This window comes from Notamacropus eugenii, chromosome 6 (assembly GCF_028372415.1).
Source record: "Notamacropus eugenii isolate mMacEug1 chromosome 6, mMacEug1.pri_v2, whole genome shotgun sequence".
NCBI lineage: Eukaryota > Metazoa > Chordata > Mammalia > Diprotodontia > Macropodidae > Notamacropus > Notamacropus eugenii.
In genome coordinates, this window is record NC_092877.1 from 27,704,073 (window position 1) to 27,992,430 (window position 288,358).

Genomic DNA, 288,358 nt, shown 5'->3' on the forward strand with positions numbered 1-288,358 from the left:
ATTGAAGTTCAGGGAATTTTAGGGCCTTGTCCAAGATCACCCAGCAAGAATATGTCAAAGGAAATACAAAGGCAGCACATTCCATTGAAAACCAGATTCTAAGAGTTCTACTCAGCCTGTCCTAGATGGAAAGTCATGCAGCTGTGTATTTTTCTATTTAAAGAGTGATGCTTAAAAGGGGGACCCAGCTACCATATATATATAGCAAGGTATAAGTTGGTCAAGCATATAGATCGACCTGAATTTTTCTGCTCGAGGCAGCATTTTTCCTAAGTCTGCTATTTAAATAGCTGCTAGAGTTCGTCACAGGCCCCAGTGTTGCTTGCTACAGGCATGATCTCTAGCCTGGAACGGAATCTGGATGCATTCTCCTGAAGTCTGTGGGAAGCAGAGGTCAAGATCTTTAGTTTATAGGATATATGATTTTTAATTTGAGGTCAGGAGGAACTATATTTTGGTTTTATGAACCAATATGGTAGTATAAGGTAGGTAGTATAAGGTATTTCATTGCTGAATGGGCTTTGGAGGTAAGGGTGTGTGTGTGTCTGTGTGTGTGTGTGTGTGTGTGTGTGTGTGTGTGTGTGTTTAATTTGTGATTTTATCGGTGTTGGAAGAACCCAGAGAGAAGCTTCATTTTCCAACGTAAACTGGTGGTGTCTCTACAATTCAGAGTCTTAGAGAGTTGTCCTGGGCACTGAGACATTATGTAATTTCCCCAGTATCACACAGCCGGTATATATCAGAGGTGGGATTGAACCCTGATTTTTCTGGCTTTGGACACCACTTCTCTGTCCACTATACCACCATGCTACCTGTGGTGATCTGGAGTTAAAATTGAATCATTCAAATTAATTCATTTTAATTCAGTTCAGTTCAGTTCAGCAAACATTTATAGAATATCTACTCTGTGGAGAGTGATGTACCTAGCATTATGGAGGCACAGAGTTTAGGTGAGAGAGGATACACACACTCAGGAAGCTTACAGGTGAGATGGGGAATAAGATCCATGCTTTGAGAGCATGGAGAAGTAGAAAGAACATGGCATCTGGAGCCAGAGGACCTGGATTTAAATATGTTTGCTAGGTATCTGTCTTAGGTCACTTTTGTAAAGTGATGGAGTTTGATGATCTGTGAGTTCCTATCCAGGAACCCCTCCCCCCACACACACACATACATACACATCCTCCAAGGCCCGTTCAATAATGAAATACCTTATACTACCTACCTTACACCACCATATTGGTTCATAAAACCAACGGACAGTAATACATGGCCAGGACTTAGGCAAGAACTAAGTAAAAGTCCATACATTTCATTTAGCCTTCCAGTGAACAGGACTGATTATCCCAATGAGTGGTACTGCCTTTTCTTTTTCTACCTTTTAATTATTTATCTAAAGGACCTGCCATCCCCCCAGTAACTATGAATCTGGAGTCCAAGTTGATGCATGACTGACGAGTTGCTAATTTAGGGACTGTTATGGCTATACTCACTAGAGCTACATGGGACCTATACCTGTATATACTTCCAATAAACTCTGTTTCACTCCACAATTATGTGTCATGTAGTCACTATCCTAGAAGGTACTGTGGACCAAGCACCAGGGTTGGAGTCAAAACACCTGAGTTCAAATTGGACCTCAGACATTTACTAGTTGTGTGACCCTAAGCAAGTCACTTACCCTCTTGTTTGCCTCAGCTTCATCATCTGTAAAACTGAGACAATAATAGCACCCACCTCCTAGGATTGTTGTAAAAATCAAATGAGCTATTGATTGCAGAGTGCCAAGGATAGTGCTTGGTGCATTGTAAGTGCTTTATCAGTGTTAGCTATTATTCATCCAAGCATCTTAGTTTGAACTAGATCTGATGGGCTGAAAAAGTTGGAAGCACATAACCAATCACACTAATAAGTTTGTTGTCCCAGATAAAGGATTTGGTCCTGTGTCAGTTTCCCCATATGTAAAAAGAGTGGGAATAGCAAGATGGCACAGTCCTTGGAGCCCTGGTTCTCAACACGTAGTTTGCCCTTGCCAGCCATGGTATTCTTTGGAGTGATCATTCGTTTGCAGAACAGACTATGGAAATATGCAACAATGTCCCCCCCCCCCAAAAAATGAGCATTCCCAGGAAGGCAGGCTTGCAGATCTTTTATTCAGACCTTGGGATTCCTTGATTTCTTCTTTCCCATCTCCTCACCCTCTTCTTTCTTCACTTTCTCAGAACTTAGAGTGTAGAAAGTGGCTTGGCAGATAGAGCTGCTCCTGACAGTTTTCCAGAACCAGGCAGGAAAGGTCAGATAACAAAATGCACTTGACTGGGGAATATGGATGTGTGAGGATAAAGTATGAAGACCCACAGTGAGCCAGCACAGAGTGGGATGGCTCTGGGAAATAGATGAAGGTTCACAACTTCTTGTATTTCAAAAAGGAATTTTGTCTTGTTCAGGCTCTGGTGGTTCATCATATTTACTGCAAACTCCAAAGGCATGGAATTTATGATGGAGGCCAAAGTGGTTTATCTATAATTAATGAAGTTTTAAATGTACTTGTGGAGAGGAAAATTCCTTAGCACACCCACTGAAACTGACAGCACACTAGTGTTCTGTGGGGCATTCTTTGGGAATCACTGAGTTGGAAAGTTAGCCTGGGTTACAGTCCTGTCTCTGAAACATAGAAGCTGTGGGATTAGTGATAAACCATTTAACCTCTTAATAATTCAGCCAAGTCTTAGATGGTAAGTTAACAAGGAGTGGCTGAACTGCTTTGATGGAGGAAGTTTATGTACTGGGAGTCTCATGCAGCGATGAAATCACCAGTCTGGACCAAAAAAAAAAATGTGGAGTGGGGTTGTGAGGGTGATTTGGCTGTAGCAACAATTACGTCTGTGATTGCCAGGGTTGCTGGGACTGGTCTGACTGGCTAGGTGAGTTTCATTTTGCTTCTTAGTGCCCCATATGCCACCCTTTTGACACTACAGACTTAGAGTGTCCATTACAGGAGACTCTTTCTTTAGTCAAAGATCCGAGAGCAGCAGCATTTGCGTGCTAGAACAAACTAGGTCTCTCCACCATCTCCTTTCCGATTTGAAAATTCCCTTCTCACTCTTCTGGGATTGGAATAAATAGGAGCAAGGTGAGAAGGAATACTCTCAGTGATATATCCTCTAGCCATTTGACTTTGGGATGGATGGACCTCCCCCATTTCCCATTAGCACCCAGCAATTAGCTGTAAGGGATGATGTCAAGTCTATTAGATTGGAAAGACCAAGGGACACGTAGAAAACTTAGACATGTTTCCAAACACTACTAAGGATTCTCATTTGGAGAGCTGAAAAGGACTTTAGAGAGAATTTCTTAAGAACTAAGCCACACTGCCATGGAGATATAGTTTGCATGATTTTACATGTATAACTGATATCATATTGTTCTCCTCAGAGGTAGGGGAGAGTTGGGAGGGAAGGAAAGAAACTGGAACTCAGAATTCCAAAAGAATAGAATATTAAATATAAATATTCATTTTTCAGAAAAAGAACTAAGCCATAATTGAAGATTCAAAGTGTCAGATCTGGAAATATATAGAAACCTGAAGTTCAGTTGCTTCATCACTTTGAACCTGCTTACTCACTTCAATGAGGAGGAAGTTGAATTGGTAGATCTCTGGTATCTAAATGTAGATCTAACTATCCCTTTCTTCTTATGGGTAGACCAGTTGTTTGTCTTTATGTGTAGACCAGTTGTACACTCTGAAGGCAGTGATTTATTCCCATTCCCTGGCATATGAGAGGAATTTAATAAATGCTTTTTTGATTTATTGATCGATTACTTTTCTAACATTCTATGCTCAATGTAATTCCTAAGATACTTCCTAACTCTAACATCCTATGTTCTGAAAGTCTCTCCAGTTCTAGCAGTCTAGGTTCTAGGTTCCTCTCATCTCTGTCAGTCTATGTTCTCAGGTTCCATCACATTCTAATATTCTATGTTCTAATGTTCTTTTCATCTCTAACATTGTATGGTTGGGGGGATCTTTCTAACTCTAACATTCTCTGTTCTGTGGTTGCTTCCAACTCTAACAATCTATGTTCAAGTTCTAACATTTTATATTGTGAGGTTCCTTTCAACTTTAACATTCTGTGTTCTCTATTCTAAGGTTGTATGTACTAAACTATCTCCCATGTCTAACATATTATTTTCTAAGGTTCCTTCTCATTTAAACATTCTTTATTCTCTTATCTTTTCCAATTCCAGTCATCTATATTCCAAGGTCTCACCAGGTTCTAATATTCTATGTTCTAAGGTTCCTGTCAGTTCTAACATTCTGTATTCCAAAGTTCTTTCCAGTGTTCATATTCTGTCTTATGTATTCTCATGCTCTATATATGAAGCTGCCTCTGAGGTCTAATGTTTTAGGATAGTGAGCAATGATGCAGATTGCTTGAGGTTCTGCCAACTTCAGCAGTCTACAACTGCCTTTGCAAGTGTAATCTATCAGAAGAGGATACACATTCATCTGTTCAACCCTGCTTGTGCTCAGAATTAAAAATAGCCATGCTGAGCAGGCACAGTCTTAACAAATGGGAAATAGAGCTGTTGCTCCACAGCCCCTGACAGAGAGTCTTATTTAGAATCCATGAAATGTTCAAGCTGGAAAGGGCCTTGGAGATAATTTATTAAAACCTGAGCCATAAATAGCGGTTAAAAGTCTAGGGCTTGAGAATACTCCTGTGAGAGAGTAAGGGCAGAAGCCTCCTTAACCTAATTGTCCTATTGTCTTGTTCTCCCTGTGTACGATGTTAGACTCTAGCAGTGATATTAATTATATTTATGAAAATGTACCCGTTAAAAAATTGAGAACATGTACATGTATGTGTGCATATGTGTTTATGTTTGTGTGCATGTATGTATGTTCATGACCATAGAGGAAGGCCCTGACCAATGAATAGGAAGCATTCTAAAAATCCATTTGTAAGTTAATCATGTGGAATTCTGGATGAATTTTCCCATAGAAATATAGGAAATATGATATATTGGCAGTGGTCCATGGCCAGCCTACAAAAGTCTATTCAATAAATAATGTGTTGTATATATGAGATTGCAGGGCAGTGAGCTCTTATTTGGGACTTGAGCTTGGACAGACTTTGGAAGAGAGAAGGACTTGGCATGCTATGAACCACGGGGTCATAAAAAATCAGACCACAGCCAAAATACAACAATCTTCCTGTGACTGATATGGACATTTTCCTTGGCACCTCAAAGAAAGAGGTTTCAGTAATGGTAGAAGAATTTATTAGCTCAGACTACGATGGGTTATACTGCTATAAAAAGATTATACCCCCCACTTTGTGCTGCAGTTATTTTAAAAAAGTCAGTTTCAAACTAAGCCATTTTTCATTTCTGTTTTTTCCCCCTTTTTATGAGTATAGGTCAGGGACCAGGGACAGGAGGGTAGAATTAGACTCCTGAGGGATGCTAGTACATTGACAAAGATCTCTAGGGATTAGCTGGGTCCATCCCAGTGATTGCATCAGTTGGGTCTAGTGGAGAATGAGCAAGTGTTTGGGGTCCCTGAGAACCTAGACTGAGCCCTGGAGAGGTGAGAGAAGAGTTTGACATGCTTTCAACCATGTTGCAGCCATGGAGAGAGGAAACATGTACTCCCAGTAGTCAGACTTCCTGAATTCCAGCCTCCTAGCAAAAGACAAGGGAATTTCTTATATATAGCACTAGCTTTCAGAGCAGGAAGAGAATTATACAGCTATCCCCTGATGCTGGAAGAACAAGTAGGTCTAAGCCACTATATGGAGAAGACTAAACTTTGTTCTCTGCTGTTACCATGGACAATGTAGTTACAATGAGAAAAAGGGTTGCTTGTCTAGCAAACCCAAATTCTCTTCCAGAGAAAATCCAAGCCCTCAGAGTAGTAGCATAAGATTGGAAACCTATAGGGTCTAGTATGAAAGGTAAGATTCACCAGAATGTCAGAGAGTTGTCCCCTAGGCAACCTTAAGAGTGTTTGCCTTTCAAAGGTAGTCCAGTCAGATTTTCACTTTTTTGTTTTTTCTTTCTCATGTTTTTTCCTTTTTACTCTGATTCTTCTTTCACAATATGATTAAAGTGGAGATATGTTCAACATGATTGTACATGTATAACCTATATCAGATTACTTGCGGTCTTGGTTGGGGGGGAGGGAAGGAGGAAGAAAAATGTGGAACTCAAAATCTTGCAAAAAAATGAATATTGAAAGCTATCATTATATGTAATTGGAAAAGAATAAAGTACTATTATATGTTCAAAACTGATTTGGAAAAAAAAAGAAAATATATTCACTGGAGGCAGAGCCAATTTGATGATGTAGAGGCACCAACCCAGCAGAATATCCCAACATTCTCCTTCCTTTATAAACAATTATACCTCAAATCAAAATTTTGGAGTAGTGGCAGATCCAACAGCAGGTCAGGGTGAGACATTCTTCCAGCCTAAGACAACTTAGGAGGTCCGCAGGAGAGATTTGTGACAATGGGGTGAAAGATGGCCCTGGACCCATGTGATGTCACCACCAGCAGAAGAGAGGTGGAGCCTAGGACAGTGGGAGCAGCAACTTCAGGAGCTTTCAGCCCAGAGAGGATAACGGGTCAGATAACTAGTCAAAAAGAGATTGCAGGGCACCCTTTTCTGTTGTCAGGTGAAGTTGGTGCTGATTGGCATCTCTTTTGCCTATACACAGTTCTGGGTTGCATTTTCATGGCAGAAAGGAGCATTTGTGGTTGGTCACAAGGGAGCAACAGTTCTGGTCACAGTTCCAAAATAGAGAGGAACACTAATAGTTGTGGGATGTAGGAGAACAGGGGACCTGTTCATAGTTTTGGGGCTAAGAAAAGCACTTGTGCTTGCAACTTCAGGGGAGTTTACCTTTCTGGGTAAAGACCAGAGCACAGACCTGGAGAGCAGTAATCACATCTTTCCTTGGATCACAACACCTTGGAAGCACCAAAAATTTGCAGCACTAGATCTGAAAACAGCTGTACAATGTAAAGTCCTAGAGCTTGAGACAGTGCCTCTCCACCCTAGGTGAGCAGACCCCAACTTTAGCATAAAATTCAAAATCAAGAAATAGGCTGGAAAAATGAGCCAAAAATAACAAAAAAAATGAACTTGACCACAGAAAAAGTGGCAAGGAAGACCAAGATGCATGTAAAAGAAAATGAAAACTGGTACAAATAAAACCTTAAAGAAAATATGTTAATTGAGCATCAGGCCCTGAACAATTCCTGGATGAGTTCATGAATAGTGAATGGTAGAAGAAAAACTGGGAAGAGAAATGAGAGTGATGCAAAAAGAAATTAAGAAGAGAGAATTAACAGCTTGATAAAACAGGCACAAAAAAAATACTGAAGAAAATAACTCTTTAAAAAAAGAATTTATCTAATGGTTAAAGAATCACAAAAATTCACTAAAAAAGAACCTTAAAAGCAGAATTGGCCAAATGGAAAAAGTGGTACAAAAGCTTGCTGAAGAAAATAACTCCTAAAACTTAGAATTTGACAGGTGATGCTAATGAGATATCAAGAAATAATAGAACAGTCGAAAGAATCAAAACAATAGAAGAAAATAAATATCTCACTGGAAAAATAACTGACCTGGAAAATAGATCCAGGAGGGATAATTTAAAAAGTATTAGGCTACCTGAAAGTCATGATCAAAAAAGAACCTAGACATCATATTTCAAGAAATTATAAAGGAAAACTCCTGTGATATCATAGGTCTAGAGGGTAAAATTGAAATCTAAAGAATCTTCCAATCACCTCCTGAAAGAGAATCCAAAATGAAAACTCCCAGGAATATAATAGCCAGATTCTGGAGCTCCAGATTATGGAGCCAGAAAGAAACAATTCAAACATCATGGAGCCACAGTCAGAATCATATAAGATTTAACAGCTTCTACATAGAAGGATGGAAAGGTTTGGAATATGGTATTCCAGAAGGGAAAGGAACAAAGATTACAACTAAGAATAACTTATCCAACAAAATGGAGAAAAAAAATATTTAATGAAATGAGAATTTTCAAACATTCCTGATGAAAAAACCAGAGCTGAATAAAAAATTGAATATTCAAACACAAGACTCGAGAGAAACATAAAAATGTAAACAGGAAAGAAAAAATATAGAGGATTCAATAATATTAAACTATTTACATTCCTATATAAGAAGATTGCATATATAACTCCTAAGATCTTTATCATTGTTAGAATAGTTAGAAGGAGTCTACATAGACAGAGTCATGGGTGTGAGATGATTATGTTGAGATGATCTAAAAAAACAAAAGGGTGAAAAAGAGATGTACTGGAAGAAGGGGAAAGGGAGAGGGAGAATTAAGAAAGAACAAGGTGGTGGAGGGGAAAATGGAGTGTGTGGTAGGCAGTGCTTAAACCTCATTCTGTTTGGAATTGGTTCAAAGGGAGAAGAATACACACACACATAAATACATGACATACATATGTATGCACACACACACATACATACATACACACTTAGTTGGGTATAAATCTATAATGCCCAGCAAGGAAATAGGAGGGAAAGAGGATAAGAGAATGAGAGAATGGATTAAGGAAGGCAGTAGTCAGAAGCAAAATAGATTTTTAAGGAGGGACAGGATTGAAAAAGAGAGAAGAGGATAAACAGAAGAAAATGGGATAGAAGGAAATATACATTTAGTAATCATAATGAATGTGAATGGAATGAGCTCACCCATAAAACAGAAGCACGTAACATAATGGATTAGAAACTAGAATCCAACAATATGTTGTTTACAAGAGGTACACTTGAAATAGAGACACATACACACACACAGAGTTAAAATAAGGTTCTGGAGCAGAATCCACTATGCTTCAGCTGAAGTAAAAAAAAAAAAAGCAGGAATAACAATCGTATCTCAGAAAAAGCAAAAACAAAAATAGACCTAATTAAAAGAGATAAAAAAGGAAGCTATATTTTGTTAGAAAGTACCAGAGTCGATGAATTTATGTAAAAAAATTTACAGCAAGTTTCTCTGGCAACAGCCTCATTTCTCAAATATATAGGGAACTTAGTCAAATTTATCAAAATAAGAGTCATTCCTCAATTGTAAATGGTTAAAGGGTATGAATGGACAGTTTTCAGAAGAAAAAATCAAAGCTATCTGCAGTTATATAAAATGTTCTAAATCACTCTTGATTAGATAAATGCAAATTAAACAACTCTGAGATACCACCTCACATTTATCAGAAGTGACAAATGTTGGAGGGTATAAGGGTAACAAGGTTCACTAATGAACAGCTGGTGAAGTAGTGAACTGGTCCAACTATTCCGGAGAACAATTTAGAACTGTACCCAAAGGGCTATAAATTATCGATACTTTTTGAGCTAGCAAGGCTACTAGTAGGTCTGTGCCCCAAAGAGATGAAGGAAAAAGGAAAAGGATCTATATGGACAAAAATATTTATAGTGGCTCTGCTGTGACAAAAAATGTAAATTGAAAAGATGTTCATCAACTGGGGACTGGCTAAGCAAGTTGTAGCATTTGACTGTGATTGAGGTACTATTGTGCTATCCAAAAACGATGAGGAAGATGGTTACAGAAAAACATGGAAAACACTAAATGAACTGTTACAAAGCAAAGGGAGTAGAACCCGGAAGTGAGCTGTACACAGTAACAGCAATGTTGTAATGATCAACTGTGAAAGAGTTAGTTGCTTTGATCAAAACAGTAATTGAAGACAATTTCAAAGGATTGATGGTGGAAAACGTTATTCATCTCCAGAGAGAAAACTGATGAACTCTGAGTGCAAATTGAAGTATAATTTTCTCAACAAAAAAAGATAAAAAAGAAAATACTCTCAGAGTCCTAATTTGAGATCCCAGGACAATATCACTCCCTCTTATGGGGAAATAAAAGATTCCAAGTTTCTCCATCTCCTCCAGCAGTTGGTCAGTAAAAAATAGGGACTCTCCTAACTTCTAGCTACCAGTGAGAATTTACGTATGATGTACTTATACAAGATTGAAGCAATAGAAGCAACTAGCTCAAAGCAAACTCATTTATAAAGATGGCACGGGAAGAGGACTTTTAAAATATTTTCTACATATAGCTGGACCTCACTGTTCTACAAATGCATACATGAACTTTGGGAAGAAATGGTATGAGATTTGAATATAATAGTATAAGAATGTATGTAGAGGACACATGTGGTCTAGGAAGCACATTCCTCCAGTGTTATGGGAACTTATTCTTTGTCTCTTTGTAGACTCGTTATGTAATTCAACTGGGAGCACCATCTCTTCTGGTTGGGTTGCTCAGCTAGGTTCCCAGAATCTAACCCTCTCCTTTGATAGGATGTGTTTCCACATGATTATTAGTTGATATCAACTAATCAGAGAAGCTTCATTAGCTATAGTTGTTATAGTTGGTACAAAATATCACTTGCAAAATCTGTGACATACCTTCCTACCAGTACAAACTCCAAGGGAAATGGGCAACAGATGTGACAGAGGGATAACTCCTAGCTCCTGATTATTGAAAGTTCTTTTCACGCTGTTGTACAATAATCATATATTTACTATAGACCTGATATGTCTTCTCTTCTGGGTTCTTGAGGAGTCTTGAAGCTATCTTTCCTCAGTATGTCTATCATGTTCTCAGTTTCCAAAGCAGACATTGTACCCACTATTCCAGAAATGCTGCCATAAATAGGACACTCATGCAAAGTACGGAATCTTTCGACCCTTCAAAGTTCACAATGCTTTTCTCTGATAATGTAGGGGGCAGGGGAGGAAGAGGCCAAGTCTGAGGTCTCTTTTCCTCTTCCCACAAGTAATTCTTTCTCAGGAGCATGGCCGCAGGCTTCCCACTAAGATCTAACATGTTCTAATCTTCAATTCCAAAGTAGCTTATTGGCTTTATACAAGTCCTATAGAATGTGACCTACTTGGTCAACCAATCTGAGCAGACATCTTAACACAAATAATTGAAACGCCTTTCATTAAGTGAAAGGTGATATCCAATCCTTGTTCCCACCTAGCTCATACCTCTGGCAGATTCCATTGAGATATGTTGTTGCCTGATAAGTTAGTGGAGGTAACATTTTTGTTAATTGCTTTAAGTGGTGAGAGGTGATAGCCTGACTCCAGTCTTCCCCATCCTTATGTGTAAAACAAGACAGTTGGACCAGATCAATAGTATCAAACTCAAAAAGAAATGGATCTTTATAGGCTGCATAGATGTAGAAAACCAAAATTACCATTTGTTGTTGATCAGTTCTTTGCAGCTGAGTTTGACTCTTTGTGAGCCCATTTAGAGTTTTCTTGGCAAAGATACTTATAGTGGTTTGCCATTTCCTTCTCCAGCTCATTTTACAGGTGAGAAAACTGAGGTAGGTTCAGGTTCCACTTGGGGGTTTTATCTGCTGCTTGTAGCTCATGGGCCCCAAATCTGATACCTCTAGACTCTATGACTTCTAACCTTCCCTTCCAAATCTAAATCTTAGGATCTCCTACATTTTAAAGATCTTAAGGACACGAACCAAGTTTCATATTGTCTGTGTGTGTGTTTGTGTCCCACAAAGACCTTAGTCTAGGGCTGGGCATCTAGGAGAGATATTAGGTAAATGTTATATCCTTGATTGGCACGAAGTAGGTGGATTCATCATTGAATGCTTCCTAGACTCTATGAATTCTAACCCAATTTTTCTGTTTCATGTCCTTTGAATGAAAGCTTCTGAGGTTACAAATTTGTTCAGATACATCCCAAATAAAGGCCTTATCAGGTTTAGCCATCCTACTGGGCTCTGACTTGAAAGCAGTAGTCAATACCACCACTGTCAATTGCTGGTCACAAGGATCCCTACCTAGGTTTTAGATATAAATTTAGCTCACCTACCAATGAGTTAAAAGTTCTGAAGAGTTTTAGCAGCCTCAGCCCCACCTGGGTGGGCACAAAAGTTGGCAGAGCCCATTATATCAGCTCTCTTCAGATCTTTATGCCTTTCAAAGGAGAGCAGGCATGGCAGGGGTTAGTTCCACAGTCCTCTCAGGCCCTTAGTGAGATGTTCCTGGACTCAGCCCATCAGTCCAAAGGTTTAGGGGATAGAAGGACAGGAGAAAATTCATGTGAATGTCTTCTACTAAAATAGAAGGTTTTTTGCACCTTCCTTACACCTCTTCTTAACTAGAGGAAGAAAAAAGGAACGGTGCCATTGGGGAACACAATAGAGAAAGAACACATTAGACGTTCTTATACTCTGCTTTCCACAGCTTTGTCTGATGTTTCACCTTTCCTTTATCTGAGAAGCACACATTCGGAACATTTATGATTCCCTCATCTCTGCTGGAGAAAAAATAGGAAGGGAGATAGGTTTGCTTTTGCAGCTGATGAGAATGATCTGCCAGTTTTGTACTGTAAAAAATTGTTGAGTCCTGAATCAGGGGAGGGAATTTAATAGTTACTAAAGAATAAGTGTGAGAGAAGTATGAAGTGTTATGTGTGGAGCATGTAGCATGCAGATCTGATTTCACTGAATGGGTCTGGGCCATTCTCAAAATATCTACCATTTGCAGGGCTGGATTCCCAACCTAGGCAAAAAGGTCTACTTGGTCCTTGATGGTTCAGCCTTCAGGGAGGATAGATTTCCTTCCCGTTCACCTGACGGAACTGCTGTTACAACCCCACCAGGACCTTGGCCTGGATAGGAAGGAGAGGAAGGACCAGCTCTCTTGTCTGGTTTCCAGTTGGCAGACTGTGAGCACAAGCACAGGGAGTCAAAGAGGAATGAAAGCATAGTCCTTAGCCCATGACTGAGTGAGATCTTCTCTTAAAAAAAAAAAGACCAGCTATGTTAGAAGGCAGCTTTGACATTTTTTTATGAGGAAAGAAACTGAGGCTCAGAAAATTGAAGGGACTGACTCAAGGACACATAGTGTTTAGCAAGACTTTGGATTATCACCCAGGTCTTTTCACTCCCTGGCCACGACTACACAATCTTGTCTCACCCTAAAACAGTCATTTTTTTATATCCAATCTGAGATTTGGGAATAACTTACTCTCATGAGACCTGAACTTGAATGGTAGTTTTAAGACCATGGGCAAATCATTAAACCTCTCAATGAGTGCCCAGGACAACTCTCTAAAACAAATGAGGTGCAGATCTGCATTGGTGGAAGAATTTCCATATTGGGAAGGCAGTTCCCCATCTTGATGATATCACGGTTCTGAATCCAAAAGCTAACATTTCTATAAAAGTTTAAGGTAGAGATTCTTAACCAGGGCAAGTGGGGGCAAAAAATACATCTTTATTCCAACTTAATAGTTTCCTTTGTAATTTACATATTTTACTTTATGTATTGAAAGCTGTTATTCTGAGAAAGTGTGCATATGTTTTAACAGATTGCCTAAAGGGTCCATCACACACACACACACACACACACACACACACATACACACACACACACGATTATTTTAACCTTTTCTAAAACCTGTTTTAGTGTACAGAAAATGCTTTCCTTATTTGAATGGTAGTGTAAATATCCACTTTTACAGATAGGGAAACTGAGGCTCTGAGAAATTAAAATATTTGCAACAATTGCACAACTACTAAGTTTGAGACCGATTTTCACCCCAGCTCTCCTGACTCCAAGAACGTCTCTCCATCTGTTACACAATGCTGCCTCTGAATAAAAATAGCTTGGTCTCTTTTATTCTGTATTGCCTTAATACCAGACAAGACATTTGACTTCAAAGACTTGCCACTGTCGTCTGACAGTATAGCCAAGCTAGGACTCAGGGCAATTGAGAGGATTCCATCATTTTTACATTACTTGATTCTCTTTTTTCCTTTCAAGGTTTGTGGAATATTGATCTGGAGTTCATTTCTCTCTCTTGGTCTAACTACAGGCCTAATTTGGCTTGGAATGCCACATTTTAGGAAGGACATTGACAAAGGGAAGAATATTAAGAATTACTCCTGCGGGGGTCTTCAAGAAAAAGTTTGATGACCATCTGTTCAGTATGAAGCAAAGGAAACTCTTGTTCAGGCATGGATTAGACTACATAGTCTTTGAGGCATCTCCCAATGTGATCCTCTCATTTATCCACATCCTACCTGGCGTGAACCAGCTCACATCCAACCTCCTTCTTGATCCTTATGTGCCCCTGTTTCAGCAAATGATCATAGACATAGGGCTGGAAGAGACCTCAGGGGCTATATAGTTGAATCGCCTCATTTTGCAAATGGGGAAACTGAGGCACAGAGAAGTTAAATGTCAGGCTTAATAGCAAGTACACATGCACAGGAGAAAAAGAATCTATGACAGTTTCCTAGAGGACTGATCAGAAATTTATTACTGCTGATGGCTAACCTTATTTCTTGAAAAATTATTTATTTCATACTGCCAACCCCATTCTTAAACCACATGCTGACTATGTGACTTTGTTTCCTCCTCCATAAATGTCCAGTTGAATGCCTTACATTCAGGGAATATTCAGTGAATGTTCATTGAATGAATGAATGAAGAAATGAATTTAAAATTCCCTTTGATCTTTTAAATTTTTTTTATTTTAGACTTAAATACTAAAACTTAAATACACAATAAGAAAAGAAAAAGAAATATTTATAAACTTAAATGCAAAATAAAAGAAAAAACATGTCATGTACATAGCAGAATGTAAGCGAGGATTCAAAAATATATAGCAATAAATTTTCATTTCAAGAAAGCCTATGCAATAAATACTATGCCTTGTGTTTAGAGCGGTCCATCTTTTCTTCCTTGCAAGTTTTCTTTTGTTCTCTGCTCTGCACTTTGTATTTTGTTCTTTTTTCCCCTTTCATCTTTATTTTATTCTGATTTCACTGGAATAAAAATATTGGGGCAGGTGGTGAGAAGTGTCGCAGAATCAGAGTTATTTTCTCCATCAAGCGGTAGGGATGCTCTCCCTCAGCAATGACTCCACACACCTGAGATAGGGAGGTACAGGTCTATTTGTTGGTTGGCATGGAGAGTGGATTTGGGGGAACAAACCAAAAGAACAAGTCCAAAGGATTCCTTTATTACTGAGTATTGGACTTGAGTAGTCTCAATAGGTAAAAATGAAATGAAAAGGATAATTCTAAGTAGTCTAGAGTTTAGAGTCACCCCTGGTTCAAGGGCATGTGTATGTGCATATATGTGTATGTGTGTTTGCATGTATGCATGTATAAAGGGGTAGGAATCCTTAGGAAATCATTGGTTCTGGAGAATTTTAATCTAGATTTCACCTCCTTTATAACCTTCTGACCTGGTTACACCAGATCAGATCCAAGGGAGAGAAGACAGTATTTCATGTTTCTTTTTCCACACACCCTACTCCATTTCCATATGGAAAGAGGGGCCACTTTTCTCTCTCTAGAAGACTATTGGGTCATTGGGAAAAGATACTTTAAGGAAAAATCATCCTTTGAAGGGGGCATATGTGTGCTCCCTAAAGGCATGTAAAACAAAATCCAATTTGAGTTCTAGTATGCAAAGTAAAATGATTTAAATCCCTCTCTTTTCCTGCCAGACTATTAAAAAATCATTTCTCTTCTCTTCAAAAAGCCATTCATTCTATGGTCAGCAAGATTACCCTAACATCACAAGAAAAATTTTCAAGATACTAAAGCTTCTTCCAGGGCATTGTCTCCTAATTTTATGAGTCTCTCTTTGTGTTGATATGGAACTGATTTATTTCAGGACTGCTCCCCCACCCTGTTTTCCAGTGCCATCTTGCTCACATATGGACTCTGGTTCTCTAGGGAGACCTTGTGGGACTCCACAGAAACTTTAGCGGAACCTGCTTCTGGTGGACTTGGCCCCAGTTCATCATTCAACTATTTAACCAAGAGTTTTCCATTGGCTTCACAAGACTGTGGTCTCCCATATCAGAAGAGATCTTTGGTTTTGTTGCTCCCCCTCAGAGAGCTTGCCATGGCCTGTTGCCTCTTTTCTAGGGCTTATGACAATAAAAATTAATCACTCTCTGCGTGGAGTATATCATTGTCAACGTATGTTATAAATCATCCTGAATAACTTTCACATATGGTTAACATTACACTTGAAATCCCTGACTCAATACAAGTTGTTTTTGAGCCTTTGGCTCACTTTTCTTACCTTCATGACCTGTTCCTTTAGAATTAGCCAGGTTTGGTTATCCCTTCAGAAGCAGTCACCTACTCTTTGATGAGAGAAGTGGGTGTCAGTCCGAACCTATGAATTGGTTCATAGAAGGCATGAGCTGGAAGGGACCTTAAGTAAGGAACACCCAAGCCAAACCCTTCATTTTATTGATTTAGAAGCTTGGGTGGGTTAGTTATGGCTTACTTTGTGTTAGTTCTCTCACAGTGTCAAGGTAGCCCTGCTGGTCTTGGAATGTCTAACAACCAAAGAGGTTAATTAACTTGCTAGTAGAAGTATATTAAGGTACCACATGAATCTTGAGTATGAAAAGCTGCTGATGTAAAGGACTGAAGGACCATAGGTCTAGAAACAACTGTACAAGTCATCTGTCCAACTCCCCCATTTCATAAGGGGAAATTAAGGTCCATAAAGGGTAAGTTACATGTCCAAGGTCATATGGATAGTAAGTGGTAAAGTCAGAATTCAACCCAGATTCTCTCATTACAAATCCACCACTATTTCCAGCAACCCACACTCTCTCTTAAGGAAGTTGTTCTAACCATTTGGGTTGATAATACTAAATCCCTCCTCTCTAAAAAAAATTGTATTGTGGTTAATGAGGATGATCTAAACTTTTCTGAGCCAAAGGTCCCTGTTATATCTTCCATTTCAGGGGATCCACTTTTTGCTGTCTATAATAACAACATTTTACATGTACATATTTCACATGGGGTTTATCATGCTTTTAAAAAATATATTTTATAGTTTACAATGAAATGTTTTCAAAACAATCCTATGAAGTAGTCAAGTATTATCTGTCCTTACAGATGAGAAAACTGAGGTGCACAGAAGTTCTGCTGAAATAAATTGTACATGTTCATCGACAGAGTCAAGATTTTAGATTTAGGTCACTTGCCTTCAGTTCTAGTGCTCCTTCCCTTATACTCTGCCTTCTCTTGCAGGAGTGACTTGTCCAGGGTCACACAGTTTGTAAGTGTCTGAGGACAGATTTGAACTCTGGCCTTCCTGATTCTAGGTCCAGTGATCCATCCATTCACCACCTAGCCACCCCTTGTGAACTTGAAAGCATTATGTAAATAGTAATTATGATTGTTCAGGGGACTCGCAGTAGTGAGCTGCTGATGAATCAAAGCCCACATCCAGGACATTTCCCTTAGCAATAACTAGAGATCCCTTATAGTCTCTCCCTAAAATTAAATGACCACTGAGGTCTTTTCCAACTCTCAAATTCTGTGATGCAGTGAGGTTTTTGGAGTATCCTTTTGTCCACTTGTATTAATCAATCAAGGGAACTTCATGAGAACTGAGATGTTCAGGTTTCTGCTAGACCTGGAGAGATACATCTGGAATGGTATTGGTGGGGGACGGAAGGGTAGAAAGGGGAATTGTGAAATTCAAGAGGAATCTTTTTATCAGATCTGATGGTGGAGAAATATGTAGAGAAGAAGAGCAAGACCATTTCCTATCTACAAAGTAGAGAGTGATGAGAGGTGTTTAAAAAAGATGTCGGAAAATACTGGCAACTATCTTATTTTAAATGAAAATATTTTGTGAGTTCCTAATTTGTCCTACTTTCCAAGCATTAGCCCTCTGACTAAGCAGTGTGGTGAAATGAAGAAAGCATTTGCTTTAGAGTCAGACAATGTGGGTTCAGATCCTGACTGCCACTTACTACTTGGTTGGGTTTGAACAAATCAATTAACCCCATTAATTTCCAGTTCCTAAAACTGTGGGACATGCTGAGCTGTGGAAATGAGAAGAGGGATCGATACCAGGCTGTTGCTTAAATACTCTGAACCCTTCACTATGGTCCTAATTGTTCATTCAACATAGGTCAACCTTTGCCACATTTTGATTAGTAATTTACAGGGCAGGAAGTGGAGGTTGGGTGACCTAGCATGTTGGTGAAATAGGCTAATTCCTTCTTGGTGTCATTTTAGGGGTGAAGAGAAAGCCATTGTTCCCCTAAATAACCTGCCCCTATCCACTGACTGGTGCTTGAAATACTATAGTTAAAATGCAAATACCTTAAACAACAGACCTTGGTTTAAAGGGACCAGGGTCTCCCAGTGCATCCTGGGTCATCTCTAGTCATCCTGATGAATGTCTGGTCACTGGATTCAGATGGCTCTGGAGGAGAAGTGAGGCTGGTGACCTGCACAGCCCTCCCTCACTCAAAAACAAAGTCAAGTGCAAGTCATGTCATTATTTCTCTGATGGTGTGGTCTTCCTCAGCCACAAAAGATGAACACAACTCTAAATAATAATATTTTAAGCTTTAATCTTTTCTCCTCAGAGTAAGGAAGTCAATCAGATTCTGTCAAGACAGCAGGCTTTTGTTAACAGGAGGAGAAAGAGAGATCCCAAATGAGTGTATCAGCACCTGAAATGGGTAAGTTGTGCCTGCTACGCAATTTCACCTAGGACTAGCTCTATCTACAAAATAATTTTGGGACTTGTCTTCAATTTCCCACATCTTGAACAAGGTGCTAACAATTCAAGGAGGTCAACTCCAAAAGAGATCTTCAGCAGCGTGCCTCAGGGGTCTGGGCCTGACCCCATTCTGTTTAATGGTTTTATCAATGACTTGAATAAGGGGATAAGGGTTGCAGCTATTAAATTTTCTGAAGACAGAAAATTTGGAGGAGTAAGAAACACCGTGTGACAAAATAAGGATTCGAAAAGACTGTAAAAGACTAGAACGTTGTTATAAATCTAATTGGATGCGATGTGATAGGAATAAATTTAAAGTCTTACATTTCTGTTTAAGAAATCAACCTCACCTCTCTTCCTGCCAGCTCTCCTGCCAGCAGACTGGTACGCAGTCAGTCGTTAATTAAGAAAGACCTGTGGATTGAATTTTATGTAGAAGAATGATTATTAATAACCCCCTGAGAATGAAGTCATCTAGAATTTATCCACCCACAAAGGAGAGTGGAGTTTCTACCTCTGCCTTGGAATGTTGAATGTCCCCAGAGTATTTTCATTCCCATTCTGGAAATAGATGCCTTGTGTTGAATCCTTTCCCCTCCTCCTTTCTTGCTCGTTTGATTCTCTGATACATTTCAGTTCATTTCGGGGTGAAGGGTGGGAAGGGTGTGATGTTGACAGGGTGGCAACAACAGGTTCCTGGATTTGGACTCTGATTCATCAGCAGCTCACCCCTGTAGGACCCCTGAATAATCATAGTTACCATTTACATAGGGCTTCGAAGTTCACAAGGGGCAGCTAAGTGGTGAACGGATGGTCACTGGGCCCAGAGTCAGGAAGACCAGAGTTCAAATCTGGTCTTAGACACTTACTAGCTGTGTGATCCTGGGCAAATCACTTAACTCTGTTTGCCTCAGTTTCCTCATCTATCAACTGAACTGGAGAAGAAAATGGCAAACTGCTCCTGTATTTTACCAAGAAAACCCCAAACGGGATCATAAAGAGTGAAAAACAACTGAATACATGACTAAACCACAGAAGATTTCAAGTGGTCTCAGAACCCATTATATTTTGGTGCCTGAAGTCAAAGTCCCAGTCACCTCACCCTAGTCTGATACTAGGAAACTCTGAGGAATAACACATCAAATGTCTGGGTTTCATTATCATCTATTGACTTCTTTTACAGGAGACAGTATATGATTCCTGTCTCATCACTTTGAGTCAGTTTTCTCACTTGAGGAGTCCTGACCTATCTTAGGGATCAAGAATTCCCACCCTACTTATCTCATGGAGTGGAGTTATTGAGAGAATAAAGAGAGACAATAAATAATGGAAGATTTTATAAATTGTAAACCACTATATACTTCAAGGGGTTGGGATAATTACTTACGATACTTTCCTTCTCCCCTTTTCTTCATCCAATATCATTCAAATGACTTCTGCTACTAAGTCCTCCTTCATCCTTGACTCAGATGATGCAATGACCTTCCTCTTTCCCAAGGGTGACCTCTCTTCCTGCTCAAGTAATCCCATTGCACCCAGTCTCCTTCAAAAGATTGCCATCTCTGTCATCACCACTCACTTTTCTTTATTTTAAATATTCAATTTTATTTTCAGTTCCAAATTCTCTCTCTCCTCTTTCTCTGTCTCCAATCACTTATTTTTAATCTCTTTTTTCTATTGACTTCTTCTCTACTGCCTACAAATACATCCATGTCTCCTCCATCCTTAAAAAACCCTCAGTTGATCCTTACACACACACACACACACACACACACACACACACACACACACACACACACAGACACACACACACACACACACACCCCACGGACACATACTGCCAATTGTTGCCCTAGATCTCTTCTGCCCTTTGTAGCTAAAATTCTTGTAAAGGGCATCTTCACTAGGTGCCTCCACTTTCCTCTCACACTCTTCTTAATCCCTTACAATTCAGTTTCCAAACTCATCATTCCACCAAAAGTGTTCTCTCCACAGTTTCCAGCAACCTCTTAGTTGACAAATCCAATGGCCTTTTTTCAATTCTCATTTTCCTCAATCTCTGTGAAGCCTTTGGCATTTTTGATCACCCTCCCCCACTTAATACTCACTTTTTTTCTCAACTTTGAGGACATTACTCTCTCCTGGTTCTCTTTCTATTTGACTGCTCCTTTTCTGTCTCCTCAGAAATATTCATCTAGATCATAGGTTCCCAAAGTGGGTGATATTGTTCCCTAAGGGGGCACTGCAATGATCCGGGGGAGTGGTAGTAGCCTCAGGCCCAAATGGGGGTCATTGAATAAAAACAAGGGAATACAAGCATAAGAAAGAAGAGAAGTTTGAAAAAGTGTTCATACATGTTTCATCTCTTGTGTAACAGAGTTAAAGTTGAAGGAATTACATTATTTTCCAAATAAACACACAAAATGCAGGTTATAACCAATCTAGTCAAGTCTGCTGACAGGTCTTAACAAGCAAGTGTTGGCAAGCAAGCCTGCCAGATTGTTGGGAAGTTCAGCATGCATCAGTAGGAATGCATGCATGTAATGGCTTGCTTATAATATAATACTACATGGTTACATGATGAAATATTGTAGCATCAAAATTCCATTGCAGGAAATAAAATACAAATTTACATTAAATTATTACATTTAAAATGTATCATTTAAAAAAATTTTCATATTTTATGAAATGATGCAAATTTTCAAATATTTAATGGGTTAAAGAATAGATATCTAGGGTGACACTGAGTAATTTCTTTTTTGAAAAGGGAGTGGTAGACCAAATAAGTTGTGGAACCTCTGATCTAGATCATCAAACAGAACCAATCACAGAAACCCATGGCTGGAAGACACCTTAAAGATCATCGAGTCCACTCTATACCTGTTCCCTAGAAACATTCCCAACAGGTGGTCACAGACTTTGTTGAAACGCCTCTACTGAGGAGAAATCCACTCTCCTCCTTTAGTGAGTTCATTCCACTTGGGGCCATCAGGAAGCCTTTCCCCGCATGAAATGGAAATCTGCATTTCTACAACTTCCACATATCATTTCTTTTTCTTTTGGGGGGAGCAAAGCTGGACAAGTCCCATAGCACCCCCAATACTGGAATTGTCTTCCTCTCCCTCTAAAACTTTTTCTTTTCCAGGGCAGATATCAGGGATAGCCTGAAACAGAACTCAGGCCTGCTGTCTGCGAGACCAAAAAGAAATGCAAAATGAGGAGGTTGTATGCTTATGTGTATATATGCATATAACATGTACATATTCAAATATATTATATGTGTATATATATAAACACATACACAGAAACATATATATGTATATGCAACCTTATATATACTTATACATACATATAGACATGATGGTTATGTGGTGAACATAACTGGGCTTGGAATCAGGAGGATCTATCTTCTTGAACTCAAATCTGGCTTCAATCACTTACTAGCCATGTGGCCCTAAGTAAGTCAATTAATTCTATTTTCCTCAGTTCCTTATCTGTAATATGAAATGGAGAAAGAAATGGCAAGTCAATATCTTTGCCAAGAAAACCCTAAATTGTAAGGAGATAAGAAGGGGGTTTTGCTCATGCAAAGGAAGGTGGATGATGGAAGAGGGTAATCAGAAGCAAAATACTTTGAAGAGGGACAGGGTGAAAGGAGAGAGAAAATTGAATGAACAGGAGGATATAGTATGGAGACAAATACAGTTAGCAATCATAGCTGTGAAAAAAATTTTAGAAGCAATTTTCAATGATAAAGGCCTCATATCTCAAATATATAGAGAAATGAATCAAATTTATAAAAATAAGAGCTATTCCCCAACTGACAAATAAACAAAAAATATGAAGTCAGTTTTCAGATGAAATAGTCAAAGCTATTTATGGCCATATGAGGAAATGCATTAAATCACTGTTGATGGAAGTAATGCAAATTAAAACAATTCTAAGGTATTTCCTCACATCTATGAGATTGGCTATTAGGTCAGAAAAGGAAAATGACAAATATTGAAGGGGATGTGGGAAAATTGAGACACTAATGCACTATTAGTGGAATTGTGAATTGGAATAATGCCCAAATATTTATAGCAGCTCTTTTCTGGTAGCAAAGAACTGTGTGAGTGTGTTGTTCTTCATTGCCAAAGAAGACCATGCCATCAAGGAAATAATGATATGACTTGCACTTCACTTTTTTTGAGTGAGGGCTGTGCAGGTCACCAGCCTCACTTCTCCTCCAGAGCCATCTGAATCCAGTGACCAGATATTCATCAGCATGACTGGAGATGACCCAGCATGAGGCAATTGGGGTTAAGTGACTTGCCCAAGGTCACACAGCTAGTGAGTGTCAAGTGTCTGAGGTGAGATTTGAACTCAGGTCCTCCTGACTCTTGTACTGGTGCTATATCCACTGCACCACCTAGCCGCCCCTGGCAAAGAACTAGAAATTAAGGGGATGCCCATAAATTAGGGAATGACTGAACAATTTGTGGTATGTGGTTGTGATGGAATGCTATTGTACTACAAGATAATGTGCTATAAGAAATGAGGAGCTAGACGTTCTCAGAAAACCAGCAGCAGCGGCAAAAGCAGTCTGTAGCACCACCAGCCACTCCACCACTGGCAGCTGCTCCATCACCAAAAGCTCCAGCACCAATGCCACAAGTACAAGAGCAGCAGGAAAAACAGAAGCAGCACCACCAGTAGCAGAAGCAATAAGGTCAACTGCATCACCAGCACCAGTAACACCACCACTACAAGCTGCAGCAGCAGCAAATGTAGCCAAAACAGTAACACCACCGGCAGCAGCAACACCAGCAGAAATAAGCAGCAACATTTGTACCAGCAGCAGCATCAATTATGGGTCCCCGAACACGCTATTTACTCACAGATATCACTTGGTTAGAAAAACCTGGAAAACCTTACATGAACTGATGCAAAGTGAAACGAGAAGAACCAGGAGAACACTGTACACAGTAACAGCCATATTGTAAGATGATCAACTGTGAATGACTTAGCTTTTCTCATTAAGACAGTGATCCAAGACACCTGAAGGACTTATGATGAAAAATGTTATCCATCCCCAGAGAAAGAACTGATGGATTCTGAATACAGATCAAAGCATACTTTTCTTGCTTTCTTTATTTGGCTTTCATTTATATTTTAGTCTATGTTTTCTTCTGCAACATGACTAATATGGAGACATGTTTTACATTGCTATATATAACCTAGATCAAATTGTCTGCCTTCTCAATGAAGCGAGGAGGAAGGGAGAGAATTTGGAACTCAATTTTAAAGATGAATCTTGAAAATTGTTTTTACATATAATTGGTGGGAAATAAAATACCAAATTAAAAGAAAAGAAAACTCCAAATGGGGTCATGAAGATTCAGACACAACTGCATAACACATATGCACACATGTGCCTATACATGCATATATAATATATTACGTAGCTATATCTATATTTGTACAAAAACATTAAAAGTTTAGCTTGGTTTTTGGGTGGAGATTCTCACCTTGACGCCTCTGTATATCAGTTGTATAGACAATATTTATGACATAGACAATATTTATTCACTTTTCTAGTGAATTATATGTGTTCAAAAACAAATGTTTTGTGGAAGGTGCAAAAGTAGTTCTCTTAAAATGAAGCCAGAAGAAGCATTACAGGTTGTTTGACATGCATTGAGTGATGTGTTGCCAAATATACTACTTTTGACTCTTGGAAGAAAAGGGATGGAAAAAAAACTAATCAAAGCATCTGAGACCAGAACCAGACAAATATATATTTAACCTGCTGTAAGAAAACCTGGTCACTGAGAGTGTGAGTCAGTCCCTTCCCCCCTGATCCTCTCTCTGACCCTCCCTGACCTTAGTGGCCTGCTCCATTGGTAGAACAAGAGGATTGCATGACTGAATTCTGGGGATGTCACTGAAAATTGTTGTCAGTTGATTGGCAGATCCAGTACCTCCTTCCTGAATTTTCTCATCAAGCAGTCCTGGGGAACATATTATTTTCAAAGCATGGGTTTACACACCCAAGCCTTGCGTACAGAGGACTGGCAATACCTACTTCCTTCACAGACCTTTTAAGAATGCATGGAAAGGATCAATCTTTCTAATTAATCAGGGAATATAATGCAGTGAAATGTAGAATAGTGTGCTCTACTGTCCTATGGTGTAAAGGATACTGGGCTTTGAGACAGAAGACTTGAGTTTGAGAATGTCACTGCTACTGATTTGCTATGCGGCAACATGTTCCACTTAAGGTTATCGTAAGAAAAAATTTTATAAACTGTGAAGTGCTATAGAAATGTAAACTATTATTGTGAATTAGTAAATATCCATTATAATAATGCATATTGGCATAGTACTTTCAGGTTTATAAAGTACTTTTCTTGTAACAATCCTTCAACAAAGTAGTGCAAGTATCATTATCCCTACAGTAGGGTTCAGATCTTGGCTCTGTTATTTATGAGCTGTGTGACCTTGGGCAAGTCTTCGAACATCTATGTGCCTCATTTCTATAAAAGAAGGAAGTTGAACTAGGTGTCCTCTAAGATCTTGGCTCTAAAGAGATGTTCCTGTGACGCTAAGGGATAAAAAAGTGAGGACAGAAGAGTTTAAAGATTTAAATGAGTCACCAAGGTCAAGAGCATAAAGCTAGCTGGTCACAAAGATTGGATTCAGATCCATTTTTTTTCTGATATCAGGTCCACTGACCTTCCTAACTACACCACAGGACCTCTACTTTCTGAATACTTCCTCTGTGCTTAATACAGTACTAAGTACCAGGGGAAGCAGGGAACGGCAGTGTACTGTCAACCTCTGTATTAAGGAGAGCCTGTGTGGTACACTGGACTGTATTTCCAGGTCACCTCCATCCCTTAGCAGTTGTATGACCCTGGACAAAACACCTAACCTCTCTGCACCTGATTTCTTCATCTGTAAAAACCAGGACTTGATAGACCCCAAGATTAATTCTAGTTCTAAATCTATGATGCTATTACTTTAGATGTACCATTTTAGTACTCAAACCAAAGAAAAGTAGCATAGAATTGTGGGAAGTATAATGGTCAGAGTTAGAACACCTGGTTCTGACATTTCCTATGTGGCCTTGACCATGGAGCTTCCACTCTACAAGCTTTAGTTTTCTTCTGCGTGATATATGCAATATGAGGAAATTGGACAAGATGCTCATCTGTAAAATGAGGGGATTGAACCCTTTCTCTTTAATTCTGTGATCTTATGACCTTCTAAACTTTTGAAAGTCCTCTGGGTCTGTGAACTCCAATTAAGTTCCATCTGTGCTGCGCAGAGAAGGTGCCGCAGACAAGAGAAACCTGGACTTTAAGTCAGGAATAACTGAGCTCAAATCCTGACGCAGACTTTATTAGCTGTGTGGCTCTGGAGAAATCATTTCTCTCAGCCTCAGTTTCTCCACACTTAAAATAAAGAAGTTGTACTACAGATTTCTAAGGGACCCTCCCATATCTAAAGATACGATCCTTTGACTTGAATGTGAATCCTGCCTCTGCCACTTTCTTATGTGATCACTTCCTTTCTGTGGGCCTCAATGTCTGCATCTCTAAAATGGTAGAACAAGACAAATTGACTTCTAAAGTCCTTTTCAAATCAATATCTATTACCTTATGATCTCATTAGCTTTCTTTCCTCTCTTAAGCTCTCTCTCAGAAGAAAGTTAGCTCACTTCTTGAGCTAATCAGAACCCATCTCTCTCCTACAATGTTCTGTATCCACCTCAGCTATATTCCTTCCCCACAACCCTTTCCATTCCTAATATGTAGCATTTGATTAGCTTAGCTTCCTGGTTCATAAATTACAGAAAAGGGAAAAGCAATATAAATGTGATCATCTGGGCCTTTCAATTCAATAAGTATTCACTGAGCACTTACCAAGTGTCAGGCATTGCGTTGGGTTCTTAGAGTACATAGACCAAAAAACCCCAAAACAAAACAGTTCCTGCTTTCAAGGAGTTTGCATTCCTTGATTTCCCTCTGAGCTCTCCCAGTCACAGGTTTTTCCATATGCTCTGTGTCTTCAGGAGTTTTTTTCTATTGAGATTAAAAGCCTGTCCTGATATTTCTGGTGTAATAATTGGGTCTAAATTTGTCTTATGCTTCTTTCAGCCAACATTACTTGGTTAATGAAGCTACTGAACAGAATCAGCCTCAAGAGCTGGCAAGGGCCCTTAAATAGGATCAAATTCAACACTTTCATTTTGCAGCTGAGACAACTTGATGCCCAGAAAGGAAGAGACTTGCTTCAGATTAACACAAAGGATAGAGAGCAGAGCCGGTATGTATGCATGCTCAAAGTCCTTCAACTCCAAATCCAGTGCTCTTTCAAATACCCCACATAGTCTCCCTATGTCCTCACAGACATGTTTATAGGGCAGATGAGTGGGAGACATCTTTTCCACTGGAAAAGCGCTATAGCAATCTGAGGGATATCATCTAGAAGCAAACAGATTGAGGACTCTGAAATCCTGACCATTCTGAGAAGTTTGTAATTGCTTGACTTTTTGCCTATTTGTTTTAATAAAGTCTTAGATAATGCATAGAATGAATAGAAAATGTGTTGGGTCAACTTTTTTTTTTAAACTACTGATGTAAATGGCATAAAGAATTCCCAAGGAGGAAATTCTCTGTATGTTTTCAGATGGCCATCAACTCTGCCACATATCTTCGAGCAGTTTTGAACCTAAAATCCGTGAACTTTTAAAGCACACACACACACACACACACACACATACACTCATATATAATATAATCAGTTTTCTTTGTAATCTCATGTATTTTGTGAATTTAAAAACATTATTCTAAGAAAAGGTCTATAAGCTTTACCAAACTGCTGAAGGGGTCTAGCAGACCCCCTTCCCCCAAATGGTTAAAAATCCATGTCTTAGGGAATTTCCTGGGCATTCATAGGTTAAGTGACTTGCCAATGTCACACAATCAGTATGCGTGATAGGAAGGACATGGACCCCCGACACATTGCCAAGTTTAGCTCATTTTAGTCTTCACGTAGGGAGGAAATGTCCAGGGCAAGAAATACGTCAGCTATCATATACTCTGCTCTGTTCTATTCTGGCTGCCACACTTTAGGACAAACTGAAAGGGTTCAAAGGAAGTCACCCAGGAAAGCAAAGAGACTGGAGAGCCCATGATTAAGGGTTGGTTGAAGGACCTAGGGATGCATAGCTAGGACAAAGGGAGGTAAAATAGCTGTTTTCCAGTATCTGAAGAATTGTGATGTGAAAAAAGGACTTGGTTCTGCTTGGTCTAAGAAGGCAGAACTAATATAAATGACCAAAGGAGGGAGGGTACAATGGGCAGAGACTGCCAAAAACAAGATGGGTTTCATGTAAAGAAAAACTTTCTAAAAACTGGAGCTATCCAAAGGTGATGGCACTTTCTTGGAAGAAAATGAGTTTCTCAATATGAAAAATCTTAATGGAAAGAACAGATGATGATTTGTCAATAATGTTGTAGACAATTTGGAACATATGACCTCTTCAGTCTTTCCAGTTCTTAGACTGAGTATCTACGATAAGTTTGTGAGGAAACCAATTTATCCATTAAACAATTTAAAGTCACAAAGTGACTTTAAACTCATAAATAGCACTTTCAAAAGATTTTATATTTTTTTTTCAGCTTCCTCCATGTGTTTCCTTCCGTCCCTCCCTCTGCCCCACCAAAGAAGGTTAATTGGGCTTCAACATTTCCGTAAATTTGAATATACATCTAGTCAAGCTAAGTTGTAGTAGGCAAACTGGTACAGTAGAAAGAGCATTGGCCTACAATTCACAGATTATTTAAGGTCTAGTTAGCTCAGATTTTATTATATAACCTTAGAAATGTAACTCCTCTTCTGTGGAGATCAGTTTCATTGTCTAAATGAGATTGGAAGAGATGATGTCTGCTATTCCTTCAGACATTTTCAAGGTGATAAAGAACCTTGAGAAGGCACCCAGGCCAAGCCAAGAGACCACTGATGTTTTATCATTAAACACATACACTCAAATTAAAATGTTATCAAAAGCACATTTTAAAAAAATTAAACATTGCTTTATTGACTGACTGAATTCACATCTCCAGAAATTCATATAGAGGGTGAGCAAAAGCCACATTTACATAAAAAATAAAACAGGGAGGTGGGGTGCGGTGAGGCAGAGTCATCATTGGGGTACCACAGAATAGAAAATCACCCAGCAACTACTCACAACCATCAAAACCAAAAACATTATGTTCTGGAATCCAGGCAGGGAAGTGAGTGACTGCCACAGAGAGAACATTCCCTCCTTTCCCACAATCCCCTCCATCCCTGCCCAGATGATTTATTTCTTTGATTGGAAAAGCCAACACATTTTGAATGGTCATGTATACAATGGCCAAAAAAAAAAAAAAAGGAGCCAAACACAAGCAAGAGAAATGACAATAAAAAAGCATATAGTGTTACTTGGTAGTATACTTCCTTCATGATCCCATAGCTAGCTCCTGACATTCCATCTCTTTCAATAGCAGACATTTCTTATCAGTTTGATAAAAAGTAAAACCTCCCATGACAGTAGTTCTTTTTTTAAAACTAAGAGAGTTCAGCCATCGGTAGTCTTGTTCAATCAGGACGTATTTCTCCTGAGGCAGGCAAGGGAGGCCAAGTGCGGCAGCAAGACCAAATGCTGCAGTGAGGCCCTTCGGGACCATTTCCCCTTGAATTAAAGGACACTTTTTGATGTATATTTATTTACAGTCTTAAAAGCCAGGAAAACTATACCCCTGCTTAGACCCTAAGGGTGAACAGACCTTAGACTTCTGAGTCAACTTAATAAGAAGGAACTCATCCCATCAATCCACAATACAGTACAAGCTATTTTTCTAACACCTTGATTGAATGTGATAATGTGTCCTAAGCAGGGAGAGCCATGGAAGCAGGAAAAGAAATTTTCACACAATCCAGACTCTCCCTTCTGGGTGATGCCGTGATATTAGTGTTCTGGAATCTATATTTTTATGAAAAATAAAAAAAGGAATGGTGGGGGGAGAGGGTAATTAGAGGGGAGTGTGTGAATGCAGTCGCATAACTGTTTCAACTCTTATAAAATGTCAAGCAGGGGTCAGCATATAGCAATTCCTGGACTATTAGTGGCAACACAGCCATCAGCTTCATTGATAACTAAGGATAATCCAACCAAATGATGAAAACCCCCATCAAAAGTGAACCAACGTGTACTGTTTGCTAAGGAGATTCTCTCAAAAGAAAAATGTAGTCTGGTGTAGAATCTATTGAACAGAGGCAAGCTTCAGAGCTTCTTTTGCAATCCCTAGAATAAGGATATCCCTCTAGAAAGAAGAATTGACCGGAAGGACAAACGATAGGGTGTCCCTTTAAAGAGACAAAAGTCTCAGTATGGTTTGAAGTTACTGAAGCTTATTAAGTCTTTCAGGGCACTCTGTATTCTCCAAAATCTCTCTTTCAAGATGAAAAGTTCACCTGACACTGTAAGTGCCTCATTTCGGAGTATTTTTTTAATGTTTTCTTCTGTGTGTGGTCACTTTGTGCACACCCTACCAAAACAAGAATTCGTCTTTGCTTTCCAATTTACATTGCAAAGTCAGCACTTTTGTAGGACTTTCATGGGATTACTTTGCTTCATGAAGCTGAATTGGAAACATTTAAGTGGAATAAACTCAAATTTATATATAAACAAGAGAAAACAACATAGTGAATGAATCATGTGCAATACATTAGCAGCATATAAGTTGGCATAAAGGAAACCCATTGGTGGCTTATTGCACTTAATACCAGATTGGTTCTCAAGTGGCTCAATAAGCCTGCACGTTAGATCTACAATGAACAGTAGCTTGTTTAGATTTATACAAAAAATTTAACAGTCAGCCCAATTGATGGCACAATCTGAATTGGTGATTGGCAAGTAAGGATGATGGTGGGAGGACTGTGGAAAGGATGTATGGAGGGTATATTTCTTGGAATTTAGCAGACCCTGACTTGTGATATGAAAACTCCAAAGCATCAGTCATTGGAGAATTAACACGTCATTTGCCACATTTTGGATGGTAGCAAAAGTATGTTTTGTGCTGGAGGAGGTAGGTAATTAACATGGAAGATTCTATGAGAAATTCTCTCAGAATTTTTCTGATCAAACATTTTCACAATGTTCCAGCATAGAAAAAGGTCATTCATTCAGAAATGAAGACAAGCTAGGAACTAAAGAGTTCTAATAGTACCAAACTGAACTGTTTCCCTATTTTAAATATGTGTAAATTATGTGTGTATATATAATTGTATATATGTGTGTGTGTTTATACATACACATACACATATACATATATTCACACATGTGTGTGATTTAGGTTCAAGAACATGCTAAGGTGTATAAGGTGTACATTATACTTAATTTTGGGAATACTATGCAACAAATACATTACTGACTCAGCTAACAAGGCTAACAAGCAATCACTTTGCCTCCAGAGAAAACATAGAACATTCATGGTTAGGCTGATCACTTCTCAAGGTCTGCAGGCTTGTGTTTGAAATGTGATACAAGGTCTTTACTCAAGGACCAACACTTTCATTTCATATGTATGAAAGACATAGAAAAAAAGGCACTGAGCACAGTATAGGTTGTTATAGCTGTACAAAATAGTAGTGAAATCATTTTTCAAAGGCTTGAAATCCCTTTCACAAGTACACGCTTCATAAACAGCTTATGGCTAACTGATACGCATGGCTAATGCTACTGTCTGATAGGATGCAAGCACGGCTCCATGAGGCAAGAGAAGCATTCTGGAAGGCTAGGTTTCAATACGAATAATTCTTCCAACTTCAGAACTTTAAAGAGAGCAGATACATTAATATACATTTTCTTGATTTCTTTAAATATTAAGATAAGATATTACTTTCTATACAACCCATTTTATACTTGGGAAGACTCACAGAAATTCACCACACCAAAGCATGCCTGATTCCCAGGTCAGAGACACCAGCATTCAAGAACTGGGGTGGGTTAGCTCTTTTTGATGCTTAAGAAGTCTGTCTTTGGGGAAAACAACTCTGAAATTTCCTGGAAGGCCAGCCCTCCTGGAATTTAATTCATTAAATTTAAGCACTGGATCAAAAAAAATCACACTTCACCTGACTTAGTCTTTTTATTTTTTGCAGCGTTGCTTTAGTGGTGTGTGTGTGTGTGTGTGTGTGTGTGTGTGTGTTTCTTTTAAATCAACTGGTTTTAGTTTTTTGGGTAAGTGGCAAGATGTGTATGCTTTGGTAGACACAGTCCTTTCCTTTTTTTTTTTTGTCTTAAAATCACTTGACAGGAAGATTTAAACCAAGGTGTACAAAATGTGCTAGAGGATGGAAGCTTTTGACAACATGTCAATGTACTGGAGGATGAAAAGTTGCCTTACCATGAAAATTGAGTTAAACAGCAATGCTCTATGATCTTCTAATAACTGGATTCTGGAAACGTACTTTAACAGTAATACACAGAGATCCATAAAATAGCATGTGACGAGAGCTGGCACCATGAAGTTACAACAGGTTTCCAATATGGCAAAGCTTGGGACCGGTGACTTCTATAAGAATTTAAAATCTTTGGGTAAAAAAATGAAGGACCAAAATGCACATCTGGTTCCTGGCCCAAAGCCACGTCCCAGAGAATTGAGGCAAGTCAAGTCATGAGGCGTCATTTCAGTTCCTTGGTTATCCCATCACCTGGGCCAGCTCCCTTTTCCCTTCTGTGGCAATAACTTCTTTCTCCACTTGATAATCTGTCCTATTGCACAGGTTCTCCTTAAGTTTGTTGAGCTCATACTCATGGAGGATTTGGATGGTCAGGAACTTCTCCCGTTTGATTCGGGCTTTCACTTCTGATGGGACATCAGGGATCATCCAGGCCACAAAGAACTTGACAATAAAAACAATGTGCTAGAGAAATAAATTAAAAAAAGAGAGCATTTCAGGATAATCATACAACCAGAGAACTTTAGAGGTCATCTCACTGAATGGTTTTGTTTTCAAGGTGGGCATACAGAGGGCCTAGAGAAATCAAATACTTTGTTAACAGGGCAAACAGCTAGAATTTGAATTCAAGATTCTTGACTCAGTGTTATTTCTATTATACTACCTTCTGTCTTATTGGGATTTATTTGTTATTCACATTAATATTTTTATAATAATTTGCCACATTCAAAGAGATTAAACCCTGTAAGTATACCGAACTACACATTCAGCAACCCAGCCAACCAGTGACTAAAGTCAATGTTCGTTAATAGAGGCACCATCTAAACAAAACTGAGCCAAGGAGATTGGAATGGACATCTCACCCTAGAAGTTACTTCAGCACCATAAATGATTTGCACAATAATAGAAGAACCAGACAATTATAAGGACAGCTTGTTTCTAAATGTGGGTAGTAAAAATGCAAAGAATCAGAGGAGCTCAGAGTTGAAAAGAAACACAAACCTCTACCTCTGCCTAGAGAGGGACCAGCTTTAAGTCATTCCCAGTAGTTGGGTCATTTTGGCCAGTACATCCCAACTCATGGACTAATTCCAGTATCAATTAAAATGTCAATGGATATTTTGTAAAATTCAATAAAATAACAAAATTTCCTCGGAAAAAATATCCATGTTAAATTATCAAGAGAAAAGATGAGGGGAAATGATAGTGGAGGAATGCATTGCAGTTGATCTCAAAATATAGCATAAAGGTTCATTTTTTCTATTATATTTATTTTTAAATCAATAAGCACTTTTTTCTCTCCATCTCCTTACACCCAATTTAAAAGAAAAGAAAAAACTAAATCTTCTTATATATTAAGAAACACACTCACATAAATCTTACAAAACAGATTTCCTCATTATCTCATGTTCAAAAAAATGAAGTCCCCTTCTGAAAATTGAATCAATCCTATCTCTGTCTCTAAGATTATCATGGATCAGAGATTCTGAGTACAATTCTATTTCTAGAGGAAAAGAATTGGAAACTAAGGGGGAAAAAGTGTCAGTCACTCAAGCATTTATTAAGTACCTACTATGTGCCAATATTGTGCTAAGGGCTAGGGATCCAAAAAGAGGCAAAAGACAGTCTCTGCCCTCAGGGAGCTCACAATTTAATAGGGAGCTCATTATATAATGAGGGTGCCCATCAATTAGGAATGATTGAACAAATCATTTTATGAAAGTATTACAATACTATTGTGCTACAAGAAATTACCAAAGGGATGGGTTGAGAGAAATATAGTAAGACATATAAATTGATAAAATATAAAGAGAGCAGGATAAGAGCAGAACATATTATTACTATTGGAAAAAATGAGCAATATTGAGACTTTAAAAAAGCCTCTGATCAACCCAGTGCCATTATGGTTCCAGAGTACTGATAATGGAGAACATTACCCACATCCTGCCAGAGAAAGGAAGGATAGACTCAATATGCAGAAGAAGGTATACATTTTTCGACATGGCCAATGTAGAAATTGATTTTACATGACTGTGCATATTGTTACAAAGGTTTTGCCATTTTTTCCCAGTGGGGAGTGGGGAGGTATATTGAATACTTGTTTACTGAAAAAAAAATAAGATTCCATTTGCAGCTTTGAAAAACATAGCGAGCAGTCCTGGGAAGAAGTCGGAACTTCCACCGATTTGTGAATATTAGTGGCTGGTTTGTGGTTCGGTTGATTTTTTCCATCATGTCTGACTCTTTGTGACCCCATTTTGGGGGTTTTCTCAACAAAGATATTGAAGTGATTTGCCATTTCGTTGTTCATCTCATTTTACAGATGAAAAACTGAGGAAAACAAGGTTAAGTGACTTGCCCAGAGTCACACAGCTAGTAAGTGTCTGAGGCCAGATTTGAAACTCAGGAAGATGAGTCTTTTTGTGTCTAGGCCCAGCACTCTGTCCACTGCACCACTTACCTACTCTAGGAGAAATGACGATCCACTAAATTCCATGCTTAGATGACTCATCATCACTGGTGGTCATTTGTTTACTCAGTGTACCCAAAAATGTGAGTACTTTGACTAAGCGAATCCCTTGGCCTGATTTTTCCTGAGATCTAACTCTTCTTGCTTCTAACACAAACCCAATAAGGTTCATGATCAGGACTTTTGTAGCCTGAGGTTTGGGTCACAGCCACATTCTAAGTTCCTTATTAAGATTCCTAAACCAGGAATCTTCCAGAGATAAATCAGTTTCTTATAGAATCCTGTAGAGCCAATGTTATCTATGTTTTTCTTTTAATTTCTCTCACTATTTAGCAGGGTTTGAAAACACCTGGTGCATGCATGTGTTTATGGTGAGAGAGAGACAGAGAGACAGAGAGAGAGTGTGCATGTGTGTGTATGTGTGTGTAAGAGATGGAGAGAGGGAGAAGATACAGAAAAAGAGAGGAACAATAGACAGGGAAAAATAGAAATAGAAAGGCAGATCTAAAGGTAGATAGAATGATCTGGCTGTAGTAGAGAAGAGGTATAGGGCCAGACTCAGCCTAGGTAGAATGCTATCAGACTGGCTACATTAACTGGTTTAAGGCACACTGTTTTCTAACTGGGTCTAATACGTTATCTAGAAAATATAGTTTGAGAAATTAAATCTAATTAACCCCATTTGGGGAGGAAGGGAAACTGGTAAGGTGAGGAATTATGCCTCTTCTCACTTTTGCTCAGGGCAGCCCAAGGTTGGAATAGACCAGTGGTGTCAGACTCACATAGAAACAGGGTCCCATAACCCAAACATTAGCATCCCTGCAGGCTTCATATTGATTTAGTTTTAAAATATAATATTACCTATGTTTTTTTTTTATTTTGTTAAATATTGATCAATTACATTTTAATCTGGTTCAGGAAGCACTCAGGAGTGTTGTGAACTGCAGGTGGTGTGTTGAACATATCCAGACTAAACTACACAAGGAATATCAAGGGAGCAAAGCCTCATTGACTCAAAAACCCCAGACTCCCAAGTCCAAATACAAATTCAAAAAAGGTATACTTTTTGCTAAAAGAAGTAAACACCTTCCTTTAGTGATGACTTAAGCCCCTGCTACAGTGCCTCAGTAGGGTGTGGAGGTAACCTTGTTTATATCTTCCTCATACCAGGCCAAAGCTGGCTTGCCTGTAACTCCCACCCATGGTGTGATATAAAGAAGACAGTCCCAACAATGAAGGCATCTTCAGAATACAAGGGGACTGCCTTCTAAGGCTGGATGAGTACATTTCAGCAACATTGTGTAGAAAAGATTCCTACCTTGAATAAGAGACTGCACTAGATGACTTCCGATGCTTCTTCCAATTCTATGATAGTTTATGGAAGCACCATGTGTGAGAACAAACCAGTTTCGGCTTTTGTTCAGGTATGATTTAAACTTGATGACCCCTGAATTCTTCTCCAATTTTGAGATGATTCTTTGACAGTCTATCCCTCCCCTGAGCCTTTCTCCAGGCTTCACACCCCACTCCACCCCACTCCTTTAGCCATTCCAACTAAGATATGATTTCTACACCCTTCCCCATCCTGGCTATTCCCCTTTGGATACAATCTGGTTTGAGGGACTCTCATCTCATTTTCCATCCATCCTTCCTATGCCTCCTATTTAAATCCTACTTATCCTTCAAGGTCTAGCTCAGACCCACATCCATGAAGTCTTCCTTGTCTACTGAACAAAATCATAGAATTTGATAGTTGGAGGTACCTTAGAAGCCATTTAGTCCAGCCCACTCTTGATTAAGAATTCCCTCCACAACATTTCCAACTAGCAGTCATTCTACTTCCACAGGAAGATTTCTACTGATGGTGAACCCATTATGTCCCAAAACAATGCGTTCCATTTGTGGACAGTTTTGTTATTAAAAAGAATTTACAACTAGATTTGATGTACTCCTCTGTTACTCCTATCCAATGCTCATAATCCTGCCCTTGGAGATCAATTAGAACAAATTTACCTCCTCCTCCCCATAATGACACTTCAAACACTTCAGGACAACTACTATGCTTTCCTAAAGCAAGAACTAGGAGTTCCACTTCTGCATCTTGCCCAACAATAATGAATTAATGAATTCCTGTTGTCAGAGACTTCCTAGATAACTTTTTTCATGTCACCAATTATTTTCTTCAGTATACTTCCTGTTTCGGAAACATATAGAGAAATGCCAGTTATCTCTGAAGCAGAAGACCTGATTACAAGAGAGGCAAAAAAAGGATGGGGTAGATAAAAAGGAAGACTTACTTCCATAATAATGATGAAGGCCATCTTGGCAGCAAGGATGTGCCAGAACTGCATAGTGTGTAAATACTTCTTTTCATGGTCAGGGGGATAGCGGTAATCTCTATACCTACATTGGGGAAAGAAACATAGCCATGAGTTGCAGATTTTCTCATTTATCAGGAAGTGGCAGATGGTATACATGTGTGAGCATTTGTGGGGATTCATGGGATCATAGATTTAGAGTGGGAATGGACCTCAGAGGCCATCTCATCTAATTCTCTCATTTTACAAATTAGGGAACTTCATAAAGTCCCAGGGGATATAGTGACTTGCCTAAGGCCAAGCAGGTAATAAGTAGCAGAGGTCTTGAAGTCTGGTCCTTGGAGTCCAAATATAGTGATATCATCACCGTATCACAGTGCTTAACAATATTATAAAATACTTTGCATAGTACCTGATATGTATAGGTGCTTAAGAAATTCTTATTTCTCTCAGTTGCCCCATCTTAGATGAGGACAATTTTGTTGTTTGTCAGTCATTTTTCAGTCATGTCCAATCCACTGTGACCTCATTTGGGGTTTTCTTGGCAAAGAGGCTAGAGTGGTTTCCCATTTCCTTCTCCAGATCATTTTACAGATGAAGAAATTGAGGCAAACAGAGTTAAGTGAATTGCCCAGGGTCACAGAGTTAGTGGCCAGGTTTGAAGAAGAATCTTCCTGGTTCCAAGCCCATTGTTCCATGCACTGCACCACCTAGATGCCCTTAGAGGAGGATGATAATACCTCCATTTCTACCTTATCAGTTTATTGTGTGGCTCAAATGAGACAATGTACAGAACATGCTTTGCAAACTTAAAAGCACTGTACAAATACCAGTTACCATTTTATGTGGTATAGCAGATAGAGTACTAGCCACAGAATCAGGAAGCTATGTCATGTCTCTGACAATCTCCAACAATCTCACTGTCTCAGTTGACTCTCTAAGAGTGTGAGTAAATCTGCTTCTCTGTGGGGAGCTTCTATCCCCATCCAGGGATTTCACACCAGGAATTCTTTCACTGGATTAAATCACCAAAGTCAGAACCACCATCACCATTATTAACATCGTCATCATTAGGGAGCTTCCTGCTCTCATGATTCTTGACATTCACAAGAATCACAGACAGAGGTAAGAGGAGATTTGGCCCTCATTTTGTCCAACCTTGCCATCTGATAGAGGAACGCTGAGCTTCACAGGTTCTATGCTTACTCCAGGTTTACATCCATTTAGGGTGCAGAGCCAAGATTAGAACCCCTACTTTTGGACTCCCAGTCGAGGTCTTTTTCCACCCACCCTATGACCATTTAGGTTTCCTAAACTGGTCTGGGATAGTGATATTAGGAGATTCCAAATAAAGAGGATGAATAAACCAGATACCTGCAAGTGGTGAATGTACCCGGGCTCGCCCCCGGTTCACTTGGAAAATCAGAGATCTGGAACACGGAAAGGCTGTTGTTAATGTATCCAGACATGGGGGAATTTTGGTCAGTTGAGTAGGCATGGTAGTAAACTAGCCGGGGAATCATGTCCGACGTGAAGGCGACAATGAAGGCCTGAAACCAGTGAGGAAATACAAGTGAGTCGTCAAAGCACCACTGTAAGCTTTTGATCTCATCAGCCATATAGATACTTTTCCAAACACAATAAGAATGTGGTAGGAGAGTGCCTGACTATTTGAGAGTCATTCCACAGGTAGGGCCCAGGGCATGATGTGCTTCATGTCAAATGACATCCCCTGTTTTTACTGTTCAAAGAAGTCAACTTTCCTTAGATCATGGAAATCTAAGAGTATTGTTGTTATCCCTTATTGCTTGACACCAGTGTCATGAAATGGCCTACTGGGATTAGGTTTATCATTTCTACTGATCACACTTGTTGGTTAGAAGTGGAAGCAGTGTATGATTCATAGGGGTAAGTTGGAGGCCATGTTGAAGTGGATCTATTCCCCCAATGGTTGGGCAAGGCCACATGGAAAAGTAGAAAGGCACATGGGAACACTCATTCCACATTTCATCATGCTTAGGAAAGAAGCAGATAGATGGGACAGTGGAAGGAGTACTGGACCTGGAGTCAAGAGGACTTCAGTTCAAATATATTCTCATTAGCTGCTTGAATCTAGGCAAGTTCCTTAACCTTTACCTGTCTCAGTATCTTCATTTGTAAAAACACACACACACACACACACACACACACACACACACACACACACACACACCCCAAACACAGTCCCATAATACCAGTCAGGGCTGTTGCAAGGACAGAAGCTGTAATGCATAGCTTAGGTAGTTGGGGTTAACTTTGAGTTAACTGCACCAGATACAAAATAACATCACAGATAAGCCATTCTTATCTTGAACAGCTATCATGGTTACAATATTTTGCCTTAAGTGGAGCCTAAATCTGTAACTACAACTTCCATCACTCCTTTTGCCCTTTGAAATAGACAAAAATTTAAGTGATTTGGTGAGAGGGGTCCCAGACACCACAACTCTTCTCCTAGAAGGCTCTGAAATAGTAGGACCAGGGATCTTCTAGGATGAGACGTTGCTCTTGGCAGATCCAGAGGCAAGAATCAAATGCATGCAATTGATTTTCTAATGTCATATTCTTGGGAAATAAACTTCCCACTCAGAAAATCAATGAGAACAGTCAACTTACATTAGTAACAACAGATAGAACAGCCATGCCATTGAGAATTTCTTGCCACACTCCTATGCTATGGGCCTTGGAAGCCACAGGCCTCCTGTACTGGGTGGTCAGTTTCCAAGAGTCAACTCGGATTTCCAAAATGTTGTTCATAAGGGCAAGAAGAGGAGCCAAAGGAAAGGAGGCCACAAACAGCGTGATGAAGCCAAACTGGATGACTGTTAAAAAAGAGAATCAGAAAACACCAACTTCAGTCCACAAACATTTGTTATTGTATTCAAGTCACTCTGCCAGCCTCTAAAGATGCAAAGACAAGGTACTCCCTGCTCTTTCAGAGTTTATAGTCTCAAATTCTTATATTCTATTGGCTTGAGGTGCATTGGAGTACACGTTCCTCAGCCACTACTATGTCAATAGTCTAGACTACTGTCTAGTCAATAGACTAGAGTCTTTAAGTAACAGTAGACTTGCTGTAAATACCGTGTCAAGAAATAGTGCCTAATCACTGCCTATTTCCCTACTACCTACAAACATGCCCGTATCTCCTCTAAGCTCAAAACATTACTCACTTGATCCTCTATCCCAGCTCACTAGCTTAATTCTAATGCCTTCCCTCAGTTGGTTGGTCACATATAAAGTTTATACACAGCTGTGTACAGATGTTGTCTTCCCCAACATACTGTGAGCTCCTTGAGGGGAGGGACTGAATTTTGCCTTTCTTTGCATTTCGAGCACTTAGCCCAGCATGTGGCTCAAATAACAAGTGTTTCATAAATGCTGATTGACTGACTGAATGGTATAGTTCATAGAGAAAGAGTGGGAAGGGAGCTGAACCCTCTCATTTTAAATGTGTGGAAACTGAGGTAGAGGAGCAAAAAATGACTTGTACAAGCGGCAGAAATACTTGTGCCACCCATGTCTACTAAATTTCACTTCAAGGAAAAAAATTATCAAGAAAAGTTGTTCTTAACCTGGGTGGTCCACAAACTTGATAGGGAAAAATATACTCCTTTACTTTTATTAACCTGTAACTGAAATTTAGTACTTCCTTCAAACATTTAAAAACACATTTAATACCACTACTAGGTCTGTATCCCAAAGAGATTAAAAACAAAGGAAAAGGACCTGTATGTACAAAAATATTTAGAGCAGCTTTTTTGTGGTGGCAAAGAAATGGAAATCGAGGAAACGCTCATCATTTGGGGAATGGCTGAACAAGTTGTAACATACGATTGTGACTATTGTGCTATGGGAAATGATGAGGTGGATAGTTTCAGAAAAAGAAGGCAAGACCTATATGAACTGATGCAAAGTGAAGTGAGAAGAACCAGGGATCATTGTGCATAGTATCAGTAATGTTGTAATGATGATCAGTTCTGAAAGACTTCGCTACTCTGATGAATACAAGAATCCAAGATGATTCCAAAGAACTCATGATGAAAAAATGCTATCTGCCTTCAGAGAAAGAATTGATGAATTTTGAGAGCAAATTCAAGTATAATTTTCTCTTGTTTTAATTTGCTTGCTTTTTAAAAATACAGAAATGGGTCTTGCATAATTCTACATGTATAATTAATATCATATTGCTTGCCTTCTCCGTGGGAAGGTTAGAAGGTGGAAAAGGAGAGAATTTGGAGCTCAAAATTACAAAAAGAAAGGAATGTTGAAAAATAAATAATCATTCAAGGAATGTGTCCATAGGCTTTATCAGACTGACAAAGGATGAGTCCATGACTCCAGAAATGTTTAAGAATCCCTGATCTCAAGAAAGCAGGAGGTAATTCTGTATACACAAGGAAGGATATCTCTCTTTACAGGAAAAGCAAATTATGTGTCCAAGCTAGGCCCCAGAGCAAAGCTTAGAAAGTAAAACTCCCTTCTTTTGCTGGAGAGATGGTTGTGGAGTACATGTGATAGGTGATGGCATGGTTGAAATGTGAGCTGGCTTTGCTGAATTAAAAAACAAAAATCTTTGAACAAGGGAAGGCTCCCTAGGTAAGGGAGGAATATGTGGAAATGAATGTGATGTGAAAACAAGAGGCAGTAATAAAACGTTTTAAGAAGAAAGACTATCATGCCCCTGACAGACAGAACAGTTTTTACAAAATGATAGTCTCTTCCAGGAACCAAGGCCTATGTGGCATATTGGCCACACTAAGGCTTGGCTTCTTTTCTGCTTGAGGGACTTAATTTCAAATGGAAACCCTCAGGAAGCAAGGGTTCCTGACTTCAATGAGAAAGAAAAAGAGAAACTGTGGAAGAATACTTAAGGGAGGGAGAAGAATTGTTGGTTTGTCCTTTGTTGCTGAAGAAGACCATGCCATCAAAGAAATGATGACATGACTTTGCACTTGACTTTGTTTTGAGTGAGGGAGGACTGTGCAGGTCACCAGCCTCACTTCTCCTCCTGAGCCATCTGGATCCAGTGACTAGATATTCATCAGAATGACTGGACATGGCCCAGGATGTAATGGGAGACCTTGGCCTTTTTAGGCCAAGGTCTACTCAGGTACTCACTTAGGATGAAGTAATGCCCATTCAGTGAATAGGCTTGCCTAAGAAGTAGTCAGGGGATGGCCCCTATAATGAGGCAAAGAAAAAGAACTACATCAGGCTGGGAGGAAACAGCAACAGCTGCTAATATAATCAAGGAGAATGCCCCCTGGCTTTGGAGTCAGAGGACCCCACTTTGAATAGCAGCTCTGCTACTTACTTCCTGTGTGAAGTAGCACAAATCACAAGCTCTAGCTGCCTCAGTTTCCTTATCTGTAGAATGGGGTTGAATTAAATGCCCTCTAAGGTACCATCTCTGGTTCCATGACTGTAATCTAAGTACTGATGATTCCTTCCCGGCCTCCTTTCCCCAGGGGTAGACCTTCCTTTATGGTTGTCCTAAGTTTACCTCATGGGATCTAGATTTAGAGATGGAAGGATCTTCAAAAATCACCTAATCCAACTTTCTCATTTTTTAGATGAGGAAATTGAGGCACAGGAAAGCTATATGATTTCCCAGGATCTCACAAATAAATCCCAAGCTGGGATACAAATCCAGATTTTCCTTATGTCTCCATATTTTGTCATAATTTCATCCTGTGGTAAAATGAGAGAACTGGACTAGATGACCTTTACGAATACCTTTCATCTATGATCCCTCCTCAGATTTTTATGAAGTGCCCCTAGGTACCCTCAGAAACTAGTGAAGCAAGTTCCTGTCCAGTCAATCACTTCTTGTCATGATGTGAGGGCACTGACCATGACCCTTTCTAGTTTTCATCTTCTGATTTTGAGTGTTTTCCCTGCTGTCTCCCATGCTTGGAACTCTCTCTCTTCTCATCTCCACTCCCTGGCTTCCCTGGCTTCCTTCAAATTTCAGCTAAAGTGCCATCTTCTATGAGAAAATTTTCTCAGTTTTCTTTAATGCTACTTCCTTTCCTGTGTGATTATCTCCAGTTAATCCTATATTGATCTAATTTTTACATAGTTGCTTGTATTTAGTTTCCCTTAAACTAGATCACAAGATCCTTGAGAATAAGTACTGCTTTTTCCTCTCTTTGTATCCTCAGCACCTGGCACATAGTAGGCACTTAGTAAATAGTGGTTGACTGCTAAATATGCTAGTTGGCTGATTATATACCAAAAAGTGAGGATTCTCTGACTATCTCCTTTGGCTCCCTCTGCTGGAAGGCTCTGAGCATCAACAAATTCAACACATCTCAATAGCGGTGACTAAGTATGGCAACACAGAGTTTCCTATTACTTTTCAGTTTAGGGATTAATGGCTTTTAATTTTTTTGCCTACTGTTTCTTTAAACTATTAGACTTCATTCTTTAACCTATGCCGTGACAAGTCAGTGACAAGTCCAATGCTCAGCACAATAGGAGGTTCTTAATAAATATTTATCGATTGACTAAATTAGTGATCAATAGGTTCTTCAAGAAAGCAGCTAAAGAGAGCTTACCCATTTCTAAGTACTCATAGAACAGCCCCAGGGGCCCAAAACTCTGAAGAGCGTGATCCTGTTCCCATCGGCTGTACAGTTTCTCAGAGTTGGTCCTTGCTCTCCGGCGTCTCCACCAATTCCAAACCCAACTGTGAGAAGAGATGAAAAGGATGGGTTAAAATAAAACAAGAGGTGGATGGAGTAACTGACTGTTGGAGTTTGAAGGAAACTTGTGTGTCACCAGTCCAATAGTTATAGCTTTTTTGGAAACTGATGGTGAAACTGAAGCCCAGAAAGTGTAACTGACTTTTTCCACCATGATCAGCTTCATGTAATATAACTGCTTTATCTAGATTCAAGAATACCTGAGTTCCTAGCCCGCCTCTGACACTTACTAGTTGTATGAGTATGGGCTAATCCCAACCTTTCACAGCACCAGTCTCCTCATTAGTAAAATGATAATAACACGTGTAGTGGCGCACCTCAAAGGGTTGTTATGAGATTCAAATGAGATCATGCATCTAAAGCACTTTTCAAACTTCACATTTCTACAGAAGAATCAATTATTACCACCACCATTACTACTACTACTACTACTACTACTACTACTACTACTATTCCCACTACTACTACTACTAGCCTGCAGCAGAATTATGGCTATAACTCAGTTCTTTTATATCTCCAACTGTCATCTTGGAAGCAGATCTCCAGTGGAATGACTCAGGGTTCATAGTTGGTTCTGAGCTGTTTAATGTTTTGAACCCTGACTTGGATAAAGGAATGGATTCCATACTTATCAAATTCCCAGGAGAAACACATCTGGAAGGATAGTTAATGCACTGAATGACAGATTCAGAATCCAAAAAGATCTTGACACACCATAGCAGTAAGTGGAATCTAATAGGCTGAAATTCACTAGTGATAACTAAAATCATACTTGGATTCCAAAAAATCCATTTTCCAAATATAAACAGAGAGGGATGGGTAGATGGCTCTTTGCATGAAAAATCTTATGGAATTTTAATGGACTGAAAGCTCAATAGGAATCAATAGTGTGAGGTAGCAGCCAAAAACACTTAATCCAATCTTAGACTATGTTAAGAGTCAGAGGTGCCAGAAATGAGGAGGTGAAGGTCCTGTGGTACCTTGGTCAGGTAAAATTAATTTGGGTTCACTTTGAGGGGCACCATGTAGGATGGACACTAAAAACATACTGAGACAGGCAACCAGATTGGTGGAAGGTTTTGATTCCTTCCTTCCTTCCTTCCTTCCTTGCTTCTCTCCCTCCCTTCCTTCCTCAATTGGAGTTAATGACTTGTCCAGGGTCATATAGCTAGTAAGTGTCTGAGACCAGATTCAAACTCAGACCTTCCCGACTCTAGGGCCAGTGCTCTATCCATTACACTATCTAGCTGTCCCAAGTCCATTTCAAATGAAGAATGATTGATGTGCCAAAGGACTGAAGGGGACATGATGGATGCATTCTAATCCTATTTTAGAGGCTGCCATGTGGAAAGGGGATTAAACTTGCTGGACTGAGTTAAAGAGGGCAAAACCAGGAGCAAAGGATAGACATTAAAAAGAAGGAAATTTAGACTCGATGATGAGAAAATCTTCCTAATAACTAGAGCTAACTAAAATTGGAAGAAGTTTCCTTAGGAGGTTGTGGTCTATCCCTCATTGGAGTACTTCATGCCAAAGGGCATTTAGGCTTAGCAAGTCTCTTCATAGCAGACATTGCCGTTCAGGTATGATTTGGCTGAAAGGCCTCCAAAGTCCAAGTCCTTTTGTTTCGCTATTCTCTCACCTTTGCTAAGGCTTTTTGAATTCGGATGCCCAAGAGAAAGGGAAGCAAGGTGAAGCAGTGGAGAGAGTGGAGTCAAGATGACCCCTCTTCCTGAGTTCAAATCTGGCCTCAGGCACTTACTAGCTATGTGACCCTGGGCAAGTTACTTAACCCTGCTTGCCTCTGTTTCCTCATCTGTAAAATGAGCTGGAGAAGAAAATGGCAAACCACTCTTTGTCAAGAAAACTTCAAATCAGGTCACAAAGACTCAGACACGAATGAAATGAATAAACAAGAGAAGGGAATGTGCCAGACTAGAAGACAACAAGGGATTATGGAGATATGTGTGCGTGTATGTATGTGTATATACATACGTATATATGTATATATACGTATGTATGTATGTATATGTTTATATCTATAGCTATCTATCTACATTGCTTTAAAGTTTGCCTTCATTATGGCACAACAGCTCTAAGAGGGAGATACGACTATACTAATTGTATAGAGGGGGAAATCTGAGACTCTAAGGGATGAAGAAACTTTTCCCATAATCACATAACTAGTAGGTGGCACAAGTGGGATTCCCAACTCCAAGCTCTTGGTATAACTCCACTTTAACAATGAAAACATCAGCTATTAACATTATAACCCAGGGAGGATTTCCTCTTTTCTCATCTAATTCTTAGCTGTGAATAAAATGGCAACGTTTTCTTCCCCACTGGTTCTTCCCCCTTCATATCACTTCTGCTATACTTCCCAGCTAAAAATAAGTTGTCTTTACAATGACATTGTAGTCAATGGTTTTCCAATCCAAGCAGCACTCAAGTAGCACAAATTAGCAAGATTTCTCTTGCTTGGTGGGATCTCCTAAAGAGAGGCAATGAAGTCTTCCTCCTTCCCACATCAGTCAGGCTAACAGGTATGCCTGCAAGTCTGTGTTATCTTACTGCTTCAGGGAATATTTGGTTTACAGACGAGGTTTTTACTGGTTCAAATCTCTGTTGTGGAAGCAAGCCTGCTATCATCCTCAAGGGAGCTTACATATTTTGGCCCTCCAAATGGATCAGGGAGCTCTCCTTATGACCTTAAAGCTCTGTGTAAATGTCACAGGGTTATTATTAGATGGGGAACTCCCAAGTAATACATACGGCAGAATGGCTTCCTGGATATTGCCCCAGATCTGCTTTCCAGCCATGATGATGGTGAGCTGTGTTGTCAGTTCTATGAGGCAACCTGCTGGATCACACTGGACATAGGCAAAGGAAAGAAGGGACAAAGGAACAATGAAAGGTACAGGCTTTCTAATCTTTCCTCTCAAGAGTGGAAAAGAAACAAAAGCCTCAACCAAAGTATTTGAACACCAACCAACCATGAACAGTATAACTTGCCATTTGGAGGGCTGGGCTATGTGTATGGGAGGGGAGAAGTCTGTCAGATGTCTTCTAAGATGTGATTGGCCATTAAAAGACAACAAAAATTTATTAAACACTGTTTCCAAGATATTGTGCTGGGGACATTTAAAAAATGACATTAATCCCTACCTTCAAAGAACTTATGCTGTACCAAGGGAAGCTACACCAGGAATAGGAAAAGACAAAGTGGGGACCCAGACAAAGTAGCCTAGGAAAACTTGAGGGAATGGGATTTATGTAAGTTCTCAGAGGGTAAAGAGCCCACCATAGTGCTGATCACATATTAGGCACTCAGTATGGCACCACATTCCTCTTCAAAAACGAAGGGCAAACAACAACTCAGTATGATGCCAGTGACTCAAAGGGACCTTTCTCTGAAAAACGATCCTACCTCTTCATTCCTCCATTTGCTGAACATGTATGTGTAGGCTCCTGGATAGCCCACAAACTTCCCTTTAAAGAAAGCCACATAAAAACATGACGAGTAATAGTTGACAAATTGAAACAGGAACATTTTCATTGTGAGCCTGTTCTCATACTCCAGGTGGGTTCGAGGAACTTCTGCAAGGTCAGAAACACAGAATGTTAATGATGAAGACCATATTGTCTCTCTCCAAGAAGCAGTACTCACCTGGCTAATTGGATGCATGGCAATGCCTAAGATATAACCAGCCTGCATGGTACAGTGGAATGAAGGCTTGCTTCGGGAGTCAAAGGAACCAGATTCAGATCTTGCCTGTGACCCCCAACAACTTATATGACCTTAAATAAGTCCACCATGGAGGATCCCTCATGATTAACTTCCACAGATCTCAGTTTCCTTGTCCACAAAGTGAGGAAGTCAGATTGGATTGTCTCTGAGGACCCTTCTATCTCTCTACCTGTGCTCCTCTAACACTGGGTCTTTACTCTATCAAGTGGGATCACCTAAGCATTTACTCATAAGGCTTACATACCTAGATCAGCTGAGATTTGTTAGTCTCTTGTCTAGCATGCACATGGTTGGTTTAGACTTCAAGAATATAAGCTATATAGAATATATATAAGAATATAAGAAGGAGGAGGAAGGAAGGAAGGAAGGAAGGAAGGAAGGAAGGAAGGAAGGAAGGAAGGAAGGAAGGAAGGAAGGAAGGAAGGAAGGAAGGGAAGGAGGGAGGGAGGGAGGAAGGAAGGAAAAACTGACTTATCTTCTGGAACCTTTTTATTTAGGACTTCTCATACAATTATTTTGTTTATGAATGTGTGACATTACACTTGAAAAAGTCATACAACTAGAGTTTTGTGTGAGACTTGCCCACCAAGGTCAACCTTGTCAGAGCAGCCTGGAGAAATCCCTAGAATTCTAGCTTCCATTAAACAGTTTCCAATAGAAAAAGTCCTTCAGTTTAAAGGAGAGGAAGAAAGATCACTGCTACTCTTGACCTGCCTCCAAATTTATGTTTATCATAGAATAATCCAGTCCACACAACAGAGCTCTTTGCACTCTCTCTTTGCAAGATGGCATTAATAAGGTGAATCATTAGAAAAGGGGGTAGAAGTTTTTCCAAAAGGATTTGTCTTTCCTCTAAAGACAGCAGAAGTAGATGGCTTCTAAGGTACTTCCTAGCTCTGTACCCATGATCCGAAGATTCCTAAGGTCCCTTCCAGACTAATGATCTTCTATGTCCAGAGCTCTTAAACCTTTTCGTATCCTAGGCTTCTTTAGCAGGCTGATGAAGACAATGTACCCCTTCTCAGCAGAGTACTTGTTAATGCATAAAATAACAAGCATAAGGTTATAAAATAAATAGAAATATATATAATATAAAATATAAAAATATAAGATGTAAAACAAAATATAAAAATAGATCTAAATAAGTAAGCAAAAATAAATATAAAACAAACCAATTATACTGATATACAGTTATAAACATTTTTAAAAGCACAATTTCACAATTTTTACGCAGTACTTGGTGTTTCTTTTCTTGCCTTCTGAGCGCTGTCTCCTTTTCAGAGGCTACTAGATTTCATAAATACCAAAGGGTACCTCATCATGTTGTTTTTCCCCTTTATTCGACAGATGTACATACATACATGCACATATATGTATGTAAAATGGAAATTCATGCTCTAAAATAAAACCAGGGCACGGAACAACTCTTTCCAATGATTTAAGACATGTTAAATTCCCTTCTTACCACAAGAGGGCAACAAAGATTCAGTCAAGCAGTGATGACAGGACTGTTCTATTAATCCCTCTTTTGGAAGCTAATTCTGTAAGGTTAATGTCTTTTCACAGACTCTGAATTAGTGCTTCCTATTAACATAAAAGCATATACCATAACATGCTCGAGAGGTGAACCTCCTGATTTTACAGCAATTTAACTATACTTCAATTAGAAAATGACAAAATGAATTTATTTAAGTACGTCTCATTCAAACAAGCTGTGTGTCGGGGCTGATAATTGTTGTTTTTTAAAAGCAGTTGATTGGCTCTGATTGCCCTTTAATTGGATGGTAGAGCATGAGAGGTTGCAATAAGAAAATAAAACTTTTCCTGTTGGGAGAACAATAGGGCAGAAGAGATTTGAGCTTCGGGGACACTTGCCATTTAATTAGATTGGAGTTGCTACATCACCAAGTGTGTAATAAATTAGCATCATTTACTTAACCTCGGATTGTCTTGGAGGGGATCACCTGAGGTAAGGAGTAGCATGGGCAGAGAGAAATTGATTTAGAGTTGAAAGGGACTTCAAAGGTCACCCAGTCCAAACCCCCTCACTTTAGAGATGAGACAACAGGACCAGGAGGCTGAAGTGACTTATCCAAAGTTACAAAGTTAGTAGTGTCAAAGCTGAGACTGGTGATCAGCAGTCCAAAGTGGGGTAACCTAGAACTTTTGTTTCTTTCTGACTCATCTGTCAAATAAGTAGGATCACGATCTTGGCTTAGAAGGATAATATGTAACTACAGGATTGCCATTCTGGACTTTTATTCTAAGAGTCAAGACCGTTGAAAAGAAAAGAGTACTTTAGACTCTCAGAATGGCCAAGGAAGAAGGTGTGAGAGCTGGTATAGTCAGCTAGGTGGCAAAGTAGGTAGAGTGCTGGGTGTCAAGTCAGTAAGTCGTGAGTTCAAATATGGCCTCAGACGCTTATTAGCTGGGTGACCATGGAGAAGTCACTTAAGCTCTATCTGCCTCAGCTATAAACTGGGGATATTAGCACCTACTTCTCAGGGCTATTGTGGGGATCAAATGAGATAATGTTTATAAAGGGCAATGCCTGAGCCTTAGTAGGTGCATAATATATGTTTAGTCTTTTCCCTCTCTCAGCTTCCCCCATTATTTAGGAGAATAAGATTTGCTCTTCTAGTTTTTTCTGATTTTTTCGGATCCAAAGCCTTCTAAAGAACCTCATTAACTGTAGTATCATGCTCTTCCCTCCCTCCTTCTAAAAGAGAGAAACAAAAACAGAGTTTTTAAGGGGGAACCATATGGTTTATGTAACCTTCAACAAGTTTTTGACTGGGGACTAAGATGAACTGGGTCAGTAAAGCAGCAGGTCTACAGGAGATTTACTTGGCTCTGTCTTTCCTTTCTACTCTTTGTTCTTCTTTCTGTGGAATCCTTGTTTATTAGAGAATGGGTTCTTTGGGTTGACACTGTCTAGTCTATAGGATGAATTCAGAGATGAAATGGCTCCATACATGAAGGGTTTAACCACTAAACCTGGCCCTGGATACACCTTGGATCCAAGACATTTAGTATGAGAGATATAAATGGTCATAGGCCAACTCTTACAATTATCAGAAAGTTAACAATGGTGAAGTGATTTGTCCAATATTTCACGTATAGTTTGAGTGGCAAAGATAGGATTCTGAATCCTGACATTCAGGCCAGTGCTCTTTCCCCTTCTCCATTTGACCTCAGCTTATGCCATATACTTCCATGTTATTATCCTACATAGGCCAGAAGAAGAAATGGGCAACTGGAATGGCCAAAATCTTCATTGGTAAGTATGGGTGCCATCAATTCAGTATGTTGAATGTTTGCTGAAAGTCACTTTGAAACAAAGAGTTAAATTCTATGAAAATTCAAAGAGATTCTGCTAACATTTTACCTTTGAGTTATTAGTTTAGAGTTAAAGGAATCTCTTAAAATAGCAAAGGAAGAGAAACACAGAATGCTTGAAATCCATACCTCTAGAGGAATACTCATACTGAGATCAGGGATCCATTGAAGTACTGAAATAGAATCCTTTCTTTCCTTTCAGTGTTCCACCTTTTTGAAACTAGACTATACAAGAAGTCAATTTCCTTCAGTCATTGACCATATTCTAATATCATCACCATGTCATCATGACATTATCACCATGCCATCCACTCAAACTGGTGTTACCTCCAGATACCCACCTCAACTCAGAATGCCTTCATGTTTTAAAATTAATATTCAGTTGATCTAAGTCAGTTGTCTTGTTGGCCTGCCCCTCTTTCCCTTTTGGTAAAACTGGCTTGGGATATTCAAAGGAGTTTAAAATCCAGTCTGATTCTTGATTAATTCCCATGTCAGTTTCCTAAGACTCAAATGAACAATAAGACTGCTCAGGCAGAATGGCACAATGGATATTGGTGGTCTTAGACTTAGGAGGACCAGGGTTCCAATTGCACCTCTAATGTTTATTAGATGTAGGACCCTGGGCAAGTCACTTAACTTCACTCTCTCAGTTTCCTCATGTGTAAAATGAAGGGGTTGGACTTCGTGACTTTTAAGGGTTCCTTGCAAGGTTCCACCAAGTTTATTGTCTAATGTTCATGGATTTTTAGGGAGAAACATCATGTCATTTGGCTGTAATGGAAAATTATGGTGATGTAAGATATGACATAGTTGGAGATCTCAAGAGAAACACAGGAGAGGAGAGAAAGAGTAACCAAAAGGACTGTCAATAAATGGGAATGATCACGTAAATAAAAATAAATTTGAAGACACCAGAGCTCAGATTAAATGCAATGTTCAGTCTCAGTTCTAAGAAGACTGATGAATCCTTCTCTCTTCTTCATAGTAAGGAGGCTATAGGTATAGAATGTTGAATTTCTCGGCAGACATGGCCACATGGCCACTACTTTGGGTGAATTGGCTGCTCCGTTGTGCTTTTTAAAAGGGAAATGGCTTATGGATTGGATGGGAGGATACTGTAAAGTGGTTGATATAAAATACAAAAAACAAATTTTTTTAAAAGCAATTGAGATCCAAGTTTGGTGAATTAAATAAGTGATCGATCTGGATCACACACACACACACACACACACACACACACACACACACACACACACGTGCACATTTTCTTTTACGTATGGCCTGCGAACTGGCTGTGAAGGCAAGTCCCTCAAAGGGCCCCAAGGACATTTTAGTTAATATAACCTCCCAGGATAACAACTGTGAAGATGGAATTAGTACTTACTCATTTGGATGAACGCTTTGGTATTATGATTTTTTAAAAAACTGTTCCAATGACCCTAAAGCCATAACTTATTTTGGGGTGTAGTATATCTGACTCTGCCTCATTTTGACTTCCAAGGTCTGGTGTTTATCAAACCACAGATCTAGAGTTGGAATGATCCTTAGAGAGAATCTGATAAAACTCTCTTATTTTACAGATGAGAAAAATGAAGTTCAGGCAGGTGAGGCAATTTGCCCAATGCTGCATAGGATGTTAGGAGTCAGAGGCAAGATTTGAATCCAGGTCATTTAATTCCAGCCAGTTTTTTTCCACTCTATTCTTGCAGGACCTCACTAGCAGTTGCACTTATGAATTCTCCCCAGTGATTATAGCAGCTTACCCATATCTGTGATCCAGACGGCTATCCTCTCATACAAGAAATTCAGGATCATGATGATGACAAAGTTCAAACAGGATGCAGTGACTGATGTGGCCAACTGGGGTGTCAGCAGGCTGCTGATGGGCCGGAGACTTTCTGTATCCTCCATCAAGCTTGCAAATGCCGCGTAGACTGACAGGCGGTACACAATTACTGCTATCATACTGGCTATGATCAGAGAGATCTATGGGAAGGGCAAGTATTGAGAATTTGTGACTCAGGCCTTGGAGCTGCATTCCCAACCTGGGTGGGGACCTCCCCAGACCTGTGTAGCACACTGGTCACTTCTCATTTTAAATCAGCCAATGTAACAGGCCTAACATGCAAAGGGCACCAAGTCAGTCTCCCCTCCTATTGCTAGAACACAAATATTAAGAAAATATTACATATACAGGTATTACTGCATCTAACAAGGTTCTAGTGGAAAATGTTCTCAAGATTCCCTAAGGCAAAGTAGAGGTGTGTCTCCTCTGGCTGCTGTGAAGATCAGGTTTGTTGGAGTCTTTCCTGAGCCAGTACAGTGAGCTCATCAGTGTAGGGAATTCCCGGTGTGGATGCCCCTTTCTGAGTGAGCTGCAGACCAAGAATTCTATTGACAGCCTTTACGTAACTTACACAGGAGCTGAAGTGACTTGCCCCAGGATCACAGAGCCAGTTTTCTGTCATGTGTAGATCATGATTTAATTCAGGACTTCTTGAGTCCAGGCCTTCTATATCCATCCTGGAAATAACAGCTATAGAATTCTCACTTTCCAATCCTTGTCTCTATTATTAGGCAACCAGAAGTTATTATCTATAGTGGTATGACATGGAAGGGGCTTCTTGCTAGGAAAGGTTTCATATATGTCCAGGTGACCTATTCTGTGGCTTGCGTCATTTAACTTAAAATGCAACAATAAATTTTGAGGGGTGAGGGACAGACTTTGCTCCTATGATCAAAATATCTGTGATATCACCATTTTACACAAATCTGCCTAAAATTAGGTCTGATTAGATAAGAATTGGAAATGGGAAGCAGAACAGTGCTAGACTACCACGTGTACCCTCCCAAGGGAAAGTCCTGTTGTCCTAAGGTACACACTATGGCGTCGTCTCCTCCTTGGGGCTGGTAATAGCTTTGGAAGGAAATGCTCCACATTATCAATCCAATGGGAAAGGAAAGTCAGCAACTGAAAAAAACCAATGCTGAAGGTCACAGGGTAGGGACCTACTACAACAGATCAAATGGAACCTGTATTAGGCAGTGATTTGTTTGTGATTTCCTCCATGAAGAAAGTTCCCTGTGAGGAAACTCACTCTACCAAAGCAGAGAAGCTTCAACTTTTCAACTTAGAATCTTAACGAGGTCTTTAGGACTAAAAAGATCCATTGGCACTCAGCAAGGATGTGTGATGAGGCAGGATTTGAACTCATGTCTTTTGGATTCTAAAATTACTCCTCTCCATTATAGAACTCTCTCTATCTCTTAATACTCTTTGCATTTACATAGACGCCTATCAAAAAGGTTATTCCTCTTTACTTCCTTAAATTAGGAAGCAGTTGGAAGGAGAGGGTTGAACAGGGAAAGTGACACTATGATCTGAAGGATTAGATGTTCCTCTAGACCACTGTCTATTATGGGCTGTGCTAATTCTATCCTTTGACAATAAGTGGTGTAGAGACAATATAACATAACTGAAGTATGCTGGTCATAAAGGCAGAACTGGATTTAAAGACATACACTGGCTGTGATGTCCTGGGTAAGTCACTAAACCCCTGTGGGTCTCAAAAAATGCCTAAGGATTTAAGTTCTAAGTCATAGAAGGACTGTGATCTGTATCAGTGGAGTTAGTTCCTCCAATGGGAGGTTCTTTGCTGATAAAAATCAGGATTTTTTTTTTATCTGTAGGTGACAATTTATCTTTCCTTCTATGGTTATCTCAGAAAGAACTCAAATGAAAAAGACAGGAAGGATTTGGGATTTCTTGTTTTCCCCTTAGGGGTAGGAGATGGGGGAAAAGATTTTATTTTTCCAAAAAAAATTACTAAAAAATTATGGGCAGCTCTGGGTAGAAAATTGATAAGCCTTTTCAGATTAAAATTTTTTTCTGTCCATTCCAGGTGAGATAGAGAAAAACAAAATTCACCTGTCACATGGGAGGAAGAACTAGTAATAGGAGTCATCTCCTTTTCTCCTAACCTGTCCCCTCTAATAATTGTGACTCTAATTCTGGTGCCCTTTGCATGAGAGGATAAAACCAAGAAGCATGCGGGAAAACACTGGGTGCCAGAGCCCACGAGGAATCCCACCAGGGAGAGCAAGCCTCACGACAAACCATAAACAATTTGGGGTTAAAAGGATGAGAAATCAAAGAAATGCTCACCCAGAACAACACGGTAGCTCCTGAGAAACAGAACCGCAGCGCCTGACTAGTTATGGGCAAGTAAGGCTCCATCTCCTGTAACAAGCCAGCAGGCAGAGCAAGATTCAATATCCACACTCCAAACAGACTGAACACCACGAAGCCATCAGAGCCCCTGAGAGCTGTGGGAGAGCAGGCACACCCTGGGCGAGCCCACCACCAGTCATGGAAAGTCAATGCCAGGAGTAGGGCAGGGTCAGCAGGTCACAGGACCACCATGGACTGAGCTCAGCATTCTGAACCACCTGATACTGTGGGCATGCAGTGCTGAACTTCAGGTCGGCAGGGCACACATGGACACCCCAGGAGGAGCGCCGAGGTTAGACTGAGCATGTTCTAAAGCTCATAGGGAAACAGGATCATCAATGAAGGCACATTAAAAGGAATCTAGTCCAATTCTCCTATTTTGCAAATGAGGAACAAATGACATGCCCAAGGTCATACATGTAACATGTGAAAGAGGTAAGCTGTAAACCCAGGTCCCTTGACCCCAAATCCAACACTCTTTCCAGTGTATCCCCGAGACTGGCATTGCTTTGCATGAGGTGCAGTGTGGAACCTTTCTTCCACCCGCATCTATCTGGATGCATCCCATTCTTCCACAATATCTCAAAGCCTGACCATCACCACTGCCAGACCTCTTCATGTAATGTATTAGTTAGGTTAGTCCAAGTCTCCAGCTGCAAAAGGAAGCAGCTAAGTCTTACCCAAAAGAGGATTGCCATCCAGCAGAGGAATAGTTTCCCATAGAAATCTAAAGTCCACTTTCTTTCAAGTTCTAGTTCCTAAAATATCAGATTAGATGGTTTAAAGAGGGCTGGGGTGACAGTCAAATGGGAAAAGAAAATGGAAGCACATATACAGAGTTGGACATCCAAGATGGCAAGCCCTGACAAACCTCAACCTTCTTTAGATGGTGCCCCTGACTCTTTCTAATATGCTGATCACATCATGGATGCAGAGTTCTTGTTTGGCAAGCTGATTCTTATCATCCTTTGGCTATCTGCTGTCCAGTAGGAGAAGGTGGCCAAACCACAAGATAGCAATTCTTACTCAAAGTGTATTATAATGGTCACTCTTTGACAACTGGCTTACTATATACCACTTTATCTGTTAATAATTGTCAGCAGAGTTAATGGTGCCTGCGTTGTTTTTTTTCTCTTTATCATGGAGCTGTAACCAATAGACATTAGCAATTATAAAATCATTGAACCCCATGTTCAATGGGAGATCCATTACAATTGCTCAACCCAAAGGTGTTTCCAGGATATTTTTTTTTTTTTACAGAATCTCTTTAATTCTCTTCCACTGTATACTGGCAGAGGACTTCAACTTCAACCCACAGCCTTCTCTAAACTCTGCACATAGATGAAAAGGTCTTAACTCTTGGCTAATTATCTGTAACTTGATATATCAGGATGATCCCTCTGTAGAATAAAAAACAGTCCACCAATTATAATTTTGGATGGACAGGCATGGCATCAACAACTATTAGTAATGCTAGTAAAGCAGTCAAATGGAGATACTTGTAAGCAGTTTGCATCAGAAGAATGATGGAGAAGTACCAATTCACTCAACTACATGTGTTGGCTTTTTCTAGTCTGTGGCACTAAGCTCATCAAAACCACTGGATTGTCATGTGTTCAGGGCAACAGTGGCATTCTGAGAAATGAAAATGAAAATGTTCTCTCTGTAATTTAAGGTCAAGCACCAGGGGATCAGTCACAACAAGTATTTTCAGAAGGAAAGTCATCACCTATACAAAAAACAGACAGGTTTTTTCATAAAGTGCTGGGTAACTAGAGTTGAGATCATCTTCTGATGAACTCAAGTTCACTGGGTGGGGTGGGAAATGAAAGAGAAGTTAGAATGGAAGATTTAGTCTCATCTGACTTCTAACTGGGTCTTGCCACTGGATTATTGGACTTGAGATACAGGGAATGTCACAAACACAAAATCATCTGAAGGCTGGGGCATTATAAACCAATCCTGTGAACCTTGGTTCTGCCATTTCCAATCTATGTGATCTCGCTTCCCCTCTACTTCTCTTAGTTTCCTTATCTATAAAATTAGAGCAGTAGAAGGAATCTGAAAAGGGGCCTTATCAGCTCTACCATTCTTTGATTCTACTTGTGTCTTCCTAATGGTTTTCACCACCTTAATGGAAAAGAGTCACATGTCATTATTTCCCTCAGGTTTTATTCCCCAAGTATGGTAATCTCTTCTAGTTTGGTGCTCCCCAAAATTGCTAAATTGACTTCCTTAAGTATTTTGACCAGGTATGAAAATGACATCAAAGGCTGTGAAGCAGTTAGATTGTGGGAACAAGAAAGTTCATGGGAATTAGGCTCATTTCAAGCCTGGTTTAATGGATACCAAAGCATTTGGGGTTAAAATGGAGGACAACACCCACAATAATGCCGCAAAGAACATCAGACAAAAATCCCCTGTGTGACCTTGAGCAAGTCACAACTTTCAAGAGCTTCCCTTCTGCCTATCTTTACAATGAGAGGATTGGATTAGATTAGTAATTCTTAATCTAGGATTGGTAAACTTGGTGTGAAAAATATTTTGATGTGTGTTTCAATATAATAACTTCTTCTGTAATCCTACATTTAAAAATATTCTGATGTGCCTCTGTAGGCCTCTCTAGACTGCGGACGAGGCCCATTACCGCAAACAATATTTAAGAACTCCTGGAGTAGCCTCTATAGAGGGTTACTTCCAGACCATTATTCTATGATTCTATATTTGAAATTTTCTTGACATATCACTTAGGTCTTGGATCACAAATGTATCAAGAGACCAAAAATATCAACAACCACGCTTAAGGCTTCCCTTTGGTACAAAAATAGCACCAAGAGGGGAAAAAAAGTCCAAATCTCAATTCAGTTTGTTAACCTGAAGGGATGTAGTCCTTCCTTATTGTCTCTCCTCTCTGTTACTGTGGTTTCAGAAACATACCACTTCCCTTCTTGTTCCTTTATTAATATAAGGAAGTAGGCTGTTTGGGTCTTAAAGAATGTTTTATTATTATAATTAATAATAATTATTATTAGATTATTATTATTATAAAAATAATATATTATTTATAAAAGTTTTCTGGTGGCTGAAAATAGCCTATTGGATTATTCACGGTTTTAACTCCTTCCACTACAGGTGAAGGTAAAAGGCAGGATCCTGAAATGAACCAGGCTCCTAACAGAAAATATTTTCCTATTTCTGGGGCCAGGGGCTCCATCATCTTCCTTATCATCCTGTTCTCACAAGTCTTTGGCAGAGCTGACAGAACACAAGTTACATAAATGACTTCATCCTTTCTGGTGAGTTTCCTCCAAATGACTTGCTACTTCTGTACAAAGGGCTTGACAATTCATTACTCATTTATTTACTCATTTTCATACCTAGAAAAAGCTTTTGGTGTTCTAGATATATGGCAGCTGAGTGTAGTCTCTGAAGTATGTCATGTCCCAGGTTGGTAATATGAGAATAACGACAAAGGCAGTGTCCCCTGATTCAAGGCCTTAGTGGTGAGCATGCTGTAGTGTAAAGATCGTTGGAACTGGAGTCAGAAGATTTGGCTGACTCAACTGTACTTACTACCCCTGTAACCTTGGTCAATTCATCTTTCTGGGCTTTAGCTTCTTCCTCTGTAGAATAAGGGGAATGGGCTATATAATGTTGAGGACTTCTACTAGTTCTAGAGGCTAAGATCTGAAAAAGGATTTTTTTAAATCCACTTAAAAAGAAAAAGGAAGTAACAAAGACACTCCACCCAAGCCATCTGAAGTGAGTCAACATGCGCTAGTCTGATATGAATCAATAACTTCCTTTGGCTTTTTAGAAAAAAAAAATTTATTTTGGAGACACTACTCAGACTTAGAGAATGGCCAGGGTTGGTAAGCCTCACTGACACCTCCTACGTTTTGAGGCAGCATGAAGGTCTGAAATGGATTGAGTCAGTGGTACCGACTTGTTCATAAGCCAGCCTCTGACCATCGCCTACATGGGGGTGCCGGATTATTATGCATTTCATCTTTCAGATAACTTTTACATAGAAGCCCAGCTCTTCTGTTCACTGTACCACCTAGCTGCCTCAAAGTCTGTACGAGTTGTGCTGCTACCTGAGTCACAGGGTTCTTCTTCTTCTGAGTGCACTTGGCTTCGTACTCGGGCCTCAGCTGGAGCTGCTGCTGCTCCTCCTCAAAGTCCACCAAGTCCCACTCGTACTCCAGGCGGGCTTGGCGCCGCTTCCAGAACTCCAGGAACAAGGTGACTGAAGAGGGGGAGGGGGGAAGCAAGAGAGACAGAGAGAGACACATACACACAGAAAGAGAGAGAGAGAGAGAGAGAGAGAGACAGAGACAGAGACAGAGACAGAGACAGAGAACAATGTTGTTGTTATTGAATAAATCTTACAAATTGTTCTCATTTTGCGCACCTCATTCTGCATTACAAACTACTTGGAAAGACCCTGCAGGAACTCTGATGGATACAATGTCCTGCCTTGATTTTAGAGGACTGTTGAGGAAGCATGGCACTCACCTTCCAACCAAGAAGGGACGGACTCAAGGTACAGAGTGAGACACACATTTTTGGATATGGCTAATGTGGGAACTTATTTTGCTTCACTAAGCTTATTTGTTACAAGGTTTGTTTGTTTAACAGATTGGAGAAAACGAAATGCCGGTTAACTGAAAAATCAAATGAAATGAAAAAAAAAAAAGCCAGTGCTTCAGAGGTAACTTAAGACGACAAAGTCACTCTTGGTTCTCTTTTTCCTTTTCTAACATTTGTTTACCATTTGAGTGAAATGAGGCTTCCTGTTTCCAAGGCTGGCACTCTTTGCTTTTCACATTTTTGACACATGAGAGCTCAATGACCCTGGGCAAGACTCTTCAGCCTCTCAGTGCTCTGGGCATCTCTAAGTTAGAAAGAAGGTAAAGGGAACTCCCTACAATGGAATCAATGTCCAGTCCCAGTTCCTGCCTTCAGACTAGAACGCAAGCCAATGCTTTTGAAAGACATTGATTTTTACATCCTATGTCCTGAGATTGGCAGAAAGCAAAGCTGATACTCAAAGCTTATGCTTCAAATAGTAATAACTTGGCAGGGGGTGGGGAATCAAATAGAGGCTGGAGTGCTGGGCTTTGCTTTGATTCAAGTCTCTCCTATGACCTTTCCTAGCCCTGGATGAGTCAGATGATCTCCATGTGTTTCAGGCATCTCCTCCAAGGACTTATCTACTAAGGCAGAAAGAGCTTATCTCTCAAAAATACTTGACAGGCTATGGTAGAATTAATCCTAAGTGGTATAACTAAGTCTTTTCATGTATTTCTCATAATGTTACATATGCTGACAAAATGACAGAATTCCACATATATTTTACTAGCTCAGAGATCATGGGCAAGTCAATGAACCTAACTGGGCCAAATGGATCTTGTACATAAAAAACTTTTGAAGGATTGAATGCAATCATAAGGTCTTTGAGGGCAGGAGCGAGGACTTCTGAATCTCTCCCACTGACAGGTACAAAGTCTACCATTTTGTTGAATTTCCAAGTTGTGAATGAAAGATATACAAAAATACAAGCTATTCTGACAATCCCTAAAAGAACCACCTGATGGCAGCATTGTCAAAGTACCACTCCCCAGTTCTCCATTCGGGATGCCAATGATAATTTCTTGAGTTTTCAGATGGGCCACATTCTTGAATTAATGAAAAAATATGAAATTAACATTAGAATCTGCCTTTGATCTCCATGGGAGAGGTGAAAATAAATACTCTGAATATCGTATTAACGGAGAGGCAAAAGCTTGGTCATCCATCAAGAAAATGTTTCAACAACACCATCTTTTTGAAGCATCTTATTAGGGTATGCAGAAGGAAGGCTAGCATTGTCTTTTGCCTCTTTTTGTATCCCCAGTGCTAAGAGCACAGTACCTGGCACATAGTAGGTATTTTAAAAATGTTGATTAGATTGGAGTTAAAAAAAAGAATTTGTCACTACAGCTAGAATTCAAATAGATCAAATTCATAGATCTTTTGAAACATTAAGAGAAAATTTTCATCTTTGGGCTTCCCAAGTAAGAATCATAGAATGTTAAAGAACTTTTGAGATTACAAGGATTATTAATTTAGAGCTAGAAGGAGCTTTCTAAGGTTATTATTCTACATTCTCATTTTACAGATGAGAAAACAGAGGCCCAGAGAAGGTTGAGTGGCTTTTCCAAAGTCACACAAAGAATTAGTGGCAGAGTTGGGACTTGTTTGTAGTCAGGCTTCCTGAATCCCATTACAAATGGTCTCTCCTCTCCATGCTCTGACCTCAGCTGACACAATGGAAGAAAGTCTAGGATGCAGGGCACAGATCAATATCTGCCTTCCTACTCTGGATTCAATGTAGCATGGTTGTCACGAATGCAGTGCTAGACTTAAATGTCAAGAAGATCTGCATGAGATAATGAATAGCTGTGAGAACCCTTGACCAGTCACTTAGCCATTCTGGTCCTCAGTTTCTTCATATGTACAAATGAAAAGGTCAGCACCCTAAGGTCTCTTCCAGTCTAGAACTATTCAAGACTATGAGATGACCTTAAGATCTTTTCCAACAACAGATTTGTGATACATTCTGAAACATCCAGAAGTGAGTCCAGATGCTCATTGATGTCAAGATCTAATTTTACTGACCCACCAAACTTGGAACAATCTTTTTTCTAGAGATACTATGAAATCCATTAATTTCAGCCTCCTCTGCATCTTTACCCTTACTCTACACAACCTGTGTTCCATCCCTTACATTCAACAATGCAGGGCTAATCCTTTTAAGACTAGTACAGCTAGGCCATACATATAGGTCTGCCGGTTCTTCCACTTATTGTTACAGGCATAGCACATAGCCTACAACTGTTCTACTATGGCAGGAAAAGAATACAGGACTTGGCTAGTAATAAGCTTCTCTGAGCTTAATAAGGCTGGTCCTTAAACAAAAGACAAGCTCCTGTCAAGCCTGTACCCAAAGGGTTTGCAGAGTGGTGTGTGGGACCTGTAAAAATAGTTCATCTCCTGGGACCGTCTTTGAGAATCCATGGGCACTTCTAAGTCAAATGAGGCATCAGAATCATTTAGTAATGTGACAATATCATTTGTTTTGTTTTGTGTGTTATTTGTTTTTAACTAGTTGAATTAGTGATTTGATTGGTGAAGGGATTTCCAAATGGGGAAATTCCCTCCACCTTGTAGATCGGCATCCGTTCTGCCACAAAGTCTTCAAGAGTAACCTGTGTTTGGAGGCAGTACCTGAACTGAGATCTTCCCGGCTGAGGCCACTGCTTAGTATGTCTTGCTGCCTCTCATTTTTATTATTACCTTTTTAAACAACAATTTTGTTTTGCTTAAAGAATCAAATTGACAGAGAAAACAGTTTTTTTTTTTTAAATCATTATTTGGGGAGCACTTTTATTTCAAATCACAGAAATTCAGAGGTGGGAGGGATTTTTGAGGTCATGAGGTACAACATTTGCCTTAAGGCAAGAATCCCATTGTTAATATTACTGAAGCCATATAGTTTCCAGTGATAGAGAGCCCACTACATTATGAACCAATGCATCAAATGTTGGAAAGGTTGAATTGTTAGGACATTTTTCCTTATGAGGAACCTAAAACTTACTCTATGGCTTATATTCTGGGTCTAGTTCTATTTTGCAGGGCCCACAAAATGGTATCAACTAGACATGAAGCTTAAAAGGTAGTTTATGAACTCATGGGGGGAGGAGAAGAAAAAATAGATATTTATGCAACATGACCTAAGTGAAATGTCTTTCAATTACTGCTGCTTCAGTTCAACCCAACAAGTTTCTGTTAAGTATCCATGACATAGAAGATTTGGTCCATTGGAAAAAAGCACAGGTTTGGAGTCAGAAGCCCTGGGTTTATTCTGTCTCAAATACTTTCGAGTGAACGATGCTGGGCAAGTAACAGCTTCCTTAGATCTCAGTTTCTTCATCTGTGAAATAAGAGACGTTTCTTCCAGCTCATTACCTATGATCTGATAAGCTGCTATGTATAAGATATTCTACTAGGTGTGGAGACAAAAATTAAAATTAAAAGGAGGTCTTAAGCAGCTTTCAAAGTACATCCCTAAACGCCCAATGGACATCTTTCATTTTGACTGTGAAGAGGTCTCTTGGAGGACCAAGTGGGAAAAGGTGCTAATGAAACCTTTCTAGGAAACTGGGCTCCATGGAGAGATGGGAATAAGGACTACAGTTGTGAGCTTCCAGGGAAGAATTCCATCTCTCAATGCAGGCTATCCCCTTCTCTGAACCTTAGTGAGTTACAGAGTTGCTTACAACACTGAGAAGCCATATGACTTGCCCAGGGTCACAGAGCCAATGTGAGTCGGAGGAGGGTTTTGAACCCAGATTTCCTTGGCTCTGAGGCCAACTCCCTAGTCACTACACCATGGTGCCTCTCATCTTTGTACAGAGATACTCACCCCAAATTCCCATGAATATTGCAAAAAATAGGGTGGCCACGTTATCAAACAAGTGCGAATACTGCAGAAGAGAAAACAAAGAACATTCATTAGTCATCATCTGTCATGAGCACCCCAAGGCTCTTCTCAGTCTCTCTAGTGCAACATAAAGAAGAATACAGACCCTTGAGGATTCACATGTGGTATTCAATTTCCAATATTCACAGTTCCTATCACAGAGGGGGCACATGATGATCTCTCCTCCGATGGACTCATCGCAGATTTCTATGCTGTGGGAGATACAAAGGGATGGAGATGAGAAATGGAAGGGTACATCTGAGGAATAGCAGGGAGCCCAGGTGGGTTGGAAAGGACAATAGTGTGTAATAAGCTGAGGAAGGTAGCCCAGTGACAGATTATGAAGGGCTTTCAATGCCAAACAGAAGAACTATAGTAATAAAAGTGAGCCACAGGGGTTCATTGAGTAGGGGAGTAGCATGGTCAGATCTGTGCTTTAGGAAAATCGCTTTGGCAGCCAGGTGGAGGTGGATTGGAAAGGGGAGCATGGGAGGCAGGACATCCTCTCTAGAAGACATGGGCTTTTTCTGAGGGACATTAGGATCTACCGCCACAGAAATACTGACATCGCTAGCAGGAAAATTTTGTAAAGAGGAAAGTTAAATCCAGTGCATGACCAAACCCCTTCCATGTTTTGGTCCTTACCTGCTCATGTTGTCAGTCATTGTTATCCAGCCATAGATAAAACAGATTAGGCCAACAACTGCCGCAAAGAACAACATCTCAGTATAGAACCCCAGCCAGGCAAAATAGATGCCAATTCGCTCTCCATAATATCTCCTGTGGAAAAGAGGTAAAGATAGGTTCGGAGACACACTGGCCTCCCAGGACAGACTCTAACTGGTTCAGTGGAAAGGGTCCTGAATCTGGAGTCAGGGGATGGAGGCTGAATCCAGACTCTGATGCTTACCACATGTATGATCTTGGGGAAGTCACATCAGAAACTACTCTGGGGCTGCACTTTCCTCCTCTGAGAATTAAACTAGAATGAACTAGGTGATCTCTATGGTTCCTTCCAGACTGAAATCTCTGATCCTGTGGATTTTCAACTCTGATGCTACAAAGGTTTGGATTTTGCTCCCCAAATACAAATCAGACAGCTTTCTACTTTCCTAGAGCTAGAAGGGACCATAATGATAGTTTAGTTTAATTCTCATTTAAACATAAACAGATAGATATAGAGAAAAGTAAATATGTTCAATTTGTATGCCATCTTCACTGAAAACAGGGCAACTAAGTAGTACAGTGGATAGAGCACCAGGCCTGGAGTCAGGAATCCTTTCTAAGTTCAAATGCAGCCTCAGACACTTACTAGCTGTGTGACTCTGGGCAAATCACTTAACCCTGTTTCCCTCAGTTTCCTCAACTGTCAAATGAGCTGGAAAAGGAAATGTAAAACACTCCAGTATCTTTTCCCAGAAAATTCCAAATGGGGTTACAAGAAGTTGGACATGACTGAAAAATGACTAAACACCAATGGTGAGCAATATATTCCCTACCCAGACAATTTATGACAAAAAAATACAAATTTAAAGAGGTAAAAAAGCTGTTTAATGAAGCTAAACAAACACAGCACCAAATTCAGAGAGTAGAAACCAAGGGTGGGGAACCTGCGACCTCAAGGCCACATGTACCCTTCTAGGTCCTCAAGTTTGGCCCTGTGACTGAATCCAATGTTCACAGAACAAATCCCCTTAACAAAAAGATCTGTTCTGTAAAACTTGGGCTAAGCAAAAAGGTCACAGCCAAGAACCTATGGACAGTATTCTCACACAATGCTCCATCTACATAAAAAAGAGAGGAAAAAGGGCCAAACTTCTTTGGTTTTTTTTTCCCCAATTAGTTCAATATGACTTAGCCAAGTTCACATAACTAGTCTGAGCTAGATTTAAAAACCATGTTCCTTGACTCCTAGCCCATTGCTAATATCCCCTCATACCAAGAGTCTCACCAACCCTTGAAACTCATCCAAAAAGATTTTCTTCTGTTGTAGAGAAGTTTCACCAATGAGTCTGTTACCAGACATTTTCATTCATAACCTTCACAGCTGTTTCCCAACCTATCTCTACGATGCAGCCAGTAGCTAACTAAGAAGCACTCTGAAAACAGAAGGAAAGGGAGCTTTCATGTAGACATTACCACCATCCTTCAAGTTTGGTTGTGCAGGCTTCCATTTGGAGCAAGAATTGGAGCAAAACTTGCCTCCCGATTCTTGTGTGGAATTCGAGACTGTTACCGGTTTGGGGAAAAGGGTTGTGGATTGGGGTTGGGAAGTAAAAGGAGAAGTCAGTTGAAAATAATTGCCTCCCTTCTTTGCAGAGGTTGACTTCTCCGAGGTGGAAAACATTGCCTATACTGATAGTCAGTTGATGCATTGGTTAGTTTGACTGGTCTACTTTTTAGTTTATTTCTTTTAAATCCTTTATCATAGGTGGATGGCTCTGGGAAGGGATATATTCAGAAATAAAGGTGACATATTAACACAAAAACATTGATAAAAATGTTTAAATGCTATGAAAAAATAATCACCGAATGTTTAAGTTAATGTGGCACTGCTCCATCAAAAAAAAAAAATCCATGATGAATCACTCTCTATTTTTTACATTGTTAGGCAGAGAGAGCTTGGAGAAAGTTATTGGCTCCACAAGATTCTTGCATGTAGAGAATTTACAGCAAGTTGTTGTTGTTTCAACTAGCTGGAATAGCAGACAGAGTGCTAGGCATGGAGTCAGAAAGACATCAAATCTAGCCTCAGATTCTTACTGTGTGACCCCAGGCAAGTCACTTCAACTCGTTTGCCTCAGTTTCTTCATCTGTAAAATGAGCTAGAGAAGGAAATGGCAAACCACTCCAGCGTCCTTGCCAAGAAAACCCTAAATGGGGTCACAAAGAGTCAGACGTGACTGGAGAATGTCTGAACAACAAACAGCAAGTAGCTTCATACAAGAGCTTTCACTGAGGAAGTATTCCTTCCAACACAGCTTCCATAGAAGCTCTGTTCCCAGTGGTATTCCAAGGAAAAATGGATGAATCTTTAGAAGAAAAAGACAACAGTTATTCATTTTGAGGAAAAATCAAGCTCAGGGAATTAAGAAGCTTAAGATTAGGGAAGAAAATCACCTCCATGTTGATTATAGAAAATGACAAACTCATTCCTCCTGACAGCTGAACTCCACCAGGGCCAACTGGCCAAGGCCCAAATGATAGAAAACATTTGCTAATGCTGCACCTGGGGACTAAAGCCCCGTGCAATCAGGAGGAAGCACTTCTGAAGGATGTAAGGTCAACACTGGGTTTTTCTGGGGAACTGTTATCGTAAGTTTGCATCGATTAAGCCTCTTCCCTCTGATTTTTCTCTCTCCAGCACAAGAAGATTAATAATCCCTTCACAAATACATGTTAAATGAATTTCAAATAATATCTGATATTTCACTTTGCGTGAACCAGACAAATTCAAAGCATATGTTTAGGGAAATTACAAAGGAAATACTAATAAATAGTATAAAGTGAGCTATTTTTCCTTTCTACATTCTGACATGGTCACTGCACATTTACAGGCAGTCAGTCAATAAGCATTTTTTGAATACCTATTATATTCCAAGCGTTCTGCTAAGCCGTGCTCATAAAGGAAGGCATAAAACAATCTCGGCTCTCAAAGAGATCACAGTTTAATTAATGGGGGAGATAACTTGCAAGCAACTATGCAAACAAAATGTATCCAGGATAAATATATTGAAATAATCATGGAAAGGAAAACATTGGCACTAAGGGAGATCAGAAAAGCTTTTCTGGAGAAGGTAGGATTTTAACTGGGCCCTGAAGGAAGCCAGGGAAATGAGAGTCAGTTGATGCATTAGTTAGTTTGACTGGTACTCCAGGTATGAGGACAGCTCCTTTGTAAAGGACAGATTTCTCATACTTCAAGATGTGATTTTACTCGGGTAAGAAATCCCTCCCCTGTTAGAAAATGCAAAACAAACCACATCTTAGCAGATGTTTTTCAAGAGATATAATGCAAAGGACCTGTGATTTCTTCAGTATAATTCCCATATCATTTCATTTCAGTATAGGCAACTGCTTTCACAAGATAACAGAAACTCATCTAAGTAGATGAATCTTAAGAGATGAGTCCAATGGTCTTGCTGGAGGCAGATCAAGTGGATTGTGCAGTCATACAGCTAGTTAAGTATCAGAGCTGGGATTTGAACTCAAATCACCCTATGTCCACTACACCACACTGCCTTACTATAACTTTGAAGGTCACTTTGCCTCTCCTTGCTCAAGTTAGTCACTTGATGGCCAAACTTCTAGTAATGATTAATAAAATGGAATCCCATGGAAATCTGTTTTGTATGACTACACATGTGTAACCTATGTCAAATGGCTTGCCTTCTCAATGGGGAGGGGCGGAGGGAAGGGAAGGGGAACTTGGAATGCAAAATTTGAAAAAAGGATGTTAAAATTGTTTTTACTTGTAACTGGGAAAAAATAAAATATTAAATTAAAAAAGGCAAATAAAGAAATAATCAATAAAATGGTATCCTAATCAGATCAATGTGACCTTCTAAAATTCAACATCAGTTTTTGCAGATGTTAACATATTAGGCCTACTAGTCAATTGGTTAACAAGTTAGAACTTGTTTTTGTTTTCTTTCAAGAACAACTTCGAGAGAACCAAATTACCAGCAGATGGCAGCCAAGGTAAAACCAGATCATAAGCAAAAGCATCCAATACAATATGATGTAATTCTAGATCAAGAGCTGGTAAGGGCCTTGGAAGTCATCTAATTTAATATCCTTTAATATACAGTTAAGGAAACTGAGACCCAAGAAGTTAACTGGAATACAACACACTTGAGGGTAGGGACTATTTTTTGCCTTTTTTCACAGACCCAGAACTTAGCAAGTGCCTGACACATGATATTGACTTGACTTGCTAGTAACTTGCTCAAGGATATACACAGATAGTAGGTGTCAGAGGCAGGATTTGAAATCAGAGCCTTTGACTCCAGAAACTGTGCTCTTTCTTCTGTATTTGTGAAAAAAAAAAAATAGATCTAACCCAGCAGTGCCAAGTGAAGAGGGAAGTCCAGGTGACATTTCACTTACAGTGATGCTCATGGAAGCAACTTACCTGATCAGATCCAAAGGCTGCTCCTTATAAAACCTCAAGAAGCGAGCCCACTGGGTATAGAGGGTATACCGCTCATTGCCACAGTTTGGATCCCTGGATTTCTTCCAATATTGGCACTACAGGAAGTCATTAACATGACAGAGAGAAGACAAAGCAGAAGGTAATATTGAAGTGACAGCATCTCCCAATTACCACAGCATAATGCCTGGGGACAGAGGTGGAGTGGGGTGCAGGGGATACATTAGCTCAAACACTTCCTACTTGAGATTCTAATAACCCATTCATTTAAAATGAATTCCCTGCCAAAGAGGAAGTCAGAAATGGCACATGATGCCAAAGTCAAAGCCCTCTCCTTTGGCCCTCTGGGAAGTAGGGCTTTGGTGTCCATTACATTGTCACTTGTCCCTAGAATGCCTTCCCCTTCTATCTAACTGAGGCATCTAGGTGGTACCATGGATAGAGCACTGGACCTGGAGTCTCGATGACCTGAGTTCCAATATGGCCTCAGATACTTACTAGCTGTATGAGCCTGGACATGTCACTTAACCTCTGTTTACCTCTGTTCCCTCACCTATGAAATAGGGATGATCATAATAGAAATGCTAATCAAATTGCATGGAAACACTGATCACATCTGAGAGTATATGCCTCTACTCTGTACCTGCTGTCCACCACTTCTGTCCCACAGGGAAGGAGGTATATACATCTTATACTATTTGGCAAATTATGCACTGAATATTCTCTGAAGTTCTAGATAGGTGTATATGTGAATATGTATAAGCATGTGATATGCTTTCTTCCTTTATAATAATCATAGACTTTGTATTACTGCAGAATATTTTTACCTCAACCACCTTTTGTAAGGTAGATAATGTGAGTATTAATACCCCCATTTTCTAGGTGAGTGTAAAAGCAGGCAAAGTGGGACTTCTGTTGTTTTCTCTTTGAAGTTCAGTTTCCCAGGCTCAGGCTCTTTGAAAACATCTATAGAATTGATCTCCTTTGAAACCTGGTAGTTCATAGCTGTGTTCAGTCAAGTAAGTTTCATGCCTACTGACTGAGCCAATCAGAAGCTGAGTCTTTGTTATATATACTGGGAGGTTGATATTTTACTTTGGGGGATTGCTTATGAGAAGGATCTTGTTGAAACTGGTTGAAACTCTGAGTGGTTGTAAGTTCAGACCTCCTACCCTACCCCCATCCCAACTACTCTGAAATAAAGATTCTCTTGATCCAGGGATGTATGTGAAGTGTATAACAATACTGCTTTGATTCAGACAGTAGAACTCTGTCTGTTGATTTTATTTTTCTGCTTATATTTTCTCTGAAGTTCGGGGTGCTGATTTTTCCCCTGAACTAGTGAATGTGATTGAAAATGATTGTTGACCCCTTAAACATCTATCTTTCCTGGTAAAGCAGATCTAAGAACGTGTACTAGTAGCCATTCTGGGTATACCAGTGTGGCTGCTTTTACAACAAGTGAGAACAGAAACTTACAAAGATAAAGGGACTTGGCCAACATCACCCAGCTATCAACAGAGTTGGGATCTGAACCTATGTATCTTGCCTCTAAGTTCCAGGTCTACCTCCCTAAATTAGAAGACTCTCAAAATCAGGAAGCAGGCATCCCTCTTCTCTCTTCCCCCATAATACCAATAATAGGACTATATTTCCACAGTCTTCACAGCAGAACTGGAATGTTTGGCTATAGGAAACTGTCAACAAAATGAGCATATCCATTTTCAGGCACCATATTTAAGGAAGGATATCAACAAAGTAAAATGTTTCCAAACTGGGCACCAGTGCCGCAGAGGAACTGGCTTAAGGAATTAGACTTTCAGCCTCCAAGAGAAGACTTGTGGGGAAGAGCTATCTTTGAAGGATGTGAAGACTGCCATGTGGAAGAGGGAGATTTATAATGCTGGCTCCAAGGGCAAAATTAGTAACAATATGGTTAGCAGTTCCAAAGAGGAAGATTTCAGCTCAATTTTAAAGGAGGCCTTCTCAGCCATTAAAGTTGTCCATAACAAAATGGGTTGTCTCAAGGTGTAGGGTGCTCAAAGATGCTGGCAGACCATTCCACTCATGAGAGACTTTGAAGAAGGAATTCCTGTTTGAAGACGACTTGGTTTAAATGGATGGCCACAGAAGACAGCCTGTGGTTGTCCAAGGGCTGACTCATTTACATCAAGCCTGTTCCAAGGCATGGGGAATTCCTTTATTGCTCTTGGTCCAGAGTCAAGTCTGGAGAGCAGCTTCTCTTGCTCGTATACTAAGAAACATCTCAAATCACTTCCCCCCATGCTGTAAACCACCATTCACATCAGAAAAATCTGCCAGGACTGTATAAAAGAACTTTGATTTCCCCACTTTTTCCCTGATGACATGAAAAGACCTGAAACTATGGTAAATATAGAATATCTACCATAATACAAATGGCCTGATTGTCTCAATAACTTTTAAAATAGATAAGCTTTACTACTTGTGGAAATATTAACGGCCTTGCTTTTCTCCCTTTGTAAATATGGGTGGATAGGCAGCCACTCATTATTTCCCTGGAATTTTCTGCTTTCCACAAACTTATACATGGTTTCTCTTATAAAGCAAAAGCACATTGCATAATCTTTAAAAAATTAAGGAAGGAGAAATTTACCTGAATAGTTATTGGGCCACTAAGAAAAAATCCTGGAGGAATGATTAACTCCTAGGGGAAGTGTATCCACCTTTCACTCTGAAGCAGACTGTAAATATTCAGTTTGCCACTGATCATAGCAAACCATTCACTGGGTTCCAAATTCCAAATGAGATAAGGAGAACAGTTCTACTATTGCCAGACTGAACGCTAGGTAGATCTCCAGGGATGGGCTTTCTGAACAGCCTTGTTGTATACTGTGAAAATGTGTGGTGTGATGGAGGCAGCCACTAAACTCAGCCTTTTCTTTTGCAAACAGTGATCCACTATAATTCTGTAGAGCACTCTATCCTTGTTTTCAGGTCTCCCCAAAGCCGGAGCGTGTGTGTGTGTGTGTGTGTGTGTGTGTGTGTGTGTGTGTGTGTGTGTGTGTGTGTGTGTGTGTGTACGTGTGTGTACGTGTGTGTGTACATGTATCGTAGACTGCTTTGGCATTTTAGTGAAGCAAAACCTTTGATCAGAATGATGTTTTTAAATTCATAAAATAAAATACATAGGATTACTAAAGAAAGCAATTGTATGTAAGGTAGTTTATTCTTTTTAATTCACAGACTCCAAGAACCCCTGCTCTAAAAGTAATAGGGAAATAAGTATGGGAAGTCTTTCACGAATGGATCCAAAGTGAAGAAGCAGATCCAAGAAAAGAATATTCATACTGACAACAGCGTAAATTAAAAAACAATGAAAAGTAGGTGATGCAAAATAAAAAGGAATAAGTTTGGCTCCACAGAAGAGATATGATAAGATACCTCCTCCCTCCCCTTTCCTGCAGAGCTGTGAAACATTATACTTATTTTCAGGGTTTTTTTTTTTAATTAATTGGTTTTATTTTCTTTCCTTCCTCTTCCTCTTTTTACTAACAAAACACTCATTGTTTTATGGGATGGTTCTCTGGGAGGAAGGAGGGGGAAGTTATACAAGGAGATATTTAGGTGATGTTAAAATAGAAGAGATAAAAATTTACATTTAAAAAATAGGAAAACAGCCAATGAAGTATCTAAGGAATTCCATCATCACCTATTTTCTTTGTTTTCTTAACCCATTTTTAAAAGTAAAATTTTATTTGTATCTTGTTTTTATACTTTGTAACTTCTTAATTTGTCCCCCAAGTCTCCCTCTCCCACTAAGCAATACCTTATGAAGAATAAAAGGGAAAAAAAATTCCACAAAATGAAACACTGTGTGAGTCTTACCGCACCACTGCATATCCATAGTCCCCCAAGTCTGAAACAAGGATTCCTAACCTTTTTTGGATCACAGACACCTTTAGTCTAGGAAAGTCTATAGACTCCCCTCAGAATAATGTTTTTAAGTGGATAAAATATGTAAGATGACAAAAGAAACCAATTATAGTGAAATATAGTGATCAAAGTTATTTTTAAAGGCAAATTTTTGGACCCCAGGTTAAGCACTCTGAGTCTAAAGTGATGTATTTTCAAACCCTTACGACTGAATCTTCAGAGTTTTCTAAGTAAGGTTTAGATAGAAACCTCTACAGATTATACTTAGCAGCATGTTTTTCCCTGTGGGACTTTACTATTTTTTTGATGCTTAGACCTTTAAAGAACTTGTGCGTATAAATCTGAGAAACCATTTTTAAAACATCAATTTGCCCTGTCTGAGCTTCAGAATATTGCCATCTGGGGAAAAGAAAAAAGAAAAACCCAAACTTTCCATTTCCAGAAGGTTTTGAGTTTGCAGTGTACTCTTACAACAACCCCCTGAGGTAGGTATTATAAAATAATCATTCTCTTTTTTACAGATGAGGAAACTGAGGCTCAGAGAGAAGAAGCAATTTGGTCAAGGCCACGTGGTGAGTATCAGTGTTGGGATTCAAACCCAGGCCTACTTGGCCTACTAGCACTCTTGCCTTTGCACCATCCTTCCTTTCAAGGTAGTCACATATCTTAGTACATGGAACAGAGAACTGGGACACTTCAGGGATTTGCTCAGGAGCAGGACAAGTAAAGCTCCCTTCCTTTTAAAGGTTCTTCACCTCCAATAATGAGCAGAAGAAAGGGGCTTAAAATGTTTTGAAACCAAATCAATACTTACATCATGGAGGGGGTAAGCTGCTGTATAGGTACCATTTGACAGCAGTCTCTTAATGCCAAATTTTTTCTTTCCTTCTTCTGTACCATATGGGCACCGTGAGAGAATATAGTAAACCTAGGAAGGAAACATAAGGGCCTCTATTTATTCACTTCAAAATACATTTAAATGCCTACTCTGTATTGGACACGGCCAGTGTCAGGAACTTAGGGAGACAGACAATCCAAGATATATACAAGATTCTGTAACGCAAAATAAAACACAGCTACCATTTACATATGGTTTTACAGCTTGAAAAGTGTTTTATGAATAAATGAACAATTGACTGTTTGATCACTGCAACAATGTGTTAAGCTTAAGTACTCCAGGTATTTTAAAATCCATTTTACCAATAGGAAAACTGAGGGTCAGCAAATTAAATAATCTGACTGTAAGTGTTGGAGGTAAGATTCAAACACATCTCTCCCGATTCTAAGTTCAGTGTTCTTTCCATTATACTACACTCAATGATGAAAATATATGTCATGTGGAAAAAAAAATTCTATTTAGGACAGGAGGAAGCGGAAAGATATAAGAGATATATGTTGTCATTTTAGTTGGTCCTTAAAAGAAGCAGACATGGAGGAGATGCTAGAAACAAAGAGGCTAAACAAAGGCATGAGTAAGTTTGAGTGACAGCATAAGGGGTCATTTAAACTGTAATACAGGGTACACAATGGAGAGCAGAGTGAGATCAAAATGAAAACATGATATTATATGGTGCAAGACTTGGAATGCTGAAGTAAACAGCATGAACATTTTTTGGTAGGTGTCATCAAAAATCTTTCAAAGGTTTAAGCAAAGGGAGAGCATGGTCAGACTTGTACGTTAGGAAGATTACATGGCACTCATGTGAAAGATAGATGGAAGGGAGGAGAGATTAGAGAAAAGGAACCTAGTTAGAAAAGAAAAGAAAGCTATCAATGAAAGAGAGAGTGCAAGAATAGACTCAATAAGTCTTGGAGAAAAGTTGTAGGAATGCAGATGACTACTTGGAATAAGGAAAAATTTCCAACGATCACAGCTTTGTAAAAATGGAACTGATAAAATTAAGGATGAGAGAGGAATGTACTGGGAGGAGAAAGGGAGAGGTAGAATGGAGTAAATTACCTCACATAAAAGAGGCAAGAAAAAGCTTTTACAGTGAGGGGGAAAGGGGGAGTAGGTGACAGGGAATGAGTGAATCTTACTTCCATCAGTTCTGGTTGAAGGAGGGAATAATATACACACTCAATTGGGTGGAGAAAGCTATTTTACCCTACAGGAAAGTGGGGGTGAAGGGGAATGACAGAAAAGAGGGCAAATTGGGGAAGGAGTATTCGGAAGTAAACACTTTTGAAATGGGACAGGGTTGAAGGAGACAATAAATAATAAGATAATATAATATATAATAATAATGTAATAAACAGTAAATAAGGGGCAGAACAGGATGGAGGCAAATATAGTTAGTGTTTCACAACATGACTATTATGAAAGTGTTTTTCATGACTACACGTGTATAACCTACATCAAATTGCTTGCCTTCTCAATGAGGGCAGGGGAGAAGGGAGGAAGGGAGAGAATGTGGAACTTTTAGAGTTTTAAAAAGTGTTTTTAAAATTCCCTTCACTGTTTCTCATGTTTCTCAAAAAATAAAAATTATTTTTCCATGCAACTAAGAAATAAGATATATAGGCAATAAGGTATAGAAATCTATCTAGCCTTATAGGAAAATAGAAGAGAAGGGGAGAGATGTGATAGAAGGGAGGGCAGATTTGGGGGAAGGAGTAATCAGAATGTACACTGTCTTGGTTGGGGGAGGGGAGGGGAGAGATGGGGAGAAAATCTGAAACTCAAAATCTTGTGGAAGTGAATGTTGAAAACTAAAAATAAATTAATTAAATAATTAAATTTAGAAAAATAAAAAAAATGGAATTGGGGGAAATGTAGGCAGTATAAAAGCAAAAAAAACCCCTAGAGAATGCATTTTAAATTCATAAATGAAAATGTAAGAGGCTGCCTTAAGAGGTAGAGTTATAATTCATTAGTGGTCTTCGGGTAAATTCTGGACATCTACTTGCTGGGAATAATTGTCTATGTTGTAGGGAAGAATTCTTGTTCAAGTATGGGCTAGACTCAATGGCTTTTCAGTTCCCTTCTGATATCTGGGGCAAAGGAGAAGAACATGTACAAGGAGAGAGAGAAAAGGAGTCAAGCATTTTATCCTTTCCATATGCTTTTTGCAACTGAATTTCTTTCATAAGACCACGGAAGGCAGTTCTCTCATAATCAGTCACAGTAATGGGCTGAAACAGTAGAATGGATCAGCCTTTTTCAGTCTGGAAATTGTCATGATGTAACAATATCCTCGACACAACTTTTTGTTTCTGTATACATTTGATCCATGTTACTGACATCATCAGAGTTTCCTGAGCAGAGAGCAGACGGACAGAGGGAAGAAGCAGCCCGGAAGCAAGTTTATTGAGTTTATTATCCAGCAATGGAGATGATCCACATGCAGATGATAGAGATCTATCAGAATTTTTGTCTAACCACTTACCCGAAGAGGAAATGTTATGATACACAAATAAACCTGGAGTTAAACAATAAGACATAATGCCATCTTGTTCATATTCTTGTGGCCATTTGGAGAAAAGATTTCATTTCAATAACTATCTATTACATGACTAATGCATATTAGTAATTAGACGGGTGAAGGATGAAGGTGAAAGATGGTCATTAAAAGAATGGCATAGCTAGGAAGAAAACATATAGGAAGATTTGTGAGAAAATTTCCTTCCATGATACTATGTATTATGAGCGGACTACTGGTAGGTAGACAAGCTGTATATTCCATTGGTATCCCTGTAGTCAACCAATCAGAAAGCACTTATCAAGCACCAGCTACATACTAGGCACTATTCTACACCTTGGGGATTGAGATGAGATTGGAACTGAGATTTCATTGGTCTAGGGAAGGAAAGTTTTGAGTGAGGAAACCTCCTCTACCAATGCAGGATGGTACCTCTTCTGCAAATGAGAGTCTTAGCAATTTGCATAGAACACAAAAAGCTGAATTGACCTGCCCAGGTTCACATAACCAGATCTTCCTGATTTCAAGGCTGGATCTGTATTCATTATGTAGTACTAGCTCTCAGAGTCTAGGAATCCAAATGCAAAACAACAAAAGAGTCCTTGCTCCCAAGAAGCTTACACTCCGTTAAATGCAGCTAACTTCTAAGGATCCTTCTTGACCCAACCCTCTTGGGTTTTCAAGGAGATACCATTATGGAAAGATTCTGGGTCTTATTGGTGCCTGGGTGAATGGGAGAGACCAGAAGAAGAATTATATTAGGAAAACCTTGCACTATGTTGGGTAGACATCCAGGGAAAATTTCTGGGAGTATGGGGACAGGGATTGCACAGAATGGATGGACATGGATGGCTGGAGAGAATTACAACAAGGAAATCACAGTGCAAGACACTGCCAGGCACTAGCAAAAACAAATGTTCTAGGCTGTTATATAAAAGATGGAAAAAAAAGTCTTAAAAGAGCTTCCATTCTACTGGGGGAAGAAAGTGGCATGTACATTGAAGGATTTACAGGATATTTTGGGAAGGGGAGAGGACTAAGACAGATGTGGCAGTGGGAAGGCCTCCCCCCCAATCTGTTCTCACTTGCTAGATCTGGGCTGGTGGTAGGTAAGAAAGGGTACCTGGAAGATAGTGGCTGAAGGTATTTGACCTAGATATAGATCTTTTTGGGAACAGCTAAATGATTGGGGTGTGCAAACTGAGAATGGGAAGGTCTAGGGACAGGTGGAACATAAGACTGTAATTCATTAGGTGTCACTTGAATAGACATGAGAACAGTCAAGGGAAATCCAGTGAGCATGTGATTCACAGCTCTTGATTCTCTTCCTCTGACTCACTTCCAGTGAAATCTTCCAGCCTGGGGCTAAGTGGGACAGTGTTTACTTTCATATGGGACGTAAGAGACAGTGGTTCAGGTGAACTGCATGGTTGGGAGAGCTTTTGGAATGTAAGATGGCTTTTCAAGTTGCAGGTTATATATTTTTTCTCATTCTTCCTTTTGAAATATGACTCAGGTACTCTCTGCCCAATTACATGTGTTGGTTTCCCCAGGACAAAAGGTGAAGGGTCCTGTATATTAGAGTGATAATTCTCAGTCAGGAGACTTTAATTCAAGTCCCAGCCACCCTTGTCATTATTTAATTTGTTAGTGCACTAAGGAAGCCACAGTAGTTGGGAGGAAGGCAAAATACTGGCTGCCAGGGGCAATGGTCTAGAGATTGCACCAGTCTCTTTCCTACTCTGTGGTTATCTATGAACAGTAGATTACAAGTACAGAAAGCAGAAGTTCTGGGCTAGTGTTTGCAGGACTCATTATACCCTTCTTGTTGTACCACAAAGAAGATACAGAGGAAGGAGGAAGAAACCGTACCTCTGTGGTGGTATTGTGAGGCATCGGGGGCCTGATTTCTGGGTGGCTTTTCTTGAGCATCTATGTTCCTGTTTCAATGTAGTATGTATGTTCCTGGGGAACTGGTGTGAAGACAGTGCTGAAAGTTGTCCAAGGTTTGGGGCACAGAGAACATAGAATGGGCTGGTGGTGAAGAATCTGCCAGCAACAGCTGGATCCTTGACAATGCTTTCTGGGTTCTCTCCTTTTCTCAAGCACATAATTGTGTCAGAGGTTAAAAGCCACTGTTAGATCTGGCAAATTATCCATATTCTCTTAGCGTTCTAGAACGGGTACGATAATAGTAATAGATGTTTTATCTCCTCAAAAGAGTGGGGTAAAAATTATATATATATATGTATGTATGTATATATATATATATGTGTGTATGTATGTATATGTATGTATATAATGTGTGTACATATATAGTATGTATATACATATATGTATATATGTGTGTGTGTGTGTGTGTATACCTATAGGTGTGTATAAGTGTGCTGCATCAGTGTCCACAAAAGGGGAAAAGGTATTAATTGTCTCACTACAAATCAGAGGGAATCTTAACCCTAAAAATCACTTGAGTTTGGGACCACTAGTATTAAATAACTGAAGAGTGGCAATAAGACTTAGTGAATAGAGAGTCAACCTTGTTATTAGGAAGACTCTGATTCGAATCCTGTCTCTGATACAAAATATGTGTAAGACCATGAAAAGGTCTCTTAATCTCTCAGTACACCCAATCAACAGTCAAAGATGATGTTACAGAAGAGATGAAAATGTGCATCATTAGAAGGGACATCCACACTAGGAGTTCCTCAGATTGATAAAAATCATACCCCTGCTCCCCCCCCACCAAAGTTAGAAAAGACATAAAGGGAAGTCAGTATGCCCAGAGAGTCATCTGTCTCACTTCTCTTTCTTGTTTAGAATCTATTAGACTACAATCCCATTGGGACGAAGGACTCATATTCTTTCATCATTGTATCCCCAGTGCCTATCATGGTGCCAGATCTTAATAAATGTTTGTAGAATTGTGTTTCAAAAAGATTCTAAGTTCCAAGTCAGCAATTAAGACTTCTCAAGTAATAGCTCAGAGAGCAGTGAAAGATTTGGCAGTTTTTATTTTCAGATCCACACTTTGGTTCCAGGCACTGACTCTCTCTCAATAATGCTGTCAGCAAATATCACCTCATCCATTTAGCAATGGAAATAGATGGCTCTTTTGTAAATGGTTTTCTCAGCCTGGGAGAGACACAGTGTGCTGACGCATGTGTAAGGAAGTGATGGCAACCTTGGCTTCTTAGAAACAAAGAGTGTGTTATCTCGACATAGAGATGAGTGTCTTGTCTCATTCAGACTCCTAGGACCCAAATTAAAGGCAGCTAAGTGATACGGTGGATAGAGTGAAGACTCGGAATCAGGAAAATGAGTTCAAAACCTATCTCCAAAACACAGCTGTACCACCCTGGGTAAGTCACGTCACCTTTCTGTGCCTCAGTTTCCTCATCTGCAAAATGTGTAGCTTGGGCTCAATGACCTATGAGATTGTTTTCATTTTAAAATCTATCATCCTGTGATGTTTACTGCCTGAGTAAACTTGCAAATTCACTTCACCTATTGGGACCTGAGCCACTTTACCTGTAAAAGGAAGGAATTAGATGATGCTTTCCAGCTTTAGGTCCCTGGTGCTACAGTCTAGGATCCTGATCCTCAGGCACAAATGCCCAATTCATCACTAGTTTAGCATGCTAAGTATTTCCTACTTGGTAACATCTGCCAGAGCTTCTACCTTTGACATGAACATGAGAGATCAGAGCTGAGCTTGACTGGCAGAACAATTACCTGGGTTCCAAAAAGAATCATCCTATTCCTGAAATATTAACTGTGTGTTTCTGATCTTCAGCAGAACTCAACAAAAACCTGGGCACCATGCCATCTAGCCACAATGAATTATCAACTAGTATTTTCATGACTATCAAATTCCAAAATACAGAAGTACACTCTGGTTCCCCCATTTAACCCACACATGTTTGCATTTTGCTATGAAGATAAACTTGAGAAGAAGTCCTGGATACCATTACTCTATGCACACAGCAACAAGGAGCCTTTTAGATCCTCAGGCACCACAGTACCATCTCTAGCTGTGACTTCCACTTCACTCCCTTTGCTCATTTGAGAGTGGAGAGAAAGGACTTCTTGCCTTTATCTTACCTAGGAATTATTCTGTACGACTAACTGTTCATGCTCTTTGATCCAAAGATTCCACTACTGAATATGTACCCCAAAGAGATCAGAGACAGAGAGAAAGCTCCCATATATACCAAAATATACATAGCAGCCCTTTGGGGATAGCAAAATAAAACTGGAAACAAAATAGGTGGCCCAGCAATTGGGAGTAGCTGAAAAATTATGGAATATGAGAGTTAGGGAATATTCCTCACTACAAGAAATAATAACTAGCATGATTTCAGAGAAACACAAGAAAACAGATGAATTAATAGAGAGAAGAAAGCTGAACCATGAAAGCGACAGATTGGCTGCAATCACTTAAAGGTAAACAACTCTAAAAAGTAGGAGAATTCAGATTAAATGCTACGACTAACACTGATAGAAGACAAGAAATAAAGACATATGCCTCCAGGCTCTTGGGACAGAGGCACTGATTCAGAATATGTCATCATATGCCCCAGGGTCAGTTTAATTTGCTTAATGGCTTTTCTTTGTTTCAATGGAGGGCTCTAAACAGGGGATGGTGAAGATCCAGAAACTACTGGGCAGTTATCAAAAACAAAAAGAAACCCTAAACACATCACCTTCTTTGAACTATAATTTGCATGACAACCTGAGATTAGGAACGACTTTCTTGAACCAACATACTGTTTTATGGAATAAAAAAAATAGAGTTGGAAGGGATCTTAGCAGCCAGTTCATCCCCACAAAGGAGATCCCACTACAACACACAACACAAGGAGCTATCTAACTTTTGTAAAAGACCTCCAAAGAGATCTGCTGCCTAGTGGCACAGTGAATAGTGCTCCCAGATATCCATCTATCCCCACCCCCCCTTACCCCCCATATCTAATCTGTTGCCTAGGCTTAAGCATTTCACCTTTGCAACATCTCTTGTGTATATCCCCTTCTTTCTTCTGATACTGCCATCACTCTAGTGTAGGTCCTTGTCACTTCATATTTGGATTATTTCAATAACCTCATTGTGAGTCAGCCCTCCTCAAACATCTCCCCACTCTAGTCCATCCTCCATTCAACTACTAAAGCACAGATTTGATTATGTTAATAAACTCCAGTGGCTTCCTATTGCCTCCAGGAATAAAAACAAAATGCTTTGTTTGGCATTCAAAGCACTTCATAACCTACCCCCTCTAGTTTTCCAGTATTTTTACACTTCATTCCTGGACACATACTCTTTGATCCAATGACACTGGCCTCCTGGATTTTCCATGAACAAGACACTCCATCTCTTGGCTCTGAGCATGTTCTCTGGCTGTCCTCCATATCTGCAATGTTCTCCCTCCTCTGCTCTGACAGATAGCCCCGGCCTCCTTTAAGTCCTAACTAAAACTTCACCTTTCTTTCTCCAATCACTCTTAATTCCAGTGTTTCTCCCCTCTCATCTCCTATTTATCCCATATATAGAGCTTGCTCTGTGTGTATGTGAGTGTATATGTATAGATATAGATATATAGATAGATATAGATATATGCTTGCATGTTATCTCTCCCATTTGACTGTAAGCTTGAGGTTAAGGGCTGTCTTTTGACACTTTTTGCATCCCCAGGGCTTAGCACAGTGCCTTGCATATAGAAGGTGCCTAAAAAATGCTTACTGATTAATTGATATTCATCAGAATACTAAATTGTTGACAGAGGAAAGAATTGACTCCTAGACACAAAGAAAGTATGTAGAAGTCTGGTCTCTACCACCTCATGGTCTAGTCTGATATCACACACATTCATGCCCATGCATCATTGCCTGATAGCTTTTTATCACACAAGTACATGCTTACGAGAACATTTAAAGAAAACCGCTTAGAATGTGTCTACCTACAATTCTGTTTCTCACTGATGGAGAGAAAAAAGTGTTCTCATCTTCAATGCAGAAGAGCTCCTGCCTCTGTTTGCTGAATGGGGCTGTGAAGTAGTCTGGCTCAGGGTTCATCACTTCTTTTGGAAGCCGGAAGAGCCCAAACATACACTCAAAGGGATTCTCCATGGCTGGGGGAATGTCATTCTCCCTAATGGGCATTTTTATGTTCAGCACCTCTGCATACGTGGTCAGCACCTCCCAAGGGGCATGGATCTTGATGAAGTAAGTGCGGCCATCCTCAGAGTCCTAAAAAGAAAAAGACACAATGAGATCTGGGCTGTAGGAGTAAGGCAAAATGCAGCTTTTTTCTTTCAACCAGTCTTTAGGAGAAAGGCATATGAGATGAAAACAAACCATGTCCTACATTTAAAAACCAACCAAGTTAAAAGACTTCCAGGGTATGATTTGAAGTTAAGTAAAAGATCAGCATAATCTCTTGTGATTTTAGAAAAGTAGTATGCTGTTATCCAAAGAATACCAGCCTGGGAGTCTGGAGAAATCTGGGTCCAAAGTCTGACTCTGATACTTATTAGCTTACTAAACCCTACACCAGTTATTTGGCTTCTCCCAGCCCCAGTTTCTGCATCTGTAAAATACTTGTACTGCCTACCTCCCAAAGTTGGTCTGTGGAACCAGTTGTTCATGTTCTCTTCTGCCTTAAATTTTCCTTCAGGACTTTGCTCTCCCCTTCATGATTAGAATCATAGCTGACCTTATCTGTACATGTGCTGTATCTCCCTAGTAAAATATGAACTCTTTGAGAGCAGGGAGCATCTTGTTCTTATCTCCATTATCACCAGAGCTTATCAAAGTTATGTGCCTGGGAAGTAAGGAAAACCAATTCCTACCCAAAGGATAGGACTAGGTCTGAACTCAAGACCCAATTTCAAATCTGATCTTAGAGATTTGTCCCTAGGCAAAGCACTTAACTTCGGTCAGCCTCTTTTTCTTCAGTTATAACTTGTGGATAATAATCACACCTCCTTAACAAGGTTGTTGTAAGACTCAATGAGGTAAATTTGCAAAGCACTTAGCAAAATGCCTGGCATACAGTAGGCACTCAAAAAATGCTTCTTCCTTTCCTCCTTCCCCACAGATAAGTAGAATATATTTTTTTTTAATTTCAAGGAATTAAAGTGGCAGGTAATCCAAAAGGCAATGGAGGGAGACTACAATGGAGTATAGGCTACAATGAAGAATTTCACAGGAAAATGAGGCACAAATGATTATTCAAAGAAATATATGACTGAAAAATGAAGTAGGCTGGTCACATAGGCAAGACAATGGATTCCAGACAGATGGATATCTGGGAACCACACTGATGATCATGTAATAAAGAGGTCTAGAGCCTGGAATCTTCACCTGGGGTGTGTGAACTTTGAAAATATTTTTGAAAGCTGCATGTCCATAGAATTCATTTTCTTTGTAATCCAATATATTTTTTAGGCATTTACAAACATTATTCTGAGAAAGAGTATATAGCCTTCACCAGACTGACCAAGAGGTCCATGACATTAAAAAATTTAAGAATTCTTGGTATACAGGAAGAGACCTAGAACATTGAGTGGAATCCTTGAGAAAATTTTACTCAAAGGTGTGATCAAAGATAGTTCAGGATATCAAGGCACAGAATTTGAGATCTGTACTGTTAAAGGGCATCCCCATAGTAGGAAAATCATAGCTCTATTGAAGTATCCCCGAGCATACCTAGTAGTTGCCTAATAATTGTTTGCTGATAAAATGTTTGACTTAGATTGTAAAGTTAAAGTGCTAATGTATTTTGAATTCTTATTATTAAATGTTTTATGGCTACAATTCTGGGCAACTTAATTAAATATGTATTAAGCATCTAATAAGCTGAGGGCCCTGTGCTTGGCACTGGGAATATAAAGACTTAATGATTAGTTTCAAGTCACTACTTCCTCAAATTTTCCTTAACTACTCTGCTCTCTCCCTGGTTCTTGCCTACTAGGGAGTCTGTTAAGGAAGATGCAAGATAGAATGCAAATGGGGCAAGTGAGAGAACCATACAAGGTATTCTAGGAAAATCGATTAGAGAGACAACATTTCCAGCTTAATGATATGGGGAACGAAGGCAGATTTCTTGGAGGAGGTGGCACTTTGATCTGAGTTTCAAAAGCAGATGAACAAGTATTTGTGTAATGCCCGCTCTGTGTTTAGTGCTGTTGGGCACTGGGGTAGATAAGAGAAGTAAAAGACATTCTCCCCACCTTCAGGGATATTCCTGCTTAATTTGAGAAAAAGGCACACATACAGGATAACTTGAAGAGAAGCAGCTAAATATAAAGGAAGGACTACTAGAACTGAAACTGGAGTCAGGAGACCTGGGTTCAAATCCCAGTTTACTATCTGGGTGACTGGGTAAATCACTTTTCTACTCTGGACCTTTATTTTCTCATCTGTAAAATGGAGCTATAATACATACAACCTTCCACAAAGGGGTCTATCATGAAAGTAAACCTTAAGGAGCTATAAAAATGCAAGTTGTCACACTATCATAATTAAATATTACATTTTGTGCTCTAGCTCAAATATTAGAAGAATTCAGAGGAAGAAAGGGGCAGATCAGTATGGGCTGATACAGTCAAGGGAAGTTTCATGAAAGAGAGAAGCTTCAAGCTAAGCTTTAAAAGATGACTAGGATTTTTAAGATATCAAAGTTGAGGAACTATGAATGAAGTTCAGAAGTGGCATGTTTGAGGGCAGCTAGGATAGGGAGATTTCCCTGATTGGGCTTTAGAACTGGTACAGTGAGTAGCAAGAAGTAGGTTGAACAGCTGAGTAGGAGCCAATACCATGCAAAGCAAAGCAGAGGCAATTCGGTTGGATATGTAGAATAAAACTACTTCTTCTGTTAACTCATTGTGACATACTAACAATCCTGCCTTGGAGATGGGGGTCTACTTTAACTGACCTCTCAGTGAGTAATGTAAGAGAAGCAGGTCTCCCATCCCAATATACAGCATCTCCATCCTGGCTCCAAATTCCAATAGTAGTAATAATAACATTAATTAATTATAAATATAAACTACAATTGATGACAGTGACCCAAACCCACGTTTATATAACACTTTAATGTCTACAAAGAACCACTTTCCTAAAAGAAGGTGAAAGATACAGAGTCAATTATTTCCAATTGTAATGAGGAAGAAAAAGAGTTCCAGGGAAGCCGGGTGTTTTGCTCATGGTTACAGAGCTCAGAAATGTCGGAGCTGGAGGAGATGTCAGGACTCCCTACCCCAAGTCTTCAGTTTTTATTTCAGATGCGTCTCACTAAATAGGTTAAACAAGGACATTAACAACCCTGTTTACCTTTTTGTCTTCTGTTTCTAATTCCAGGCCAGATTTCAGGAGGTTATTTTCAAATTCCTTTCTTCTTTCCTACAGAGACAAAAGCAGTCAACACGGAGACTTCATTAGCATCAGATTGGCCCAATAACATACAAATACAGTATGTAAAGATAGTGAATGTTGAAACACCTTGGGCCCATCCTTAACTGGATACAGAGGTTTTTTTTCCCCTCTTCTTTTTAATATTGATAACTTTTTTAACTGATCCTTCCTTAAATGATATATAAATAAAAGATCATATCCCAGGTATGTAAATAAAAGCAAAAAAAAACCACTTTGACCTCTATATTTGACCTCTCTATATAAGCATACTTAACAGCTTGGACCTAAAAATTCGCCAATACTTACAATATTCTTTAACAGTTACCTTGAATTCTCTCTCTCTCTCTCCAAAACCAGAATAGGATTTCTTAATTTGTGATTCTTATACACACACACACACACACACACACACACACACACACACACACGCACACACACACACACACACACATACACACATACATAAAATCACTGATTAGAAATATCAAATCCTGACACTATCAAATACTTCTAGGATGACATATTTGCCACTGAAGGGATTCAATTCAATTCAAACAAATGTTTATAAAGTGTACACAGCAAAGGAAATGGGAAAAGTCAAAGGCAACACAAATGTCAGTCCCCAGACTGGTCTAGAGGCTATTCATTCAATTATGTTCACTCCCTCCTTCCTACCTCAACTGAAGTCAAATGGAATTAGCCAAGAACATGAGCGTATTAGACTAAGTATGATCCATGATTCCATGGGGTAAATTTTATAATGAAAGATCTCATCCTCTAATCCATATTGGCTTAGGAAGTTTATGACATGAAGTCTTCTTGTAATGGATTGGCTGATATTTTAAAAAAACACCTTAAATGTATGTACTGTATTCCAAAGTGGGAAAAAGCTATGTAAAATTTCATAATGTATTTCTATCACTGCATAAATTAAAATGCTATAGTAAGAAATGGTTTGAACTTTTCCCAATGCTTAAAAAAAATCAGTTATCTACAAAAAGATAAATTTTTCCTCTGAGAATAATTCTCCTGTTGATAACCTTACTTGTTTATTAATCAAAATTAGAGTCAATGTTTAACTTAGATAGCTATCCTTTATCAACCTCTCCTAACAACTGAAAAAAAGTAATAGGTTAAATATATCTGTTGCCTTATATCAAGTTTCAAAATAAAAGAGAGGCAGCATGGAACAGTGGATAGGGCCCTGGACTTGGGAGTGAGGGTAATGAAGGTCTGGGTTCAAATCCTGCCTCAAACATATACTAGCTGTGAGATCCTGAGCACTTAACATCTCTGGTCCTCAGTTTCCCCATCTGTAAAATGAGAGGGTAGGATTCAACAGTCTCTACGGTCACTTTCAACTCCAAATCTATAACCCCAGGAACTATATTCTTAAGCTATTGATGCTTACATATGTACACATTGTTCCTAATAGACTTTAAACTCTGAGGGAAGAGACCATTCCATTTTTATCTTGGTTTTTCAGTACCTAAAACATGTACTCAGTGTATGCTTGCTGACTGACTGATCTAAAATTTAGTTGATTGTAATTTTATACACACACACACACACACACATCCTGTATACACATAGAGGAACAGAAAAGCTAGTTATCAGAAGAAATAACATTACTACAATTACCATGTTTTGTCTTGAAACTTGGATTTTTTTTAACCAGGTACTGTCATAAACAACTTAGACGGCCACATGCCATGTGTACAAATATAACTACAGTGACAATGAGGGAATAAAAATACATTTTAATGCTATTTCATCTGTAGGATCAAGGAGCGTTAACCTTTATTCAGTTGTGTACATTCCCTTTTGGCAATCTGATACAGTCTGGAAACTCTCCTCTCAGAATGGTTTTCAACGTGTAAAACATAATCCAAAAAATCACAAAGGAAACCCCAGGCAAATGAAAACAAAGATTTTGTTTTTTGGGGGCCCATCTAAGTCATGGACCATTTGAAATCTATAGCTTCATATGTATTATAGAATATTTATTGGATCACATTAAACTGAATTTGAAAAAGAATAGGGGCAAGACTTTGAATTTCATAAGCATAGGAAACTCCCAGAAGTAGAAATTTCTTGTACCATTGCAGATGGGCACTTTCTCTGCAAACTACAGTGCTAAAAGTTGTTCAGAGAACTTGGTGGTTAAGGGACTTGTCCATGGCAACACAACTAGTACATGCCAGAGGTGAGACTTGAATCCAGGTCTTTCAGACTCTAAAGTCAATTTACTATCCACTGCACCACAGAGCCTCTAACAGCCAATCCTTCCAATAGAATGCTATGTGGAAACTGAATAACCAGTCTCTTGTCAAATCTAAGACTTTCTAAAAGTAGGAGATCTCTTGAGGAGGAAAGAAAAGGTCAGAGATACCTAGAATCTCCAGAGCCAAACCAAACTTAATCTTTCTGCAGGCAGCAGTTTCTGTCAAAAAGCCAAAATTGCTGCTTAAAAAGAAAAAAAAAGTAATTCCCCAGTGATACATAAGTGGTCATTACAAAAATGTGATCAGAAATGTCTTCCCAGAATCTATTCTTAGATCATATAACTGTCAAGACTGAAGATTAAAAAAAAAAGAAAAAGAAACTCAGTTAGGGAGAAAAGGCAGAAAGTGACAGTTTCAGCCCCAAACTTGACCTTTCTTGTTTTCCTCCTTGAAAATATCACATCTACAAACATTATTTACCTAGTTGTGTGACCTTGGGAAAGTCACTTTACCAAAATGAGCCTAATGCCCTCTTCTGAAAATTGAAGGGGTTAGACTCAGTGTCTCCCACACTACAACCCATCATCTAGGCTGACCTACTTGTAAACTATCAGACGCAAGTCAGCAAGTTATTTCCCCCTTGCACTATGTCTCTGAGCACGTCATCAGCCTCATGCTAGGGAAGTTATCTTTATATTTCTTAACACAGCTGGACAATCATCCGTCTTTCCTGTACTCCTCCCACTTCCCCATTGTCCAAGACTGCCGGGGAAAAAAACTGTACTGATTGAAAAAAAGACAAACAAGGTTTTCCTGCCATTCTCTCCTAAATTTAGACAGGTCCTTTCTCTTCTACCAAATCTTTCTGTTACTCAGGATGGATGGACCAAAGTGAGTCAGGATGCATCCGGATGACTGGTACATGGTGAAAGGATTCACTAGGAATTCTTACACATAGACTTAGGGTTGGATTTCATTAAGTAACTTCATCAGTGGGTTCAGAATTACTTGCTTTAACACAGGAAAGGAAGATGGATTCATAGCTGAAGTCATAAGGGTGCAAAGGGGCCACAGTCATCAGTTAAACCAAAAGCTTCATCACACAGAAGTGGAAACTGAGGACCACCACGATCAGGTTACTTGCTTGATGTCACACTAATCAATAGCAAAAAGCAGACCAGAACTTAGGTCTTCTATCTCACATAGAGGCACCGATTCTGTTATAAATCATTTCAAAAGCACAAATTTGTTCCAATGTGAATCTGTTCCAATTCATTAATATATTAGGGGATATTCAGAGCATAACTTGAATTTCAAATTTGCTTCTTCCATGAGACACCAGTTAGAAAAGTCAGAAAACTGCAGCACTTCACAATAACTCTCAAGTGCCTCGCGTCAAACTGCAGAGCTTTGCCAAGGGAAAGTGTAAATCACATAGCACCTGGTTGGTGCGGTAGGAGCTGTGAGCCGAGAAGGGTTGGTCTGACCTCGCCCCACGCCTGCTCTCCCTGTGCCTGCCCAGCCTAGGACATAAGTCAAACAGCAGCCCAAAGTTGTAGACAGGCCACTATTGCAATGTTTATGTAGTTCTTAACCATCTAACATGCGTAAAACTGTGCTGTCATTTTTTATTAACATTCCTAACTTTTTTTCATGTCACGCATTTTTGAGCATTTTACATGAGATCTATGCTTTTTCTTGTGAGATTTGCACAGCCTGGTGTTTGTTGGGAATGCATCCGCTACACTGTAACAGACCTGCCTGGATGATTTAGTGGGTTTGTTCATTTTTTATTTTTTTCCCCAATACACCATATTACCTCTCAGAATTAAATCTGATATGTATGCGAAATGAAATACTGAATGACCGATGGCTAGGTTGGTCCTTGGGAATCTAAAGACCCCTAAATGCTACAAAGCATTCTCACCTAGTGAAACAATGGGCTTATTAATTTAAAAAAGGCTCTGATAAATATGACTTGGCCAAGGGTAAATCAGATTTACTTCCTGAGATTTTAGAACTATCCTTACCAAAAACATATTACTGTTTATTTATTATTAATGTGATATCTTTCAGATAGTCAGTGTTTAACACAATGTTTTCTAATGAAGAAACTTTAAATAACTTTTTTTTCCATCCATTCATTCATTTATTCAAGTCAGTACAAAAAGCAAACCTTCTAGATTCTAGAGTTACAAAAATTGATGGAAATACACAATCTATTAAGTGACCCATAGTTTCATGGATGCATGAACAGCTAAGAAAGGAAGCAAACAAGCCTTTATTTAGTACCTACAATATGCCAGGCACTACGCTAAGGGCTTGACAAATATTATCTCATTTGAATCTCCCAACAACTCTAGGAGATAGGTGCTATTATTATCCCCATTTCATAGTTGAGGAAACTGAGGCAGACAAAAACTAGGGTCATACAGTTCGTATGTGTCTGAGTCAGGATATGAATTCAGATCTTTCTGACTCCAGGCTCAGTGCTTAATTCACAGTGCCTGCCTCTAAGGGAACTAATATTAAGGGCTCCATGTTCTCCCCATTTCTGGAGTAAAGCATCTTTATGGAAACGGGATCCGTAATATAAAGCATGCTGTTCTAATAAGGAAGGCCATATAAGAAAGTAGGAAGTAACACTATAATACTAGGGGCATGCTTTCAATGTCAAGGTTCATCGGTAGCCTAGGTCATCCTTGGCATGAGGAAAAGGGGAAGGACAACTGTTGTCTGATTACCCTGCTATTTTTTCCTTTTAGCTCTGATCCAAATTCTTAAATCAACACAAAATGATTCAGTCTCTCCAGCTCTAAGGCCAAGATGATTTTCATCATGGAAAAATATCAGCTTTTAGTCATGAGAGTAATATGTTACCTTGCAAAAGCAGAGAGAGGGAAAGGAATGTGAAATACCAACTCACACGCTCTAGATATCCGACTCACTCCGTTTTGCCAAGGTTAACCATTAATGGTAGTTTGTATTGCCAGTTGATTAACGTTTATGGAGCCCTCACAAGTGAGGTGACCAAGCTTTTTGCTCAAATTGGAATGTCCTTATTCATGGGTTTAAAAGCAAGGAAATAATGTAGATATGCATAGAACAAGAACAGTAAGTTGATATAACTTCATAGTAGAAGAGATAAAGGAAAGGCAGTATGAAAGTTATGGAAAGAATGCTGGACTTGGAGCAGAGTTGGAAAGTCACTTAACTCATCTAAACCTCAGTTTTCTCATCAAAGAGTCAAATTCTCTGATCTCTAAGTTCCCTTCTAGCTCTAAATTCTAAGATTCTCAGTCCCCAAAACAACAAAAAATCATTTTATTGCTAGGACAGAAAAAAAGGGAAGTCATTAGGATACAATGTGACACAGTAGAATAAAAGACTTGGAGTTGGTGAGAATTGGGTTTGAATTCCATCTCAGATACTTACTAACTGTATGCCCTTAAGCAAGTTAATCTTTCTGGATCTCAGTTTCCTTCTCTATAAAATGAAGGAGGGGAGGAGGAGAATGTGATTACTTTCAAGATCCCCTCTAGGTCTAAATCTTTGGTCCCATGATTGTAGAATACAAGACCTACACACTTCAAACGTTATCCTTCAGGTCACCATGTGCCTTGTCCATCATATATACTTCTGAGAATCCAGGACATAATGACCTCTGGTTCCAAACATCCCACTAAGGGAAACAGATCCAATTAATTTAATATGAGGGAGAGAACTGGAAGTAATCTTGAGAAGTAGTCTAGTATAATATCACCTTTTATAGATAAGGAAACTGAAGCCCAGAATGGTTGAGTGAGTTGCCCAAAGTAACACACAAGTAATAGGAAGAAATTGGAACCCAGGTCTTCTATGTCTAAATCCAGCACTTTTCAACTGTAGAGGGAAAAAATTAATGACAACTGTAATTCCAAGCCCTCAGAAAGGAAAGCAAATATGTTCTAGCAACAATTCAGATTAAAAAATACTATAGAAATTGAGCTTTCCTTGGAGCTCAGATAGCATTTATTCTTCCCTATTCCCATCATGCCTCCCAAAAAGAAAGGTGTTCCCAATACAATAGTCATTAAAGTCTACTTGTACAGGATTCGAATTCGTTCAGTTTTAAAAGAAGAGAATCCATGTACTGAATGAAGGCACTGACACAAAGAGAGGGCTGAGTATAAATGGAAGGTTAAAATTGGATTCCCTAAAGTAACACCAATAACCAAAATGTATGTGAAGAAATCTACCCTTCCTCTCAATACTTTCAACATTTAATTGGACGCAAAGACGTTCAGAGCGAGGAGGGATGTGTACAGATCATCTATTGCAATCTCCTCTTTTTATAAATAAGTCAACTAAATCTCAGAGAAATGAAATGACTTCCCAAGGTCACAAAGTCAATTCATTATTGTATTAAGTTTTGTTTTGGAGACAATGGGAGTTAAGTGACTTGCCCAGGGTCACACAGCTAATAATTGAGGCCAGATTTGAATTCAGGTCTTCCTGACTCCAGGGCCAGTACTCTATCCACTGTGCTATCTAGCTGTCCTGTATTAATATTTTTTAAAAACCTGAGAATTTGGTTAGGTCAAAAACATGGCTTCATGATAATCCAATTACTGTGGATATGTGCATAAGTACCCAGATATACACAAATCTGTAAGGAGTCATGATCAGAATGAATACATCAGTATTTCAGACTATTGCCTCTACCAAAACCGATCACAATACTTCTACTGTCAGGACATGTTCTGACTGAATTCATCACCCCACTGCCTAGTGATTAGTAACTTGAAAATGGACTAGGCTGCACTCATCCATCACTAAGCTAAACCTAAAACTGTCCCAGAGTTTGTACCCCACTACCGTAGATGCTGAGACCTTAAGGTCACCTCCAACCCCTTGACAGAGCATCAGGGAAGGCAGCCCTTTCATTGATGTCAGCATTAAGAGAGCATCAAAATGGTGAACATTATATTAGGATAAAACAAATCCCCTTTTCTTAACCACAGGTAACATGCAAGATGAGCTGTACCTGATAGTAGCCACTTTTGGGGGGCTTTTAGGGGGAGAGATGAGGTATTCAGGTTAAATGACTTGCCCAGGGTCAAAAAGTTAATAAGCATTAAATGTCTGAGGTGGAATTTCAACTCAGGTCCTCCTGACTCTAGGGCCAGTACTCTATCCACTGTGCCACCTTGCTGTCCCCTACTATTTTTTTTAAAGACTTTCCCCCATGTATTTATTTATGTCTCCTACCCTATGGCAAACTTCCAAGGAGATACAGATGAAACTATACAGGCTAGGCAGGAATGAATAGGTTGTGATCAGTATTCTAAGGGGAACTCCGAAATAGATGAGATCAAAGAGTACCTATAACTATCTAGCTTATCTACCAACTGGCAGTTTGAAATCTTTCTGAACAAGCCAAAAAAAATCTTAACCTTAGCCGGGCTGCCCCACAGGACTTCAATCCCAGTGAGTAGTTGAAAACATGTTTTTTCAATACTGCGTAATTATAATAGCCAAAACTGGTCCCAGAGAAGAGGTGAGAAAATTAATCTCCCATTTTTCTTTGGAGAGATGGAGAACCATAGGAGTATAATATTTCATAGACTCTGAGACATGACTGATTCTAGTGAATGACTTCTTTTCGTTTGCTTTTTAAATCTTTGTTACCATTGTATTGACATGTTGTCTCTTCCCTTAGCTTGTGAGCTCTTGGAAGATGGGGAGTGCTTTTCCCTTTCTCTGTGTCTGAAGCACTCAGCACAGTGCCTGGCACATAGGAGGAAATTAATTAATACTTATTGACTTGACTTTGTTCCAAGGGATGGATCACTGGGGAAGGAAGGACTGTATTTGCAAATGAAAGTAATGTAAAAACAAAAAGTGTCAACCATAACAAGATCTGAGAGAAGATGAAGAGGAGGAGGTAGTGATGGAGGAGGAAGGAAAGAATCCAATAAGACCAACTGTCCCATACAAACTTGCCCAGAACAAGCCATTGTTTGCTCTTTTCTTTCATCCATTCCAGATTCATTATTTTTCTATTACTTACCATCTTTTTATCACCTTCCTGCTTTGGATCATCAACATAGGAAAGTACATAATCTATCCGCCGGATCCCATCACAGAAGAAAATAGAATCCTTGCTTTGCTGGCGCTTGTCAAACTGTGGAAGACAGAAAGGGTGCACCATTAGCAGAGGTTCTCTCCAGCCAATGAGAAAGGGAAAGCAGGGCAAGGTCTAAGGGTTAGTTGGTGGTTCCTGGCCCACACTCAAAGTGGTGGCCCAAGACCAACAGAAATGATTAGTTTCTCTCTCTCTCTCTCTCTCTCTCTCTCTCTCTCTCTCTCTCTCTCTCTCTCTCTCTCTCTCTTTCGCCCTCTCTCTCTCTCTCTCTCTCTCTCTCTCTCTCCTTCCCCCTTCCTATTTCTCTCCTCTCCTCTTTCATTCTTTCTCTCCCTCTCTCTCTTCCTCTCTCTCCCCCTTCCTTCTCTAACTCTGTCTCCCATCTTTGTTCTTTTCCTACCTCTGTCTCTCTGACTCTGTTTCTTTCTCTTCTTCTCCAACTCTCTGCCTTTGTCTGTCTCTCTTCTTTGTCTGCCTCTCTCTCTCTCTCTCTCTCTCTTTCACACACACACACACACACACACACACACACACACACACACACACACAAACACTAGGGAATAATCCGAAGGGAACATAAGCTAGACATATGAATGACATGCACACACAACCCAAATGCTGCATGTATATGGAAAGGTGAACCAAATACATGTTTACATGTAGAACAAAATGCAGAAATGGCAAGGAACTGGTTAGCTTCACTCTACAATAATCAATTACCAAAGCATTTACAAAGCATTTATTGTACTCAAGGCACCAGGATTACAAAGACAAAAACAAGAGTCCCTGGCTTCCAAGTGCCTCTGTGTTATACCCCAAAGACTAAGTCAGCCCATTGTATGTCAGATAATACCAAGCCAGGTTCTATGCTCATTAGGATTAACTGAAGCCAGATAAGAGTTTCACGATTTAAAAAAAAAAGGCATGGGGTTAGGAATAGCATGTGGTCTAACTACTTTTTTGAAGATACTGGAATTTTTTCATGTCAGTATTTTTTTGAAGCTGCTATTCTGGTGGTTTTTAAAGCAGATCACTGAAGAAAGGCGCAGTTAATATCTGAGAAGCAGGGCACCTCTCAACAGCACTGCCAGGACGCCTCCATGCACTCCTGTTTAAGCAGGGCTCACTTCCCAAACGGATGGCTCAAGTGAGCAAAAACCTATCCCAGGCTGGTGCCCAAAGTGCTCAGTTCTCCTGGGTGATAAGAGAACCAACAGGATTAAGTTTCACTTGTGGCATGAACTCATCACTTCCTTCCTTTGGAAAGCATTAAGAGCACTGCAAAAAAGCAGTGCCAGGCAGTGAGTGGTTATTGGTTTCCCTCCTCTCATAAGTGGTTCACACAGCTGACAACAAGGCTGCTGGGCTTGATCTGAGGGACCTTGCTGTGCTGGAAGCAGAAGTTGTGGCCCAATCATGCCAAACCATTTGGACAAATGTGTACCCAGGTACCTGGCAGATGAAATGGGTGAAATTGTCATCTTTGGGTCTTAAGACAGAAAATGAAGGGACTCTTTAGGGGTCATCTAGTCCAAGTTTATAATTTTACTGAAGCCCAGATAGGTGAAAAACATTGCCCAACCACACACAGTTAATAAGTGAAATGGCTGGGTTTATAACCTAGCTCCTCTGACTCTAAAACCAGTGACTTTTTTCCATTACATCATCATGCTCATTTCATAAGCATCTGAACTAAAGGTCTTCTTTATGTAACTTATATCATGCCCAGCCAAGTCAGGACACTTAGACTTCCTCAAACTGGAAATGTGCCTGCATGGTGACTACAGCTGTCCTGGTATGACCAACATATCATCTTCTATTTAACTGATGGTCTTTGGATAACTATACTATGTTTTGGTGATTGAGGACACAGGTAGATGTGTCTCCAACTGAACTTGGTTGCCAGGCAGAAATGGTACTGACTACTTAGAAGGACTTTCCTGGTACAAATAAAAACATGTTTCGAGGCAGGAGGGGAAGACTGGGAACTGGTTCTGTCATTATGTCTGATCACAAATGATTTTTGAAGTGCAGACATACTGCATTACCGGCAGGTATGAATAAAGGCTAACAGAGATCTTTATTCCATGTGCTACGTGGACAATCATGGCTATATTTCAGAAGGTACCTCTTGACACTCAAATGTTTTCAGTTGGCCAAAATATCAGTAAAGTGGCCTGGTCACAAAATAGCCACAATGTGGCCTCTGATTCTGGAATTACATCTGCCCTTGTGCAAACATCTGGGTTGATTCCTCTAAGGCTTTGGTAGACTATAGCCTACAAAATGACTGATGGGAATCTCTCAGATCTAACAGGGTTGATCTAGGAAGGGAAGTGCCGAGCTAACAGAGCTGCCACCAAGGAAAGCAGGTTTTCACTGCAGCCATCCAAACTGCGGGTAGTATTAAAAACAACACCGGATTACCATGAGACGCCGCCGCAGGAACAGGTTAAATCTCTTTGCTGTCTGTGGAACAACCGACAGAGAATTAGCAAATACTGCCCACCCTCCATCCCCCCACAAGGATCAAGATATTCCAAGAACACTCCTCTTCGGATCTTTTGGGCTTTCCTCAGCCGCCATGCTGATACTTGTGAGCTACGTATTTAATCTGAAATACTTCCACAAATTCACTCCCAAGCAGTTAAGGGGGAAAAAATGGGTTATAACCATGGCAGCATCTCATGCAGCTATTGGGAGGGTACTAACTGGTGCAAAGTCAAGTCCCTTTGCCTTGAGTAGGAATACTTTTGGGATCAGTTGGGGTCATTCTAGTAAATGCAGAATCCTGGAGCTATCTGAAGGGTCCTATGGTCTGGAAGACTTCATAGGAGGAGGGAGCCACTATTGAGTGCCTGAGAAAGGGACAAAGTATTGAAAAAAATGATTTGAAAAGCATTAAATGAAGACTCTAAGAAAACGAACATGAGAAGGACTGAAATATTTTCCATTTGTCAAGAAGATTTATTCATCAGCAATGTTTGAAGGATGGAAAGATAGATCCTATACAGATCCTGCTCTTAAGGAGTTTACAATTAAAGTGAGGTGGAGGTATGCATACTCAAATAACTACACTACAAGGAAAAGTGAGATAAGGGTAAAGTTATATTTTTGATATATTATTCTAGAGATGGGGATAAGCAACTCATGGTATTGGTAATGGCAATTATCGGGGCACCCTACTCCTACTCACCATGGTCCCTTGGCTAGAAATTTAAATATCTATGCTGATAATCTATGTATGCATAATTTATATATATGAGATTTTAAAATTCTTTTTACTTTAACTCAATTTTCAGTCATTCAATAGAACAAGCATGCCTTAGACCTCATGATCAGTCAGATTTGTTATAGATAACTCTCTCAACCTCTACCCCACCCACACATACTCAAACCTATCTCGTCTTCCTTACCCCCAAACTCTTAGAAAGGATAATCCACAGTCATTAGCTCCTCTTCCTCACCACTCCTTAGTTCTTAAACCCCTCATTGTTGTTGAGCTATTTCAATTGTGTCTGACTCTTCATGACCCCCATTTGACATTATCTTGGTACTGGATGTTGAATGTTGGAGTGGTTTGCCATTTCCCTCTCCAGCTCATTTTACAGATGAGAAAACTGAGGCCAACAGTGTTACGTGACTTGTCCAGGGCCACACAGTTGGTAAGTATCTGAAGCTGGATTTGCACTCAGGAAGATGGGTCTTCCTGATTCTAAGTCTGACACTGCTTCCATGTGCCACCTAGCTGCCTTTCAACTCTTCAGTGTCCAACAGTTGAAATAATCTTTCCTTGATCTTCCTCTTTCCCTCCTGCTCCAGAAAGAGATAATTATCCTTTTCCCTCAAGGATAATACTTTCCTTCCCTCTTCTCAAAAACTTTGTACCCCAGATTACCCTTGTTTCTAACTCACATCTTCCTGTGCCAATGCTGGTTGGTTGAACTGAATCAGTTACATAATATCTCAGATGCTATATCGTGAGAAGGTAAAATAGATCTTAAAGGGTTTCCATTATAGCCTATTTAAAGCATGTTCCAAACAGTATATTCAAGGACAGAATTTCCATGGAATCCCTTGGGTATAGAAAAATGGCCCTGATAGTTCCAGAATTGCAAATCTCATGGAACTTTTGCTGTACCACTCCAATCCAAAGAAACGAACATGCAGTTTTCTAAAGCCTCCAGGTTCTCTAGCATCTTAAAGGAACCATCGGTTGCGTCCTGCTCACTGCTAGTGCCTTCCCTCTGAGCTTACCTTCCATCTACTCTGTATTCATCTTGTATGTACCTAGTTACTTATTGTCTCCCCCATCAGGATGTGAACTTCTACAACAGAGTTTTTGCTTTCCTCTGCGTCCACAGAAATTAGTCCAGTGCCTGGTGCTTAATAAATGCTGCTTGGTTCACTGAAAATGGAAGAGAGAATGGGTGGATCTTACTTGTGAGCAACCATATCAAACTGAACAGCCAGAGGAACTGGAACTGAAAGTGTTAATCCACAGGTAACTCCTCATGAGTTTCTGTGCTCTTCCCTTTCCTTTGTCATGAGAGCAGGAAGAAGAATCTAAGCTATGAAATGTGTAAATCCATGTGTAAAACAGGAAGGCTTTTTGCGGCACAGACTCTCCTGACTACACTGGCTGAGAAGTGGCTCACTCACTAAAACTTGAAAGACAGCAAAGTAATGACCAATCCCCAGGGAGCTGGTACCGTCTTTGATAGATGTAGTCAGTGAACTCCCCCCAACCTCTCCAACAAAGTTAGGGGTAGCTATGAAATTAATTTAGACTACTTTCTGGAGGTAGCTGGGAGACTGAATCATCCATACTTTCATAGGCATATCCTTTTCCTCCCCAAGGCAGTTTAAAAGAAAGAAATCTACAACTACAGGAAAGAAGATACTCAAAATATTTTCACCTCAACCTGTACTGGGCCTCTGGTACTGCATCCATGGACAACGAGGCTAAGTAAAACCAAGAGCCGAACAATGAAAAGTGGGAGCCCTCCAGTGAGTAGCCCCCATTTATTTAGACCTCAGCCTCACCTCCTAAAGTCATTCTTAAATATTCTAGAATCATATCTCTTTCAATTCCCATTATTTCTTATCTGTTTGACTTATTTAGAGCCCATATAATCTTATCCTTGATACTGTCATGTCAAGATTAATAATAATAAAATAATAAATGTCTGCACGTCATTCTGTCACCTAGATTGCAGAATGAAGATTCCTGGGAGGCAGATCCAAGACAGGACCTCGAGGGGTCCTGAGATAGGGAACGTTTCATGGAGGATGAAGTTGACATTGGACCTGGACTTTGAAATATTAGTGGGAACTCGAAAGATAAGGGATAAGGAAGCTATTGTCGACAAAGGCAGGATGGCAAAGTGTGTTTGGGGAAGAGTAACTTCCAAAAAGGTATACGAAACAAGACTGGAAAGATAAGAGTGCTGGCCAGTTTAGAGAAGGCCTTGAAAGCAAAGCAGAAGTTTGAAATTTATTTGAATAAATAAATGATCCGATGCATTCATTCATTCATTCCATTTTCCACTTCCACTTGAGCATACACGTATGTTATGGATTATCTCCCTGTCCTCCTCTGCAAGTGATATACGATGTATTCAACATGAAAGCCTGTCATGGCCCAATAAAAATCAGGCAAAGGTACTACATTTTGAATTCTGGAAAGATGCAACCAGGACCTGAGCAGCGCTAATATTTATTCTAACGTCCAGGACAAAGAATATCTTTAATATATTTTACATACATACTATTTATTTAATTTCTTATGTTAAATTTATTAAAATTATGATTTATTTAATAGTGGATACATATGCTAAAATTCAGTGCCCCAAATATGGCTTCCCTGACTGAGCATACATTCCTGGATGTGAGAAGCAGCAGCAGCATCCTCTGACATAGCAAGGTGTCAGGCTTCCAATGAAGGCTGCACATGGCAGAAGTCTTAGAATTCTTGCTGTTGTTCAGTCATGCCTGACTCTTTGTGGCCCCATTTCGGGTTTTCTTAGCAAAGATAACGGAGGCATTTGCCATTTCCTTCTCCAACTCATTTTACAGAAGAGGAAACTGAAGCAAAGAGGGTTAAGTGACTTGCCCAGGGTCACACAAGCTAGTAAGTGTCTGAGGCCAGATTTGAACTCAAGAACAAGAGCCTTCTTGACTTCAGAGCCTGCACTCTATGTACTGCTAGAAGTCTAAGAAACAAGTAGACAAAAGTTAGACAGGCTATGCTATCCACAGTGGCTCATCTCTCTATTCCATTCACTAGATGTCAGTGTAGGTTGAAATTCCGTTAAAATCTTCTGTCAAGAGTTTACCACGTCGATTCTCACATTCTCATGGCTGCATAAATTGTTCTTTTCTGATAATTCAGGCACCTGAGTGTCAAAAAAAAAAATAGAAAGGGACCTGACTTGGGGATTCATTAATAAAAGGAAATCCTGAATGAGGGAACTCCTTCCTACCAAGCTAATAGCCACCTCCTCTGTCCTGAACTGTCTCATGCCTGGTCTATTGCTTTAAAGATGTTCTTTGTCCCCCATATTAGAGAGGATATTAGTATTGCCTGGGGACTGATTGTCCTATACTTCAAAATATAGCACATATACAGCATGACTAATGTGAAAATATGTTTAATAAGAATGTATATGTAGAGTTTCTATCAGATCGCAGTGATCTTGGGGAGGGGAGGGAGACGGAGAAAATTTAAAACTTATGGAAGTGAATGTTGCAAACTAAAAATAAATAGATTTGAAAAAAAAAGAAAAAATACAGCACCTTTGCCTCATTTTTGGACATAAGAACATTTTGGCCCATGACAGGCTTTTATGTGGAATACAAGTTAGAGAGTTGCCTAGACTAGAGGACTAAAGGTCAAATGACTTATGAGTTGCAATTATTTTCTTATGCTTTCAGTACATGCAATACAGCAAAGAGCAAAATCTCTTAAAATGGATGCAATCTTCTTATTTTTTAATTAAATTAAATATTTTTATGAAAGTCCAAAACAATGGAAAGAAGCCCTGTTGAAGAAGAAAGAAGTGAGGCAACTTTTTTCCTTTATGGGATGATATAATTTAGAACTGACAGGGACCTTAGATGCTATCTGGTCCAAGAGAAGAGAAAAATGAGAATCAGAAAGTTAAGTAATATCACACATACCTAGCGAGTGACCTGTTGGCAAATCTAGCGGTCTAAACACATGCCACACAGGATCTCTTGAAAAAGTTGTTTTATGGGGTGGCAGTAAAATTTACCTATCTCTGTTGGGAATGAAAATGTTATTTTATTTTATCCACATAATCATATACCATAGAATCCAAGGCAAGACTCAAATTTGGTGAGTTAACTGAATCTATCCATCCCTCTTCATGGAAACCATACCAGAGAGAGAGTCCCTGTTGTAAATTTTCCCTGTACCAGTAAATTTCACAACTTCTCTGGGTAATATACTCCATTATCTCACAATCCTCACACTGAAAAGATTCTAGATATCTAACCACTTGAATCTCTTGTAAATTAAGCCCATTTCTCAGCCTGGCCTCAGTGCTGATAAAGGAAACTTACTGAGGTGTCTGCCTATATTACCCCTCTACCCCTCCCCTCATTTCCTTTTTCCTGAGGAGCTGACAGTCAATACTCAGAGGCAGTTGTTCGTGGCTCTGTGTATTACTCTCAAAGCCAATAAAAAGAGAAATATTCTAGTGGCATCTGTTCAGTGTTAATAATTCAGTGCTATATGGCTTCAATTGTTAATTGGCCATCAAAAACAGGAAAAAAGGTATTCCATCATGTTTAAACTTGTGAACCATCTCTTAGCTTTATTCAACTAGTTTACTGGAAATTATTGAGTCTAAAAATGACACTGGGAAAATTTCCAATAGTATCTTGCAAAAGGAGACTCATAAAATCAGTGATCATTGTGTGGGAGATGAACAAGCCCCCTACAATTGCCTCAGGATAGTTGTCTGAGACACTGGAGAGAATGAGTGTGGTATAATGGATATAGCACCAGCCTTAGGATCAAGAACTGTCTTCACATCCTGCATCTGACTCTTACTGTCTGTATGACCTTGAGCACTTAACTTCTCTGTGCTCTGGGACTTCAAATGACAGCAGATGCTGGTCTGAATTGGTAGAAGGGGTTTCTTCCTTTGAGATCTTCTGATACCAAGTCAATCAGAAGGCCAGGCCTTAACCCACAGTAAGGAGACTAGCATCCAGCACACAGAAAGACGTTGTTCACTTCTGTCCGACTCTTTGGGACCCCATGGATTATAATGTGCCTATACCACCCATGGGGGTTTCTTGGCAAATGGTGTGCCATTTCTTTCTCTGGTGGACTAAAGTAAATTGAGGCTAAATATCTTGCCCAGAGTCACACAGCAAAAAAGTATCTGAAACTGGATTTGAACTCAGGACTTCCTGATTCCAGGTCCAGTGTTGTACCCATTATGCCATGTAGCTGTTTCTCTTAATTAACATTATCAATTATAATAGTCAGAAGGACCTAGGTTTAAAACCCACCTGAGCTGCTCACTAGCAGTCTGACTGATCAAGGTTGAGCTTCAGTTTTCTTATCAGTAAAATGAGGACGATAATACCTGGTGCGCTTTATCTCACAGGGTGGTTGTAAGAACCAAATGAAATAATGTGCGTAAAGTGCTTGGCAAGCCTAGAACATTAGATCTATGTTATCTTCAGAGTTATTATGGCTCGCTGAGGCTTGACAGCAGAAATCATTTGTAAAAGCTCTTTGTATATCTGAAAGCATTACTAACAAAGCTTCCCACCAAAATCAAGGTTCCTCAAACAATTCCTATCAACTTCTACAATACAAACTTGTTATCGACCAATATTTAATAAGTTCCAGAAAGTCATACCTTCCAATAGGTTGACAACATTTGTTCCATTGTCAAATAATAGAATGCAGACTTTAGGTAATAAAACTCAAAACATGGTACAAAATGAAGACAAACCTGCATTCAAAACCAAATAACCTTGAGGCTTAGTGCGGTATAACAGACACAGCACTGGCCTTGCAAAGAAAGAATGATGAAATCCTTACAGTCCTATGCAAATACTAATTGGTGTAGGGAGATTGGTGGATCCCCCTTACCGGAAGTCCTCCTCACTGGGGTCTCCCTCAAAAAGAAACTAAATGACTACTTGGCTAGTATGTTGTAGAAGAGACAGTGTGTCCAGTTAGGGTGGTGAGGGGATGACCAATGAGGCTCCTTCCAGTTCTGAATTTTTGAGATTCTGTAATCTTTTAGGACTACCCTACATAATACTATTACAAGGAAAATGCCAGCATCTAGTCAGAAGAAAGAGCTTTGCCTTGTTACCTACAGCCCCTACTTTTCCAATCATTTGGAGATACACAACTGATCTGACTTGATGCCAGATTCAATGAAAGCTGTCTTAAAGTTAAGCTTCCATTATAAAGCTAGGGAATCATTGAATGATATCCCTGGCACTGTGAATGACCCTGAGAGGTTTACATATTAAGATATCCCAGGAATCAGCAGGGGAGGGAGCTGGGGAAAGAAAAAGGAAAAGTAAAGAAAAAGAAGGGAAAAAAAGATCATCGACTAAGTCAACAATGAGTCAGCTCCTTTTCGCCCATGACTGATGACTCAGTTTGACCATCATATTTCCTTTTAATAGCAACCAGGGAATGTTATGAAATGAGGGGAGAGTAAACTAAAAGACCAGCTTCTTTCATTTCTCCATGAGAATGCTAGCTCTAATTTCACCAAAGCGTTTGTTTCTTCATTCCAAGACCATTACATCTAGTTATGACACCTCTAACTATATATGTTTGACTCTTGGATCTTATAAAACTATATTTACATGCAGAGAAGCTTTAGTATTAAATGTATTGGTGAAAAGAAGGTGCTTTTGTTTTTCTTGTTCCAGATCTATGATTTCATTGGGGGGTAGATAAGAAATTCTTCCACTCATGGAGATCCACAGCTCACCAGGTATTTGTCTTAGAGAATTACCAGAGGCACTGAAAGGGTAAATTCAAATCTAGACCCAAAGACAGGTCTCTAACTCCTACACCATACTGCTTTGCACACCAAGCATGATGTCAGTGGAAAGTGAATTCATATGATTTGCACACACACACACACACACACACACACATACACACACAAATCACTGCATCCTGGTTTTCAATTGTATTCTGACTTTTGTTTCACCCCAGTTTGCACTGTTATGTACATGTATATGAAACAGAAGCTCATGAGTTACAATATTTATAAATCAACAAATAAACTGGATTATATTTCTTTTAAAAATAGCGTGACATCCAACAATATTTAAGTACAATGGAACCACAGATTCATCATACATAATAAATTTTTTAAATATTCTAAAACACATTTCAAATAGTATTTTAAAATATCTTAAAGCTTATTCCCTACTTTTAGAAAGCCACTAATAATGAGCTTAAGTAAATATCTTTTAGCACATGGGTCATCAGTTACAGAGAAGCACCAAATTCCATCAAAAAAATAAATACACATATTGTACCACAGTAAAGATGGCCATCACTGTACAATCAAAATAGCATTGTTTTCTTACAGACTATGGTAATAGAAAATATGCCATGCATGAAATATGAAAAAGTACTGCCAATACATTCTTCAACACAATATTCAAAGTATCGACAAGGTTCAACTCTCAAAGAACAGATCATTGAAGGGTTGTAAGAAATCACTTCAGTGGAAAGGGTAGCCCCACCAATCAAATTACAAATTCTTAAAATACAGTTAAATCAATGCTTTCACGTCAAGTCCAGAAGATCAGCATGTTAGTAAGAATTAAATCATCATCTATGTTAATGAGTCAAAATTCAAAGCACACCAACATCCCCATTCTTCTTCCAAACAAAGTGTCACCAGCTGACTAGTGTAAAACCCAAAACTTTCCAGTTCTCTCCATTGATATTCCAAATGGATTTCTAAATCAATCAGGCATTTCCCCCCTATCCTCAAAGCCATCACCCATTTGCTGGACCATCAGATGGACCACAGTTGGGTAAGGCAAAGACCCAAATTTAAACTCAATGAATCCTATGAGATTCATTCCTTTAAAAAGAAGTAAGAACACTTCAGATGATTTCATACACACCTGAATATCACATATGAGGAACTGGAAAATATTTGTGAAGTGGACAAGAAGCTGTCACCATCCACTAAAGACACCACATTCATATTCATGCATGGAGGTGTGATTGCTGGTAGCTGCTTACCCCTTGATGATCAGAGATGAGCAAGGTAGTCTCAGTGCTGCTTAGACCCTGCCAGTAGCATCATGGAAGAGATATATGTTGTTAGTGATGATGCAAAGGCAGTGGGAAGCTTTATTTTAACAACAAAAAAATTCATAGGATACATAGAGAGAAACAAAGAAGCTCAGGGTTGGAGACAGAGCTTTTTTGTTTTTTTCTAGAACACCCTGAGCTGGGACCTTTAGGGGAAAAAAATAGAATTAACTGCTTCATCATCTTTGTTTCCAACAAGTCAATGTGAAATGATTACACTGAATACCTTGAAAGAGGCTTGAATTGATTTCTCAAAATCTGTTTTTTGCTTTTTGTTTAACATCACAAAGAATATGTGTATATATGTATGTATATGTTATATACATACATATATACACACACAAACTTTCTCAATGCCGATTTAGAGATTGAAAAGTACTTAAGACCTCCTCCAGTGTATGTGAATAACAGAAGTTGCGATCTGATGTAACTGATTCCAGCATGCACATCATAGGGGGGTACTCAAAGCTCATGCAAACAGCTTTGGGTGGTATCTGTTAGGATGTGTACATAACAAGGTGCTAAAAAAAAAACAAAAAAACAAGGAGCAGTCAGGGTAGGAAAATGTGAGCTCTAGCCAAGACTTGTAAATTTGCTTTTACCTCTGAAAAGTCTCTTTATATGCTTAAGCTGATCCCAATGCAAGGCTGGTTTGGAAACTGAGTGGTACTATGGGAAGGCCAATTACTATGCAAAGTTGTCAAAACACACCTCAGCAAGACAATAAATGCAGTGAGGTATAAGATAAGCTGAGTTTCCAGCAGGAATCCAGCAAATTATGGCACAATGAGAAATGACCAACACTGAAAAGGGAGAGACAAGGTCCTCTGCAAGATAATTATTAAGAAAATGTAGTAATATTCATTCTCCATCTCTCAACCACAGCCCCTTCCCACATGATAATCATGTCAAAACTAGCAACGTTTTTTAGGGTCCTCGAGGGAGTCCACAAGCAGGGATGAGAGACAAGGTTGGTAGGTGCATCAGGAGTCCGGCACAGAATACAACCAGGCTATTTGAAGACTTACTTTTCACCAAATGTGCTTTTAACAATTTTTCTACAATTTCTACAAACCCTACTGACCTTACATAATGTATTTCCATTAACGAACCCAAATGTACTGATACCAAACAAGGCTATGGCATATCCTAGTCATGCCATCCTACACTAGCAAGAGTCCTGATCATGCAAATACACAAGCCAATTTAGCACATCTGTGTTTAAAGGGCAGGAGCAAGTCTGGCGAGCTGTTTTCCTCTATGAACCTTATGAATAAATGCAGAGGCGGTTTGCAAGGTCATCCTCAGAAAGGTGGACAGTTTGCCTGAAATTACTTCAAAGGGAGGATACTGAATGTTTCAAAGACAGGTCATATGTCCACAGCCACTTTACAACTTCTTGCTTTGGAAAAGAAAACAAGTTACTTCTGTTTTCCAATGGAAAGCTATAAACAAGTTTGTGAAAGTAAATTTAGGTCATCTCATTTTTTTCATGCTACTTATGAGGGGGATGGAGGAGGTATAGAGCATTTTATCTTCTTCTCTCTGAGAGCTGCTTCTTATAATCTTACAATAAAAGGGGGGCTTTTCTGCAGCTCTTGTTCATTCTATAATCTTTCTTATGCATTTTACAACTCATAGATCACGGTGGTAATAACTCTCAAGACTCATGTTTGTTCTTCATTAGTCAGAGGAAGACTGCTTAATTCTGATCAAGTCTGTAATTCCTCCCCTCCCACAATCCCTTGTACAAAATAGCCTGGTGTCCTCCAAGGAAATATAATATCAGGATAAGGATAGAGACAGGGTAGTTAGTCTGAGCAGTCAGAAAATGAAAGGTAATTTCATTTGTGAAACTCGACTGAGTTTGGGTCTGCTGATTGATGGGAAGAAAGGCTACTGTGATCAGGAAAAACACTGATGGCCATTTTCTTCACCGAGCTTCCAAAAATGAGTTGACAAATCTTTAATATTGGGGCAATTTCTGAGAATTCCACAAAGTTACACCTACATTATCTGTGTGGGGGAGAGGGGGGAAAGGGGAAAAGCCTTCAACTATAATTGCCATGTAAGCAAAGTGGTAAATGGGTGCTAGTCTAAGGGATAGCATTCTTTGAAGCTGGACCTTCTAAGTCCTATCCATATTGCAGGGATCCAAAAGTCGATTATAACTATATAATTTCCAGTGAGTTCTTTTAATATATCCCAGTTATCTCTAGGGCCATTGTAGAACTCAGGCTGGCATCCCATTATAAAACCATCACTGGTAAGAAATGGCTGCCAAGTACAGAATGGTAACTTAGATCATTAAGAAAGCACTGAAGATAACTCCTCATGAGTGTTTTAAAGCTTTTAAGTGTGAGAAGGGAGCTCCTTTTGTAATGAAGAGGATAAAATGAATTTAATTCGCAGATTCTTCATTCACACTTTTGGGGCATCGTGGACAACTGAATTGTTTACAAGCTTATACTTCAGTTTGTTGGTCTAAGCAGAAATATGTGATAATGTTGGGCTTTCTATCTATGAAGTTATTTTTTGCAGGTATTAGATTCACCTCTACCAGAAACAGCAATTAGACTTAGTTTGAATGAAAACCAAGGTAACTTATCCTTTGAAGTGGTTTGGGAGTGAATGATCTAGGAAGTTCTTTTGTAGTTCTTTAAGAAAAAAAAGGATCTTGCGAATTTCACATCCAACTTTCCTGGAATTTCTCCTTGTTTGAATGTGGAACAGAGCATGAATCCTAGACTTCCAGTTTTTAATGAGGACTTTGTGGATGACTAGAGAATATTAGACAGAAATGAATTTTGCTCAATAGTCCAGAGAACTGGTCCTAACCTAGTAGGGCTGCATCTACCCCCACAAGGGCTGGTATCATGGTTTTAACAAGCAAGGGGACATGTGGCGATACTTCACATGTACAACTGTATACCTAACTCTGGGGCTTATGGAAAATTGGAGAGGTAGAGAGGCCATACAAAAGAAGCTTCAAATTCCACTTGATTCATTTACAAAGAAACTGTGTCTCCTATTGAAGGACATTAATCTACCTCCACTCTCTGAAAACCAAGAAAGAATGTCAAAGGACATAAGAAATCCATCCATCAAGAGTTTCTTTGTGAGAAAATATGTACGCATTTCCCAGTCTATGGCAAAAAGCTTTAGTTTTAATTATCATTAAGCAAATTAAGACAAACTTTAAAAATGAAAAATTAACTATCAGCCAGGTGGCTATATATCTTGGATTGCAGTTCTATCAACATGATAGCCATATCTATTCAAGAAAGATGCAGAAATGAGGCAAGAAATGATCAACTGAATTGATCTGTGGGCCTGATTAAATCTATTCATTTCATCACTCCCTACCATCACCATCCTGCTCCTGTCCACCTCTGAAATCTCAATCTTTTCTTTAAAGTATAATTTTATTATTATGACTGAGAAAACTTTTTCAACCTTCCACTTCATTCCACATAGATTCAGTTTTAATATTTAATGTTTTGTCCACTAAACTTTCAGAAATCCCATTGCTAACAGAAAACTCTGGCCAGTGGTCTGTCTCCTAGGATATGGACACACCCAAGAGAGCCTAACCTAAGTGAGAGGGACCACAAACCACCTTTTATGATAATTGTTCCCAGGGCCAAGTGACTTTTTGATAACGAAGCTCTTTAGGTTTAAATGAACTGACAATGAAACAAGCTCAATTTCCTCTTGTGGCTTCTTCATTGGACATCTGTGCTTTAAAGCAAGGGTTTTTAAGCTGAAGCCCACAAACGTTTAAATTTTGGATAATTGTATTTTAGCGTAAATGATTTCCTTTGCAATTCTATTTTAGCCAGTTAAGAACAATGTTCTGAGAAGGGATTCATAGGTCTCACCAGTCTGCCAAAAGAGACCACAACATAAAAAAGTTAAGAACGCTGTTCTAAAGATTAATTAGCAGAACCCCAAGACCTTTCCTTAAAAACATATACTTAAAAATCTATTGACAAAGCACTTAGGTCATGAGATCTATCCATCCGTTTATCTATCTATGTATTTATCTGTGTATCTATGTATGTATGTATCTTTCTATCTATCAGATGTATCTATTCATCCGTCTTTCTATTTTATGAGCTGCATGGTCCAGTAGAGGCCAAGAAGCATAGACTCTAATGAACCAGTCGTGGTCCCTTGGGTCCTCATATCAGTGCTGTAAATATATAAATATTTATGTAAATAAAGAAGGAAATATACCTTATACTTTGCTAAGCAAATCATTAACCTCCTTTGTTCTCTTAAGAAGGTATATTTCTAACAGACAGCAAAGAGAACATGCATATTCAAATTGCTTTGTTTTCATAAACTTGGTTAAAAAATTCTGTTACAAAAAAACCCACCAAACCAGCCCTTCTCTTATCAAGGCCAGTATTATAAATATAAAGCTGCCAGGGCAGCTTCATTCCAGAGATGGCCTCTTCTCTGTCAAGTCACAGTGTAGCTGGGTTTGCTGCCTGGGAAGCCTTAAATCAAATACAAAAAGGACATGATGCAGTTCCTAATTTGTTTCTGCACTCCAACAGCCCCTGGAAAGATGAAATATTAGGATCTGCACAGAGCACTCTACCTGCTTTATTTATCACACAAGATGAATGTGGCTGGGAGAAAACAAGCATAGTTTAAACTATGCAAATGTTTGGAATCAAAAGGCCTCACCACCTCCAAAGAGTACATTTTCTTCTCTCAAAAAAAAAAAATTCCTGCCCTGTATCCCTCCTCTGCTGTGAGGTTTAGGAGGAGGAGAAGCGACTAATTTCAAGCATACCTCTGAGCTGCCTGGGAGTTCAGATCCTGCACTGGAATTTGTTTCGTACAGAGGTCCGTTGGATTCTTCGCCTAGAGGAGAGAGGAACAAGATTCCATGAAAAACTGTCCATCTGCAGGGAAGGAGCTCAGTGCCTAGTTACAGCATTAGGGACTGTCAAGAATTCCGATGGTCTAGTTCTGGGGAATGAAAGGAAGGAAAAAACAGTGACAGAATTAAATGCCCACACTCCACATGGAGCTGGGTGGCTAAAAAGAATTTCCAAACCAGCACTAACAGCAACAACAAAGAACATTTACAAAATGGTTTTTTGTAATCACAACAAAAGACTACAAATAGTTAACCTCCTTTTATTCTTTAAGCTGACTATAACCTCACCCTTGAAGGAACACTGATCACTATACCCAATAGAAATTACATTTCTGGAGTGAGAATATTCACACCTGCTTGCCAGCCAAAGGGATGCCCATATGGTCTGTCATCTGAGATTCACTAGCACCTCAACTTGTTGGCTAGAAATTACATTTGGCCCATTATAGCCAGAACATTAATGGAATTCAGTCCTATATAATTTCGAGCTGTGTTCCTGTAAGACTGACATCTTTGTGACAGATGTGAAAAGAACACCTTGGGCTGAAGTGGGCAATTTACAGGACTCACCAACACTAAGAAAAAATTATCTCAGAAGCTGAGTACTCTACCCTGTACCTACTGAGGCAAACAAGGAGATGAAGCTTGTCATCTCAAAACTTCTCAAAAGAGCATATGAAATGTCCTTAGCAATAATAAGAAATATAAGTGAATGTAAGAAAATATTCTTAGTACAGTGGTGGGGGAGGGTGGGGCATGGTGGAAGATGTGAGAGGCAGCATTGGAATCAGAAGGTAAGGGTTCGAATCTTAGCTCATTCATTAGCTGCGTTACAATTGGCAAGTCACTCCAACTCTCTCAGGCTCTTTGCTGTAAATAGGGCATGTAATAAAGCTGGCACAATTCACCCTAAACTGTTTGAGAGAGGAAAACACTTTGTACACTTTCATAGGCTTCGTTATTCTCTCTTCTGAAGTATCACAAAAGACATTTTTTTTTTACATGTATTTTCCTGGCTCAGAGCTTTAGGGTGTCTTAGATTTAGAGATAGCGGAAATAATTTGCTAAGAAATAAACTAGCCCTTCATTATTTTCCTTCATTTTACATGCTGGGTAATCACAGTCTTAGAAGTTGCAGTGACTTGCCCAAGGACATATAGGTAATAAGTGGGCAGAGTTGAGATTCAAACCCAGGTCCTCTGGCTCCAAATTCAGTGTGTCATACCACCCTTCCCCATCACTAGTACTGCTGGGCTATTAGCTCTTCTTGTCATCATCTGTAGAATCAGTATCTGAAAGGTAGGAAACAAAGCTACTGTGTACGCAGCACATCCCTAACACAAAGAGCATGACACCAAACAAGAAACGAGCGTGCAGAGTGCGGCACAAGACTCATTTTTCTTTTGCTTCATCAGCCTTCTTCCTTTCCCATCCCCAACCACAAGGTTGGGCCTCAGCTGGGTTTATCTGGGTCTACCAGTCACTAAGCCTAGGAAGTGTGGTTGGACATCTACACTGGACTGAAAAGGGCACCAGCATGTCTTCCCCACTCCCCCCACCCCAAGCGGTGGAATGACACTCCTGCCCCCACACCACACTAACTCAACGAGCCAATGACCCTGGCCTCCTTATTCTTACCCCTTCTCTCATCTCTGGGTCTTTTCCCTGGCTATGCCCCATGCCTAGAAATCTTTCCTGCTTCAGCTCTGCCTCCCGGCTTCCCTGGATCCCTTCAAGTCCTGGCTGAAATCCCGTCATCTACAGGAAGGAGTTTCTGTGGATGGTGGAGTCAATCAATCGACTAGCTAATCAATTCCCTTAATTCTAGTACCTTCCCTCTTTGGATCATCTCCAGTTTAGCCTGTCTTTAGCTTGTTTGTACGGAATTGTCTGCAAGTTTTTTCTCCCATTAGGCTGTTAGCTCCTTGAGAGCAGGGACAATTTGTTGTTGTTGTTTTGGGTTTTGCTTTGTTTTTTGCCATTTTGGGGGGAGATCCCCAGGGCTTAGCACAGTGCTTGGCACAAAATAAGTGTTTAATAAGGAGTTTACTGGCTAATTAGCTTTAAAGGTCAGGGAAGTAAAATGGGAAAGAATAAAAAGATAGAATCTTTCGTCATTATGGAAAACATATTGAGGGAAAGAGATTTACTTTCATTCCGAGCATATACAAAAAGAACAGGAGATTTGACAAAAAAAAGGGGGGGAGTGGATAATTTGAAGTATAATGTAACTTTAGGGCTTTATACATGAAATTGCCAGACTGATCATGAGGAATACAGAAGGATGGGGGTACCTGGTTCTGGTTTGCTTGCTGAACAAATCACTTATAGGCCCCCAGGGTTAGAAGTGAAGCAGACTTTAGCGGGCCTCTCGTTTTAGAGATGTAGAAACTGAGAAACAAATGAGTTACGTGACTTGCCCAAGATCACAAGGCAGGAATTGAACTGAAGTTCAATAAATCCAAATCCAGTGCTTTTTCCTTTGCACCATATTGTCAAACCCCAGTTTCCTCACCTTAAAAGTGAGGTGATGGTTTAAAGGCTCTTGCCCTCTCTAATTCTGCGTGATTCTACTTAGTCAATTGGTTCTGCTTATTTATTTCTAACAACATTTCTAAGAAATGTTCCACTGCTACTCAGCTCCTTAAGTAAAGTTTTTCAGTGGACGGTGTCTCTAAAAGGCAGCAAAAAGAGAAAACTTAGTATGGAAGTTTTTAAAGGCAAGAACTGAATGGTTTTATACAATATTTTTTTCAATTTCTCTTCCTGGTAATAAGATCAATGAGTTGAAAGAGACCTTAGACGTCATCTGGACCAACCCCTTTAATTTTACAGATGAGGAAACTGAGGCCCAGAGGAGTTAAATGACTCATCCAAGATCATACAGTTAGTATCAGAGCCTGGATTCCAACTCAGATCTCTGGCTCTAAATCCAGAACTCGTTCTATTATATCATTCTGCATCCTCTTCGGAACAGATGGAGCCAATAGTTGTATGCAATCTCTTTTCCTACGTATAAGAGAATTCTCTTTTCTGCTCAAGAAAGAATACCTCTGATGTCTTCTTCCAAGCAAAGAATCCCCCTTTTCTACACAGGAAAGAAGACATCTGATATCTTCTTATGTGAAAACTTAAAGAATAAGGGAAGGGAATAAACATTTATATAGCCCCTACTATGTGCCAGGCACTGCACTAAGTGCTTTTTACAAATATTATCTCTTGATCCTCAGAGCAACCCTATAAAAGAGGTGATATTATAATCCACATTTTACAGTTGACAAAACTGAGGCAAGCAGAAATTAAGGGACTTGTGTAGGGTCACACAGCTATTAAGTGTCTGAGGGTAGATCTGACCTCGGTCGGTCGGATCTTGCTGACACTAGGCAGGGGTACTCTATCCACTGTGCTACCGACCTCAATATCAAAATCCCCAGTGTTTAATGACTGAAACTAATTAAATTATTTAAAATAATTACACTAAAAGAAAACTGATTCATCCAAAATTATTAGTCATTAGCATTTAAATTGTTTGATTGTTTTCATCTTCCCACAACATATTAAGTCTTTGAAATTCGAGATTGCTTTCCTGACTCTCCTCCCGAGATTCCCTCAATGCCTGACGTATTGTTACGCACATAATAGGCATTACATAAAAGGTTAGTGAATGAATGAATGGATGGATTTTCTGCCATTTGGGTTTCAGAAGGACAGCAATGAGTTTTCCATGTCTGGGAAAAGGAAGAAGGCTGTGGTGGTAACAGGACAAAGCAAAGCACAATACAAATGATTAACAGGGCGGTGAACAAGAGATCTTTTTATATTGTTCTGGTTAGTACAATACCTTCTGGATTTGTGGCCTTGAACTTGGTGAGAACAGCAATATCATCTTGAAGGGAAAAAAACATGGCATTAACTAACAGGCTAGCAGAATGGCGACCTTTCCATAACATCTTTAACGTAAGTTCTGAAGACTCTGACTCTATTACTGGACACCAAAACCAGAATAAGCCAGTGGCTTGGAAGGGTTGTGCTCAGGGCTTGGTATAAATTGGATTTAGTGTGCATGCATTCCTTCTCCTCCGGCATCGCTGTGTTCACCTGCTATTTGTCCAAAGTTAGAAACACAATAGGCCCACAGACCCAACACTCCAACCCAACGGATCAGACAATAATATCTGAATTACCATAGTTTGCTGTATGCTGGACATCCCCATTGGCCAACAAGCAATTAATAATGCTAACTGTGTTGGGGAAGCTCTGGGCACTGTCCGAGATACAGAATAATAGTAACAGTAATAGCCAACACTTATAAAGTGCCTACTCTGTGCAAGGTACTATGCTAAGTGCTTTACAATTATTAATATCTCATTGGATCCTCACAGCAACCCTGGGAGGTGGGTGCTATTATTATCTCCGTTTTACAGATGAAGAAACTAAAGCAATCAGAGGTTAAAAATTTGGCCGGGGTCACACGGTTAGTAGTGTCTCAGGCTGGATTTGAACTCGTCTTCCTGCCCCAGTGCTTTATCCACCATGCCACCATTTCTGTTGATACAGAAGACAATGACATAGTCTCTGACCTAAAAAGACTTGATAATCTAGTTGGGAGTCATGTGCAGCAGACTTCTCACTGAAATTCAGAAAGAGTGAATGTTATCATACACCTAGAGCTATAAATGTAAAGCATTGGAAAGGGACGTAGAAAGCTGACTTTGGCGTTGAAAAGACAGATTTTGAGACTTACCCCAGTCACATATGAGTTTTGTGATCATGGAACATTTCACTTAATCCCTTACTATACAAGGCAACTCTTTAAGATATTAAATAATACATGAGATGCTAATTGGCAGTGATGGAAGGACTCTCCACACCAAAGAACACACAGGTCCTTCAGACCCTTTCTCCCCTTTTTCTCCCCCACTGATCCATGAAAAAGCAATGCAGAGTACTGTGGGGGCCCTCAGAAAGTTAGCACTGTTTAGACCCTCAGGAGGCCTACAGTCTGGTAGGTAGCTAACACGCACCGTTGTTCATCTGTTTCAGTCATGTACAACTCTTCATGACCCCAATTAGGATTTTCTTCACAAAATGCTGGAGTGGTTTGCCATTTGCTGCTCCAACTCATTTTACAGATGAAGAAACAGACACAAATGGGGTTAAGTGACTTGTCCAGGGTCACACAGCTAGTAGGTGTCTGAGGCCAGATTTGAACTAAGGAAGATGAATGTTCCTGAGGCCAGATCTGGCTCTCTATCCACTGTACCACCTATCTGCCCTCTTAATGCACTAGAGAAGCTTTAAAAAAAAACTGCCATATAAAGTCTGAGAGGGAAGGTTACAATAATGGTGGTGGTCAAAATCAGAGAAGGCTTCACCGGGAAGAGAACGTTCAAACTGGCACTTAGTAGACTAGGTAGAATTGAAATATCGAAAGAGAATAAGGGAAAAGATTTCAGGGACAGGAAAGCCCATAAAGAAACATAGACATGGAAAGGTGTAGGCCACTCTTCAAGCCTGAAAGGGAATCATGAGAAAAGACTGGAAAGATAGGGTGGTACTGGACTGCAAAGGACCTTGAATGCCAGGAAAAAGACTTGAAATTTTCCTCAGTGGGCCAAAATGAAGCTTTTTAAGCAGCAACATTAGCAAATCTTTTCATTAAAGGAGATTGTTCTGTTCTGCGATGGTATGAAGAATGGGTGGGAGGGAAGAAATGAAAAGAGGCAGAAAGACCTGGTAGGAAGTTACAGTAATGTTTCGATAGGCGATAATGAAGGCTCATGTTATGGTGTTGGCAGATGTGATGGAATATATTGATATTTGATGTTGCCAAGGTGGTAACATCTGATTAGAAGCAAGTGAGGGAGACAAGTCTAAGCTAATGGTGGTGCTACTCAAAGAAACAGCAAAATCAGGACTAGATTTAGAGTAAATCTAGTTTTAGACATGTTGGTGATGTCGGTGGGACATCCAGGTGGATAAATTTTACAGTAAATTGGAGAAGAAGGGCTAAAAATTGAGTGAGGTTAACGATTGAAGTATATATTGGGGAATCATCAGTATAGATATGAGGACAGTTGAAGTCAATCATTGATCATTAAAGGAATGTATGGAGTAGAAAAAGTTGAGGGCAGGATCAAACTTTGATGACTCCACCACATTAAAAGGTCAGGGAGAAGACAAAGAACAGCTCGAGGGAGAGAGAAAGAGCTTTCATGTGACTTCTTTTTTAATGATTGATAAACTTATTATGATTATTAGTTTCCAAGGAGGAAATTCAAAGTCCAAGGGTTGGCAATATTGTCAAGTAATTGTACGACAGGAAGAACAGATAGGCTGGTCATTTGGTGAGGATGAAATATGGTAGATAGACAGCCAAGGAGCTGTTCTACAAGATGCTAAGAATAATCAGGCAAGACTTTTAGTGGCAAACTTATGGGAGAATATATTTGAGTAGGGGAGGTCCTTGGATCCTTTCACTATTTAGCCCAGAGAAGCAGCTACATAGAAGGGGTAGACATGAATGGATTGCAATAACATCACCAGAAGGAATTTCCACATTAATGAAAGTCAGGGATTTCTTTGAAAGTACAACCACTGCATGGGACCTTAAGTTTTACCTTGTCTGATTCCCTCTTTTTTATAGGATGAGGAAATTAAGGCTCTCTTTCCTTGATGTCATGTTGCTTTAAAATTGATTACTGAAGCCAGAGACACCAATCCCCAACCAGTTTTTTCATTGATGAAATGAGATTCTACCATTTTGTCTGAGTGACCTAGAACTAGACACAAACAGCAGCCCTCTGAGGAGTTCATGATTGGTTGCTATGTTTGGAGAGGGTTGGGAGTTCCTTTGCAGTAGAAGTATGGTTCCCAATTATCCCAAAAGGGAGCAGCCTTTTTCCTTCATCAAAAAGTTCCCCCATTTTCCACAATACTCCCTACTAGGCTAGTATATTTGACAAGAACATCTAGAATTTGGGACAGCTAGGTGGCGCAGTGAATGGAGTAGGAAGTACTGAGTTTAAATCTTGGCTTCAGACCAGGCTCTGAGTATCTGAGCAAGACACTGAACCTGTTTGCCTCAGTTTCCTCATATGTAAATGAAGATAATAATAGCACTGACCTCCTAAGATTGTGGGAATCAAATGAGAAAACAGGCTTAACACAGTGCCTAGCACATAGTAAGCACTACGTAAATGCTAGCTATTATTATTAGAATACATCTTTCTCATCATTCTTTGCAACTTTTCTAAAAATCTTAAGAACCTTAATTTGAGGCAGTATGGCACAGCGACCTCAGAGCTGGGAAGGCAGATACAAGCACTGACTCTGATACATACTGAGGGAGTGACTCTGTGGGTATCTAAGACTACAGGTTCTCATGAAGGTGCCAACCTACATTGGCAAAGGGACTTTACTTAACTGAGAGCACCTTAAAGCAATGAAATCCTAAGTCTGATCCCTATCCCTAATTTGAGGCATACCAATGGATAGTCAGGAACATACATGTTCCTGAGTTCAAATTCAGCCTCAGATACTTACAAGCAGCAAACCTGGCTAAGTTACTAAACCCTGTTTGTTTCAGCTTCTCATCTGGAAAATGAGTTGGAAAAAGAAATGGAAAACTAGTCCAGTATCTTTGCTAAGAAAGCCCCAAATAGGGTCACAAAGAGTAGGACATGACTGAAACAACTAAACAACAACAACGAAAACAATATTATGGAATTCTTCACCTTACTATTTTACCTGTTTGGCTAGTCTTCATGACCTGAATACTTTTATAGCTCATGCTTATACCAGTAATCTCTAATCACATTCTCACTCCAATACTTCCTGTTCTTGGCTCAGCCCCCATCTTGGCCAGACTTCTATTTGTGCTCCCCAATACATCCCTAGGTCACAAACAACATGGATAAGTCAGAGATCCAAAAGTAAAAGGACCTAGACAAGTATGGTGAAAATGTATTACTAATGTGGACTTTAGCAGTCACCTGAGAATTTCAATCTTTTAAACTCTCCTAATGTTCTAATAGTTACCTCTCCATAATTCTTGAACTCCATAACAACTTACATTTACAAAATGCTCCCTCAAAAAAAAAAGCTTGTTACTGTGATAGTAACAAGGGAGGATGCTATATTTGGTGGGAAAGAAATCAAAAAAGAATAGTGAGTATATTAGGTGAAAATTAGATAGAATATTGGGGCTATGGTACAAAAAACCTGTGACTCCAAGCAGAGTAGGATCTTTTGCTGTTTTTGTTTTAGTATAATCAAGAAGTATAATGCCTCGATTTGAATGTGGTTAAAGAAAATTCCCCACCCATTGATGAGCCTGCCCACTGAGGGAAACTTGATTAGGGGAGTTGTTTTGAAGGAGGGTCCCAAGTACCTTTTGTTTTTTCTATTGAGGCACTGGGTCAGAGGGTCATGCCCTCTGGCTCTGAAAAGTGTATAACTACTCTGAGGGTGAGGTTTTACTTGGAGGCTTAATTTTTGGAAGAAGGTTGTGTGTCAGATGAGACTGTGGGAAGTCACTAAGCAGCCCCCTGGCTTTGAAAAGGCTGGTGCTTCCCTCTCTCTCGGGTAAAGATGTGTGTATGCTAATGGTCAGGTAGTTTGGAAGTCCTGTCTGTTGATTTTTGATTTCTCTGAAATTTTGATTTTGATTTTCTCTGATACATGTACTTGATTAAAGTGATTGTTAACCCCTCAAAGGTTGCTTTTCCTTCTAGAGAAGCAGACCAAAGAACCTGTGGTAGCAGGACCCCTGCGTATATTGGGGTGCTTACTGTTATAAAAAAAAGACAACAAAATATATTTAATTTTTAAAAATTCTACTCCCTTTCCGTTGTTGAGCACTGACAGACTATGAGTACAGAATACTATAAGATGTGGTCACTGAGTCAGATGGTTTTGTTTGTGTTTGCATGGTATATGGGGGGATGGTATATAGTATAACTGTAAATGAGCGTATAAAAGCAAAAAGGTGGTTCAAGTATTATATCGTCGTTATTGTTAACAATAGCAATGACAATAATAACCAAGCTTGTGATTTTCATTAGTGTAGGGAGGTCCATGTGAAGAATCCCTTCTACCAGTACAGATTGGTAGCTTCTTTGCAACTTAGCTCTAGTGAATTACCTGAGACACTGACGTGGTAGATAAAATGAAGTACCTAAGGACACACAACCTTTGAATGTCAAAAGTGGGACTTGATACCAGGCTTTCCTATATCCAGATCCAGATTTATCTATATCCATTCCCCCAGCTCCCTCATTTTACAGAGGAGACAAACTTGGAGAAGTTATCATGTATACCAGGTACCTATAAGTATTTGCCAAATTCATTGTTTGCATTTAGTGACATCTTCAGCCACACAGCTATTTGGAAAGGCTGGAGCTAGGATTCAAAGCCAGGGCTTCCAACTCTCAGTCAATTTCCCCATAGACATCTTTATGACTTCATGCGCACTCACCAGACGGCTGGCTATTTTGATCACTAGGTTTAATAAACAAAACCTTCTGTATTAAGCCAAATAATATACTCATTTATAAGTGGCTAAATCATTGGCAGGACAGCATTAATGAGAATGAACCTAGCTCTTATCAACATGAAGCAAGGATGGCCTAGTTAACAAAATACCAAATGAAAGACTGTTGAAGGGGGAAAACCTTCATAGATGTCAGCTTGGATGAAAGAACTCTTTTTTTTTAATCAGAATAAATTAGTGTCATCACAGCTTACTGCTCTGCTTAAGTGAACCAGTTATGCCAAGATCTTTCCTAGATACCTAGATTATCATCATTAGTCACCTAGATTTCGCAATGTATTTGTTCATCTCTCAAACTATCAAATGCATAGATGGGGTGGGGTTAGCCTCCACTCACATCATTCTTCAATGTCTTATCAAAGACAGAAGAAATAGAACCTGGGTTCCTGACAGATGTTCCAACGAAGACCCAGCTTCGTACAGATTTTACTTGTTTTTAATCTTTTAGCTTTTTTAGGAGCTACTAATCCCTGCCCTACAAATCAATCCAAAAATGAAAGAAACACTCTGAAACTTCTGTACCAATACATTATACAGGAAAGGAGTCTAGTTGCCTTGTTGACATAGAAGACCTTCCTCCCCCCACTCCAACTGCCCTGGAGACCATCACCAACAGAATCAGACAGAAGTAAAACCTTCCAAGATCTGAAGTACAGGCCAAGTGATTGGATGGCAATTATGTAGAAGGTGAGCAAGCTAAATTCTGAGACCTCTCCCCACTGGCTGCAGAACAATGAAGATTTGCATCACAGTTCACAAAGGGTGTCTCCTAGAGGCATGCAGGAGTAGCTATCTAAGAGGGAGCACCCTCAAGGATGAAATTACAGATCCTGGAATAAAGACTTTGATAATTTGAAGAAAGTTGCCCCTGCACAGGAAGGAGAGGGGGAGGGGGAGGTAGACCACAGTTCAAGTGGAAAAGGCCCCAGGGGGCTTTAGGGAAATTCAGGCTCTATGAGTCAACAGGGTGAAGTGTTGGCCAAAACAGGAAACTCCAGCAGCTAGATAGAACAATGGATAACATTCTGGGCTGAGATGAACTCCTGCCTCAGACACTGTTGGGATGACCCTGGTAAAGTCATGGAACCTCTCTCAGTTTCAGTTTCCTCATCTGTAAAATGGTATGACAACAATAACACCTACCTCAAAGGGCTGTGATGAAAATCAAATATGTTGAGGCTTTGCAAACTTAAAGTTTCGTATAAGTCTCCCAACTGAGAAAAGGGCTGACACGCATCAAACAATTAAAAATCTAAAATAAGGTATCCAGAGTATTAAGGAGAATCTTGGAAGATGATTTCTACAGGGCATGGACAAAAATTACACGAGGCGATTCCATTACCCCACCAATCATGCGCCCTGCCAGAAGTTACTAGGCATCCCTTGGAGACTGGTTGTGCCAAAGGTTCAGCTTTGGAAATAATCTTGAGCCCATGTTATCCTGATTGGTGACAGGCCCAATACAAATACACATGGATCTTCTATGCCTAGCCTGCCTACCTGCATCAATAGACCATGCCGAACATACTATGTGACCATCCATCCTGCCGCCAACTCCTGGCTATCTTCCTTGTCTCCAGAATTTAGCATAGTCTCTTGGCATTTAGTAAGTGTTTGCTAAAGGTCTTTCCATCATTCATCCATTTCTAAGAAACCTAGGGTCTGTTGCAAAGGGCAAAAGAGCCTAAGGAAAAATTGATATTCCAGAGTGAGGAAGTCATGGACCATGATGGAAGTTCAGAAAGAGCCTGCAGCTGAAACGTGCTGATGAAATCTGGAAAGGCACACATCAGGGACAAGGGAAAATACTGCACTCTTATTAAGTTATTAGATAATTAATATTTATATTATAATAATATAAAATAATTAAGTTATTGTTATTAAGTGAATTAGGGACCCATTCCTCAAATAAGACATTCATTCTCTGGGCATTTTCTCTGGCTATCCCCCATGCCTACAACATTGTCCCTCCTTATCTCTGCCTTCTGGCTTTCCTAGCTTCCTGGAGATCTCATCTAATATTTCATCAGCTACAGGAAGCCTTTCCCAAATCCTCTTCATTCTTGAGTCTTTCCTCTTTTAATTACTTCTGATTTATCCTTCATATAGCTTGTCTGTTTATGTCCCCTCGCTTTTTCTCTCCCCTTGTGAGCTCAGTGAAGAGAAAGATGTTCATCTCTTTTTTGTATCCCCGTTGCTTAGAAGAATGCCTGACACATAGCAGGCACTTAATGAATTTTTATGGACCAACTGACCACTGTAGCAAGGGAACAGATGTTTTAAAATGCTCATTTTGGAATGTTTGGGGATTTGGAGGAATGTCCAAAGGATGTCCCCCTTTTGGGGACATAAGAAAAAACCGCTATGTTTGGAGAACAATCCAAGTGGAATAAAGTGGATTACAGGGAAGTGGAGCAAGTTTGGAGGTGACTCATAGAAAATTTGTTGGTGATTCAATGAGCAGGACGCTGAGCTTTAACTTGGAAGATTGTACAAGAACCATGGCCTCCCTGCTCCCTGAAGATATGCAGCTGAGACAGGAAGGGATGGAAAGTCATGTGATGAACAGCTGGGATGCTGTGTGTCAGCTGAAATGCATTCCCTTTAGCAGCTTTACAGACCTGTGTTCATGAAGCCCAACTCATGGGCTTTTTTACCATGTTGACTGACTGAACGTCATGTATTCTCATCACCCTCTTCCATGATGGCATTTATAGGATGCTTTAGCATCTGCAAAGACTTTTACATTCATCATCTAATTTGAGCCTTGCAAAAGCCTTGAAGATAAATACTACAGGTATTCCCACCATTTTACAGAGCAGCTGAAGGCCAAGGGAGCTTGCACATATTCATACAGCTGGCAAATAGGATTTGAACTTCGACCTTTCTAACTCCCAAGTCCAGCATCATAACTGGATTATAATTAGTTATATAATAATATGCTATATTATTATATAATTATTATAAGCTAATATTAATATAATTAATATTATTAAAGTATGGTTAATATTAATTAATATAAGCTAAAATTAATGTTAATATTAATTATATTAATATAATATAAGCTAAATTAATATAATTCATATTAATTATTATTAATATAAGCTAAAATCCTAGGAATTGGAGTCCAGAAAATGTGAGTAAACAAACAAAGAAACAACAGGGCCAGGGGCTCCAAGCTTTCTGAGGGATCAGGCACTCACTGGAAACCATAAGCTTCGTCACTGGCAGGGAAAGGCATTGCTACCAAGATTTCTGTATGGCATTTAGCAATCTGAATTTCTTACTCTTTTTCACCAAGTAAGCTTTTACACAAGATTTCCTTTTTTTTATGAAGTGTTCCCTATTTTAATCTAATCTAGCTAATGACGTAGAACACAGTGCTCTAGACGTAACAATGACTAGAATCTGAGAGACCTGGGTTCCAATCCCCCACTCACCAACATTAAGTGACTTCAGGCAAGTCAAGTAACCTTTTTCTGTAAAATGAGCAGGACAGTCTAGAGGCCATTTAAAGCCTTCCAATCAGATGAAAAAAATGAGGGAGAGTGGGGAAGGGAGGGTTAAAGTGATGCGTCCAAGATCACATAGCAATGATAAGATTTAGAACTGAAAGGGTCCCAGTACCAACTCCCTCCCTCATTTTACAAATGAGGAGCCTGAGAATTAGGGAAATTAACTGACTTGCCCAGTGTAATACAGGAAGTAAGGTTCTGAGCAAGGATTCAAATTCAGATTCTTAGAGTCCACATCGAACACTTTCCATTACCCCATCCTGCCTCCCAAATACAGACCTATTCAGCCATTATTGATGCTTTCCTGATGCCTGTCCCACTGGACAGGTCTAACCTGCTTTTCCACAGAGAATAGATTGTCTAACTCCACAGATTTAGGAAACTTTGTGGTGACTGTGGCAATGGTTGTGGTAACACTAGACCAAAAGTATTTATGGAGCAACCTGAATGTCAACTGTACCTTGACTCAGACTAGAGGCCCTTGGCTTAATTTTGCTTCAGATTCAATGGTCAGCCTACAAGAGTGTCCTCGAGTAAATCTGTGGTATATGGATGTCATGGAATATTACTGCACCTTCAGAAATAACACATATGAATAATTCAGAAAAACAAAGACTCAACGCACCTTCCACAAGAGGCTGCCTTTCCTGATTCTACCCACTCTCAGCTGCAAGTGACCCCAAATGAAATAATCAGATATTTCTTTCACATATATTTTATCTGTATTTCTAAATGTACATGTGGTTTCCCTCAGTAGAATAAAACTCCTTTAGGTTAAGGAGTGTTCATTTTTATCTTTGTATTCCCAGTGCTTCACACAGTTCCTTATATACACTAAGCACTTAATAAATGCTTATTGACGGATTGAGTAATGTTAAACCAAGAAAATATGCACAATGAGTATAATAACATAATTAAAACATTACAGGGGAGGTGAATCAAAAGCTGTGACTGATACTGGTTTCAGGGATGATAACAAAACATCCACATCTCTGGAGAACCAGGGGATTACAGATGTTGAATGTTACACAGGTTCTCAGTTTGTTTTACTCAACTGTCTTTATGGCAGGGGAAAGTTCTGGAAGGGGCGGGGGGGGGGGGGGGGGGGGGGGCAGATATTAGCAAATTCCTGTGGTATTTTTAAAGGCATTATTTAAAATGTTTTTAAGGGTGCAGTAATGTTAAATAAACACACAAAGTTCCTTTCCCCACACTTTGTTAAGCAGGTCATGAATGGGTCAGATTTCAGGTGATCCACTTTATTTGTGTAGAGTATAGCCCTACTGAACAAACCAGAATGCATATCTGAAGAGAATCCAGCAGAAGCAATTTAATCTCAGAAAACCAGAGTTTGGAATTACGTTCTCACGGATGCTATCTAGAACTTCCTCAGTAAGTAACAGGTTCATTCAAATGACATCAAACTAACAGCATTTTCTATGCCCAGGTAGCCCTGGAAATGACACAACTTTTATGCCTATTAAAGTACTGAAGCATAAAAAGAAAGATCACTAACAATTTGCAAACACTACTTGCAAGCATTTTACAGAAGAAGCATTGGACAACAGAAACCCAACTATGAAGAAACATTTTTTTTTAGGTTCAGACCTATGATTTCTGATTTGAAAACACAACATTGGGAAAATTCCTTTACCAATACAGATTGGCACCTTGGGCACTGAGAGGTTAAGAGATGGCAGCCTAATATCTCACAGTCAGGATGGCAGGCAGGAATCAGAGGTTGGAATTAAACCTGGTAGATCTGACACCAAAACTGAAACTTTATCCACTAAGCCACATTGCCTCCCTTTGTGAAGAACAAATCTTTTTTTTAATTACCCTTCCATAACTGAGAGCTAACCCTAAAAATTTTTGAGACCACTGATATATTTCTTTTGTAATAACTACTGAAAATAATTCACATTTCTCTAACACCTTTAAGTTTTAGCAAAGAACTTTCTTCACAACAACCCTGTAAAGTTAAAGGTGTTATTATCCCCATTTTACAGATTGATTAATTGAGCTTCAAAGGTTTCCCAAAGACACCCAATTATAAACTGATGGATTAACCAATAGATTAATGGACAGATACTAGATTCTAACCTGAATCTCTCCTGAATTCAAGTTCTATGCTTTTTCTACTATATCTTTTATCTACTATATCTTGTCATCTGTACCAATTCAACACCAAATGACAGTTAGGTTTGACCACATTACTAAGAGAAGTAATAACCCATTCGTTTAACGTTCAGTTCTGAAAAGAGGCAGCAGGGTAGAGATCTGGCCTTGGAATCACCTCTGACACATACTGGCCATGTTAATCCAGGAAAGTTACTCTAACCAACCAGCATCCCAGGCAATGGACATTAAGAACATAAGTTAGAGAGAAGAGATTCATGTACATTAGTAAAGGAAGGAAGGGGACTGAACACGAATCAGTTAATGACCAGTGAAATCATAGTTTCTTTCCCTATCCCTTCCAAAAACTAGCTAAAGAAGGCTCATTTGCTAGCCTTCAGAGTAAGAAATTTTGTAAAGGCTGGACATAGGTCATCAGCGTTAAACATACTGACCAATCTTTGAGAAGGGAATAAAAATGATAATTAAATTTGCTAAATAAATAATATGTATGGGGCCATCTGGCTCCCCACTCAAAGAGACAAATTCAAAATGATTATGGCCAATGAGAGAAAAAGGGAGACATAAACTGAGACAAATGCAGCCTTGATTATATTAAGGAAGAAAAAAAAACCCTGCCCAAATAAAAGATGAAGACTGATTAGCTCCTTTTTACTAATAAATTAAGAACTTTACTACATCTTCTGTAATGAACAGACAGGCATTGTGATGAAAGGGAAGGAGCCCTGAATTTGGAGGACCTGAGTTTTAACCCCATTTTTGCCACAAGACATTTGTGTGCTATTGGACAAGTCATAAACTCTCTGAATCTTGGCTGCCTTGTCTGTAAAAAGGAGTCATGCAGAACAAGAAAATGATAAATGCTGGAGAGGATGTGGGAGACTTGGAACACTAATTCATTGTTGGTGGAGCTGCGAGCGCATCCAACCATTCTGGAGAGCAATTTGGAACTATGCCCAAAGGGCTACAAAAATGTGCGTACCCTTTGACCCAGCAATATCGCTACTAGGACTATATCCCCAAGAGATCATAAAAATGGGAAAGGGTCCCACATGTACAAAAATATTTATAGCAGCACTCTATGTAGTTGCCAAAAACTGGAAGTCAAGGGGATGTCCATCAATTGGGGAATGGCTGAATAAATTATGGTATATGAATGTAATGGAGTACTATTGTGCCATAAGAAATGATGAACAAGAAGACTTCAGAGAGGCCTGGAAGGACTTATATGACCTGATGCTGAGTGAAAGGAGCAGAACCAGGAGAACTTTATGCACAACAACGACCACAGTGTGTGAGAGTTTTTTCTGGTAGACTTAGATTTTTGTAATAACACAAGAACTTCTTAAAAAAAAAAAAAAATCCCAATGGTGGTTCTCAAGGCAAAATGCCTTCCACACTCAGAGAGAGAAATATGGAAGTCACTCACATAATGTAGCAGATCATGTTTGTGTATGTGTATGTGTTTGTGCATCATGTTCTGATTTGTTATACGATTTCTTTCATTTATCTTAGTCTGACTACATAGCATGACTATAGTGAAAATATACTCAATAGGAAAGTATATGTAGAATCTATACAGAATTGTATGCAGTCGTGGGGAGGGAGGGGGGTAGTAGGGGGTAGGTGGGGGGGATAAAATCACAATTGTATGGCAGTGATTGTTAAACATTAAAAAATTAAAAAATTAAAAAAAAAAAAAGAGTCATGGTTTCAACTCTATGAAACAAGAAGCCTCTCGGGATAAGCTCATCACTTCTAATCTAACCACCATGCAGCTAACTCAAACCCTAACTGACACCACCTCCCTCAGCTTCCTGTCCTCTGCATGGGAGGGTTGGAGGGTAAAGTAACCAAATTCCTCCCTCAAACGCATCTTCCTTTGCAGGCAGTGCAAACTGAATTCTCAGCTTCCTCCAATTGGCATCTGCTACCCTGCTTGGTTTCAATTCCGCTGAACAAGATACCCATATGCCAGGTACTACTGGTGTCCCTCCCCATTCCCCATGCTTTCCTACCTCCTTTAGTGTGTTGTCTCCCCCCATAAGCTGGTAAGCTCCTTGAAGGCAGGGACTGTCTTTCTTTTTATTAATTGTATCCCCAGTGCTTAGCACAATGCCTGACATATTGTAAGTGTTTATTAAATGTTTATTGGGTTGGATTGGAGAATAGGCGGATTGCTAAAGACCTTTCCAATGATTTAAACAGTATTAATGTAATTTTAACAAATTGTATTTACACATCTGCTACCATTCCTTTCCAGGAGCAGGGGTAGGGACTGGGGGAGGGATATGGAACATTGCACATGTTGTCAGATTTTTTTCAATGTATTTCTTTTTGCTCATATTTTTTTTCTATTCCTCTTTTTATTTAAAAAATATCTTTGCTCCATAGGATGACTCTGTAAGGAGAAGGAGGGATACAGGGGGAATTTTAGGCGATATTAAAAAACCAAAATACCAGTAAAAAAAATAATGTTTATAAAAAGTCAGAGAATAAGTGATGAAAGAAAACTTTAAAGTTATCCACTTTCCAGCCCTTCAGTTTTGGAAATAAGAAACAGGTTGAAAGAGTTGAAATAGCTTGCCCAGTGTCACATAGCTTATGGTGGCAGAGTCAGGGCAGGACCCCCTTCTATTGGCACCAGTCCACCTTTCCTTACGTCATGATGCCACTCTGAAAATTTACTAGGGCTGGCAATACTGATATCACCACTCCCATTCTTATCTACCCTGATGACTTCCTGTAGCACAGAATCATACTAGGCTAAGACAGTTTGCAAGTGCAGTCATCAAGCACATCCTTAGTGCCAAGGAGATATTCCCAAGTGCCCCACAAACATGGGTTGTCTTTTTCTACACACGCAACTCTTCAATAAACAGGTGGCCATTTATCTTCTGTTTTTATCAGAAACTCAATAAAGATATTCTACTAGGGCTCATACACTTATCTCCAAAAACCAATTGAACATCATTACCCTTCATTGGGCATATGCTGGGTACCTGGGGCCATGAGCGGGCACCAGTCAGTACCAGGTCCTGACCAAAGATTAAAGTCCCATGCCTATTCTGAGCACCTATCTCCTCTACAGTTATCTGTATTATCACAATGCCAAACAGCAATAATAATTATGGATAAAAAAGGTCATTTGCCTTTGTTACCTTTTGCCCTAGTGCTGGTGGGAGCTTGAACTTGTATCATTCCAAAGGCATCTGAGCAGTAACATGGGAGGGCGAAACACCATGACTGATTTTTAGACAGGATATTCTATTGACTCTCTCTAATCACTTACCCAAGACAAAATAACTCTTTAGAGCAGGAAAAGCAGAAGGCAGCCATTAAAAGGGGAGGGGTGAAATAAAATTAGAGAGATAAGTTGGCAGTGGTATCTCAAGTGACAAGACTTACAAAAGGATCCAGGCAACTGAAATGTGATTGAATGCTAGAGATATTCAAACCATATGAAGAAGATTAAAACCAGAAGATGCCTCGATGAGGGCCCCCACTGGGACCATAAAGGACCCTGACTCAGGCACATGACTTCGAAACAATACATACTACATAGTTCTAAGGCTAAAGGGAAATCACCCAGTCTCTACTTGGTACTAAACAAGTGAGCTTCAACAAGCATCTATTAAAATCATGGACAGGCACAGACATATAGAGAAAAATTAAACAAAAATTTTATAAATTAATTTTCAATAAAACAATTAAAGAAAGAATATAATTAAATTCTACAGGACTTAGTATTATATTCTCAGCAGGAACCGAAGCTAGGAATGTTTGTTCTCAGGGCTAGGACCATAAACTAAGCATAGTATAAACCACCCTCCCCCCCCTCCCCAAGGGGGAAGGAGGGGAATGTGATAGGAACCCGAACCCTGGAACACTGGCCAGAGAATGCTGTGGGAGAGGCAGAGCAGGGTAGGGATGCATGCATGCTAGTCAGTAGAGTCCTATTTTCCATATTTATTCTTGTTTCCTAGATGCTAAATTCTATGGTGTCTAAGCTGCTAAAGGACTGCCAAGGATTGGCAGCAAGCTCCCGGGAAAAAAACCTAGTTTCCCAACCCATATTACAGCTTATAACAATATACTGTAAGCTTTGAGACCTTTATGTCCCTCCATTCTGCTCTTTTGAGTAAAACAGAATTCACAATAGTCTTTATCTTCAGGATGGACAATGTCAGCCCAAGAGAGCATCTGCCTTTGTTGGAATAAGCCAGATTTCATAGGCTGGCATCAATTTCCCCACATGACATACAACCTTTGACTCCATTTTGATCATGGAGACACATGGAATCAATATAATCTATGGAGGAGGGAGGGGGAACAGAGCTAAATTCTTTTAACTTGGCAAGACTCTGAGGACCAGAGCTGACCTGGTAAAAACAAATGACTGTGGAAACTGGCTCAACATCTGTAACTGTGAGACAGTAGCTAAACACAAAGAACAATCTTTTCAAGTCATGAGGCATTTAATGTGATAGCATTGCCCGGATTTTCTGACTCTTTATATCTTCATGCAAGAAGCAGCATTCTCTGTATTTACAAAATTTTATTTCAGTGCACAACTTTGCTAATAATCTTTTTATGCTCCAGATGTGCAAGTACAGTTGAATGCTACTCTTGGATTCCTGCAAATGTGCTCATGCTCACAACAATGTGCCTGGATTGTTCTCCCACAATGAAAGTTTCTCCCTTCCACCCTTTGCTCATTAATTCTGTTTAATCTTTTTATTTTTTTAATTAACACTTTGATTCTTTCCTTCCCATACTGGACAACGAAAAGAAAAACAAAAGCACTGCAAGAAATAAATAGAGCCAAGGAAACAAATTCTGATGCTGACTGTAGAAAAATGTACACTTCATTCTTCACCCTGTATCCATGCCCTTTCTGCCAGGAGGTAAGTAAAGCCAAAAAGAGTCAGAGTCAACAAGCATTTAAGTACCTACTATTTGACAGGCACTATGCTAAGGACAAGAGATTCAAAGAAAAGCAGAAGACAAAGGCAATCCCTGCCCTCAAGGAGTTCACAATCTAATGGAGGAGATGACACATAAAACATAGTGAACCACACACACACACACACACACACACACACGTCCCTGTCCTCAAGGAGCTTATGTTAGCAAAGATCATTTACATAAAAGACCTGGGCTGCTGCTAATGAAAATATCCTGGGTCTAAGTCCCAAATACTACTGTCATTTTAGGTCTATGCATTTACGACTTCATTTAATAGCTTAATATGAATTGATCTTTAATATAGACGTGTATATAGCATTTTACAACTTAGAAAGCATTTTTAAATATCTCTTATAATAAACATTGTACTGCCTAGATGGTCTAAATCTTAAGCCTTCATTTAAAAGTGCGCTGGAGAAGGAAATAGCAAACTATTCCATTAGCTTTGCCAAGAAACTCCAAATGGGATCATGAAGATTCAGACATGACTGAAAATGACTGAACTGAAGCCTTCATATAAAAACCTGTGCTCTCTGTTACAAACTTTTCACACTCAAAGGGCATAACTTTGCCTTCCCCATCATCCTATGAATTTTTAGGGTAAGCATTTTACAAGCAAGGAAAGGGAGTGATTTGTTCAAAACCAGACTAATTAATACCAGACTGGCTTGAAAACTTCTAAATGAGGAAACAGAATAAACAAAACCTGTGATTTCATGATCCTAAGAGCCCCCACTTCATCACCATTTCTGTAGACACTTACTGATGATGTTCAATTTTCTCATGCTTTCAGTTACAAAGTCCAGTCAAATCCCTACCTGAACAAGAATCCACCCTTTTCCGGGGTGGAGCCAAGATGGTGGAGTAGAAAGACGCACATACACATAGCTCCAAACCCACAACCCATAGAACATCTACAAAAAAGTAACTCATGGGGAATTCTGCACCTAGAGGCCACAGAACATTGGAGCGAGGGAGATTTCTGTTCCAGAGAGACCTGCAAACCTCTCGCAAAAGGTCCTTCACGCCACGGACTGGGCGCTGGGACTGGGAGCTGAGTACAGCCCTGCCGCGGCCGCGGCACCGAGAGAAAAAGATTTGAGTGGGCTTCAGGGACGGGATCTCCAGCGGCCACGCAGGTCCCTCCACCCACAGGTAACAGGGGTCGGTGAGAGGGTCTCTTTGGCGGGGTGAGAGGGTCTCTTTGGCGGGTTGAGAGGGCAGTGGGGTGCCCCCATAACTCAGGCCCCCTCGGGCAACAGCGGAGGCGGGAGCAGACTGGGGCTCCCCAAGCAGGCAGGAGCTCGGATCCATTGTTGAAGGTCTCTGCATAAACCCCCTGAGGGAGCTGAGCCCGTGAGGTGGCCCTGCCCCAACCTGAGCACCTGAACTTAATCTCACACTGAATAGAAGCCCTGCCCCCGCCCAAAGCACTGAGGCTGGGAAGCAGCATTTGATTCTCAGACCCCAAGCTCTGGCTGGGAGGATCCAGAGGCGAGGTGGGTGTGAAGAGAATCTTCAGAAGTCAAATCACTGGCTGGGAAAATGCCCAGAAAAGGGAAAAAAAATAAGACTATAGAAGGTTACTTTCTTGGGGAACAGGCATTTCCTCCCTTCCTTTCTGATGAGGAAGAACAATGCTTACCATCAGGCAAAGACACAGAAGTCAAGGCCTCTATATCCCAGCCCACTCAATGGGCTCAGGCCATAGAAGAGCTCACAGAAAATCAAGTTAGAGAGGTGGAAGAAAAGCTGGGAAGAGAAATGAGAGACATGCAGTCAAAGCATGAACAGCAGATCAGCTCCCTGCTAAAGGAGACCCAAAAAAATGCTGAAGAAAATAACACCTTGAAAAATAGGCTAACTCAATTGGCAAAAGAGGTTCAAGAAGCCAATGAGGAGAAGAATGCTTTCAAAAGCAGAATTAGCCAAATGGAAAAGGAGGTTCAAAAGCTCACTGAAGAAAATAATTCTTTCAAAATTAGAATGCAACAGATGGAGGCTAATGACTTTATGAGAAACCAAGAAAATACAAAACAAAACCAAAAGAATGAAAAAATGGAAGATAATGTGAAATATCTCATTGGAAAAACAACTGACCTGGAGAATAGATCCAGGAGAGACAATTTAAAAATTATGGGCCTACCTGAAAGCCCGGATCAAAAAAAGAGCCTAGACATCATCTTTCATGAAATTATCAAGGAAAACTGCCCTGAGATTCTAGAACCAGAGGGCAAAATAAGTATTCAAGGAATCCACAGATCACCGCCTGAAAGAGATTCAAAAAGAGAAACTCTTAGGAACATTGTGGCCAAATTCCAGAGTTCCCAGATCAAGGAGAAAATATTGCAAGCAGCTAGAAAGAAACAATTCAAGTATTGTGGAAATACAATCAGGATAACACAAGATCTAGCAGCTTCCACATTAAGGGATCGAAGGGCGTAGAATAGGATATTCCAGAAGTCAAAGGAACTAGGACTAAAACCAAGAATCACCTACCCAGCAAAACTGAATATAATACTTCAGGGGAAAAATTGGTCTTTCAGTGAAATAGAGGACTTTCAAGCATTCTTGATGAAAAGACCAGAGCTGAAAAGAAAATTTGACTTTCAAACACAAGAATGAAGAGAAGCATGAAAAAGTAAATAGCAAAGAGAAGTCATAAGGGACTTTACAAAAGTTGAACTGTTTACATTCCTACATGGAAAGACAATATTTGTAACTCTTGAAACTATTCAGCATCTGGGTCAGGGTGAGATAACACACACACACATGCACACGCGCACGCACACACACATAGAGACAGAGTGCACAGAGTGAACTGAAGAGGAGGGGATCATAGCTTAAAAAAAAATGAAATCAAGCAGTGAGAGAGAAATATATTGGGAGGAGAAAGGGAGAAATGGAATGGGGCAAATTATCTCTCATAAAAGAGGCAAGCAAAAGACTTATTAGTGGAGGGATAAAGAGGGGAGGCGAGAGAAAAACATGAAGTTTACTCTCATCACATTCCACTAAAGGAAGGAATAAAATGCACAGTCATTTTGGTATGAAAACCTATCTTATAATACAGGAAAGTGGGGGATAAGGGGATAAGCAGGGTGGGGAGGATGATGGAAGGGAGGGCACGGGGAGGAGGGAGCAATTTGAGGTCAACACTCATGGGGAGGGTCAGGATCAAAAGAGAGAACAGAAGTAATGGGGGACAGGATAGGATGGAGGGAAATATAATTAGTTCTTACACAACACTACTATTATGGAAGTCATTTGCAAAACTACACAGATCTGGCCTATATTGAATTGCTTGCCTTACAAAGGGAAGGGGTGGGGAGGGAGGGAGGGCAGATTGGCAGACAGGGGCAATTAGAACACTCGGTGTTTTGGGGTGAGGGGAGGGGACAAAAGGGGAGAAAATATGGAACCCAAAATTTTGTGAAAATGAATGTTAAAAGTTAAATAAATTAATAAAAAAAAAAAAAAAGAATCCACCCTTTTACAACACATTTACATAAGGGATCCATTCAACCTTCAGCTGAATTTATTCAGTGAACTCTAACGTGAAGCTTTGCACAAAGGGTGATTGAAACAAGAATCCTTCTGATATGAAGCCTTTTAGTGGAAAGTAGAAAGGCAAGAAAAAACAACTTTCCAGCCAGCAGCGAGAAGATTTGGCCCATTATAATTTGGCCCCATCCTAACTCACTTGTGTGACTTTGAATAAGTCTCTTCACCTCTCTGGGACTCAGCTTTCTCCCCTATAAACTTAGGAAGTGAAAGGAGATAATTACTAAGAGTACTTCGCAACTGGGCATACTTTTTGACCTAGTTATCTGATTATTAGGCTTATACCACAAAGAAGTCAAAGAAAATGGAAAATGATTTATTTATATATACAAAAAAGTAGTAAAATTAGACAAAATTTGAAAACTAAGGGGCTGTCTTACCAGAAACAAATTGTAGCACATGACTGTGATAGGATATTACTGTCTTAAGAAATGAAGAAAGATAATTACTGAGGGAACTGGAAAGAGCTTTATGAACTGAAGCAAGGGGAAATGAGCTTGAGCCTAGAAAACAATTTATATAATGATAACATTACAAAGACAAACAAGCCTGAAAGACTTGACAGCTCTGATCAACATAATGATAAACCACAAGTCCAAAAGAATGAGAATGAAACATACCATTCACCTCCTGACAGATAGGAGATGAACTGAAAATGAAGAAAGAGACAGACATTTTTAGACTTAGGTAATGTGGAGATATTTTTTTTGTTAGACCATGCAAATATATATTGAGAGATTGGAGGTGGGTGGCGCGGATTTTTTTTCCAGTTTGCTCAGTAGAGGTAGGATTAGTGGGAGGGACAGACTAATAAAAATATTTGAAAAAATAAAAACAATAAATTGTTAAAAAATCAAAATCCCTTACAACTCAAATTCTATGACTTTTAAAATTCAAATCCAGAGTTCTTTCCACTATACTACCCTCTCTCTTAATGGTTCTCCACATGTTAAAAGTTTTCTTTTTGTCTTCCTTTTCTTTTCTTGAAACTGGGTCTCCCTATCTCCCCTAGACTGGAATGGCAGGAAGCTCATACCATGTTTTCCTTTTACCTGGCATCATTCTCTCTGGGATTATCCTGTTTCAGCTTTTAGTAGGCAGGGATGCCAAAGACCTGCCAAATCTTTCTGGGTAATCTGTTAAAATCATAGCTGGACGCCTATCACAGTATCCTCCTCTGCCTCTTCCCTATTTGACAGGGGTGCTCAGTCTAGACTGATATCAGTCAGCTCAGCTTCTAGCTTGTTCCACCAGCTACTCAGCTTTCTCATGCTTTCCTCCTGATGTTTGTCAGAGAGGCCTGGGGATGGGAAGGAACCAAATGAGGATCAACAGGATTCAATTATATTAGAACCCAGAATGACTTGAAAGGTAAAAATTGAGGAAATTTGAGGCCTGGAGGGGTACAAACTTGCCCAAGATCACACAAAGAATTAGTAGCAGAGCCTCTAGAATTGTGATAAGAACCTGGATCATGACCTGAGTTCCAGTTCAATGTTCTTTCCATTCTAGAGGAGGACCATTTGTGTTTTTTAAAAAAGTGATATCATCAAAGTCCTTTTTCTGGGGGCCTCTTGAAATTGGGGAGCCTTGGTCATGTGGGATGGAATACAGTTATTAAGAGATCTCTGGGATATAGTCAGACAAGATCTAGGATGGATTCTGTTCAGTTCTCTGATGAAAAGTGTCATGTTGAGTCCAGGAGCCAATAAGAGCTGAGTCTTTAATAAACATTTATGCAACTTATCCGCCCTGTGGGTTTTTTCCCCCAAAGCTGGATCCCAAACAAACATCCCCCGGGTCTGGTTAGTAGTATGCTCATTATACCATGGCCTCCTACTCCCTAGCTACTGCATGACCCCAAAACACAAGCTAATTTTATTGTATGTAAAATAATCAAAAAGATGAGCCTGTTTTAAGGTCCTATAATGAATTCCAAAGCCAAGCACAAATAACAGGGTCTCAGTTCTAACCCTGTTACTAATTTCTCACTTCCTATGAGCAAGTCACTTTTTTTTGCTGGGTCCCCAATTCCCTCCCCTGAACAATGAAGGGATTCAAAAGAAATGCCCTCTACAATTCAAGTGATCTCACTCAAATGATTCAGATCATCTCACTGTTCCTCTAGTGATAAAAGATAAAAGACAAAATAAAAAAAATAGAATGGGGAAAGACCCTCTTCACTTGGGGACTATTTCACATGGTGAACCTGCTGGGGGTCTTTTAGATCAATAGTGTCAAACTCAAAGAGAAATGGACCATACCAAGGATTCCTGTTGGCCACAAAGCAACTTCTTGTTGTTTTTTAATCATTATGGTCAAGTCTCTGACTCTCTGTGATCTCATTTTGGGGTCATCTTGGAAAAGATCTAGTAAGTGTCTGAAGCCAGATTTGAACTCATGAAGGAGTCTTCCTGATTCCAGCCCCAGCATTCTATTTCACTACCTTAGAAAACCACTAATTAACATTATCTATGTTCTACTGTAGCTTTATTTATTTTGTTAAGTATTTCCAATTACATTTTAACCTGGTTTGCCTGATGACATTTTGGTTCCAGATTTCGGGTATTCTACAGGATACGCTCAATTAACCACAGATCTTGAAGCAGCAGGAGACGTGAGGGGATGTTTTCTAATTAAAGATTACCCAGAAACTTTCTATTGTTTCAAGTCTTATTTATCATTTTTTATGGCCTTTTTTTGGCCTTAGTGATCAGAATATAATTTAGGAGTTGCAATGTTAAAGTGTCCATCCATCTTTAAATTTCTGTCACTTATAATTCGAATCTTTCTTTGATGACTGAATATCTCACAGTACTGAAAAACCACTAAGCCCTAAACAAGTAGGTTTTGCGAAATAGGTTGTCCTACTTGTCCCTAGTCTGGATTTTGTTTTTCCTGAGGGAAAAAAAATGTAGTTGACAGAATGCTAAACCTGGAATCAGGAAGACCTAGGCTCCAACTTTCCTTCTGCTTCTTACTAGTCACTTAGCCTCCTTAAAATATAATTTCTTCATCTATAAAATTTGGATAATGATGGCATCCTTTGCCCTTCCAAGACTGTCAAGGTTCAAGGAGAAGATGCATGTAAATCACTTAACAAACAGCAAAGACTGATGCAAATATCAGTAACGATTATTATACATCCCCACTTAGGCCCTGCATCAATACAAATTTGCTTTCAAGAAACCGTATGAATCTCTCCTTATATTTAGGGTTTTTTTTAAATAATATTTTATTTTCTCCCAATTGCACTTAAAAACAAATTTTAACATTCACTGATTTGTTTGGGGTTTTTTGAATTCCAAATTCTATCTGTCCCTCCCTCTCTTCCCATTCCCCTCCCTGAGACAGTAAGCAGTGTGATATAGGTTATCTGTGTGCCATCATGTAAAACATTTCCATATTAGTCATTCTGTGAAGGAAGACTCAAGAAGGAAGGAAGGAAGGAAAGAAGGAAGGAAGGAAGGAAGGAAGGAAGGAAGGAAGGAAGGAAGGAAGGAAGGAAGGAAGGAAGGAAGGAAGGAAGGAAGAAAAAGAAAGGAAGGAAGAAAAAAGAAAGATAGTATGCTTTAGCCTAGATTCAGACATCAGTTCTTTCTCTGGGGGTGGACAGCATTTTCCATCACGAGTTCTCTGCGATTGTCTTGCATCACTGTATTGCTGAGAACAACCAAGTCATTCACAGCTGTTCAGCATACAACATTGCTGTTACAGCGGATACGATGTTCTCCTGGTTCTGCTTACTTCATTTTGTATCGGTTTTTCACATTTAGTTTAGTCATAGTCAACAGTCTTAAAACTGGGAGACTAAACCCAGCCAGAGGAAGGCTTTGGAGATGAAGGTAAAGGGCCTTCAGTCCACGTTCCATGAGGACTCCTTGACGAGATTGGGGATGTTTTGCCCAGAGAAATCCCAGAGCCCTGGGGTGGGGGTTGGCATGAAAGCTCTCTTCCAGTATCTGAAAGCACAAGAGGGTACAAGAAGGATGATGCTTGCTGTGTTTGGCCACTGAAGGAATAACTAGGAGTAAAAAGGGGCAAATTCAAGAGAGACAAATCTAAGCCTGATGTCAGGAATAACTACCTAATAGCTAGTCCTATTCAGAAGCAGAAAGGGCTCTCTCAGGAGGAAGTAGGTTTCCTCTCATTTTAGGTCTTCCAGAGCAGGCCAGATGATTACCTGTGAGGTATGATACAGTGGGGAGTCTTTTGGATGTGAGACTGGGTAGTCTCTGAGGTTGTCTCACATCAGTGAAATTCCATGATTACTGGGCTTTGAAGCTTGAAAACCTATTACCTGTGTGACCTTGGTCAAGTCCCATCTCCACTTTGGGCCTCGAATACCTCCACTGTAATATGAACACATTAGACGTAGATGACTTCTGAGGTCTGTAGTTCTGGCTCTGATCCTAAGGGCCTACGACTAAGCTCTCTTCAGCTCTAAGATTCTATGGTTCTAAGGTCCTTATTTGCCTAAATTCTCCATGTGACCTTGCATAGCCCCTTCGTCATCACAACTTAGGCACTTACAATATAGTTTGTAACATCATTATCTACATGTGTCTTCTCCTCCAATGGACAGTGACCTCCTATAAAACAGGAACCATTCACCACCCTATCTCTCTGGTGCCTTTCCCTTGTCCTTCACCCAGTAGATGGTTTTGGATTATTACAAGTCTAAAGAGAAAAACGTCTTCTCGTAATCTGAGACTTTTATTCACAAAAGCAGAACACAAAAGGGAAAAGTCCTAAGTGAACAAGGGTTCTAGTTGGTGGACAGCCAGGCAGTCCAAATTTGACTTTATCTTTTCAATGACCATTTTTCCAATAGCATAAATCAAGAATTTGTGCTTTCTTTGTAATTTCTTTTATTCACTTTCTTAAGATTTGATCAAGGGTCCAGGGGTGGGGAACCTGGGCCTCAAGGCCACATGTGGCCCTCTAGGTCCTCAAGTGCAACCCTTTGACTGAATCTAAACTTCACAGAACAAATCTTTTTATCAGGGATTTGTTCTGTGAAGTTTGGATTCAGTCAAAAGACCTAGAAGACCACATGTGGCCTTGAGGCTGAAGGTTCCCCACCCCTGAAAGGCATTTAGTCTAAAAGGGGATAAGGGAACCTGGTCTGAGAGATTCAACTTAACGACCTCTTTGGTGTGGTAGCAGATTCCATTCCTGTGGCTAGGGGGGTTTTAACAAGCAGTTGTCCTAGGATTTGCCTGTCAAATGTGGACTGAAATAAACCACCCCTCTCCATGGTTTTACCAACCCAACAGGGAGACAGCTGACATAATGTTATGCCTGTCAAGTTCAGCTCATCATTTTGTTAAATAACAGACATACCAGTCAGTGATAAGTAGCAATTATATTGCTAGAGGGGAATACTCAAGGTGGTAGAATTGGGGAGTGGGAGAAGTTTTATGTTATTTGTAAAGTATTTTAAGCCTGAGTTGGCACGCATTTAATTAAATGGGATAGTTACCCTACCACGTAAAGATGCTAGTTATTGAATATAGCCCAAGATTTGCAGACAGTCAGCCTGGTGCCCTCAAAAGATTGCCAGCAATGATTCATAGACTTTATTCCTTCATTCTCAGTTTTACAACACTGGAATTTGCCATTCTACGTATCTACACATTCAGTTACTTTATAATATATACTCACAGGTTTCAATGTTCAACCTTCATAAGGTTCTGTTGTCCTTTATAAAACTTTAATTGACTTTACAACCAGAATTATCACCCAATATCTTGTACTAGGGGTCTGTCTTTCTCCATTTATTGCTTAGGGAAGTAGATTAGTCAGTTCAGTCTAAGCAAACATTTAACCAGTGCCCAAGACTTACAGTTTAGTCAAGGAAGATAGATGCAAATAAGCATATTTTGCATGACGTGAAGGGGACAAAAGAGAGAGTAAGACAACATACAAATAGAATAACTTGAGGCAAATCGGATCGCTTTCCATTGGCAAGTTGGGGGTGGGAAATCAAGAATATCTTCATAAAGGATGCAACATCTAAGTAGGGACACATATCAAAAAAAAGGGATTTGAAAAAGTGAGGGTAAAGAGCATCAAATGCAATTCTTAAGATTATAAGTTTTATTGAAATTTCACAGAAGAGGAAAATGAAAGCTAAGGGAAAGAAGAGGTTTACCTAAGATCAAGAGTACACATAGAGATGGGATTTGCATCAGTTTCCCAACTGGAAAGCCAGCTCTCTTTTCACTGCACCAAATTAAGCAGAACTTGGAAAATAATATGCCTAAGGATGGAAGTTTATGGAACACCATGAATAGGAAAGCTAAGAAACTGAATTTACTCATCTTTGAGCGAGAGAAAAGTAGAAGTCCATCTCTCCTTTGAAGACAAAGAGTGGGAAAGATGGAGTGGGAAAACATGCCTAGTAATACATTTTTAAACTTATTTTAATTCTAAACTTAAACACAAAATTTTTACATGGAGAAAAACAGAAAAAAAGAGGATTGCATATGAAACTGCATATTTGAATTATGCACAGCTTGCTTATTTTTTCAAGTATATAATACATTCAACCTGAAACTTTCAAAGCTATCTTGCTTATCTGTGCTTCCTTCTAACCTTTCTTCTTTTCTTTGCATTAAAAAAAAATAAGATGCCTGACTGACCCTTTTTTCATTTTTTTCCCTCTTAGTAGAGTTTGACTGGAATGTAGACTGTGTAAAGAGGAGAAGTGGGAAATAAGGCTGGAGGGAAGTTCCAGTCAGAATATAGAAAGTCTTGAACTTAGAACCAGAAAGGCCTGGGTGCTGTGGACCACAAAATTCCAATCCACAACAAAACGCAACAGAGGCAGAGCTCTGAGCTTGGTCAGTTTATTAGGGAAACTGATGGTCCCTAAGGTCCCCTCTGCTCATGAGCTAAAGGTTTTATAGCTCTTGGGAAGTCTTGGGGGAGACTCCAAGTCCTAAGGAGATCTCTCCTAAAGTGGAGAAACTTCTATGACTGGTTATCTTCAGAAGCAAGGCAACTCCTATGATTGGTTAAGGGCAGTATCCATCAATCACAACTATATCCACAGGCCATCAACTGCAGGCCATGCACTTTAGGTCACTACAGGCCATCAAATACAGGCCACTCATTATAGGTTATTACCAACTGTCAACTACACATCTGTCACTGTTGCTTCTCCTTTGTTCTTGAAGAGGACCATGACATCAGGAAGATGATGCCATGACTTGGAAGTGAATTGGATTTAAGTGAGGGAGGGCTGTGCAAAGTCACCAGCCTCACTTTCTCCTCCAGAGTCATCTGGGTCCAGTGGCAAGATACAGATCAGGACTGGAGATGGCCCCCACAGGTCTATCAGGGGCTTTCTAAAGGTCATAAGACTTGTCAGTAAGGCCTCAGGCCTTCCATTTGTCAGCAGTATCCTAGAAGGCAAAGTTTCATACACTAAGGCAAGGAAGTTGTTTTTCAAGTACAGTATATTAATAAGAATATATTGTGGGGGGGACGAAAATGGGGAGGGATGTACAGTAAATTTCTAGTACAAAATCCTAAAACAGACCTAATACAGCATAAATCTACCTTACAAATTAATCACAAGTAATATAACCAGAAATACATGGTAGATTCATTGTAGTCCATATAACTCATTTTTATAGCATGAACATAGCAAACAACTCTATTCTGCATAACTCACTAATACAGTCACTGATCATATCAAATCACAATAAACTGAGTAAATACTGATTAAATTAAGTAGGAGAATCAACATTTTCCTCATAGTTCAAATGATACTTGTGACCCTACTATCTGTATAAGCCTGAGCAAGCCATTTAGCAACTCCTTTCCACAAGCAGTTCTGTAAGATTTGTCCACAGAAAGTCATGGATCTTTCATGTGGTCCGCCTCAGTGGGAGCTGATTTCATACTTTCTAAATTACAGATCTTTCCAGCATTTGCTTATGGGAGGATGTGCAGGGAAAGGAGTGATCTTGGCTTCCAACACCAAGTCAACCTTCCTCCTGGGAATCCATGAAGCTGATTACTGAGGACTGCCTTTGGCCAGCTATAATAAACCCAGCTCCCATTCCCAATGTTGCTAAGGCCACATAAGTTCTCAACTTGCCCTACATTTGTGGGCCGTGGGATGGAGCAGACTCCTCCAAGCAAGAAGCCACAGTGATGCTGGTAATTCATGGATATGAGCTGTTAAAAAATTAGAGGCCTGGCCAAGCTAAGTTTGGGTTAATATACCATTGTCTAAACACACTGCCCCTCTACCTCTTCAACTCACATTAAGGGTGCTAAATTATAAGAAAGCATAGTATTTACTCTTTTAAATCTGCCCCACAAGGATATTTTTGCCTTTTAGGGATGTCATTATGCTTAATAAAACTCAATGAGGAAAAAAATAAAGAATAAAATCTTCAGACTCAATAGAGACTTCAGGAAGGTCCTGTGGAATTAAATGCCACGTGGAAAGACTCAGCAGTGGTCCATCACCCCAGCTTTAGAATTTTAAAGGATGAGATGCATGAGCTATGGTGTGCCTGTCTCCTCTGAACATTCATTTATTAGAAAGCTTGGTATTACTGCAACTTGGTAAGGAGGGGAGGGAGGGAAGTAGCTTTGACAACAGAGAAACTTGGCTCCAGATGATTCATCTACATTTATTAGTGGGTCACATGACCTGCACTACCCATGCTAGTTTCAGAGGTTTGGGTTTAGGCTCTTAGGTCTTAGGTCTTAGGCTTTTTGGGTCTCAGTTTCATCAACTGTAAAATAAGAAGGATGGATTTAGTTAACCTCTCAATCCCAGAACCTATGATTTTTAGTTCAGAAAATAAGTAACATCTATATAGCACTTTTAAGTTTTACTAAGCAACATTACAAACCACCTCTAACTGGGAATAAAGAAGGCTGGGTATTGTTGGCTCATAACCTAATGACAAGCCAATGATGATAGTGCCAAGACGTAAGTGGTCAAAGGATAGTAGGAATGATCAATTTTCAAAAGAATTCCATATTATCAACAAGCATATGGGAAAATGCTCCAAATCTGTAGTAAGAAAAATGAATATTAAAACACATAGGGTGGGAGGAGGGGCAAGATGGGGAGAAAATTTGGAATTCAAAATTTTGTGGAAGTGAATGTTGAAAACTAAAAATTAATTAATTAATAAGAAAAAACATACTCATGTAACTAAGATGATTTAAGGTAGAAATTATTGTGAAAGGGTTATGACAAGGTACACAAATATATTGTTGATAGGGCTGACTTGGTCTGATATTTTAAAAACATTTTTGAATTATTCAAAGGGGGTTGAATTGTTTATCCCCATTGCCCTAGCAATCCCAATCTCAGTACTGGGCACATATCCCAAGGATACTAAAGACAGAGGGGCAGAGTTCTATGTATGCCAAAAGGCTAATAGTAACACTTTCTTAGTAAGGAATAAGTAATGATAAGGTGAATGCTCATGGAACTGGAATGCAATTGAATATGGCTGCACCATATGATGAGAAACAGTAAGTATGAAAAATTCAGAGAAACTGGAAGATTTTTATGAAGCAAAGGAACTACACATCACAATGGTGATGATAAAAATGAAGAACTAAACTAGGAGATATTCTACCTCTGGGTAACTCAAACGGCCAAAGCCTGGCCCTGGGAATCAATGTTCCTTTCATTTCTTAGAAGAGAGGTGAGAGATTATGGGTTTGGAATGTGGCATATGCTGCTAGGTGCCGACCAGTCTTGAAGTCACTGGTTCTGAATAAACATTTTTTCTTTAATAAAGGAGAAACTTCAAAAGTGGGGAGAGGTAAAACTCAAACAGCAAAGACAGTATAAAAAGAAAAGGAGAGGCATATTTTTTTGTTACTTTGTTTTCCTTGCTTTTAGTTAGGGGGGTTTTGCCCTGTGCATTCTTTTGCAATATGGCTAATATGGAAATATGGTTTGCCTAACTGTACATGTATAACCTATATCAAATTGCTTATCTTTCCAAGCAAGGGGAAGGCATAAGGCAGAATTTGGAGTTCAATTTTAAAAAACAAATGTTAAAAATTGTTTTTGCATGTGATTGGAACAAATTAAATAGAAACATTTTTACAAGGAAGAAATTTTAAAAGTAAAAAGAAAGGGAAACACTTTTTTTAATAGAAAGAGAAAATAGCAGCTTTCCCTTTTCCAAGGCATTTTCATATGCTTTCTTTCAATTAATTTAGTAAATACCTATCAAGAGCCTAGGATTTATAGAACCTGGTAGGAAGCGCTGGGGAAGATACACAGTTTAGATATGACCTAGTTATCAAGAGCTTGCAATTTTGTATAGTATATTCCATATGCAAATGAGAAACATTCCATATACAACTAAGAAACAAAGTAACAGAAAAGTATTACAGAGTAACAAATCAAGGGCCTAGATGGGGGGAGGGGGAGAGAAAATTTTGTATAGACTTGGTGTAGGGTCAGGGAAGCTTCCAAGAAGCAGGTGCTACCTGTTGGAATTAAACAGGTGAAGCAGGAAAGGGAGTACATAAAGGGCACAGGGAACAGGTTTTTTATTTCATTTACCTAGATTTAGGGCCATAAGACTGCCATCTGTTTCAGTCACCTCACTTCCTGACTGGAGTTATCAGATTCAACATACATGTGGCCCAAAAAGAAGTTAAGCAGCTGCAAATATGAGGAATATAGGAGATGGAATTTATAGGCTTTTTCTTAAAGAGGCTGCGTCAAAAGAAAGAGAGAGAACTGGCAAAGGGAAGGAGGGAGAGAAAGAGGACTGAGGTTTTCAGAAGGAAATATTTGGCTAAAATCATTTGGCTAGAAAATGACAGATCTGTGACCAAAAACTCAAGCCTCTTGAGTCTCAGAACATCGCTTTTCATATTATATTATTCCACTTTCCCCCTATTTTGCAGATCTTTTTGATTTATACATGTTTGTTTGTTTTTGCAGTTGTCAGGACTGGTCTGCACATAGACATATCCAAGTGCTTTACCTGGCACCCATAGTGACTGTGGTGTACTTTTGTGAGACAACTGAAAAGGAGAAAGGACGAGGCTTGTAGCTAACCCAGATGCCCTCAGATCAAACTGATGACTATAGTCCCAGGAGCCAAAAGCCAAGCATGTAATATACAAGAATGGGAAATGCCTCTAGATCTCCTGAGTCTATCACTTTCAATTTAACTAATGGATCTATCATGGTCCTTTGTGACAAAAAAAAAAGAATGTCACAAATCTTATTCCCCAATCAGGGGCTAGCACTTGGCTGTGCTTATCTTGAAGGGACTAATACCCAATATGTTTTTGAGGAAGATACTTTCTAGGATTCTTTTGTTATATATATGTATTTGAAGGTAGGACAGAGTTTGGACTTTTATTTATAAAACCTCTACATCTGTGTAGAAGGTAAAGAGCCACTTATATAAGAGAATGCTATCTCTTTACATTCTAGGCTACAGAGAAGGAACTGGGCTACTTTCAGTTCCCTCCACCTGACATTCTCTCCTCCTTCGTACATTTGCACAAGCTGTCCCACACACTTCAGATGGAATGTACTCCTCACCCCATGGAGGCCACTTCCTCCTCTACCTCCCAGAATCCTTAGCTTCCTTCAAGACTTAGCTCAGGCCCCACCTCTGTGAATGAAGGCTTGGCCTGGTCCTTGCAATCATTAGTTTACTGCATGTACCTTCTCAAATGATTTTGCATTTACTTGGTTGTTTGCAAGCATCCCCCTAGCAGAATGGAAACTCCTCGAAGGCAGCAATTTCTTTTTGTTGTTGTTGTTGGTGATGATTTGTTTGTTTTGGTCAAGCCATGGTAACCTGTACATAGCAGGCATTGAAAATAGTAAATTTAGAGTTCAGCCTGACTTCTGAAGTCAATTTTTTTTTTTTTTTAACGATGAGTAACCTGAGTCTGACATGTTAAATAATTTGCATGAAGTCACAGGTAGTAATCGGCAAAGGAGGAATTCTGAGTCAGATTCTTGATTTAAAATCCAGTGATCTTTTCTGCTTTATTACTATGTCTCTCTCCCTCCCCACATAACTGCAGTTAAGTCACTTGTCCAGGGTCATGCAGCAAATAAGGGTCAAGTGTCTGAGGCTGGATTTGAACTCAGGTCCTCTTGATTCCAGGGTTGGTCCTCTTATCTACTGTAACATCTAGCTGCTCCACTACAATGTCTTAAAAAAGAATACTTTTCGAATTAAACTGTTGAATCTTAGGTAAGCAGGCTGGAGTATTCTCTCCCAAAAGGCCCAATATAAATGGTATTCCAGTTTCTCTATAGATAATAAGAATGAACATCTACATTCATGGCTTAAATTGTTATAATGATTTTTTAAATTTTATTTCTGTGGCAAATAGACTTGGATAGTCAAAAGATCTTATAGAAAGTAGCTGTACATGAAGTTATCTAAAGAGTAGTATAACTCAAAACACATAGGTTAAAATCTCATGACTAACCTCTGAAACTCAGTCTCCTTATCTGTCAAACAGGGTTAACAGTTGCACTATTTGGTTCACAAGGATGGAAAAATAACACCTCACATTTAAAAAGCAGATTAAAGTTGACTAGTCAGTCTTCTATAAAACAACCCTGTTAAAGCTTAGTTACCATTCCATTTCTATCGAAGACTCATTAGCTGAGCCTTAATCTCTGTTATGTTCAGGGTACTTTCATTTTCAAAGAGGAAACACAGATCGATTAACTCAAACAAATCTCTGATTGGTGGAATTTCTGGCAAGGAGACCAAAAGCCTGAAGAACTTTTCAAAACATGCACAAGATTCCCAGGGATCTTAAATGCCATCCACCTACACAAAAGGTCAACTTTGGGCTCTGCCCCGGATCCACCCCCATATACACTCAACAAGAGCTGCTGTCCTGGCACGTACTCTAGACACCTACTCTAGGCACCTATTGGTCTCCAGACCACTCCCTCTCCCATTTCAGGGGCATATCCCATTCCCTTTCTGGATCTCAGTTTTCCTATCTAGAAAATCAGTCTCCCTCCTAGACACACTGGAAGCTGTGGCCTTGGAACTTTGGCCCATCACTTTTGAAAGGTCTCAAGCTCTATTTTGTGTTAGAGTCAATGTCGACTTTATTTCCTCACTGTTCCCTGCCAGGCCTAGAGGCCTGAGGGCTACCCGAGTCTTACCTTACCTATCGCAGGTCTTCGGCTGGCCAAACCGGATAAACGCATGAGAGAAGAGACTTTCCAGAGTCGAACGAGGGTTAGGCTTTATTCAGGGTCTTGGTTACATGTGCAGGGGGAACTCTTCCTGGGGAGCGAGGAATCTCCCAAGGAGGCAAAGATCTTACAGTAAGAGAATGAAAGCAGAAGTGGAAGTGGGGAGAGAGGGGAGAGGGAAGAAAGAAGAGAGGAGAGAAGGAAGAGGGGCCTTCTGTCCTCTAAGGGCCCCTCAGCGCTAAGAGCGCCTTCAGGCTTTCCTGACCCTACTTAAGCTCTCCTGCCGAATAGTTTGCACCTGAATACCGTGCCTGTTAGATAACAATAGATGTGCCCAGATCTGGGCCAATCTCGAGGGTGGGGATGCTCTCTCCCATCACGTTTCCCACGGGAAGAGGCGGAAATGCACGAGATATCCCGGTCTCACACCTCAATTCCCTGCTGTTTCCTGGGGGGCCTCATGAGAACTCTAAGGTTTAGAAGTTCTCACCTTTACCCGCCCGAGACTGTCCACATGGAACTGAGCTTACACCCCCAACAGTTCCCATTCTCTCTCCCCATCCCACTTCTCCTACCTGGTATTTAGTAGTCAAAATATTTAGTACATGCCTACTAGAAGCCCAGGATTCTGCTAGGCCTATGGAGAAAGAAAACCAGTCTATCCACCTAGCCTGCCCTCCAGAAACTGAAAATCTAGTTGGCAGAGAAAAGTAAACATGAGAGGGTCCCTCCATCCCTAAACATTTGTTAAATGCTATTACGAGTCATTCACTGTGCCAAGACCTGGGGATGTGAAGGCAGGAAAAAGTCTTTGCTCCAAAGGAGCTTATTGTCTGATGAGGGCGTCATGTTAACAACTGCTTACAAAAAAAAACATGTGCAGGACAAAATGGAGATGATCTCACACAAAAGGCAAGAAGATGAAAGAGGACTGGGAAAGACTTCTGGGAGAGAAGGCAGGACCTTACCTGAGCCTTGAGGGAAGCCAGGGGATCCAGAAGCAGAGATGAGGAGAGTGAACAAAGACTTGCAAGCCTGGGGAATGGCCAGTACAAATGCCATGAGTTGGGAGAGGAAAAGCAAAGAGGTCATTTTTGCTGGATTGCAGAGAATGTTTAAGGAAGGTATAATAAGACTTGGAAAGGTAGAAGGCCATCATGTTATGAAAGGCTTTAAAAACCAAACAGAAGATTTTATTTTTAATCCTAGAGGTGACAGAGAGTCAATGGAATGTATTGAATGTGTGGTGGGGGATTCAAGGGGAGGAACATGTGCTTAAAGAAGATTATTTTGATAACTGAGTGGATTATGCACTGAAGTGGGGAGAGACTTGAGATAGGGAAACCAGTGAGTAGGCAGCTGCAATAGTCCAGATGTGAGGAGATGAGGGTCTACATTAGCACTGTGGCAATGTCAGTGGGTAAAGGGGGCAACTGCAAAGGATGTTATAAAGGTAAAATCAACAGATTGGCAACAGATTGGAAATGGTGGGGGAAGCAGGGGTAGACATAGTGAGAAGCTGGAGCTGACACTTGGGTTTTGTCCCTGGGCACCTGGGTGAATGATGATGTCCTACTTAGATTAAGAGGAAAATTAGAAAGATGGGAAGATTTGGGAGGTACATCTAGTTTGAACTGTTCAATAGGCAGTTGGAGATTCAAGAGTGGTCAGAAGAGAGGTCTGAGCCGAACAAATAGACCTGAGAGTCATTTTCATAGGAACATAATTGTTTACTAGGGAGCTGACATGATCAGCAAGTATTTTAGAGAGTACATTGAGAGAAGAGAAGAACCTTGAAGGACATCTTGGTTATCAAGTGTGATCTGGAGGAAGAGTGCTGGGGTCATCTAGATATAAATGTCCAAGTTTCCAAGTAAGAAAACTGTCCTCACCCCTTAGGTTCTACTGCTACTGGGTGTGAGCAGGTGATAAGTACCACATGGGCCAGACAATTAGGCAATGACACAAAATGATGACTGGTCCTGGCCTCCTCCAGTTTACAAATGGAAATAGTTACTTAGAGATAAAAAGCAAAATGCCTAAGACATATCAACTGTATTTGATGATGCTTTGACAAATATGAATCACAAATAAAGCTTTTAGTGTGAGATTCCTTCCCTAATTCAATTCATTGGAGCTCATTAATACAAGAGCTTTGGGGTTCTTGGAAATTACCCCAGTTCTTAAAATGCATGTCCCAGCTCTCACATTTTGACAGGGGACAGTCATCCAAAGCTACCTGTGCAATTGTTGCCATTGTCATGCAATCCTGTCCGATTCTTCATGACCTCTAAGTTCACGACATGTTGATACTGTGTGTGGGGTTTTCTTGGCAAAGACTGAAGTAGTTTGCCATTTCCTTCTCCAGTGGATTAAGGCAGAGGGGAGATGACTTGTCTAGAGTCACACAGATAAACTTAAGTGTCTGATGCTGCATCTGAACTCAGGTCTTCCTGACTCCAAGCCCAGAGCTCTATCCACAAAACCATCCAGGTGCCACACATCAGCCCCCAAATCCTTCTCTTAATCCAACTCCCTGCCAAGCAAAGGGATTTACATTTATATGGGGGTGCCTAGGTGGTGCAGAGCACTGGGTTAGAATCAGGAAGCTTCATCGTCGCTAAATGAAATCTGGCCTCAGACACTTATGTGACCCTGGGCAAGTCACTTAACCTTGTCTGCCTTAGTTCCCTCATTTATAAAATGAGCTGGAGAAGGAAATGACAAAACCACTGTAGTATTTTTGTCAAGGAAACCCCAAATGGAGGCACAAAAGAGTCAGAAATGACTGAAACAACAAAAATTAGTCAAGGCACAGATAGACCACCAGCCCTGGAGTCAGGAGGACCTGAGTTCAAATGTAGCCTCAGATACTTACTAGCTATGTGACCTTGGGTATCACTTAACTCTAATTGCCTCTCAAAACAAACAAAAAAAAAAACAACCCAAAATTTAAAAAAAGAAAAGGATTAGTCAGCAATCCAATCTCGGCATAGAGCCTGCCCACCCCCCACCCCACCCCCAGGACAAGGAACACAAGGCTACTAGAAAAGTCGTCCATTCCAATAAATAAATTCTAGTTCTTCCTCCTTATATTGCACCAATCTGTCCCCCCTATAAATTCTACCATGGGGTCATATTTCTTTCTTTCCCCCTAAACTAAACAGAATAAATCTCATTCATTCTCCCACTATAATCCTTCAAATATTTAAAGACAAAAATCATATCCCTTAAGATATCCCTCAAGTCACCTGCTAAACCATCCCTGCTTCCTTAAAATTACCCTCAGATGCTGTGGCCTGATTCACCTATGACTAACTTCCACTTTCTCCATGATCTCTCCTGAAAAGTAGTGCTTGGCCCCCTCCCCGCATCTTGGAGAAGGTGATTGGGCAGAAGCAGGCAATGCTGCACGTGGGGTTTTTGTGATAGGATGATTAGTTTTGTTTATTGTTTTCTTATCCTTATTTCTTCTTCTTTACCCTAAGGACTGGGTCTCTGGGAGGGGAAATGCTAGGGATCCATTGGGAAATGTAGGGTATATCATGACAAAAGACGCAATAAAATGTTATTTAAAAAAACTGGTGCCTAGAACTAATAAAAAGAGAGATGCAGGAAGAGTGATATGGTAGTGGAACATATTACTCCCAAATATACAACATACATATTTTTCCTATCCAGTTTGTGTGGAGAGGTGACTAAGGGAATTAGAACTTGATTTGAAATTGTTTGGCTAATAGCAGACTTACCAGTTAACTATTGGACGTGGGAGTGTAATTTAGGTCACCGCTCACCAAGCATCCTCTGGTCTTTTGAGATTTGCTCCATCTAATCTAGAATATTTTAGCCAAATCCCTGCTGCACTCACCTACTGACCTTTGCCAGATTAATCCCCATGCCTGAATACGCTGGTTCCTTACTGTTTTCATCCAATCTCTAGCTTTCTTCAAAGATCAGAACACATGTCCATTTAACATTTGACCCCCTAGGAATCTATAGATTTCAGATAACATGGGGTCCTCTGCAGACCCCTTGAGGATCTGCAGACCCCAGATTAAGAAACCCTTAGAACTCTAGGGGATCTGTCAGCACCTTTATCCTCTTAATCCCAATATCCTTTTGCAATACAATCAATAAACAAAGAGAGTCTAGACTCAGGCTTGGTCCACCCTCAGGAAGAGCTGCCTGGTCACCCTTAAATAGCCCAATTTTTATCAGCCTGTACTCCCTGTACTTTTATTTCCACCACCCTCTCTATACCCAACAAACACAAAGCCATTGTTTTAACAAGGCAGGGAACTATTCAGTTTAAAAAAATAAACACTCTCTCTGGTTGGCTTGCTAATGATAAGCTAAAAAAAAAAAATCCTAAAGTAGATCAGACCAATGCAGCAGGTCAGAAAATCAGAGGAAGGCTTTTTTATGCCAACACCCAGAGGAATGTAAGCAGATTCTTCAGCAAAGACTCACTCACCCACTCTAGGAACAGTAGTTTCGACTATATTTGGTAGGAGCTCTTTCTACCCTAGGATTCTATCCAGCATCATTATAATGAAATATAATAATAAGTGGTAATACAGTACTTCTAAAGAAAGTGTTTCACAAAGTGCTTCACTGACATTCTAGCATGACAGCACCCTCCTGGATGGCTGTCTAACTCTAGCCACTCTCCTGACTCCTTCTCCTCTTCCCCATATTACAGGATTGGTTGCTGTAAGGTACAGCATGTCTGACTGTGGCTGATCACACCAATATGATCTCAGAACGTTCTACTACAGGTCAGTCACAAATAGTGCATGTGAACATTTTGAATGGGTTCTTAAATTTGTGCATCTCACATTTTTTTTTTTAACTACTTCAGTTCTATTTTGCTCATAGAGCACCAGTGCCTTCTTTGATGTGGGTATGCCATGCTGGGCAGTTCTTTGCCAGTGTCTCCTGTGTCACATGATTAGTTCCAAAGTTCTAATAGATAATAAATGTTTCCCAGTGTTCTCTCCTTGGTCTTATCACCAGATCATGAAAGTCCAAATGGAATAAACTTCCCTTAGAGGTCATCTGGTGTAAGTTCCTCATTTTACATGTAAGGAAACAGAGCAGAGAGGAGAAGGTCAAGTGGTAGGACTGAGATGTGACCCAAAATTCCAGATCCTAAACTTTCTACTATAGGATCTTATCTCCATTAACAAATATTTGATGAACTAAATTTCTGAACCCTGATACTTCCTAGAGCCACTATCCTATATCTTCACTCTACAACATCCACTTCAATAGAATCTCTCACAGATTCAGTAGGATCCTTAAGTGATCATAGACTGGACTCTTAAAATGACCAGTCTAACTGAGGAATCTGAGGAGATAGAAAGTTCAACTGTCCTTCTAGAGAGACCGTTAACTGTGATGGTTGAAAAGGACAGAGAAAAAGATTGAGAGCTTATTACCTGAGAGAAATAGGTTCAATACTTACCTTTCAAAGAAATGTGAAGAGAATTCTTAAGGAAAGACTTTACCTGGTATCATGAGAGAATCAAATGATGGGTCTGTTTCCAGAGTTTAGGTAAGTAAGTAGTTATAGTGATGGCTAGAAGAGACTGACTATTATCTTTCTCAGAGCTAATACACAATAAGTTTAGGAGTTTGTTTTGTTTGATGACATTTAATAAAATAGTGTACTGAGTAACCTTAATGTTCACAAAACTAGGAGGTAAGCTGTTTGACAAGACTTTGGGGGGGGGAGGGTTTCTCCCATTCACTAAATAAATAATATAAAAATATACTAATAAACAATAGGGTTATGAACTCGAACTATGATTTCTTTGCTACATGAAACTCCCAGATGATGACATTCCCTCTACAGACTCATGTCAGCACTTTTTCTGCAAACTTAGTCTTTATCTTGAATACAGTTATCCCTTCCATATTGTAACTTCCCCCATCATGGTTTGGATATGTTGTGGGTCAGCATAAAAAATTAAATGGGAAATCTGGGGGAGGTCTGTAGAACCCTCAGGTGACACATGAAGATGAACAGATGACACCGAAAAAGTTTAGAAACTCAGAAATGCACAAAATATATGCACAGTATTGTATAACATCAACCCAAATTTTACAATAAGGTAAAACAGCCCATGAAAGAAAAAGAAAAAAAATCACACATCTTATCTGGTACAAAGCTAGGGTCAAAAAATTTGACACAGATTTTCCAGATCACAAAGGCACTACACCTATAACCCCAGCAATGTGGAAGAGTACTTCCCTCTAGCTCATGTCCAAAATCACAGTTATTATGTTATATTATTATTATAATATTGTTTATATATTATATTATTTTATATTTATATATTATGATATATCATTAAATTAAAAAAATAAGATTTAATAAATTGAGGCAATTGGTTAAAGATGGTGCAATTCTAGTCATTAAAAAGGAAAGAACTCCTTGATTGCCTTAGAACCTGGGATAATAATGGAGGAAAATGAGATAGTAGCAGGTAAGGAGAGATGTGATCACACCATGTAGACTACATGCTGAGAAGTTAACTCTAACCTCTACTTCATTTCTTCTTATCTTTTTCCAATGTGTAATCTCTCCCTTAGCAATATTATTTCCTCTCTCATCTTTAATAACCTCTTCTTGGTAGATAACTCTCATATCTCTTTCTCCAGCATTAGCATCTCTTCTGAACTCCAGACTCAAATCTCCTATCACCCACTAGATGTTCTAGTGTCACCTCAAAGTGAGCAGGTACAAAAATTGAATTCAACTCCTCCCCCCTCAAAAAAATCTTTCTCCTAGATTCACTATTTCCAGCTGTAGCACCGCCATTAATAAGTCCACCATGTCCACAACAATGAGATTACACTGAATGAAAAGTAGGAGATTTACTAATCTGATGAATAGAGCCCCTCTTCATCACATGCCAAGGAAGGGAAGGGGAAGGGCAGGAAAGAAATATTTCTATGGTGCTTACGATGTGCCAGTGCTAAACACTTTACAGCTATCTTGTTGGATCCTCACCTTTTACAGTTGAGGAAACTGAAATAAACAGAGGTTTAAACAACCTGGCCAAGGTCAAATAGCTAGTAAACGTCTGAGGCTAGCTTTTTACTCAGAAACATGAGTGTTCTTGACTCTAGGTCTAGCACTGTACTCACTGCACCACCTAGGTGCCCCAACAAACATAACTAGTAGAGTGCTTTAAGGTTTGCAAAGTGCTTTGTAGTTATTCTCTTACTTGATTCTCACAACAACTCTGGGAAGTAGGTGCTATTACTATCCTCATTTTGCACCTGAAGAAACTGAGGCAGACAGAGGTTTAGAGACTTGTGCAGGGTCACACAGCTAGGGAGTATCTGAGGTTGGATATGAACTCCAGTCCAGCACTCTTATCCATTGTGCCTCTTAACCTCAAGCTCATCATCTACAAAGTAAGTCATCTTTATACTATCTACCTCACAAGGCTGTCATGAGGACTACATGGATACAAAACACTTTGTAACATAAACAATGTAACATAAACAATGTAACATAAACAATGTAACATAAACAATGTAAACAACAGGGAGTTGTTAGCTTGGGTCCATGGACACATTTTGAAACATGCTAATATCCTCCATCTTGGAAGGTGCTGTTACTAACTCCCACTCTTTTTACCAAGAGTGAGGAAGAAGTAGCCCTGATCCATCCCTATTTCTTGCGCTATTTTCCTGTAGCCAGAGTTGTATATGTAAAGGTCAGTTAGGATTAGAGGTGATAATAATAATTATAACAAAAATAATAGGCATGTAGATAGCACCTCAAAGTTGGAGGTGTGTGCTTTATGGACACTGTTTCATATAAGCCTCAAAACAACCCTAAGAAGTAGACACTAATGGTATTACTGTCATCATTCTTGTTTAACCGACTAGGAAAGAGGCTCCAAGACTGTGACTTGTCTGTGGTCAGCTGCCTAGTAAGTGCGGAACCCATTACTTCCTACTTCAGATGCCAAGTCTATTTCATTTGGGGTTGGGGTACAGTCTCTCATCATGGAACACAATAAATGAATGAACAAATAAATAGATGGATGAATGAATGAATGGAGATAAATAACACAATGAGGCCTTCAATTTATATAGAACTCAAAAAGTACTTTTATCTGTATCATCTCACTGGAACCCTTAACCACCCATAGAAGGCAGGCAGGGCAGGAATCAGATGCCCAATCTTTCCCAGGAGTGAACAAGGTCAGAGAGCTTAGATGACTTGTCAGTATTCATAGGTGATAAATAAACCTCCCTCTAGAGATGGTAAGTGCAGGGCTTTATGTGTGGCCTTCATTCACATGCTTTTATGAACTCAATGGTACTGTCAGACCCTGTACAAGTGTACATTATAATTTATCCACCAATGCCTTCTCATTCAGAGTGGTTTTGTCCAAGTTTTCTCAATCCTTTTTCAAAGGATTAACCCCCAACACTGTTAGTCTTCCTCTAGATCTTTCAGAATATTTTCAGTTCTAAATCTCCAAGAGATGCATGGTAATAATGACATGGTCCTTGACTTTTTATTTTAAAAATAAGCTTTAAAGTTATATCAACTGTTTTTTAAAAAAATAATAGAGGTCCTTTTGAAAGATCTGAATAATATGATCTAATTTAAAATAATAATATAAAGTAGAAAACCATGGAGAGAACAAGAGATGAGGGTTTCTGAATCAAGAGTTCAAACCTCAAAATCAAAATCATTTAATAGTCTTTTGCTGAGGACAGGCCCACCCCATTTTTCTGGCTATATGGTGTTCATGCAATGTCAGGAGATTTAGAGGAAGGCCCCTAAATATTGGATGGGCCCTCTACAGAAGACTCAAAAAATACAGACAAGAACTGACAAGTAAGAAAAGGCCTATATGGATTGAGAATTGCATTTTTGAAGGCAATATCCACATTGATGAGATCTCCTTATGAAAGAATTATTCTGCCTCCTTCCCTTAGCAGATTTCAGAGAAGCATAAAATAACAGAGCTGTAAGGGCCACTGGAAATTAATCCTAATATTTAAGCTACAAAATTTTAAACTGCACTAAGATTTTGGGACATGTTATATTTACTGCTTTTAAACTCTTGCATTTTGGGTGGGGAGGAAAAAGAAGATAGAGATCTAAATAGACTGGCTGACTAAAATCCTATCTGTTGGTCATCCTTATTCAAAAGTAATAGGGGAAATTATGACCTTCAAAAATAGCTCGCATAAGGAGCCAAAATTTTCCTAATTGTCATCCATTACCTTATTAATATCCTGGGGGAAAAAAAGCCTTTAGAAATAAAGATTATGCCACATTCATTGATGACTATAACTTTCAGATGTTTACACATGGGAAAAGGAGGCTATTATCTGGATAATCAATAAAGAAGAAAGAGAAATAAAGCATGTCTAACATTACTCAGATCATAAGATCAAAAACTGAGATTCAAATAGACCCTGGAGGTCACCAACTGACTATAATTCTCTCCTTTTACAGCTGAGGCAAATGAAGCCTGGAGAAAGAAAATGATTGGCCAAAGTCACACAGGTAACAAGTAGAAAAGCTAGGATTTGAACCCAGGTTCTCTGATTACAAATCTAGCACAAGAAGCCAGAATGTTTTGTTTTGGTTTGTTTCAGCAAGGGGGACTGAAATCCTTTATCACGGGTGGAGTAATTTCCAAGTAGTTTTATCTCAGTGTGAAAAGTGGCAGCTGATATAAAAGATCTGTGCACTCTAACCTATTAATAGAACTGAACTCAGTGAGTCTAGCAAATCCCACTGAAATGAATATGGGTTTGGGGGTGTAGCTTGCCACGCAGCACCTTCTAAAAATAAGAAGGGAAAAGAGTGTCTCTGGGTAGCTAATTCTTAAAGACTTGATTTTGATTTGTTAATTCAGTATTTCAGAAGTCAACCCAAGCCCCCTTTCATGAAATGGATACAAATTCAAGAAGTAAAATGATTCACAACCAGTCACCAGCACCGGGACTCAACATTTGAAGGCCATCTCAAGGTCTAGAAATTATCTCTCCATTTATAATTGTCCATTAGGGGCTGTGAACTTCCATATTTGTTCAATACCTCAAAACTTTGGTCTTAGCACACAAGTTTCTGGCACTAAGGATCTTAGTTAAGAAATGAAACATTTTTGTTTGCTTGCTTTTGGGGCTTTTGGAAAGGCAATCAGAGTTAAGTGACTTTCCCAGGGTCACACAGCTAATAAGTAACTGAGACTGGATATAAACTCAACTCCTCCTGACTCCAGGCCCTGTGCTCTATCTACTGCACCACCTAGCTGCCTCTGTACTTCTATTTGAACAAAAGGCACTATTAAGAAATGCCCTCTATGTATCATGCCCTAATTTAATTAATTAGCTTCTGACTCAAATATTCCCCATATTAAACTTAACCTAAAAGGACAAATAAATCACATGAGTCAACTGGGTACTGTATATGGAACCTCCATTCTCCATGTTCTCCTTAGCATTACTGATGGCCAGCTAAAAGGTTGTAATTCAGTTCAATACAGCAACTATTTGGGCATACAATATGCCAGGAAATGTGCTAGAACTATGTCATACAGAAGCTTATAGTATGGATGAGGGGGCAAGGAGGTGCGGGGAAAAAAAGACACATGTCCATAGGTAAATAAACACAACGTATAGACAAAAAAATTCAAAGTATTTTCAAGACAGAGAGCACTGACTCCATGGATTAGAAAAGGCTTCCTATAGGAAAAGGTAGCACCTGCCCCACATCTTGAAGAAATTTTGGGGACTCTGAGAAGTAGAAATGAGGTGAGACAAAAGCCTGTCTCTGCAAATGCTATATTCTAAATGTGGGACTGGGAGGCATCTGTTCAGTGATATGGACAAAAACAGAGATAGAATGCCGTGCATGGAGACCACCCTATTGGAAAGAGACAATGAATTTGGAATCCAATAAATTAGGTTCAAATTCTGTTCCTACTATTTACCCATGTGATCTTGGGTGGACCAATTCATTTCTCTTGGCCCCAGTTTCCTACACATAGAAAATAAGTGGTTTAGCCTAAGATGACCTTTATTGTTCCTTCGAGCTCCAAATTTATGGTCCTAGGATAATTTCTGAAAGGCAGCAGGGTGAATTGTATAGAGAGCTCCTCTTGGGCTCAGGAAGACCTAACGTTTTAAAGCTTTCTATGGATTACCATCTATAAATTCATTGATAGGGTTCTTTTTACTTTCCTTTAAAGTAAGCTTTCTACTTTCTTTTAAAAGTAAGCAAACCCAAAGTTTCCTATTATCACATAATTTGTATACTTTTGTGTCTCTTAGAGTAACATGAGTCTTTACAAACACTAAGATCTATTTTGTATTGGGCTTTAGTTTCCTCATCTATCAGATGAGGGGGTGAAGAGCCAACCTCTAAGTCCCTCCCAGTTCAGATATCATCACTGGTTGCTCTCCTTGCTTCTGTTTCTATTATCAAACAGGCAGACACAGGAGTGAAAGTCTACTTCATTCATGTAAGTAAGCAAACTGTAGGGGTAGCTATATGGCACAGTGGATAGAGTGCCAGGTCCGAAGACTTCAGGAAGACTCATCTGTCTGAGTTCAAATCTGGCCTCAGACACTTACTACCTATGTGACCTTGAGTGAGTTACTTAACCCTGTATGCCTCAGTTTCTTCATCTGTAAAATGAGCTGGAGAAGGAAATGGCAAACCATTCTAGCATCTGTCAAGAAAACCCCAAATGAGCATCACAAAAAAAATCAGACATGACCAAAATGATTCAACAACAAGAAATAAATAGTAGTTTGTGAAGTACTTTTAATAAAAAGCACACTGAACTTCCATTACTCTTCATGCAAAGGAGAGACCACATGAGTGAAATTCCAAGCTAAACACTTTCATCAAACTGTCATTAAGAAATTAGAGCCTTTCATACAGTTGAATTAGGTAAACCACATACCCTATGAATGTGCTTAATAAACTCCTCATAGACAGATAAAAATAAAGCTTATTCCAGCCTAAACATATTAAAAAAAAAAAAAAGGCCCAAATTCCAGATGACTAGAGCCTGGGGGTTTTAGTGGACTCCAAGCTGAATGTGAGTCAGCCAGTTGTGAGTTGGCAGTCAAAAATGCTAACAGGAATTTGCCCTGTACGGAGAAAGGCAAGACTCCCAAGAATAAGGGGGGGATTCTCCCATGGTATCAAGCCTCTGGTCACACCCCTTCTGCAGCATTGTGTTCAGGTCTCAGTACCATATTTTAGAAATAACAACATGTTGGAGAGTTCCCAGATGAGGACAACCAGGAGGGCAAATTTAGGCCATATGAGAATCAGTTAAATGAGAAACCATTTAGCCTAGTGAAGACCAGACTTGGGGGGGGGGGGGGGGGGGAGAAGGGAAGTGCTATCAAGCAGAAGAGGGATTGGATTTATTCCACTTGGTGTGGAGGAGACAGGGGAAGGAAGGGTAAATCTATGGGCACTGGAAAGCAATTTGGATTTAGTGTCAGAGGACTCTAATTTTTGAATCATACCTTTGCTACTTGAGGGTAGCTAGGTGACACTGAGCAGGACTTGGAGTAGGGAAGACTCATCTTCCCCAGTTCAAATCTGACCTCAGCCGTGTACCAGTTGTGAGGCCCTGGGAAAGTCACTTAACTCTGTTTGCCTCAGTTGCTTCATCTGTAAAATGAGCTAGAGAAAGAGATGCAAACCACTCCAGTATCTTTGTCAGGAAAGCCCCAAATGGGGTCACAAAGAGTCAGAAATGCCTGAAAATGACTGAACAACAACAATTACTTCTTACTCCCCAAGTGACTTTATAGGAGTCACTATACCCTACTGCATCCTTTTTCCTCATCAGTAAAATGAGGGGGTTGAACCAGATGATCTGTAAGGTCCCCTTCTGTCTCTAAATTTATGGTAATTTAGTTGTAAATTGCAAAGCAGAATTGTCAAACTCAAATAGAACTGCAGACACGTATTGACTTAAAAAACTACAAATTCACATTGCAGGTGTTGTATTGTATTTTTATTTATTATTAAGCATTTCCTAATTATATTTTGATCTGATTCCTGAGCACTTGGGAGTCTTACTGAGGAGTCTGACACCTCGTCCATAGATGCAACATTGACCTAAGGAAAACATTTCTCAACAATCAGAACTGTTTAAACAATGGCTAGGGTCTATGTCCCCTCACTACAGATTTTGATAACTTGCACATAAATAACCTATATCAAATTGCTTACTGTCTTGGAGTGAGGAGGGGAGGGAGGGAGAAAACTTGGAACTCAATTTTTTTAAAATGAATGTTATAAATTGAAATGTGTATCCTCGAGGGAATTTATGTGGTCAGGTCCCCTGTAGTTGTGTAAATTAACTTGGGTACATTTGTCCCATAGCAATCTGTTCCAGCAACATTTCTAGTCATATTTTCTTAGCCATATGTCCCTAGCATCTGAGGAGCTGCATTGCATTATTACTTACAAGTAATCTGAACTGTGGGTAAACACTTGGGAGCAAATGTGTCAGTGTGTCAAAAATGGAGTTTCTAAACTATTTTGAGAGAGGCGTGTGTAGCTTCAAATCATTTTCACATAGGATATGTTATCTTGTAATTTCTGAAATGTTTCTATAATACATATTGCAAGAGAAGGAAACAAAAAATTAAAAAAAAAAATAAAAGCCCAACACTGACATTCACAGGATTGAGTGCAGAGAAACAATGTGGCCCAAAAGTTAAGGGTTCAAGCTTAGAAGCAAAAAGAACTGGGTTCAAGGCCTGCCTTTGACACATATTTGCAGGTGACCATAAGCAAATTACTTAACATTCCTCAGATTACTCTAAGAGGATATGTTTTAAGACAAGCTGGCGCTCTGCAGCACTGGGGGGAGTTTCCACACCAAGAAGCCTTCCACACTGATGAAATCACAGGACTGTACTAGGGAGGGGGAGAGAGAGAAATGGAGTCCAAGAGGCGTGGGTTCTAATCCTGAATCTGCCACTAACAACTGTCAGACTTCAAGCAGGTCACAATCTCTGAGGGCCTCAGTTTCCTCATTTTTAAAAAATTTATTTTATTTTTAATTTATGGAATAAAACAAGCATTTCCATAGCATAGAATAATAAATGACTGCACATGAAACTGCAAATCTATTGTGTACAACTTGCTATTCTTTTAAAATATATATTAACATTATCATGCAAATTTATTTTTTCCCTCCCTCTCCCAGATGGCTACCATTAGACACAAATATGTGTATGCATGCATGTATGTGTGTGTATGTATAAGAATGTGTATATACACATGTATATAAAATAGATATTTAATATATATTTATGTGTGTATATACATATATATGTAATATATACACATATAACTTATGTTTATATATGTATATACACATACACAAATACATACATATATATGTAAAATTATTTTATATATACTTCTTTTACCAGTTCTTTCTCTGGATGCAGATAATATCTTTCTTTACATATCCTTTATAGTTATTCACTCAAAGTCATTCTAAAACCAATATCACTGTTATATACAATGTTCTCTTGGTTTTGCTCATTTCACTCTTTATTTCATTCAAGTCTTCACATATTTCTTTAAGATCTCTGAGGCCATGATTTCTTACAGCACAGTAGCATTCCACCACAGCTATATACCACAATTTATTTAGCCATTCCCCAGTGAGTTTCCTCATTTTTAAACAAGGGAGTTAAAGTCAGTGTGCACATTCTGCAGCTTGGTCCGGTTCTAGACAGAGTCAAAAGATCAGCATTCAGACCCTAGCTGTGATACGTACTAGCTGCAAGATAGTGGGCAAATCTCATAATCTCATGAATCCCACTGTAAAAACAGGGTTATTGTGAGGAAAGCCCTTTAAAGCTACATCCAAATGTGAGTTTAAAGGTCCTTTTCAGCTCAGGCACTGTATGATTCAATTGGCAACATGGGTTCCCTAACTGCTCAGTTCCAACTTTCTTACCTTTCAGTTCAATAGAATAAGGGATACCATACCTAAATGAAGAGGCTCCAATGAAAATGTAGGTGAAAGCATTCTGAAGGCAGTCTGGTGAATGCGAGTTAGTGGGAGTTCAAAAATTTCAATTTGGGAGCTAGAAGACAATCTTAAACATCTTCCCACCTAGAAGTTCTCAAACTTTTTGGTCCCAGGACCTCTTTACACTCTTAAAAAATATTGAAAACAACAAAGTATTTGCTTATGTGACTTACATCTATCAATATTTACCATATTAGAAATTAAAATGGATCATTTCAAAAATTATTAATTCATTTAAAAATAATAACTTTACATGTTTAAAATTATATTTTTATGAAAAATAACTCTATTTTCCAAGACAATAAAAATAGTGAGAATGATCTGTTTTACATATTTTTTGCAAAGTTCCTTAATGTCTTAGCTTAATAAAAGACAGCTAGATTCTTCTATGTGCTGCTTTATTCAATCAGCGGCAATGTTGTTTTGGTTGAAATACATGAAAAACATGCAGCCTCATACAGATATGTAGCAGGAAAAAAAAAGGGGCACTTTAATAAGCAAATAATGGCTTATTATGAAAATAGTTTAGGCCTTATAGACCCCTCAGGATCCATACTTTGGGGATCACTGATCTTGACTGCAGAGCAAAGCCAAAATTTGAACTCATATCCTCTGACTCCAAATACAGATCTCTTTCCTAAGATCAAATCCTGACTGTCACTAAGATTCCCTATGTGCCCTTAGATAATTTACATCTCTGGGCTCAGTTTCCCCATCTAGAAATAAGAAAGTCCCTTCCATCTCCCTATTATATGATACACTACTTCTCTACAAAGTAGTGGTAGGTAAGTGGAGTATATTACACCTCAACAAGATGATCATCTGAGGGGTCCCCTAAGTACACCATCCTACCTCCCATTTTAAGTAGCAGAAATCTGAAACTGGAACAAATTTAAATTTTAGTTTATGGTGGGTGTATTTTATCTTAGAAAGGCTTTGGGGGTGGGAAGAGAGGTAATTTCTGCTTATACAAACTTGTCAGAAAAATAAAACCTCAAATACCTAAGCATATTAACACTATATAGGGAAACTGAGGTCCATAGATGGGAAACAGCTTATTCAAGGTCATACAAGAAGTTCCAGTGGACAAAAGAGAGAATAGAATAAATGAGGGGGCAGGACAGGATGGAGGGGAATATAGGTAGTCTTTCATAAGACTATTATGGACTATTATGGAAGTCATTTGCAAAACTACACACATGTAGCCTATATTGAATTGCTTGCCTTCTCGGTGGGGATGGGTGAAGAGGGAGGAAGGGAGAGAAGTTAGAACTCAAAGTTTTAGGAATGAATGTTGAGAAATGTTTTTGCATGTAACTGGGAAATAAGAAATACAGGTAATGGGGTATAGAAATCTATCTTACCCTCCAAGAAATGAGAGAAGATGGGGATAAGGGGAGGGGTGTGACAGAAGGGAGGGTAGATTGGGGGAAGGGGTAATCAGAATGCACGGTGTTTTGGGGTGGGGGGAGGGGAGAGATGAAGAGAAAATTTGAAACTCAAAATCTTGTGGAAATGAACATTGAAAACTAAAAATAAATAAATGAATTGGAAAAAAATTTCACTTCTCCCCCCCCTCCCAAAAAAAGAAGTTCTAGTGGAAGATCCAGGACTAACACAGAAAGATGGAAAGTATACAGGACTAGATATCAGAGGACCTGGGCTAGGATTCACCTGTGTGACTTTAGACAAGTTGAATGGAAAAGCGCCCCAGTTACAGAGGCAAAGGATTTGGGTTCAGATTTTAGTTCTACAACTTCCTGTGCAACCTTAAGCAATCACTTCATTTCTCTGTGCCTCAGTTTCCTCCTCTGTAAATTGAAGATGTTAGATTAAAAGATTTCATGATACTCTCCTAATTGTTCTACATGTCTGATCAGTTTCTCCATCTTCACTGCTGTTTCTGCATTCATGCCCTCTTAACCCATCAACCACAGGGTGTGTCTCAAGGCTCTGTACAGTACCCTCTCTTCTCTTTCACTTGAGGCCATCAGCTATCATAGGTTTAATGATCATCTCTATGCATCCAGAACTTTATCAGCCCTGGTTTCTTTCCTGACCTCCAGGTACACACTGCCAATGGTCTACTGTACATTTCAAACTAGATGAGCCATAAACATATCAAACTCAAAAATCGAGTCCAAGACAGAGCCCCTATTTTTGTTCAAAACCCTGTCCCTCATCCAAGGTTCCCTATTTCTGTTGAGGAAACATCACCATCTTCCTGGTGTCTCTGATTTGCATTCCTCAGGTCCTTATTCTCCTTCACCCAATATTTCCAAACAGTGGTCAAATCTTGACATTCTTTCCTTCACAGCAACTCTTATTACATCTTTCCCCTTCTGATTACCCACATTAGGCCATCATCACCTCTTTCCTGTACTCTTGCAACATCCTCCAACTTGGACTCTCTGCCTCAAGTCTTTCCCCACTCTCCCCCAGGAAGTGGGCAAAGTGATTTTCCTACATATTGATTCTGATTATGTAACTCCCACAATAATTCCAATGGTTCTCTAATGCTTTAAGAATAAAATATAATCTCTTCTTTTTGGTGTTTAAACCAGTCACAAGCTAGGCCCAACCAATTTTTCCAACCTCATTGTACATTACCCCCATTCCTATATGCAAACAAATTGTCCTTCTCTCTATTTCTCACCTAGAACAGCCCATTTCCCATCTCTGTCCTATGCCTAGAATACACTCCTCCTTCTCAGCTTGGCCCCAGAGAATGCCTCACTTCCTTCAAGTCTCAATTCAAGCACAACTTTCCAGTCTTCTTCTCTAAGTACTTTGTATTCTTATTATATTTGCTCTGCATTTATTCTGTAAAGAATCCCCTGAATCAAGAAATTGTTTCATTTCTCCTCCTTGTATCCCCAGGACAATGGAGAAATGCTTGTTGTCTGAGTGGACTAAATGCCTCCTGGGGCCCCTTCTGGCTCCAGATCCTCAATCCTAAAACTAAGTTGTTCTTGGTGCTCTCAGCCTGAGACTTTTTAAAAATGATGATATAAGATAAAGAGCACTCCATTTCTTCACCAGAGTCATCCTCATGAAACAAGATGATGCGCCAGGCTTCAGTCAGCCTAGCTGAAACACTAACACATGCTATCGATGGTGACCAGATTTCAAGTCAATGGCTCTGAGTCACTTTCTTGCTGGGGCTGGCTTCTCTTAGAACTCACACTAGGACACATAGCAGATCTGTTTTTATCACCACTCTACAGACTGGGGAAGTAAGTGACCAATCATTTCCCGTGGCCAGGAAAATAAAAGGTCAACCATTTCATCTATCCCAAGGTAGTAAGGGGCCAACCATTTCTTGGGAATCAAACATGGTTCAATTAATGATATCACTTCAATTAACCAAAAATTTCTATTTTACCCTATATGCGCACACACACACACACACACACACACACACACACACACACACACACACACACTAGTATTGGTAGAAAAATTTAAGGTAGTCAAGAATAAAAACCCTAATGTAGTAATAAGACAGAGAATTGCTCAAAAGATTGTGTAGCTAGTAATAGAAATCCTAGAATTTGAACCAGATCCTCTGATTCCCAAAGCAGCCTTCTTCACTGCACCATGCTTCCTCTTTGTGATTGTGCTGGCACCTACATAAATGTTCTGCTTGCATTCATAGAACAGAACTAAAGGCAAGGAGAATTTAGATTTGATGCTGGAGAGAAAAAAAACCTGCCACCACCCCAGAGTGAATGGACCCCCATGGGAAGTAGCAAGTTCACCTCACTGAAGGGCTTTGAGAAAGAATTGTTAGCCACTTTCAAGGGATGTGAAAGCGTTTCTTGTACAACTAGTCATTAGACTAGATAGACCTCTGAGGTTCCTTCCACAAGTAAGACTCTGGGCCTCTGTGACATGTTCTGAAGACTTTAACTTGATTATGTAATACAATGCTTGATGTGGTTCTACTTTGCCTGTTCATTAACCACAGTTGTTTTTTTGTTTGCTTTTTTCCTCCTCCCCCCCCAACACCTTATAGTCTGTGCCCCTAAGCAAGGAATGGGGGAAGAGTGGACACCAAAAGTCATTGATCTTCCAATTTTTCCTCCCCCTAAAACAATTAGATTAGTCAGTGCCTGAGTCTCACTGAACAACTAATCTGTTCTTTTTCACCCCAGGGCAAATAATAGAAGCAGAGATTCAGGCAAGAAAGGAATGCTCGTGCCAGTATCAGCACCAGAGCAGATGAACAAGGGCAAGAAACCCACCCAGGAGAGTTTTTAGAAAGCATGCTGAGAAGGAGCAGAAAATATAAGATGAAATGCAGGCTACGTTCTCACCATATATTAGTCCTAATAAGTAAAACCAGGCCTAGGTCAAAATGGGAGCCCTACCGTTGAGGGTAAAGATATACCAATCTATGCAGTGCCGTGGAGAGATCACTGGCCCTGGATCACCAAGATCTGAGTTCAAATTCAGCTTCAGGCGCTTTCTGGCCATGTGACCCTGCACAAATCTCTTAAACTCTGTAACACTTTCATCAACTATAAAATGGGGAAAATAATAGCACCCACACCACAGAGTTATTCTAAGGATTAAAAATAAGTTAATATTTCAAAAGTGTCTTAGCACAGTACCTGGCACATAGTAAGTGTTTAATAAACCCTTGTTCCCTTTCCCCTTCTACCATCTCAAAGAATTAACTCTCCATTACATGTAGAAGGCCAGAAGTTAGACAAGACGAGCCCCATAACTTTTAGCTCCTAGTATCTCTTCAGATAAGTTGATTACACTGAATTACAGAAAACTATGTTAAAGAAAAAGAAAAAAATCAACCTGATGCGGATAGTCAGACCTTGGCACCATTGAAACTAAAGTAGCAAAATTTAATACCCTACAGATGAGAGACAGCCAATTTCTCTATCAAGAAAATAGCCCCAGGAACTGATTTCCTCACTACTATCCTAAAAAATACTGAACCCATACCCTACTGATCAGTACACCTACAAAGCCAGCCAATCAGTTGATTTAAACAGTTAGGATCTATAGAAAAGTCCAAAGTTCAGATTTCTATGCTGTCACCTAACGGTGTTTATTGTTTCCCTTTAAACTCAATATACTATTAAAATTATTATTGTTATGAAAACTTTTGGCAGCTTTATATTTCTTAACTCATCAGATTTTTAATATGTGGAAGAAATAATATCATGTTTGAGGGACTGCTTTGTCCCTTGTTCTTGTGCTTTGAATAGAAGAAAAATCAGACCCTCTACTCTGCCGTCTTGGAATCCTATCTGGAGTGCTGTGTTCAGTTCTGACCAACCCACTTTCAGAAGTGGGTTGTAGCTTATACAGGAGAGCAACCAGGATAGTAAGAGTACTAGAGATCATTCACACATATAACCGTAGGTGTGCCCATGTGTGTATATACACATGTACATGTATGTATCTATAGATGCATCTATCCATGTGTCTTCCACATGGCCCATACATTCATGTGTGTATGTATGTCTGCATGCATTTATTAGCAGGTTTTGATGGAATTTAACACATTTATCCTGGAGAAGAGAAGTCTCTGAGGTAGAGAAGACGGCAGACTTGAAATATGGAAGGAGTTGGCAAAAATATTGTGTAATGAGGAAGAGGGAATTGGGCCTGTTGCTTAGCCCCAAAGAACAGAACTAGGAGAAATGGGAAGAACTTGTGGGGAAGTAGATTTGTGCATTTATTAAGCACCTACTATATGAGAAGAACTAGGGATACAAATACAAAAAAAGACAGTCCTTGCTCTCAAGGAGCTTAGGATCTAATGGGGGGTGGGGGGGAGAGGCAGCTAAGAGGTAAGTAGATAGAGAACTGGCCCTGGAGTCAGGAGGACCTGGGTTCAAATCTGACCTCAGCTCAGGGGCATGATGGAGAAGCCTTGGTCAAGTTCATAGGCAACAGTTATTAGGAAATAAGGAGAGGACTGTTCTGAGAACCTTCTTTATATGGAGATTTTGGAGTTTATGGCTCTGGCCTCCAGTTGGAGGGCCCAGAAGGAAATGTGATTTGGACTTGATGTAAGGAAAAACACACTAACATTGCCTTGACAGGTGTGGGTTTCCCTCAGTTAAAAGGTCTTCAAGTGAAGACTAGATGATTTTTTTTTTGGTATGTTGCAACGTGAAAAGATGTTCTATAAAACACTTTGCAAACATCTGAGCTCCATGGCAACAGCTATTATTAAAAGGGATTCCTATGCAACTACAGAGAATTTAATTTAAATATGAAAGGGACTTAGGAGGCTACATAGTTCAACTGCCTCACTGTACAGATCTGGAAAGTGAGGCCCATGGGGATAAGTGACTTGCCCAGTGTCACAGAAGGAGTAAGTAGCAAATTTGGATTTGAAGCTGTATATCCTCTGCCTTGGGATTCAGTGCTTTTCAGTGCTCTAGATGGCTTCCTAAGTCCCTTCCAATTCTGAGAGAGATACCAGGCCTACTTCCAAACATTCCAAGACTACAACAAAGCATGCAATAAGCTTCTTCAGGGAGGACACAGTGGTCCTGAAGATTTCATTCCAAATCTGTATGCAATAATCACCTCCTTCCACTAAATCAGAGGCTATATATATTTTTTGGAAAACGTGCAGTAGGGTAACAGAAAACAGGATTGTAAAAATGCCTTTAAAGGACTGAATATGCTCCCAGAGGATTAAAGGGCAAAGTTAAAATCTGCCTGAGTAACAGTTAGAACATACACAGTGTCTAAGTTAAAACTTGAGTAACAGAACGCACTGTGAACCTGACCAGGTAAGACCTTCAGGGGTACAAGTCTTTATATAGAACCTGTTTTGTTTATGGTACTTCAGAGGGAAAATGCACACTAGTGAGACAGCCAGGATTCCCTTCACGTCCATTCTTAAGTGGGGAGAGGGGGAGGGGGAAGGAAGCAATACAATTGAGGTGGTCCCTTCCCCGTGAACTCGGGTGCCATGGCCACCTCCTCCTCACCCAAGGCTTCTTGAGGGTATCTCCCGGAATCAATACCAGGGTCACATCCTTTCCTGAAGCAGCAGGTTTTACAACAGCCACCGCCCGGAAAATGTGAGTGGTGCCCCCGCGTTCACTTCTGCTCTCCCCGCCCCTCTGACTCTCCCAGCTGGGTCCAGGTACACAAAGCTGGGTCTCCCACCCCTCCAAGCAGTGCTCCGATCCCCGGTCCTGGCCTTCACCTCCGCCCATCCGGCCGCCTGCAGTCTCCATTACTCAGCGCGGCTCCAAGGGGGAGGCCTCCCCGCCCCACCCCGCCCTCCACCCCCATCAATGGTAGGGAGGAAGGCTCCCTCCCTTAGAGGCTGCCCCCAAACCGCAGAAAATCAAGGGGGGAGACGAGGCTGCCCCCAGTTTCAGGGCAGGGTTGGGAGCATGGAGAAGGGGGTACATTTTTGGGGGGCCCAGGCTGGGGGGCCGCTATCCGCCCTTTTGGCCAAGGAGGAGCTCAGGAGAACGCGTTCCTGGAATCGAATAGACTTGGCTGAGCTCCGGTCCTCCCTGCGCTGGGCGAACCCGGCCCGACCCATGAGCTTAGCCCCTGTCCAGGCCCAGAGCGGCCCCACGTGGGGACCTGGGCAGCAGCTGTGGGAGCGCAGCCCGCAGAGAGAGAAGCCAGGGTTCAGCTGAAAGGCAGTGGGAAGAAACACTAGCAGCCAGGCCCCGGGCCGCCGCGTCCCGGCCCGACTCCGCCGCATGCCCGCCTGCCCACCACGGTCCCTGCGCCTCCGTGGATCTGAGCCCAGGGCTGGGGGGACAGAGAGGCGGCCAGCCCACCCGATCTTCCTTCCCCCGGATCCAGGGGCTGGCCCGGGACCCCACCCTCGCGCCCTGCCCCTGGGGAAGGGGGGAAGGAACCTACCGTCGGTGGCCACCATCTCAATGAGCGTCTCGCTCCCGCGCTTGGCCAGCCGGTTCATGGCTCCGCAGTGGCCGCCCTGGGGCCCGCCCGGCGGCTGCAACTGGGGCCCCGGCAGACGCACTGGAAAGTTTCAAAGAGCCCAGACGGGGCTGCGGATCCGACCTGGAGGAGGGGCAGCCTCCTCCCTTCCTCTCCTCCCTCCGCCGCCTTTATTCGGCGACGGAGATCCCCTCCCTCCTCCCCTCCTTCCTCCCTCCTCCCACCCAGGCTCCACCGAGGCTTGGCAAGTCCGAGGTAGGCTCACTCCAATCAAGTTACTTTGTGTCGGAGAAGAAAAGCCCGCCCCTTAAAGGGCGGCACGACCACATACTGTCCTGGGGAGGAAGGGGTGTGGGCGTGGGCCTGGAGGGAGCCTCTGGGTGCAGAGGGTGGCAGGTCGCGCTGAGCAGAGAGAAGGTGGTGAAGATCCCGAGGATCCAGCAGCAACAGCAGCATCCTTCTTTGATTTGAGGGGAAGAGGGGAAATTGGGTTTTGAATACATCCAGGGGAAGGTTTGTTTGTTTTTTTAAAATAACATTTGTTTAGCGCTTACTACTATGTGCCAGTCACTAGGCTAAGCACTTTAAAAATATCACCTGTTTGGAAGCTCCCAACAACTCTGTGAAGGAGGTGAGGAAACTGAGGCAGACAGTTTTAAGGGACTTGCCCAGAGTCGAAAAACTGGTGTCTGAGGTCGAATGCTGCTCGGGTCTTCCCGACTCCGGGCACAACTCATTCTCTTTTTTTCTTGCACGTACAGTAGAACCGAACCTATCTAGCCTCTTGCTGTGGTCCAAGGCACCTCACCTCGCTATGTCTCCGTTTCCCTATTTGAAAAATAAGAGGATTGCACTAAATGGCTCCCTTCCAACTCAAGATGCGTAATCCTATGATTTATTAAAAGCTACCAGTGAACAAAGCAGGGATCTAATAATACATAATGCTTTAAGGTTTGCAAAGCTCATTACCAATATTATCTCATTTTATCCTAACAACCCTAGGAGTTAGATGCTGTCAATCCCCATTTTACAGAAGATGTCACTGAGGCAGTTAGATGTCTTGCCCAAAGTTACCAGAAGGTCACCAATAACCCTGGGGTTCGTGGGCACCCAAGGGTATTGGGAGTCTATTCCCAAAGTTGCATGTGTCTCCCCTCCTTCTACCTTATTTGGCTACTTCCTCCCTTCCTCCTTCATTTTCTCTCATAATAGATTCAAATCAGAAAGGGCCTAAGGTCAATTAAGACCTCATTTTACAAACAAGGAACTTGAGACTTCAATATTAAGTGATTTGGCCAGAGTCTTAGACAGTCATAATAATAAAAGTCAAATGTGAACCCAGGTCTTCTGATTGTGAATCTATAGTTCTTTCTATGAGACCATGCAGGTTTATGTCCCCAACCTTTTTTTCTCCTCTAGGCCTCTATCTGGAAAACCCTTAAGGTAGGTACTTTGGCCTTTTAAGACCTAATGTGGCCACACGGAGACTTCAAGTGAAGCCCTTTGACTGAATCCAAACTCAATAAATCCTTAATAAGAGGATTTGTTCTGTAAAACTTGAACTCGGTCCAAAGCGCGTGCCCAAGGACCTAGAAGGCCACAGGTGGCCTTGAGGCCCCACGTTCCCTGCCCCCGGCTGCTGATTGCAGTTAGTGAATGATGCTGGAAATTCTTACCCTGGTGTTGTTGCTTCTGGCTAAGATTGCTACTTTAAAATGTATCTTCAAGTGATTATTTTGAATTGTAGGGCTACTTGTTTTGTCTGGCGTTTCACTTTCTTTAGCCAATAGATACATTTTGTAACCTATTTAGAACTAAGTTACACCAGAAGGGGCCTGGGGGCTGGTTAATAAGACTGAACTGTAATTTGGGAGAGCATCTATTTTTTTATTTTTAATAACATGAATTGCTTCATTCTCTTCAATTTATCCCTATTTCCACCACTTCATTCTAGCCTGCCTTTTCGATCACTATTATATACAATTGCTACACTAATCATGCTAACTCAAATATTTTTTTAAAAGAATACCATTCCCCAATTTGTAATGCTCCCCTATTGCTGAGGGCAAGTAGGTGGCACAGTGCATAGAATGCTGGGCATGAAGTCTGGAAAACCTGAGTGAAATCCAGCTTCAGACATTTGCCAGCTGTGTGACCCTGGTTTACCTCAGTTTTCCTATCTGTAAAATTAGCTAGAGAAGTAAATGGCAAATCACTCCAGAAGGGCAGCTAGGTCAGAGTGGAAATAGTGCCAGACCTGGGATCAGGAAGACTCATCTTCCTGAATTCAAATCTGGCCTCAGACACTTACTAGCTGTGTGACTCTGGGAAAGTCTCTTCACCCTGTTTGTCCAGTTTATCCATCTGTAAAATGAATTGGAGAAGTCAATGGCAAACCATTCCAGTATCTTTTCCAAGAAAACCCCAAATGGGGTCATGAAGAGTTGGACATGACTGAACAATATCTACCTACTACATAAACCCTAAACTTTCCTATGATGTTTTCATGGTCCTGTTGGCTTACATAATTCTGTTAAACTTGCTGGGCATGTGATTCATGGGCTGTAAAGATACAAGAATCCACTCAGACACCTAGCTCGAGGCCTTGAGCCTTGCAGGTATTTGTTAGAAAACCAACTAATTTGCAGCTATTCTAACTCCAAGGTACTATGGTGTTGTGAAAGTAGATGTTGTGATATATGTATGATGAACGTAGATGTATGATGTTGTGAAGGTAGGAATGATGCAACTTAGCAACAGATTGGACTTGCATGCCAGTGAAACAATGAGGATGATAGCAAGTTTGTGAGCTTTGGGGACTCAGGATGATGGTTTCCTTGACAGTAATAGGAAAATTGGGAAGGTGGGATAATTTTGGAGGAAAGATAAATGAGTTCCATTTTGATCATGTTCAATTTGAGATATCTATGAGAAGTACAGTTCCAAATGTCCAAATGGAGGGTTTAGGACCTGAGACTAGAAGTCAGGAGAGAAATTAAAGCTGACAAATAGATCTGAACATCAGCTACATAGAGATCCTGGAATCATGAAAGCTTATGAGCTCAGCAAGCAAAATAATATAGAGAAAGGAGAGAAGAGGGCCCAGAACAGACCTTTGACTGACATCCACAGTTAGTAGACTTGACCTGGAGGAATATTCAGCAAAGGAGACTGAGAATGAATGGTCAAGTAACAAGAGAACCAGGAGAGAGCCATGTCAGGACATACTTGAGCAGAGAAGGTGTACGGGAGAAGAGGGTGATCAAAATTATTAAAGGTTGTTCAGAAAGATTAAGAAGCAGGAAGACCAAAAGGCCATTAGATTTGAGAAATAACTGGTCACTGATAACTTTGGAGAGAAGAGTTTCACTGGAATGATGAGGTTGGAAACCAAACCTCAGAGGGTTTAGAAGAGAATGAGAGAAGTAGAGGCAACAATTTTAGATGACTTCCTCAAAGAGTTTAGTCATGAAAGGCAAGATATGTATGTATTTATGTATGAATGAATGTATATATATATATACACACACAAGATATATACATACGACATATTATAATACAATTTTGTTTTCTATATCATGTACAATATATACATATAAATACCTGTGAATATATTCACATATATACACAATATATAATTATAGATGTGTATACATATATGTATGTGAGTATGTGTTTGCTAGTTCACATGAGACTTTTTAAAAGATGGAGATGAAATGGACATTTTTCTAGGTGTCAGTGAAGGAGTCAATGGATTGGTAGAGACTGAAGATTAGTGGAAAAGAGGAAATAATTAAGGGAGTAATCCTTTGGAGGATATGGGATGGAATGGGATCAAAGGTGCTGCTCTTGATTTCCGCATGGGGCACTGGGAGTTCCTATTAAAGCTCTGGACGGAAGGTATGCACCAAGAATGAAATAACAGTATATGAAGTAAAAAAAAAAGGAAAGGGATAATATTCGTACATGTGGTTTATGACTATGTTGAATGAGTGGAGAAACAAGCACTCTCTCATTTTTCTCTCCTTATTTACGTGTTTCCAGCTCTACACTTCTCTGCCTCCTGTGTAACTCACTCTTTTTGTCTCTCTCCAAATCCCCCTCTTTATTTCTCCCTTCTTTGGTCTTTCTATCTATTCCAATTCTTCTCCAAACCTACATTTTTCTTTCTGGTCATTAACTGTTCATAAAATGAGACTGAAATTCAAATTTAATATCATAGGTTTTTGTAGCTATGAAATAAACTTGGATATTGTCCTTTTTAAATGTATCAGAATAAAGATTTATATTTCTCAAAGAAAAAATCGACAACATTCTTTTTTTTCACCCTTTACTTCTATTATCATTCTCATTTATTTGTTATTGTTGGTTTTCCTTTGGGTGCCTGGCTCTTAATTCAATTAAACAAACATTTATAAAGAACTTAATATAATTAAGTTACTGCATTAGGCCTTGAGGGGAGGCAGAGATAAATCACACAGTGTCACTGCTCTCAAGGACAGGCAATGTGGCATAGAGGAAAAATCATGAGATTTGGAATTAGGAGAGGTGGGTTTATTCTAGTAGATAGAAGATTCTCTAGAAAAGCACTGGATGTCTTGGAGAATCACTTTCTTCATTTTTAAGTTGTAATAATGTTATTTTTAAAGAACTACCTAAAACTGAGCTCCTATTATTTGAGAACTCATAATCTGGTAAAGCAATATAAACCTAGGGGCAGCTAGGTAGTGTAGAGGAGAGAGTACCCCTGGAGAGTCAGGAAGACTTGAGTGCAAATTTGCCCCTAGATACTTCCTAGCTGTGTGACCCTGGGAAAGTCACTTAATCTCTGTTTGCCTCAGTTTTCTCATCTCTAAAATGGGGATAAAAATAGCTCCTACTTTTCAGGATCGTGGTGAGGATCAAATGAGATAATTGAAAGCACTTAGCACAGTGCCTGACACTAAACTAAATAAATGTATAAGCATTAGTTTTCTTTCTTGTTTCTTTAAATATAATAATAATAATATATTCAAATATAATGTTACAACACCCTGTGTATGCTCATAGGGAGGTACAAGAAGGATTCATGGGAAAAGGTGACATTTGATCTGAGTCTCAGGTTCAAAAACATTAGCTTTTCAGGAATATAATTCAGTAGATATAATTAGTTTATCTAAAAAAAAAAAAAAACCTCAGGAACTCAACATAAGCCAACAATATACTATGACAGTTAAGAGGGCTGCGAGCCTAGATTGCACTAACAGAGTTATGGAGAATGACCAGGATCAGAGAAGTCACCATCCCTCCTACCATACTATGAGCTGATCAGACCATATTTGGAATGTTCTATACATGTATTTTAGGATGGACATCGTTATTAATGCTTGAGATCTTCCGCAGTAGGATGTCTAGGATAAGGATCATTATTATAATATGTGATTATATTATGATATATAATTATAATATATGATTGGTGGGAGGAGCTGAGGACTTTTTACTGTCTTTAAGTATTCAAAAAGCTCTTATATGGATGAAGGACACTACATGTTCTACATGCTTGCAGAGATCAGGACTAGAAGTAATGGGGGAGGGGAATTATAGGGAGGCAATTTCTTTTAGAACAAAGGAAAAATTTTTTTTCTAAAAATTAAGATCTTTCCAAAAGGGAAATGAGTTTCCTTTTAAAGCAATGGACTTTCCCCTCACAGGATGTCTTCAAGCAAACATTGAATGAAAGCTGATTGGGACAGCTAAGGAATATTCGATAGTAGCCACTGACTTGAAGTGAGGAAGATCTGAGTTTAAATCTAGCCTCAGACACTTATTAGCTATATGACTCTGGTCAAGTCACTTAACTTCCTTCAACCTCAGTTTCCTTACCATCTACAATAAGAGGAAAAATAGTACCCCTCTCTTAGGGTTTTTGTAAAGATAAAATGAGATGTTATTTATAAGATATATGTATATACAGATGTATATACATATACAGATGTATGATATATTTCTTTATAGTTATTCTTTATAGGCCTTAAAATACTATGTAATTGTGAGTTGTTATGACGATGGTGGGAGTGATGATGATCATGATTACTCAGTTATAGTTTGGGGTCTATATGGCATCTGTGGGCCCTTCTATCTCAGAGATTCTGTGATATAAACAAGTAGGATTTTAACAGAAGAATTGTGTGTGTGTGTGTGTGTGTGTGTGTGTGTATGTATGTGCTACAATCAAGAAATTATTGCAGCAATCTAGGCAAAAAGTAGTGAGGACCTGATTTAGGATAGTGGTGACAAGAAGAGGATGAAATGAATGGAAGAGATGCTATGGAGGTAGAACCATCATATTCTATGTCCTTCTTAAAATATGCTTCCCAGAAGTGAACATAATACCACAAAACACAGAACACGATGCTTCCCAGATTTGACCTAGGCAGAACCCAGTGGGACAAGCACTTCTTAAATTATAGAAAATATAGGGATGACAAATGGACCTGTTATTTCAATGTTCTAAGGAACTCCTAGTGAACAAACTTCTCTATGCAAGCATGTAAGCAAACAACTTCTCTTGCAGTTATAGCCTTAGAAAATTGGCTAGAAGACTGAGCTCTTAAGTCATTTGCAATTTACCTAGGGTCACACAGCCAGTATCTATCTGTCAAAGGCAAAACTTGAACCCAGGTCTTCTGGCCAACTCTTTATCCACTATACCATCTCAGCTGAAACTATGCTGGCCTTAAAGTAGTTTGAGATCATCTTCATATTTTAAGGTTCCATCTTAAATTATTCACTCCTTAGAGTCAATAGAGACATCAAAATCACAGATTGATTGCTCTCTAGCCATGGTTCCCCATACTCATGGGGAAAAAAATACACACACACATAAACATGCACACACTCAGATATATACTTTTTATATCATATTATATTATATTACACCCAAATATAATACCTTATAATGATCCCTTTTAAATTTCATATTCTCATTTTTATCCAATGTTCTGGCTTGCCTTCCCTGATCTTTACGAATCCTGACTCTATCAAATTTGATAAGCATGCCATTTTTGCCTTTATCCAAATAATTGACAAAATAATAAACAAGTTAAAACATTTTTAACCCTGTTAAACAAATAGCACCATACACAGATCCCTGAGGCTCCACCAAGGGCTTCCTTTATGTTAACCTAAAACCATTTTTTCACTACTGTTTGAGTCCAGCCATTCAACCAATTCTTCATCCATCTAATTGTCCTATCATAAAACTCATATCCTTACAGCTTTTCCACAAAAATTGCTCTGCATTTCATTAGGTGTTAACAGTTCATATTTATACTGTATATTTTGTTTGCAAGGCAGCTTGCCTATGATGACCCTGGGGGTAGATAGTATGAAGTTTATTTACAGTTTGAAAAATAGTTTATATTACCAGATTCTTCTGAAAAAGTTTTGGCAAGAGGTGTCTCTTGTTACTTTCTGCAAGGGACAGGCAGAAAAGTTCTCTAGCAGCTGTTTTGTAGTTATGTTTTTGTCATTCCCATAACAACATTTGTTTTTCTGATGAGCTATGGCAGTCATAGCATCACTTCCCAATTCCATCCCTTTGCTCCCAAGGAAGTCCATCTTTGTCAATAAATGATACTACTTCAGAAAAAAATGGCCCTCTCTCCCTTTATATGCCCCATTGGAGAATCTTTGCCATCTTCCAGTTTCTCAGTGACCCTTCTAATGAAATCAGCGTGAGTAGCTTCTTTCCTATTTGTGCTTTCAGTAATTGCATCTGAAAACACTGCAAAATGTTCCCCTTTAAGTTGAGAATAGAAATCTCCAGTCAATTCATTGATGTGTTCAGTCACTGTGTTGAGTAAGAAGACATATTTTCAAAGATGCTGGATTTTTTTTTCTAGGACAAAGAATGAAAGAAGTCTTTAATAAACATTCTGTCCTGAAACCACAATCTGCAAATGGTTGAAATAAATTTACAATTATCTAAACAAATAAAATTATCTAAATGTTCGAAATGAGACTTCAGTTCATCAACTAGTATAAACATCTTACATTGTCTTTGTAAAGCTGGCTTTATCAGATTTAACTTTTCTTTCTATTTTTCTCTCAGTTTATTGACCCTCTTCTTTATGACGTTTTTCATATTAAATTAAATCCTTTTGCAGATGACCTATTTTTTGTTTTGTTTTTGAAAATGAGGCAATTTTGTTGTTGTTCACAACACTGGAAAAATACACTCTTCCCTCATTTCTTTCAAAACACATGGCCTATTATGTTTTATCTTTTCTCATTAATGTGGTAAAGAATGCAGATTTGTTTTGCTGTATAATTTTCAATTAAAAAGGGAACTATTTTTTTTAATAGTCCCAGTAGAGACTGAATGACAGACATATAACATTGCTTAATCAATTGTTATCAACAGACTTTGGACTATGTTCCTGATAATGTGTACAAATATGTAAACTTTATGTAAAATACTCCCATGTTATGAAATACTCAGATAAACTTTCATTATTTTTGGCTCCTATCCAAGAAACCTAGAGAAATTGAAAAATGGTAGCTATGCTAAAAATTACCCCTTATTTTAAGCATTTAGTTCAAAACAGTAGAAATAAAAGTTTTGTTAAAAGAAAGGGGATTGAATATTATTGTGTCATGAGAAATAATGAGATATTTTCAGAGAAAAATGAGAAAACCTGTATGACCTGACAAAGAGCGAAGTAAGTAGGATGGGGAGAACCATTTATACAATGATGATGACATTATAGAGTAAAGCAACTTAGAAAGACTTGAGAACTCTAATCGACACTGTGATAAAAAAAAGAAGTCCCAAAGAGCTAAGATCAAACATACCACTCACCTCCTAAAAGAGAGATGGTGAACTTCATTGTCTGTCCTTTGTTCTTGAAGAGGACCATGACATCTAGGTGATACCATGATGTGCTAGTGAGTTGGATTTAAGTGAGGCAGAGTTGAGTAAAGTCACCAGCCTCACCTTCTCCTCTGGAGCCATCTTTGTCCAGTGGCAACATATAGATCAGGACAGGTAAAGATGGCCCAGATGGTGAATTTAAAAATGAAGAAAGAGACATATCTTTTCAAATATGACAAGTGTGGGAGTTTGTTTCAGCGGACTATGTAGCTATATATTAAGAGATTTTTCCCCTATTTGCTCCATGGGGGCACAATTAGTGGGAAGAATAGATTAATTTTTAAAAAGCTTGGGCATTTCTGCTAGGGCATTATTTATTTATTTTGGCTCTGTTTTTTTATTTATTCCAAGGTTATTGAAAAAACAAAACAATAAACTTTTCACTAAAAAAGAAAGGGAAAACATATAACTAAGTAGCCACAGAAGCTTTCTTTGTCATAGCAAAAACAAAACTTGGAAACTGAATGAGTGCCTTTCAACTGAGAATGTCTTAAAGAATTTGTGGCACAGGAATAGAAAAGGCTATTATTGTGGTGTACAATTTGACAAATATAAAGAATTCAGAGAAATAGAGGCAACTTAAATGAAAGGAATACAGATTGAAGAAAGCAGATCAAAGCAGGAAAAAAAGTACACAATGATTACAATAACGCAAATGATAACCACACTTAAAACCTGTTGAATCCTGTTGAACTTACATCACCAATTTCCAGCCTTGAGAAATGACAATGAAACATACCTCCCTTCTCACAGTAAGTACAGAAAGGGGTGGGGAATAGGGGGACACTATGGATGGGTAGCATTTAATAGGTATAACAGGGTATAAGCTGTCAGATATGGTCACTTTGTTCATAGGATCAGAGACTTCAAGCTGAAAAGGATTGTAAAGGTTGTCTAGTTAACAACTCCCTCCCCACTCCATTTTATGGATGAGGAAAAGTTTCAACGGTTTATATAATGTAGGTAAATGTATATCAGGAAAGATTTGAGTCCAGTCTCCAAACTGCACATCTTGGGTCCTTTCCACTGCACTGTTTCTGCTTGGCTTTGCTCATATGTTTTCTGTATTACAAGAACAACTCAATGTGGTATTAAGGCTGGTGCCTGGGAGACAGTTAAGGGTAAATGACTGTGTTGTAGAAGCAAAAGGCAATAATAGCTTGTAAAGAATAAAAATAATGATAGTAAAAGGAGGAAAACAAACCCTTGAATGAGCAAACATTAGTCTCAAAGGTCTATATAAATCCCTGGAGTCATTTCTAGTCATAGACTTGAAGTCTCTTCACAATGAGGCTTCATAAATATGGCCTTCTTCCCATGATACTTTTTACTAATCTCAGGGGGTGGGGGTGGGGTGAGCTCTCTCTCCAAGTTACTACAACATGGCTCATCTCTTTTCGGTAGCATGCCATTAGCATTTTAAATAGCAAAAGCCACCAGGCTTTTGCTTGAGCCACCAGGACTAGGTAAACAGAACCATTAGCACTAGGGACACCTTTTCATTAGTGGGAAATCGATGTGTTTAATTGGGACATTTGAGAAGCAGTAAAAGTGGTTGCTATTGCCAGTAGATTGAAGCATTGTCCACAAGCCCATTTCCTCTGGACAAATTTGAGTTATTTGTGGAGAGAGGGCCATCCACCAAAAAGTTATCGGGAACTGGAGAAAGTATAAGTACAGTGGGTAGGTTCTTGGACAATCTTCCCTTTCTACAGGACTTTTCAGTGTCATTAAACTTCAAGAAACATGCTCGAGAAACAACTGTGACAATCTATTTCTCCCTGCTGGATGTCCATATTTCTTTTTGGTATCTTCCTCTAAAGGAGGGGGGTCAGTTCTCCAGTAGGGTGAATCAGCAATGACAAAGCAACTCATTTACAACTCAGGCTGCTTATCTGACAAGGAAATTGCCCAAGAATTCTGCTCCATCATACTAGAGACATGCTTGAGAACTTCAAATATAAATACTTTGTGGGTACCATGGAAACCACTTCTTCCTCTGTTACTTTGGAGGAGACAGGATCACATGGGGGAATTAGCAGTAGCCAGGGTCAAGGCATTTAACCCTCCAAAATAAAAAAGACTGAAGCTTCTGAGAACAGAAGTTTGAGTTGGGACAAAACATCAACTTTGTGGGTTACCCTGTATTTTGGTTACCTGAACTTCAGCAGAGTTCTTCAGTTTTGGAATCAATGAATGGGACCAATCCAAGCACTTCTCTCAATCCTCAGATTATGGATACCCCATGATGCCTCTGGTAACAGATCTGACCTGGCTTTCAAGTCATATCTACTATCCTCCAGTGTCAAACCTCCCTTCTCTCCTTGAAAAGGCTGACTCTTCTCCATCACCCAAGTCTTTTCATAATTGCTTTCATAAAGTACCAAAGATTTAGAGACAGAGAAGTTGTGTCAATCAGCTAGGTAGTCTTCATTTTAAAGATAAGGGAACTGAGACTCAGAGAGGTTCTGATCTGACTAAGGTCACGCATGTACTAATATGCAGAATCAAGATTTGAACCTGTTTCTCCAAATCCAATGTTCTTTTCTACTGGATCACATTTTACATGCTAGTTCTGCCTCTGGGATGATTGAGAGTTCAAAATGATGGTGTATAGGACAGGGTCATGGAACTTGTGCTCCTTGAGGTCAGGATTGTTTCGTTTTTGTCTTTCCATCCTCAGTGCCTGGATTAAAAACTTGGACACTGAACAAGGTTGATAAAGATTTGTGGAAGACTAGCTCATGCAGATCACCACAGCCAATCTTCTAGTGTTGGGATCTCTAGCAGCAACCCTGTTCCTCTCCCTGCAAGATACTGCTGAGTCCCAATCACTTAGGAGCCGATGAAAGTAGGATGCGCTTAATAAATCTTGTAGACTTTAATGGCTTCTTGTTCCTTGTGAATTGGTACTGAAAATTCTCTTTCTTTTGTAACAGGTGAGATAAAAGCAACTTTGGTATTAGGAAAATTAGGACTGGAGGGTAGGGCTGCCCAGGAATGAAACATTCCTTTTAGAAAAAGAGAAATTCTTTTCTGTGCTTTTGTTGACTTTTCAGTCATGGCCTACTTTTCATGGCTCCATTTGTGGTTTTATTGGCAAAGATACTGGAGCGGTTTGCCATTTTCTTTTCCAGCTCATTTTATACATGAGGAAAATGATACGAATAGGGTTAAGCGATTTCCCAGGGTCACCTATCTAGTGAATATCTAAGGCCAGATTTGAACTTACTAAGATGAATTTTCCTGACTCCAGGTCCAATACTCTATCCACTCTATCACCTAGCTGCACCTCTCTTCTGGGCAACCACCCAGTTGGTTCAAGTTCCAGTTCAAATTGGAGTTCAGTTAGGTCAGTCAACCAACTAGCATTTATTAAACATCCTCTATGTGCCAGGGTTCCTGGGAATTTCATAGCAGAGCAACTAGTAATATATATATATAGGGGTGGGGGAGCTTAAAAGCATGGAATGAACTTAAATTAACTTTTTTAGGGTATTTGGGGATGGGGAGCAGGGCAGTGCTTGTAATGATATTGCTAACCCATAATGGCTTCCTCCTCTGTATCTCTTTGCCACACGCCCAGTAGGAGAGACACCATATTGTTGCATGGTGATTCTTTCTGCCTACAGTGAAAAGTGATCAAGTTTGTCATCAAGGGTGTAGGGATGGGCATGGCCTTGAACTGGTTGTTGATACTATCTTAAATACACATTCTTAGCACTCTCAGGCTTGGCTAAAGGGATCTTATCTCTTAGCCTTCTCCTGCCTGGGGCTGGGACTCATATACCACTAGCACAAAGAAGGGACAGCTACACAAGGTTGCCCATCCCTGTGAACATTAGTGAATAGAAGGAAGAGTGAATCTGCATGAGTATCAGACCTCCTCTAAGTAATCCATGGCTTTATTAACTTTTGTTGAGTCATTTTAGTTGTGTCTGACTCTTCATGACACCCTTTGGGGTTTTCTTGGCAAAAATGCTAAAATAGTTTGCCATTTTCTTCTCCAGCTCATTTTAAAATGAGGAAATGGAGGCAAATAAGGTTTAGTGATTTTCCCAGAGAGTAAGTGTCTGAAGCTAGATTTGAACTTAGGTCATTTGAACTCCAGGCCCAGTGTACTATCTTTTGCACCACCTAGCTATCCATTCATTAATCTCCCTTCTAGTAAATTTTGAAATAAACATCGTGACAGTTTCTCTGTCTCTATGTGTGTGTGTGTGTGTGTGTGTGTGTGTGTGTGTGTGTGTGTATGTCTCTCTCTCTCTGTCTCTCTCATTTTTGTGCTATTGAAGGACTGAAAGTACTTTCAGAATCTTTCCAAATTCTGATATACATAACAAAATATACAGAACAAAACCCCTTTGGTGGTGCCCTAGGATGTGGTCCCTGACTGTTCTGAGGAACAAAGTTTCTGAGCCCCACCAGTCTTTGCCCTCATTGTTTCTTTCCCCCTCTTTTCCTTCTTAGGAAAAAAAGTTATCTTTCTTAATCCTCTTCTGAGCTTTGGAGCTTCCTAAGGGCAGGGACCAAGATTGTTTATCTATGTCTCTTTATTAGCCTAAAAGTTCAGAGTTGCAGATTCCCCTCAGGTTGGATTACTTGTTAGTTAGGTGAGGTGGCAGGGGTGTATGAGTGCATAGTGGGAAGGAGGGAATGGGGAAGGAGGTATCATGATGAAGATAGCGATGAGGTTGTGAGGAGATCCCTCGTCTTGGAGTTAGGGAGGTACAGGTTTGAGTCCCAGCTCTGACACTGGTGAATTTTGGTGTTTCAACTGTGTCTGATTCTTTATGACACCTTTTGGGTTTTCTTGGCAAAGATACTGGAGTAGTTTTTCATTTCCTTCTCTAGCCTCAATTTCTACATCTGTAAGGTGGGGAAGGAGAATACAACTGTACTACTTCCTTCTCATGGATCTGTTATTTTGATTGGTGTTGATGAAGAAACTCCCATAGGCCAGCTACGCAGTTCATGCTGATACAATAGTGACACCAGAGAAACTTCAAGATCATGTCAGTGCTACCACAAAACACTGGAGCAGGGATATCCCATGCACCAGTCTAATATCAAGAACTAAAAATTATCCAGGACTTCCTGAACTCCCAGCTGATGTGCTGACCTTCACTCACTTATTCATGGTTCAACAGCATCCAAGAATTATAATCTTCCTTTATTTTTTTAAACCACTGCCAGCGAGGATAGAGAAGGATGACAAGACTTAGTAACAATGCTATGAAGGAGCAACTCTTTCAGATGCTTCCTTAGGGCATCAGTCTTGGGAGGAGGCAATTCAGGGAATGGGTCAATTCCATTCCACCAAATATTTAAGCACTTACATATGAGATACTGTGCTGCATTGGGAGAGCGTAAAGACCAAAGCAAAATAGCGCAACAAAAACAGCCAGAAAGTCCCTGACTTCAAAAACCTTACATTTCCATAGGGCTGTGTATGGGATGAGCAGGGGGAATACAACATGTAAGGATAATAATATAAAATAATTTGTGGATTGATAACTAGAGTGGGAGACATGATGAACAGAAAGGAAGAGCTGCAAGAAATAGTGTTAGAAATGACACCATTTACAATTTGATATGGGGGTTCGATGGGAGGAGCAGAGAGCAGTCAAGGATGACTTTAAGACTGTAAATTAGGGTGAGTAGGAGGATGGTGAGGATCTTCACAAGAATAAGGGACATTTGAAGGAAGATCAGGTTTAGGAAAGAGGGTGGAGAGTTTTTGCCTTGATATGTCATCTAGGAGTATATGTTTAATATGTTGATATTGTAAAACTGAAGGTCAGGACACAGGTAAGGTAGATATGAGAGTCCTCTGTGTAAAAGTGAGACTTGAAGTCATGGGAACAAAGGAGATTTCCAAGGGACTGAGAATGAAAAAAAAGAGAAGAGGGCTCAGGACAGAGTCTTGTGGGATACCCCTAAAAAGTGGGCAGCAGATGGATGATGATGCCAAAATAGAGCTGAACATGAGTAGTCAGGGAGATGGGAGAACTAAGAGATATGTCACAGAAACCGAAGAAGGAGTGTTCAGGAGGTGCCCTATACCCTCAAATACTGTTGAGGAACCTAGGAGCTGGAGGACTGAGAAAAGGCCATCTGATTTAACAGTTGATAAAAAGAGCAGTTTCTGATGAGTGATCCATCAACAAGCATTTCTTAAGTACCTGCTATTAACTGACACTGAGATAAATATACAAAATAAAAAAGAGAGTTCTTGCCCACAAGGAGTTTATAATTGAGTGAGGGAATCAATTCACAGAAGTGAAAACGTATGGAAGAAGGGAAGGTCTCTGGCTCTAGGGCATGATGGAGAAATAGTCCAAAGGAGTGAAGCCAGGTGGGCAATGAAGAGATGGCTGATTTGGGTGGCCTCTTTGAATGGTGGAGTCATAAGTTAGCATGCAAGAGATTGAGATGTTAATAAGTGGTTTAGAATTGAAGTTTTTTTAATGAGTTTAGCAATGAAATAGATGAGAAAATGAGTACTAGACAGCATGTGAAGTATTTGACATATATGTATATCTACATTAGATATAGATATCTTGATATATAACCATATATATAGATATCTATCTATCTATGGGGATAGATGTGTATGTATTCGTACATACATTTACACACACACACACACACACACACACACACACACACGGGCAGGTAGGTGGTGTAGTAAGTAGAGTGGCAGGCCAGGAGTCAAGAAGATTCATCTTCCTGAATTCAAATATGGCCTCAGACACTTACTAGCTGTATGACTGGACAAATTACTTAACCCTGTTTTACCTGAGTTTCCTCATCTATAAAATGAACTGGAGAAGGAAATAGCAAATGGTTTCACATCTTTGCCAAGAAAATTCCAAAAATGAGTTAGGAAGACTAGGATATGGCTGAAAGAACTGAACAACAAAATACATATATGGAAGATGGATATGCATCTGTATCTGTATATGTATCTGTGTGTGTATATGTGTGTGTGTGCATTGGCTTTGGCAAAAAAAAGGACTATCCCTTCTTCAAGGAAAGAGGAAAAGAATTGGAGGATGAATGAAGACATAAAGGGCTTTCGACAAGTGGAAAAGGAGAGATATGCAAGTTCATTATGACTGTCCTCTATTTTCTCAGTAAAGCAGGAAGGGAGGACATTTACAGCATTCTGTCTCTCACAAGTCTTCCTTAGTTCTGGTTGTCTCGCATATGAGTTCATTTACTGAAAGAGGGAGGTGTTAGCTTTGGGCTCTTGAGATGAAAAAGGAAACTCTGGAACAGCTACTCAGGAGAGTAGGATCACTTTAATAAAGAGAGAACAAAAGAACTGCCATGTATCCATGGAGCCCAGTTTGAGATGGCCCTGTCATGTAACTTCTCCCAAAATTGTTCACTAGTGAAGGAGTAAAAACAGACAGGGTGGATGGTGAGTGGGGTTTGGAAAAAAAAACAAACCAAGATGCCACAGAATCAAACATGGAGGATAAAATATAGATAATGAATGGTTAACTATAGGGTAAAACTGTGAAGGGGGTAAGTGAGGCTGGAGCAGGGGTAATAGGGCCGAAGGATAAAGAAAGAGGTGGAGGAACTGAAGAGGAATAAGTTTAGAAGGAATGAGAGGGGGATGTAATAGTTCAGAATTCTGGAGGTGGCAGAGTTATGGATGATAGTGAGATAAAGCATAATTATCTCCATGGGTGATTGAGGTCAATATGAAGATGGAGGTCATAAAAGTAGAATGTGAAACGCTAGAAGGCCAAGATATTTCAGGGGATAAACTGAGGTCCCTAAGTGTGGGGTGGGGCATGGGACCAGTTGGGAGCCAGGTACTAAAGCTCCTTGAGAAAGGTGTTGGGCATCAGTTAGAAGCTGACAAATCACAGCCACCAGGGTTTGATAGGATGATACAGATTGAAAGAGTAAACCTTAAAGGAGGAGAAATTGTGGAGTTAAGGTGGACACGAAAAGATCTGAAAGTCATAATGAAGAATAAAGAAACAAGGAGGTAGTGGAGGAATTTTTTTTTTTAAGTTGGGGTTCACAAATAGAGACATTAAGAGAGCAGTAGGTATAAATTTTTAGAATATGTTTTATTGTTGTTCCCTCTCTATTTTTAAAAAAGTGATGGAGATAGAGCAGTGGTCCCAAAGGCAGGAGGGCTTGAGTTCAAATCCAGCCTCAGACCGGAATTGGTGAGGAGGACTGGTCACACACTAGCTGTGTGACTCTGGGCAAGTCAATTAACCCCAACTGCCTCAGGGGAAAAAATGAAAATTACGAACATGTCAGCTATTTCTATATATCTCCCCCTCCTCAGTCTCTGCAGGTTGAACCCTTCTTAGAATTAAAACTGGGGGAAAAAAGAGCTTTTACATGACCATGTCTGACAGTGTGTTCATTTGGCCCATGTTGTCCCCTTTCTTCTTGGTTGCATAGATTTTAGAACCCAAGAATGCTTCCCTTCCACGATGGATGAGTCATCAAAGGGGAGCTTATTTGGTAAGTCAGCAGTTAATAACATATCAAGGACCTGTAACTCCCTATCTGTCTGTAACTTACAGTGTTAGAATTGCCCGAAGTTCAGATAAGTCAAGTGACTGGTCTATGGCCACCCAGCTAGTAAGTGACAGAGGTCCTACTGGAGCCCAACTTGTCCTGATTCCAAAGTCCCGCTCTCTACTCCTTATGATCTACTGTCCTCAAATACATCACCAAAACACAGGCAGGCTCTTCATGGCCATTCTAAGGGAGTTTTTTTTTTTTTAACTTCATAGAAAGATTGAACACAATTAATATGTAGGAGTTTTGTGTTCCCCAAACCATACAATCTGTGGGCAACTCAGCTGGCCAGGCTCTTTTTTAGGGCTTGTATTGCCCAAGCTACAATTTCATAAGCCTCTAATTTGGCTACAATTTCAGCTATGAAAGAAATATCTTTGGTCTAAAAAGACTAGATCTGAGTGCCAGTACATCAGTGGTTATATCTAGCCTTCTGTCCTACTAATTAAATATGTTCTTTCTTCAGCTCCACCCAGCATGTATCGCAAAGCAACCAAATGTTTGGACATAATGGTATAAGGAGCATTAAAAAAAATGCTGGCTTCCAAGCATCATGAAAACCCCTGTAACTGAACTTGTTTGTGGTTTGCAATTTCATGTTTAAAGAAGGGCCTTAATCATCCTCTTTATTTAGTCTCCCACAGCTAGATATGTATTTATAGTTCCAGGCAGTCACAGAGAAAATCACCAGAAATATCAAATACTTTGTGCCTTCTCTGGATATTTCTATTTATTAATGGAAGGACTCTGGTCTCCATTCCATTACTGCAGTGTGGACCAGATGCTCAAGAGAGATTTATACCATGTTCTATTGATCCTAAACTCTGGAATAAGGAAAAGTAACACCACGTATGTCTCCAAAGTAAGACACAAGAATGGGGACAAGGGGAGTAATTCACTGCAGAAAGATCGCAAGCTACATTTGAAGTGCAAATACTCAATTAGGTATTTTTACCTGAAGACTATTTTTTCATATCTGTCTATTTTTCTTTTTGTCTCTGTCTCTCTTTTTCTCTATTTTTTGTGTGTCCTGTTTTCTGCTATATCTGCTTTTGTTTTTAGGATGTGTAGAAATAAGAGCAGGAAGGGATTTCAGAAGCTATTTATACTAACCTGTAAGAAAATAATTTATACTAACCTATAAGTAGATAGTCCCATTTTGGAAACTAGGTGGAGCAGTGGGTAGTGCACTGGGTTTATAGTCAGGAAGACTCATCTTTCTAAGTTCAAATCTGGCCTCAGATACTTGCTAGCTGTGTAATCCTGGGCAAGTCACTCCACTCTGTTTGCCTCAGTTTCCTCATCTATAAAATGAGCTGGAGAAGGAAATGGCAAACCACTCCAATATCTTTGCCAAGAAAATCCCAAATGGGGTTGTGAAGAGTTGGATAGGATTGAAATGACTGAACAACAACAAAAAACATCTCGAGTGAGCCTTAGCTAGGTCTGCAATGAGGCCAGTAAGCTCTGGCACCAAGATATGCGTTACATATTTGGGCAACCCCAATGATGGTTTTCTTCATATGGAGTTAAAATTGGAATCTTCCAGCCACTCTTCCTAGCCTGCACTTTGTAGCTAAGCAGAGCTTCAATGTCACAACTCTGGAAGAGATTTATGTTCCCCACCAGTGAATCTTCTCATTCCTTCAAATGATCCTTATATCAAATGGTCTTTCATTCTCTCCCTATCCTCATCATCTTCCATCATCCCACTCCAGTTTTTCCTCCCTGTAAGGGAAAAAAAAAACACTAGTTCTGGAGTCAAAGGGCCTTGGTTGTCATTTAAGCTTTGATGCTGACTACCTGTGTGACCTTGTGAAACAAAATTAACTTTATTGATGAGTTTTCTCATCTGTAAAATAAAGGGACAAGATGGCTCCTAAGGTTGCTTCCAGCTCTAGAGCTATGATCCAATGGTCTGAGGCCAAATTTGAACTCGGGTCTTCCTGCCCAGAGATTTACTAATTTTATGATCCACTCCAAGCAACTTCAGCCTGTTTGCCTCAGTTTCCTCTTCTGCAAAATGAACCGGAGAAGGAAATGACAAAGTTCTCCACTATCTGCCAAAAAAACCCCCACAGGTCACGAAGAGTTGGATATAAAGTAAACAATTGAACAACTTCCTGCTTTAGATCCAAAGCTCTATTCACTGTACTACCTAGCAGCCCTTATGATATATAACCAAAAGCTGCCATATTATCACCTCCTCCTGTCCTTGATAGCTGTAAACTCTGTCTTTTCTACTTCCTCCTTTCTCCCTTCACCTCATTTCCAATACAGTTTATAACTCTGTTACCCAGTAGGTAAATGTTAGTGATATGCCTATAGTCAGATAAAAAGTAGGATTTGAACCAAGGTCATTTGTAAAGCACTTAACACAGTAGCTGGCATATAGTAGGCACTTAACCAATACCTTTCCTCTTCTTCTTCCATTTCTCTTTTGGAGTTCTGTTTTCAGACTTCTGGCCACATCTGCCTCGATTTTCTGCACTCTCCTCCCCTTTCTTATCCCATCTTCCAAAGTAATAACCAGGAGAGAAAGAACAAAGGCACTGAAGAACGCTGGTGTTCCTCCTTTGCCATCCTTTCCTGCCCCCTAGCAAAGAAGACGAATGACATCACAGGGTTATGTCTTGTTTTGTGAGAATTAGATTTAATTGAGGCAAAGTGACCAGAGTCATGAGCCTCACTCTCTCTTCCAGCGTGCAGTGACAAGACAAAAGTCAGGATGACCGGTGATGACCCAGGATGCAGTGGCTGACCCTGGCATCTTTGGCATCTGACCAAGCTCTAAGCATTCTACAGTGCCAACCTCAGCTGCCTTCATGGCCATTGGAATAAATTCTCATTGGCCCATTCTGCCAGGGGAAGTCTTCATATACTTGGGGTAGTTATCCCCTAACTCACTGATGGATTTGACCCTCACCCTGGTTTAGCCCATTTGCCAAGAGATTCACCAGGGTGTGGCCACTATGCATGCTTCAGCTTCTTGGAGTCCAAAGTGAGAGCTGGGTGAAAGGTGGACTCCAAAGGTAGATGGGAAGCTCTGAAAAGGACTTGGCAAGCCCTCAGATCAGAGGTGCTAGTCCTTCCTTCCTTTTGAGGGTGGGGAGAAAAATTTGAATGGTAAGTTAAGCCTAACCTTGAGTTGAAAGCATTGCTATACAATGGGCTAGAGCAGGGGTGGGGAACCTGTGGCCTTCTTGGTCCTTGAGTTCGGCCTTTTGACTAAGTCCAAGTTTTATAGAACAAATCATTTTATTAAGGGGATTTGTTCTGTGAAGTTTGGATTCATTCAAAGGGCTGCACCTGAGGACCTAGAGGGTCACATCTATTGATACAAAGCAACCAAGGAAATTCTGATGAGTTTTAAACTATGCATCTATTTTCCTAATCCCTGCTTCTCCTAAAGCATCAGCTCCTGCTCCTTTTAGCCACTGCTATGTTGTCCTCAAACTATTATATTTATTATGGTTAAATATATCTTTCCTATCTAGGAGGGAGCCCCTTAGAGTTTCAAAAGTTATTACATTGACACTTATGATATCAATATATTAATTAATAAACACTGATTAGACACTCACTATGTGATAGGCACTATACTGGGCACTTTGGACATAGAGACAAAAAGACAAGAGTCCCTATCCTCAAGTGGCTTACATCTTAAATGGATGTGTATATGTATATATACATACACACACACACATATATATTAATATATAATATGCACACATAGATCTATACAAAAACATACACAAAATGAATATAAGGTATAAGTTATGGGAGTGAGGAGATATGATCTGTGTTACTTTTAGATCCTAGAAGACAAAATCTTAGAGAGCAAGAGATTGGGAGCTAATCCAGTTCTGTCTCCTTTGCTGGGAATAGTACAGACGTGCCCTGTATATATAGGTTGTGAGGATGATGTTTTGACGCTGCAGAAAAGAGAACCTATCTTACCTTTTTCTTTCTTTCAAGGGTCAGAAATTGTTGAGAAATGACCAACTAAAAGCTCTGCTACTATTTTAATAATCATTACCCATGATTCCTTTTCCTGTTAATGGTACTAACATATTCTCAGAATCTCTTGGGTTACAAATCTTGGCATCATCTTTGAATCATCCTGTACAATGGGAGGAAAAAAACCCATTATACCATGGGATCACTGTATCCTTTTTAGGAATAGCAGGGACTTTGAAATTCATGTAATTTAATACTCTCATTTTATAGATGGGGACCTACGTCACTTTCCTAATCTGTTTAACATAAGATCATAGATTTAGAGTTGGAAACAGCCTGAAAGTTCGTCTAAACAACTATCCCTTTTTATTCATGAGGAAAGTTAGGGGAATTATTCAAGGTGACATAGATAATAAGTGATTCAGTATCTGAACATGAGCTGAGACCAGAAGATGGGAAATGACTTTCAGAATCCACAAAATTCATAGGATCATAGATATAGGAATTAAAGGGGTTTCAGAGTCCATAGTGTGACCCTCTCCTTTTACAGAGGAGGAAACTTGGCTCCAGAGATTTGCCCAAGTGACTTGCCCATGGTCAAATAAACAGTTAATCAATCAGTATTGATTAAGCTCCTACTGTGTCCCAGGAACTTTGCTAAGAACTGGGGACACACAAAAAAGAGCAAGAGACAGTCCCTGCCCTGTAGGAGCTTAGTCTACTGGGGGAGATAACATGCAGGCGAATGTAGACACAGCAGGCTCTGTACAGAATAAATAGGAAATAAGTATCAGAGAGAGAATTTGAATGCAGGTCCTCCAACTCCAAATTCAGCTGTCTTTTCCATTTTGTATGTACTAACTTGTATACATACATATAGTCTCCCTCAGTTTGGGTGCAAGGTCTTTGTGGGCAGGCACCATTTGTCTTTTGTCTTTATTATCCCAGGGCCTAGCACAGCCTCTGTCCCATAGCATTAACTTAATAAATGGATGAATGGTATCTAATGGAGCACTAGATAAAGGGAGCATCAATTACCTCTATTTGCATGGCCCTTCTCAGAAGCATAGGTTCTTAAAATAGAACCCATTATGGGCCAATTTTAATTTTTACCCTGTCCCATCTTATGGAATGAGGTGTGTAGGTTGTCTGCTTGCCATATGAAGTATGAAAAAAACCTAGAGTAATGGAAAAAGCACTGGGCTTGGTATTGGGAACCTGAGTTTGCTACTGGTTATCACTTTGGGCAAGTCAGTCTGCTTCCCTGGGCTTCTGGATGCCTGTGTTCAGATCTTGTCTCTATTCTTACCACCTCTGAGATTTTGGTAAATATACGTGACCTCTCTGAACCTCAGTTTATCTTTCTGTAAAAGGAAGGGCCTCTAAGGTCCTAGTAGTCTCAAAATACATGATTCTAGGATCTTTCATTTGTAAACCTGATTGTTAACCTGGAGTTTGAATTTATTTTAAAAAAATTAAAACTATCTTGCTATACTTATTTTCCTTTGCAACACTATGTATTTTATTTTTTTTGTTTAGACACAATAATCTGAGAAGAGATTCATTGGTTTCACCAGACTGCACAAGGGGTCCATGGCAATATCAAAAGTTGAAAATTTCAGAACTAGAAAAAACAAAAAGCTCCAATATCTTTTCCAGTACTAAAGCCTGGAACTTGTCCGAAATCACATGGTTAGAAAACAGCAAGGTCAGCACTGCAATTTAATTTAGCTCAATTTAACAAGCATTTATTAATGTGCTCTGTGCACATTAATTTGCTGCATGATACAAAGACAAAATACAATACACACAACTCTCAAAGAGTTTGTCTTCTCTTGGTGGGGCCCCACACATGCTTACAATTAAATGCAAAATCCAATCTGTCTTCTGAATCCAAATCCAGTGTTCTTTTCCCACACTAAGCTATTCAAGAAGTTTAAGTTTCAAGGCAGCCGGATGATCTTTGACAGAGATGGAAAGAAGAACTCTGAAAAACAGAGATAGAGTAAGAATGAAAGGGTCTGGTTTGGGCATCTGAGATTGAAGGGGTGTGAGCTTTCCTCCCCCCTCTTTGCTCTGTGTCTTTCTCAACCTCTTTCCTCTGCTATAAAGTCTGGCTGTCCAGTCTAGAGGTCTAAGTTTAAAGTCTGCAAATATTCCAGGTTTGATTATTTAAATCAAAAGGAAATCCAGTGAAGAGCAGTCAGGTGATTTTCCCTTCCAGCTCTTGAGACCTAGTGATACTCATTTTTTAACTCTTTGATGTCAACTCTCAAATTCTTAGACTTTCCAACAATCTGATTTGGGGGTGGGGATAGTCTTATCCTTTAAGTTTCCCTGGGAATCTTATTTGTTTAGGAGCCTACATGATATTAAACAACTTTCAGGGGGCTATTAAACTTGGAAAGGATGACTTATGCAGAGGTAATCACCAGCTGATAAGATTTAAGGGACTCTGGGACTGAGGTTCCCTTGTTTAAAAATGCTTCCACCTGGACATGTTCCATGGTTCCATGTTCATGGACATGAACACACATGTTCCATTAAAAAATGTGTGTGTGTATGTGTGTGTATGTGTATGTGCGTGCGTGCGTGCGTAGGTTTGTGTAGAGGAGGAAGGAGTTAGCAAGCATTTTATTTTAAAATATAAATCCACATGGAAGGATTAACACATTACAGTACTATATTTAATCCTGTAGCAATCATTTATATCTTAGTGTCAATCATACTCAACCACTCAACTACCAGCGGAGCCCTTTAAGCCAATGGAATAGACATTTTTAATTAGGTGTGGATGGGGAATACAAAGAACATTTTAGAGGGGCACTGTTGGGAGATTAGGCTCAGGAAGAATGAGGTATGGGGGACACCCATAGTCTGAAGTCTATGAAGATGATTTTTTTCCCTGCTTCATATTTCTTTATCTATGTTTGCTTGTTTTCTATCTCAAATATTTTTATGTGTATTCCTGTGCATTTTTATCCTCACCTGTTTTGTTTGAAGGAATTAATAAAACAATATTCATTGAACAACTCTTTTATGTGAGGCATTTTTGGGGGTGTGAAGGAGGAGGAAGAGGAGGAAAAGGAAGGAGGAAGAGGAAGCAGCAGGACTATCTTAGGACAAGTCCTGCCCTCCAGAATCTTAGTTGGAGACAAGACACACAACCATAAATACAAGGCAGTGAATACTGAAAACTAAATAAAACTAAAAAGAGGTTCAGATAATAGAAGTTCAACAGAGTCATTCAGTCAACAAGCATTTTTAAAGTGTTTACCATGTGTCAGGTACGGTGCTAACACCTGGAAAACTTTTAACTAAGAGCCTAGTGCTGTCAGTGTGAATATGGAATCCTAGGGTTTTCAACTGGATAGGACCTTAATGATCATGTATTAGCTAAGCATTTATTTAGCACCTACTATGTTCTAGGTACTAAGGGTCCAAAGACAAAAATGGAACAGTCCCTGACCAATTTCCTCACTTTACATCAGGGGAAAGCGAGGTTCAGGGAAATATGGTGATTTGCTCAAGGACGTGCAGGTAGGAAATTTAGAACTGGCATTTGAATGTAATCTCAGTGGAAGAGTCAGTTGGAAGAGTCCATGTGGTTTTGTCTGCACTTAGGTATCTTTCTAAATCAATCAATTCAAGAAGCGTTCTATAATTTTCTGGACATGCTCATGTTATATGTCCTCTAAATATCCCTAGGTTCCTCACCTCCTTCTGGGATGGAATTTTGGGCATCTTTATCATGTCCCCCAAAGTTTTTTGTTCTTTCAGCTAAACATTCCCAGATCTTTTGGCTCCTTTTGGGACAGTGGCGTGCTAGACAATGGACATGTTCCATTGTCGTAGTAGGTGCGGTGGCAAGTTCTACTGATTCCAAATTCACTGTTCTTCCTACTGCACCATTACCATTATTACCCACAGCTGCAGCTCTGATTAAACATCCCTGACAGGTGAGATTTGCCCTCAGTGTTAGAACTCAGTAGGGTGGAGATAGGGTCTTCTGGGCAAGTGAGTCAGCTTGGAAAATATGCTGTCTGTGGGAACTCACATCCCTTTGGCTGCCTTGCTCTCTGAATTATTTACTGATCGTAGACCCTGCTTACCTGTTTTGACCTTTACATTCTGATGCTCCTAAATAGCTGATCTGAATTTCAGGACATGGACACAGGTCTTGCCTCTGGTCTTTGATCTGTTTGCTTCCTGGGGTAAGTACTGACCCTTCGACTTTGTTTAAATCTCTCACTAGTTTTTGTTTCCTAGTGGTACCACCCATTTTGCAGACAGTGCTGCCCATAATGCTAGCATCTTTCAAGTCTAATCTAAAATTCTACCACTTACTTTTCCAAACCCCCTTAAATCTAGTGTCTTTCCCCTTCTGAGGAACTTGTTTGTACGTAGTTGTCTATGTGTTATTTTTCACATTAAACTATGAAGATTGAAGCTGTCTTTCACCTTTCTTTATATCCCTAGCTCTTAGCACAGTGCCTGGAACTTAGTGGACTCCATAAATACTTGTTGACATACCACCCCCTGCTGCCCAGAAGACTTTGCAGTCCATTTCTCAAAGGGTTTTCAGCAGCAGCCCTTGGCTGGCCCAGTGGGACCAACAGAAACATCTCAGGAAAGATGACTGTGAATTGGAGGGCTAAGGGAACATGTTAGGAAGTAAGATTTTTTTTTTTATGCATAGTGAAGTTATAATCAGGTTTCAGAGTTCCCTAATGAGAAACATCATACCTGTTATTTCCTGAAACTTAAGGCTAAGTTGACGCTTAAGGTTGTGTCAAAATTTTATCATTTCTGCTTCACCACTAAAATCTGGTGGGAGACTAGAATCTTAGAATATATCCAAGCCAGAGTGGGGATTAGTGATCGTCTTGTCAGTACCCTCTGCCTTCAGGCTCCAGCCCTCTCATTAAGTTTTAATTCCTGTGTATTTATGCATTCTCCCCTCCCCCCACCACATCCTTTTTATTTTTCATTATCCTTGCCTTGGTCTTTACGACTTCCCTTATCACTCCCAATCCTTACTTTTGTTACATCTGCTTCTCTAAATCTAGGAGTCAGCAGAGATTTACTGATTGTCCGCTATGCTCAAGGCCCTGCATCAAGCACAGGAAAGCTATAAAGATCAGTAGCTGATAAAAGTTCCCATTTAGACAGAGTTTGAAGTTTTATAAAGTATGTTCTTTATAGAAACACTCCATGAAGGGCAAATATCATCTCCATGTTGTAGAAGGGAAAAACCAAAACTCAGAGATATCAGGTAACTGATTCACTGTCTCAAAATTAATAAGTGGCAGAATCAGAATCTGAAACCCAGACCTTCTGACTTCCAATTCATTCTCTTTCTAATATATCACAATGCCTCTCTAATGAAGGATAACTGACTTATGCATATGTAACTCTTGGTCTACCTTCCTGAGATCTGGCCCACAGTCAGTCTTATTAGAGGTACAATGCATATGTGAGATCCAGAATAGACTTTATTTCATCCAGAAAAAAAATTCAAAAGATTCTTAAAAATCCATGAATAATGAATACAGTTATCCTTTCTCTCCAACAAATCTTACTTTCTACAGAGTCTCCAACTCTTCCTAATCATAAAGTTAACCTATGGTTTTGACTATTCTTTAAATGGAAATACACGTAGAACTGCTAAAGAGGAAAAACCAAACATTCTTGTTATCACTATCTACATTCACCCCCAGCATCCATATAGGCAATTCATCTTTGCGGTACTGTCCTGAGAGTGTAGATTTCCCTCAAAGAGGAAACACTCTCAGGATTGCTAGAGAGATGGCTTACTTCCTATTCAATCTTTGCCATCTAAATACCTTTGGTCAGCATTCCTTAACCTTTTTTTATGTGTGTCATGGATCCTTCTGTTAGGCTGGTGAGACCTATGAACCCTTTATCAGAATAATATTTTATTTTTTTCCAATTGCATATAAAAACAATTTTTAACATTCATTTTTTAAATTTGGAGTTCCAAATCATCTCCCATCTTCCCTGATGTAGGCTATACATATTCAGTCATGCAAGACATATTTCCATATTAGTCATGGTGTAAAAGAAATGACGGGCCAAAAAAACCATGAAAAAAATAAAGTGGAAAATTGTCTATTTTGATCTGCACTCACATTCCACCAGTTCTTTCTCTGGAGCTCGATAGCATTTTCCACCATGAATCCTTTGAAATTGTCTTGGATCATCGTATTGCTGAGAATAGCCAAGGCATTCACAGTTGATCATCATATGAGATGACTGTTACTGTGTCCAACGTTCTTCTGGTTTGACTCACTTTATTTTGCATAAGTTTGTGTAAGTCTCTGCAGGTTTTTCTGAAATCTGCAGGCTCATCATTTCTTGTAGCAAAATAGTATTCCATTACAATCATATGCCTTAACTTGTTCAGCCAATTCTCAATTGATGGGCATTCCCTTGATTTCTAATTCTTTGCTACAACAGAGTTGCTATAAATATTTTGTGCGTATATGCCCCCTTCCCCCTTATCTCTTTGGGATAACATTTAGCAGTGGTATTGCTGGGTCAAACAATATTTTAAATGCGCAAAATGAAACATAGCATTACGCACCAATTATATGGAAATGGTTATTAAAATTATATTTATGTATATATTTATATACATTTATGTATTATAATATAGTACATATAATTATATACATATAATTTATATAATATTACATTTATGTATATATGATATACATATATGCACATGTATATGTCTGTGATATAGGTTATCTAATTTGATGGTAAGGTCCCTCTTCTGCTCTCACTGCTAACTTCTCCGGTTTCCTTTAGGTCTCAAATAAAACTGTCCCCTTGACAGGAAGCCTTACCCAACTCCTCTTAATTCTAATGACTTCCCTCTGTTAATTATTTCTCATGTATTCCCTATATAGCTTGCTGTGTGTGTGTGTGTGTGTGTGTGTGTGTGTTGTCTTCCCCATTAGATCATAAACTCCTTGAGGGCAGAGATTGTCATTTCTCTCTTTTTCCATCCCCCTTAGAGAAGTGCAGGACACATAGTAGGTGCTTAATAAATGTTTATTGATTGATCTATACACATACACACACGTATATAGTGACATGCGTATATATGTCTAGGTATATGTAAAAACACAAACAAGACATTTATATGTACATATATGTGTGTATATACATATATGTATATGTATGTATATACACATATATGCATACACACATCTCTATTTCTACCTCTGTCTCAAGTTCAGAGATCCTAAGTGCCTCTAACTTAGGGCAACAACAAGGAACAAAATTCTTTTTTCCTTTGCTCCCCATATTGTAACTTGAGTCTCTTGCCGCTGTTCTTTCTAGCACCAAGAACCAGGGAAGAATTCTCTTCTTTCTACAAGAAAGACATTTCCTTTTCCCTCAGTAGAATTCAGGGGTCCTCATCATTTCACTTGTGTGATTCCCCTCTCCACAGTGGCTATGAGGGTAAGTGGCTATGCTGTTAGTTCTTTAAGACTAGTACCAGCTATCTTGGCATTTCCCAAAGTTATTTTCTTAGGTCACACATACAAACTCTCTGGACTTTTGCTTGGGGGAACTGTTTTACCTTACCTCTGACCTTTGTTTTGATCTCCGAAGGAAGAAAGGAAAAAATGCAATTGTCAATTGTCTTTTAAAGATATCAGAACAAAGAGAGTGGTTCCTTCTACAGGAGTTCATCCAGATTAAACCACTCAGCTTTTATAGAACTTGCTCTCCAGGAAGCAAGAGGTAGGTCAAAACCTTTCACTGGAAGATGCTCTCAAATGTCCCCAAAGCTCTTTTCTCTGTACATTCATCCATCTGATCATGGAATTCTGTTCATTTCCCTGCTTCTGTTAGCTGTTAGGAAGTTTACAGTCATGCAGAGAAGATAAGAATTGAATATAAGGGACCGTTAATTATATAAGGTCTGATGTGCTGGATCAGGGTTTTGAAAGCAACAAAATGATATCTTAGTTTAGGGGAGGGAGAGATGTCTCTTGATTGTCAGTGAAAGCTTCCTGGTTGAGCTGAGTCTGGAAGGTATAGTAGGAAAGGACCAAATAGAATTGTTTTTGGTGGTGAGGCAGGTAGAGGGCACAGCATGGGCAAAAGCACAGAGGTCAGAACAGTAAGCCAAATGGTTTAGAGATACTATAGATTCAGAGATCTGAGAGATCTTTCTGATTTGAATGGCAAAGGAAAACTTAAAAGAGGAAGTGATATTTGACATGGATTCTGGCTTTAGATAAAGATTATAAAGACTTTAGAAAGAGAGAAGGAGGGAGGGCATTCCAGGTGTAGGGAACATGGAAAAGAAAAACAAAAAGTGATAATGAGGAAATCAGCCTTGGAGCAGAGGAGTCATTGTAAAAGAGTAAGATATGTAAAACCAGAAAAGGAGACTGCAGTTAGACTGGGGAGAGCATTGAATTTCAGATTCTCTCCTGTAGGGAGAGGGGGAATCACCAAAAGTTCTTAAGGGAAGAACATGATGAAAGCAGTGTGATAGGAAGATTCATCTACCTCTGAAGCATAGTGGCTCCGTAACCCTGGGTAGGTCACTTACTTGCTCAGTTCTCCAGGAAACTGTATTATTATAAATGGTAGATAAGGTGCCATTCTGCTTTGGTAGAGAGAGTATCTCTTTGAAAATTCCTTACACTGTTGGAATCATAGGTTCATTAAAAAAAAAAATTGGCAGTGTGTAGGATGAATTAAAAAAGAGAGATAGGAGGCAAGGAGATCAGGCAAAGGCCCTTAAAAAAAAACCAACAAAAAAAAACCCAACCCAAAACAGATATGAGGTCAAAAGGTTCTCTTAAGCATTCTTACAAAACCACTTTTTATTGAGACCTAGTTGGAACCAGTTTTCATTATTGCCTGGCACGCAGTAAGCACTTAATAAATGCTTAGTGATTGATTGAAAATATGGGAATATGTGACACAGGTTTCTTATTTAAGCTTTAGTTTTTTTTTTTCTACAAAGATGATAAATTTAGAACTGGGAAAGATGCCTTGAGGATGATGTCATAATAAATTTCCTTATTTAGACATAGTTTTTAATTTTCCTTCATTCTCCTCTCAAGGTTAGCCCCTTTTTCCAACTATTAATTCCAATGATCTCCTAACAAAAGCTCAACAGAGGTGATCTGTGAGGAAAATGCAGCTCCTGTATTTGTGTAACCATTCTTTATCATCTTCATAAAATTAAAAACAAAAGCTTTCGCATGGCAAAAGGCACGTATGAAGAGAAAAGAAACAGACACAGACCAAAAAAAAAAATCTTACTTTATGTATTTCAGATAGAACTCTGATATCTAAAAATCTATCAGGAATTGGTAAAAATTTGTAGGATTTATTCTTAGGACATTGGCTGGACATGATTGTTGCCTTCAACTATTTGAAGGGCTATCACCCAGAAGGATTAGCTTTGTTCTTGGCCCCAGATGACATGACTAAGAACACTGTCTGGAAGTTAGAAAGAGACATAATTTGTCTTTGATGGAAGGAAAAACTTTCTAACAAGTCAAGCTCCCCAAGTGTTCAGCTGCCTTTTGGAGGCTATGGACATCCCATAGTTAGTGGTCTTCAGTAGAAGTCTATATGCCTACTAGTTGGGTATGTTTTAGGGGAGATTCTAGTTGATGCAGTTTAGACTAGATAGTCTCTAAGGTTTTTTCAAACTTTGAAATACTTTAGAAGAGTTATAATAGGACTTAAAAGAGTGTTAAAAAGATATGCACAGATGGATCTGTAAGTAAGAAAAAGGAATTATCAATTAACCTTCAAACATTGTTCAAACAAAAAAACCCCCAGAGAAACAAGTTTTTGAATAATTGTCAGTTTCTACCTCATGTCTGTTAAATTGGCAGATAGTTCAAAATGATAAAATTTGATGCTATCAAGAAATGGATAACCTATTTATTGTATTTCTAGTGGAGCCAAAGATTGTTTTGATTTTTTTCAGTAAACATTATCCACAAGATCTATCTATACAAAATTACTTATAGGTGCATTATTTATAAGAATAAAACCCAACAACAGCCACAGGGTAGAAAAAAAAATTGGAAAGAACTGGAAAAAACCCATGTATTTAATGATTGGCAAATAGCTATACAAAGTGTGGTAGAGAAATCTATTGGAGTGTTACTACATCATATGAAATGACAAACAAGAATTGTCCCAAGCAATGTGAGAAAATGTATGCAAACTGATGACAAGTGAAGCAAGCTGGTTTCAGACAACTGGATGCCCTGACTATAGCTCTTTAGATGATAATATAACCAAAAAATTCAGAAAAAAAAACACAGGAAAAGGATTTACCAGGAGACATTGCAGCAAAACGATGCTTTGTTACTATCTCACAGGAAAAAAAATCTAATAATGGAGTTTATGATTTGAATGCATGGTCATTGTCTTTATTGATAACAGCTAAGCTTAGAATGAATTTTAAAAGAAATTTCCTTATTTAGTTTGCTGTAAACCCCCCCCCCCCTTTTTTTTTAAATCACTTACTACTCTGTTACATGCCTTCTGCATCTATATGGCCACTTGATTGAAGAAACATAAATTAACATTTTCCTTTTGCCCTCTAGTGGAAAAATTTGTTAGTGCAGGGAATAATGAGCAAAGCATTTCTTCAGTTTTTAGTGCCCTCTGGTGTATGAAAAGATTACGTACGTGTGTGTGTGTGTGTGTGTGTGTGTGTGTGTGTGTGTGTGTGTGTGTGTGAAATCTGTGGCCCTCTACTTTCTTAGATGTTGCTTTTGACTGTCCAAGTTTTACAGAACAATTCCTTTCATTAAGGGGATTTGTTTGTGAAGTTTGTGAAGGGCTGCACTTGAGGACTTAGAGTGCCACGTGTAACCTTGAGGTTGCAGGTTTCCCACCCCTGCAGGTACACACATACACACACACATACACACACACACACACACACATGCGCGTGCACGCGCACACCATAAATACATTTGTGTGTATGTATATAAATATATATACACTTGTGTATTTTATTTATATATACACACACACATACATATGCCTGTTCATACAAATATACTGCCTATGGATTGCATGTACATATGTATGTCAGTATGTATGTATACACACACATATATATTTATATATAGTATACAGAATTAGAAGGAAATTTAGAGTTAATCTCCCCTCCTTGCCCCCTTGTTTTATAAAGGGGTGAAGACAGAGTCTTAGAGTACACTCAAACTTTGTGAATGTGATAGATGATGAATCAGAAAAAGAGACTAATTAAGAGGTGTGTGTGTGTGTGTGTGTGTGTGTGTGTGTGAGACAGAAAGAGAGAGAGAGAGAGAGAGAGAGAGAGAGAGAGAGTGAGAGAGAGAGAATATAATGAACTGTGACCCCAAATCCCCAAAAAGAGAGATTATCAAAGAAGAGGAGGTGCTCAGCAATGTCAAATATAGCAGAGAGATGAAGAAGGATGAGGATTGAGAAGAGGTTATTACATAATAGTGATGATGATGATAATGATGATGGAAGAATTTACTTTGATTTTCTCATTTGTGGTAAGGAGATTTTTTTGGTGGTGCTCTTTGGTTTCTAAGAGAGCTTGGTGTCCTTCGATTTTCACCTATTTTTGCCTCTAACTGGTCTTGGGATTGATATATGGTACATATACAGAGTGAACTGTTGCTACAAGTATGCATTGCCTATAAAAGTGAGTGACATCGACTTAGTCATATAGATAGAATTACCCAAATCAAACACATCTAGAACCTTTAGCGGGCAGATGATAGCATGGCAGTGAGCTGGGAAACTGAACAGCTCTAGAATCTCTCATTTGCCAGCCAACACAGTGAAGGGTTGGAATCTAAGAAAAGCCAGTTCCCTGATAAGGTAGTAAATATCTGTAGGGAAAGACCCTGCACAGATCCATTTCCTAAAGTTTTCTTCATCTAATTAGCTTTGTGACTTTGAGCAGGGCACAAATTCCCTCCTCCCCCACCCTAAGGCTGTTTGCTCATTTATAAAATGAGAAGGCAGAATTAGATGCTTTCCAAAGTTCCTTTCAGCCTAAAATTCTATGTTTTTAATATAATAGTTGTTTCTTCTTCCACTGAAAGTAGGAGAGGAAAAAAAAAGCAAAAATAGACTCAAATGGTTATAAATGAGAGAATTGAAAGGGATCCCAGAGGCCATTTACTTCAACCCTGATCTGAAACATGAATCTCCTTTTTTTTTTTTTTTAAAAAACCCCAAACAAATAGTCATCCAAAGTCCATTTGCAATCCTTCATTTATTAGGCACTCATTCGAATCAACCTATCCTGTTACTGGATAGTGCTATTGATGAGGATACTTTTTCTAATGTTGAGCCAAAATCAGTCTTTGGCTCGGTGATCTCTCTACTTATTCTACTTTTTGGGGTCAAGCAGAATAGGTCTATACCATCTTCCATATGACAACATGCTCTTCAAATTTTTTTTGGTTTGTTTTTTTGAGGCATTTGGGGTTAAGGGACTTGCCCAAGTTCACACAGCTAGTTAAGTGTCAAGTGTCTGAGGCTGGATTTGAACTCAGGTCCTTCTGACTCCAGAACAAGTGTTCTATCCATTGTGCCACCTAGCTGCCCTCAAACATTTGTAAATAGTAGTCATATCTCCCATGTCACACGCATCTCTTCTCAAGGCTCACCATCATCATTTCTTCCAACCAATCTGGATATGGCATAGTTTCTGTTATCTACTATCCTGGCCCCCCTTTGATTAATTATCCTTTATTATCCTGGTCCCCCTTCTTTAAAGACGGCCAATTTGTCAGTATCCTCTGGAAAAACCTGGTCCCCAGTAGTGTATCTAGCAGCCCAGGTATAGTTTGAGCAAGTACAGTAGGATGCATCCTCCCCTCTTCTGAATATTACACAGTACAAGATTACAGAATTAATTTTGGCTGCCACATCTCACTTGCCACTCAGATTTTTTAAATACCATCTGCTTTTTATCCATGTCTTTATCATCCTATACTTGTCCATTTGAGGAAGGACCATGTGAATGTAACTTCCCTTCTCTTTTTGCTACTTTATTATCAGTAATCCCTGAAATAAGATGGTGCATGTGGAAGCACTTAGAAAAATATGGATTATACAAATACAAGGTATCATTAGAGGAACAATTCAGGGTATAATGAATATCTCTTTTCCCCTCAGATATCTTCTTTCTCCTCATGTGTTGAGAATCTGATTGACATATAGAAAATTGCTTTTACAAAGTTTTATCGATGTCTTTTTGTCTTTTGCATCACAATCAGCTTAATTTAAAAATGCAAGGAACATTTATTAAATTCTAGCTATGTACTGGGAAGGGCAGCTACAAGACTTAACAGGTAGAGCACTGGGCCTTTAATCAGGAAATTGTTGTGTTGTTTTTTTCAGTAGTGTCTTCATGATCCCATTTGGGCTTTTCTTGGCAAAGATACTAGAGTGGTTTGCCATTACCTTCTCCAGCTCATTTCACAGATGAGAAACTCAGGCAAATAGGGTTAAATGGTTTGCCTGGGGTCATACAGCTAGAAAGTGTCTGAGGCTGGATTTGAACTCAGAAAGATGAGTCTTCCTGATTCCAGGTTCAGTTCTCTATCTACTGTGCTGCACAGACCTGAGTTCAAGTTCAGCCTCAGATACTTTCTAGCTGTGTGACCTTGGGCAAGTCATTTAACCCTTGTTTCCTTTAATCCATTGGAGAAGGACATGGTACTCTAGTACCTTTGCCAAGAAAGCCTCATGGACAACATGAGCCATGGGGTCAAGAAGAATCACACATGACGGAACAACAGATATAGTGGGAGTTGTTCAAGGCGCTGGGCATATAAAAATAAAAAAGTGGGATCCCTGCCCTCAAGGAGCTTCCATCCAATTGTGTAATCCAATATGTGCACAGACAAGTATAAAGTATAATAGCTAGTACAATATGCAAACGCAAACTAATATGAAGGAAAGGATCAACCAGAATCAGGAAAATGCTCATGTAAGATGTGATACCTGAATAACCTTCAAAGGAAGTTAGGGATTCCAAGAACCATAGCTGCAGAGGGAGAGTAGTCTAGGCAAACACACAGAGACTGGAGTTGGAATGTTATATATGGGAAATTGAAAGACGTTTAGTTTGATTAGAATGCAGAGTAGGTGAGATAAAGGAATAGGAACTAAGAATGGAAAGTTAAGCTAGAATCAGGTTGCAAATAGTAAACAAATGAAGTTGTCTTTTACTCTGGAAGTAGTAGGGAGCCCCTGTGGTGTCTTGAAGGGGAGTATCCTTATCAGAGCATTTTAGGAGGGTTATTTGGGGAGCTGTGTAGAGGATGTAGCTTAGGTGCCAGTGATTGTGAGTAGTTCAGTGAGGAAAGGCTAACCTAGGGTGTTGGTCATTTGAGGGTAAAGAATTTTCTCATACTTTCTTCTGGTGCAAAGAACTTAACTGTTATAAAGAAAAACAGCTTAACAAAACCAACTGACTCAGTGGCAGAGTGTGGATTATTTAGCACTTACAGTACCCTTTGCCTAATCAAAGAAGAGGAAGGTGTTTTGTTTTGTTCTCTGGAAACACTATTTCTCAGTCTTTGCTATGAGTTTGACTGCTTTTTTTCCCCACATATTCATTTATATTCTTTTAGCTATTACGCCTACTGTGACATATAAAAAGTTTGAGAGACATAGTTTCCAGGCAATTAATCAGTTTATTAATCATAATAATTAATAAATTAATAAAAGGGGTCAGAGTCTCAGTGAATCAAATGGAATGAGAGAAATGGTTATTATTAAATAACCAATTATTTACATTTGGGAGATACAGGATTTTTTCCCTTCCTCGTTTGGAGATTAGGTCAAAACTTAGTTCTCTGAAGGCAGGGTAGATAACGAAATGAATCTTGGAATTATTGCCCCACCCAAGTAGAGAACCTTACAAAGAATTTAATCTAAAGTGAATTCTGCCTTGTCGTGTTCTATTTAGGCTTGGGTTGGGGGTAGACCTTTTGTCTAGATTGCCCAAGGTTAGGGATGGTCTGGGGGTGAGAGTAATCAAAGTGAAGTCCCCAGACCCTGATCAGAACTGGTCCTCTTATCATTATAACATTCATTTTTTTCATTACTTGTTAACTAATTAGAGTTAATTTCTACCCCCATGAATGCCTATTTTTCCAAGGTATTATAAATGTTGAATGAGTTCCATGAGGAGTTTTTGGCATTGGAGAATACTACTGACCCTTTTATTATCTGCTAACTTGATTAATAAAATGATTAATTATCCAGAAATTATGTCTCTTGAACGTTTTATATATCATGACACCCTTTGGGTTCTTTATTCTTCACCTCCTATCTGTACTTACGAAGCTTTCTATATTTCTCTAGATTCCTCATATTCATGGTTTCTTGTTGTATAAAAATATTCCATTGACTTTATAGATGATTACCAGCTCTGACTATTTTCACTGGCCTTGCCCCTTGTGCCACGTCTTATTTCTCTCCTCGTGTGTGTGTGTGTGTGTGTGTATACATAAACATGTGTATATGTATGTGAACATGCACACACATATAGTTTGTACAAAGTTGTTTGCATATTGTCTCCTCCCCCAATAGTCTGTGAGTTCCTAGAAGGTAGGGAATTTTTTTTTTTTGGCCTTTCTTTATATGTTATTCAGTCACTTCAGTCATGTTCAACTCTTTCTGACCCCATTTGGGATTTTCTTGGCAAAGATATTGGAATGGTCTGCTATTTCCTTTCCAGCTCATTTTACAGAGGAGGAAAGTGAGGCAAACAGGGTGAAGTGACTTGCCCAGGGTTGAGTAAGTAAACATCTGAGGTTGGATTTGAACTCAGGATGATGAGTTTTCCTGACTTCAGGTACGGCGCTTTATGCACTATGGAGCCACCTAGCTGCTCTTTCTTTGTATCCCTATTGTTGATCATGGCGCCAAACACATAGTAGGTATTTAACTAGTGCTTTCTGATAGACTACTGTAATTTGTTCAGCCATAGATATTATTCCCTAAATAACATTTCTTTGGTTTTAATAATAGAGAAATAAAACGAGAACTATGGCCTTCAAATGCATCTAAGTAGACCAGGAAAATGGTATTAAAATGAAAACAGTTTCTGATTTCTAAAAAATACAAGACTTGGTTTACACCCTTTAGTAACAGTTCCCTAAAGAGCAAATTTCCTCTATTGTATAGTATAAAGATCACTAGGTTTTGCATGTTGTCTCTATAATGACAATAATAACTAATATTGCTATTAACAATAATGATCGCTAGCATTTATATAACAGCTTAAGGTTTGTGAAGTGCTTTACAGATATTATCATCTTATCCTCCCAACAACCCTGGGAGATAGTTGCTATAATTTTGTCCATTTTCAGATAAGCAAACTGAGGCAAATAGAGCTTAAGTGACATCTGGTAAGGCTCTTCCTAGACAACCTTCAAGAGTTCTTTTCTTTGAACAAATCCTATGATCCTCCCCTTTGTCCACGGTCAGACAAGTAACAAGTGTTACAACAGAAAACTCAGGTCTTTTAATCCAAAGTCCAGTTAACTTTCCATTATGGCACGCTCCCATGAACTGCTCTAATCACACCCCCTGAGAGCATTAAATAAATACAAATGTGAAAAAAGTGGGATAAAGCACAGCAAATGATCAACATTTAACCTAGGAGGAAAAGGCAGGAAAGAAATAATGTGATAATGGTCTAGTCTTGCCTTACTGGTGATGTGCTGTTTCTCAGTGTCTTCCTATAGAAAGAACGTTGCCACAATGTGATCACAGCATATTTCTAGTGACTATTTGTAGTATTGCAGGGTGACATTTTTGATGATCAACAGAAATGAGGAGAGAGGCACTCAGATAAAGCAGTCAAAACTAGGTTATATGTAAAGAGAAAATGATGCCTGCTGCAGGGATATTTCCCAGGGCAGACGATAATTTCCACAAGAAATGCCAGAAAAACAGAAGGGGCACTGTTGAGAAAACTGCAAAGTTATATGGAAGCATAAGCCATTTTTTATTTCCTCCTTTTGAAATACAAATATATTATGTAGAGGGACAAAACATCAATGTGATAGAGAAGCATCATGAGAAATGCCAAGTATGAGAGATGCCAAGCTTGTGGAGCTACCAAGGATGGCAGTATTTCAGGTGTGCACCAAAATACTATATGGCACACATGAAAGGACTTTGGAACCACAAAGGGAGAGGAATAAGCCAATGAAGGTTCATAGAGAAGAGGGAATAAATTCAGATTTGTCTTACTTCAATTGGCTCCTGAAATAGTTAAAATGTGTCTTGCCCTCAGGAAGACCTGAGTACAAATCCTGACTCAGATATTTACCAGTTGTGTAAGATTGGTTATGTGTCTTAACCTTTCTCATCTGTAAAATATGGATGATAATAATATAATAATATCTGTCTCTTAGTGTTGTGAAGATCAAATGAGGTAATACATACAAAGTGGTTTGTAAAATTCAATACACAATAGAAATGTTATTATCATCATCGTTGTTAATTTCATTTGCCTGGTAGGATCTCCTTACTTCTCTGCTCATACTGTGCCCCCAAATGGACACCTTACTCATCTTTTAAAGAAAGCTTAATTAAAAGACTTCCAGCTACTAAAAAAAAATGATCTCTTCTCAACACCCAAATTCATTAATTTCTCTTTATTTATTGATTTCTTACTTGGGGATGCCAAATATGTCAAATATTCTCCATATTAAAATAAACAGTAATAACAGTAACAAAAATCCCAAACCCTTGACTACAACCTACTAATCCTTTTTAGAAATTCTTACTCTTATCCTCTCCTTAACTAAACTTGAAAGAGCAATCTATCCTCAATACCTCCCCTTCTCCTCTCGCTCTCTTTTAAACCCTCAGCAATCTGGTACTTCATTATTCAAAGGAAGTTACTTCTGAAGTTAGCAATGACCCCTTAATTACCAAAATATTCTCCTTGATCTTCCAGCAGCATCTGACGTTGGTGACCATATTTTCCCTCTACATACTATCTGCTCTCAGGGTCTCAGTGACACGACTTTCTTGGCTCTTCCAATTGTCCAAATGCCCCCCCTTATAACTATATATATAATTATACATATATATAACTATATAATTATATATATATAGCTATATACATAAAATTATGTATATAATTTCTATATCTTTATCTTTGGCATGACTAGTAATTTTGTGTGTATCCCAGATTCTTTCTTGGGGCCTTTATTTCTCTGTGTTATTCTCTCACTTGACTATCTCATCAGCTCCCATGGGTGCAGTTACATCTATGCACATAATTCCTTAGACCTCTATATTTTACTCTCACCTTTCCTGAGCTCTAGTCTCATTATCACTAACATGCCTATTGTACCTTTCAAACTGGATGTTCTGGTTCTGTGGGCTGAACAAACTCAGCATGTCAAAATGAAACCAATTCTTTTTCTTGCTTTTCCAAAAGCTCTATTATTGTTTTGTTTAACAAAGACCTGCACAACTTGGCAGTAGGTAGGGGTCAAAATTAAATTAAAGTAGGTTGAACTTCTTCTGGTCACAGATAGGTTTTTAGAGACAGACTGATGGTGGTGGGTTGCCTTGAGTCAAGTGACAAACAGGAGAGAGTGTGAAGTAGCAACCCACCCACCAAGTGTCATGGCTGCACAATAGTGACTAACGGAAGACAGGTTGAGCGGGGCATGGACAAAGCACTTGTTATATCATTACTTTCTTTTACATCCTCTACATTTTTTCACAGACTTTGGTGGACCACAGGCCTTATGTAGTGCAGGCCTGGTTTAACACCATCCTTCTAGTCACTCAGACTTGTAACACTGATATCAGCCTTGACTCTTCAGTCTCTGTCTCCACATTCACAGTCTGTTGCCAAATGTTGGTTTTTTTTTAAAATAAAGTTTTATTTATGATTTTGTTTTTATATTGCAAGCATACGGATGACATCTTCCTTGTTTTTGTTAACACAAAAAAACTGCTGGGAGTATCTTTGTCCATAAATGGTTTCTTCCTCTTTTTTTTTATTCTCTTTTGCATATAGGTTCACACTGTGTTCGTCCTTTGTTGCCAAAGAAGACCATGCCATCAGAGTAATGATGACATGACTTGCACTTGACTTTGTTTTGAGTGAGGGAGGGCTGTGCAGGTCACCAGCCTCACTTGTCCTCCAGAGCCATCTGAATCCAGTGAGGAGATATTCATCAGCATGACTGGAGATGACCCAGGATGAGGCAATTGGGGTTAAATGACTTGCCCAAGGTCACACAGCTAGTGAGTGTCAAGTGTGTGAGGTGAGATTTGAACTCAGGTCCTCCTGACTCCTGCGCTGGTACTCTGTCCACTGTACCACCTAACTGCCCTGGTTCACACTGATATACCTAAGTGAAAAGATATACATACTGTTAAGTAGTTTTCTGTGACTTATTCCAAATTTTTTTCAAGCAGCATACCCATTCTCAGGTCCACCATCAAGATCAACGGGTCTATTTCTCCCATAGCTTTTCCAATCTTTACTGTTTTATTTTTTTCATCTTTGCCATGCTGATGAGTAAGTATAAGATATATTCTCAGAATTATTTTAATTTGCATTTCTCTAATTAGTAGAGATTGGGAGCAATTTTTTTTCATATGTTTGATGATAGCATGAGTTTCTTCCCTTGAAAATTGTTTGTTCATATCCTTAATACATTAATCAGTTGGGCCATGATACTTTTTTCTTATAAATTTGAAGCAAGGACCTATATATCTTAGAAATGATACCTTTATTTTTTTTTATTATTTTTTAATGTTTAACAATCACTGCCATACAATTGAGATTTTATCCCCCCCACACCTACCCCCCACTACACCCCTCCCTCCCCACGACTGCATACAATTCTGTATAGGTTCTACATATACTTTCCTATTGAGTATATTTTCACTATAGTCATGCTATGTAGTCAGACTAAAATAAATGAAAGAAATCATATAACAAATCAAAACATGATACACAAACACATACACATACACAAACACGATCTGCTACATTTTGTGAATGACTTCCATATTTCTTTCTCTGAGCGTGGAAGGCATTTTGCCTTGAGAACCACCTTTGGGATTTTTTTTTTTTTATAAGAAGTTCTTGCGTTATTACAAAATTCCAAGTCTACCAGAAAAAACTCTCGCACACTGTGGTCGTTGCTGTGCACAAAGTTCTCCTGGTTCTGCTCCTTTCACTCAGCATCAGGTCATATAAGTCCTTCCAGGCCTCTCTGAAGTCTTCTTGTTCATCATTTCTTATGGCACAATAGTACTCCATTACATTCATATACCATAATTTATTCAGCCATTCCCCAATTGATGGACATCCCCTTGACTTCCAGTTTTTGGCAACTACATAGAGTGCTGCTATAAATATTTTTGTACATGTGGGACCCTTTCCCATTTTTATGATCTCTTGGGGATATAGTCCTAGTAGCGATATTGCTGGGTCAAAGGGTATGCACATTTTTGTAGCCCTTTGGGCATAGTTCCAAATTGCTCTTCAGAATGGTTGGATGCGTTCGCAGCTCCACCAACAATGAGTTAGTGTTCCAACTTTCCCACATCCTCTCCAGCATTTATCATTTTCTTGTTCTGTCATGTTTGCCAATCTTATAGGTGTGATGTGGTACCTCAGAGTTGTTTTGATTTGCATCTCTCTAATCAATAGTGATTTAGAGCATTTTTTCATATGATTATAGATAGCTTTAATTTCTTCCTCTGAAAATTGCCTGTTCATATCCTTTGACCATTTATCAATTGGGGAATGACTTGTATGATTATACATTTGGGTCAGTTCTCTATATATTCTAGAAATGAGGCCTTTATCCCCGAGCTTAGCTGTAAAAATTCTTTCCCAATTTACTACATCCCTCTGGATTTTGGTTGCATTGGGTTTGGTTGTGCAAAAACTTCTCAGTTTAATGTAATCAAAGTTATCCATTTTGCATTTCATAATGCTTTCTATCTCTCCTTTAGTAAAGAATTCTTCCCTTCTCCATAGATCTGATAAATACACTATTCCTTGCTTCTCCAGTTTATTCATGGGAAATGATACCTTTATTAAAGAAACTTGCTGCAATCTTCCCCTGCTCCCAGTTTCCCTTTTAAACTTAGCTTTATTAGATTTGTTTATGCAAAAACTTTTTTTCTAATCAAAATTATCCTTTTTATCTTCAGTTATCCTTTATATTCCATGTCTGGTTATGAACTTTTCTCCTATCCATATATCTGATAGCTACTCCCTACCCCAAATTTCTTTAATTTGTGTTGTGACCTTTTTAAAAAATAAGCCTTTATCCATTTAGAGCTTATCTTTGTATAAGGTGTGAGGTGTTGGTCTAAAACTAATATTTTTTGAAGTTTCTATCCAATTTTACCAGCATTTTTTTTTTTGTCAAAGAGCAAGTCTTTCCTTGAATACCTATGGTCATCATATTTATCAAAATCTAGAGTATAGACATTTAATATATATATCTAATCTATCACACTGATGAATCTATTTTTAAAAAACTTTTACATACTTTTTACTGTCTTTCTCGCTACTTTCTCACTCCATAATAGAGGCCACCATTTGACACAGATTTATAAATACATGTAAAACCATATTATGCTTACTTCTATTTACCAGTTCTTTCTTTGGAGGTGAGTAATATCTTCCTTTATAGGTCCTTTCTATTTGAGTTGAGTATTTATAATGCTCAGAATAACTTGGTCATTCATAATTATTTTTTGAACAATGTTGCCATTACTGTGTACAATGTTATTGTGGTTCTGTTCTTTTCATTATTTCATGTTACATCTTTCCATGTTTTTCTAAAATCAACCAGCTCATCATTTCTGACAACACAGTAGTGTTCCATTATAATCATACACCACAACTTGTTTAGTCATTCCCCAGTTGTTGGGCATCCCCTCAATTTCCAGTTCTTTGCCACGACAGAGAGCTGCTATAAATATTTTAAAACACTTAGGTTTGTTTTTTTTAAACTTTTTCCCTGATCATATTGGGGAACAGATCTAATAGTGGTATTGTGGGACCGAAGGGTATAAAACACTTTTATATGGGCATAATTCCAGATTGCTCTCCAGAATGGTTGTATCAGTTCATAGTTCCACCAACAGTGAATTAGAAATGTCCAGTTTTTTCCACATCCCTTCCAACATTTGTCTCTTTCCCCTTATATCTTTTTAACCAATCTGATAGGTGTAAGATGATTTCTCAGTTGTTTTAATTTGCATTCTTTAATCAATAATGATTTAGAGCATTTCTTCATATGACTATATATAGTTTTGATTCCTCTGTCAAAAAACTGCCTGTTCATATGCTTTGACCATTTATCAATTGAGTAATGACTCATATTCTTATAAATTTAAGAGTTCTCAACATATTTAAGATGAGACCTTTATTCAAGAAATTGTCTATAACATGCCCCCCTTCAATTTTTCTACTTTCCTTATAATTTTGCCTATATTAGCTTTATTTGTACAACACTTTTTAATTTAATGTAATCAAAATGATCTATTTCAAATCTCACAATGCTCTCTATCTTTTGTTTATTCCTAAGTTCTACTATCCATAAGTCTAATAGGTAATGTGTTTTATGTTTTTCTAACTTTCTTTTGATATCTAGTTTTCCCAACTTTTAATCAAATAGTGTATTATTTTAATAGCATAAATCTTTAAATTTGTTGAACACAAAGTTGTTATAATCATTTACTACTGTGAACTCTATGTCTACTCTGTCCTGTTGATCAACTTTCCTTTTTCTTAGCCAGTACCAGATAGTTTTGATAACTGCCTTATAATAAAGTTTAAGATCTAGTACTGCTAAATCTCCTGCTTTTACCTTTTTTTCATTAACTTCTTTGATATTCTTGACCTTTTGTTCTTCAAAATGAGTTCCATTATTATTTTTTTCTAGCTCAATAACATATTTTTGGTAATTTACCTAGGATGGCATTGAATAAGTAGATCGATTCAGGCTACAATTGTCATTTTTATTATGTTAGCTCTGCCTACCCATGAGCAATTAATATTTCATCATTTATTTAAATCTGATCTTATTTGTATGAAAAGTATTTTATAATTATGCTCATGTGGTTCCTGAGCTAGTCTTGGCAGGTATACTCCCAGTTATTTTAAATTATCTCTGGCTCTCTCTTCTTGCAGTGTTTTGTTGGTGATACATGAAAATGTTGATGGTTTATGTAGGTTTATGTTATCTCCTGGTCCTCTACTAAAATTATTGTTTCAACTAACTTTTTAGTTGAATCTCTAGGATTTTCCAAGAATATCATCATATCATCTACAAAAAAAGATAGGTTTTATTACCTCATTTTCCGTTTTGATTCCTTCAATATCTAATTCTGAGAGGGGAAGGTTGAAATCCCCTACTATTATAGTTTACTATCTCTTTCCACCTGTAACTAATTTAGCATTTCCTTCAAAATATTGGATGCTATACATTTGGTTTAGTATTGTTAATACTTCATTATCTATGGCAGCTTTTATCATAATGTAGTTTCCTGTTTATTTTTTTAATGAGATCTGTTTTAACTGTGACCTTGAGACATGATTGCTATCTTTTTTTTTTTTTGCATCAGCTGAAGTGCAGTAAGTTATATTCTAGCCTTTTTAAGTTTTGCTCTATTTGTATCTCTCATTTAAAATGGGTATTGTGTACAAGACATATTTTCAGATTCTAGTTTTTAATCCATTTTGCCATCTGTTTCTGTTTTATGGGTGAATTTATCCCATTCACATTCAAAGTTGTAGTTACTAATTATACACATTTTCCTCCATTCTATTTTTTCATTGCTGTTTTTCCTTCTCCCCCTCTTTTTTTACGTGGTCTTTCCTTAAATATCTAATTGACTTTTAACCACTGCCTTCCTACTCTGAAACTTTTCTGAGAATCCCTCTCATCCTCTCCTTTTAAGAATCCCTCTGTTATCTTCTTTTTTATCTCCTCATTTCTTAATCTGTAAACCCTTCTAAAAGTCCCTTCCTTTTCCTTATCACTTCACTCTTCTATTTCTCTGCAAGCTAAGAAGATTTTTATACCATCCTAGATGTACATGCTATTCCCTCTTTAACCCAGTTCTGTTGAGAATAAGGTTCTAGCACTACCAGCCCTCCAGCCCCTCCTGCCTCCATTGTAATAGTTCTTTGATTCACACTTAATTTGTATGAGATAATTGCTCCATTTTACCTCTCTCTATCCACTTTTATTTTTCAGGGTCATTCCATCATACTCAACTCAACCACAAGTCTTCTATTTGTGTGTGTTCTTTAAAAACTACCCAAATAACATTCTTAAGAGTTACAGAAAACATTTTTTCCACATAAGAAATAAATATTTTTGACCTTATTAAATCCTTTATAATTGATCTTTAATATTTACCTTCTTATGTTTCTTCTCAATCTAGTAGGCCAAACTTTCCATTTATTTCTGATATGTTCTTCATGAATACCCAAAAGTCCTTTAGATCATTAAAAGTGTACTTTTTTCCATTTGGGATTATACTCAGTTTTGCTTGGTAATTTTTTCTTTGTTTCACTCCAGTTACTTTGCTCTTTGGAATATAGTGTTACATGCCCTTTGGTCTTTTAATGTAGAAGCTATTAAATTTTGTATTATCCTGACTATAGCTCCATAGCATTTATTTTTTTTTCTTTTCCTAGTTGCTTGTAATATTTTTCCTTCACCTGGGAGCTTTGAAACTTAGCTATGATACTCCTGTGAGTTTTCATTTAGGGATCTCTTTTGGGTGGTCATTGGTGGTTTTTTCTTTTTCTATTTTATCATTTCATTCTAAAACTTCAGGGAAATTTTCCTTAATAATGTCTTGAAGTATGGTGTCTAGACTCTTCTATTTTCTTTCATGACTTTCAGGTCAATTCTTACATAGTCTCTCTTCAATTTGTTCTCCAGGTTAGTTGTTTTTTTCTAATGAGATGTTTCCCATTCTCTTCTATTTTTTTCATTCTTTTGTTTTGTTTTACTATTTCTTGGTGCCTTGTAAGGTCATTAGTTTTCCTTTTACCCAAATCTAATTTTTAAGGAGTTATTTTCTTCCATTAGTTTTTGGATCTTTCTTTCTTTTTTATAGCAATAAGTTGACTTTCTTTTCTAATTTTCTCCATTTTCTTAAATTTTATTTTTTTCCTAATTTTTTTCTCAACCTCTCAATTGATTTTTAAGCTTTTCAAAATTTTTTTGGGCTTGTGATCATTTTGCTTTTTTCTTTTAGACAGAAGTAGCCCTTTGCTTCACTGTCTTCTGAGTTTGTACTCAGATCTTCTCTATCACCCTCATAACTGTCTAAGGTTGGGTTGTTTCTTTTTTGCTTATTTTTCTAGTGGCTTATTTCTTTTCTGTTATATTTGTTTTGAAGTCAGCCTCTAGTCCTGAGATGTGTGGGATATTATCCTCAGCTTCAGCTTTTTTGTGGTGCTGTTTTCTAAGCCCTATTTAGGGACCTGACATCAGGTTCTCCTTTCTGCCCCTGAGCCATGACCAGGGCCCCCAGAAATGCTGTTGCTGCACACTCTTTTTCTCACTGTGATGTCTTCTGCAGTTATCCACTCTGTCCTGGAATCAAAACAAGGGAATCTGTTTTCCTGTGAGTACCCATAGTCAGCAGAGTCCCTGACCCTCCGCTACCATTCTGATAGCACATGCTCCTTCCTCCTTGTTCACAGCTAGGGACCAAGTCTGGTCAACATACCTGGGCCTGGTGTTCAACACTTGCAGAGAACCCAGCCATCTTTCCCTGATCATCTGTCTGACCCCCACACTGTCCCTGAGGTGAAAGTTCCTGAAGCTGAGGCTGCTACTTTACACAGCTGTCCCAAGGGCTTGTTGTTTGCTGATTCATAGTTATCTGCCTGGAGGTATTTGCATTTCCATCAGGCCAAACTACCACCTCAGGAGGTCAGGTCTTTGCTAACACTCTCCTAAATTGTTTTAGGCAGAAGGAGGGTGTTACCCCATCTTTAAATTATTTCTGTGACTCTAAGTTCACTTTGAGGCATTATTTTATATTATTTGTAGGGGAATTTAAGAGATCCAGGTAATTTCCTGCCTTATTCCACGATCTTCTAAATCTACCTATTTTGTTTTTTAACTAACACAAAATTGTTTTGATCTTACTGCTTTGTAGTATAGTTTGCTGTCTGGCATTGTTGGTTTTTGTTCTGATATCTTTTTATTTTTCTCTTCAAATTCTTGACATTTATTTGTTTTTGCTCCTTATGAACTCCATTATTTTTCTAGTTCTCCAAAGTAATCCTTTAGAAGCTTGATTGCTATACCACTGAATCAGGAAATTAATTTAGGTAGAATTGCCATTTTATCATATTGATTCATCCTGCTCCTAAGCAATTAATATTTTTCTATTTATTTATGTCTATTTCTGTAAAATTAATAGTTGTATTTATATAGCTCTCTGTATCTGGGAAGGTAGACTTTTTTGAGTATTTTTATGCAGTCTGGAGTAATTCAAAATAGAATTTCTCTTTCAATCTCTGCTCACTGGTTTTATTAGATTTATATAGAAATGCTGGTGATTTTTTATGTTCACAGTATCTCTCTGATACAGCTTTTTCTCATGTAGTAAGTCTCACATTTTACTGAGACTGTTGTAATAATATCCTTAATAGCCAAATACATGGGCAGTTAAGTGGCACAGGGGATAGAGTGTCAGACCTGGAGTTCAAATCTGGCATCAAATGCTACCTATGTGGCTCGGTGCAAGTCACAGCCTCAGTTTTCTAATCTCTAAAATAAGATGAGAAGGAAATGTCAAACCTCTCCAGTATCTTTGCCAGGAAAATCCTAGAATGGGTCATGAAGAGTTGGACACAACTGAAAATGACTGAACAACAACCACCACCTACCTGCCTTGTCTCTCCCTATTCTAATCCATCTCCATAAAGTTGAAGTATTTTTCCTGGGATGCAGGTCTGACCCTAAACTTCACTGGTTCTTTTTCACCTCTAGTATCAAATATAAATTCTGTTGCACATTTAAGTACCTAACAACCTGGCTTCTTCCTTTCTTCTCATTCTTCTTACACACATTACTCTCCTTCATGCATCTACATGCTCTACAATCTTGTAACATGTATCTGCTTCCTCTCCCTCACATCACATGTTCCATTTCCCATCTCCATGCCTTTGTACCAGGTTATCTCTATACCTGAAACACTCCTTCTCCTCTCCATCTCTCAGAATCCCTGGCTTCTTTCAAGCTGAAGTGAGCAGAGCTTGGTGGGTGGTACTTTAAATAGAGGTGGCTTGAAAGAACTCACCAGAGGAGGAGGTCACAGGGATAGAAAGAAGCCTTGCCAGAGTGAGAAGACTGCTGGTTGGAGGGAGGTAGAGTATCCTGGGGTCAAACTTTCCACCTCCATGCTCAACTACTGCAATCTCCTCCTCTCATTGATCAATTCATTCCCTGAACCTTTTAAGACAGCACCCATGCTAGCTCACTGTGCTCACTTCTAAATAGGCTCACCCCTTAACTAAGGCTCAAATGCCATTTCCTAGTCTTTCAACTTCTTATATTGTCCCCTCTAAGGTTATCTTGTGTCTAGTTGTTCAGTCATTTTTCAATCATGTCTAACTCTTTGTAATCCCATTTGGAGTTTTCTTTGCAAAGATGTTGGAAGGATTTGCCATTTCCTTCTCTAGCTCATTTTACAGATGAGGAAACTGAGGCAAGCAGGGTTACGTGATTTGCCCCAGGGTCCCACAGCTCGTAAGTATGTGAGGCCATATTTGAACTTGGGAAGATGAATCTTTCTGATTCTAACTCTACCACTTTACCCACTGTGCCACCTTACAGCCCCCATCCTGTCTCTACTTTGTCTGTCTATCTATGTGAATATACTTACTGTACATATTTTCCCTTATTATGACATAAAATCCTTGAGGATAGGGGCTATTTTCAATTTGTCCTTTTATTCCCAGCATTTAGCTTAGTGCCTGGAACATTGTTGCTAAATCATTCAGTCCTGTCTGAGTCATCATGACCCCACGGACCATAGCACACTAACGTTGTTCCTGGGAATTCCTTGACAAAGATCCTGGAGTGGTTTGCTATTTCCTTCTCTAGTATCTGGCACGTAGTAAGCACCAAATAAATTCTCCTTGATTGGATGTGAATGGAGCATGCTGGCTCCTTTTGTCATTACTCAACTACTATTCTATAAAGTCTATGACATTCTGTGATTTGCAACCATATACATCATTAGATACAGAATCTCTGTAGAGAGATTCAGAGCCAGGTAGGTGGGAGAGTGACTAGAGTACAGGACCTGGAGTAAGGAAGATCTGAGTTCAAATATGACTCAGATGCTTTCTACTGTGTAATCCTGGGCATGTCACTCAACCTCTGTTTGCATCAGTTTACTCAACTGTAAAATTGTGATGATAATAATAGCACCTCCCTCACAGGTATTGTGTATAGCAAATGAGATATTAATAAAGTGATTAACACAGTGACTGTCACATAGTAGGTGCTTAATAAATGCTTATTTCCTTCCCCTCCCTTATCTCTATTTCTTTATCAGATAGACTTATAGTGGTATCACGGTTTTCCTCCATTGTTTTTCATTCTTCCTTTTGGAAGAGGACCAGTGATTTCAAGGAGGTGATATTTTGACTTATGCTTTAATTCAACTTCAGAGGGCTCAGCAAGACCTCACCCCAGAGGTGCTAGTCATCCCTGAACACACACCTGAGTAGGAGTGAGAAAAAGAGATGGTGGACGTAACCCAAGTCTAGGGGGTTTGGCAAAGCGAGACCAGCAAAAAGGTAAGAGGGTAAGGGACTCTGGAGAAGGGTACAATGTAGAGTTGAACTAATTCTACTGTGCTAATCATTAGAAACATAACTGCAAAAAGAAAGATAGTTTTTACCCTCAAGGAGCTTACTTGCTAAAAGAGAAAGATATATATGTATATGTGTATATATATATATATATATGTGTATATATATATATATATACATGTATATATATATATGCACTTGAAAGGAATATGTGTGTGTGTGTGTGTGTGTGTATGTATATGTATGTGTGTGTGTTATTCAATAGGGGCAAGGCAAAAGAGTAGTCTCGGAGTCAAGGGGTGAGTCTACTGAGAAGTGAGCATGGTGAGCTAGCATAGGTGCTATGTTAAAAGGTTCAGGGGATGAACTCTCCAATGAGAGGAGGAGAAACCTGCAGGAACTGAGCCCTGAGGTGGAAAGTTTAATCCCAGGACAACTCTACCTCCCTCCATCCAGCAGCCTTCTCACTCTGGCAAGGCTTCTATCCCTGTGGCCTCCTCCTCTGGTGAGTTCTTTCAAGCTACCTCTATTTTAAGAAGCTCTGCTCACTTCCAATCTGACTCAATCCTGACTCCTGGCATTACTTTTCTTTCCACTTCTGCCTCAGGGCCTCTCTTGCACTGAAATGTTCATCTCTATGACCTCTTCTTCCAATTCGTATATTGCTTCCGAGAATCTCTTTTTGAGAATGTACCCACCTAGGCAGGACCACTTGCATCCTAGAAAACAGAATATAAGACATCATTGTCTTGGTTTGTTTAGTATGCTGTTGTGTTTGTCCTTTGTTCTCGAAGAGGACCATGACATCAAGATGATAACATGACTTGCAGTTGACTTTGATTTGAAGGAGGGCTGTGCAAGGTCACCAACCTTGCTGGAGCAGAGGTTAGTGGCCAACCCTAGGCACTGTCCATGTAAGCAAAACACGGAGAGTTCATTCAGCAGTGTGAAATTTTCTGAAGGCCACCAGACAATGAATCACCATCAGAGTGTAAACAGAATGAAAAGACACTTTATGGCTGGATAGAAGATGCAAAATGGCAGCATACAATTTAGCCTCCTTTGATAAGAAGCAAAAATATGAACAGTAAAGCATCACCAGGAATTGACCTGGAATTTCACAACCAGAGAGAGATGAGAGAGCAGCATCTTGAACCATGATGTCTAGTTGCTTAAAGTTTAAAGTATAAAAGATAATGAGATGCTTAATGTGGAAGATGCCACTGCAAATCTTCAAATGCCAATCACTAGAGGCTCCTAAGCAGTCTCTGAGAATATCAGTCATTCCAGGAATCCCGGCTCTCAGTGGCACATCCTGAAATTCTAGTTATGGTCAGTATAGACTATAGGTGAGCAGCCTTCAAAGCCTGTTTAGGTCCTCCAACAGCTCTATGTCCTCCAAGCCAACAGAGAGCTGGATCAGAGTTTCGCTGATTCCCAGCTCCTGCCTGTCTTCATTAGGCACCAAGGCATAAGTCCTGATGGCCAGAAGGTCAGCAAGACTTTCGTATGCTCACAGGCTCTCACCCATTATGAAAATCTTTAGGTACTTAAAGAAGGCTTCTGTATGTTCAAGCTCACCCTTGATATAAAAGGTGATTATTCCTGGCCAACTTGTGTACTGGTGCTGCATTAACTCGTACTGAGAATGAGATGACAGACTTGGATAAATGACCTTTTCCACCTGAGGATCCCCCTCCAGGAATTTGGCCACCTTCATTCCATTCATGCAAACATCTTATTTGCTAGAGTACAGACAAATCTCATTTCTAAAAAGGAATTTCTTACATATTCGTTATTGTCATCCAGGATTCTTTGATGAGTGTAACCACAAATACAATTGCCTGATGACCTGAGCAAGGGACTATATGTTCATCAAAGGTATTTGTCACTGCCATGGAAGACTTTTGGTGTAGGGTCCAAATGGAAGAGAGATTTCTATTGTATGATGAAATTTTTTGTATTTTCCTAATAATAGATGATATTTTACTAATTTCATCAAGCCCCAGAACAATATAATGTCTCTTCAATGAGAGGTATAATTAAACAAAAGAGATTGGTTAAACAATTCACAGAGAAAAACCAAATGAGTGAAAATGTGTTTTGGAAAATGACATGTTGATGGGCAGCCATTTCACTAAATTAATAAATACGTTTATCTAGGACAGCACTACACCTGGAGCATAAATTTGTTTTCCTCCAGATTGAATTGGAGGGAGTGAACTGGATTGATTTAGGCAAACTGTGTAGGCCTATTAACAAGCTCAAATACAAAAAACTAACCCTGTTAACACTAATGTTGTTGTGATGATGCTGCAGGAGTGTCCATCTTGGAACACCACAGTCTCTGAATAATAACTATTATTCATGACTACGGACAATAGAGCAATGCATGATGGGTATAAATAGACTACAGCCTATATCCAATGATCACTGTGGTTTTCCTGTACATAAAAGAAGTGATACAAATGGCAAATCACTCTAGTATCTTTGCCACGAAAACACCAAAAGAGGTCGTGAGGAGTCAGATGTGAATGAAAACTGACTGAATAAAAAAGGATATAAAAGAATAAATGTCTGGCTAGAAAAGGAAGTAGACATTTCATGTAATTACAGCCAAAAAAAATAGAGGAACAGACTGATACTTTGGTACTCAGGGAATGAAAAAATTATCCATGGGGAGGCTTCCATCTCTTCCATCTCATTGGGTGTATTTTTTCATGAAGGAACTACATGAAAAAACAGGCTAGAATTACTGAGTTTGAGAAGGCGTTGATGTGTTAGAATCTGCACAAATGAAATGAGTAATTATATTCATGAGATCAGAGGGAATTGAATAAATACCTTCAGTTCTTTAATGAAGTTCTCTAAGTAGAGAACTTAGATGTATAGTGGGAACTTAATAAATATTTGGTGAATTTAAGAAAATTATAGAAGCCTTATGGCATCAGGCTAATTCTTCTGAGGTGCTATCCTTCAAAGACAACGTTCTATGGAAACTCATGTTTCAGGAATTTTTCTTAACAGGTAAATTTCCTGAAAACTTTTGGATGGGTAGTGACATGAAATAACAAAGAGAGCTTTTGTAAAGATGGTCATAGCACTTCTATGTGTAATCTGTAAGAATAACCTTGTTGTGTTTCTTGTTCATTCTTGAAGAGGACCATGACATCAAGATGATGGCATGACTTGCACTTGGCTTTGATTTGAGTGAGGGAGGGCTGAGCAAGGTCACCAACCTCCCTTTCTCCTGTAGAACCATCTGGGTCCAGTGACCTGATATTCATCAGGATGACTGGAGATGGCCCAGGATGCAGTGGGAGACCCTGGTCATTTTAGGCTAAGGTCCTACTTATCACATTCTCACTTTGAGTGAGATACACTCAAGAATGGCCAGAAATAACAGGAAATCCAATATTAGAGGTTAAATGGTTAAATTTTGGTACATTCGTATAATAGAATATTATATTCAGTTAAACCAACAAATATGGAAATATAAAGAATATAGAAAGACTTTTATGAAGTAGTAAACAGCAAAAACCCCATAACCAAAACCACTGTGTATACTAACCGTCTATGTATATATGTAATATGTGTGCATGTGTATGCACGTGTATACAATCATCTAATAGGAAAAGTGTATAAAAATCAATAAAGAAAAAACCCTCATGAGAACTTAGAGGGAGTGCCTGAAAAATTACTATGACACTTCATGCATTGAAACTAATGAACTGAATTTTAAATAGTTACTAGGTAAATTGAGTTGTTTGTATGGATGCTTATTGTTAAGCTTTTAATAAAACACTAACATAGTTCACGTTATTTCATAAGTGAAGTGATTTATGGTGATGGTATACTATATAGACATTTTACTATTGGTCTTCATAACTACCATATAAGGTATAACGCAGGCATTGTCATGCTCATTTTTCAGAGGAAGAAACTGAGTCTCAGTGGGGAAATAATGTGCGTGTGACTGTCAAGTTAATTCACTTCTCTGAAGCTCAGTTTCCTCGTCCGTAACATGGAAGAACATTCACTAAATGATCTCTAGCTTCCCTTGCCACTCTGATATCTCATGATCTATTATCTGAGAAAGCAGGGGATCAGTACAAATTTGAATAAGTTCCCTCTGAAGTGGGACAACTTGATGCAGTAGACTCAGGAGGTTTGGACGTTAACTCCTGGTTCTTTCAGTTGATAGCTGGGTAACTTTGAGCAAGTCACTTTGTCTCTGGGTGTAAAGATCCTTCTCTGTAAAATGAAAGCATCAGACTAGACAGTTTCTAAGTTACTTCCGGCTTTTAAAATTCTATGTTTCAGTCCTTTGAAGTGATACTGATCTCCTACAGAGAGTTTTGTTATTCAAATATGACCTATGACCTGTCAAACTGGCTAGCTAATAAAGATGAATAAATAAGATGCTGCTTAGAAATTACCCTGGGGATATTTTTATATGGAAAAAAAAAAGCTACATCATGGCAAAGTTGGTCATTTGTGGCCTCTGCTCTTACATTCTGTCAGCTAAAATTTTAAATGATACTGAACTGAGGGGAATGGGATTGGGGAAGGGACAAATAGGGAAAACTGAGTCTTTTGTCTCTCTGTGGCAATATATTTTGTTCTGAAGACATTTTCTGGGGGATCTTGCTACCCATGAACTCTATATGAAAAAAATTTTTCATCTCCTTAAGTACTGGAGCTTAATGTGATTTGGACATAATGTTATTAGTACTTGGCTCAACACTATGATCTCTATAGATTTTTATAGTGCTCTATAGCTTTTTTTCAAAATGAGTCAAGGTGACTGAGAATAATGGATTCTCTGTCTCAAGGAATTCCAAGTTACCTCATAAATGCTGAGCTAGATAGGGGATGGTAGTGAGACCGTACAACATGCCAATATATTAAGGAGAAAACATCTAAATTTACCAGTATTACTACTTATTCATGCAGACATTCCCTAGCAACCGATTTGAGGGTTTACTCTGGGTTTTTTTTTTGAAAAATAATTAAAGAGGAGAATTGATCAGATTCTCATATCCATATTGCTTTCTAAATTTAACAGCAATTGCCTGTGATTTTTCAATTAAACTAGCCGCCATATCCGGTGAAGGAATAAGCAGACTGTTTGTATAAAATTTACACAGTAATGATATTTATCAAAATATAACCCTTGTAGATGGTAGAGATATTAAGACTGGCGTAGATGAGGTAAAATGCTTTTCAGTACTTGGGTTGGATATCTATCTGTTAGCTATCTGAATGATTCAGAAGTTCAGACTGGCCTGTGAGAAAAGAAGGTGACAGCTTCCAAGATGGTTAATGGAGTGTTGGATGGAAACCCTAGGGGTCTTGGGGAAGATTACAATTCAGGAGAAGGTCTTCTCCTCACTATCTAGGCATTACAGATGCCTTTGCTCTCAGAACAACTAATAAGGAGAGAGAAAGCAGATACTATTGCCTGTATTAATGCACTAAGTGTTAGGATCATTGATGACTAATGGGGTTTGTAGGCAGGGTGTGGAGAAATATAATAACTCTGAACTCCCATGATAGTTGATAAGATTTCCCATTTTATACAAGAAGTCTCATTTTTATTTACATTGAAGATGTTTTAATTTTCTAGTTCTCGAAGGCAACGGCTGATTGACCAGGATGGTGAGACTAGCTCCAGGATACTTATCCTTATCTCTACTTAAGACAAAGAAATCTTTTATCTATGACAACTAGGATCGTACAAAGAAAATCATGTTTCTTAGACTGAGCTGACCATAATTAAAATTTACAGGAAGAGATCTGTCCTATAGCTTAGGGATATATGGGAAAATAGTTTAGGGAGACTGTAGGCTTTGCAATAATTTACATTTGTACTTGAAAAACAACCAAAGTATCCTAAGGAGTTTTTTGGTTTCTAATTAGTTTGCCCAGTGCCCTAGTCTTTGAGGTTTCCCTCCTCAAGGGACAAGGAAGCCTTTGCTTTAAGGAATTATATCTTTCCTTTTAGAGTCTACATATAAATGCTAATACAGATTAAGGTGGTGGTGAGACTTCACAACATATATACCAATGATAAGGCCTTAAGTGACCAACATGACTATTTATGCATGCATACATCCTCTAGCAAGCAACGTCAATTTCCTTTTCATTTAAGGAAATATAGCCCTTGCAATCACAAATACACTGAATAGCAAACTTTCCCTTATATACTTCTTGAGCAGAGGTATATAATTAAAAAAAACTGAAATTTTGGAAAGCATTGCAGCAGTCAGTTTTCTTGGTCCTGCCCTATAGCTGATATTCATTTAAAATTAGCATCAAGAGTGAATCTGAAGAGGAGGAAGTAAAAAAAGAAATGTGAAGCCTGGGAAGGGTGGTATGAAAGTTGAGAGAGAAGCAGAATATTCTCTCTCCCTCTCTCTGCCCTGCTCCTCTCTTACCTTTCGGTCTCTCCCTCTCTTCCTCCCCCATCTCTGCCTTTCTTTCTGTCTGTCTGTTTTTGCCTCTCTGTCTCTCTTTATGTGTGTTAGGTAAATGTTATGGGCTGACTATGGGTAAGGAAACTTCAAGGTATTTTTTTTTTTTGTGCCACCTGTTGCAAAGTCTCTGTGAGTCACTGCTTAGAGCAATACCTACTCACCCCCAAAGTGTGAATTTCAGGTCAAATAACCCAATTACTTATATCTCAGCATTTCTGAACAGCCATTTCTGATTCATTATTTAACTATATAGGTTAAAAGATTCAAAGGTTCATAGCATAATAGATTTAGAGTAGAAAAATTTAGAGGCCATCTGGTCTAATCCTCTCATTTTACAGATGAGGAAACTGAAGCCCAGAAGTTTAAGTGACTTGGCCAACATCATCCAAGTACTTAGGGACAAGAGCTGGGAGCTGAATCTCCTGATTGCAGATCCAGTGCTCTTCCCAACGCTGCTACACAAAGGCCAACCTCATGGATGGTCTTTATCTCTCAAGCTCATTGTCCTCAAGTGGAATTACTCCAGGAAAATCTTCTACGATATTTTTTGTGTCAACTTTTCCCTGTCCCTGATAAAGGACTGTGAGCAATGATATAGACATTGAATAGTGCATAGATTTTATTTACTCCACAGAAAGTGCAAAGGAATAACACGTACCTGTCAATAGATACAGAAAAATTATATGGTACCTGAAATAGTTCATCAGTTTCCCCAGAAGTTAACAGAAGTTGGGTTCTTATTAGGGCAACCCTTTGACACTTGGTAAGTTCATTTTTCACATCTTGAGTCCAACACACTTCCTTCAAGGGTCGTAGTGCAGCCTTTAACAGGTACACATTTTGGGGTCTGTCGAATAAACGATTTTCTTCCCATCGAACCTGCTCTTGCTGAGCAACTCACCATAATAATGGCGAGGAATGGTGGAGGCAGCAAGGTAGCCTTCCCTCCTCCATGATTTGGCTTTGGCCTTTGAGTTATACAGTCTGTGATGGCTATATTCTTCCTTTTGAAAGAAGTATATTATTGAGAAAATCTCCTTCATGGAGGCCAGTGACTGAACTCTTTAACTAGAAACTCTTGAAACTGGGTTAAACTATAAGGCAAAGGCTCCAAGGCTGGTAATGCCTTCTTGGGTCAAGTAGGATTGCTTTTGCCATGTGCTTCTGGAGTAATTCTTCCAGATTTCTCCTTGCTAGCGGCCCATAAGTTTCTCTCTCATGATCTTTCCCCTTGGGTGGTGTGTAGGCATATATCCTTCTACTTCTTTGCAGCCTTTTCCAGTTCCTGAAGGGAAGAAATTGTGTGACTGCTCAAGTTCCCTTCTTCTTCTCCTTCCCCAGTAGAATGGAACCATATTCTGTAAAATGGTGGTCTGTCTTCTGCATTATTGTTCGGTCATTTTCAGTTGTACTTGACTCTTCATGACCTCATTCTGAGGATTTTCTTGACCAAGATATTGGAGTTGTTTGCCATTTCTTTCTCCAGCTCATTTTACAGGTGAAGAAACTGAGGCAAATGGGGTGGAGTGACTTGCTCAGGGTCACAGAACTAGTAAGTGTCTGAGTTTGGATTTGAACTCATGAAGATGAGTTTTCATAGAGTTACCACTCTATGTACTGTGGCACCTAGCTGCACCATCAGCTGAATGGAGGAGACAAAAGGAAATTCCAAGACAGATAAAATTTACCTGCCATCTTACTTTTATCGGCCAAGGAAAGAGGCAGCTCCTTTGACAAAGATCTCACCTCCTAAGTCTCAGCCAATCAACTAAGAGATAGCCTTAGTGACTACGAACTAATCAGGAACCCTATATGTCTTTTCAGTACTATATCAGTTGATACGTCCACACTCTCCAAGAGGAGCAGTCTCATTCATCTCTAAACAAAGTCCCTTTCCCTTTAATCTCATCCAGTTGATTGAAGAATGCAACTAGGCATTCCTCTGAAGGGGAGAAGGAAGATGGGCATCTTCAAGACCTCTATTGCTGGATCTTCATCAAGCAGGGAAGGATGAATGGTATGCTCCTGGCTAACCAAAGGATCAGGCATTTGTTAAATATTTTGGAAGCTTTGGTTGCTCAACTACTTTGATTTTCATTTACTCAAACTCCATGTTATATCTCAAGCTGTTGTAGCAATGACAGACAGCATGGTATAGTGGGTGCAGAGCTAGTTCCAGAATTAGGAAGACGTGATTAAACCCATGTCTGCATGGAAGAGGCCTTTGTTAGAGGCAAATAAGTGGAAGTGTGGGCATACCAATTGAGGCATCATGAACTGGATTTCCAGCAGACGTCTTAAATTCAATATGTCCAAAACAGAACTGTTTATCTTTCCCTGAAACCCTTCCAACCTCCTGCCTTCCCTATTATTGTAGAAGGCAACACCATTGTCGCAGTCTTTCAGGCTTGCAAGCTAGAACTTATATTGGATTCCTTATTATCTCTCACTCACCATATCCAAGCTTTTGCCAAGACTTGTAGATTCTTCCTTATCTTCTCTTACACCGCCACTCCTCTGGTGCAGACCTTCATCACTTTATGCCTGGTTATTGCAATAGCTTGTGGCAGGGTCTGCCTGTCTCAAGTCTCTTCCTGTGATAACTCATCTTCCATACAGCTACTGAAATGACTTTTTTTTTTAAATTTTTTTTTATTTAACTTTTAACATTTATTTTCACAAAATTTTGGGTTACAAATTTTCTCCCCTTTTATTCCCTTCCCCCCCCAAACCCAAGTATTCCAATTGCCCCTGTGACCAATCTGCTCTCTCCTCTATCCTCTCTCCCTGTCCATGTCTCCGTCTTCTCTTTTGTCCTGTAGGGCCAGATAGCTTTCTTGACCCCTTAACCTGTATTTCTTGTTACCCAGTGGTAAGAACATTACATTTGGTCCTAACACTTTGAGTTCCAACTTCTTTAGCTCCCTCCCTCTCCACCCTTTCCCCTTGGAAGACAAGCAATTCAATATAGGCCAAATCTGTTTAGTTTTGCAAATGATTTCCATACTAGTTGTGTTGTATAGGACTAACTATATTTCCCTCCATCCTATCCTGTCCCCCATTACTTCTATTTTCTTATGGTCCTTTCCCTCCCCATGAGTGTCGACCTCAGATTGCATTCTCCTCCCCATGCCCTCCCCTCCATCTTCCCCCCCACCCTGCTTGTGCCCCTGTCCCCCACTCTCCTGTATTATAAGATAGGTTTTCCTATCAAAATGAGTGTGCATTATATTCTTTCCTTTAGTGGAATGTGATGAGAGTAGACCTCATGTTTTTCTCTTGCCTCCCCTCTTTATCCCACCACTAATAAGTCTTTTGCTTGTCTCTTTTATGAGAGATAATTTGCCCCATATAACTTCTCCCTTTCTCCTCCCAATATTTCTCTCTCACTGCTTGATTTCATTTTTTTTTTAAGATATGATCCCATCCTCTTCAATTCACTCTGTGCACTCTGTCTCTATGTATGTGTGCATGTGTGCATGTGTGTGTGTGTGTACTCCCACCCAGTACCCAGATACTGAAATGTTTCAAGAGTTACAAATATTGTCTTTCCATGTAGGAATGTAACCAGTTCAACTTTAGTAAGTCCCTTATGATTTCTCTTTGCTGTTCACCTTTTCATGGTTCTCTTCATTCTTGTGTTAGAAAGTCAAATTTTCTTTCTAGCTCTGGTCTTTTCATCAGGAAAATTTGAAAATCCTCTATTTCATTGAAAGACCATTTTTTCTCCTGAAATATTATATTCAGTTTTGCTGGGTAGGTGATTCTTGGTTTTAGTCCTAGTTCCTTTGACTTCTGGAATATCCTGTTCCATTCCCTTCGATCCCTTAATGTAGAGGGAGCTAGATCTTGTGTTATCCTGATTGTATTTCCACAATACTTGAATTGTTTCTTTCTAGCTGCTTGCAATATTTTCTCTTTCACCTGGGAATTCTGTAATTTGGCCACAATACTCCTAGGAGTTTCTCTTTTTGGATCTCTTTCATGTGGTGTTCTGCGGATTCCTTGAATATTTATTTTGCCTTCTGGTTCTAGAATCTCAGGGCAGTTTTCCTTGATAATTTCATGGAAGATGATGTCTAGGCTCTTCTTTTGATCATGGTTTTCAGGTAGTCCCAGAATTTTTACATTGTCTCTCCTGATTCTATTTTCCAGGTCAGTTGTTTTTCCAATAAGATATTTCACATTATCTTTCATTTTTCGAATCTGCACGGTATGTTCTGTGATATCTGTCTTTCTCATAAAGTCCTTAGCGTCCATCTGTACCATTCCAGTTTTGAAAGATCTATTTTCTTCAGTGAGCTTTTGAAGCTCCTTTTCCATTTGGTTAATTCTGCTTTTGAAAGCATTCTTCTCCTCATTGGCCCCTTGCACCTCCCTTGCCAACTGAGTTAGGCTAGTTCTCAAGGTGCCAATTTCTTCAAGATTTTTTTGGTTCTCCTTTAGCAGGGAGCTGATCTGCTTTTCATGCTTTTCCCTCATCCCTCTCATTTCTCTTCCCAGTCTTTCCTCCACCTCTCTAACTTGATTTTCAAAATTCCTCTTGAGCTCTTCCATGGCCCGAGCCCATTGGGTGGGCTGGGACACAGAATCCTCGATTTCTGTGTCTTTGCCTGATGGCAAGCATTGTTCCTCCCCATCAGAGAGGAAGGGAGGAAGTGTCTTTTCTCCGAGAAAGTACCCTTTAATAGTTTTATCTCTTTTCCCTTTTCTGGGCATTCTCCCCAGCCAGTGACCTGACCTCTGAATGTTCTCCTCACACCCTCCTCTCCTCCTGGTCCTCCCAGCCAGCGTTTGGGAACTGAGATTCAAAAGCTGCTTCCCGCCTTAGGATTTTTGGTGGGGGCAGGGCTGCTATTCAGTGTGAGAATTAAGTTCAGGTGGTCAGGGGCAGGGCCGCCTCTCTGGCTCAGTTCCCTCTGGGGGTTTATGCACAGACCTTCCACAATGGATCCAGGCTCACGCCCGTTTGGGGAGCCCCTGTCTGCAGCCGCCTCTCAGCTTCTATCTCCTGGGGGGGCCCGAGCCATGGGGACACCCCACTCCCCTCTTGACCCGCCAAAGACACTCTCTCACCTACCCCCGTCAGTCACCTGTTGGTGGGGGGCCTTGTGCCGCCGCTGGAGATCCCGTCTCTGGAGCCTTCTCGGATCTGTACCTCTCAGAGCCGCGGCCGCGGCCGCCGCAGGTCCGGGCTGGGCTCCGTGTCTGCAGCACGACGGACCTTTTGCGAGAGGTTTGCAGGTCCCTCTGTGGGTGGAGGGACCCGCGTGGCCACTGGAGATCCCATCCCCGTAGCCCACTCGGATCTTTTCCTCACAGTGTCACTGCCGTGGTGGGGCTGCCTTCTGCTCCCCATCCCGGCACCCAGTCCATGGCATGAAGGACCCCCCGCGAGAGGTTTGGAGGTCTCTCTGGAACAGAAATCTCCCTCGCTCCAATATTCCGTGGTCTCTGGGTGCAGAATTCGCCCTGGGTTGGTCCCCTCTGGCCGTTCTGTGGTTTGTGGGTTCGGAGCTGTGTGTATGTGCGTCTTTCTACTTCGCCATCTTGGCTCCGCCCCCCTGAAATGACTTTCTTAAAATACAGGTCTGATCATGTTACCCCCTACTCAATAAACTCTAATGACTTCCTATTGCCTCCAGGAACAAATATGAAATTCTTTGTTTAGCATTCAAAGCCTTTCATAACCTAGCTCTCTCCTACTTTTCCAGTCTTCTTATGCCTTACTTCCTGACCGATGCACTTTGGTTCAACAGCGCTGGCCTCCTGGCTGTTCCAGTAATGAGATGTACCATCTCTTGACTCATGGTATTTTCTGTGGATTGCCCCATCCCTGGAATACTCTCTCTCCTGTGCTCCAACTACTGATCCCCCTTGCTTCCTTTAAGTTCCAGCTAAAATTCCATTCCTACAATAATCCTCCTTTAGCTGCTCCAAACTGCAATTCTTTTCTGCTTTTAAGGATTTCCTTTTTATCCTACATAAAGCTTGCTTTATGTATATTTACCAGGTTGTCTCCCCCATTATATTTTAAGCACCTTGAGGACAGGGACTCTCTTGCCTCTTTTTGTATCCATTGCGCTTAGTACAATGCTTGGCACATAGTAGGTGCTTAATAAATGTTTATTGAATTGTTGAAAAAGCACAGGATTCTTTATTAGTTCCCAATCACTGAGGCTGCCTCCAAGATGACTGACAGAGAATTAGAAGGACAGATCTTTGTCAAAAGAGCTTCTCCCATTCCATGATCTATAAAAATAGCTAAAAGATCAGCTTAATTTCTCTTGGAATAGTCTTCCCTTGACATACTTGTCATATAACCCTAGGCAAATTACTTAACTATTTAGTAATCTAGGCAACTTTCTAAGATTTTAATTTGAAGAGAAGGTCTTGACCTGCAGTAGACAGTTTCCTTAGCCAGAAGTTCCCTTCGCCAATAAAATTGCTAGAAATTATTCCTATCTAGTACAATCTCTTAACTTGTATTGTTTGTAGGACTTGGAACCCATGAGAAGAGTGTATTCCTCCTCCCATAATATGTAATAAGTGTTTTCCTGAGAGGAGTGAGCTAGAAGTCCTGTTGGAAAAATAGTATTTGGAGTCCAGTTCAAGTATATCTCAGGTATACCCCAAATGTTCACTCTGCTGTGGTAGAGTATTCCAAATTCATATTGGGCTGATCAGTTACAGTTGGATGCCGTGTAACTAGACTCTGACATAGCAATGTCATTTTGGTCCTCTTCAAGAGCAAAGGACAAAAACCAACCTCAGGGCTCCAGATGGGTATTAAGTGAGAAACAAATTTGTGTGGTTCAGAACATCTTCATCCTGGAACCATACAGTAGTGAAAATATGTCATTTGGCAAAACATTAGACTAAAGATTTAAAGGTCTTAGATTTGTTTTGTTACAAGATGGCATAGTTGAAAATGTTATACTGGAGCAAGATGACAAATTAAGATTATGGCTTTGAATTATATAACTCTGAGTATGTCACTTAACTTTTTTGGGTCTTCATTTCCTTAACTACAAAATGAAGAGATTGCAATAGATGACCTCTAAGGTCTCTCTTTTCTAATTCTTGTGGAGAATGTGTTGGACTCCATTTTTGGAGATAGGTTCCATTATTGGCTCTTGTAACAGATACCTATATAGCCTTAAGCAATTCAGTTCCCTCATCCAGACTTTAATTTCTTCCTGTGTTAAATCATGGTGTGGCACCAAGTGATCCTCCAAGGAACTTTTAATTCACGTGTTCTGTGAATCCAATCTAAATCTCCCAGGCTTGGGGTAGCACCCTGAGTGCTAATTTGTAGTGCTTTTTTTGGTCATCACCAAAACTAGACCTTGCAAATCCCCTGATGACTCATTGGAGTTTGCTTTCTATTGATAGATATCACTGGTGTTATCAGCTTTGTAGTTTGAAAATCTCGTCCTAACAGTTATAAAGCCAGTAGGGGGAACCCACACACTGTAAGTCCTGCCATAGAGCTGGACAGGGTGGTGATATAGAGAAATATTTTGGAATTTTTAGCAAAGAAAGATTGAAAAGCACTTTTGACAGATGGTAAAACCTGGTTAGCTTATGGCAATGCTTTAGCTCATAGCAATGGGAGTAGTAGCTTGTTGACCAACCCCTCAGTCAACCCACATCTGCATTTTGTCTGCTAAATCAATGTTATATCAACTATCAGTCATACAATTTGGGATTTCTAATGTAAAGATCTTTTCTATTACTGATTAACACAGCACACACAGAAAGTGGAGCCTGGATTCATCATATGGGAGTTGTTGGGCATTGCCGTGGATAGGTCTGTTTGTTCACCCAATGACTAGGATGAGTGAAATGAACGTATTGCTATGGGGCGTTTGAAGCTGTATCTGTTGAAGTGACAGAAAATTGACAACCAACAAATATTTATTGAATCCCCACTCTTGTTCCAGTCATAGGCTAGGCACTATGGGGGAGGTAAAAGGGGGAGGGAATAAGCATTTATCTAGCACCGATTATTTGCCAAGCACAGTGAAAAATACTTTGCGAATGTTACTTCATTTGATCCTCATGACCACTTTGGGAGGTAAGCAATATTGTGATCCCCATTTTAAAGTTGAGGAAACTGAAGCACATAGAGCTTAAGTGACTTGCCCAGGGTCATACGGCTAATCGAATCTGAGGCCAGATTTGAACTCAAGTGTTTTGACTCAAGGCCCAGTGTTCCCTCCATTGTGCCACTTAGCTAGACATTTAACATCCATCCTCAAAGAACAAACATGACCCCATCGAAGAGATATGAGAAGATAGCCTGATCCCACTCCCTTGTGGCTATGGAAAGTTCATGGTGTCATACATTGCATATATTTTTAAACTTTTTCAATCTATTAATTATCTTTACGGATTTTCTTTCTTCTTCCTTGTTTTCTTTTCTTTAAAACAATCATATTATTTATAAGGAATGGTCCTCTAAGAGGAAGGAATACTGGGAAAAATTCTGGTCCCCTGGCCCTTTACTTATTTTTTTTTGGGGGGGGAAACATATAGTTTATTTTTAGCAATTACATGTAATAATAATTTTTTAACATTTGTTATTTAAAATTTGAGTTCCAAATTCTTCCCGTATTTCCTCCCTTCCCCCCTTCTTGAGAAGGTGAACAATTTGATATAGGTTATACATGTACAGTCATTCAAAACATATTTCTGTATTAATCATGTCGGGAAAGAAAACACAGACCAAAAAAAAAAAAAAACGAAACCCAAGAAAAATACAGTTAACAAAAACTATGTTTCAATCTACATTCAGACTCTATCAGCTCTTAGTCCTTTGCAGTTGTCTTAGATCATTGTAATGCTGAGAATATCTAAGTAATTCTCAATTGATCACTGTACAATATGCTGTAAACATGTACAATATTCTCCTGGTTCAGTTCAGTTCACTTTGCATCGGTTCATCTAAATCTTCTCAGGTTTTTTCTGAAAACATCCTGCTCATCATTTCTTAGAGCACAATAGTATTCCATTATAATCATATACCACAACTTATTCAGTCATTGCCCACATTCCCTCTATTTCCAGTTCTTTACCACCACAAAAAAGAGCTGCTATAAAATATTTTTGTGTATATAGGTTCTTTTCCTTTTAAAAAGTATCTCTAGGATACACACTTAATAGTCATATTGATGCCAGCATTATTTTCTTTTTAAACTGAAGTGCTATCAGTGGTATCTTTTTCTGAGAGTTAAGGCAAAATTAAGAATCTAGTTCCCAGATTAATTATTCTTTTTGCCTTTTGCAAATATCTGTGTCCAGATCAGTTTAATACTAGTCAAAAATGAATCCTCCCCGCTGCCCCCAAGACAGGTTTGTCAGGTCCAAAATGAAATTTTTTAATGACAGCATCACTGTGGCTCACTCACTCTGCATCCTGATTATTGAACAGAAGACAGGGAGGCTAGCAAGCAGGAAGAGAATAAAATAATCTAATCAGTAAGTCCACCAATGCATTTGTGCTGGCATCTAAGCACACCTGAACTTATGACACCTCACATTTTATTACCATCTATCATTCTAGGGGCTAATTCTTTCAAGAAAATGTATTATAATAGTTTGCACTTACAGATACTTCCAAGCAGTTGTCTACACAGCATTTACACGAGTGTATTCCTGTCAGTCAAAAAACATTTATTAAACACCTATTATATGCCAGGCGTTGTACATGCTGGATGACTGACAATAGATTCTCCCCATTCTAACATTCTTTGATTCTTAAATTCAACCTTAGACATTTCTCATCATCATGGACAGCAGGAAGACAGCATTCTAGAGAAGAGCTCTGGGCCACCTGTTCCCTCCCCTGCTCTGTATGTGTCAGCTGTCTCTGAACTCTGTCCTTATTGATGTCTGGTTAAGAATCATCAGTCCTGTCTCTGGGGCCAACAGCAAGAACAGATCCATAGCAAGATTCTGTGCTTCTTGGGTCAAGGGAGTGAATATTCTTTTAAATGGTAATTGTGAAAGAAAGTAACATAAATTTAAGCTACAGAGGTATGTTTCAGAGCACTGAATTGGGTTTCAGTTGCTCTGGGTTCTAGACCCAGGATTAATCAGCTTTGGGACCTTAGAGAAGTCTCTTTTTCTTTCTGGTATTTTTTCCTATCTATAAAAATTAAGAGTTTGGCCTGAGTAAGCTTTTAGGTGCTTCTCATATCTAATGTCCTATGACCTTGTAAAGAATTAATAAGTCCTTTCCTTCAAATTTGAGGGTTCTTCTGTCATTTTAAAACTGACTAGGGAAGAGAGATTCTTTCTATAGCCTCCTTGCTAGTATGCCCATCAATCATTCCCTCCTTCAACATTTGCCAAAGTTCTTCTAAGTACCTAGCTCTGTGCTAAAGACTACAATGAAGCAGAAGACATGATTGCTTGATCACTTGTTCTCAAGGAGACTAGGTTGGGAAAGAAGGCTAGTTCCAAAAAATAATTGCCAGGTTGTATAGTACTAGCCACAAGTCCAGTAGGATTAGCTGGACCGTGAAGGATGGTTAAAATTTAGCCTGATGTTTGTCCTTCATTTTTGAAGAGGATCACTGACATCATGGGGTGATGTCTTGCCTTGTTCTTGGACTGAAATTGAGTGAGGCAGAGTTGCACCAAGTCATCAGTCTCCCACTTTGTTCTAGAGTCATCAAAGTCCAGTGGCAAGACAAAAGTCAGGAGAACTAGAGATGGCCCAGGATGCAATGGATAACTTTGACATTTTTGATGTCTGACCAGTCTCTGACAGGTCCACAGCGCCTGCTTTATGGCCATCAGAACAAGTTGTTCTCATCCACCTATCCCACAGAGGGGAAGTCTTCATATGCCTGGGGTAGACTACTATGGAGGCTCTTGAAAAAAAGCAGAAGGATATGGATTGCATATAGTTGACAATAGAGCATCCTTACTGATTCTTGATTATTAAAGTGGCATAGTAAATACAATGTTTTAGAGATGTCTGACAGAGTACGTAAGAAGGAGACACTAGAGAGTCTAGCCTGGATGTTGTTAGAGTAACCCAGGTGATATTACTGAATGAAGGTGGTAAGTTTAAAGGAAGCCAAATGTTCACTTACCATTATTATTGTTGCTGCAACTTGTTGGTGGTAGTGGTGGGAGAAGAGGGCATATATCTTTAATTGTATGAAATTCTGATTTCTTAACCACTCTTTCAGTAAAAAACTTTTCCATATTCTTTCATAATTCATATACTAGAATCCTAAATTCTATCCTTCTTTCCCAATCATATTTTCAAGTAAAGGAGATGAAACAAAATTGAGTTTAATACTGAATGCCAACCAGAAAATTCTATTTGGAGAAGTCTGGCCCTACCAAGAGTTTGGCATCTTCTACCATTTGGAAAAGAGGAGTGCTCCATGAAATTCTTATCTTAACACAGAATTGAGAAGGGAAGGGAGATGTATGCTACTGACTAACTTATTAACAGCACTATTTGTAGACAAATGTCTAGGCAGACTAATTATGAAACCTGACAAGAACACAACTTTGGGGGCTATTTTTTAGCAATTGGAACGGAAATAAGGGTGTTGCATTTCACACTGCCTCTTTTATAGAGTAAGAGGGGCACAAAGAACCTCTCACCCATTTTCTAGGTCACAGTAGGCAATCCTTGCCCAAGAAAAATAATGAAAAACCTTTTTATGGTAATCTGGTAAGTGGCACAAGAGTTTATCCTATGCAATAGTAAATTTTGTCTTCTATTTTTAAAACTAAGTCATTGATTTAAGGGACCTCCATATGGAAACTCCTTCATAGTGACACAGATCAACAACTTTCAGGTTATAGTTTGAGGCAATGAGAAGACCATCTACTAAGTTGCTGAGTTAAGTTCCAATCTTGCTTCATATATTAATTGTGAGATCCTGGGCAAGTCATTTAACCTCTGCCTCAGTTTTATAAACTGTAAAATATGGATTTTAGTAGAGTCTGTTTTGCAGAGTTGTTGTGATGAGCAAATGATATAATATTTTGAAAAGCAATTAGCCTAGTGCGTGGTACATAGTGCCTTCCAGGGTACTGTGTTGCCTTTGTTGTTTCACTTTTGTCCAACTATAGACCCCTTTTGGGGTTTTCTTGGCAAAGATGCTGAAATGCCTTTTCATTTTTTTCTCCATCTCATTTTAGAGATGAGGAACTGAGTGAATAGGATTAAGAATTGCCCGGAGTAAGACAGTTAGTATCTGAGGCCAGATTTGAACTCAGAAGAGGAGTCTTTCTGACTCTAGGCCTGGGACTCTATCCACTGTGCCACCTAGGTGCCCTAAGCTCTATATATATTGTTATTGAGCTTATCCCACTCTGATGTAATCATGGATGCTTGAAGTATTATAACATTCATCAAATTAGCTAGATTGTCTGATCAGATACAGGCTTCAAAAAGCAAGAAAGACACATTTGGAGAGGATATGATTTTGTACATGAAGGGGCTTCTTACTTTGAATAATAAAAATCAGCAGTAGTCTTTGAGAGTTGCCTAGGTCACTAAGAATGATCTGCCCAGGGTCATAGGGTTAGTATTCATCAGAGAAAGGAATTAAACCTAGGTCATCTTGACTCCATTTTCCATCATGATAAATTTTAATTACTGAGAACATTCTGTTTAAAATGCAGTATTTGCTTCCCTTTACCCCAATGTATAAGGTTCTCATTGAATTAACTTTAAAGACCATTTTCACTTCTTTAGAGACTATTGTGTTCCATGTCTCACAGTCATACAACAAGGCTTGTAGAATGTTGGTATGAAAAAGATATAATTCTGTTTCCATGACAAGCTTGAGCTCATTAAAGGAACTTTGCAGTTTACTGAAGGTAACTCAGGCTATTCTACTGCTCCTATATAATTCTGGGTCCAAATCATTGTTCATCTGTACTCTTTGTACCAGATATCCATACTTAATACTGGCAAACATGCTCCAGGTTGTTCATCAAATTGTGGGTCATAATCTAAGCAAATGCATTATTGATCTACTTTGCGTACTCTATGCAAATGATGTGGCCAGAAGATTTTGAGTGGTTTTATATCTTTTCCAAAAGTATATGAAAAGTTAAAAGGCTTGATCCAGGAGCATCTGGAGGACTTCCCCATTCACAGAGATTATCTTAAATTTGGACTCTATACTGGATTTCCTGGATCAGAGTGATCATGGAGAAAATCATGGCAGGTGTGAGCAGAAAGCCCATATGACCAGTGAGGAATTCTGAAAAAGAATAGATACAAAAATGCCATCAAGGAAATGTGTTCCAGAAAGAGAAGATGGGCTATTTATGTGACAGGGTAAGGGTAGACAGCTAGAAAGCCTGAGAACTTCTCTTGTATCTTGGCAATGCCAAGAGAAAGAAAGGAAAGCCCCATCATACTGCATGGATATCCTGTGATAAACCTATGGGGAGGATATAGGAAAGAGTCTCATAGGAAAGAAAGGAGAGGTAGGAATGATTACAGTATGTTGCATTGGGGAGAGCGCCTAAATGGATGAGGTCACATTGGAGAATGTGGAAGAGATTTGTGTCAGTTCTATCATTAACTCTAGAATTATCCTGATTCTAGACCCAGTTGCTCGAAAGAATATTGGGCTGCAAATCAGGAGAAATGGGTTCTTGTCCCTACAGTATCACCAATGAGGTATGTAATCTTGAGCAGGTCACTATCCATTTCTAACTTTTGCTTACTCAACCATAAAATGAGGGGGCTCATTTAGATGGGCTTTTGGGTCACTTACAACTTTCTCAGTCATGGATGTGCCACTTAGTCCAAAAATGAGAATGCTGTACTAAATTTTGGATTTTCATAGCCACAAGAAGGAAATTCTAAATTCTACTTGCCATGAGAAAGGAATCAGAGGCAAGATCTGATAGAAATATTTCCAATGATGCTCCTTTGGAATTGATATTTTATCTAGATGGTCTGTATTAGCACCTACTTACTTCAGTTGTCACAGACTTGTAAGGAAAGATCGTATCTTCTGATGTGCTGGGACAAATAAACTGTCTTAAAGATAACCCTGAATGTATTGCAATTTGAAACCAGAAGTACTCATCCAGGAACAGAGAGAAATGTTGAGAGAATGATGGTCATTTTCCTAATTCCTGCCTGAAGGTATATGACCCTGAAATTGAAGAGAATTGGGCTGAATAAGCGAGAGCAGAGTGTGCTTCTCTACAAGCAACAAAATTCTTGTTGTTATTTCATAGATTACAATTTAGCTTTCACTGCTGTGACTAAAGCCTGTGCTTGGTATGAACATTTTGAAGTATACTTCATCAGGATATTTCAAACCAGTTTATATGATTCCTGTCTCATAACATCTCGTGAAGGAGAATCAGAAACAATAATTCATCTGTTCCTGCTCTCTTTCCTGAGCACACTCAGTTGTGTCTGTCAACACACTCAGTTGACAGACACAATGGTCTGGTCACTCCAAGCCTGCTGATTCAAAGAAGGGCTTCTGATAGTCTCAATTCCAGTTGTAATTGTTGTCATTGGTTGTTTGTCCTTTGTTTTCAAAGGGGACCATGAAATCAAGGAGGTGATGTCATGACATGCCAGTAGGAATAACTTGGAAATTTGTTTTATTCATGGGATTGGGACTTAAAAAACAAAAGGATGCACCAAATTTCCCTTCCATTGAAAAAATGCAGGTTCACTGGCATGAGATATGTAGTTTAAAAAGTAATAAGTGGGTGCCAGTGGAAGAAGTAGTGGTGCCGTGTTTAAGGAAAGACATTGATAAACTGGAGATTATAGGAGGCAAGCCTATGGTGCAAGATACCACTTATGGATCATTAAAGGAAGTGGAAATGCTTAGCCTGGAGAAGAGAAAACTCAGAGGGGACATAAGTCATCTTTAAGTATTCAAAGAGCTGTCACCTAGAAGAGGGATTTGTTTTTCTTGACCTTTCATGAATAAACTTGCTGAGAGCACTGTCTCCATTTCCTTTTCACTCACTCTCTTCTAAATCCTCTTTATTCTGTTTTCTGACTTCATTTGACTGAAACTGACCTCTTCCAGATTCTTATGATCTTTAGTTGCCAAGTGGAATGGTCTCATCTCATCCTTCTTGACCTCTCTCTAGCTTTCAGCACTGTTGAGTTTTCATTCCTCCCTAGGTTCTCATAGCTTTAATTTCCCATGGTTCTCCTCCTACCTCTCTGATTGTTCCTTCTTCATTCATGTCATACCCACTAATTGAGAGTATCCCCTAAGATTCTGCCCTAGGCCCTATTCTCTTTTGGATTTTTACTCTTAGAGGTCTAATCAGTTTCCATGGGTTCAATGACTATCTCAAGGCAGATAATGTCTAGATCTATACATCTAGCCTTGGTTTCCCTCCTAGGTTACTGTCACACACTCTCACTGCCTAATGGACATTTTAAATTGCGTAACTTGTAGACATCACCATAAACTCAACCTGTCCAAACCATAGCTTATCTTTCCCCCCAAATCTTTTCTTCCTCCAAACTTCTCTTGTTATGGACAAATTTTGGAGGCAGAGCCAAGATGGCAGAGTAGAAGGACAGGTCTCCTCTAGTTCTCTCCTCATAGCCCATAAAATACCTGTAAAAATGACTCTAAACAAATTTTAGAGCAGAAGAAACCACAAAATGACAGAGTAAAACAGATTTCCAGCCCAAGACATCCTGGAAGGCTGACAGGAAAGGTCCATCACACCAGAAGTGGAACAGAGTGCAGCCCAGCCTGGGAAGTGCAGCACAGACAGAACTGGAGCAGGATTCAGGGCAGCAGCTACAGTTCCCAGATTTCTCAGCCCATAAATGCCAAAGACAGCTTCAAAGGTCAGTAAGAAAGTTCTTTCACTTGGATGAGAGGGGAGAAGGCTGACCCCAGCCCCAGGGCAGCAGCAGCCACTTTTGGAGCTCTCAGGCTAAAACCTTGGCAGCAATCAAATAGTTGATCTGGATCTTAGCCCTGAGTGGTGGTCCTGGGGTGAGGAGGAGGACTGTTGAGGTGGAGCTGGTGGTGGCTGTGGAGAGGGAATCCTACTCATAGTTACCGGACAGAAAAGAGTGCTTGAGGTTGCTCACAGACCAGAGCATAGGCCAAGAGTGTAGTAAACTCCTCTCCCTTGATTGTGCTACCATGGAGGAACTGAGAACTTACAGCTCCCTCGAGTATACCTTCCACTTGACAAAGGACTCAAAAGTCAAGTAAGTGGCTGGGAAAATGCCCTAAAAAGGGAGAAAAAGAAAACTATAGAAGGTTACTTTCTTGGTTAACAGGTATTTTCTTCCATCCTTTCAGATAAGGAAGAACAAAGCATACCATTAGAGGAAGACATAAAAGTCAAGGCTTCTACATCAAAAGCCTCCAAAAATAAATGCAATGGTCTCAAGCCAAGGAAGAGCTCAAAAAGGATTTTGAAAATCAAATAAGAGAAGTGGAGGAAAAATTGGGGATAGAAATGAGAGTGATGCAAGAAAATGGTGAAAAGCAAGTCAATAGCTTGCCAAAGGAGACCCAAAGAATTGCTGAAGAAAATAACATCTTTAAAAATAGACTAAACTAAATGCCAAAAAAATAAGCTAATGAGAAGAAATTGGTCAAATGGAAAAGGAGATTCAAAAGCTTACTGAAGAAAATAGTTCTTTAAAAATCATAATGGAGCAGATAGAAGACAATGACTTTATGAGAAACCAAGAAATTATAAAACAAAACCAAAAGAATGAAAAAATAAAAGACGATGTGAAATACCTCACTGGAAAAGCAACTGACCTAGAAAACAGATCCAGGAGAGATAATTTAAAAATTATTGGTCTACCTGAAAACCATGATCAAAAAAAAGAGCCTAGACATCATCTTCCAAGAAATTATGAAGGAAAACTATCCTCATGTTCTAGACTCAGAGGGTAAAATAGAAATGGAAAGAATTCACCTATCACCTCCTGAAAGAGACCCCAAAAGGAACACTCCTAGGAATATTGTAGCCAAATTCCAGAGTTCCCAGGTCAAGGAGAAAATATTACAAGCAGCCAGAAAGAAATAATTCAAGTACTGTGGCAATAGAATCAGGATAACACAGGATTTAGCAGCTTCTTCATTAAGGGATCGAAGAGCTTGGAATATGATATTCCAGAGATCAAAGGAGATAGGATTAAAACCAAGAATCACCTAGCCAGCAAAACTGACTATAATACTTCAAGGGAAAGAATGATCATCCAATGAAATAGAAGAAAATTTGACTTTAAAATAAAAGAATCAAGAGAAACATGAAAAGGTAAACAGGAAAGAGAAGCCTTAAGGAACTCATTAAAGTTGAACTGCTCCTACATGGAAAGATGTTATTTGTAATTCATGAGACCTTTTTCAGTATCAGGGTAGAGGGAATATATATATATATATGTAGGTGTCTATGGGTATTCATGTATGTGTAGGTATGTATAGGTACATGAGTATATATGTATGTATTTTCAGGGTGAGTTGAATGTTAAGGGACAATACCAAAAAAAAATAAAATATATTGTTCAATGGAAATGTACTGGGAGTGGGAGAAAGGGAGAGGTGGAATGTAGTAAATCATCTCACATGGAAAAGGGAAGAAGAAACTTTTACAGTGGAGGGGAAGAGGGGGGAGATGAAAGGAAATGAGTGAGCCTTACTCTCATGGATTTTGGCTTAAGGAAGAATAACACACACTCAATTGAATATGAAAATCTATTTTACCCTGCAGGAAGACAGGTGGGAAGGGGATAGGAGAGGGAAGATAATAGAAGGGACAGCAAATTAGGGAAGGGGATAATCAGAGTCAAGAACTATTGTGGGAGAACAGGTCAGGGGAGAGAAGGGAATAAATTAAGGGAAGAACAAAACAGAGGGAAATGTGGTTAATCTTTTTCAACATGACTGTTATGGAAGTGCTTTGCCTTGTTACACATGTATGACCTATACTGAATTGCTTGTTTTCTCAATAGAGGTGGGTGAGGAGGGAGGAAGGGAGAGAATATGAAATTCAAAGCTTTAATAATGAATGTTAAAAATTGTTTTAACATGCAACTAGAAATTATGATAAATGGGCAATGGAGTATGAAAAACTGTTTTTCCCTACAGGAAAATAGAGGGGAAGGGGGATGGAAGAAGAGTGGGTAGTATAAGGGAGGACAGACTGGAGGGAGTGGTGGATGGGGTGCATGCTATCCTGGAGTGGAGGGTGGGGACAGATGAGGAGAAAGTGAAAAATAAATAAATTATACATATTAAAAATTCTCTTGTTACTCTTGAAGGTAACATCCTCTCACTCAGGTTTATAACCTCAGTGTTATCCTTGAGTCACCACTTTTATTCACTTTTCATTGTCAATTCACTGCCAGATCTTGCCATTTCCATCACAGCGTCTCACATGTATATTCCCTAATCTCCACTTATCTAGCCACAACTCTGGTTCAGGCCCTCATTTCCCTTGCCTTTTCCTTAATCTCCTTGTCTCAAGTTTCTCCTCCATTCCAATGCCTTCTTCTCTTGTCTTGAAAAGTCAAAAGTGAGTTTTCAAAAGCATAATTTTCACCATGTCACCCCTGTGGCTCAATGATTTCATTCCTTCCCTCCACACCCTCTGGAATCCAGGGACTCTGGTCTATTTGCAATGCAGCAAGCATCACATTCTATAGTGACTCCATGCCTTTCTACTGACTGCCCCCTATGCCTAGAATGCTCTGTCCTCTCACATGCACCTCTAGTTTCCTTGGCCTCTGTAAGAAAAATAAAACACAGCACACTTGAGGGATGCTAGCACAGGTTCACTCTTGATTTGGTCAGACAGAAAAGACACTAAGAAGGGGTTAATAACCTTACTTTATTCTAGTCTAGTTTTCTCAGAAGAGGATTGCTGATAACGGGAATACAATCTCTTACAGCATTCCCTAATCACCCTACTCACAGGGGCTGGGGAGAAGGGGAAGCAACTGCCCCTATGTCTAGATGGGGTCAATTGAGACAGGCAGAACTTGTGCTTCCCTTAAATCCCCTCAAGCCTCAATGGGGGCCAGTTAAGGCAAACACAGATTCCCCCCAAACCTTGATAGGGGCTGAACAAGGCATGCATAGTATTTGTACATTCAACTCTAAGAGTTCTTCATTCACTGTCTAGTGACCACCTGTTTTAAAAATCAACAGACAAAGCAGGAATATTGCCAGAATAGCCTCACAAGTTTACATCACCTCATACCTGTATCTCACTGTGCAGTTTCAGTAGATGTTTATATTATTTGCCATTATATAACTCTGCACAAGCATCATAGAGATGTTTTGAACCATGACTGTGGGAACTCATATCTAGTACTTGGTAACCCTTGATTGTTATGGCTATGGATCCTGGGAAACTTAACTCTGCGAAATAATAATAAAAATTCACTTTACACTAAAATCTACCTTACACTGGAATTCACCTTACATATAGCCTCATTCAAGACTAAGCTTACCTCTCCACAATTCTACACAACATACACACTTATGCATATGATTTATCCAGATATCAGCAGCTGGATATTTTTAAAATTGGTCTTTGTTTCTACGTGGCAGAAGGGGAATCAGAAGCCTGGTCAAGTCCTGTAAAGCAGTGATCACTAATGAGAACAGGAGTCAGACTAGTCTCAATAGATGGATATCTTTCATTGTATTTCTGAGGAATTGCCCTTTCTTCTTTTGTCTTGACTACCAGTAGTGCCAAGGGACAACTGGAGCTACCAGAAAGGAGACATTCCCTTCTCTTTCATATCTGCAGTGATATTCCATTGAGTTCAGAAGAGTTAAGTAGAAATTCTGCAGTGGATAGCTCCATAGCAGCTCTCATTTGGCCCATTAGGGGGAGTAAACCACAGTATTTGCAGAAATATTTAGAAACCACCAGAAATGAGAATCACTGGACATTTTCCTTAGTGAAAGTCTTTTTTCAATAACATCTTAGGTTCTTTGTGTGAGTTATCAAATTCTCTAAATGACCCATTTTCAAATCATTTTTTATTACTTGGATCTTGGAAGATACTATTGGCTTTCATTCTTGCATTCAGATGTACTCTGAAATCCAAATCAGCCAATTGGAAATTCTGTGGCTGCTTAATGTCCTGCTGGGAGAAAAGGGTCTTTGATGGATGCAGATGATTCTTGGCTTAACATTTCAAGGGATTGGTTAGAAACAAGGGAGTATCCATCCTAAATAACTGTTCTGGGACTAGAAGAAATGGGGGTCAGCTCTAACAAGAAGGCTCTCTTTGCTTCTTAAGCCTTTCCAGATGATTCATTTCAAGGGGTTTGACCTGATAATGAGTTGTGTGTTCTAGAAATTATTAGCACTAGAGCATATATAATCTATTACAGTTAACATTCCAGCTTAAAGTGTCCCTTTGAGACTTTCATTATAGAAATGAGAACTCTTTCTGAAAATTAGACTTGGGGGCATTTGCTTTCCTAATCTGGCCTGAGTGATCACCAACTTCCATTTTATTCATTTACCTAATGAGAAAGATCAACTTTAATATCTCTCTTATTATTCTGTTTCACAAGGCAAATGTCCTAATTTAAGAAATTGTAATCAAAGGAAGGTAGTTGTGGTAATGAGGAAAAGAAATTGTAGTAAGAATTATGAGACCAGAGTTTTAGGTGATATCTTTGGGAACTCACGTAGTTCACCTCAACTCATCAGGATGTGGCTTCCCATTGGTAAAATACAGGTTGATTGGCCTCTACTATAGGTTAGCTTTCCTGACCTAAAACTAACTTTTTTCTCATTTAAGTTTTAACTTAAAATATAATCCTTGACTAGAAACACATTTCCAGACCCAGGTCAGTTAGGTTCAGTCTTGAAGATTTCTCAGTAATTAATCATCTTTTTGAATTGTTTTTGAATCCTGACTATGACTCACACCCTGGGAATTTTTAAATTTGGCTCATTTCTATCTTTTTCCTAGGATTATTCAGTTCCCTTGTAAGCAATGGATGCTAACAAGGCATGGGATATAGCACACATTTATAATGTAACAAAGAATCCAGAAAGAACTTGTAGCCATGCCATAGGAAGAAGAGGGAACTTTGCCACCTTCCCATATAGTTTCTTCCTGAGGTCCCTAAAAAATCGACAGAACTCAGTTTCTAAGGAGTAAAACTATACAAAATTTGGTGAAACTCACTTTTCTTTTTAAAATTTTTATTAGGGTAACTTATTGGGGGCAGAGCCAAGATGGCAGAGTAGAAAGATTCATATACTCCAATTCTTTCTCCACAGCCCATAAAATACCTGTAAAAAATGACTCAACAAATTCTATAGCAACAGAAGCCACAGAATGACAGAGTGAAAGAGATTTCCAGCTGAAGGTAGCCTGGAAGTCTGGCAGGAAAGGTCTATTGCACAGGGCATGGAGAGGAGCCCAGCCCAGCCTTGACTGTGTGGCACTGGGAGGAACAGAACCAGAACAGGCCTTGGGGACAGAATACCCAGCAGCAGCTGTGGTTCTCAGATCCCTTAATCCACAAATGCCAAGGGAAGCTTCAAAAATCAGTGAGAAAACTTTTTTCACCTTGGTGACAAGGGAGCAGGGTCCACCCCTAGCCCTGGCAGTAACAGAGTCCATTTGTGGAGCCCTCAGCCTAAAGCCCCTGGGGGAATTGAGCAGCTGATCTGAATCTCAGTTACAAGCTCAGCCCGGGAGTGAGGAGGAGTGCTTGCCTGGTGAAGCTGGAGGCAGTTGTGGAGAGGGAATTCTACTACTCACAGATTCTGGGCAGAAAATTTTTGGTTACTCCCAGACCAGTGGGCAGCCCAGGAGAGGAGTAAACTCTTCTCCATTGATTGTGCCACCTTGGAGGAACTGAGAACTTACAGGTCCCCAGAGTACACCTTCCTCTTGACAAAAGACTCAAAAGTCAAATAATTGGCTGGGAAAATGCCCAAAAAAGGGAAAAAAATGAGACCATAGCAGGTTACTTTCTTGGTGAACAGGTATTTTCCTTCCATCCTTTTGGATGAGGAAAAAGAATACATACCTTCAGAGGAAGTCAAGGTTTCCAAAACCTCCAAAATAAATACGAAATGGTCTCAGGCCATGGAAGAGCTCAAAAAGGATTTTGAAAATCAAGTAAGAGAGGTGGAGGAAAAATTGGGAAGAGAAATGAGAGCAATGCAAGAAAATCATGAAAAACCAGCCAACAACTTGCTAAAGGAGACCCCAAAATTGCTGAAGAAAATAACACCTTTAAAAACAGGCTAACTCAATTGGAAAAAGAGGTCCAAAAATCCAATGAGGAGAAGAATCTTTATAAAGCAGAATTAGCCAAGTGGAAAAGAAGGCTCAAAAGCCCACTGAAGAAAACAGTTCTTTAAAAATTAGAATGAAGTGGATGGAAGCTAACGACTTTATGAGAAACCAAGAAATTATGAAACAAAACCAAAAGAATGAGAGAATAGAGGACAGTGTGAAATGTCTTACAGGGAAAACAACTGACCTGGAAAATAGATCCAGGAGAGACAGTTTAAAAATTATGGGACTACCTGAAAGCCATGATCAAAAAAAGAGCCTGGACATCATCTTTCATGAAATTATCAAGAAAAACTGCAGTGATATTCTAGAACCAGAGGGCAAAGTAAATATTGAAAGAATCCACCAATCACCTCCTGAAAGAGATCCAAAAAGAGAAACTCCTAGGAATATTGTAGCCAAATTCCAAAGTTCCCAGGTCAAAGAGAAAATATTGCAAACAGCCAGAAAGAAACAATTCAAGTATTTTGAAAATACAATCAGGATAACACAAGATCTAGCATCTTCTACATTAAGGGATCAAAGAAGTGGAATGTGATATTCTAGATGTCAAATGAACTAGGACTAATACCAAGAATCATCTACCTAGCACAACTGAGTATAATACTAAAGGGGAAAAATGGTTATTTAATGAAATAGAGGACTTTCAAGCATTCCTGATGAAAAGACCAGAGCTGAAAAGAAAATTTGACTTTCAAACGCAAGAATCAAGTGAAGCATGAAAAGCCTAGAAAAGTTTCTCTGAAAGAGAATCAAGTGAGGAGCAGTTCTCAGCCTTGTGGGATTCAGGATTCCCATCAGGAGTGAGAGGGGAAACAGGATAGAAGAAAAAAGGCTGGTTTCTCATCATTCTTCGCTTCCAACTAGCCCACAGTCTAAGCCCCCTGTAAGTGGACTCAAGAAACATCTATTCTGGCTGCTAAACTGACTTACTGGAGCTGGAGGAGACACAGCTGAGTATCCAGTAGACAGGCAAATAGTTCAGATGTCATTATCAAAGAGACACAAAAATCTATGAAGATACACAAGCACTCCCAAGTGAATCGTCTCCATGATAAAAAGGGGAGGGACCAATTTCTAACAATTTTATATTTGATGACAAATGAAAGAAAGCAATAAGTGGACTTCCTGCATCTGCAGTCACTCAACAAGCACTTATTAAGTACCTTCTGTGTATGGTGCCCTGCAGTAAGCACTGAAGATACAAAGAAAGGCAAAAATATATACATGTGTGTCTATGTATATACAAATATATATTGTATTATATGCTACTATGTTATATTACGTTTTAATTATATGACATTTAATTAAATGACAGTTAGCCCAATAAAATATTTTATTATATTGTTATATAACATATTAAACAAATTGTTTATATAAATTTGTATTATTATATATTAAATAAATTATACATTATTAATATTAAATAATGTTCTATTATGTATTTTTATTTTTTATTTTTTCCAATTACATATAAGGATAGTTTTCAGTATTCATTTTTATAGTATTTGAGTTTCAAATTTTTCTCCCTTCTTCTCTTCCAACTTTCCTCCCTAAGAAAGCAAACTGATATAGGCTATACATGCACAATCATATTAAACATTTCCTTATTAATCATTCTCTGAAAGAAGAATCAGAACAAAAGGGAAAAACCACAAGAAAAAAGACAAAAGAATGAAAATAGTATGCCTTGATCTGCATTCAGACTCCATGGTTCTTTCTCTGAATTTGGAGAACGTTTTCTCTCATGAGTCTTTTGGAGTTGTCTTTGATTTTTGTGTTACTGGGAAGAATGAAGTCTGTCATGATAGATTATCCCACAACGTTGCTGTTTTTGTGTAAAATGTTATCCTGGTTCTGCTCACTTCACTCAGAATCAGTCCATGCAAGTCTTTGCAGGTTTTTCTGAAATTCACTTGCTCATCATTTCTTATACCACAAGAATAACCCACTATATTCATGTACCACAACTTGTTTAGCCATTCCCAAATTGATGGGCGTCCCCTCAATTTCCAATTCTTGACCACAAACAGAGCTGCTATATTTAATTTTGTACATATAGATCCTTTTCCATTTTTACGATCTCTTTGGGATACAGCCCTATGTAATAGCAATTTATATGGAAAGATCTTTCTCATTCACTAATAGGCCCATATAATCTGCTTATATCACCTGGAAGCCTAAGTCATATGTGGTAGGAGGAGCTTTCTGAACAGGTGGAACAAGCAAGGTGCAGCAGAACTGGGAGGAAGTGAGTGAGTGGGATCAGGTCAGAGGGGAAATAACAGGTCAACTGACGCAGCAAGGTTCAGGTTCATGACAGTTTATAGTGAGAAGGCCCTGACTGAGGGAGGGGAGGTTTGAGAATGGCTTTGCCCCCTCCTGTGATGATGTTTATTAACTTTTTAATCTCCTTGATAGATGTTGCTTTCTGGTTCTGGGATTTGGCTGTCTGGTGTTTAAATGAATGTTTTTCTTCTGCCTTATATATCAAAAGTCTTTTATACTTGGCAATTGAGAACTATGCTGGCATATTCATACTCACCATCAGTGCTGTGAATGTTGCCTTGGTGATAGAACCTACTAGCGATATTGCTTGATCAAAGGATATACACAGTTTTATAGTCCTTTTGGCGTAATTCCAAATTGCTTTCAAGAATGATTGGATCAGTTTACAACTCCACCAACAATGCATTAGTGTTCCAATTTTCCCACGTCTTCTCCAACATTGATCATTTTGATTTTCTGTCGTATTAGTCAATCTGATAGGTGTAAGATGCTACTTTAGAGTAGTTTTGATTTGTAATTCTCTAATCAATAGAGATTTAGAGCATTTTTTCACATGTACAGACATAATAATCTAAATATTATTCATAACCTTTAATGATTAATCAATTTAAGGATGACATATTTTTATAAATTTGACTAAATTCTTGATATGTTTGAGAAATGAAAACTTTCTCAGAAACAGTGGCTATAAAAATTGTTTCCCAGCTTTCTTCTTTCCTTCCAATCTTGATTGCATTCATTTTCTTTTAATAAAATGAAATAAAAATGATCCATTTTGCATATCTTAATGTTCTCTATCTCTTGTTTGGTCATAAATTCTTCCCTTCTCCATAGATGACAGAACAAACTACTGCTCTCCTAATTTGCTTATGGTATCACCCCTTTCCGTCTAAATCATATACCTATTTTGACCTTATCTTGGTATACATTGTGAGATGTTGGTCTATGCCTAGTTTCTTCCGTACTGTTTTCCAGTTTTCCTAACAGTTTTTGTCAAGTAATGAGGTCTTATCCCAGAATTTGGAGTCTTTAGATTTATCAAACAGTAAGATTACTGTAGTCATATACTACTGTGTCTTGTGTACCTAGCCTATTCCACTGATACACCATTCTAATTCTTATCCAGTACCAAGTAGTTTTTGACAACTGCTGCTTTATAATATAGTTTTAGATCTGGTATGACTAGGCCACTTTATTTTTCATTTTTCCCCATTAATTCCTTTGATATTATTGACTTTTTGTTCTTTCAGATGAATTTTGTTGTTCTTTTCTCTAGGCTTATAAAATAATTTTTTGGTAGTTTGATTAGTATAATATCAAAAAAGTAAATTAATTTAGGTAGAATTCTATTTTTGTTATATTAGCAATTGATATTTTTCCACTTATTTAGATTTGACTTTATCTGTGTGAAAAGTGTTTTATAATTGTTTTCATATACTTCCTGAACTTGTCTTGGCAGGTTCTCCCAAATATTTTATTTTGTCTAATTATTTTAAATGGAATTCCTCTGTCTTTTGCTGCTGGGCTTTGTTGGTAATAAATAGAAATCTGATTTATGTGAGTTTATACCGTGTGTTTTTGCTAAAGGTGTTAATTATTTCAAATAGTTTTTTCGTTGATTTTCTATGATTCTCTAAATATACCATTATATCATCTGCAAAAGTGATAGGTTTGTTTCCTCATTGCCTAGTGTAATTCCTTCAATTTCTTTTCTTATTGATCAAGCTGACAATTCCAGTACAATATTGACTGATAGTGGTAATAGTGGGCATCCTTGTTTTACCCCCTGACCTTATTGGGAAGGCTTCTAACTTATCCCCATTACAGATAATATTTGCTGATGGTTTTAGATAAATACTACTCATCACTTTAAGGAAAGCTTCATTTATTCCTGTACTCATTGGTGTTTTTAATAGGAATGGGTGCTACACTTTGCCAAAAACTTTTTCTCCATCTATTGAGATAGTCACATGATTTCTGTTGGTTTTATTATGGATATATATTCAATTTTGCTAATAGTTTTCCCAATAATGAACCACCCCTGCATTCCTGGTATAAAGCCCACCTGGTCATAATGTATTATCCTGGTGATAAATATTTGTAATCTCTTTGCTAATATTTTATTCAAAATTTTGTATCAATATTCATTAGGAAAATGTGCCTATAATTTTCATTTTCTCTTTTGACTCTTCCCAGTTTAGATATCAACACCAAATTTGTGCCATAAAAGGAATTTGGTAGGATTCCTTCTTCACCTATTTTCCTGAATAGTTTACATAGTATTGAAATTAATTGTTCCTTCAATGTTCAGTAGAATTTACTTGTAAATCCGTCTGGTCCTGGAGATTTTTTCTTAGGGAGTCCATTGATGACTTGTTCAATTTCTTTTTCTAAAATGGGGTTACTTAAGTATTTTATTTCCTATTCTGTTAATCTGGATAAGTTATATTTTGTAAAAATATTCATTGATTTTACTTAGACAGTAAGATCTATTGGTGTACAGTTGGGCAAAATGACTTCTAATTACTGCTTCAATTTCTCCTTTATTGGTGGTAAATTTACCCTTTTTATTTTTGATACTGGTAATTTGGTTTTCTGGAGTTTTTTTAATCCAAATTAACAAAAAGTTAATTTTATTGTTTTTTTCCTCATAAAATCAGCTCTTAGTTTTATTTATTACTTTAATATTTTGCTTTCAATTTTATAAATCTCTTCTTTGGTTTAAAGAATTTCTAATTTGGTATTTAATTTTGGATTTTTAATGTGTTTTTTCTAACTTATTTAGTTATATGTACAATTCATCTATCTCCTCTTTCTTTATTTTATTCTTGTAAGCATTTAGAGACATAAAATTTCCCCTAAGTACTGCTTTGGCTGCATCCCATAAATTTCAGTATGTTATCTCATTATTCTCATTTTCTTTGATGAAATTATTGTTTCTATGATTTGTTATTTTATCCACTCATTTTTAAGGATTGGATTGTTTAGTTTCCAATTAATTTTTAGTCTATTCTTCCATGGCCCTTTATTACACACAGTTTTTATTGCATCATGATCTGAAAAAGATGCATTTAATATTTCTGCCTTTCTACATTTGATTGTGGGGCTTTTGTGCCCTAATACATGGTCAATTTTTGTGTAGGTGCCATGTACCACTTAGAAAAAGATATATTCTTTTGTATCACCATTCACTTTTCTCCAGAGGTCTATCATATCTAACTTTTCTAAAAGCCTAATTACATCCTTACCTTCTCTCTTGTTTATTTTGAGGTTAGATTTACCTGGTCCTGAGAGGGAGAGATTGAGGTCCCTCACTAGTACAGTTTTGCTGTCTATTTTTTCCTATAGCTTACTTAACTTCTCTAAATATCGGGATACTATACCACTTGGTGCATATATTTTAGTGTTGATATTACTTCATTTTCTATGGTACATTTTAGCAAGATGTAGTTTCCTAGTCTCTTTTAATTAGATCTCTTTTTGCTTTTGTTTTGTCTGAGATCAGGATTGCTACCCTTGCTTTTTTTTTTTTTAACTTTAGCTGAAGCATAATATATTCTGCTCCAGCCTTTTACCTTTACTCTGTGTGTGTCTCTCTCCTTCAAATGTGTTTCTTGTAAACAACTTCTCATAGAATTCTGTTTTTATTCCACTCTGCTATCTATCCATTTCCATTTTAGAGAAGAGTTAATTCCATTCTCATTCACAGTTGTGTCTTTCTCTCCATTCTATTCCCACCCCCAATTATACTTTTCTCTCTCCTTTCACCCTCTCTCCTCACCAGTATTTTGCTTCTGATTACTACCTCCCCATTCTGCCCTCCCTTCTATCAGTCCCTCTCCCATTTATTTCACCTTTCCCCTTCTATTCCTGCCCTCCCTTCTAATCAGGTCCCCCTCCTTTTGCTTTTCCCTCCCCCCATAGGGTGAGATAGATTTCTGTACCCACCTGAGTGTCTGCAATATTCCCTATTTAAGCTAAATCTGATGAGATTGCTCACCCCCTCCTTTCTTTCCCTCTACTGTAATAGGTTTTTCATGCCTCTTCATGAGATATTATTTATCTCATTCTGCCTCCCTCTTTCCTCTTCTAGTACAATCATTTTTTCATCCCATAATTCAATTTTTGTCATCATATCAAAGTCAACTTATACCCATCTCTAATTATATTCCTTCTAACTGCCCTAATAGAGATACATTTCTTAATGGTTACAAGTATCATCCTCCTATGTAAGGTTGTAAAGAGTTTAACATTATTGAATACCACATTTATTTTTTTCTTTCCTGTTTTTCTTCTTATGCTTTTTTGAGTCTTTTATTTGAAGATTGACTTTTCTGTTCAGCTCTGGTCTTTTCATGAGGAAAGGTTGACAGTCCCCTGTTTCATTGAATATCTATCTTTTCCCCTGAAAGATTGTACTCAGTTTTGCTGTCTAATTGATTCTTGATTGTAATCCAATCTCCTTTGTCTTCTGGAATATCATATTCCAATCCCTCCAACACATTTGTGTTGAAGCTGCTATGTCCTGTGTAAGCCTGAGAGTGGCTGATATTTGAATTATTTCTTTCTGGTTGTTTGCAGTATTTTCTCCTTGACTTGATAATTCTGAGATTATTCTACAATATTCCTTGGAATTTTCATTTTTGAATCTCTTTCAGGCGGTGATTGATGGATGCTTTCAATGACTCTTTTACCCTCTGGTTCGAAGATATCAGGGCAATTTTGCTTGATAATTTCTTGAAAGATACTTTCTGGAATCTTTTTTTTGTTTTGTATCATGACTTTCAGGTAGTCCAGTAATCCTTAAATTATCTCTCCTCAATCTGTTTTCAAGGTCAGTTGTTATTCCAATGATGTATTTTACATTTTCTTCTATTTTTTCAATCTTTTGATTTCGTTTGACTGATTCCTGATGTTTCATAGAGTCATTAACTTTCACTTGCTCAATTCTAATTTTTAAGGAGTTATTATCTTCAGTTAGCTCTTGTATCTCTTTTTCCCTTTGGCCAATTCTATTTTTTAAGGAGTTGTTTTCTTCAGTGGATTTCCTCTCCCCCACCATTTGATCAGCTATAGTTTTTGAGCAATTGTTTTCTTCACACAATTTTTGTCCTTCCTTTGCCAACTTGTTAGCTCTTTCTTACATAACTCTCATTTCTTTTCCCATTTTTTCTTCTACCTCTTTTATTTGATTTTTAAAATTCTCTTTGACCTCTTTCAAGAAGGCCTTTTGACTTTGAGACCAATTCATCATCCCCTTTGAGGTTTCACATGTAGGCATTTTAACATTGTTGTCCTTTTCTGAGTTTTTGTTTTGATCTTCCTTGTCACCATAGTGGCATTCTATGGTCAGGGCTCTTTCCTTTTCCTTTTTCTTTTCTTTTTCTTTGTTTTGTTCTGTTTCCTCCTTCCCTCACCCCTCCCCACCCCTCCCCTCCTACCTTCCTCCTTTCCTCCATTCCTCCTTCACTTTTCCCTCTCACTTCTGTTTTTCTTTCTTCCTTCCTTCTCCTTTCTTCCTTCCTTCCTTCCTTCCTTCCTTCCTTCCTTCCTTCCTTCCTTCCTTCCTTCCTTCCTTCCCTCACTTTTAGCTCATTTTTGTGACTTTTAAAGTTGAGCTCTACTCCTGGGGCACAGGGAGTACTGTCTGAAGCTTCTTACACTGGGAGCCAGGGTCCCAGTCACTGGCTTTCTGCACCAGGACTTCTGCTAGTGGCTTGCTCACTGCACTGGAGTGACCCAGCCTAATTGCACCTGTTGTGGTGGTGATTCCTAGACTGGCTATTTGCCTTCTGTCCTGGGGCTGGAGGTCTCACAGCTAGCCTGATGTGGCATTAGTCTCTGGAGCCAAGACCAACAGGCCTCAGTTGATGACCTATGCTGTGGTTAAAAAGCCTTTCACTGGCTTCCACAGACACCATCTGCACTGTGCTAGGGACTATACTTGTGCTTTCATTGGCGTAGGGAACTCTCAGGTAAGGAAACTACCAATATATGTTAGAACTTTCTGTGCAGCTTATAGGCTTAGAGGATTCTCTGAAACCCTGAGAGGGTAAGTGACTTGGTCAGGGTCACATAGCTAGTGTGTGTTAGAGTTGGATTTGAATCTCCTGTCTTCCTGATTTTAAAGTTGGCACCTTATCTATAGTGTTTGATTGTTATTTGTTATCAGACATGGGAGATGTCATCAATGACAGCTGGATACAAGAAACGTTATAGAGGACTACATTGAGTTGAAGCATAATCAGAAAAGGAATTAGACCAGAAATCTTATTTTCTAGATTTAAATCCTGGCCCTATGCCTTACGAGCTGTGTGATTTTGAATAAGTTACTTAATCTTTTAGAGACTCAGTTTTTCTTCTCAAAGTCCCTTTCTCATGTAACTAGCATATGATGTTAATACATGAATATCATATGCTTTTATCAATGTGAGAACTCCCTCTGTTTATACATATTGTTATCTATCTATGATTTACTAGGTAAATCCAAGGCAAGCACTGTAAAAATTGACTTGCCCAAGGTCATAGAGCAAGTAAGTGTCAACTGTGGCATTTGAACCAAGACCTTATTGACTCCAGGTTTGAGCCTGCCATGCTACACTGCCTTGGGTGATGAGTCTGTAAACATCTTAGGAAAATGTCAGCTCTCCTGCTTCCTATAGAATCATTGGTTAATACCGGGTCCTCTGGAAAGTGTCATATAGTTGGCATTTTGTCCCTTCCAGGTCACCTTTAAAAACTTTCTAATAATGGTAATGTGGGATGGGAAATTCTGGACGGCACAGCCATCCATTATTTCCCTGGACATATTGCCATGGCTGCCTCTAATGATCCCTGAGCACTGCTATTAAAGGCAAGATATTACTCTGCAAAGTTTATGGTTGCGGTCTTGCTGAAACAAGCAAATACCTTCCATTACATTAATGCTCTATTTAAATAACAAATGGCTGACCTCTCCCTGGGCTTCCTTCTCCCACATGTGTTTGGGTAGCTGGGTATGTGTGCGTGTGAATATTTTTAGGTTCCTCTAAGCACCCGGGACACAGTTAGTGAAAGATCATTCTGACAGTCCCCTTTAGATCCCATCACTTGCCTTCTATTCTGGGAGCTTTGCAGGAGCAATGTTTATCATTGCTCTGTGTAATACAGTAATAAAGCTCTGCTGTTCTTTTTGCTATGGAGGCCATGTCTATAAAAAATGGAAAATGGAAGTGAATTAGGTCAGGAATGCTTTCAAGTCTGTTTGTGGAATGGTGGATGCTGTGATGACATTTCAACCTGTATTTGGAGCTGCAACCCATCAATTGAGCTGATGATGTGTTTCTGTGGAGAAGCAAGGATGCAGAACTAGTCAAATGCCCTTCTAACAGCTTGCCTTAAAGCAGTCTATTTGACCAAGCACCCAATCAAGATCATTTACATGACTGTGAATCTAGGAAAATGGAATTATCAGTGGAGAGCAATCAGCCCTGAGAACATACTTGTCTCAGAGGCAGGCACACTGCAGAGATCTCAGGCTCCATCTGCTCATGATTGAAAGAAAACATCATCTTTAAGTCAGTTCCTTCCTAGTTGAAAGTACTCGGCCATCATACTTTCTCTAGATTATTTCTTCTTTGGGATGGAGGAAGGATTCACTGGAGTGGATAAGGGAAGACTACTATGTATGCACTGTAATTGTTAACTGGACACTCAGTAATATCTAATTTGGGAAGGGTCATTTGTTAATGGTTTTCTGTGGTTTGGAGGAAAGAATTCTGGGTTTAGGGTCAGTTCTGTCTGATGATTACTGGTTATGTGACCCTGGGCAAGTTCATCTTTCTGATCCTCTGTATCATCATTTGTAAAATGGAGATAATAGTGCTACCAACTTCATAGGGTTTGGGGAAAGGTAAATGGAGAGATTACGGGTGAAGGTATCCAATCAACTGTGAAAAGAATGCCCATCTCTTTAAAAGTATTTATTTTATATTTAATTTATGAAATAAAACAAACATTTCCATAACAATATAATTTTTTAAAAATTGCACATGAAGCTGCAAATCTATTATGTACAACTTGCTGTTCTTTTTAAATATATCATAAGGTTATCATGTCAATTTCTTCTTTTTCTTCCTTCTCCCTTCCCTTCCCCAAGGTGGTTACCATTAGGTACAAATATGCATATATAAAAAAATCAAAGAAAGCTCATATCTTTTAAAAACATTCCTGGAGTAACCCAACTATCTACAGATAATGCCTTTGGTTAAAAGTTTCAAGGAATATGCTTCCCCACTTAACCCTATCCTCTCTGGGATTGAATATTCTAGGTAAAGTGAGACTCTGCTGCTACTGATTTTTTTAAGTGATAAATTTCTTATTGTGAAGCAGACAAGTATTATGGAAAAAAGCAATGGATTTGGATTCAGAAGGCATGGATTCAATTTCCACTTACTAGCTGTGTGAGTTTGTCTGGGTGGGTCTCAGTTTCTTCATCAATAAAACTAAAGGGTTAGACTAAGAATCTTCTAAGGTTACTTAAATTTTTGATATTCTGTAATTCTGCATCACAGATTCATGAAAATAAAGTCTAACCTTCTACTTAATGCCATAATCTCCTCTACAGAATCTGCAATGTATGGATATCAAACTTCCATTTGAATACTCTAGCTGGGAGGAGCTCACTATATTATAATGTAACATTTACACCCGACTTGGTGGTTCTAATTATTGGAATATTTTCCTTTATACTCTGGCTCCTTAAAACTTCTGGAGATTCATCAAATGTCTAATCTGTTTTGCATATATTTTTCTGGGATTATGACCATTGATAAAGAATGCTTTAATGTACAGAAATGTAACATGAGACAAATGATAAATGATTATCCAACCAGTGTTTTCCATGTCCCTTCATGGTGTTTTCTCCCTGTCTCTGTGCTGGCTTACATAATCATTGAGGAAAATGACAAGTGCCTCCTTTCCTGTTTCTCATACAGTCCTTTGGTTCATTCTTTATTTCTCTCCCTCTCCCCCCATCTCTCTAACTCTCTCACCCCTTTTCTCACTCTTCCTCTCCCTCCCTCGCTCTTTGGCATCTTGTTTTCTTGGCACATGCTCATTGATCCAAGGAGAATTCTGTCTCTTGGGTCCAGTTCAGAGGCATCTTTCTTGTCCACTTTGGTGGAGATCAGAGATTCAGCAACATTGTTTCATAATCAAATCCAAAAGATCCATTCCCTGGCATGACTCAGAGAGCAGAGGAAGCCCTGACCTCATGCAAACTACATAGTTGAAAGGACATCCCTAGAAACTATGATACTACAGTGACATTTGAAGGAGACCATTACAGAGGTGGCTATAGTAACTTGGGACCTTTGGAGTCTTACATATAATAACTGAGTGGCTCCCAAAGACAGAGGCCTCCTTGCATAATGTTGAGCCCCTTAGATTATTTCAGCAGATGGTTAGAGGTTTCTGGTTCAAAGGAAATTACTAAATTGTTAATGAACCTCCACTTCAAGTGATTCCTGCTATCTTGGGTCAAGATGACTTTGGGAAGGACAAGTTGCCTTCTGAGCCATCCCCTACTCATTGGAAAACAGCCCTGATTAGTTAATGAAGATAATTTGATTTTTTGACACTCACTTCAAAGAATGTTGGGAGTTAGAAGCCTTTAATACTGGCTTTGCAATGTTGGCTGTTGTCCTTCGTTCTCAAAGAGGACCAAAATGACATTGCCATGATAAAATGAAGTTTCAGCGTATCCAACTGTGACTGATCAGACCAATACAAACTCAGAATGCTCTACCACAGGTTGGGCACAGATAATCTGTGAGAACCTTTGGAGCGGATACTCCAAATTTGCACATCCTGTGTTTCCTTCATGCTGTTTCAATTCTGCTTTGCTTATAGAGCACAGCACCCTTTCTGATGTGGGCATGCTATGCTGAGCAGTCCTCTGCCAGTGTTTCTCATGTCACACAATCAAATCCAAAGTTCTTGAGAGTGTGCTTGTATAGCTTCTTCTGACCACCAGGTGATTGCCTGCCCCATGCGAGTTCTCCATAAAATAGTCTTTTTGGCAAGCATGCATTTTGCATTTGAACAACATGGCCAGCCCATCAGAGTTGTGCTCTCTGAAGCACAGTATGAATGTCTGGCAGTTTAGTTTGAGTAAAAACCTCAGGTCTGGTACCTTATCCTGCCAGGGAATTGTCAGAATCTTCCTAAGACTGTTCAAATGGAAGTGATTCAGTTTCCTGGCATGGTGCTGGTACGTTGTTCATGTTTCCCAGGCATACAACGAGGTCAGCACAACTGTAGACCTGCAGTTTGGTAGTCAGTCTAATATCTCTTCTCTCCCATACTTTTCTCTGGAGCCTGCCAAACATTAAGCTAGCTCTGGCAATGCATGTGTAAATCTCATTGTCAACATGTCCATCCCTGGAAAGTACACTACCAAGGTAAGTGAACCTATGTACAGCATTCAAAACTTCTCCATCTTTTGTAACTGATGGTTCCATGTATGGATGGTAGTGGTGACTGAAGGAGCACCTGTATTTTCTTAGTGTTAATTATTAGGTCAAAGGTAGCACAGGAGGTAGAGAATTGATCCATACTTTGTTACATCTCAACTTCAGAGGCTGCACTGAGTGTACAATCATCTGCAACAGAAAATCATGCACCAACACTCCCTCCACTTTGGTCTTGGCTTGTAGCCCTTTCAAATGGAAGAATTTGCAAATGTACTACCAAAGTGACCATAGATAAATTATTTATCCTCTCTCATCCTCATTTTCCTCATCTATAAAATTAGAGGTTAGGACTAAATGAGCTCTATGGGCCCTTTCAGATCTAAATTTATGAAACTGTGAGTCTTCAGATATTGTGATATGGAACTGAATTCACTGATATGGGCAGAGGGCAGCGGAGTGAGGAAACTTACATGAACTCCTTCAGAAAATGTCATAAAATACATTTGCCCTGGTTTATCAACTTTTGGAATGTCTGGCTATGTCTATGTGAGAAGAGGAAACTACTACTAGGTGTTCTTTTGTTATATTTCTCTATTAAGACCCACTTTTCAGAGTGTCTGAACCTGTGCCCTTCCATTCAGTAGGCTTACCATCTCCCTCTCTATATTTCAGTTTACCTCAAGGAGAATCTATATATCTTGGGATATATAGGTTCTGGCTATCACTTAGATGTAGCACTACTCATAGACCTGCCTATTTGCAACAAAAGGAAAGAAAATCATATAACAAATTGAGTATTCACCAAATTAGATCTTTGGCTAACATCCAAAGTGGTCTAGAAAGACATAGGAAATAAATGGTACCGTGTTCTAAACCTTTACGACCTGCTCAAATAGGGGGCAATTCATTTAATTTTGTAGAATGTCCCTGTATTATAAGATCTGCTTGTCTATCTTGATTATATTATTGATTATATATCATATTATATTATCTACTCCTAGGATCCTGTCTAGTAACCTGAAACAATCTAGTATAACCTTATTAACCCTAAGCCAGTGATTAGACTAGCACAGATTGTATGCCAAGTTGGAGATGTGTCAATTCTAGAAGTAAGTATGGTTTTCTAGGACATAATAAGCTTTGGAGGAGTTATATACATCCATATTACATGGATGATTTTGTCGTTCAGTCATTTCAGTTGGGTCCAACTCTGTGACTCCATTTGGGGTTTTCTTGGCAAAGATACTGGTCACATAGCTAGTAAGTAAATGAGGCCAGATCTGAATTCAGATCTTTTTGACTCTAGACCGGGTGTTCGATGATCTACTATGCCACGTGGTTTCCCTTATGATGCCCCCTACCTAATGGGGAACTCTGAAATCTGCAAAAGGCTCATAGTGGTCCCCTAGTTTGAGGAATATGATTACTTGTTTGCTTGTGATCGTTTCCATAATTATAGTTCTGAAAAGTATTTTTTCCTTTTTTCTAATTTGTTTATGTTGTTAACCTTTTATATATCAAAGTCCCATGTCACAAGTGCTTAATATAATGCCTGGCACATAGTAAATACTTAACCAATATTTATTGAATTGAATTGAATCATTGACTAATATACAGAATGAGAAACTCATTTTTGGATATGGTCAATGTGGGGAATTCATTTTGCTTGACTACACTCACACAATACACTTTTTTTCTCTCTCTCACTTGCTCTCGCTCTCATCATTATTCCTCTGGAATCCTGATTGGTCTTTAAGTTGATTAGCATTCCCAGTTCTTTCAAAGTTGTTTGTCTTTATCATATCATCATGATATAAATTACAGCCTTCATTGTCTTCACTTCACTATACGTCAGTTCATGTGAGTCTTCCCAGGTTGCTCTGAAACCATCTCTTTCATAATATAATAGCATTCTATCATATTTATGTACCATAACCTGTTCCCCAATTTATAGGCTCCCCCTCAGATTCCCATTCTTTGTCACCTCAAAAAGAGTTAGTTAATATTTTATACATCATCGTAGTTTGTTTTGCTCAGGACTAATTCTTTTCTTAATATGCTCTCCCTCTAATTCCCCCTTCTTCCTTCTTCCCTTTCTCTAACATTTCCCTCTTAAATGAAATGTATTTCTGTACCCATTTTTGCATGTTTTCTTCCCTCCTTTGATCAGTTCAAAGGAAAGTATGTGTCAAATGTTACCCTCCCCCCCACTCTAAACCCTTTCCTCCTTATTGGTATAGATCTCTGCATGTGCATTCTGATTATATGAAATAATTTTCCCTAACTTTCCACTTCTTTCACCTTTCCCAGTTTACTGTTCTTCCTCTTTTTTTCCATTTTTCTCTTAATATTACTGAGAAAAGAGAACCACTCCCAGGCCTTGTCTAATTAGATTCCCTCTATGACCACTGATGATGATAGGATTTAGAGGAAGCTCATGTATCGTTCCCCCACCTTTTAATGTGACCTGTTGATATTTTTTTCAGTGCCCTATTATTATTTGTTGATGTTGAACTATTTGTGATTCTCTTATCTTTTGTGTTTGAACCTCAAAGTTTCTATGCACCTTTGACCTTTTCATCAGGAATGCTTGGAAGTCCTCTATTTCATTAAACATTCATTTTATCTCTTTAGGATTATCCCTACTTTTGCTAAGTAAGTTTATTTTTGGTTGTAAGTCTATATCCTTTCCCTTCTGGATTATCATATCCCAAGCTCTCAACTCCTTTATATTGGTGGCTACTAATTTGTCTATAATCCCTCCCCTCCCTCATTATCTTTTATTTCTTTACTTTGGTCACAACATTTATTCAGTTCATTTCAGAAAAAAAGTAAAAAATTAACAGATGAAAATGTCCTTCAACATGTCACTGAGTTGGTAACGTCTTTCTACAAATACTACGGAACCAAGCATCAACCTTGCATTCTAGGGAGCTGCTCCAGAGAAGAGATGGTATCTAGGATCATGGAAATGCAAACATGATGGAAAAAGGAAGGTGTATACTTTCATTTTGTCTTGTGCAGCTTCCTAGTCCAAAATAATGTTTGTGTGTTTGTTTTGGTCATGGTGTTATGATCTACCTCCAACACATTAAGAGTTAGTCACACACATTTTAGGGATCAGAGATGAGACAAATGGTAAGAAAAGTTCCAAGGTTAAGTATGGGATATATTAATTTAAACTCATGAAAGCCTTTTTGTTATAGTTGTGCCAATAAATCCTTGAAACAACTGCAAGGCTTCCAGCTCTGTAGTATTGTCTACATGTAAAAAGAAGTCCAAAATTGAGATATTGTTCCTAAATCCTAAAGATTTACTCCCAAGCTGGTTATTGAGGCATTTTTCCCCTTATTGAATGATCGATATAATTGCCTCAATTCTCCACACTGTCTTATAAATATAGGCATATAGAACATTTTATAAGACCCCTGGATTTCAGCATCATTGTCAGATCAGTTGATTCATGGTCCAAAATAGACAAATCCTCTTCAGCTATCTACGTAGACTACATCCCATGGATCCACTGCCAAACCCTCAGAGCCGTCAGACACATTCCTAGTGTGTCTGTTTTCAGCTGAAGTTGAGGCCAGTGACACTAATGAAACAGAATATTGGGGAGAGGATAAAAAATCCAATCAAATCTGAAATGATTTAGATGACATAGAATTATCAAGAATAAAAAAAAAATCACAAATCCAATCTTTTGACTAGATAATACTAATTATTTATAAGTAAACAAACATGTTCTCCCTCTTGCCTGCCCTTCGCACCTATAATTACACGATTTGGAAACAGACATTCTGGGAACTTAGCATGCATCAAAAGACCATTTTATTTACTTTTTTTCTATTAAGCTTTGCTAAAAAGCTTTGCACATTAGAACAAACTGATAAGTGTTCCACAGGAACACTGAGTAAAAAGAAATATATTGTCACTATAACAGTGCAATTAAATAAATGTGGGTTGTATTATCCTTATTTTAGCAAGCACTTAAGGGTGAAGGAAGCATGGCTTAAAAGAAAGATTTTCCAATTGCAGGCAAAAGACCCTGGCTGGAGTCCTAGCTCTACCATTTACTATGTGACTAGGTGAGTCACTTTCTCTTTTGGGGATTAGTTTGATAGATTTTGAGGCAACTAGTTGGCACAATAGATAGAATATTGGGCCTGCATTCAGGAAGATTCATCTTCCTGAGTTCAAATCTTGTCACAGACATTTACTATCTGTGTGACCTTGGGCAAATCACTTTACCCTGTTTGCCTCAGTTTCCTCATCTGGAAAATAAACTGGAGAAGGGAGTGGCAAATCATTTTAGTATCTTTGTCATGAAAACCACAGGTGGGATCATGAAGATTTGGACACAACTGAACAGCAACCAATACCAGCTCTCTAAGCTCCCTCCCAGCTCTAACATGATATAAGTATGGAATTCATCTTCTGTCCCCCTTCAGTTCCCTTAAGAAGCTTAATATATGAACTTGGGATTTTGAAGATAGTTTTTTCTGGAATTCAGACTCAGGTTTGTTTCTACCATGAATGCCATTAAACTCAACAAATATATGTCTTCTGTGAACAGAATGCTATGCTAGGCATTGGGAATATTACAGCCTGTATATGAATAGTCCTTTTTCCTCATTATCTTCACAGTCTATTGTGGGGGGAAGAGGAAGTCTCCTCCATAATAGTTGTATTAAGAGATATATGTATTATGTAGTCTATAGATTGAGTTCCATGAAATGGCCAGGAAAAGGCATTAGGTTGGGAATCAAGATTTAGTTTCAGATCCAGACCCTGCCATTTATGTGTGATATTTGGGAAGTTATTGTATTTCTCTAGGCCTCAATTTCCTCTATTGTAAAATGAAGCAGTTGGACTGGTTGATCTCTAATGGTCTTCCTTCCATATCTAAATTGGGAATTTTAAGTACAATGGAAAGGTATAAAAGAAAATATTATGTAAGACCCAAGGAGAAAATGTTGTTTCCAAATCTAAGCCCCTTGAGAGTAGAGACTGTTCCATTTTTGTCTTTGTTCCTACAGTGCTAGTGAGCACTGTGTTTGGCCCCAAATGGGTATTTAATAAATGCTTGCTAATTAACTGATTTTTTGAGTCACAGAGTTGGAAGAAGACCTGACTGGAATCTAGTCTGCAAGATAAAACCTGAACTTTCTACAGTGGAGATGTTAAACTCACAGCCTGTAAAACTCCCAAGTGTGGTCAGAATCAAATTACAATGTAACGGGGAAAGGTTTCACAAAATAACTAAATATATAATAAAACACAGATAATGCTAATTTGTAGTTTTCTAAGTTGATATGTGGACTGGAAGGATCCATTTCTATTTGAGTTTAATCCCATTGCTTTATAACATTGAACACAAAGTCTCTTTTTAAACTCCAGTGAGAGGGGTTGGCTCACAAATGAAATATAACATATAAGAATGTGTTGTTAATTTTAAGGATCTCTCTATTTTCTAATTTTCAATTGGTAGGAAGTTTTTCCTTGGAACAATGGAGAAAGAGCTATGGCTTTGGATTCAGAGGACCTGGGTTGAAATCTTGCCTAAGCAAGACTGACCTTATGACAGTTAATGCCTGTGTGACCTTGGTCAAGTCACTTAACATCCTTTGGGCTCAGTTTCTTCTTTCCTCCCTTTTAGCCACCTTCCTCTTTCTTCCCCCTTCCCCTCCTACTACCTATAGAGCTAGTTAGGATTATCTACTTAAGATTATTGTTCCCTCCTTTGAACAAATCAGATGAGAGTACCTCTCAAACAATGCTCATCTCCCTCCCCTCCTTCCCTCTACTATAGTTTTGTACTTCTTCCTGTGATATAATTTGCCATTTTCTGCTTCCCCCTTTTCACACCTCCTATTACAATCCCTTCTCATACTTAAATCATATTTTTGACATGACATCATTTACTTTATGCCTGTTCCCTCTACATATATCCCTTTTATCATAATAGCTGCACAGTTCTCAAGATTACCAGGTTTCATCTTCCCTTATAGGGAGGTAAATAGTTTGCCCTAATTGAGTAGCAAGTTTTTGTTTTTGTTTTTTCCCCTCTGTTTACCTTTTTATGATTCTCTGGAGACCTGCATTTGAAGATCAAATTGTCTATTGAGTTCTGGTGTTTTGGTCAGGAAGCTCTGGAAATCCCTTATTTCGTTGAATGACTTTCTCCTTGCCTGAAATGTTATGCTGAACTTTGCTGGGTAGTTGATCCTTGGTTGAAGTCCCAACTCCTTTGCCTTACGGAATATTGGGTTCCAATTCTTTCGATCTTTTAATGTAGAAGCTGCAAGGTCCTGTGTGATCCTGACTGTGTGTCCTTGATATTTGAATTGTTTCTTTCTGGCTGCTTGTAGTGTTTTCTCCTTCACTTGATAGCTCTGGAATTTGGCCACGATATTTCTTGGGGTTTTGAGTTTGGGATCCCTTTCGGGAGGGGAACGGTGGATTCTTTCGATGACTATTTTGCCCTCTGAGTCTAGTACTTCTGGGCAGTTTTCCTTGATGATTTCCTGGAAGATATTGTCCAGACTCTTTTCTTCATCATGGGTTTCTGGCAGGCCAATAATTCTTAAATTTTCTCTCCTGGATCTATTTTCCAGGTCAGTTGTTTTTCCAATTAAATATTTTACATTTTCTTCTATCTTTTCATTCTTTAGATTTTGTTTGACTGATTCTTGTTGCCTCATTGAGTCATTAGTTTCTACTTGCCCAACTCTAATCTTCATCGTATTGTTTTCTTCGGTTAGCTTTTGCATCTTCTTTTCCACCTGACCAATTTTTCCCTTTAAGGAGCTATTTTCTCCATTTAATTTTTGTACTTCTTTTTCCATTCGACCAATTTTCCCAGTTAGGTTTTGGGTTTCCTTTTCCATCTGATCAATTTTCCCAATTAGGTTTTGGGTTTCCTTTTCCGTTTGATTAACTCTTCCTTTTAGGGAATTATTCTCTCCAGTTAATTTTTGAACTTCCTTTTCCATTTGTTCAATTTTCCTTTTCAGAGTGATGTTCTCATCAGTGAATTCTTTTTTTATAATTTTAAGATCATTGGCCAGTTTTTCTTTTATATCCTTCTTCAGATGTTCCAGGTAATCTAGTTGTGCTTGTGAGAAATTCATAGTCCCATCTGAGGTTTCAGATGGAAGTACAGTCTCAGCTCTGACCTCTTTGGTGTTTGTGTTTTGGTCCTTATCCCCATAGAAAGATTCTATGGTTTTTTCACTTTTCGTCTGCTTTTTCCGATTCATGATGTTGACTGAGTGTTGTAGCTTCTGGTTCTTTCAGTCAGAAGGTACAGGTCTTTAAGTTGAGCTGATGTGTGTCTAGGCTAAAAGCAGGCTTTTGTTTTTTGTTTCCCAGATCAACCCTGGGGTTAGCTTGTTAGGTGTGTGGGAGGGGTGGTCTGGTCTCAGGAGATCTCCTCAGCTGACCTGAGGCAAAGGCAGGGGATGGTGATCCCAGCTTCCCTATTGTCTTCCCTTTTCCCCTGGAGGGCTGGGGCACACCTAGAAGCTAATGTGTGTTCCCGCCCCTCCTGGGGCTCGTCTCCCGGCGCTGAGGCTTGCCTGGGTCTCAGTGCAAATTTTCTCTGCCCTGGGTCGTCTGTCCTTCCAGATCGCCTCCGCCACAGTAGGAAGAATCCCCCTTTGCTATTTTTCTAGCCTCTGGTGTTATGAGACTATTTGCCCCCTTCTGCTGTTCCCGCTGATCCAGGATTTATCTGGGGAAGAATTTTATGGTTCTTTCACGGTCATCAGGGGGGAGGAGGGAGCATTTACTGATCACTCCGCCATCCTAGCTCCTGGAAGTTCCAATAGGTGACTTACTGAAGTTTAGTCTTCAGGCTGAAGGTTTCAAGGGCTGCTGCGCTGATATCTGGCGCTCAGAGGCTCTCACCGTCTTGGTTTGACTTGTCTCCTGCTCCGCTGGTTTCGCCCGCCACTCTCGGGTTTCTCAGGACCCTTCCGCCCTGCTGTGCTGACCACGCTGCGCTGTGTGCTGGGAGCTTACCCCCGCAGAACAGATCCTTCCCGTGGACCTTCCAGTCCAACCTGGGCTCCGAATCTGTTAACGTCTGTCACCCACTGGATTCTACACCTCCAAAGTCTGGTCAGATTCTCCTTTCAGAGATATCCAGAGGAGTTTGTCCAGGAGCTTAGGTGAGTCGTTGCTTTCACTCCACCATCTTGGCTCTGCCCCCCTCTCAGTTTCTTTGTCTAAAAAAGAATAGGTTTGGGTTAGAGGATCTCTGAGGTCCCTTCCAGTGTTAGACTTCTGATCTTTATGTTGAACCAAAAGTTACCTGCATACTTCTGTTTCCTGCTCTTACCCTCAATGGAAAGTCAATCTTCAAGAATCTGAAGACAGCTATTTTTTCCCCTAAGTTAAAGTTTTCTCTTTTTAATGGGGGAGATGGGGTTGTATGTTAATTTTGTTAGTTATCTGATTTCATCCTTTAATGGACTTTCATTTCTTACAGTCAAGAGAAATCAATGACTGATTCAAGCCATGTAAAGATATTTGTAAAATCATTCCCTTTAGAATATGAAGTTGAAGAGTTGTATATTTTTTAGCATGTGTTCTTTAAAAATCAATAGAAGTGAAGATATACTCATGAAAATCAGGACGTGAATGTCAAAAAAAGATAATATGATCATTGGTGCCATTACCAGAAACATAGTCTACAGAATAAAGGAGACAATAGTCCTGCTGTACTCTGCCCCAGTCAGAGTAATTCTAGGGAACTGTGTCTAGTTCCTGGGGCTCCCTCTTAGGAAGCTGGCTGGAGTTTCTCCAGGAGAGGTCCATGGTGATGGTGTGGGATGATGGGCTGTAGAAAGTGGGAATATATAGCCTGGTGAAGAATTGGGGTGTATATGTGCGTGTGTGTGTGTGTGTGTGTGTGTGCGCGTGCGTGTGTGGTGTGTATGTGTTAGATATCTGAAGGGCTGTTATGTAGAAAATGCCTCAGATTTTTTTCTTACTTGGACTGATAAATGGAATTTACAGGCAGGAATATTTTGACCTAATAATCACTGGACAATCCTGTGGGATACACAGCATAAGTATTAATATCCTCATCTTGTAGACAATGTAATTCAGAACTGTGATTCTGAGAAATTAAATGGTTCATTGATAATCACATCCTTAGTAAGTACAGAGGTAGGAGTGAATTCCAGTGTGAATATTGTACCCACTATGCCAGACTAAGTAGAAAACATCTAGTGTGTGTGTATATATACATAAAATACATATACAATGTGGATGTGTATATATACATGCATACACACAAATACACACATGCACACTTATGAATATGTGATATATGTGTGTGTGGAGGGAGAGAGAGAGAGAGACAAAGAGAGAGAGAGACACACACACAGAGAGAGAGAAGTTCAATTAGCTGGTGATCCAGCTACTCACCTCATATTCTAGATTTCTGATTCTGAGGTTTTTTTTCCTAAAATTTCTTGTGGTTTTTCCTTCTCAAGAACTCTTTATGAGTACTTTAGGGCTATTTGTAGGCACAAAAGAGGGACAAAGTAGTAAGTTCATTTTATGATTACGACTGAGATCATTTAGAGACACCTTTTTTTGGATAATAATCTGAATATTCTTGATCTCATTGGAAGGCCATGGTGAGCTTCCTAGATAGTTTCTTTCATTTTATATTGTGATTTTTTTTAAAACTGTGAGATCTATATAAATCAGTGAAAAGTTTCAGATGTAAAACTAGGTTACATGATTTTAATAGGACTCCCAGGATTTTTTTTTTGGCTTATTAAGACAATTAAATAAAAAGAATACAGACATATGTATATGTATATATGTAGTGTTATCAGTGGAAACAATAAGAAAGAAGATGCATTCTCATCAGCCTTGATGCTGTACCTTAATTAAGGACCACTGAGTCTTTCCATAATTGACTTAACAGCTAAACTTCCAATATGTGTCATCTCCTCTTATTATTTTAATGTTGGTTTCTTGAGATCTTACTTTTCTATTTGTATTCTAAGAACTTTGTACACAGTGAGTACTTTCCAAATCTAATTATCTTTTCTTGATCATGGTACTTCTTGACCTCTTTGCTGTATTTTGTGCTTCTGATCACTTTTTCCTCCTAGATACTTGCTTCTTTCTGGGATATCATGGCATTACTCTCTCCCTAGTGCCCCTACTATGTATATGACCATTTCTCATTCTCCCCTTCTGGTTTTTCATTCATGTTACTCCTTCTAACCAAGAATATCCCCCAAATCTCTATCCTTTTCTTTTTTCTCTCTGTATTATTTAATTTGGTGAACTCATAAATTTTCATGAGTTTAATTATCCTCTCTAGTCAGATATTTCCAATTCTATGTAATTAGCCCCTACTCTTTTTTTGATATTCCTTCACACATCACCAGCTGTCTCTTGGATATCTCAAATGCATCTCAGACCCAACATGTTCAAACCAGAAGTAATTATCTCTTCCCTCCAGCCCTCTTCTCTTCCTAACTCCCTTGTAACTGTCCAGGGCACCAGCACCCTCCCAGTCACTCAGACTTGAAATGTCTATGCCATCCTTGACTCCTCCCTCTCATCCCAGATAGCCAATATGTTGCCATTTCTACTTTTTACACCATATATACAAGCACTTCTGGCCTTGTGTAAATTTAGTAAATCCACATTATAAATTTGACATTCGACTTTAGTAAAGAATTCTGAAAGAAATCCACATTCCAAAACAAAATCTCCACCTATGTTCACTTTACTGTACAGTACTGTGCTCTCTCTCTTCTCCTGCCCCATGCTCAGGTGCTCCACAACCTCTAATCCCATCCCCCCCCCCCAAAAAAACCCACCTAAAACATCCTTCTAAGTGAAAGTTGTGGAAGGGTATACTTCTCTAGATTACTACAATAGCCTTCTTACTATTCTCCTTCCACCAAATCTTCCCCCATCCCAATACATCCTCTAATTAAGGTACCAAGATTATTTTTTTTCTAAAGCAGCATTTATCCAATTCCTTGTTTTCAGGACTCCTTTATACTCTTAAACATTTTTAGAGACCCCCAAAGAGTTTTTGTTTATGGAGGTTATATCTATTGATATTTCCCATATTAGAAATTAAAATACCTTAATATTATTGTGACAATAGCTTTTACCTCATAGAGTCTCTGCAAGAGTCTTGGGGACCCCCAAAGTTCTCTATACAAAACTTTGATTACAATTTTTCTAAATCATAGTTCTGATCATGTAACTCCCCATGTCCAATGAGTTCCAGTCTTACTTTATTGAATTCTCTAAAATATCCCTCTGAAAATTTGATTTGTATAGCATGTTAGATGTAAATTAAATTTGGTAGTATTGTCATTTTTATTAAATTGGTCCAGACCACCCATGAGCAACGAATATTCCTTCAGGTATTTCAGCTATCTTTATTGAATTAAGGAGAACTTTGTAAATGAGTCTATGTGAGTATTTTCTACTCTTTGGCAGAAGTTTACCTAAATACTTAATACATTTTAAAATTATTTAGAATGAGATTTCCTTTTTTATTGTTGTCTCATATTTTATCATTATTATTATAAAGGAATGCTATTGATTATAAGAAAATGCTGTTTAATTTGTCACCCACAGCTTTGCTGACACTGTTAATTCTTAATTAGCATCTTTACTGAACCTCTAGGGTTTCTCAAATATGTGATCACTTGATCACCAAATGGAGTAGTTTTATCTCCTCTTTGTTACCTTTACACTTTCAAATTTCCTGCTCTTTTTTATTACTGTCATTTTAAAAAGAAACATATCAACTAATAGTAGACAGGCTATGCATCATTACATTTCTCCTTTATTTACTAGGAAAGCTTTTAGTGTATTCTCAATGCATATGACTCGCGTTCAGATTTGGATATTTTTTCCAGTATTAAAAACTCCCTGACTGTTTATTTTGTAGCTTTAACATAAATATTTACTGTAATTTGTCAAAATCTTTTTTCTGCGTCTATTGAGATAATCATGTGATTTTGGATGTTTATGTTTTCAATTTGCTTAATAATGTTGATTTTTTCCTTAATGCTGAAGCTCCTTGCTTCCATAGTATAAGTCCAATTTGGTCATAATGAATGATTTCTTGGATTAATTGCTGTAGTCTACTAGTATATTCTTTGAATATCTTGAATCAGTATTCATTATTGATGTTGATCTATAATTCTTCTTTACTTTATCCTTCCTTGGTTTAGGTATCAAGGCTATATTTGTCTTTAAAAAAAAGTTTAGTAGGGTGTTTTCCTTCTCAATTTTTGAGAATAATTTGTGTCTTGTTAGCATTAATTATTTAAAAATCTGATAGCAATCACCTATGAATCCATCAAGACCATAAGTTTTTTTTTTTTAATTTGTTGGTACCTTAAAGCTATTTCTATGTGCTTTTATGAGAGTAGATTATTTGAGATCTCTATTTGTCCTTCTGTTATTTTGGGTATTTTATATTTTGGAAGCTATGCTTTTATTTATTTAGTAGTCTCAGTTTTGGAAGCATATATTTTTGCATAGTAGATTCTGATATTTCTATTTATTTCTTCTGGTTTTGTTATTATTTCACTTTGTGTTTGGTATTTTGTTGATTTTCTTCTCTATAATCTTTTAAATCAAGTTGTCTAAAGGTTTACCACTTTTGTTAGTCTTTCAAAGAGTCAGTTTTTAGTTTGTGGGTTTTTTCATTATATTTCTTTTCTAATATTCAGTAATTCCTCTTTATGTTTATTTTGTATTTGTTTATTCGAAGGCTTTCTAATTTTTACACTGCATATTCATTTTATTAATCCTGTCCCTTTTTATTTAGTTAATGTATGTTTTAAGATATATTTTTTTTCCCTGAGGACTGATTTAGTTACATCCTAGAAATAATGATATTTTTATCATTATGACTTTCTTCCCTACAATTGCTAATTGCCTCTATGATTTATTCTTTGACCCACTCATTATTTAGGATATTATTATTAAGCCTCTATTTGAATCTATGCTTTTGTTTGTGCTTGCTGAAACTGACATTATATATATATATATATATATATATATATATATATATATATATATATGAATTGTAGGGATATAGTTAGTATATCTTCTTTTTCACATTTATTTGAAATAACTCCATGCCTTATTCCATGATCAAATTTGTAAAAGTTCCACATGGTACTGAGAAGAGTGTATATTCCTTTGCAGTCCCATTCTAAATCTTCTAGCTCTAGTTTCTCTAGCAATTTGTTCAATTTTCTCTTTGCTTTATTTATTTTTTTGTTAGATTTGTCCAAAATAGAGAGGACGTTGAAATAGCCTGCCACTTTGTGTTATTGGGTTTTCTAACAAATCAGTTAATGCTTCCTTTATGAATTTAGATGCTGATGCTTTTGGATCATATATATTTTATGTTAATATTGGTTTGTTGTGTATAGTTCTTTTTAGCATAATGCAATTTACTTGTTTTCCTCTATTTGTATTTTGAATATTTGGGGTTCATTCAATAGAATATTTGCTATACCAGCCATTTGGAGTTCACCTGATACTTAATAAGTCCTGTTCCAGGTGTTCATATTTATTCTCTACATTCCTTTCTTTTTAAGTGTGTTTCTTGTAAGCAACAGGTTGTGGAATTTCATTTTTTAGTATAATTCACAACTCTATATTTATTGGATTACTTACATAATTCACATTTTAAAACTTATCAAGTGTGTTTATATTCTACTCTAATTGCCTCAAACAATGATGTTTTTTGTTCCTTTTCTCATTGAAAGACAGTACTTTGTCTCTTCCATCATTTTTTGATTAATCTATTTTAAGATTAATGTTTTAACATTTTCCCAAAAACTCTCTTCTCTTCTTCATTAAGCCCCTCTCATTTGTTAACATTTTCCTTAATTTTAAAGATTTATTTAACTTCATTTGCTTTTTATATATTTATCTAATTGTTCCCCTCTCTTATCTGAGTTAAGTAGTCAATTAAAATCCACCTTCCTCTCTTTCCCTCCAGTTTCTTTTTGTTAGTTTGAAATTTTTCTTTGCCTTTTTCTAAAAAAAAGAAAAGATAAAAGAGAGTAACAGCATGGACTTTCTAGGACACTGTCCCCAAGCCAGCCATATATCTGTAAAAATGGTTCTAAACAAATTCTGGAGCTGCAGAACCCACAGAATGATGGAGTGAAGCAGATCTCCAGCCCAAGACAGCCTGAAAGGTTGCCAGGACATGTCTATCTCACCATGCTGGGGGTAGGGCACAGTCCAGTGTGGGCAATGCTAGCACAGACAGGACCTGAGCAGACCTTGGGGAGCCTGAATCTCTCACACCTGTGACAGTTTCCAGATTTCAGGACCCCAAAATGCTGAGAATAAACTTGGAAGGTCAGGGGGAAAAGTCTTTGGGACCAGCGTGGGAGAGTGGAGTGGTCAAGCCTCAGCCCCAGGGCTGCAGAGGGGAAAGGAGGTGTATGAACTCACAGCAGCCACAGCAGCAGCAGGGGGAGCAACAGTGACTGTTTCTGGAATTTTAGGCTCACAGATTATAGGGAAATGGAGGGGCTAACAGTATACCCCCTAGCCCACCAGAAGCAGAGATCTACCTTGACAAAGAGCTCAAAGGCCAAGTAAATGACTGGGAAATGAGCAAAAATTGAAAAAAAAATCAGACTATAGAATCTTACTTTGGTGACAAGGAGGACCAAAACATGAAAACAGAAGAAAACGAAGTCAAAGCTCCTCCATCCAAAGCCTCCAAGAAAAATATGAATTGATCTCAGGCCATTGAAGAGCTCAAAAAGGATTTTGAAAATCAAGTAAGAGAAGGAGAGCAAAAATTGGGAAGAGAAATGAGAGTGATATAAGAAAATTATGAGAAACAAGTCAACTGCTTGCTAGAGGAGACCCATAAAATACTGAGGAAAATAACACTGTAAAAAATAGACCAACCCAATTAACAAAAGAGATCCAAAAAGCCAATAAAGAGATGAATGCCCTAAAAAGCAGAATTGGCCAGATGGAAAAGGAGGTTCAAAAACTAACTGAAGAAAATAATTCCTTAAAGATTAGAATAGAGTAGATGAAAGCTAATGACTTTATGAAAAATCAAGAAATTATAAAAGAAAACAAAAGGAATGAAAAAATAGCAGATGATGTGAAATATCTCATTGGAAAAACAACTAACCTGGAAAATCGATCCAGGAGAGACAATTTAAAAATTATGGGACTACCTGTAAGCCATGATCAAAAAAAGAGCCTCATCTTTCAAGACATCATCTTGCAAGAAATCGTCAAGGAAAACTACCCTTATATTCTAGAATCAGAGGGTAAAATACATATTGAAAGAATTCACTGATCACCTCTTGAAAGAGATCCCAAAAGGAAAATTCCTAGGAATATTGCAGCCAAATTTCAGAGCTCCCAAGGCAAGGAGAGAATATTTCAGGTAGGCAAAAAGAAACAGTTTGAATATTGTGGAAATGTAATCAGGATAACACAGGATCTGGCAGCTTCTACATTAAGGGATCAAAAGGCTTGGAACAGGATATTTCAGAAGTCAAAGGAACTAGGATTAAAACCTAGAATCACCTATCCAGCAAAACTGAGTATAATACTTCAGGGGGAAAAATGATCATTCAGTGAAAGAGAGGACTTTCAAGCATTTCTTAATAAAAACACCAGAGCTGAATAGAAAATCTAACTTTGAAACACAAGAATCAAGAGAAGCATGGAAAGGTAAACAGGAAAGAGAAATCATTAGGGATTTACTAAAGTTGAACTGTTCACATTCCTACATGAAAAGATAATATTTGTAACTCTTGAGACTTTTCTCAGTATTTGGGTAGTTGGAGGGAGTATATACATATAGACAGAGGGGACAGGGTGAGTTGAATAGGAAGGGATAATATCTAAAAAAATAAAATTAAGGGGTGAGAGAGGAATATATTGGGAGGAGAAAGGGAAAAATAGAATGGGACAAATTATCTCTCACATAAAATAGGCAAAGAAAAGCTTTGTCAATGGAAGGGAAGAGAGGGCAGGTGAGGGGAAAAAAGTGAAACTTACTCTCATCACATTTGGCTTAAGGAAGGAATAACATACATACTCAGTTTGCTATGAAACTCTATCTTACACTACTGGAAAGTAGGGGAGAAGGGAATAAGCAGAGGGTAGAGGGTGATAGAAGGAAGGGCTAATGGGAAGAGGGCATAATTAGAAGTAAATACTTTTGAGGTGGGATAGGGTCAAAAGAAAGAATACAATAAACGGGCACAGAATAGGATGGAGGGAAATATAGTTAGTCTTCCACAACATGACTTTTATGGAAGTCTTTTGCATAACTACACATGTATAACATATATTGAATTGTTTTTCTTCTCAGTGGGGATAGGTGGGGAGGAAGGAAAGGAAAAAAGTTGGAACTCAAAGTTTTAAAAATGAATGCTAAAAATTGTTTTTACATGCAACTGGGAAATAAGATATATAGGCAATGGGGTATAGAAATCTATCTTCTCCTCCAAGAAAATAGAGGGGATGGGAATAAAAGGAGGGAGGGGTGTGATAGAAGGGAGGGCAGATTGGGAGAGAGGGTAATCAGAATATATGCTGTCTTAGGGTGAGTGGAGGGGAGATATGGGGAGAAAATTTGGAACTCAAAATCTTGTGGAAAGGAATGTTGAAAACTAAAAATAAATAAATTAGAATTAAAAAAAAGATAGAGGATTTCTTTGCCTCATTCTCTACTAATTCTGTTCCAAACGCTTACCTTTGATTCTTGGTCTTTATCTATTTCCAGAAATACAATGGGGGGGTGAGTCTGTCAGTTACTAGTGCTAATAAAATCCCAGTATCATCAGAAACACTCACCTCTAGCCACTAACCTGAAGTCATCATTGCAGATACTTGACCCTAGTCTGATGGCTAGAATACCTATTCATTTATCCAACAAATATTTACTGATCATCTTCTGTGGTGGAGAGCCAAGTGCTAGATTCTGAGCAATGTTAAAGGTTTTGATAAAATATGGTACCTATCCTCTTGAAAATTACTGTCTAGTAGTGGGATGAGACAGAAATACAGATAAATGTAATACCCAACCTCATGTGATCAATGAATTGGTCTAATGTCTTCCTCTTTTCTAGTGTCAGCCATAGTATATGAACCAAAGTAAATGAGTCCTTATCTTCAAGGAAATTATGTGTTAATGGGAGAGATAATGTACATATGAATGCTATAATAGATATTTATCAAATATCTATTATATGCCAGAGACTGTTACTTACTAGAGATTCAAAGAGAAAAGGGAGAGATGTCATCACATAAGGAGCTTACATTTGAGGTATCAAGGTGGTACAGGGGCAGTTAGGTAGTGCAGTGGATAGAGCACTGGGTTTAGGATTCAGAAAGACTCATATTCATGAGTTCAAATCTGGCTTCTGACACTTACTAACTGTATGACCCTGGGCAAGTCACTTAATCTTGTTTGCCCCAGTTTCCTCATCTGTAAAATGAACTGGAGAAGGAAATGGCAAATCACTCCAGTATCTTTGCCAAGAAAATTACGAATGGAGTGATGGAGAATCAGACATTATTGAAAACAACCAAACAACAAGTTGGCACAGTGGATAGGATGCTGGCTTCCTGCAAGGAAATGGTTACAAGGTAACCTTATAGGTGTGAGCAATCGAGAAAAGCCTCATAGGGAAGGAAGGTGGCATTCTCTGTCATCTTAGCTGCTCTTTCTCCTCCACTCTAACTTTTCTTACAGATGCCTCTTGAATGACCAGGGTCACTTAAATGGCGATGTACACTTCATCCCTGTGGACTTTGGTAATTGCTTGAGCACCATTGTTGCTCTGATCCCATTGTTGAGCAGAGTAGGTCTCTGGGGAGCTCACTGGCCTTGTCCGCCTGTTGGTTATGCAAATGAGTTTGTGAGCATGACCTGAAGCAGGACTGTCACTATGGGAACTGCTTGCAATGATGAAGAGTCTGGACTGACTAGCACGGACCTGAGAGTGTCTTCTGAGGCATTTCCTTCCCCTCTCATTAAAGTATAGTCTCTGGGGAAAGAAGCAGGTGTTGAGAGCTTTTAAAATAGTAAAGGAAAATTGTGTTTGCTTTGAATTATATAAGTAATTACTTTAATTCTCAGCCTGGCTTTGACTAAACAGATATGGGGTTAAACCTAGAGCTTTGCATGTAGAGAGCCTTCTTATAGTAATCTCTCATCGCATTTTTATAGTGAGCCCCTGTTGAGGAGAAATTCCTCTTCCAATTCAGTAAAGTACCTGATCTGCTACTTTCAGTGTTTTTGCCTAAAGCATAATGCCACTGTGGGTTAGAAGTCATACATGAAAGTAGATCTCATTGTTCTGAGGCTGGCTTTCTATTTGTGAGCAGAGGGATTATATATATACTTATCCAGATTTTCAGATGAGAAAATCAAGGCTGCCAGAGATTAAATGACTTGCTTAGGGTTACACAGCTGGTAAAAAGCAGAGAAGGATTCAGTTTCCCATTCTCTTGAGTCCAAATCCTGGGTTCTGTTTACTCTACTCTACTGTTATCATTTAGTCATGTCTACCTCTTCATGACCATTTTCTTGGCAAACATACTGAAGTGGTTTGTCATTTTTTCTCCAGTTTATTTTACAGATGAGGAAACTGAGGCAAACAGGGTTACCTGACTTGCCCAGAGTCTCACAGCTATTAAGTGTCTGAGGTTGGATTTGAACTCAGGTCTTCCTGACTCTAGGAGATCTATATACTGCAATACCTAGCTCCTCCTACTATACAACGCTACTTTTCCATAATATACATTCGTTGAATGGATGGACACATGCATAGATGAATGAATGAATAGGGTATCTCATGATCTGCTATACAGAACTTAAGTCTCTGCATCCTCTCTATACACAATTTAAAGATACTGAAGATGTTGCCTGGCCTTTTGCTTAGTCCCTTATTTCTATTGAATCAGGCCCCCTCACATCATGATGATGACATGACAAATGTCTCCACTGGAGTAAGGAGCATCAGTGACATATCTTATGAGACTAATTCAGATTTACTGTAGCTGGTAGATGAAGCAGCTCCTAAGTAAGCAGAAAATGTCAATATCATTGACCTCAACAGGTGATTTGTGGCTCAGGCTCAATATAGCCCAGCCCCCAGAAGGGACTCCTGACTAGAATGAGAAGCGTTGCTCCATCGATCCAAATGTAGGCAGCTCCCTGTTAGCTCAAAGAGTAAGCAGGAACCAAGAGTTTGACAAGGAACCAAAAGTCTGGGGTGCCAGTCCTGGGTCTCTCACTGACAGCCAGGCCAAGTTGCTTAACCACACCTAATCTTGGATTCCTCATCTGTAAAACAGAACATCAATAACTGTTCTCAGGATACCGAGAAACTGCCTTTATTTGTTGACCTCACAGGCTCAGCTATAAAAATACCACTCAGTGTTCTTGATGGTTTGAACAATGCTTTACATGTGCTGTCTTATTTCCTAATACTTTCATCTTATAATTGTATGATGCCTTCAATCTGTCAAAAGCATTCATTAAGTGGCTACTATGTGTGAGACACTCTGTTAGGTGCTAACTGTATGAAGATAAAATAAGACTATCTCTGTCCTCAGGAACCTTATTTTCTCTTGGTCTTTCTTTTTGCCCATATTGTTTTATTGAAGCATAATTATCTAAGAGTTGAGGTGATGACTTGAATAAATTTTTATGAAATGGACAATTTCAAACTTTAGTATTTAGCTAATACTCAAGTTGTATTTTGGGCACATATCTTTTGTTTGTTCAGTGGATCTTATTTTCTATAGAAGACAATATGCACACATAAACACGCACACTCATTTATATTAAAGACAAGGTAATTTTTTTTAGGGGGAGGTGCTTGTAACTGGAGTAGGAGAAAGGATAAGGAAAAATCTTCTGCTGGAAATAACATTTGAGCTAAGCTTTGAAGACACTTAGGAGTTTTTTCATAGCTTTTATCTCATTTGCTTCTTGCTGCAAACCTGAGAGTAAAGGTTTTTTTTCACCATTTTATAGATGAGGAAATGAAGTGGCAGGGGTGGGGGTTTAGTAAATGGCTCATTCAAGATCATAAGAAAAGTGAGGGACAGGAATGGGTCTTTATTTTCTTGACTCTTAGCCGGGCCATAGATAGCACTTTCCCCCTTCACCTTTTCTTGGCTTCCCCATTCTGAGGGCAGGGCATCTAGATACTGCAGTGGTAGAGAGCCAAGATCGGAGTCAGGAAGGCTCACCTTCTCGAGTTCAAATCAGGCCTCAGATAGTGGCTGTGACCCTGGGCAAGTCACTTAACCCCATTTGTCTCATTTCCTCATCTATAAAATGATCTGGAGAAGGAAATGGCAAACCATTCCAGTAGCTTTGTCAAGAAAACTTCCACTAGGGTAATAAAGAATTGGACACAATTGAAAAATGACCAAACAAGAAGCTTCTGGGTACAATTTATAAGTGACTTCCTTTCATCTCCAAAGTGATTGTATTAAATATATATATATATTTTTTTACAAATATTGTCTTATTTAATCCTCACAACATCCTTGGGAGGATGTTACTTGTCCTTTGTGTTCAAAGATCAATGATATCACAAATGTTTGTCTGTCCTAGGAAGTAGGTGCTATTATCCCAATTATACAGTTGAGGAGCTTGAAGTAAACAGAGGTTGAGTGACTTGCTCAAGGTCACACAGCTAGTAAGTGTCTAAGGTCAAATTTGAACTCAAGTCTTCCTGACTTTAGGACAAGCGCTCTATCCACTGGCTCCACTATCTACTTCTAGAGAGACAGAAACAGACAGATAGAGACAGAGAGATTGAGAAATTATCGTTGTTCTTGTAAAAAAAAAGAGAAGGAATCAATTCCATTTTTAAAAGGCAACAATGTGAATGAATTTATAGAACTGAGATCTTTGTTTTCCTTCTTTCCATCTGAGGTCATTACAAGGACACTCCCTACTTCCCAATTTTCTTTGATTTTCCATAAGAGAAATAAAAATGCCAGTGGTTTCCTTAATGCCTTTTCGTATCATAAAAGACCAAGGCAGAAATGAAACAGAGACAATTTCAGTCCTCCCTTGAATCAATGGCGTTGGTGACATGGATCACCCAAGCATGGATCATCTGAGGGAAAGGCTCAAATCCATTAGGGAATAGATGCCTGGCTACCCAGGCCCAGCTTTCCAGTCTAGAGGAAGTGAAGTCATTTATCTTCCAGACTCGCCCAGGGGTAGAGCTGCCATGGATTGGAGAGTTGGTGAGTCAATTCTCATTTCATATCATCTCTCTGTATCTAGTCTACCTCACACCATCTTTCTTCATTTCTAGCCATCTACAAAGATTCTAGGGCCTACCTTTCTTGGGAAGCTTGCCTTTTGCCTTGCTTGCTGATTGACCACCTTCCTCACCTTCTACCTCTTGCTTAGGGAAAAGGAATTAAACAGGCATTATTATGTCTACTAGGAAAGACAGCAATCTAGTGTTTTATGTTTCATAATCCCTGTGTCTACCTAGACCAAAGCTCCCTTTCCTGTCTTTTTGTTCTGTCTCAATTCAGTCATGTCCAGCTCCTCAAGACACCATTTAAGGTTTTCTTGGCAAAGATTCTGGAGCTGTTTGCCATTTCCTTCTCCAGCTCATTTTCCAGATGAGGAAACTGAGACAAACAGGGTTAAGTGTTAAGGGTTAAGTGACTTGTTCAGGGTCACACAGCTAGAAAGTGTCTGAGGCCAGATTTAAATTCATGAACACCTCCAGACTAAATGCACTGTCTATGGTGCTACCTAGCTACCCCTTCCTGTCTACTTACCACTCTCCACTAAATATTTTATCCCCTAAAAGAATTCACTGTCTTTGAGGCTGGCAATTATCTCACTTTCGAATTTCTATTCCCAATGCCCAGCACCATTCCTGGCACATAGTAGACACTTAATAAATGCTTGTTTAATGATTGACTGAATATGCAGCCCAGATTTCCTCATCAGGTCAATAAACTTAGCTCAGTCTCATTCTGCCCAGATAGGTCTATTCTTAAAGATAGGTCTCTTCATGGTTATTTCTATAGGTCACCTCCCTGTCCCTCTGGACTATAAACTCTATGCACAAAGGAACTATGTCTTATGCAAACTTTGATTATCCACCCAATGCCTAGAGTAAAGGAGGCAATTAGAGGAATGATGGCATGTTGAATAGGACACTGGATTTTAAGTCAGGGAGAAATTCATTAAAATTCTGAGTCTGATGGCTTGTGTCTCTTTGTCCTGGGGAAAATCATCTAACCTCTCTATGACTCAGTTTGCTCATCTTTAAAAAGGAGGGATTTGAAATAGAAGATCTTTAAAGCCCCCTGTAGCTCTAAACCTATAAAATATTGGTTGAATTTTTTTGTATTTTTATGGTATAAAACCACATCCAACCCTCCTAACTGCTTTGTTTTCTGGCCTCGGTATACTCCATCAAGACTCAGCTTACCCAAGCGTGTCTTCCCCTCTGAAAAATGAATGTTATTTTGACCTTGGGCAATTGCTACGTTTTCCTGTTCACTCAAGGAAAAGAGGGGAGCCTGCCTGATCAAAGAGCCTCTCCATCTTTATTCCTTCCTATTTATATATGGCAACAAGAGCACATTTGCTCACTGCTCTAGGGAAGGGGAAAGGGGGTTTATCCCCTACAAAGATTTCCTCATCTTGGCTTCTACCAAAATCTGTCCTGACGTAGGCTACCCAGACCCCCAAGCACTCTCATCACAGAACTGATTCCCCACACTGCGCAAGGAACCTGGTTCCGGTCATAATTAGAAATGACATTGCTCTTGAACCTGAGGTTCATCATCCCAGGATAAATAGCTGTTTTAATATTTTCGCTTGAATTACGGAGCCCCTCCCTTGTCCAGCTCCTCCTTGATGTGAGTGCAGAGCCTCTTGGCTGTGTCTGTTCGTGTCCATCTGCCACCATGGCATGGTGCCTCCTTGCTTGCTGTTTGGACCCTTGCCTTGGGGCTAGAGGTGCCAGGCAGAGATAGGCAGGCTGCATAACAATGCAAATATCAATTCTTTTCAAGGCCCTTCTCCTCTCTGGCCATCTTGATGGGCTGGCACCATGTGCCTCTCAAGACACAACTGCACCTGTTGGAAGTCATCTGCCAAATATGTAAAGCATTGGGGAGAGGGGTTTGTGGCCTATGGCTGCTAGCCGGGTGATTAGCATTGGATGGGGAAACTCATCAATGCCATTTGAGGGGCTCAAAACTCATACACAATAGCCACCCAGTGACTCTCAAGTGCTGCCAGTGCCAGAGGCCATGAAATGGGCAGGGGTAGCCAGGACACCAAGGGGCACCAGGTGGTTGATTAAAGCATAGAGAAATACAGACAGAGTCACAGCAGGCATGCCTATGGACCTTCTAAGAAATGGGCTGCTGCCCAGAGGCAGTATCCAGAAGGATCTGGGTCTTTGTGTGACTCATTCCTTGGGCTTTGTAATGAAGAATATATTAGACCAATTTAGAATTTGCCTCTGTGACCCAAAGGCTCAACGAATTTTCCATGGATGGGAATTTGAGCCTTAAGATAAATAAGTTTTTAGAAATGATCATTTTTCTCAGTTCTCTTTGAACACTGGACTTGAAGCTAGGAAGACTGGATTTGAATCCCATCTTTTAGCTCCAGAGAAGCATGAAAAAGTTGCTTAATCTCTCAAAAGTTTAGTTTTCTCCTCTGTTAAATGAAGATAATGATGTCTGTAATACTTCCCTCCCACGGTTATTGTGAGGCTCCAAAGGGAAAGTGTACACCAAGCACTTCACAAAAGTTAACAGGGGATATAAATGTCAGTTACCATCATCAGCATAGCCAGCCAACAGGATTGGAGATTGTGTGGAAATGACGTCCCTCAGCTTGGAACAGTAGATAACCCTGAGGCATGAGATATGATAAAGGAAAGGAATGCTTTACTAGTCTGAGGTACCCTACTCTTTCAGGGCCATGGTTTCTGATCATATTTCCTGAGGAGAAATAGAAGTCACTTTTCTTTCTTTGTTTTCCTTCCTTCCTTCCTTCCTTCTCTCTCTCTCTCTCTCTTTCTCTCTCTCTCTCTCTTCCTTCCTTCCTTCCTTCCTTCCTTCCTTCCTTTTTCTTTCTTCCTTTCTTCCTTTCTTTCTTTCTTTCTTTCTTTCTTTCTTTCTTTCTTTCTTTCTTTCTTTCTTTCTTTCTCTTTCTCTCTTTCTCTCTGTCTTTCTTTCTATTTCTTTCTCTCTCTCTTCCTTCCTTTCATTATATCTATCTTTGGTTACCTATATATCTATATAATATACAAACAGATTGCACATGCATGTATGTGTGTGCATATGCATGTACACACATACATGCATATGGAATGAATGGAATGAAAACGTAATTATCAGAAATGTTGTGAGAACTCTAATAAAGGAAGGCTATGGGAAGAGTTGTGTGTGTGTGGGGCGGGGTTGAGGGGGTGTGTCTTTATATGTGCAGACACATGCATTTGTATATATTTATCTATATTTCCCAAACTCCATTAAGGCAGATCAATACTTTCTTGGTCAGTTATAGGTTTAGGGAATTGCCTGGGGCCATGAGGGATGAAGTGAATAAAGAGGATAAGAATTACAAAATACTGGAGCTGAAAGAGACCTTAGACATCATCTAGTGCAACCATCTCATCTTCAGATGGGGAAACAGAAGCCTGAGAGTTGAAGCCCTGATTCAAAGTTAAATCTTCTGTCTACAAGTTCAGTGGTCACAAGTATCTATAAGAGATCAGAAAGAGACTTTTAAATTCTGTGGACATACGATGTTTATTTCCCTGGCAGTTTCATATTAAATTTAAACATCAGTTGTTTTCTTTTATTGCTGAGTTAGGAATAACGCTGCAGACACTTTCCTTTGAGGAAACTCCTTTCCCAGGAAGAATAACTAACTAATCTCTTGGCTTCTCCCAAGTTATTCAGGAAACATTCTCTCATGTTATTTACATTTTCTCAACAATTGATGAAGCTATTTTTGAAGAAAGGGTTTTATTTCTTCGTAAATAAGATCCTTAATTGTGCTTTGATGAATGTTCCCTTTCAAGCCTTCCTCTTATATCCCCCCTTATTTTAATTGTTCCCTGACTTTAACTCAATTTACTGAACATCTGTAGGGTCTGTGACAGTATATTCTTGGCCTACTGAGCTGAAGAACAATATGGTAAAGTACAAGAGTCACCTTCCTTACCTTTAAGGAACTAATCATTCATTTTGCTGTCAAAGGATGGATAATAGGGTTAAATCTAAATAAGAAAAGGCTGTTTTAGCTAATCAGATCTCCTCTCTATTCCCTAAACAATGAAGTGTTCAATACCTCCTTTATTCCTTGGCTCATATCTGTCCCCAGGCTTCCAATGGTCTTTCCTTCTTCTCCCTGACTATCCAGCTTTGGGGAACACATTAGATCCCATCATTTATATGCAATATTTCCTGACTCTCCTAAACCACCTCACCTATCCTATTTCTTATCATCTTTTGTTATTTTTCTTGTTCATTGATTTCAGTCATGTCTGACCCTTGGTGACCTCATTTGGGGTTTTCTTGACAAAGTGGAGTGATTTGTCATTTCCCTTTTTTAATTTATTTCATAGATGAGGAAACTGAGATAAACAGTGACTTTCCCAGGATCACACCGCTAGTAAGTGTCTGAGTCCAGATATGAACTCCAGGAAATGACTCTTGGCTCCAGGTCTGGCACTCTACCTACCATACCACCTTATCATCTTTACTATTCTTCGTTGAATAATTAGCACTGTGGTTGAGAATTATTCTGTATGGCCATTATAGGAAACTTATGGCTCTCCATTTCCTCTATTGACCACCTGTTCTCTACTAGTTTCATAATTTGATCTCTCAGATTCTGAGTGCCCTGGGTTATATAAATTAAGAATATATCCTCCAATTTACTGCCTGATTGAGCCATGCCAGTTGAAGACATTTCAGAGGTGTGTGTTACAAGAGAAGTATATTGAATAGGCTATGGACCAATGAAGATTATTTATAAAGGATAGTTGATATCTGGGTGGTGGTAGTAGGAAGTTCAATATGAGCAAGTATAAATTGATGGGAAGCCATTTGTTTGAGGATTACCCTATACTCTTCTTAGGAAAGTTTGTATTTAATCAATATCACCTTGAACCAAAGGAATGAATACTGAATAGTGAAATATCAGGCAATAATTTGAGGAGATAGCTTTTAGGTAAGGAGAGCCTTCCCAAAGTCCAAGAAGTCATCAAGTGGTTGTTCATTGCATTCTTTCCTCTTGAAGATGATCCCCAGGCCTTTCGGTGTTACAGGAGACATTGGAGTGCCCTCTCTTATAGATCTTAATTTTGGAGGTATGTCTAGCATGGAATTGAGAGAATTCAACCTCAGGCAAGAAACTAGACCTTATGACCTTTTATTACGCCTTCCATGTCTATGGCTCTGTGAAAATG

At 39.1% G+C, this 288,358-nt stretch overlaps 1 protein-coding gene across 10 annotated transcripts; it reads right to left on the reverse strand.

Annotated features, from left to right (window-relative positions):
* Positions 1–31,771: 31,771 nt before the first annotated feature.
* On the reverse strand, positions 31,772–170,190 carry ANO5 (anoctamin 5). 10 transcript variants are annotated; one of them, XM_072619333.1, is made up of 23 exons: positions 169,895–170,085; positions 113,838–113,882; positions 109,907–109,977; positions 105,028–105,075; positions 96,171–96,212; positions 93,669–93,782; positions 85,311–85,379; positions 81,939–82,223; positions 73,376–73,489; positions 68,629–68,744; positions 64,140–64,274; positions 63,601–63,706; positions 63,438–63,498; positions 59,065–59,216; positions 55,648–55,725; positions 52,500–52,722; positions 47,074–47,243; positions 46,419–46,516; positions 43,500–43,630; positions 39,553–39,758; positions 38,272–38,447; positions 36,877–36,982; positions 31,772–32,574 (listed from the first exon to the last, which is right to left on the reverse strand). In XM_072619333.1, the coding sequence occupies exons 1-23, from the start codon at positions 169,950–169,952 to the stop codon at positions 32,350–32,352; spliced, it is 2,829 nt and encodes a 942-aa protein (XP_072475434.1). In that variant the 5' UTR covers positions 169,953–170,085; the 3' UTR covers positions 31,772–32,349. The 10 variants fall into 10 exon arrangements, with proteins under 10 accessions (XP_072475434.1, XP_072475430.1, XP_072475431.1 ...); XM_072619329.1 differs by lacking the exon at positions 169,895–170,085 and adding an exon at positions 147,908–148,094; XM_072619330.1 differs by lacking the exons at positions 55,648–55,725; positions 169,895–170,085 and adding exons at positions 54,902–54,976; positions 147,908–148,091.
* Positions 170,191–288,358: the final 118,168 nt, after the last annotated feature.

Bases quoted from the DNA above. Each gene is read 5' to 3' on its own strand.
- ANO5 (XM_072619329.1), bottom strand. From the start codon at position 148,031: ATGACCTCTTTGCTTTTCCTCTCCCAACTCATGGCATTTGTACTGGCC. The intron at 113,883-147,907 runs GTAAGGTCCTGC...TTTCCCTTCAAG, and splicing joins TGGCTTCCCTCAAGGCTCAG to ATGATATTGCTGTTCTCACC. The intron at 64,275-68,628 runs GTAAGTTGCTTC...TCTTTTCCACAG, and splicing joins CAGCCTTTGGATCTGATCAG to GAGATATTATGGAGAGCGAA.